Source organism: Lonchura striata, chromosome 1 (assembly GCF_046129695.1).
Source record: "Lonchura striata isolate bLonStr1 chromosome 1, bLonStr1.mat, whole genome shotgun sequence".
NCBI lineage: Eukaryota > Metazoa > Chordata > Aves > Passeriformes > Estrildidae > Lonchura > Lonchura striata.
The window spans coordinates 8957758-9189574 of record NC_134603.1 but is presented as its reverse complement, the minus strand read 5'-3'; the positions used below and the strand labels follow the sequence as shown (position 1 = coordinate 9189574).

General features: G+C 41.5%; 2 protein-coding genes across 3 annotated transcripts; both read right to left on the bottom strand.

Moving 5' to 3' along the window:
* Positions 1 to 3530: 3530 nt before the first annotated feature.
* On the bottom strand, positions 3531 to 20177 carry HHLA1 (HHLA1 neighbor of OC90). Its single transcript, XM_077781564.1, is given in 17 exon segments — positions 3531 to 3574; positions 3797 to 3879; positions 4552 to 4708; positions 7927 to 8001; positions 8238 to 8309; positions 8817 to 9014; positions 10097 to 10183; positions 10931 to 11017; positions 11126 to 11182; positions 11736 to 11819; positions 13117 to 13200; positions 13280 to 13363; positions 13815 to 13895; positions 14976 to 15035; positions 15918 to 16026; positions 18495 to 18578; positions 20166 to 20177. Coding segments are annotated over 17 exon segments (1458 nt in total).
* A 5349-nt stretch (positions 20178 to 25526) lies between these two features.
* KCNQ3 (potassium voltage-gated channel subfamily Q member 3) lies at positions 25527 to 222963 on the bottom strand. Of its 2 annotated transcripts, XM_031504106.1 has the most exons (16): positions 222632 to 222963; positions 68421 to 68511; positions 66557 to 66683; positions 64681 to 64853; positions 62552 to 62707; positions 61087 to 61197; positions 59376 to 59471; positions 52115 to 52209; positions 50804 to 50830; positions 47138 to 47194; positions 39775 to 39962; positions 38635 to 38737; positions 36180 to 36311; positions 34281 to 34379; positions 32517 to 32601; positions 25527 to 31650 (listed from the first exon to the last, which is right to left on the bottom strand). In XM_031504106.1, the coding sequence occupies exons 1-16, from the start codon at positions 222961 to 222963 to the stop codon at positions 30913 to 30915; spliced, it is 2610 nt and encodes an 869-aa protein (XP_031359966.1). In that variant the 3' UTR covers positions 25527 to 30912. The 2 variants fall into 2 exon arrangements, with proteins under 2 accessions (XP_031359966.1, XP_021398041.1); XM_021542366.2 differs by lacking the exon at positions 47138 to 47194.
* Positions 222964 to 231817: the final 8854 nt, after the last annotated feature.

Here is a 231817-nt window from a genome sequence, read left to right as displayed (position 1 = left end):
ATTTGGGTATTGCTTTGCGTCAACAGACTATGAAACTGCCATGTAGAAATAAAATGGTGCACTTACAGTTTCTTTTGTTTTGCAAACAGTTTTCACATCTTCCTTTGTCTCATACAATGTTCAAATAATTCATATATTTAAATGAAGATATTGTGAAACACTGTGCTGGTGAAGTCATTCTGATGTTACATCTATGGAATTCAGTTTATCCACAATCCATTATATTTCTTTCATATCACAAAAATTTGTTCTCAAACATTTATTCTAATCTGTGCTGAGACTCATCTAATACATCCTAATATTTTCCTAATGAGAAATATGATGTTATTTGGAGATCTTCAAGAAATAGTGGTAAAATATTCATCTAAATGTGTTGCACTAGTATTTATTAAATTGAAGATGATAGATTGGTTTTTAGCTACAGTCACAAATTACTTTAAATTTAGAACAAGCCAGGCATAGAGTTTTTTAAAGCCAAATAAATGAATATATATATATATATCAGTTTACAAATATGTACCTGATGTTTATTATCTGCTTTTCTGAATTCAAATATGGAATTCATTTCCATTAGAAAATTGTGTAATATTTCATCAAGAAGTGAGATTATAAATCTAACAGCTGTAAATATTTATATTCTATTTTCCCAAATCTCATAGCTTATTCTACATTGTTTTCTTCTTGCTTCCCTTATTATAGAGAACATCCAGACAGACTTACCTTAAGGGTATTATCCCAAAGCAGCTGGATGGAAGACAAATGAATATCAGCAAAGCCAGTACTAACTTATTTATACCCACTTGGATATGGACCTCACCCATGTGATCACTTCCTTTATCAAACCCACTTCAACATTTATTAATTAATTCTTCCATGAGATTCCTTGGAGTGATTATGCCCACAGTGTATCTGGTAATATGGCTCCAGCCATGTAAAGGATCTATACTGAGAAGTCTGTTCTGCAGGTGCCTTCACCATATAATAACTTTTCCTAATACTCCTGGCTCTAATTAAATAACAGTCATCCCATTGTTATTAATCACTCACAAAATCTCTTGGGCATGTGAATGTGGCTTTAATAGCTTATCAAGAGGTAGTGTTTGGTGATGAAAGATGAGTGAGAGTTTACACAGCTTTAAACACTGCATTCCTCAGGGTTGGGAAGTCTTCTTGAATCTATCCACAGTGGCTCTGATCCAAGGCTGAGTGAAATGCAGGAGAAGGTTGATTCAGTGAGCTTTGGGCAGGCAGTTTTTCATCAGGAGGGTGTGCTTTCTGCCAGGGCCAGGCACAGCTACCCTTCAGAGTCCATCAACAGAGACAAACTGTCCACTGAATTGTAGCATGGAGAAGTGAGAAGTCTGACAACTGGGAATTGTAAAAATACTTACATGAGCAAAAGGCCCTTTGACTCTGTGACCTACAAGGTTTTCAGGAAGGCCTTCATGGTCACCTGTAAGATATTAATGGAGATCTTACAAGCTGTTGATATCTGAGCTGGATGTGCCTGGGGAGGTGGTTGAAAATGAACTGGTGGGGCCCCAAGGGCTGTGGCCAGTGGCACAAAGTCTGTTTGGAAGTCAGTGCCTGGTGGTGCATTCCAGCAGTCAGTGTGGGATCCAGCCCTGCTTAGCATCTCCATGAATGACCTGGGTGATGGGGCAGAAGGCACCCTCAGCGGGCTGGCAGGTGACACTGGACTGGGGTGAGGGACTGGCATTTCAAAGGGTCACGCTGCCATGCAGAAGGACCTCAACAGGAGCTCCATGAAGTTCAACAAGAAGTGCCAAATCCTGCACGTGGAGATACGGCCTCATACACTAATATGTGCTGGTGATCACCTATCTGGGAAGCAGCCTGGTAGAAAAGGACCTGGTGTCCTGCTGGACACAGGGTTGAACAGGAGTGAGAGGTGTGCCCTTGCAGCAGAGAAGGCTCAGGATGTCCTGCACTGGGCAAAGTGCTGCCTGCAGGTTGAGGGAGGGGGTCCTGCCCCTCTACGCTGCACTGGTAAAGCCACACCTGCAGAGCTGTGTCCAGTTCTGGGCTTCCCAGTACAGGACAGACATGGGAAAACTTGTGACAGTTCAGAGGAGGGGCACAGAGATGATGAAGGGACTAGAACATCTCTCATGAGGAGGGGACAAGAGAGCTGGGACTCTTCACTAGAGGAGTCTTGGGGGGATCTCATCAATCCAGTCAACCCTCGAGGGGAGGGTGCAAAGGGACAGAGCCAGTCTCTGTCCAGTGGTGCTCAGTGGCATGACAAGAGGCAATGGGCACAAGCTGAGAGCTGCTCCAACAGGGTGAGACCTCCCACAGCAGGGCAGCACCACGGCCATGTTAGGGCACTTCTTGAACTTTGTGAAGTTCTTGTTGGCCCATTGCTCCAGCTTGTTAAAGTCCTTCTGGATAGCAGCAGGTCTTATACCCAGCATATGCTCACTGTATGGACACTCCTGTTTATTCCATTCTTTTATTACTTTCAATGTCTGCTGTAATTGGTACCACTCCAATCTATCCTGCTCTTTGACATAACACAAGTTCTTCTCTAATGCTGTTGAGCTCAACAGTGGAATGTATTTTGGAAGAGAACTACTGCATCTCACCTCTCCAGCATTGCTTATATTCTTTATATTGCCATTTTTCTCCTTGGCTTTGCCTTTGAACACATCTTTCTTCAATGAAACATCAATGTGCAGCAGCTATAGTGCAGATAAACTTCTTATTTAAAAACAGTATTAATGGCTTGATGGCGTACTTTGGGTAGACAGTAGCATAATGTTGCTGCAGCATAGAAAAATATGGGACATGAAATTGATGTGGTTATTCTTTCATTATTTTAGAACTGGTTTTAGTTCGGCATACTTGCATATAAAGGAAATGAAAGCTGGGTTGGAAGGGGCAATCTCACCTGAGCAACCTGATCTGGTGAGGTTGGAAGCAGGTAATCTTTAAGGTCCTTTCCAACTAATTCTATAATTCCAGGTTTCTCTAATCCTAGTGAGCTCACACAAATATATCTCAAAGTACAAGAGATGCTGTCACTTCCTGGGTTGACACTGAACAACAGGAATTGCTAAAGTAATAGAAGTTTTTGATTTAGAAGATAATCTGCATATATTTAATACCAGAGAGTCCTGCTTGTCTTCAGTATTTCAGGTTGCTTTTAAATTACTTTGCATTTGTTAATTTTGACTACTATGTCTCAAATGTCAGTAAAATAAATAGAAACTATTCACATTCACTAGCCAACCAGGTAAATATCCTTTATAAAATTAGACTTTTTAAAGCCTTTCAGTGCTTTTATTGCAGTTACATCACTTGTATAAAATATCTCTGTATTTTACACATTATTTTTACAATGCCTTGGAGGAGAAGACATTTCTAGGTTAACATGTGGTTAATAGCTTGTCTGATTTCAAATACTTGCAAGTAACATGCTGCTTTCTGACTTTTACACTGAGAAATCAAACAGAAAACTAAAACTGCCACCGGTCTTCCAACTTGCAGTAAATTTTCTCACTGCTCTAAACAGTTGTGCAGATGTTTTTAAGGCATTTTTGCTTTAATGCTGGAAGAACACAAGAAAATATTAGTTAGAAGAGGTTTTACAAGGAAATATTAAAACATGCATAAAGGTAAAATAATTTGTTTAATCCTTTAAAAATCATTATCAGTTAAGATATCTATCTGATGAAAGACAGCAAATACTCTGTGGATATAAAAAATCTTTGTTATATCTTCATAACAAAGTATGTAGAGATAAAGAGATATAAAGTGAAAATGTACTTACTGTGGGAGTAAGCAAGTCTTTTGACTCTTTCGCAGACATAACTGGCATTTTTCACAAACCAGGAATAGTATTCAACACAGTATCTGAAGATGTAGTTACAGATAGGAGATGCAGTTAAAGATAAGAGGTTTGTTATCTTTCATAAGGAGAGGGACTTTGGACAAGGGCAGGTACTGATAAGATGAGGAGGAATGGCTTTAGGCTGAAAGAGGGCAGGTTTAGTGACATATTAGGCAGAAATTCTTTACTTTGAGGGTGGTGAGACAGTGGCACAGGTTGCCCAGAGAAGCTGTGGATGCCCCATCCCTGGAAGTGCTCAAGGTCAGGTTGGATTTGGCTTGGAGCGACCTAGTCCAGCAGAATGTGTCCCTGCCTATGGCAGCAGAGTTGGATCTAAGTGGTCTTCAGATCCCTTCCAACTCAAACCAATCTGTGATTCTATGATAAGCTCAGTATATCATGCTGCTATAACTAAATATGGAAATAAAAATCTAGATTCCAACCTCAATGATGCCATTAGATGTTTGGAAAGATGCAGCTGGGCTTTTTTCACCGGGCTGGAATACTGAAGCCAGATTGGCTCCTGATCAGTGCACTGGGACACATTTGGGTCTCAGCCAGTGGCCACAGACCCTCCAAAATAATCATTGCTGATTGAAAATTGTCATTTGGGAAAAAAAAAAAAAAAAAAAAAAGCCTGAAGGAGACAGAGATTTTAAGCAGACAGAGAAAGAAAAAATAGTGCCAGGTTTTACCTCATGGCTTCCTTTCTGGAATATCTTCTCTGACCAACACAGAGGCACAGCTGAAAGAACCTACAGAGCTCCATCACACAGGGGCTGATCTTCTGCACCATGAGGGTGACAGGAGGTGAGGTCACACGGGGCTCTCTGAGCATCGCCTGTGGGCACCCTGGGCAGAAAACACAACTCTGAACTAGTCCAAATGCTTGTACCACTAAATTTCCTGCTCTACCTTATCTGGGCTGTGGTGTCCAAAGCAATGCCTTCCCTACTTCAACAAATAAGTGATATCCCTGAAAATGCCATTCTGGGAAGGCAGGAAGGGCAGAATGAGAAAGAAAAGAAAGGAAAAGAAGGGAAAGGAAGGGAAGGGAAGGGAAGGGAAGGGAAGGGAAGGGAAGGGAAGGGAAGGGAAGGGAAGGGAAGGGAAGGGAAGGGAAGGGAAGGGAAGGGAAGGGAAGGGAAGGGAAGGGAAGGGAAGGGAAGGGAAGGGAAGGGAAGGGAAGGGAAGGGAAGGGAAGGGAAGGGAAGGGAAGGGAAGGGAAGGGAAGGGAAGGGAAGGGAAGGGGAAAGGTGGAGAGAAGTGAAAGAAAAAGAGAGAGAAAGAAAGAAAAAGAAAGAAAGAAAGAGAGAGAGAAAGAGAGAGAGAAAGAGAGAAAGAGAGAAAGAGAGAAAGAGAGAGAAAGAAAGAGAGAGAGAAAGAAAGAGAGAGAGAGAGAAAGAGAGAGAGAGAAAGAGAGAGAGAGAGAAAGAGAGAAAGAGAGAAAGAGAGAAAGAGAGAGAGAGAGAGAGAGAAAGAAAGAAAGAAAGAAAGAAAGAAAGAAAGAAAGAAAGAAAGAAAGAAAGAAAGAAAGAAAGAAAGAAAGCCATGGTGTGATAGTCAACTATTTTTTCCATTTTTGTGTAAGTAGCAGCAGGCTTTGGCCATGTGTGGATAAACTGCCTTACCTGCTGAATATAATCCCCTTAGCCAGTGTAATTGCATTTCCAGGTTCACATGTCTCACACACTTCATGGCTCTGGGCAGTGCTATGTTATGTGATAGCAGAGGTTATGAAGGTTAAATTTGGACTAATGAAGTCCTGTTGAAATAAGCTTGAGTCATCTAGTGCTGACAAGAAATTTAATATAAAATGGCATTCTTGGGCAGGAGGAAAATCAAGACTCTACCAATCTGAAAGAGAAACTAGTTTCATTGCTATGAAACTATTTCTCTCCTGGCAGTGCTTGACCAAGATAGCAGGAGTATGTGAGGGGCAAGGCACAGAGCCTGGCAGCTCCCAAACTCACAGGCTGCTCTGAAAGCCAGCTGTGTGGAAGGCACTACACAAATATCAGGTGAAATTAGCCAAAGATGGGCAAGAGGAAGCCCCATTTATCTCCATCTCAGCAATTTCACATGAATGCCATTAGGCTTTGTCCACTTAATAGCATTTGACACACCTTGATATTCTCCTACATGGAGTAAATTAAAAATTAATGATTCCTTGCTTAAGTAAACACACTTCATGTTAATAACCAAATATCAGAGCATGGGACAACGAGGTTTTAATATAAGTTGTTCCAGAAAAGTAATGTTAAAATTGATGAGAAATAATAAAGTTGATGAATAATTAAAAGTTGCTGAAGGCCACCCTCCTACAGATTTCAGCCTCTGCAGAAGTGGGTCCTCCTATCCTGCCAACCAGGTATTAAATGCTTTACTCAAGCTATGTGTTTTGCTAGCAGAAATTCAGTTTTATCTACCTGCAAATTGAATGTTGGTAATTTCAATTTGGAATCATCTATGTGGGAAAGAGAAGTCAAACAAAAATGCTGAAAGTGCAGGAAATTGATTTGGAAATTCATTTCTGACAATCACTTTAAATGAACACTGTATTTGCACAATACTGTATTTGTTTAATGATGAAATTCTTTTTCAATTAATATTCTATTTATTTTTTTTTTATTGCATAGTATAATTGAAATATAATTGAAATTTAAATTTTCACCCATTCATAGTGATGCTTTATATCTCTTCTGTAATAAATTTCTACTGTGAAATGTATTTTTTTTGTGTTCAGTACATAAGTTCATAAAGATAAGTATAAGTAGGAATTTATTTCAGAACTTTTTTTTCTAAAAGTTCTCTTTCTTAAGCAATTGAATTAGTCAAGAGACCAGAAAAGGCAAGAACCACAGCTCCTGTGCAGAGACTTCCTCACGTGTGTTTCAAATTGCCACATTATTGTCAGGGGCAGTGAAGTGACCAGCTTTTGCAGTAAACAGACAGTTCTTTTATTAATTCAATATCACATCTCTGTGACACTGAGATTAAATTTTGCTGCCAGTGAAGACCAATGTCATGGTTACTGTGAATGATTCAGACTCAAAATATCCCTCCCTGCACACTCTGACATGCACATTTACATGTTTTATTGGTTGACACCCACTTCTGTGATTAAAGAAATGAATAATTGGAATCATTACTCATCCCTCTGAGCAATGTGGGTGCCCTTTCTTACTTAGGGATCCCAGTGCTGGATTTATTTCCCCAAATGTATGATTGTTAGAATCAGGCAGGCAGCCTGTGCCTCCATGGTTTCTCACAGAGAGGCATTTGGTGACTCCAATTCATCCATCTCACTGAAATCCATGTTTTCCCCCTTTTCAAAGCATCCTAGGTTCTCCAGGGTCTATAGTTTTGCACGAGAGGAGGACTCTGGTATTTAGAGTCCTTTAAACAGAAGTAAGATGACAGAGAATTAAATCTGATTTCAGAATTTAATAGCACTACAAGAGCTAAAAAGATGACCATGAAAATGGAAGTCCCAGCATTTCAGTTCCTTAGACTCTTCTGGTTTTATCTAAAATATCAAGCCTAAAGGATACTGAAGATACCTGCAGGTCAGGCTGATATGTTACCTTTGCACTATCCAGCATCCATTCTTCTCTTAAACAGCCACCACACAGAAACACAAGCAGATGAGAATGGAGCTTTCATGAAAATCTAGCTGATGATGATCCTTTTTCAGCTGAGGAAGTAGTTTGCGGTGTTGTAAATTCAGAACAGTTCTGGGAGTTTCATGTGGCATGAGCTGGTTCCATAATTTTATTTATGATGGGATTTAAAGCATGATATTTTCTTTTGGAATGACTTTTAAGAATGATAAAATTGCCACACAGAGTAGCTATTTAGCACCACAATATGACCCATGTTTTGAATTTGCAGTTTTGTACAATTCACAAGCAAATGGGAAGCAGTCCCTTGGATATTTGGGGTGGTTTACATACATAAACTATCACAAGCTAATTAACCATGTACGTTTTTTCTGCATGGGAATGTTACTATCTTGCATGGGTTTCAAACCTACTGCTCTTTTTTCTGCATGAGGTACATTTACTTACTAGTAGCTGAGTAAAGTTTCAGTGTGACACCAGGTTGGTAGGAAGGTGGCAGAGACAGTACTGTGGAAGGCAAATCTAAGGAGAGGGAAAAGAATAGAACTTGCTTTGGCACCTTAAAACAAAAAGGCAGCTTGGTTAAAGGAGCAACAGAAAAGAATAAAAAAACTAAGCCTGAACTCACAGTTCATTAATAAATATTTACATAGACAGTGATGTATAAACACATTTTCAGTCATTTATTTCTGTATATTACTTTCTATTTCATAAATGTGCCAACTGACACACTTTGTTGCTATCCAGACCAGTCTTACCTGGCTCTGTTTGCATCAGTTGGCTGGCTTCTTGTGGAGACACTGACTGCATCCAAAACATGGACGTGTCAGCTGTGGGAACAGACACACCTTTCCTTTATTATTTATCTGTCTGCTGAGAAGAACTGCTACGTGTGAGACAGCTCAACAGCCAGAGCCCCTCACCCAGTACTGCCAGTGACATATGAAAATGCCAGGATGAAATAGGAAGGACAAAAGCTGCACTTGACTAGAACTTGAATAGCCTATGCACTAGAGAAGGGCAGGATTTCAAAAAGGCATCAAGAAACCAAAAGAAGCATTTCTCTATTGCTTTTTCACAGGTCTGCTCACCAAATTTGGAGCTAAATGTGAAGGAAGATCCAAGTGGCAGAAGTATTTGTGGGAAGCAAGACCAGGTTATTCCCCTAAAGATAAGAACCTACAGGATTGAACCTATAGCTGATTTTGACATTTCTGCAACAATCAACTCACTGGTGACCCAGAGTGGGTGTCCCTGAAGGGCTCCCCAGCCTCCACCCAGAGACACTTGGCCAAACCCCAGGGCAGTGCAGGGGGCAGGTTCCTGGCCATACTCACTGGGGCTGGGCTGCAGGGCTGGTGATGGGGCCAAGCTGCCCCCAGGGCTCAGAGGAGGTCTGGCCATGCCTTGGGGCCTGGGAGCATCCCCATGGGGTGATGGAAACCACGATCCTTTGGCTCCAGCTGTCTTTGGCCACAGTGGGAACTTCGTGGTGGGGAGTCCCCCTCCTTTCTGGGCGAGAGGGGTCCTGGTAGCTGGAGAAGCAAGAGAGACACAGAAAGGGGACCAGCACACTGGGGGTGCTGGTGCCCCAAGGCAGCAGCAACTGCAACACACCGGGGGAGAATAATATCCAAAATACACCCAGAACATCCCATCTACCCCTTGAGTGCTTCTATGGCACTTAAGCAGGCACTTGTCCATTTTGTTTTAAATATGAAAACACAGGGAGCTTCAATAATGTTTGAAATTTTAACTGAGAACATTTTAATGTGTGAGTTTTCATAAACAAAGAGAGAAACTGCAATGTTTCTGCAGGGTTTTGTTTTTTTTCTTGACGTAATTTGTGCTTAATTTCCTGAACTGCTTCACTGCAGTAGAAAGAGAGAAAGGTCTTGTCTGATTGAAGGTGAGCAGGCAGGTACTGGAGGGCAGATGCTGCAGTTTGAGAACAGACACTCGTGGCTATGAGTGATAAGAAAGGTGGGCATGTGGTTTAGGAAATTAAAAAAAAAAAAGTTATAAAAGACAGCAGACTGCCTACAGGAAATGCAGGCATTTTGTAGGAGAGAGATGCAGCTGCAGTGACAAAGAGGCATGAAGTCAAGGTCAGAATTTCTATTGATTTCTACTACAAGTGAGCAGGAGCAAAGCCTTGCTTTTTGGTTCCAAAATGGGGCAGAGCAGCACTTTTCTATTTTGTAGCCCCATAGCAAAGTTAAATGTACTAAAGTTTATGAAATGCTCAGGTACAACTGAATGTCATAGAAAGAAATAGAGAATAATACAGCAAAAATTACCATAGAAAAGAAGAGGAAATAGTTTAAATATTTTTTTTTTCTTTTTTCCTTTTCTTTTTTTAATCAACAATCAATTTTTCTCTTCTTCTCTGCCTCTTTAGAAACTTATTTTTTTCTGGTAAAATGGCTTTTCACAAGAGTTTTTCTATCCTCCAGCTCTTTAATGCATTATTGACATCATTTGCTGATTCAGAGAAATTTTATGCTACCCTTTATTTGGAGTTAACATCACAGTTAACTGCAGCAAATATACAAGATCACTTGTCAAGACATTAATCAAGGGGAACACAGATTTAGGTCTGAGAATATTTGCTCACATTTAAAAGTCCACACATAGTCTGCTGATGAATCCAGTGTCTTGTTTGGGTCTTCCTGCAATTTCACGAAACTTGAGAAAATTGAATCTAGGTATTGGAATTATGAGAAGACAAAGTTAGAGCACTCTCTATCCACTGCAAATTGTGTGGGAAAAAGGAAAGGAATCAGGTTCTGCTACCATAGAAGCAGCTGTTGTTTCTAATTAAAGGGGGCTTTGGCCAAGTGTCATCTTTTTTTGTTTGTTTGTAAAAGGAGAGAAACATCCCACAGCTTTCAGTACAACTTGCCACTGATTTCAGTCTGCCTGAATTAATTTATGCTTGGAAATGGGAGATAGTGATGGGCAACAGTGAAAGATGAGCACCTGAAGTGCAGCTTAAACTGGCAAAGCAGTTTGGGGTGGAGGAGACACAGGACAATGACTGAATGGATTCACCTGCACTCTGAATGTAACCCATGTGAAAGTAGGAGGTCATTTGTGCTGAGAGCTATGGAAGGCACGCAGTCAGATTTAAGAGCACTAGAGACCCTCCCCAGCCCAATGCTGAATTCTCTAAAAGCTCTCATCCCAGCAGGTTTATAACAAATAATTTAAATGTTTGTAAAATCGGCTTACCTTTATGATATAATTATTGTATTAAATTTTCAACAATGTAAAATATTATTCTAACTATAATCAAATGCATAATATTATGCAAATATATAAGCAATAATAAAAAATGAAATAATATTTATAGTAGTAGTAACTAGGATGGAGTACTCATTGCAAGAGCTATCTGGACATGATTTTTACTCTGTTTCCTGTTCTCTTTTATTCCCCAGGATGTACTTACCCAGGTCAGATGATGTGTTACTGGAAAATGTGTAATTAATAACAGGAGTCTTATCTAGTAATGCCAAAAAATCAGACAGATTTTTCCCTGCAAATAGAAATGCTTACAAATATCAAGAAAGGCTTGTTTCCAGTATAAATCATCACTGAGGAAAACTAAGGCAATATTTTTGAGTGGAAAGGTTTTAACTTTTACCTGTCTGCCCTGCCATCACACAGATATAGATACAATCAGAGTCATTGCTCTGATGCACTGAAAGGCAAAAAAAACCATAAAAGATATCATTGTTACCAGTTTTCCTTGCATGGAAATATCTTAAACAGTTGAAAACACAAATAAAAAATGGCATGTGGTATGGCAGCTGACCAAACATTTTCTTTCTGATCTAATTTTTGACAAAAATCTCAAACCACGATCAAATCCAAATGTTAGTATCTTCAGGGAAAAAGTTTCTATCTAATTAAAATACTAAATTACAAGTATTTTTATATGGAAAAAAAATCTTCAGATAAAATAGCCCGTACTAATTCTCTGTGAATTAGAATTGCTCAAAATATTATGTTATAATAATTCTCAAACCCACCAAGTTTAGTAATTATAAAATATTCAAACAACATAAAATAGAAACATGCACATCTCTATATTGCACACATATACATTATATATGTATCTTGTTCCATGTGTTGCAAGAAAAGTGCTGTTGAGTAAGACTTGTAGGCTTTTACCCACATTTTTATGGTTGTTTTCATGCCAGGAGTAAATGAGACAGTTAAGACAATGATAAATGTTCAAAGGAAATGCAAACCTGATAGAATAGAAGTGGATTTGAAAATTTCTGTGAGATAACTGGTGGAGTTTCCAATGATATCAACAAGTAGAGCTGTAAAATCTAGACAACAAATAGAGGAAGTTTATTATTGAAAACACATATCCTATCATGTAGTCAAAAATTCACTCCTATATATGATGATATTTTAGATATATGCTCATACATGACAAAAGTTTAAAATATTTTAAAGGTTAAAATATTTTGCTGGAGAGGACTAAAGAAACCACAAAAATACTTTCAGAAGTATGTTTCAAAGATGATATCCAAAATGACATCTGTGTGTCTAAAAGCAAACTTAAATGGAATTTATCTGTTCAAGAGAACACTTTGAAGTAATGCCCTCCTTAGTCTGTTTAAATGTAGAAGGAGATCTAAAGCCTGCAGGTCTTGCCTGCTGTAATTGCCTGTCTGCTGTGTAGGAGCTTCCAAAAGGCATTGGATTTTTCCTCTGGGGTCTGCTTCAGGCATTCTGATGATTGAGATGTCAGCCCAAGAAAAGGCTGGTGGTGCTGTGGAGGAACTTCCTAGCAGAGACAGGTCACTGGTCTCACTTAGGGAGAGCTGAATTTGAGCACTGAATTTTTACTGCTCTGGAGAATGCTCCAAGCCCCAAGATATTCTGGAATTGCAGCACAAAGATTAAAGTTTCTTTGTTATTCTCCGAGGTAAACTGTGCAATTATCCATAAAGGTTTGTGAGATGCCATGAAAGCCACTGTGGCTTCTGCAGGGTCACCATGTGTGGCAGAGGGTTTGGAGTCTGGTCTGTAGCTGCTGATCTACTCTTGATGCCTTACATTAACCAGCTAAAGAATCCAAACACTCAAATGCCTCCTGAAATATTAAATTCTGTGAAACCAGGGGTGTGAATGAGGATTTCAGGTGAAGGGTTTGCCCAACATTTATACTCCATTCAACTGTTCTATGAAGTGTTAGTGCTCGTGTTTCACTTCTCTTGGGCTCACTGAGGTTCCTGGAAGTTTCTCTGTTGGTGCAGAGAAGCCCTTGTCCATCTCCTCTGGTTTATCTCAGGGGAGAAAAAGGGGCCAAGGTAAGGTACCATATAGTGCTGGTTGTCTCTCCTGTGCTGCAATTTGTATTTCCAAGGAGGCCTTTTGCCAGCCAAACCACACCAGTCACTTGACTGATGGCTCCATCCCAGACTGGCTGGCTGCAGCCACCTGAGATGAGGCTATGGAGTTAGAGCAGCCACTTGTCATGAATTATGGCTGTTGGCCTCAGTGTGGTGGTGGCAATCATAAGGATGAAGTCTGCAGAATTCAGACTACAGCCTTCAGCTCCAAAGGAAATAATTCAGCTTAAGCACATGCAATTGCCAACCTCTTTTGTGTACCCACCTGTCAAGTCATTTGTCACATTATTCAAACAGTAGCAGTAGTGCATAGGGAACTTGCCAGGGTCAATATTTTTTGCATTAGAGACTGGAGGGAGAGACAGAGAAAAAAAATCAGTGTATTGTGGGAGACAAACTGCTCCAGAGCCAAGCAAACCAACACTCACTGTTGTAAATGGTGACTGACACTTTGTGGAAGGCAAACGAGCTGTAAGAGGTGATGCTCAGCAAAGAGAAGTGTTTCTTGGTACCTGCAGAAACACAGGTCCATGCTATTAGTGCTGAGAACAAATAGTGAGAACAGCATGTTTTGACTCTGCTCATTTAGTGTCTAAAGGATTCCCAAGGTGCCAGTATCACACTCATTCCATTCTCATTTCCACTGAAGGAAGTATCATTTGTACTGCTTCTTCCTTTTTATTTTGTTTTTCTTTTAATTGAAATGTACACTAGATTAGAAAAGGCTTTTGAAAGGCGTCCCACAAGTAATTCTATTGTGTTTATATATAAACCCACACTAATTTCCAAGTTCTCTGGGGTAGGCAGCCATCTGCATGATAAATGCACAGAGGTAACATGCTCCTAGAAGTATTTCTGGAGGCTGACAGCACATGTTTACAGCTTCTCCTGCTAACACTTGTAGTGCCTGTTCTCCTGCATGGCTGGGCTGGCAGCTGTGACCTGCCCAGCCCTGTCCATTACCTCTGAGTGCAGTGCCCAGCATCCCATTCACCAGCTCTGTCAGGTTAATAGCAGCCAGGTCCAGGGACTTTGCAGGCAGCTCTGAAAGAAAAGGGGTGCATGAAGGCACAAGGAAACAGCTGTGCACCCCTGTGCACCCTTGTGCACCCACTGCTCACATGTGCCAGCAATCTGCCAGAACGGGAAAACCAAAATGAGCAGATTTTGTACATTTGGGGCACACCAAAAAAACCCTGATGGGAAAATAAAATTCCAGGACCACGGAGATGAGTCTAGGAAATAGCAAGATACAGCAACAGTAGAAGGGTGGGCCAGAATTCAGGTCTGCCAGCTGTGCCCTTGACCATGCCCTTGAGCAGCTGCAGGAGCCTGCCAGCCCTGGCATGCTGGTGCCCTGCACTGCTGGGCAATGGGTGTTTGCTGCCAACAGAGCAGCAGATCTCACCATGCAGGTCACAAAAGCCAGAGAAAGTGCCTTTTGTGAGGCACTTTCCCCAAACCTACATGAAAATACAGATTTTTGGTTTTCAGCTACATTGATGGCTTTACTGCTTGCTACAACAGAATAATTTTGCTGTAGCCAAATCACACTTTTTATCTTGACATGTTTTATTTATATTGATGTTGCTTATTTGTTTTTCTCAAGTTAAATTTTCAAAGATTTTTTTTTGCTTCCCTCCCACAAAGCCATGCAGAAGCAGAGCAGTACAGTGTCTGTGTGAGGGAGGAAGGTGTGTGTGAGAATGACAGAGAGAGGAAGAACAGAGCAGAATGGAAAAAGAAGCACAGAAAGCTGAAATGAGAACAAAATTGAATTTGGGGAGAAATGCAATTTTCCAATGACATCAGTACTATTTATAGCCAGTATGAAGGCAAGCTGCACCCCAGGGCTGAAAGCAGCACATGTCCACAGCATAGAATAGAGAAAAGGAAAAATAAAAGGGAACGAAGATCTGGGAAGGACAGAAAGGAAAAAGAGAAGAGTAGATTTTGGGAAGGACAGGTGTTAACCTGGGTGGGGTGGCCTTTCAGCAGGGGTGGGTTGGGGCTCACAGAGTCTGCAGGAGCAGAGCCCATCTGCTGCCACCTCCATGGCCAGCACAGCACATCCCCCTCCCATTAACACCCAGGTGCTGGGGCTCCTGATGTGCTGCCTCTTACCTGCAGTAGCCAGCACTGCCAATTGCTTCTCTTTCTTATTTTCTTTTCTTAGGCATGAAGCTGAAACGTGAAGAAAGAGATTGAGAAACCCTGTTGAATTTGACCCTTAATAATCAAAATAAAAATATAATAGTAAATATTTGCAGAGATCTTCACTAGGCTTGCACCCAGAATTTGCTGCAAAGTACTGAGTAAAATAAGGACAAATCCAAACAAATCTTCCCTTCTCTCTGCATGTTTGTTAATCAGAGCAGTCATGCAATTGAGGACTGTTCTCAAGATCTGTGTTGCAGGAGGAATGGGCTGAAACTGGGCTCAGGACGTTGGACTGGGTTTCTAGGACTCACTTGGTGACCAGCCAAAGTGTACAGCAGTAAAAGAGAGATTGCAGGCTGAAGATATGTGTTTAGAGATTTAGGTTTCCTATCCCACCAGAGGAGAGCTGAGTACCTCCTAAAAGAAATCCAAAAGGCTCTCCAAAGGAGGCAGTGCTAGAAAATGCAAATCTGCCATGTTTCTATGAAGCTTCAGCTTCTCAGCCCATCCAAGTTCCCCTTTATCTATGTTTATAAAGGATAAATACCCAGTAGGAATGTATAATCCAGGCCTTACAAACTGTGATAGTGTTAATCAGCTGTATTAGCAGCCCTCAATTAGTCAGAGCTAAATTTGGATTGACAATCTAGGTGCCAGGAGCTCTTCTAACCCTTCTCTCTCTTTCCTTATAAACCTTTCTGATTCCAGATTCTTGGCATGGGATCCAGGAATAGGCATCACCTGTTGTGCTCTGCTGAGTGCCAGCAGCCCTGGAGCTCCAGCCTGTCTGTGTTGCCTACACAGGGTGAAAGAACCAGGCCTGCCAGATGTGGGAATGGGGCTGTGGGAGCAGCTGGGAGGGAGGCACTGGTTATTCCCTGGGGAGCACCAGACCATTGTCCTTACCTGTGCTGAAAACCAGGAAGAGACACAGAAATCCCAGGCTCATCTTGGCTGCCACATGCCAGCAGAACCCCTGCATTATGGATGCTGACTTCCAGCAGGTTTGGCTGCCCTAGGAGAGATAAATGTTCTTTTGGTGGTGTTAAAATTTTTAGCATTGAGTGATTTTCTCCAGCCTTTGTCCCAGAATGATTTGACCACAGGAGAAACATCAAATTTCTGTGATGCTGAGAAAGACTGGTGTTGGAAATGACAAAGGAGCACAAGCAATATTTCCTCTGTGCCTGTGGGTGCCATGTGCCTCTTGATTTTTGAGTCCTACCTAAGTGGCTTTTCTGGGGACTTGGTAAGGTTGTCAACACAACCTCCTTTGGCAGGATGAGCTGTGCCTAAAAGGTACCTGAGACATCAAGTGCCTAAAGCTGCTCTGTTAAAAAATGATAAAATTTGTTTATGTTTATTTTAAAACCAGAAATGTCAACTGAGGTTCTTTTCCACAGAAATGTTGCTTTTCTGATCATTCCTGGTTGTGTACGTCTGTAGTTACTATCACCAGGTTATATCCTGTGCTGTTTTGACTACCTTCTTGGTAAGGATTAACAGTGTTCTGCCTTTCAGACATGACTGCTTTCCAGGTTTCAAAGATTTAATTAAGTCTTTGAAAAAAGAAAAAAAGGTTCTTTTCATGTTTCCCCTGTTTTTGTAATATCAGAACATGTCAAATAACTCTAGTTGTCAGAAAATGAGGGATGATATGAAAATCAGACAAAAAAAAAGTCCAAAATTTTTTAATATCCTCTAGGAGCAGCTAATCTTGCAAGTATGCAAAAAAACATTATCTTGAAGGTAATGCTATTTGATTAGAAAACTATCATTGTCATATTTAAAATATTTTTCATATTGAAGTCACCAGAGAATTAACACATTCAAAAAAATGGCTTATTTGTACTTAGTGGCTCTAAAGATACTCTTCCTTGGGATGGTGGAACAATACTAAATATTTCTGTGTTGGAAATGTCTATGTTTGCTGTTCTGATGAGTCAAAAGTGTGGAAGTGCCAGCTCTGCTAATTCAGGCAAAGCTCTGAGAGCTTTCAAGCAGTTCATTCTAAGTATTCAGCCCATCTGCCCAATCCTTTTCACTCAGACCCAGGCCTGGACTCATCCACAGTTTCTGCACAGCATGTGCAGAAGAAAAGAAGCGAGGCAGAAAGTGTTGGCCAAATCTTGTTCCCAGACTCCATCACCTTTCTATGGAGGAATTATGCATGGACAGAGTCCAGTATCCCATGGACAAGTTTAGCGGAGACCAGTGTGTTAGCTCAAGCCTCACAGGTGGCTGTGATGGAAGCAGTGGAGGTGTAGTCTGCATGGAGATAGGTATAAAACCAACCCTAATCTCTGTATTCTGATAATTTTTTTGTCATCTTTGGTTTGGTTCAATGAAATAGAGAGGAGTTAGTGAGAGATGCTCCTCTGGGGAGCTGAGTGTGAGGAAATGGTGATTTGCAAGGCAGCAGGGAGGTGGCTGTTGGGGAGAGCAGGCTTTGGGAGGTGGAGAGTTGGGTGATCATGCAAAGGGAGGTTTGTAACTACATGTAATATGGAGCAGGGTCTGTGGTGGCTGGTGCCTCTAGATTATCAAGTCTCCTATTAAAGGGGAATTATTAGGTTGTGTCTTTGATGTGGGAAGTGGGGTGAATTGCTGCTTTTAATAGAACTTTATGAATTTTGATTGTACTATGAGAAATGTCACCTTAGCTCTGCAAAATCTGCATGGGGATGAGCTGTGCTTTGTGATGATGGCTCGGTGTTTTCGGGCCACAGCCCCTCTGAGCAGGTTCCCCATGACCTGCTCCATGCACACAGGAGTGACCAGGCTGCACAGCCAGGGCTGTCCCTGTGCACACCAACCCAAGGGACATGGCAGGAAACACAGACAGCAGAAGTGCTGCCACCGAGCTGTCCCTGAGGTGCAAGGCTGGTCAGCTGCAGGGTCTCTGCAGCCCTGACTGGGGAAAGACCCACACCTCTGCCCTCCACAAGGAATTTGGCTGCATGGCAGGGAAAGTCCCAGAGCTAGGAGTGGGAGAAAAGGGCATGTCCTGCCCCATTTTCAATCTGTCCCTACAGAAAAGGCCAGTGTTCATCCACCATGAGGAAACTTGATTTCCAGGACCTGCTTTGAGGAATGTGGGCTCTCCTGGGTCGCCAGTGAATCACAGTAACACTGAAATCCTTGGTAAGAGCATATCCCAGACTGATGTGAAAGCACAACTGTTTTGCAAAGGTTCATATGTAAAAGGGTAGATAGCAGATAATTTCCTATAAGAGATTTAACTTAGTGCTGATTTATTTAAACTGGCCAGAGTTGTTTGACAGGGGAAAATAATTTTTCAGAGGACTTAATGTAGCAAGTAAGAGCAGGGTCTAGAGAGACCACATTCCTAAAAGACAGGGAAGAGGCAAGAGGATTGACATATGAAGGGATCATCTGTTTTTGGAGAGAGAAACAGAATACAGCAAGACAAATTGTGCTTGGAAGCATTCCCCACACACTGGGTGAACCTTTCTTCCTCACCTGAATTGTCAGTTCCCTGCTGTCCTCCTCACTGAGCTGCTCCTCTGTGCTAATCAAGACACACTATTTTCTCCACACACAGTGCTGATTTCCAGCAGGAATTCAGGGAAGGCATTAACCTGGCCACATCACACTATGGACTCAACCAAGCAAAACATCTAACCGTAGGGACAACAGGCAAACATAGCCTGGAATGATGGATCACAGTAAGACAAATCCTGCTCTACTTCTAGCAAAGAAATATTGAGTATTGTTGCTACAAAATTATGGAAAATCCTCCACTCATGAGAATGCTTGTTTTGCCTGAATGCCATTTTTAGCACTGGTGTATTCCCTGACCAGCACAAAATGCTTAAAAAGAAATTGCAGGTAAATCTCTATACCAGGGATATCACTCCAAAATGGACTACCCTTGCTCCTTATTTGGTAGACTTGATTTAAATTTGAAGCATTAGCTTTTAGTTGCTTCCCAAAATCTTTTTCCAGCATTAATTCTCTGAAATTTATGCTATCCAACTAAATTTCAAAACCATGTGTGACAACTATTCCTAGAACTGTTGCCTGAAATATCTCTCAGCAATGTGAATACCAGTAATATTAACTCTTGCAGTACATGACACATTTGATTACCCTCGTTATTCAATATCCAATTTTTATTTACCAGGGACAAGCCTTTATTACTTTGCAATTGTGTCTCTCTTGAAGTGACTCCACTGTGATGACTGAAATACGTGTCCAGGCTGCAAATACGAAACCCTCATTGTCCTCCAGACCAAAATCCCCATTTCATGTCAGACTATACTGAGCTTCACAGGCACTGAAGGCACAGGTGCCCCACAGCCCCGAGCAGGCAAATCCCATAAACTGACTCAGAGAGGGTTTTCCTTCCAAACAATTGTCTGATAAAGACTGAGGGTCAAGCCTTTGGTTACAAATTCTCCTTCACCTCTGCTGGATATAACAATCCTCCTCTGTTTATTTTAAGCTGAATGGTATTAGTAGAATCTATTTTATTTAGAACTGTTGATCCAGAGTTACTTGAACTGCTGAATTGGATATTTTAATCCAGTTCAAATTAATTTTATACATTCATGAAGACCTCTTATTAAATCCCTCTCTGTTACTCTGGGTTAACAGCAATCTTAAACCAATGTGTTTATTAGCTATGCTTCAGTAGAACTCCTTTAAATGTGGCAGATAACCATGAAGTTTGAATTGTTTTCATTTTTCCTGTACCAATGTACTGTACTCCAATATCAAGCAGTTTCCTCATGTCTTCATGCTTAACAGAGCAGAACAGAAATTAAGAGAACAAAGAAATAAAAGAGGAAAGTCTTTGAGTGCTAATTTCCTTACCTTATTTCAGTAGCAACATCTAAAGGTCATGTCTCATTCTAAGCACACCATCATCCACCAAGTCTAAAGAAATATTTCAAGTAAATGTGAAAATATGCCAGTGTTACAACTGCATGCTTCATTACATTGATACAATTACTTTTTAAATTCAGATTTATTTGTGTGAGAATGCGATATAATGCAATAAATATACATTTAATTTAAAAAACAATTTAATTTGCTACATTTCCACTGAGCATTAATAGCAGAGCTGAAATGGTTTATTCCAAATACAAGCAAAACCATCAAGATCTGGAATAGTTAATATCAACTTACCTGATTTCTCATGACAAAAATTATTATCTTCAGAGCCTATATAACACTGGAAGTTATTGCCAGTTCTTAATAAACACTTTGTGAAAAATGTTGAGTAGACAGGCTTGATAATCTTTCCTTAAAATCCAGTGAAAATTGTTATCCTAATCCCTGAAGGACCAACTAGAGGTAACACAATTGTAAGCACACAAAGTGCCTGTTGAATCCTGCATGGAAAGGCTCTGTGGCAGGTCAGGTGGGGACTGGAAGCTCCTTTTGGCAGTAGAATTGAATTGTGGAGGATTTTTTTTCCCTTTTAAAGGAACAGCTCTGCTTACTGCAATTAGACCCATGCCACCTTTGATGGTGAGAAGTAATCAAGGGTGAGCCCCCCTGGTAAAGCTTTAGCCATCCTTCATTTCAAGCAAGGGACATTGTCAAGAGGGCAGAGATGACACCTGAAGTGTATTTTATGTGTGGAACCTCAAAAGGAATAAAATGTCAGTTACAACAGGAAAAATAGCCTGGAATCATGGTTAAGTGGTGAGGAAGGAAGAGAGGTCTGGTCAGAGAAATGACATAAGGCAATTTCAGTGATGCTGAGTGATGTTTAATAGTATCCGAGGGAAGATCACTGTTGGAAACAGTCAGCAAAATTCTGCTACAATTTACTCCAGCGGGCTGGAAATAATTTCTCTGAAATCAGTGAGTTTAGAGGCAGCACATTTAAAAGCCAATGATCATCTGTTCAGTTATTTCATCACAATCCACCAAACTTTTCCATTTATGAAATCACTCAAAACATAGCAATTAACAAAGGAAATCTCAGTGGGTTCACAGTCGGTTTATGAAACAAAAACTGCTCTAGTGACAATTTTATGTGTGTGGTTGAGCTGTGTCTCTCTCTGTCTAACAATCCTGCCTTAACCAAAAACTTCAGATGCTGCAAGGCAACTGCAGCCACATTTAACAGAGCTGTAGCTGGTCAATAGATGTCCACACATGATGCACGTGCGTGCACAGTTTTTCCTTGCTTTCATTCACTCTGCTTTTCGCAAAAAAGCATTATGTGGTATTGTGTCACTGCATCTAGTATTATTTAATTCTATATGGAATTTATTGTTGTGAAAAAAGGAAAATTTTTGAGAATCATGACTGAATGCTGCAGCTGGAGGAATATGGAAGCACCTTTTCTTTGACAAGACTTACTTTACTGACTTAATTACCAGTTGCTCAATAGCACATCAAGAAGGCTGGGATGAAAGTCCTCTCTGTAACAGCTGACAAAACCAGGTATAGACAGGAAAATGTGTGTGCTGGGATCAGTTCCAGCCGTTTGATGTTTGCCTGTGAGGATAATTAGACTTTCAGCAGGTTTTGCCTCATGCTGTGTTTTACCCTGGGACTGTGTAATTTTAACTTTCCTCAGCTGCTGAGCAATGCTCAGGTGACCTGGGAGGGGGCTTTTGTTCAGCCTCAACTTTGACTTTTGGGGACAATGCTGTGTTCTCACTCAGAACATCCCTCTGAGCAAGTAGCTTTCTCAGGAGTATAGTCTTTACATGCCTCCTTTTTCCAGCATCCCTTTGTGTGGCAGCACTGTGTCCATAATCACAAAATCCAGAACAGGAAAAGACATTTTTAGTGTCTCTTAGTAACACAGTATAGACACACAATTCATATAAATTACCTAGTAAATGCATCCATTTCCTGAAGGTTGCACAGGGTAAGGCCCTGCAAATGCAATTTAAATAAACACAAATTCAAGGAAATGCCTGTGATTTATCTGTAAGAGACAGCGTGGTGTGATGTTCTGGTAAGGAGGGAGAAAATTAATTCTGGCTGTTGAAGCTCTGTCTCTCTGTGGGCTGAGAGCACAGAGTGAAAGCAAAGCACTATTTCTTCCTTCTGGCTTTTTCTTAGGCCTTTAGATGTGATTAAAAGCACACATTTCTCTACAGAAATTGCAAAATGTGTAAGTGACTGCAAGAGCTGTGGCCATACGTTCCTGTGACGACAGCCAGAGCCATGAACAAGGTCCCCTCCCACCTGCTCTGTCCTGGTGTGACAATGTCCTCAGGTGTGGCCGCCCTCCAGCCTGGCTGGGCTCTGAACCAGCTCTGCCCTAAAAGATGAGCTGTGGCACCTGGAGCACTGTAGTACCTAAAGCACCTCGCAGAACTGCCTGATTCACCTGGTCAGAAATCACAAATCCAGCTGTGCCTCTCTCGCCAGATGCTGACATGCAAGAGAGAAGGAAATGCCGTTTTTAAATCGAGTACAAAGAAGCAAACTTAACCCAAGTTTACTCTAGAGCACCGAAGTTTTATTTTCAGTTACACTTCATTTTACTGTGGCAAATGTTTCCATGAAAGCATCTTTAAGTGGTTGTTAAATAAATTTTGTTTAGAAAGGTATCAATTGAGTAAATTTCATTTGCTCTGAAAAAACTGATTGCACTTCAACATTTCTCTGTTAGTCCTCTACCACTACAATTTTACAAGATATTTAGCTTATTATATTAAGAAATGTACTAGCTCTATAAGGTTTAATTTCCAATTCTACCAATACCCTTCTATTATATATTTATTTTTGGCACAAATTTTATTAAGGACAATTCTAAATGTATTACTGTTTCTTTGTCAAACTTTTTTCAGAAGAATAACATTTTGTCTCCTAAAAGAAAAAATATATAAAGAAACACAGAATTATTACATTTGGAAAAGGCCTCTAACATCACTGAGTCCAACCATTAACACAGCACTGCCAAGTCCACCACTAAACCACATCCCTGAGTGCCACATCTACACATTTTTTACAGACCTCTAGGGATGGTGATTCCCTAGACATCTCCTGGACAGCCTGTTCCAGTGTTTGGCAGCCCTTTCACTGAAGATAATGTTCCTAATATCCAATCTAAACCTCCCCTGGTACAACTGGAAGCCATTTCCCACTGGGAGCTTTTCAGTCACTCAGCCCCCAGCCTGGAGCTCTGCAGGGGGTTGTGCTCAAGTGCAGAACCAAACACTTTGCTTTGTAGAACCCCAAATATAGAGTTCTATATATAAACATGTATTGTTCCCATTCATAGAACTTCCTTCCCATTTCAGAACATGTGTTTAGAACTGAAAATACTTTCTGTCCTTTATATAACTTTAATTTTTTGTTATCAAGGTTTTGCTAAGATTGATACTAACACCACAAAACTTCCTGAACAGAATGTGCATTAAACTCTACCAACTGTTTTCAGTAAGAGTGTTTTATATATTTACTAAAGTAGGAAACACTTTCTTTTGAGGTGTCTGATATTGAGAAGCTTTTTTTGAATTGAAGTATGCTCTTGAGGGAGTAAAAGAAGAGAAAGTAAAAATAAAGGGGCCATGGAGATCATGAAAATTTGTAGTGACAAGAGACATGGAGTCCTAGTGGTTTTCTTATCTGTGTGTGAGTTACAATACATGAGATTTTTACACAATACTCTGCACTGCTTCTTGAGGGTTTCTAAAGCTGTTAGCTTGTGATCAAGCACTTGGCACTTTTAAACATAGATCCTCATAAAACCTTGATTAGATACCAAGAAATGTCAACAGTCCAGAACTTAGAAAAATATTTAATGACTTATCCAATGATTTTATTTCTGACAGGATAGGTGTCAGAGATGTAATTTATCCCATAAAATCTGCCAGAATATTCATAGCACATATTACACCTTTTTTCATGATGTCTGGTCTGTATTCTGCTGTCCATCTGTACCTGACACAAAGAAGCAGGAGAAAACCCACTGGGCTGACAGCCATTATCTTAGAGGGCAATTTCTTTAAATAATGTCTAGCTCCTCTGCTGCTCTCTGCCATGGGATTTGGCTTTCCTGATTCCATCCCTTCTCTGTAGTCCAAGAGGATGTTCTGTGTTAGTCAAGCAACCATTTTACCCTGGCAAGTCTTAAAAATCAAAGCATCCTGCAAAGAAACAGAAGACTACACTGAGAAAATTCCACTCCTGACACTGTTTCTTAATTGACACTGTTTCAATTTTTACCCTTTTTAAAGTGCTGACCCTAAGTCTTATTCTGCTTAGATGGGGGACAATTTTATAGGATCTCCAATGTCCCATATAGAGGTTGCACCCCTGGATACAAGCAGGGCTTTGCCTGAGAATAGGTATCACATGATTCCCATTTTAGAGTCCTTTTCTTAAAGGATCAGACCCAATGTGTAAGTAAAATTTGTCAGGCTCTGGTATTTGCGTAACAGCCAAGGGGAAATTTTAATGCAACACCTTCCTATGCAGGTGGTGGCCGCCTTCAAAGCCTTCAAATTCGAGTGGTTCACCTGTTGTGTCTGTGAAATGCTCAGGTAAAGCCATTTTTGTGCCTGGCAGCTGCAGGGCTCAGCTCAAGCTGGGACACTCAGTGCTGAGGCAGTGATGATAATGCAGGGTAGAATTGTCTATAAAAGTGGAAACACTCAAAAAACCCCTGAACCCCAAAAGGTTCAGCATTCCACACTCTGGTGCATTAGTTTGGAAAAACACAAACTGTCAATCTTTGGAAAGAATAGAACTTGGCTGTAAGAGCCTAACATTCACCCTATTTCTTATTTAGTTATTACTTTTATTTAAATGTAAACATTTAAAACAAACAAATAGACTCAAAAGCACTACAACTTAATGTTGTGGTACTAAAGGATCTTTTAATTATTCCCACTTTACAGTGTTTTAGAAGTGGGATAAGACATGGCATAAATGTTGAATAGTTTTTTACTTACCATAAAAAATTAAAAGTCCTTATTTTAGGTTGCATTTCAAGTGCTCAGCAGAGCTCATTCCTTGGTGTCAGCCATGAAACTGAAGCCACAGAGAATGGCTTAAAATACTTCTCTGTGTCCAGCTAACTTTTTTGGGAAGGGTAGAGGTTTCATGTGTTTCTCTTCCTGCCCCATTCAGACACAGAAATGCAGCAACAGAACCAGGGGCAGAATTCAAGGAAATTCCCTGCAGGGGATATTCAGATCATGCTTGTACCAGTACTGTGTTCTCTCTGTATTTCATTTGCAAGTTCATAATATTTTAGCACATTATGTTTCCAATATGAATGCATTTCTGCCCCCCACCCCTTTTCATTTTCCCTCTCATGTATGCTCAAAGCCGTATAAATTACATGGCCACTAAATCAAAAGATGTCACAAATAATGGGATCTACTGTGTGTTGACAGGGCTGGCTGTGGAAGCCACATAAAACCTGCTTGTAGCCAAGTTTAGTCCTGCATAGATTAAGTCAAAAGGGTCTTTGCCAATGTCTCTGCTGGAGTACATTTGATAATATATTCTTTTAATATGTGTGAAGATATCAAGATTTAAATGAAAATAAATTCATCCACATCATAATTGAAATTTCTATTTATTAATAAGTGGTGCAGTTTTTAAAGACAGAACATAAAAAAATCAGTTAAGAAGTATTGTTTGCATAATATATTGAAATAAACATATTAAATTTGTTCAAATATTGGACAGTGCCAGAATAGAAATTACACATACAGTTTAAAAATTACAATAAATGATATTATAAAGAGCACTAAAGGCCACTTGTATAAAAGTTGTGTTCCCTTGTCAGCCAGAATCTGAAAAGCATCTTTGTAGCATGGAGAAGATTTCAGTGAGCAAGGCACAAATACTAGTAATAATAAGATGCCATAACTAGAAAACAAAATGCAGTTGGCTATGTAACCTTCAGTCTCAGCATGTTCTTCATGATGGAAATAGGATCCCATTTTTAATATTTTGCTTCAGTTCACTTCAGGGGGAAGCTACTCAAAGCTGCATTGGGAAGGATCAAATCTTACAGCCTAAAAAACCAGAAGGAAAAATGATGCCTGGAATCTTCATTCCCAGAGTGCCCAGCTATATACACTTGAAAATGCCCCTTTTTCCTCTGCACCTCTTAAAATAATCTTCAAATTGAGCACTCACGTCCAGCTGTGTTCCTGAAAAAGTGACATCCCATCAAATTCATGGGGTGCTTTAGGAAATTTAGGTTTGCAGCTCTTAGACACCTAGAGCTTGGTGGTGGGGGCTGTGGGGTGAGAGGAACCCCGATCCAGCTCTTCCCTCGCATGCTCTGCAGTAACCAGGATGGATTTACTTCTTTCCTAAGCAGATGTGACCCCTCTGCAGCAGCTGGGCTCCCAGCAGGGGTGAGGGGGCTCCTCACTCTGCATTTTCTGATTGATTTAGGCTGTGATCTTGCCCCACTACCCCCAGGTTCAGGTGGGCTTTAGTTTGCAGCACTCATGGGCCACCACTTGAAGCAGAAAAATTTTAAACTATTTCCACTCTGGACCATAATAATGCAGCAATATTTAAAAAAAAAAAAACAAAAAAAACAGAGCAAATATAGCCAAAAGTAAATTTAGGGACTTCTAAATCAATCTCTCCATGGGTTGAATTCCCTTTTATTTAGATGGGAGTCAGAGTGATAAATTCAGGTCAGGGAAAAGCCAAGGCAAGGACAACAGCCATTATCTGACTAGATTTTTTTTTTTTTTAAGTGTCAACTCTTTAAGTAGAGCATAAACCACATCTATCATACTTTCATACTTCAACTCAGCATTCACTTTTGCCTTATTCAAATAGTCCCAGTTTGCATCTAAAATTAGGAAGCTTAATTGATAATAATGCTGCAAAGAGAGGCATACAATGTAAACACAGATTCACCTTTCTGAAAACTTCCAGACATCTTTCATTTTTTTGGGACTGAAAATCACTCTCAAAATGTAGCCAAGAAGAATGTCTCCAGATCAGTGCTGTCCTTCACAAGGAAATGTACAAGTAATGGCAGATTAGAACCTTGCTCCCAGTGCATCACTGCGAGAAGGTTTCTAACTTACTTCAAGGAGAGCAGAGAAAAGCTACACAATTTCAAATTACAAAAAATATCTCAAGGCCTGAAATGAGATGAGAGTCATCAAAGTCATTAATACTTTTTAATGTTAAGTATATGCAAACAAAGTGCCACTGTCAGTTGAGATGCTAGAAAGATCTGACCCAAAGAGAATTGATAACTCTTAAACTAAAACATCATGAAGAAGAAGGTATAAATCTAATTAATTTGTATTACAAAGACTATTATTGACCCAGATGCCTTTCTCAAATGGAATTGTGAATAGAGATTCCTTGTGTGTGGAAACAGGTGTCATTCTTAATGTCTCACAGAGAGTTTATTTTGCTTTGTCCAGTATCTATGGCTGGCACATGAACCACAGTTCCAAGGTGGATGCACTCCCTGGACTCACATTGATTGAAGTCTGGTGATTTGTGGGCACATCCCAGGTCAGGGATGGTCTCCAGATCTCACCTTGCTGGTGACACCTTGACACAGATCTGTTGTCATCACAGACAGCAGAACTGATGGATGCCCTGTTTTTAACCCTGATGATGTAAATGGTAGAGAGCTGCTAACAACAGCACCGTTATGAACAGAGCAGGAACAGAATTCAATACTAAGAAAGAAAAATAAATATTAAAATAAGCCTGTCTCATTTCCTGGATCTTCTTCACGGGACTCACATATGTCTGCTGCAGAGGATCTTGCTGAGTTTATCACCAGTGCTTTTTAAGAAGAGGCAGATCTTATCTGGCATCATTAAATATTTCATGATGTGGCTACAAATGCCTGACCTGACACCTTAAAGATGCATATTGCAAATTGGTGATTGCAGGCCAGAGAAAATACTAACTTCAAGACAGTTCATCTGCTAAGTGTGCACAGTGCAGGGCAGCCCAAATCCTGCTTTCTCTGGGGCTGTACACTGTGTGCAGGTAAAAATTCATCCAAGTCTCTGTCCTCTCTTGGATTTTCTCTTGGAAAGAACATAAGTTTATAAGGAGGCTGTTTATGGATTTTCAGCTGGGTTTAATACTGAGAAAAGCTTCCTTTTCTACAATCTGTCATAGAAATGAACAGAAATCTGAAGAATTTCAGTAGGAATTGGACAGGGAACTTCATGGCATAGCCACTATCAAAGACAGTCAAAAACAAATTGATCAGACTGCACCTGCTTTTTGGCAGCCTTGATTTTTGATTGCTTAGCTCTAGAAAGCATTTAAAGGACTAAACTCAGATAAAACCAGTAGGAACAACAGGTCCTTGACATACAAGAAAACTGAAGCAGGCTTGTCTAGTAGATACTTACACTTCAGAAGTGTAGTAGTGTTAAAATAAGTATTTCAGTCTTTTCCATTCTCTTATGTGAGGGTTAAATATCACAAGTTGCCACAGACATTTATTACTGTTTCAGAAAGCCTGCAACAGGTAAAACACAGGTATTTCCAAGAACTGTAAGGGCCAAAGAATTCTCAATATGCCAAATTGTAACGAATTACACTTTGGTCATTTAGTTTTATTCTTTGCAGATTTCACCACAAAACTGTGCCAAATATGGATTATCTTTCAGGTCAATGCTATTTTCTCAATTTAGTAATTACCAAAATTGTGCCTCATACCATCATAGTTACTGGTTTCAGAATAGCTTCATGGACTCAGCTCAGTCTTCAAGGGCTGTAACTGGTCTGCAGTATTTAATCCAGTAACAACAGCAATTTGCTCTTCCTGAAGATCTGTCCCAGAAGGATGAAACATGATTTAGCTGAAGAATCAGATGAAGTAAGAAGATCCTAATCCTTTAGATGTCTCTTCCAATAGAGAAAAAACAATGAAGATGAAGGCAATGCCTGCATCTGGGAAAGAACAGAAGCTCCCTGGGTGGAATGAACACTTTGAGATGTCAACAATGCTGAGGAATTAAACTAAAAGTTTACTGTGGTCAGAAAAACCCAACAAAATATTGTTCATCGGAGCACTTTCAATCCAGGGCTGTGCAATTCCCAGTAAGCACTGGAAAGCCCAGAAACGTGTTCTTGGCTCAGACTGGATGTGCCAAAGAGGCTCAGTTGTGCAGCTGCAGTGTAACACAAGCAGTCTCTACAGAAAGTCCCTTTTGCAACATCTTTGGGTTAAACCCTTGCATCTTTGTTGGTCAGTGCCCTGGCCACAGTGGAGAAGTCGTGTGGAGTGACAGGGATTGTTCTGGACATGAGGTCGGGATGAGCCTTGGCCAAGAAGCTGCACCTTGGATCAGTGGGCAGAGGTGAAAGTCTTAACACTGACTGCATGGTCTCTGATCATCTGACATCTAAGCAAGTCACCTTCTGCCCTCTTTGAAGTTGCTAGAACATTTGGTCATTGTAGAAAACTGAGTTAAAGGTGAGATGAATCATCATGAATTTGATGTGTGCCTTTGTTGCTGTACCCTGTGCTCACTGACTCCTTTGTTTCCCACCAGCTGTAAAGCATGTACAGCCAACAAGCTGGACATGACATGGATGCTATTTCATGGACACATTGACTGACATTCACCTGTAGAGGATATTTGGATATGCTAGTTTCACCAGCTTTATAGGTCCTGCATTCCCACTGTAGTGGGGAGATCTTTGATTCATTTCCTTCCAGTGATTTTCCTGGTCTCTTCCTTCTCAGTAATTTCCTACTTCCATTAAAAATGTTTGGCTGAGGCCTAGGGAGCACACTTATCTCTCTGTTGCTCAAGGACACATGACAAAAGTGGTGACTATTTATTCATCCATTAATACTAAATATAGCACACATTCATGGATTTGGAGCACTCCATTTCCAAGAGAAAAAGTAAACAGAGAGAAACAGATCTCACACTGTAGAACTTTCAGGGAAGAGAATAGCAATTTTCTGCACATCTGAGGACTTCAAAGCACTTGGCAAATAATAGAGAATTGAGCCTTTCAACCTGTGAGCATGTGTGGAAGTGTAACTCCCAATTAAAAGATTGGGAAACAGAGGCTGAGTTACATTATGCTTCTTACTTAGCAGCACCTAAGTCAATAGAAGAGTGGAGTGTATAAACCTGGAGTTCTCTACACTGAACAACCTTACTTTTGTAACAAAGAAAATTTGGCCCCATAAGTAGCAAATAGACTTAGCAAAAGATTTTCTAAAAAAAAGCATTATAATCCTACTTTGAGCAATTTTATAAACATTATTGAAGATTTTCAAAGTATTTTGGGGGATTTCTATTTACATTTTACAATAAATAAATACATGTGATCAATCCCAGGAGGTGGCTTGGATGTTTTAAAATCCTACCCTTAATTTCATTTCAACATTGTATTTCAGGGATAATTATATAAGAGATCAAATGAGAAACACTTAGTTCACAAAACCATTTCAATAAGGTCATACTTTAACTCAGCTTTTCCCCTGCTTTTGATATTAGAAATTCTTGGCTTGCTTGATTAGAGATTGATTTGTTTATAATGGAAAATGATTCAGACGTTATGTTTCCACAAAGGGATATTGTTCCTGAAAATGTTTTTATTTTGCTGCTCTGTTTACAAAATGTAGCAAGGACCACTGTATCTTGTCTGTTATCAATTCACCATTGTTGTATTGAAGAGTACCAGATAGATATGCATCATGGAAGAAATCAGCTGTTCCATTTATATAGGGCAAAGTCATGCAAACCATGCTCAAAACTAAGCTCCTTAGTTTTGGTAGCATGAAAAAAACTGCATTAGTAAATTGTATGAAATGGTGCAGAATGACTACCACTAACATCACATGCATCTTATGCAGCCATTGGTGTTTTGAACTAGTAAGCTCTGGGTGTAGAGTAAGTGAGATATACAAAGTATGCTTACATTACAAGGAGAAGTCAGCCAGTGACTGCCCCCACACACACTTTTAAACTGGCTTGTTTGACGGGGTCCATACTGAATCTGAAATCCCATCTCCTGTAGAGGACAAAGGCATGGAGCCACTCGGTGTGAAGGGGTCTGTGTCTGTGTCTGTCTCCCCCTCTGCCAGGTAGCGTTTCTCTCTCATCCACGCCGACCCCCCGTTGGGGCCGAAGGGGAAGTCGTCTCTCTCCTGGGAGATGCTGAAGCCGCTCGGGGAGCGCTCGAGTTCCTCGTGGTTGACGGAGAGAAGGGACAGTGGGGTATCGCTGTCCCTCGTCAGGCTCCTTCTCTGCCTCGGAGACACCTTGTCTGAGTAAGGGCTCTGAAGGTCCCCGTGGCAGTGGTAGCTAACCTGGGAGTCCATTAATGTAAATATAGGCAAAACTGTTGGCCTTTCTGCATAAGCAGTTGAGGAAGATGTGGCTTGCAGTTTGCCAGAGTTTTGCCCACCTATTGACAAAGGTTGTGAGTGAGCCGTATGACCCCGTGCTGAGAAACCGTAGGGGCTGACTTTGTTGACTGGAACCTGCTGGAAGTTGTAAGGAGTTTCACGAGAACACTGCTCAGTGTATTTATATATTATTGTTTTTAATTCAGAATACTTGTTGTCTTCTCTCCTCTCCCTTGCAGGAGAAGCTGTTTCTTTCAATGGACTTATCTCAGCAACTTGTATCTGCAGCTGTTCCATATGATGCATATGCATATCAACAAGAAAATCCAGTTTCTTCCCCATGTCATTTACCTGAAAAATACCAATGTCATGATATTGCTTCAAGTCAGTTGTTCAAGAAAGGTCCATGATTCCATACATGCACTGCCCCTAACAATGGTGTGCTGCCACGTTTATTGGTCATGGAGGTTCTCACAATAACCGTGACCTTCCCTCAAAACTGGGCTGAAATTAATGACAGCTGATCCTCTAACTGCCTCAGGATAAGAAAACCCATCCCTATGAACTGTGACAAAAAAAAAATTAGTCTTGCTGGATATTTAGCAGTACAGTATCCAACAGGACTCTATAATGTTATGACAAAATCCTGATACCAGTGGTAAATAGCTATTACCAAAATACAATATATGGAATTACCTTTGCATACAGACCCATTCTCTAACTGTTAATCACAGAATCTTTGATGTTGGAAAAGACCTTTGAGATCATTGAGTCCAACCTATGACCTAACACTATCTAATAGCTCCACAACAGGACTAGTTAGTTTCCTTTCTCTTTTGGACAGGGCTCAAGAGTGCACAATCATTTTGAGTCCGGACCCTGCAGGAAAAGGGCTTGCTCACACCAAACACCAGATGTGATGAGTACTGAAGCTACAGGAATGAAAAAGTCCCACTTCCACATCATGGTTAGGATCTTCTGCCATACACAGTGACATTGATTCAACAAGGTTCAAAAGGCATACTTCCCAGGTAAGCAAATTCTGTCATGAAAAACTAGCAACATAGTTTTGTGATCATTAGAACAAGATCTCTGTGAGTCTTCACCACCACTAGCACAATTCTGCCTGGGTCAGCCAGAGTCATGCAGAGTTTATATCAGCTCTATCATTTCTGAACAAGAGGCTTAGCCTCTGTCATTGCCATGAAATTACTTACCTGCCGCTCAACTTTAACAAATTTTCCCATCATACTTTGGTCTTCAGTATCGGCTGCAGATGCTTTGGCTACATATGGTTCATTTCTGCAAAGAATTAATAACTCTATTAGTGTTCAATAATTCTTTGCATCACAATAAGCAATTTATGTCAGAAAACAGAATTACCATCTTGTGATTTATTCATATAGATCCTTGGAGCCCTTTTAGCTGTTTATAAAAACAGAAGTGAAAGTCTATTTTATGTGATGCTAATGCATTCCTAAAAAATATAATCTTGATTTTTTTTTTTTTTGTTTTGTTTTCAAATTTAAGATAAAGATTTAAAAGCCCCAGAAGTTCAAAATAAAATTTAATCTCCATACAGCTTGTTGGAATAATTTCAGGTTTGTGAAAATTACTGAGATAGTGCAGTCAGTGGGTCTACAGATGGCCATGTGTTTTTAAATCTAATTCTTTATGATTAGTGTCTTCGGAGACTGAATCTGAGTTTCAAGGATGAGTGTGGTTTTTTTTCTCAATTTCATTCTATCAAATAGTAAGTGTCAGAGATTGGAAATGCTGAAAAGAGACAGTCTGTTCTGGAGATTTAAAGCTGATTCAAGAATAGGTTTTCATCTTTGCAATGTCCTCCTGCCTGTCCACCAAATTCCTTAGGTAAGAAGATGATCTCCAACTAAAGAGTTTGATTTATAACTTCATGGGACCTTGGATTCTCAGGATCAAGTTAAACTTTTATCAAATGGTTTTCAAACTAATGTCAAAGGAATCAATATCTTCCCATAACCTATGCCAAAGTCTAGAAAAACAATTTCTGAGCACTTGCTCTTTAAGATAATTTGGAACAAATATACTCTAAGAATTTTAACATGGCCAATTCTTATCTTTCCTGACAAAATCAAAAATACAGCTGTGAATAAATTGTAGTAGAGCAAAATCTATACCTAAAACATATCAGATTTTCCACATTGGGCTACTGGTGATATGGGCTCATGCAGCTTTTGCAATCTGCTTTCCTCCCCAAATGATCACTGCCTCTTCCATATACTTAAGTCTCTTTCTTCACATTTACATGGTTTCAGATTTTTGCCTGTGTGGGATAATTTATTTTCTGAAAGATTGCTTTTGTTCTGAGCAACCACGACAGCTTTGGAGACAGATTGTGGATGGTCTTGTGTGGTTCTTGATGGATATTTATTGACAGATTGATAGTTGTAAACAACAGAAGAAATGTCATTTATTATTTAATTTTTTCTATGTGGAATGCAGCAATACAATAATATGGTGCAACTTTCACACCCAGAAATCTGTTATTACAATTTGTTTTGAGTATCTCTCACCAATCACTGATTTAAAAGCTACAGCATTAAAAATCTCTGCTTGCCATTTGGTGTGCACTTCAGGAAGATAACTAATTTACTTTCAAACTGTTAGTGATTTTTACTGAGCTTTTAAGTGGTTTTACAAGTTAAATGTTAGAAAATTAGCACATCAGCAATCAAATACATTCATTTAATTTAAAACCATATTTTCAAACTGTGGAGAAGCTGAGCTGGACAATTAAGAAGCCATTGTTTAGATTTCCATCATACATTGCTCTTAATGACTTTCTGGCTCAATATTTATTCACATATGTATCTCATAGCAACATATCCTCTCAGTATCATTACTGTAACAGTGGATGAACAAAGATTATGCTTATTTGAATTAATTAACTTTTTAATTCTGTGTTGGGCTGTGCTAATACTAGGTATAAAAGAATTCACCTGGGAGACTGTTGTGATGGGTAAGAAAAAGCTCCTCCCTTTTGGGATTTCTTATGCTTGGGAGTAGATGGAGGTCCAGGTGTAAAAATCATATCTACTCTGAAAAAAAGAAAAGTGCAACTGTGTAAGTCCATCTCCGAATGCTAACACATGACAGAATATGCTGTGCATCTCTGAAGCAAAGATTCAAAAAGGAAGCACGTGTTGATTTCGTAATATATTGAGGTTCATGATGTATCTGCTCTCTTTTGGGTCACAATCAATGGACTGAATTGCAATTACCTGGTAATTTAACAGTAATGCTCTAGCTCACTGTTTCCAAACTTCAGCATTTGAAACACAACTTCTTTTCCTTCAAAGGAACCAAACAGCATGATTGTCAGAAAATATCCAATAGCAGCTGCTCTTAAAAATGTCAGGAGACCCATCAGATTTAATGCAGGGTAATGAAAATCAGAACTTGGCAAAAGGTAGAATTTCTGACATTCCTAACAAACCAATAACATTCTGTCAGTTGTTGTTTCTAATTGTCAGCAATATTTCAGTCTTTACTAATTATTCTTTTGGCTTGAAAAGCATAACTTTAAATGAAGTTGAATAAGGAAGTCTACTCAATTTTTTTATTTGGCACAAAAGCAAAAGATTGTTTGGAATGCTCCAACCCATGTAATTATACTTTTTTACTATATCAAATATTCTTTTATTTGTCATATCCAACTGCTCAGGCGCAAGTAAGTCTCTGTTTATTCAGTTCACCTCCAAAAATGGCCACTTATCAATCAGCAATAGTCCACAGGCTAGTTATCTGCATTATGGGACAGTCCATGCAGATACCTTGCATGGTTTCACAGTGCCCCATGGAGTTTTGAAAATGGAACTTGAAGCAGCTCCAGGCAAGCCTCACAAAGCTGGCTAGATATTGGCTTGAATCCCCAGGCACTGCTGACAGACATGCTAAGTACTTGAAAAAGAGATAGCGCAGTGCATGGAAAGTCACTTTGAAATAAGAAATTACAGAGTTCAGCAGAAAGATCAGAGCAGCCTTTCAGAGCCAAGGTAAGTCCAGACAAGGTCCAAATGTGCAGCAAGAGTTGATTTCCCTCAGCCCATTTTTGAGAGAAATGAAGGTGATTGTGTGGCATTTTGCTGTTCAGAGTCACTGAGGGCCTCAGGGAATGTGCTGTGCAGAGACTGAGCACAGACAGCTGCACACATCTGCACGCACATCTGGACACACATCTGGACACACATCTGGACACATCTGGACAAACATCTGGACACATGTGCACTTAGGCCCACACAAATATACAGTCCCAAGCTCTGACCTGGGCTCGTGTATCAGGGGATGAAAAGCACAATTTTTTGTAGATGTGCCTCAAAATCACATTGCAATGAACCCCTTCTAGGATGAAACAGCTGTGCATGCAGATGGCACCTGAACAATCACAGAGGCCTAAAATTCCAACTTTTTTTTAGATAGGTCAATTACACCCAAGTGAAACCTTTTGTGCTGATGTATTTTTGCACTTTAATGGGATGTTTCACTAGGCACATGTCACCAGAAAATCCAGCCCAAAGAAAGTTCATGGAGAACAGCTATTGCTTTTATTTATTATCTGTAAAATGGGGAGAAGGACAGAAATTTGATCCTGATCAAATAAGGCAACAGTCGAGAAAATTCCTAGGATTTTTTAACTCTCATGTCCTTGTTCCAAATCTGAGCCAGTGGTCTCTCCCTGCAGTTATCCCTGCAAGCTCTCACTGGCCTTTTGTGCTTGGGGAAAGGTTTCCTCATGGGCCAGCTACATGGTGCAAAGGTGTAGCTTCTTCTTAATAAGCCAATGATTTCATTTTGCCAGCAAAGCAATACATTTCCCTCATTTACCAGAATATTCTTACCTTGCCTGAAGGTATTTTATTCTGGAAAGCATATCAAGATGCCCTGCTGAGTATTGCTCTATCACATCCTTTACGTCATAAGGCCTCAAAGTCTCCTTGAATTTTTTTTTATAGAGACGAAACTGTAGTATTCTGCAAATTAAACAGAAGAAAAAAATATTCATTTCTTATATAAATTCCATGATGAAAATTTCCAGTTTTTTCAAAATGTAGATGAATTCTCTGGGTGTTTGTAAATTAAGTGTGTTATTTCTAAACAAGGCAACAAAATATAAACAAAGAATCTATACCATCATACCATATTTGAAAATTGACAATAGTTGGCTTTGCATAATTAATAGTCTAAAAAATGGTTTAAAGTTTCAGAATCACAGCCGGAGCTTGAATTTGAACATCACAAGTCACAGGAGATTTTTAAGCTGTGAAGCTGAAGCTGCTTTTATGCTTCAGCCTATTATAAAGCAAATTTATAGTATATGCAAAGCTGAATGATTTTTATCTTGGTTTTAATTTTGCACCTGGGAAAGCTTTGGATAGGAAATGCTAATTAGATATAAATGTGGAAGTTAAGAAGTTAGCAGCAGTTTATGTTGTGAAGAGGTGAAAACTTTTTAGAACTGCCTGAAGTGTCCTTGAAGACAACAGCAGCATCACATTTTTGTTGTTGTAATGTTAATAATATGATTGCTCTTACTATTGCTATTGTTATAAAATGACCTAGTAATTAGTAACAGAATTCTTATAACAAGGCACTCTGTTGGCCAGAGCACTTGAAAAATGTTTGACACTCTTTTTTTCATCTTTTTCTGTTTATACATTACTTTTTAAATGTATATATCTTGGTAGATTAAACAAATAGAAGAAATATATTTAAACAATGAAATCTTTATTCTGGTTTAGATTTGGATTCTGGATGTTTGCTTTCTCAGTAGAGTCTCCAGATACTTATTGGTCTGGACTGGGAAATTGCTGTCATCTTTTAAGATTCTAACTTGTTTTTTTATTTAAGATTGGTGGGTTTTTTAATGTTTTTAAAGTCTGTAAACTTTCATTTAGCAAAGATAATTCTATTACAACTTTTTAAGGGCTGCTGATTCTTTAACTCTGTTGATCATAAATATTTCAAGATTTCAAAATTATACCTGTGCCTATTTTAGCCAAATTATATATGGTAACAGCAAAATTACCATTCAAAGACTTAAAGGAAAAATAGGGATCACAATGTTAGCAATTCTAATTTAATAATCTCCTTGATCATGACCCTGAAATCCATTAATTTTTTTTTCTGAAAGACTTACTCTCAATTAATGTTCAGGATCTGGGTACACTACTCAAGAAAAAAAAATCTTGGCTCCTGATTGAGTTTAAATGGAAATTGCATGAATCAATTAGATTTGGACAGGATGTGGGGAAGAAGTTTTTTTTAAAGTAACAATAACATGTCTGAAGACAAGCAGGTATCAGGGAAAGAAAGGGAAAGCTGTGGAGAACAGGGATGAAGAAGCTTCCAATGGGAGGGAAGAAGTCATGGGTAACATGAGCAAAGCCTGTGTCACTTGGCTTTCAGCAGCCTTAAGAAAGCATGGAAATTTTTAGAAACTGATTCTCCTGCATCCAATTTGAAAAGAACCAGGAGTACATATAAGGGTTATATACATATAAATATATGGTTATATTTTTATTACCATCTTCCCTGAAGTTTTTCTAAGATAAATGTGAGACACTCCATACTTGCAGTATTTCACCTGGAAGGTGGTAAGTCCCTGGCCCGAAAATTAACAACTTCTGGAATAAATAGCAATCACAATGAAAGCAGAGTATTTTTTCATTAGGACACTTTTCAAGGGAGAAGACTAAAAAGTACTGCATCAAGGAGTAACAGAGCATCAGCGAATGAGTTCTATTTGCTTGATGTGCTAAATGCATGACCAAGGCTTACTAGGAGTTTTCTAAGCCCCGGGAATATCTCTTGTGATGTGAGAATAGAGGTGACACGTGTCACAAGCCAAAAACTGCTGAAATTGAGACCTCAGCATCTATTAAAATATGACAGCTGAAAAGCAGGTTGCACACTCATATAATTGCGAATAAAGAGTTGAATCAGCTCAGAGTTTTTTTATTAAGCAAAAGTTCCAGTTTCATATAAATATTAGTCACTAAATGGAGAAAGATATATTTATATGACATTTTAACAAGGAACAGTACAAAATATTATTTTAGAAAAAAAACACTGTGGAGTATCTCGCAAAATGACATGGTCAATGTAACTGAAAAATTTTCTCCTTTCTGCATAGTTTCAACAGACCGAATAGGGTCTGTCTCATGTTTTTGAAAACACTGGAATTATCTAATCTATTGCATCTAAAAAAAGTAATAACAGAAACAGTGTTTCTGAAACAGGTAGCAACATGGTAATGTTATTTCCTGAAACATCATCCTTCAAAAAGACATTTACCTGACAGCTCGGATGGCTGTCTTGAATGTGGGGATCATATCTTCCATAGGGAAATCACTACTGTCGCCTCTGTCTTCTGCCATGGGCTCCCCTGTTCCTGCATCTGCAAAGCATGTCAAAAAACCAGATGTGTGAACATCTCACCACAAAATATTTAGAGGAATGTCTGACTGAATAAAGCACTACATAAAGTAAGTGCAATTTAATAAAGAAATATCTCTTACAGTTTCTTTCATTGCTCAATTATTAAAAAGGAATTTAATTATTTTGGGGCAGCTCTGAGACATTATTGAAGGATCTCCTCTCAGATTCCACCATTTCTGAAACACTGGGAACTTGTCTTCCTTTCCAATGGATCTTTGCCCAAATTATTTTACCTAAAGGCTAAAATAGGTTGTAGAAACCACAAGCCAAGTTCTCCTTTCACTGGCACTGCCTGGAGCTCGTGTACCTTTGTGAAGGAGAAAATCAAGTTCCTGGTGTGGACACCCAGGCTACATCCAAGGTAGCATGTCCAGCACTGGTGCCAGCTGGCACAAGAAAGGGGAACCTGTTATTTAAAGACCATTTTGATGTTATGGGCAAGAGGAGGAAAATGTGTGCTCAGGGAAGCTGAGAGGAACAATGCCCTATAATGTTGCATGGAGACCCAGTGGAAACCTCTGAGGGGAAGCAGGCTTGGGGAGGGAGGGGGAGGGAAGAAGACATCGACTCTATAAATGAGGTTTAATGAGATGGCAGTGAGGGTACATTTGAGATGCCTGGACACAGGCTGGATGCAGTCCAGGAAGGAGCAATCTTAGCATCCTTACTCATAAACCAAGCCAAGATGGTGTGTGCTTTTTGGGGATTGACTGCCCAGTGTGCCCACTTTTTCCAGGCCAAATAGGCTGAATCCAGCACTGGCTTTATCCCATATCAATTGCTGGTTTTGAGAAGGGCTGTTGTTTGATTTCAAGCATCGTGTTGCCTGGACTCCAGGAATCTTTTTCTTGGGCTTCCCCAAAAGTACTACATAAAACCAGGTACCAGATATGCTTGCCCCAGAAAGTTCCAAACCTTCAACAGAATATGCAGAAGAACAAAGTAAAATGAGGAGAACAGGGGATGCATAGAAAGAAATCAACACAGATGGGCTACCTTCTGAGCTTTGCCAAAAAGCGTATGCTTTCATTCGGAATGCAGTGCGAAAACGCTCCTTATTATTCAAGACAACATTCTTAGGTTCTTTTGAAGGACTTTCTTCAATGGCATCTACATTCAGAGGGGTAAATAGCTTTCCTTTAGTATTGGTACCACGAACCCGATCCAAGAGACCCAGCTTTTGGCTACAAAATAAGCAAAAGTAATCATTTTCCTCCTTTGTACACTATTAACTTGTTTTCATGATGCTTTAAGTATATAATGGGCTAAATAATTGTTTTGTATGTAAGGACACTGCTGGGGCTACCATAATTAATCAATGTTTTTGTAAGCAACAGTTAAGGTCCACAGATAATTAACTGCTTTTTATGAGCATTTTTTGGTACCAATGTTGAAAATGTTACCAGAGGGTCATGCTATCCTCTCCATGCAAGGTATCACAGTGCTTCAGCTCATGTAGCACACCTGAAGCAGTAAGTTTATTACTGAGACATGAAACAACACTACTGCCATGGGCAGGAATGTCATTCACTAGACTGAGTTGCTCAGAGCCCCATTCAGCTTGGCCTTAAAACAGTTCCAAGGATGGAGCACCCACATCTCCTCTGGGCAACCTGTTCCAGTGGTTCCAGTGGGGAATTTCTTCCTAATGTCTAATCTAAACCTGCACTCTTTCAGTTTGAGACCATTCCTTCTCATCCTTTGTTAAAAATACTTCTCTCATTTTCTTGCAGTCTCCGTTTAGGTACTAGAAGGTGCTCTAAAGTCTCTTCAGAGCCATCTCTTATCCAAACAACAACCTCAGCTCTCTCAGCAAGGAATAAAATAAAGTCAGATGTGCTGAGAACCAGATAAATCACCAGCAAAACTCTGGCAAGGCTTTGCCAAGCACTGATTAGGGACATGGTAGGGCAGGATACCCTGTTTTCTCTCCACCATGACCTACAGGAGTTGTAGTGAAGTGACAAATTTTATTCCTCTGATGTTTCCTTGCACTGTCTGTCCTCTTAGACATTTACTGTCTGGAATACATTTGTCCTTCAGTGACATCACAGATATAGAATTTCATCTACCTGCCATTTTTCTAGCACCACTAACCCACTAAGCCTGATGACTGTAACGATCTTAAAGGTAATCACTCACACCACTAAAATGGCAACAGAATCGGAATTTCCTAGTGAGTTTATCAGCTTATATATGTTCTGAACACTTTGTAGGTGATGGATAGTATATATATTTGATTTGCTTTTTTACTTTTCTGCTCAAATACTTTCTAATTGCACATTTGTTAAAAAAACAAAAAACAAAAAACCACTACACACCAAAAAAAACCCCAAAAAATATAAAAAAACCAAACCAGGTCTAAGCCATGGGAAGAAAGCTTTTTAACACATTCCTGGGACAGCTCTGGGGAGAGGTGAATTGTCCACACATTAACAAGAGGCAGTTCTGTGTGGGACACCAGATCAAGTAAGCTGAGTATGGGGAGGGAAGAGGCTTTTATAGCTGGCAAGGTTCTGAGAGCTACAGATGAGAGCAAAGCTGAAGGATGAACAGCCATGGTTGCCAGAAGAAAGAGTTAACAGAGTTATCATTGCAGGATGCTCAGCTGCAGCCACTAAACCTTCTGGCAGGGGAGGCAAGCGTGGGGAGGCTCCACTGTGCAAGGACACAGTGGACAAAGATGGAGATGTGTGTGCAGACCTTGCAAGCATGAAAAAAGGACCCATTTCTATCTCAGAGCTCTGTCTGTTGTAGTATCCCACCACAATGGATGTTATCTGAGCATCGAGCATCAGCTGTTACAAGTTTTTGTGCCATTTTTGGTTTTTTTGGGTTTTTTACATGAATTACTGGGGTTCTCATCTTTATTGTGTGTTTCTGATTAATATATCTTTAAAATATGGTCTTCTCTATCAGAAAAATTGCAAGCACTAAACCTTTGGGTGTAGGAAGTTTTCCTAACCCTTCTGATTTTTCTTTTTGATATGACAATACTTGTGAGTGTACTTTCTGCATCCTAGGAAGTGCAGACACTTGTCCTGTCATTGCATGGATGAAGTGCACGTGTGAGTGAGTACTGAAGTGGCAACTAAGGAGGAGTTGGGTATGGAGACACAGATTTAGTCCTGATAGATCAGAATTTCCAGGAGATAAAAGCATGGATTTGAGTGAAGAATTAGAACAGTCTAAATGAATGATATCTATTTTACTCAGACTTTGCCCTAATGTCATTTCCTGAAGAACTCATGGCATGGGGGAAAGATGCACAAAGTACAGACAAATGTATAGAGTAAAAATTAGGGATTACTTCCTTCTTTGTAGAAAAAGATGAGATGTTGCTTGTTGACATCTGTGACAAAATACGTTTTAGAAAAATCTCACATTTGAGCTTAAGAACTCTTTAAAAATAAAAATTATTAAAAATGTAAAATGGCTTTAAAATATTTTAATGTAATTTAAAATATAAAATAGCTTTAAAAATGATTTTCATAGTTCTTGCTTTTGGGGTGGAATCTTGATCTGCTCTGCCCACCAAAGTTCTGTCAACACTGAACTGATGGTGAGTGCAGAGTCCCAGCAAGTGATTTATGTTCTACTAAATTAGGGAGATCCTTCACCCTCTTTTCTCATCACTTTCACTTCTGTTTGACCACGATTGAGAGCAGTACTGCTTTACAAGACAGATATTTCAATTCTCTGTGAAATTTGGATTCTTCAAGCACTCATCTGCCATACATAGGGCAAACATATACAAGAGAAGAAAACTAATGAGCAAGTTTGAAAAGGGCACAAAATATAAAGGTGAAGAAGTAAAAGTCAATGGAATGATTTGCATGTGAGATTTTTGGATGGGTAAAGTAGGGAAAATAAATTCTCCTGTCTCATTAATACTAAATCAAAGTTTGAAGGAAGAATTAATTTTGAGAAGTATGGTCAAGAAGAGTAAAAAAATCATGGCACATCACTGAAAAGAATTTTAATCCAAAGAAGTGCACCAAAAACTAGTTAAGTGATAAGAGAGTCAGCCAGGCAATATAAATTGATGGGTCTGAAGGTGTTAGAGAGAGTGAGCTTGTGAGTGAGAATTTCTTTAATATAAAAAAAGAGCAATGAGTCATGGACATCACGGTGCTGATCTGTGCAGACTGAAGGAGACTGTGGAATAAGATAGAAGAAAGGAGAAACCAAAGCAGATTTAGGATGAGGAGATCTTTTTCATTATAATAAAATGACAAAGTTTGTTTCTGGGTCTGAAAAAATTGTGCAACTGGCTTGTTGGAGATCAGCTTTCTCCAGGTTGGGGGTCACTGACAATAAATGATTGATAGATGAATCTCAAATGCAAGGAAGAGTCAAGTGGGCACACACTACACACTGGCTTCAAGCAATGTAATAAATATCACAAGATCTGACTTAGTAACTACAGAGAAAACTCTCAAGAGAAAAATATCCTTAAGGAACAGAACCTGAAAGGCAAAGAACCAGAAACAGGTGAGGCAAAAGACTGCTGTTGTTTATAAAAAGCCATTTAGTACTACATTAAAATAATATAGCTGTCATTACATGTGGTCTCTAACTCCCTCTCCAGAAACTTGCTTAGTTCTTCAAAATACATATCCAGCTGTCCCAAAGTTTGCCCCTTAAAACTCCAGTGATAACTGCCTTGCATACCAGAAAAAATGGAGGCGTAAAGTGAGGTGAGGATCTGTAGGGATCAGAAGGAAAAGGGTTGGTAGATGATGCAAAGTATCCAAAATATTGATACAGTGACTTTCTTAAAGTATAGGACAGCAATATAAGCAAGATATGCAGAAATCTGTCATAAAGCTATGCAAGACTGGAACTGAACAAGATTTTATATCCTCCTCATAGATAAAATCAGAGAAAAAAATTCCTCTGCATTCAGCACAAAACCCTACTTACTTGCAGTGACATTTTCCACTGCATACGTTGGCACACTCATTTGTGGGGTGGGGTTTTTTTGTTGTTTTTTTCAGTGTGGTGGGACTTAAGGTAGATAATACAAACTGAACGCATTCCCAGATTTCCATTTCAGAGTTTTGCAGATAGCCCTGCTGATAAGCATCAGTTTAGGAAGAAGCTATTCTCCAAAGACTGTTGCTTGAACATCTTAGGCTTATGAGCTAGAAGTCATCTGATCTGTTTTAAGCTGTTAAAAAATGTAAACTTCCTGTCTAAAGACTACTCTTTAGATCCATTTCTATAACCTGTGAGAAGTCAGCAATCAGTAAATAGGGAGAGTATGGTTCAGTTTAGGATGACTTTATACTTGGGGTACTTGGCTCTTGTTATTGACTACAGAAAGATCAAGATGGGAAGTCATCCAAAAAGCAGATCTCTAGTCTAAGTTAAAGTTACCTGAGCTGAAGCTTTCCTCATTAATTGAATCCTGAAGGTTAACCCTTGAAGTAACATTCAGGTTCATAACAGTATGTTTATGCAACAAATATAGGCAATTGTGTTAATATCTGGCAGCCAGAGCAGTAAAATAATCAAACAATAATTCCTCAGCTTCACATCAAAATATATAACCATGTGTTGTATACAAAAGAACCCCAAACAAAACCCAAGCTTCTTTCCAGATAGCGACTGTCATCAGGAAAAAAAAAGACTTTATTCTCATTTTCAAGGAATGAAATCTGAGTCTGCTGGGGGTTTAGTTTTCATTGATCGTTTTGAAAGCACTGAGGAAACGTTTGTTCTCATGACAGCATCTCCTCCATCAAAGCAGCATGCGCATGGCTCGGTCCCGGGCGTGAAGCATGCGCCGATCACACCGTCCTGCACAGGGGCTAGCACAGTGGTTCCCACCCACAGGGCCATGCACTGCTGCTCGTCTTTCACACTCCCCCTTCTGATGGTAGCTGCTCTTCCTCTCCTGGGAACAGTGGTCCCACTTCATTTGGCTTCCTTACATTCAATAAAATACAATTCTCAACTTCCAGCACAGTTCCAGAAACTGGGGAGGTACAAATCCACCCCAAGCATGCTGACAAAAATGCAGAGCAGTTGCCCTGGCTAGCTTGGATAAATTGCCATTTCTTGTTTTGCACACTATTGCACCCTCTGTCTCACAGGTTCCAAACCCTGTGTCTTTGAAATGGGACCCAGGATGAAAATTCCTTATGTCTGTGGTAGATACAGATCACCAGAAAGGGAGGAAGGTGAGAGCAGTACAGTTTCTTTCTACCTAAAGAAAAATTCAGCTCTTAAATTTTTGTTTCCCAAGAGCAGTGGGAATTATTTTAGACCACCTGAGAGATTATTTTGGTGGCTTGATATACAAGAGATGGCTGGATTCTGCAGCACATATTTTACGCTTGCTCAGAATAAAGAGTGGGAACCACTGAACTAGAAACATTTTCCAGAAACAGTCATGCAAAGAAAGAATGCATTTACATCCCATCATGCAAGCCAGATACTCTCCTCTCTATCCTTTTCCTAGTACTGGAGTTTCATAAACAAATGGTATGTGTGTAAGGAGAAAAATAGTGAATTAATTCTAAGAGTGAACCGAACAGCCCTCTGCCATGGATTTACCACTTTCATCTAACAAGGACAAATGACAATCAGGAGATTTTTCTGTATTTTTTACAGTTAAAATCACTAGGTGCAATTAGTCTCAGGTAATTGGAAGCATGTTTACTCCAGCATTTTTGTACCTTATCAGATGAACTTATATGGGTGAACTTAGCTTTGGAAAATCAAACATTCTGAATGAGGCTTCCAGAAGTATTCCGTATTCTGCTTTGAACAGTTCCTAATAGAAATCAACACCAAACTAATGTTATGACAGACATGAATTCTGCAGTGAACCTGTTCAACTGATCTCAGGCTATGCGATTTCTTAAAATAAAACAAAGAACATTCCACACTTCCGAGGTAGTTCTAAACTTTAGCCAATCAAATTTCCTTTTTATTGAGTAGCATTCTTTCTTTCAGAGAGGATCTCAAAAAAATGTTCTAACCCAAGATAGTTGACTACAGCTTCCTGAAAACTAATGACTTCACATTGCACCGGAATCTTGAGGTCTAAATTTGCATGTTTCTAATGTGTGAGGAGGAAACATCCCATCCAAGTCAACAAACTTTCACAATCCTTGGAGGTATACATCCTCACCGATATTTAAGGGTGGGTATGACTCAAAATCCAGACTCGCCTATCATCCAGATTATCTGCCCATAAACATGAGTACAAACCAAAACTTCAGCACAACTTTGATGCCCTTCAGAAAAAGAAAGAGCTTTTACATGCACTAAAGGCCTTTGCATACCCCCTTCTCTCATCCACACTTTCTAAACGGATTTGAGATGGATGAAAATAAATAATGTCACATAAATCTATGGGAGGAATAATCCAAATCCAATTAATTGTGAAACCAGGATGGATATTTTTCACCAATGGATGCAGACATTGTAGGTAGAAATTATATGGAAGCTGACCCACTTTTTGTTTCAAAGTGAACATATGATGTATCATATGACTAGAAAGCAAATCAAACTGCTTAATCAAAGTCTCTTGACTATTTTGCATGGGCTAATCATCAAATGAAAAAATGGAGTGCTTTACTTGCTGCTCTCCAAAAGCTGAAGAGCTCCAGCTAGAAAAGCTGAGTTGTAGGTTGATGGTTTCGTGTTTGTGGAATGAAGTTGGAATGAGAACAACCAGATAAAGTTGAATGACAGCAAGGTGTGGGATAGAGTAAAATACTTTACAATTCAGTCAAAATATTATTTCTAATGATGTGTCTTTTATATTCCTGAAGTGCCACAAGCTGTATCTATGTCTCTTTGCAGGAAGGTAAAGTTCTTGCCCCATGTCTGAGGTCACAGTTCAGCAAGATATTTAAGCATGTCACTAACTTTATTCAGATGGTCAAAAGCATCCACTTGTTTTCCATTTGCTGAACCAGAACCTGCAAGTACACATGCAAAGATGTTGTTCCACTGAACTCAAATTCAAAGTAACTTGCATGAATTGTGTTGGCAGGGTTAGGACCACATAAGGAATAGTGTTTAGCTTTTATAATATATTTTTCTCACAGTAAATTTCAAAATTCTTTGCAGACTAGGCTGGTTTAATTTCCATACAGTGGAAACAAAGAAAAGCACCTGTTCCTAAGCAGATTATTGGGAGAGCTAGGATAATGAACAGTAGAACAATTTACTATTTGCAAGGTCATGCAACTTTCTTTTTATGCTTAATAACTTTTCAGTCTTATTGTCCATTATTTTTGATGGTGGTTTCTGTAGTAAAAACAGAAAGTGCAGGCAGAGAATGGCATGCAAGAAATATGAAAAGAATAAGGCTCAACTGTTACTTGAACATATATACCTAAGTTTTCTTGTGAGGCTTGATCCAAAGAATGACTCCCTACTAATCATGACATTACTGTAAAGTGAAGAAAAGTTATTAAGATGAGACATTAATGATTACCCATGAAAAGCTCTATGAAAAAGAATGGGAGCCTTTCATTTGTAGTTAATGTAGTGTGCAGATCAGAGTGGCCTTTTTTCCTTCCTGTTTTGGGCAGATGTATTAGGATGAATAGCTTACAGCAAAATTTTATACCTTGCAAAGTAGGGTTTTATTTCCATTTTGTTGTCAACATTGGCAATACAAAAATGCACCACATTTAATTAATTATTTCACACTCATGTAATAGGAAAGACAGGTACTCATGATACCACTTTAAAAAATCAAATCAACTTTCCAAAGGCACAGAAATATTATTTATCTTGTAGAGATAAGGAAACAGGGATAAATTACTTTTCTGCATGCTCTCCTGATGTCTAGTTCTAAAGCTGGACAATGAGGATCAGGAGCAAGACCCTAGAAGAAAGTTCAAAATTCTTCACTAAACTGCCTGTACATGCAAGTTTAAACTCTGGTCAAAGTCAGTGGAACAGTTGCTAATGGCAGCACTAAAAAATCAGGCCCAAATATAAATTCCTGAAACATAGACATAAAAAGTTGCTCAGAATAAAAATATGCCTGGCAAGCAAACACCCATCCTAAATGTAGGTCAGGCTCCCAAATGTTTGCTGAATTATTTGCTGCATGCCTGCAGAAATGAGCATTAGCATCTTTTCCTCATAAATCTCCCTTCTGGAGAGCTGAACAGATGAAAAAGCTTTGCAATACTGAAAGAAAAGCAGTTGCTATCTGAGATTTCATGGAGCTATGAGGTTTAAGCATTGATTAAGGAAAAAAAAAAGCTAGTGGCACCTCTGGCATGAGGTCAGTAAACTCCTCATAAGTGAGCCACAGAGAACACAGCCCAGATCTTCCTGGGCTGGGGAGCTACACATAGGGAAGATGCTGTTCACTTCCCTTCACTGTTTACAGGACAGAGTCGAGCTCCAGTTCAATGTCCACTTCATCATATCTCATACTTTCACAGTTATACTTTAAAGGGAGCTTCAATAAAGTCTTTGATTGCTGCCAAAATTTACTTGATTTTCCACTGTGAAAAGTCCTTCCCTGCAGCCTTGCCTTAGGATCCAATTTCTGAAATTTACTTTTTCACTCATTTGTGACCCCTGTGTTCTTCCCAAATGGTCTAAGAACAAGGTCCTGTATTTATCTGTGACTTTGTCATCATGCCAGCTCCTGCTTCTCTCCTGATCCAGGAGAGATCCGAGAAGGATCTGTCACAGAGTTCAGCCCTAGAACTGTGGGGTTCCTAAAGAGTTTTCACACCACTCACTAGAATCTATGCCACTTAAAGCACCTCCCATTCTCAAATTTTGACACAGCCAGGCCTCATTTTTAGTTTGTTAAAAGCTTCTGTGAAAATTTTGGACCAATTATTCTCTCTCCTTTGTCAACCATGGATCAGATAATGCAGTTGAATATGACATCAGCACTACTACTTACTCTCTCATCAGTTACTTAACTGATGGAAGAACCTAGAGACTGAGGACACTATGGGCTTCTCCCCATTAGGACCACATTCCCTTATTGCTCATTTATTTCAATGCAGTCAAAGCACAAACTGCAGTGGAGTACAACTAATAATTTCTATACTAAATCACTGCAGAATGAAGTTTTTTTTTTTATTATCTGGTTTGTAAATAAGATAAGAGATGGGATGTGGTACTGTCAAAACAACCAGATTTTATGGCTGAATCACATTTCTACTGAAGTCAGTAGATGTACCCACAAGTACCATCATATGTGTGTTTACCTGGAGGGTTTCCAATCCCTTTAATTGAATGCCTCATTCCATAAACACATTTCTGCTAGCAGGAAGGCTCCCATGCAGGTGTACTGATTATTTTGCTGAGGGTTATTATATACATATAATAAAATAAAATCAAGTTATATCCAGCTAGAATGAAGGGCTTTGGGATTATAGTTTTAAAGATTTTGAGCTGTGAGTCATACTTTTCCATTTTTAATTCAGTATGTTGACATCAAATTATTTCTACTGCCTGAAAGCTACAGTAACTCAGAACTGCTGCAGGTGCAGGAGCTTTTCCAGTGGGGCTGTGACCAGCAGTGAATGCAGCAGGCGTTCTCTTACCTAATTTTAATCTGGTGCTGCATCTCAGCCAGAACATTTTGACTCAAGTTATAGAATTACATATCCAAAAGGATTTCAGCTCTTAAAATCTCCCCTACATATTAAAGACCAAAATTCAGCTGTTACCAACACTGGAAATGGCTAAAATCTCCAAAAATATGCATTAATGCAACTGAGCTTGCTCATGACTGCTTAGCCTGGGGAGTGCCATGGCTGTAAAGTATTTAAGGTTCATGGGGGCTCACAAACTGGGCACCTCCTACCCAGTCGTCTTTGAGGTGAGCTCATGATTTTGGTGGTAAGAGAAGGAAGACATCCTTCCCAATAATTTGTCACTAGAGCACTTGCCTGAATTGTAAGAAAACTTGAGGTAGGTTTTTCTTCTCTGCTAAATGAGGCTTGAACCCCAAAAATTCCTAGGAGAACAGCAAGTGTTAATCTTTATTTTTTTTGGTCAACTTCCTTTATTGAAGTTGTCATGTGTTGCATTAAATATTTAAAAAACAGGAGTAAAAATATAACTTCTCATCAGGCCAGGGACTGGAATTCCAGACCTGACCTCTGGCTCACAGTTTTTAAATGTAGCTGCAATTCTTGTTCCTTTTCTCTGTGCTGTTAATGGTGATGCAAACTGAAGTAGTTTCAGCACTGTGGAACTATTTATCCTTTAATTGCTATTGAATTTCATTGTGAGTGACCCATTGATAGTAGTTTGCACGTTAAGTTTTGTTTTACAATTATTGTGTGTGCATTTGACTCTTCTGCATATCTGAAGAGGGCTATAAATATATCATTTCCATTTGAGACTGCAGGTTGACTGACAGTGGCTGCTCTGCTCTAGTCTTCAGTGATTGATGAATGCTGGGGTTGATGATTCCTTCATTCTCTTTGCTTCTGAATACCCCAGTGTGATGGGGAGCTTTCCTCTTTTTTTTCAGCACAGGTGCCATCAGGCCCTTAAACCTAAGGTAGCTTTTACAGTACTGCAAGAGAGATTTACTATCCTGCTGTTCCATCTTAGACACCCATCTCTGTATTTATAGTCAACAAATCTTTGCACATGGTGAACTGTCACTGGCTCACACCACAACATTGCTCTGTGCGAGACCATGGAGCAACAACAGCAACCAGAGTCTTAAATTCCCCCCAGAACAGCCTGGATGCTAAACCCTGGCTCTGCAGCATGGATCAGGAGAAATCTAGACCATGATTAGTGATAACAGACAATAAAGCTGTTTGCAGACAATCAGCAAGCAACACTGCCTTTGTACAATTAGCATTTTAGTTGTATTGTTAAACTAGGGAAAAAAGCAAGCAGTTAGGAAATGGACTTGTTAATAAGTTTTAATGATTACCTGTGGTGTTAGTAGCATGATTTAGTTAACAGCTCATGAATCCACAAAGAACTATTTAGCTTGCATCCTCCAACAGCTGTATTAAAACTTACACATACAATAATGACAGCTACATACCTGGCAGTACCATCCAATTGCTCTTTCCTTTTATAGAAGAGACATGCAGTGCAAGAAGGCAAGGAGAGAAGAATCACATCATAAATTAATAATATTTTTAAAATATAAATTGCTAATCTACTGCTAATACCTTATACTTCTTTTGTTCTGTGACCATAACTGACAGAAAAAGCAGAATAAAAGCTACATTTTCAGCTAGCTATAAAGAAAAAAAAAAAAAAAAAAAAAAAAAAAAAAAAAGTGATATAGATTCCTGAAACCACTCTGTGCTGCTTAGATTGGCAATCCAGTTTTTGGTAAGAAATAATCTCCTCTGCCCTCTCTCCCAGGGTCTTATTTGCAAAACACCTATTAAATTTCAGGTTGCATTTGAATCACAGAAAAAACCTACACAAAATGAGCAAGTTTGAGTCACAGTAATGAGTTCAGATTCCTTATGAATCTGAGAGTTATTCTCTAAAAAACCCTGCAGTCAAGAAATCCTGAAGAAATTACTCTGTAATGGAAAATGTGGGAATAGACAGAGACTGAAAAGAGATCAAGAAAAGGAAAAAAATGTACTGAGCCTTAATTAAACAAATCTGGTGTTAAGAGTTTTGTTTTTTTTTTTTGTAGACGTTTCCTTTTTGAAGCCCATGAAATTGATTCTAAAAATGTATTGTGACTAAAAGAAAGAAAGGGTGAGTATTTGTAATTTGCCCTTTGTGAATGCAGGAGTCTGAAACATTTCAAGTCAGTCTTGAGTGACAGCTGGAGCTTCAGTATCAGTGCAGTGAGCACAAGTACCCATGGAGACCTCTGAGTTGAATGGTAAATTAAGGGCACTTTTTCTCAAAATGAGGCACAACAGCAAGACCAGGAGGAACATTTAAAGCACTAACTTGGACGTAATGCCCATTATTATCAGCTGATAATCTGTAGCTAAAAGTCTTGGCTTTTCATAGGGCTATATAGGTGTTTTTAAAACAACATTTTAAAATATTAAGATCTAAATATGAGAAAGATGCCTGTTTGACAGGCAAGGAGAGTGAGGATCAATCTATTAGCCATACAGACATAAGCATACATTTTTTCTGAATATCTTTATGTATGGAATACTTTCACTGAAGTCAAAAGTGGTGACCTCAGAAAAGATTCCTCTTCTTTGGAAGAGTTTTCTGGAAACTGTCTGTTACCTAAAAAAGCCTCATTTATATATATATATATATATATATATATATATATATATATATATGTATATAAAGACTGTGTTCCCTGTCCTGACTGATACTTCACTTAAAATGATAATGGAGAGGTGGACAATGCACTTACCTGAAAAATGGGAATGATACAATTGATTCATAAAACCTCCAGGTAGCAACTAAATCAATCCTGTTGGGGTTAGTAGCATAGTATCTCCAGGCAGCCTAAATTATAAGGGAGAGGAAATAATTAGTGTTAGATGAAGTTATTTCCCAGCTGACTCTTTCAAAGAACGTAACAATGCACCTGAGTCACTATCTGGAAATTAATTACTAATCAGCCATACCAAATGAGTGCCACTATATGGAAAAGCTTTTGACACTGAATTTTAATCTTGAAGGGATGTTAAAGGAGACAGGACATGAAGAGACCCATTAACAGAACATGACATTACATTCGACTAAAATGGTTTTATTGTCCTGTTTGGTATGTCTAAAAGAACTTCAAGCACTGCTGGACTTGTTCAGTAATTCTGGACGTACTTAAGATAGTGTCCTGGGTTGTAAGATAAGCTTGTATACTTTTCCCATTTGCAGACCCTTATCTAAAAATGGGTCCTATGACTAAGGCTACGGTGTCTGTTATCAAGTTTGGCTTCTGGGTTAATTGGGTGAGGAATTCATGGATCTTTAATTTCCTCTGGAAGGCAGGTACATGGATTCATAGCTATCACACGTTAACTGTATGTTTTTGGGGTTACTTTAATAACGGTACCTACTGCGAGGAAATAGCACCTGGGCAAACTTTCTCTCAACCTTTTAACCATCTTTTTGGGTCTGTTCCACCAGTTCTCAAAAGGTTAAGATCCTTTATAAGTGCTAATGATACCATACAATGGGTGGTGTTGCTGATAGTCCTGTTATATTTAGCATTCAGAGATAAGGGAAGATTAACCTGGATAACTACCCTCACACCTACACCACAGACTCGAGATGCTGCTGCTCCAGAGCCTGACCCTGCCCCACAGCCCACCTCAGAAATGAACCGCCCAGATTGGGTGAGGGTTCTGGTTAAGGAGATACGAGAGATGCTGAAGGAGTGCATTTCCCCAGCTGGTGAGAAACCGGCCCTTTGCCTTGAGGAGGGACAGTCTAATAGTACAGCTGTGGAACCCACTAATGTTACAACTGTCCAGGTTCCAGCTGAACCACAAGGGCAGTCACGGTCAGCAGCAGTGGCCCCGGTAGAAACAAGGAAGTCTAAGGTGAAAGCAGAGCACCCTGCAGATAGGGACAGGAATGGAGGAACCTCACAACCCACAGGGGAGCCAGAGATTGCTATCATCACCGAGTCCCTGACGTACGAAAGTCTTCGCAATCTGCATAAAGACATTGTGCGACGAGGGCGTGAGGCTTATGCTACCTGGCTACTCCGGGTTTGGGATCTTATGGGTACAGGCGTGCAGCTGGACGGTGGTGAGGCAAGGAACTTGGGACTCTTGACCCAGGACTCGGGTATAAATCAGGTTTTTGTAAGGGAACCAGGGTCCCTTTCTCTCTGGGAGCGGCTCTTAATGAGTGTCAGGGAGAGGTTTATCCACAGAGAGAGAATGCAAGAGCACCATCATAGAATGCGCTGGAAGACCCTCGAGGAAGGGATCCAACAGCTGAGAGAAGTGGCAGTATTGGAGGTACTCTTTGGGAGGGATGGACGACACAATAATGACCCTGACAAGGTCAGGTGTACGGGACAAATGCTGTGGAGTCTGGCAAATCTTGGGCCATCTCAATACGCCACCTTCATTGCAACGATCAATGCTGACACCCACCGGGAGACAATAGGTTCTGTTGCCAACAAACTTAGGAATTATGAGAGTATGATTAATGGCCCAATGCAGGCTCATATCTCAGCTGTGATTAAGGAGTTTAAAGAGGAGATGAGGGAGGAGATAAAGAAGGTTAATACAGCACCCGTGAGAGTCACAGGCCCCAGAATCAGCACCCAACAATCCCCAGCTAGAGAGAGAGGGTACACCCCAAGGGCTAATCTGTGGTTCTTCCTGCGTGACCATGGGGAAGACATGGGGAGGTGGGATGGGAAACCCACCTCTGTCCTGGCAGCACGGGTCCGTCAACTCAAGGAGGGAAACTCTAACCGGGGGAGTTCCACCAAAATGAAGGTAGCCTCAACCTCCCGTAACCAAGCTTGTGGGTACGATCTGTCAGACCCCCTTGAAGGGACCTCTAGTATGTATGCCCAGGGAAGGAATGATAACCAGTGTTAGAGGGGCCCTGTCTCTAGCCAGGGAGAGGCACGGGAAAACCGGATCTTCTGGACAGTGTGGATCCGATGGCCTGGCACATCAGAGCCACAAAAATATGATGCTTTAGTTGATACTGGTGCACAGTGTACTCTGATACCATCGGGACAGGTGGGGGCAGAGCCTGTTTCCATTGCTGGTGTGACAGGGGGATCACAACAATTGACTCTGGTGGAAGCTGAGGTGAGCCTGACTGGGAAGGAGTGGAAGAAACACCCTATAGTGACTGGCCCAGATGCTCCGTGTATCCTAGGTATAGACTTCCTCCGGAACGGATATTACAAAGACCCAAAGGGACTCAGGTGGGCTTTTGGAATAGCCGCTGTAGAGGCAGAAGACATTAAGCAATTGAACACCTTGCCTGGACTGTCAGAAAACCCCTCTGCAGTAGGACTCCTAAGGGTGGAAGAACAACGCGTGCCAATTGCGACCTCGACAGTGCACCGCCGGCAGTATCGGACGGATCGAGATGCCGTGATCCCCATCCACAAAATGATTCGGGAGCTGGAGAGCCAAGGGGTGGTCAGCAAAACCCACTCACCCTTCAACAGCCCCATCTGGCCTGTGCGCAAATCTGACAAAGAATGGAGATTGACTGTGGACTATCGTGGCTTAAATGAAGTGACTCCACCGCTGAGCGCTGCTGTGCCGGACATGCTGGAACTCCAGTACGAGCTGGAGTCCAAGGCAGCAAAGTAGTATGCCACCATTGATATTGCTAATGCGTTTTTCTCCATTCCTCTGGCAGCAGAATGCAGGCCTCAGTTTGCTTTCACCTGGAGGGGCGTGCAGTACACCTGGAACCGACTGCCCCAAGGGTGGAAACACAGCCCCACCATCTGCCATGGACTGATCCAGGCTGCACTAGAAAAGGGTGAGGCTCCAGAACACCTGCAATACATTGATGACATCATTGTGTGGGGGAGCACAGCGGCAGAAGTGTTTGAGAAAGGTGAGAGGATCATCCAGATACTACTAGAAGCTGGCTTTGCCGTCAAGAAGAGCAAAGTCAAGGGACCTGCCCGAGAGATCCAGTTCCTGGGAGTGAAATGGCAAGATGGACGGCGCCAGATTCCCACTGAGGTCATCAACAAGATCACAGCTATGTCCCCACCAACCAGCAAAAAGGAAACACAAGCTTTCCTGGGTGCCATAGGTTTCTGAAGAATGCACATTCCTGAGTATAGCCAGATTGTGAGCCCTCTTTATCTGGTTACCCGAAAGAAGAATGATTTCCACTGGGGCCCTGAGCAGCAACAAGCCTTCACCCAGATCAAGCAGGAGATCGCTCATGCTGTAGCCCTTGGCCCAGTCAGAACGGGACCAGAGGTCAAGAATGTGCTCTACTCTGCAGCCGGGAACCATGGGTTGTCTTGGAGCCTTTGGCAGAAAGTGCCTGGGGAGACTCGAGGCCGACCACTGGGATTCTGGAGCCGAAGTTACAGAGGGTCTGAAGCCAACTACACTCCCACAGAGAAGGAAATCTTGGCTGCCTTTGAAGGAGTTCAAGCAGCCTCGGAAGTAATTGGCACAGAAACACAACTCCTCCTGGCACCCCGACTACCGGTGCTGGGGTGGATGTTTAAAGGAAAGGTTCCTACTACCCACCATGCCACTGACGCCACATAGAGCAAATGGATTGCCCTCATCACTCAACGCGCCCGTATTGGAAACCTGAATCGCCCTGGGATTTTGGAGATAATTACGAACTGGCCAGAAGGTGAAAACTTTGGTCTCACTGATGATGAAGAGCAGGTACAAGTGGCAAGGGCTGAAGAAACTCCACCATACAACCAACTACCAGCAGAGGAGACCTGCTACGCTCTTTTCACTGACGGTTCCTGTCGCATCGTAGGGATGAACCGGAAGTGGAAAGCAGCCGTATGGAGCCCCACACGCCAAGTTGCACAAGCTACCGAAGGAGAAGGTGGATCGAGCCAACTCGCTGAACTCAAGGCCGTTCAGCTGGCTCTGGACATTGCTGAAAGGGAAAAGTGGCCAAAGCTCTACCTTTATACTGATTCATGGATGGTAGCCAATGCTCTGTGGGGCTGGCTGGGAAGGTGGAGAAAGGCCAACTGGCAACGTAGAGGAAAGCCAATCTGGGCTGCTGATATATGGAAAGACATTGCCTCTCGGGTGGAAAAGCTGACGGTGAAAGTCCGTCATGTAGATGCCCATGTCCCCAAAAGTCAGGCTAATGAGGAGCACCGGAACAACGAGCAGGTAGATCAGGCAGCAAAAATAGAGGTGTCAAAGATAGACTTAGATTGGCACCATAAGGGGGAGTTGTTCCTGGCTCGATGGGCTCATGATGCCTCAGGTCATCAGGGCAGAGATGCCACCTACAAGTGGGCACGAGACCGAGGGGTGGATCTAACCATGGACAGTGTTTCCCAGGTTATCCATGACTGTGAGACGTGTGCTGCCATCAAACAGGCCAAGAGGGTGAAGCCCCTATGGTATGGTGGGCGGTGGTCCAAGTACAAGTATGGGGAGGCCTGGCAGATTGACTACATCACACTGCCCCAGACACGCCAAGGCAAGCGCTACGTGCTGACCATGGTAGAAGCCACCACTAGATGGCTGGAGACTTTCCCTGTACCTCATGCCACTGCCCGGAACACCATCTTAGGCTTGGAAAAACAAGTCCTGTGGAGACACGGCACCCCTGAAAGAATTGAGTCTGACAACGGCACCCATTTCAAGAACAGCCTTATCAACACCTGGGCCAGAGAACATGGTATCGAATGGATATATCATATTCCCTATCATGCTCCAGCTGCCGGCAAAGTTGAACGGTGCAACGGACTCCTTAAGACTACCCTGAAGGCACTCGGTGGGAGAACATTTAGAAACTGGGAAATTAACCTGGCAAAAGCAACCTGGATGGTCAACACCCGAGGGTCTGTCAATCGAGCTGGCCCTGCTCAGTCAGAACCCTTACACGCAGTAAATGGAGATAAGGTCCCTGTAGTACATATGAAAGGTATTTTAGGGAAAACTGTTTAGATTAATCCCACCTCAGGCAAAGACCAACCCATTCGTGGGATTGTCTTTGCTCAAGGACCTGGTTACACTTGGTGGGTAATGCAGGAAGATGGGGAGACCCGCTGTGTACCACAGGGAAACTTAGTCTTAAGAGAGAACTGGGTGTAAGATTTCATGGTGTGCAGATGGAAATAGAATAAGGGGTGGATAATGTCCTGGGTTGTAAGATAAGCTTGTATTCCATTTGCCATCTGTCGAAGGCGAACCGGTTGGACAGGTTTTTTGTTATCTCTCTCAGAGACAATGGTTTGTGTATACACCTTTGACTGATTCAATGAAAGGCTGAAAAAATGTAACGCTGTGAGGGGTCCCACCCAGAGGGGAGAAGCAGCGCTCTCGCTCTTCTTCGCGGGACTCCGAGAGAAGCAGCGCTCTCGCTCTTCTTCGCGGGACTCCGAGAGAAGCAGCTCTCTCGCTCTCTCTTCGCGGGATTCCGAAAGAAGCAGCTCTCCCTCTTCTTTGCGGGACTCCGAGAGAAGCAGCTCTCTCTCTCTCTTCGCGGGATTCCCGGGGAAAGCAGCTCTCTCTCTCGCTCTCTCTTCGGCGGCACCCGCAGCGAAGCAGCCGGCGCGCGCAGAGGCGACGGCAGCGGAGCTCAGAGGCAACCCCGGCGCAGAGGAAGACCGGCCCCCGCTGCCACCAGATCTTCAGAGGAAAATTATACCCTTCTAAAGATCACCACTTTAGCTGCAACTCATCAACTATTGCAAGGGAAAGCAATTGTCCCAGCAAAACCTGATACTGGCATTCCTCAGGTTCTAGACTTTTTCTTTCACTAGTTTTGTTTGTACCGATTGCATTTTCCTTTTTAAATTGTTGTCTAGTTTTCTCCTAGTAAAGAATTGTTACTCCCACTCCCATATCTTTGCCTGAGAGCCTTTTAATTTAAAGATCCTCGTAATTCAGAGGGAGGGGGGTTTGCCGTTCTCCATTGCACAGGAGGCTTTGCCCTCTTTCACAGACTCCTGTCTTGTCTAACCAAGACAGATAGTTTGTCTCCTAATGTATCATCAGAAGAAATTTTGCTGAGCAATTTTCTATTTCAGCATTTAGTTCAATTTAAAATTCTCCAAAAAAATTCCCCAACCTAAAACCCACTAGCTAAATAAGCTACTTGATCAATGGAGATACTTTAGTTTAAAACTAAATTCCATCAAATCCCACTCACAACTCATGCCTGCAGCCCCCTCTGTTTGCTGAAGTGCGTTTTTAATGAGAACAGCCATGAATTTTAATGCCATTCAGCCTGTTTCTCCCGAGGACTGATTTGATCCTCAGCACCAATGCTTCCATTTGTTATACTTTCTCTGTCCCTCTGTGAAAATGCTGTCATTTACTTAACTGCTATCGGGATGTGCTCCATACCTAGTAAGAATAAATAATTTCAAATTTGTCAGAACACAGACTAATGATTTTAAGCTTAATATCCTGAATTCATAGCAAAGGCCATAACTGATGTTCAAGTGTGGTAAGCACTCTCTTCCCACTGAATTTTTGGATCACCCAGTGACAACAGAGGATACAGGGTGTGTTTTCATTTTTAAAACCTGCATATACCATTTATGTTATTTGCCTCGATTGAAATTTTCACTGTGTATTGTGTTACTTCTATGGCTGTTTTCACATCAGTAACAACATAACTGTTTGCACAGAAAAGCATTTTCTGAAGGGAACTGAAGAAAAAAATCTGTATTTTGTAAAGAATGTGTTTTCAACAGCTTGTTTCCTGTGATTTTGTGGCAGTGATGCAGAAGCCAGTTGGTTTACAGAAGCTAGCAGATGAGATCCTTTCTTGGAAAGACACTGTTCTTCTGAAAGATATTCTGGGAGTTGAAAAATTCCTCAAAACTGCAGAGGCCTCTGGATTATCCAGCTCAGTGTGAAAAACTGACAAACAAAAGTTCTTACCTCCTGCAATGGGGAGTGGGAATTTGGGCAGGGGAGGAGTGGTGGCCCTTGCTCACATGATGCAGCAGCATGCACAACACTTTTTCAAGGAAGAGGAAAGTGGCTGCAAACCTGAATGAGCTCAGCTGCTGGCTTTCTTCTTTTCTCAAAATGTTTTTGGCGATGCTGCTCCTGGACCTTCAGAGCCAGCCCTGACCCCAAAATGCCCTGAAAGCAGAGAGTGATGCAAGATTTTAGACATTGCTTACTCAGAACAAAAGGGATTAATGATGAGAGGATGCAGGTCTGTGGGTGGAGATGGAGATGGCTACATGGAGTCTTTGTGCAGTTCCCATGCCTTTCCTGCTGCTCCACTCATGGGACAGGAGGTTGCCATGATCCTCTCAAGGACTGCAGGCCACACCAAATAATTTAAAGGTCCTCAATTGTTGGAACTCAAAATGTCTCTCAGACATTTTTAGAGGTTCCAGGCCTTGGTCAGAAGCATTTTAGACCCTGACAGGCAGCTGGAAACAGCTGTGATTTTGAGTTTGAGCCATGGAATGAGTTACCAACTTTGGAGGTGAAACAATCAGTCACAAAGGGTTAGATAGTATAGTAAAAGTAGTTACAAAACAGAGGGGAATTTTTTTTAGTATTATACAGGGGGGTTTTAACTTTGTACATGGGGGTCAGACGTTCTAAAATGGAGGAAAATGGGCTGATCCTGTTCTTCCTCCTTCTTCTTCCTTGCCTCCATGTTCTTGGTGATGCTGGCACTCACAGATTGGTTTAGAGTAGAAAAGCACTTTGTAATATAGGTAGAAGGTATTGGGGGAAAATTATAAACATGTAATCTGTAATATATCATATAGAAGATAGCAGCAGCCCTGGGCTGGGGGAGAGAAGAAGAAGACAGCAGACAGAGAGGATGTCAGGGTGTGTGTGTGCCTCTGCCCGGGCCACTGACCAAGCAGCTGCAGCCCGAGAAGACAATCTGTTAGATAACTCACAATAAACTGCCTTGAGACTGAACAGCAAAAGCCTGCGCAATTTTTCTTTGGAAGCACGGCTTGGAGGAGAAACTTCACCACCACATGAGACCCCAGAGCAAGCCTGGGGTTCCCACACTCAATAGGCTTCTTGAATGTCTACTGCCTTTCCAAGCTGGTAGTGTCCAGGTGCTGTGTTACTTTCCATTTTCACTGAAACTTGGCTTGCATGATACAAGGGCTCTGCTAGACCATGCTTTGGATCTGACAGTGCAGGACTTGTCATCCTCTGTGAAATTCTTGCCAAGTCTGGATCTAGAGGAAAAATACCCTAAAACCTGGGACTGAGGCAGTTTCTGTTGATATTCAGCCTGGCTCAGTCAGATTTAGTCTCACTCTTATCTGAGGACATTGCAGACAAAGGAAATAAAGGGCTGGATAAGATGGGTCAATTCTAATTATTACAACAGTGGACCCCAAGTTCTTTGAAAATATGTTTTGTGGGGGTTATGCTAATGCCAGTAATACCATGTGCCAGTGTACAGTCTCATTAACTGCCTTGTGGTTTCCCAGATGTTCACTTGCTGGTTTAATTTTGTCCTGTGCCAACTAGCACTGTCAGACAATGGCCACATAGTGATTCCAGGAGTATTGGGGTAACATATCATTCCCAATAGGCTCTGTGCAAAGTTGGGAAGAAACAAGTTCCATTTACTGATACAGACCCACTCAAATCTCTGGAGTACTTCTTTCAAAGGGATTTGGTTCCACTGTTGATTTTATTAACTTTACCTTCTTTTTGCAAGTGCACAGCCCTGGGCTGTGTCTAACAGAGGAGGGAAGGTACTTACTGCAGGAAGAGCAAAGAAGGACACTCCAATGAGAGAGAACGTGGCTGCAATCAGCCGCCCCTCCCATGTTTTAGGGGTTTTGTCACCGTATCCAATCGTAGCTAGGGTAATCTGTGGGCACAAAAACCAGGTCTGATGTAAGAAAAACAAAGGCTACAGCTCTGTGTAAATGTCACCATAAAAGCTGTGAAACTCACTTAGCCCTGAGGGTGCTCATGCACAGCTTGGTGAAATAGGATCTTCAGGATGGGTCAACCAATTTTTTGGTGACATCATAATCCCAAGGCACTACATGGAGAATGGCTTTAGTTTCAAATCAGCTCCCTCTTTCAGATGCATTTTCTGCAAGTGAACTCCACATAAATCTCCTGCCCACCATCAGTACACAGTCAAGAATGGGATTTTCCAGTTAACAGCTTGCAGACCTTTAACAACCTAGTCAGAACTAGCTCTACCTGAAGTCCTGGTCTTTTAAAGCAAAGATGTCTGTGTGGAAACCTTCTCCTTTCTGGCACAATTGTTAATTTCCAACTGTGTACATTTTCTCACCACTGAGACTCTACCTAAATGTCCTGGATATAAAAGGACATGGAAACATCCAGGTGTTCTAGGCAACACTTAGTACCTTTTGACTAATAATGGGGGAAGGGGAGTATCTTATATTTATGCGTGAACTACATTGAATAAAAATATTCTGCTGAATTTAAGTCACAGCATGACTTAGACTTCCTTAACTATCAGTAACAAAGCAATTCTGGAATGGCAGGAATATCTGTGATTGAATGAGTAGTGGTGCAAACCAACACTCCTCTTTTAATCAGAAGAGACAAGAACAGATGCATCAAAAATCCCTCTTGTTCAGCATCCTTCTACCAATGGCATTCCCTGATCTTTGGGGAATGCATGTAAGACATGAGAATTGATATGTAAACCTTTCCAGAAATATTTTTTTACTTCCTCCATCTGAACCCAGAGACATCTTCAGTCACTGGCTCCATAAGAACCAAACCTGCCACGTGTGTCTTCCTCAACTGCCCAAATGTTTGGTGCTCTTTGACAGCCCAACCCACCCATCCACTGGGCAGCTCTGGCTCTGCCATTTCCTGAGGAAAGCAGCTCTCACTACAGGACACTGCTGGCATGAGAGCTCAGTCTCCTATGGTGCAGTGACACCTGAAGAGATGCTCCTCTAAAAGAGCTTTCCCAGCCACCAGGAACACAGATTGATTTCTGAAGGAGGTTTAAACACCTAAGGGCCTTTTTCTGAAAATCAACCTGAAAATCAACAGAGTTGTAGGTTCTGTTAGTTGGTTGTAGGGGCACCAACCAATTGGTTGGTAATGTTTTAATGTAATGTGACTTTCACGCAAATATAGTAGCACTTGCACTGTAATCCCTAAAACTTTATCTCTTCTTGGATATGAAGTTTTCAAGAAGGGTATGAGGTATTTTTGGAATCACTTACCAGCCCCCACCACAGTGCATCTGCATAGGTTTCAAACTCCTCTTTCATCTCCACCCCATTAGCATCTTTTTCAGGAACATCTTTTTCAACCAAATAAACAAGAAATGAGGATAAGATGAGTGTCAGGAACCCAATGTACCAAGCAGTGATGAGTTCCTGCAAAATAAAAAAATGAACATGAAGGGGCTGAAAAGAGCCTCAATAGCCACAGTGGCAGAGTAAACACCAGGAGAGAGAAGCACAGAGAGTAACAGCAGAGCTGCCACTGCTGGCTTTGGTCACACCCGTGACCAGTCCAGCTTAGCACTTATTGGGAAATAATGCAGAGATTTACAAGAATTGGCTCTTACACAGAATCTTCCTTAGGATCAGCCTGGAGGAATCTGCAGCTGTGGCTCTGCATTAAGCTGGGCTTAGCTGCTCCATGGCACAGGGAGCTGCAGGGCTCTGACCCTGACCTTGACTCTTTCCTTTCCTTCTGCCACTGGGCTTGGTCAGTCTTGGCAAGGAAATCAACAGCCCTGCCCTCTCCCTGCCTCCAGAGAGTCAAGGCTGCAGGATGCACTTCCATCTCTTCAGCCATATCAAAGCTGATCCCATCATGAATGAGGTTTTCAAAATTAATTCATGAAATAAGAACAGAACTTGAAAGTATTCTGTGTGCAAACAAACCCCAAATTTGCTGTTTTAAAGAGAATGACTAAAGTGGAGTGCCCCACTGAGGTGGGGCATTTAGCAACCCAAATAAAAATCCCAAAATCCCAGCAATATCTGAAATAAGGCAGAAACTTTTTTTAAGGTCTTCAGAGGTCAAAAAAATCAATATTCCAATACATTTTTATCATTCATATTAGTCATTCATCCAATTCAATTAACAGTATTGAGACAAAAAAAAAAAAGGAAAAAAGTTGTAGCTGATAACTGTGTAATTGAATCTTGAGACAAGTGAAAAACTTCCTTAGCTAATTTCTGGTGTGCAGTCAGAGAAGAAAATTGTTAGCAAAATTGTCTCCAGTAAAGCAAAGTTCTCACAGCCCCCTCTAACCTCCCTCAGCCAGCTGAGGTCTAAAAAGTGCATGCTGGGGAACCAAACAAGTAGTATTTTAAAGCAATCCCACACGATGAATCTTTTAACAATTTCTAAACAATGTTTTTGTTACATAGACTTTTTCCATTATCTGCTTCCTGAGAAACATTTTTGACATAAGTGTTTATCTGCCACCTGTCTTGTAGCAAGTTTATATGAGGAAGAAGCAGAAATTCATAACAAATGAAGCATGGTGGGCATCCCCATTAGTCCCTACACAGAAGCAAAATCTAAACATGCTATGCCAGCTGGCATTTTAACTTTCCAAACCCCCCTGAAATGTCAGGAATGTCATTCATGGGTAAAAAAATCCAGTATGTTGTGGAGTATATGCAATTTTTCTACATCCTGTGCAGATGAGAAATATCATCTAGAGGACTTTTGGAGAGAAAGTTTTTAACTTGTAATAATGTTTTGTGAAAATGCAAGAACACAAATACCTGTCTGGTGCAAGACAGGGTGTGTATGATTACAGCATCAAGTTAGACCAAGCAAAGATGACTTTAAAAAGTTTTGCCTGTCTGGGCTCCCTCTGTGTCCATCTCTGTATTGTCTGACCTAAGATAAAAAGAAAAACTTTACCAGTAGGTCCCTTGAAAACTATATTTCTGTGCATATTTCTCAGGGTAATCAGCCTCTTTCCATCCCTTCAGAGGCCTGCTCCATCTGTTGATCAGACAAGTCTGAGAAGCCACTACAAATATTGCAGCTTCCCAAATTTTTCTTTTTTGTCAAGGATTTCAGCACCTTTCACTATAAAAGGGATGTCCCTGCTTCCATGCACAGTAAAGGCAAAATTCACATTGTAGCATGTTGGAATGAAATGGTCTCACATCCTAGCACCACTACTGAGCACAGAAAGATAAAACAAAGGGGCAGAAATGGTTCAGAGAATAGAAAAGGGAATAAAGCTGAAAGAACAAAACTGTATTTTGAACTGCTAAACATAACCCCAAGGCACTGTTGTACCTGTGCATCCCCTCTCTTTCCTTTAAATCTTTCTCCCCAAGGCCCCTCTGAGCCCTGCAAGCTCCTCGCTTACTTTGCTGTGTGCACAAATAGCTGATCCTAAAAGTTTCCAGGTGCCGCCCCGCCTGTCCATGCGCAGCATCCGCAGGATCTGGAGGAAGCGGAGGCTTCTCAGAGACGTTGCCAGAACATTGCCCTGGTTCCCAACAGCCACCACTGGCACCGAAGCAATCAGCACAAAGATATCTGCAAGGCAAAAAGAACAAACCCTGCCAACAAAAGTGGCCCCATCACCTGCTTCTTAATCCCATCTGGTTGTGCTGCAGATTTCCCTAGGCGAGTTTTGAAGCTGCCTGAAAATGCCTTCTCTTGCCAATTAATCAGATATCTGCAGCTGCCACACATCAGCATCAGGCACAGAACCTCCTGGAAAGCCTTGGGATCTATTTACAGATCAATGCAGTGGACCTGAGACACTGAGCTCGCTTAGGGATGCATGGAAACAGTGTCCAAATGCTGTCAGAAAATCAGCCTTAACCTCATCTGTACCACTGGAATACCACAGTGAACAGGTCAGCAGATGGGAAATTCAGGTTTGATGGTACACTTATTATTTTATTCGTTTGGCTGAGTTTTCTTACTAAAATCTTGAAGTCAGTACTACTATTTTTTTGTAAGTGCTCACAGGAGCAATTTGCTGTTAACTGAAGAGGTTTGAAATGTGAATAAATTCATTTTTTTCCTTTCTTTTCCTTGTTTCCCCCTTCTTTTTGATCCTTTATTCACATACAAGAAGAAAGTGGTACCAAACAGCTTCAAACATTCTCTGGGCATTTAGTCTTTGAATTGTCTTTATATTCTCTTTCCACCCAAAAAGACTGGATTTCAGATTTATTCACTTCCAATCACTCTCAAACTTGTACCAGTGACAAATGAGAGATGATTTTAATAAATCCAGGATATCTTCAGTTTTTTACTCAGATATCAATGAAGATTCATACTCAGAAGTGAGATGGCACTGCTACTGAGAAGGAATGAGACAGTATAAATCCCACTTGCTCACGTCTGCTGCCTTCACAAACCTACTAGAAGCATCTGTATAGCAGTAGCACTCAAATGAACATTATTAAATTGAGGATAGCACAGATGCACAATGCAAATTTGTCACAATTGTATTTATCACTTAGCTCCATGAGATAAAGAAAAGGAGAGAGAGGAAAGAGAGGTTTGTATTCATGCAGCACCATGGTTCCCAGAGTGTTATGTGCTATAAAAATAAAGAAAAAACCACAATGTTTGGCCTGAAGAGAATTGAAACAAGTGAGGGTATCCTAAAATCAGTGAGTGAATGGGCATGACTGGTGTTCAGGTCAGAGTGAGCTCCTAAATGTTGGCTGGCTGGTTTGTGGATATAATGAGTAGATGCAGGAGGGTATTCAAACACGAATAATGAGTAATTTTATGGATAATTATAGGTAGTGCCTTCCAAGCCTGAAAGACAACATGGGTGAATTCACAAAGATATTTGTTTGTAAATACAGACCAATAATACAATTGTAAAAAACCCCCACAAATATGAAAGAGAGCTGGGGAAGATGGTACAGACTTGGGTTCTCAAGTGGTTTGAAACTGAAGGCAGAGAGAACCTTCCTGAGGATGAGCTTAAGAAAAGTGCAATGGGGCTTAGGACAAGGAAAATGTATTTGAAGAGCAGAAGGATTAATTTTTTTTTTCTCACTGACTAGGTAGCCAAGTGTGTCTTAATTAGAAGTTATTGCTGGCTACTTCAGATAATTGCACCAAGCGGGACACAGGTCCTGACATAAAGAGCAGATCTGATTTCAGTGCTCTTTGCATTGCCAATCACCAGTTCTTTGACATCCCCCAAACTGGCTTAAAAGGAAAAAGGACATTAATGAGGCAGACAGTAGTAGAGAGCATGTGCCTACCCAGCATGCACAAAGGCTTCCTGGCAAATTTGAGTCTCCCCCTCCATCCTTTGTAGCGACAGCAGCAGCCAGCAGCCCAGATTCTTAAGGCAAACTCTGCTCCAAAGATGAAAATGGCAAAAGTTTCCTGTATCAAGACACAAATGAAATTGTTAGTCTCACAATGAGTTTTGCAGTAATTCTGGACAAAAGGATACAGCTGAAGGAAACAGATGAGGTACAAGTGTTAGGATATGTGTAAGAGAGAGGAAAAGAGTGGAGGAGAATCGAGATTGATGACAGAGGCAAGGCAAAGTGGGGGCATAGTTTTCCAGTCTGCTAAGTACCATGCAGGAAGGATTTGCCCCTGCTGTTGGGTAAAAATGAAGTGCTTACCCTGCCTTAATGGAAGGACAATTACTTCACAGAAAGACCTCCTGCTCCACACAAAATGAGCAGATGTATGTGAGGGGTGACTGCAAAGTCCCCAAGGCACTCTGTACCCACCCCCAGGGTCACCCACCAGCAGCTGATGCAGCCATAATGTCCAGACAGGGCAGGATACAGGATACTCATATGGCCATGAGTTTAAAGCAGTGATAAAGACATATATAAGACAAATTTAAGGCATATATTGTTCCCTTAAATTTCTGGTGGATGAAAGAAGGGATTTTCCACCTTGCTCCAGTACCTTTCTAAGCATGGGGAGGGCATGGGGAGCAAAGAGCTTCTCTGAGGTGCTCAGGAAGGTGGGGTGCCAAAGGCAGCCTGGGGTACACAGTTGCTTTTCCTCTCTGTGAATTGCTGGCAAGAGGAAAAATGGGACTTTTCCTCATGCTCATTACCCACAGCTTCTAAAAGCTGCTGAGAGCCACATAAAAACAAGCACAGGAGGAGGAAAGATAACCTCAGGCTTTTTCAAATGTGAAAGATGGGCCTAAGTAGGGTTACAGAAACCAAAACCAAGTTTCTCATTCCCTGAGGAATGGAGGTGTTTTCATACAGGCACTTTTTGAGAAAGAACATGCAAGGGGAATTCACCTTTCATTCCTTTTGGCATTTAGATCTTGCTTGAATCTGTATGTCTCTGGAGGTACAAGGGGAAATGGAAATTGAAATCCTGGAACTAATTTTGGTGTGCAGTTTCTCTAGGGTTACTTTAAACAAGGCCAGATTAAGCGAGACATTATGCCCTGTATTTTGTGATAGCTGTGGGAGCAAAGGAAGTTCATTTTTAGGGTCATTTTCACAAAATGCTGAATTTGCAATTTTATATTTAATGAGGGTTTTTTCCTATTTTTTAATTCTTCTGCTAAATGGGAAGCCTTGCTGAAATAAAATCTTGAGCATGAACTTCAGCATTTATAGAACAAGCAATCTGGAATTTGTTTGCTGTGAATACATTTTCTCTCAAAGGCACTGCCTACAGCAATTTCAGTTACACTGCTATTGGACACAAGCATGAGTCCAACTTTGATGACCTACTAGGATTAGTAGAATGATTCAAAACTGTTGAAAGATTCCTCCAAAAAACATTTTTCAAGTGTGCTTAGGTCTGGCATGATCAATAGGAAATTTCCTGATAATCTGATGGAAGGACTGTTAGACAAATGCTGAAAAACCAATATTTAAAAGCCTCAGGCTAGAGTCTTTCCTCTCATTTTCTTTTTGCTCAGGAACCTCACTTATTTTTTGCTCAGTTGGTGTTGACAATGTACTGGGAACTCTCCAATATGTAAGTGTACAGTCACTGCTCCAGGAGCAGGAGCAGAATCCTCTCTGCAGGCACAGCTGGGAGCAAGTTTCCATTTCCATCCCTGCTGATGGGGCTGATTTAAATTAAATGGACCTTACCAGGATGATGCAGCAGCCACAGTTTACTTACCAGCAAGAGGAGCCAGTCTCCAGAAACTGTTTCATACTCCTTGAAAGTTGTCAGGACTGCTAAGATCAAACACCCCAAGACAATCAGAAACCTGAAATGAAATAAAAAGCACAGAATTTTTAATCTTCTCTATATTTGCACTGGAGATATTGCCTATAAAACCACGAGTAGAGACCTCCATGGGATGGCTGCTGCCTGTTGGTGAGAATGAGGTGGGTTCTTATGGAGAAGTTTTCAGCCAGGTTGGAGCAGGGGGAGCTGGCAGTCATGGCAAGACCCAGAGTCAGAATGTTCCTGGGACAGACATGCTTTAATCAACTCACATTCTTCAAGGGTGAGATGGGTGATAGTTCATTTTGGGAAGGGGTTGTGTGATATGCAGAGGGCTGTGTTGCTCAGGGGGTCTGTTCCAAGCTGTGTGCTGCCCAGAATGGCACTGCAGTTACAGGGCAATGGATCTCCCTGGCACATCCTGAGGCCTGGGAAACAGTAAACATTCACTGCAAGGCAGCACTGGGACAAACCCTCCCTTAAGAATTGCATTGCATATCTTTTTTTTTTTCTTTTTTTCTCTTTTTGCACTCATTTCTATGCAGATGAAAAGACCAAGAGGTTTGAAAGAGTAAGAAGAGAGGATTAATTTCTGTTCTCCAGTAAACAAAGTGTGTGATAAATCATTGCCCCTTTTATTTTCTGTCTGTGAGGCTCCAGAACACAGAGATTTTACTAAAAATTTAACTCCCACTGCTGGCAAATCCAATTCAGTCTAATTGATCTGCTTTGCAAAACTATTCCCAACATCAAGCTATTCAAAATCTTTTTTAGAAGTGATTACTGTAAAGCAAAGGGGAAAATTCATATTCTGGTACTCCATGTACCCAGATCACAGGCATTTTAATGTGTTTCCAAAACTTGACCCACAGGAACAGAGGGGCAGGTGGCCATGGAAATATTTTGAGTTTAATGAAAAAATTAGAAAGATGTCTTTGTAAAAGCTCTGGATTCCCTGCTTTCATAGCTAGGGTACATCAAAGATATCATAGGCATTAGGTACTGAAATTATCCAGGGAAAAAAGCCTGTGAAGAATCAAGCTGTGTTTATGTGTACTACCTGCTTTGAATTTCAATATGGATCCTGTAGTGTGATTTCATCTCTTGCTGAGAAAAACTCCACTTTGTTTCACTGGGTGAAATGAGCAGAGCCAGAGCCTGCAGAGGAGGCAGTGACAAGGGAGCTCAGCTCAGCAGCATGAAAACCTTGGGTTTTCCTTTCCTTCATGTCTGAGAAAACCTAGGGCTAAAGAATGGTGTTCTGAGAATGTGCAAATTATTTGCAGCTGGAGTGAAAGGACAGAGGTGAGCTCTAGACAGCTCCTGCTGGTTTTTGGGGGGAGTTTCCTCCAAGCAGAGCTCACTAGCACTTTACAAGCAAGGAAAAGACAACAGTGAAACACTTCATAGCAAATCCTGAAGGATTACTTTGCTGTAGCTTCTCTGAAATTCACTGTTCTTATGCCAGGAAAATCTCAGATCAGCCATTTTGAGCAAAGTTAGAACAGAAGTAAATGTGTTTGCTCATGCTAAATAATTTTGGATTTCTTTGGCAAGTTTCACCTTTCCCCACTCCCACCACTCCCCAGTCCTGCTCTAGAGCATGGGCTATGTAGGTGGTAGGAAAGAGACCAAAAAGTGTCTTTTGCCATCTACCTATATCTGTACTGCTGCTACTCAAGACATTTGGTGGTTCACTTAGCAATTTTGTGGTGCTCCTGCCATGCCCTGGAGCTTTGTCACACCATATCTTCTTGTCCCCTCCATGCAGTTATAAAGCCAGTGGCTCCCTGGTTTCCCAAGGCCCATGATCCAGCTATCCTGAACCTCCAAGAGCAAACTGGTGAAAACTAAGCAAAACCAACATGATCCCTTTGATTAACTATAAGCCACCTATGCTCTGCCACACTACACTCTGCCTTTAGAGTGGTACCAACACCAACATCCCATTTAGAGCCTTGAGCAGCTGCTGCTTGGTACTTTCCATTACAGCCACTTCTTTGTACCATGTGAAAATTCAGTCACCCATCAGCTCATAAGTGTCATTTTAATGATTTAATGAGAGGTGAAACACACTGAGAGCAGTCCAAGGAAATTACATCATCGCATTACATCACGGGCTACTTAAACTAAAGGCATGAAATCACGATGTCATTTTAAAAAACACCGCTGTCAATTAAAGATGATGTACAGAATTTTGTCCAAAAGGAAGACAGAAGATAAGTTAGTAGTGAAATCATCCTTTTTTTGCCTGGAAATGCCTGCGGTTTTACCACTAGAGGGTACCGGTGCTCCGCAGAGCGAGGGGTTACCGATCCCTCTTTTCGAAAGACTCAAAGCAGGGGATGCTCAGGTGATCGCAACCACGCATTTGATACAAGGAAAAGGGTGATGAATTTGGTCAATAAAAATCCCAGATGTTGACACCAAGGGACAACTGCTCAGTGCTGCTGGGGGTGCTGCTTGTTCAATCCCTCCGTGTGGCACACGCTGCAAGTCCCAGCTCCAAGTGAGAGCCCATCCATGAGAACAACAGGTCATGCAGGACAAAACAGCCACGAAAAGTTGTTATGATTAATCTTGAGGGCAAATCTGAGAGGAGATCGTGGCCTGGAGCCTCCAAGGCAAGAAGGGCATGAAAGCACCCCAGAGGTGCCATTGCTGAGTGGGACCTGCAGTGCCCAAACCCCGGAGCCACAGAGCCTGGCTCTGGGCTCCTTCCTGCAGGACTCTGGGGTATGGAGGGATGGAAAACCCGTGTTAATACCCATAACCACAACCCACCTCGGAAGGGCCTGCTTTCCTCCTGCTGAACCTTATCTGAAGGGTAAACACCGACTGCAAACACCCACAAGTTAATCAGCTCACATCTCAGCAATCCTCCTCAGCCTCTGCAATAATTATCACTGCAGCTCAGAGCACGCCATCAATTTTAATCTGCACTGATGCTATGCAGCCCAGCCTCTTCTGGCCCGGATCTTGATGGGTTTGAAGCCTGCAAGCCTCCCTGTGTCCTCTTTCTATGGAAGATGTCACTCAGATTCCACCCTTCTCACATCAATCCCCCTCGTTCTGCAAAGATGATAAGAAAGTTCATTTTCCCCTTGCTGTATTGTGGGCACACCAGTGACCATATGGTGGCCATGCAAACATAAAGAGAGTTGGCAACAGGACAAGTAGCCTGAGTGTACACTGCCTAATTTCATTTTATAGAGGCAGCAGTGTGGGCTGAGTGGTTGAGTCTGGCTCTAAAATTGTAACAGGAAAATCACAGGGTAAGAAACTGCTGAAATCACAGAGGATGAGCAGGAGGAAGACTGCCACTGACCTGGGAATCAAGGAACAGAAGGGGAGAAAATCTGAAATTTACTCACAGTTATAATGATTCATGGGACATAGAGCACTAAGGGTTGGAAGAAAGAAATAGGGTGAAAATCAAGGTTTTAAATGAAAACTCTGTCCTATTAAGTCAAGGCTTCCTATTAAACTGTGTTTCAGCAGGTGGCAGTCCAGACTTCAAGAAGGTATATCACATATACCAAATGAGGATCTGAATGTGTTCTTCAGCTTTTTAGAATCATCCTTGCCATTATTTTACATATTTTTTCACAGCACATTACATGGTTCCTATTTGCAGCATTATGCCTTAAAAATCTGATTAGTTTGTTGTATGCATAATTTCCAGACCACCAAATGGCAGTGCTTGTTTGTTACTGTCACAAATAACATATTATTCAGGTCAATATATTTTCTTAGTTTTAGAAATTACATATTTAATACTCATAGTTTCTAACTGCACTATTTTGTTGTGCTAAAAAGAGTTTGTTTTTTTTTTTTTTAAATCTTTCCCCAGAAAAGAAGAAGTAATTTACAACTATGCATGATCATTAATCTAATGTTTTTTTTCTGAACATCACAGACTGTTTTGTTTGGTAAGTTTTTACTTATTTTGCTATTCTTTGGGTTCTTTTTTTCTATATCTGTTTTCATTTGAAGCCAATAGAACACAGATCTAGATGAGAACCTTTATGAGTTTTATATATATATACCTGCTCATCACATTTCTTTCACAATCCCTTCCTTACAAAATTGTAGGAACAGATCCTGTAGAAATTTGCCTGTAATCTATTCCAAAATAGCTTTCCTATGAAGTTGTTTTGAGGACCAGATCTGCCATAGGCAGGCCAAACTACATTTGCATTTGATATCATTTTGACAAATTTTTGTGCTGTGGGACAAAATGCTAAGCCTCAGTGAGGTTTAGTCAATAGAATGTGCTTCTGTGAACAGCTCAGGCTGATTTAAAGCAAGTAGCTCAAGCTGGGCAGGAGCACCTAGAGAGGATATTTCTTCTCTTTAAAGGTAAGGACAGACTGATGCTGAGCTCCTATGGAGAGGTTTACTGCGCAGATCAGCTGAATGCCACCCCTTATGTTTACCCCTGGTTTGGATATAATTATAAACACCACCTCTTCATAATGTTTATGTATTTTTGCTACTGAAATTAGCCAGCCAGCCACAGCAGTTCTGCTTTGTCTGAAATTCCTTGCTGTAAATTTAGGTATCACATCTACATGTGGTCAAGGATCCTGGTTACAAAATTATAATCCAGTTTTTGGCTAAGAAAGCCTCTAGCCTCTAACTAAAAAGTTACTAGTAAGAAATCACCCCAGTCCAAGAGTGCACAGATTTCTTTTTCTCTCTCATCTTCAATACCACTTCTTGTAAGACATTGGGACTTTTCTGTACACAAATATTCTTATGAATCTTAGATTTTTTTCGGCTGTGCTTCGTTTGGTATTTTATTTTCTTCCCTTAAAGCTTGTGCACTGGTTTCATTATGCTCTGCCACCTGGTAAATGCTAATGGAATTCTCTAAGATTGTGATATGTAAGGAAAATCTGACAGTGTTCTGCTAAATTTTTGGTTTAGGGTATCCAAAGCAATATGGTTCTAAACCATGATTCCCACACAGTTTCCCAAATTTCATATTGGAAAAACCTTATTTTCTTCAGCTATTGGCTTTTACCCATAAGGATTAAAAATGCATCTTTTCTCACATTTTTTTCAGTTGCTCTATATTCCTACCCACCATCTTTTTCTCTTCTTCCAAACTTCATTTTTCACAGAACATCTGCAGTATCTTGCACTGATCGCTTTATGGTTGCTAATGAGAAACTTGAGTCAGGGTTTTTAACACTAAAAAAAATGACATTACCAAATATTTGAGAACAGCTCCTCAGAGAGAAGGGAATGCATGCCTGATTTCCACAGACACTGGAATATTCACTGTTTAATATTTAGATTCCTGAATCTCTGCACTTCCCAGCAATAGGCCAGGGACCAGTATTGAGATAAGGGTGAAGAAAAAATCCAAACATTTTGTGAGGCTACAAAAGGGATGGGGATGCATGAAAAAGCACTGAGAAACTTAGTGGAGGTCTTGGAAGAGAAGAGAAAAAGCAACAAGTCCTGCAGAAAGGATTTCCCTGAGTGCACACCCACAGATCCACGTAAAAATCCCTGTCCCAGTGCCATGGTACAGCAAGGACAGGGTAGAAATGCCACGCTCAGTTAGCTGCATTGCATTCTTGCTCTGCTGCCATGGCAGAGACAGAAAAAGTCCTTCACATGATGCTGAGGGAAACCCTAGGAAGTAAAGAAAGATCCCCAAAAGAGCCCTGGTCTAACTGGCATACAGGCTGACCTGGCAGGTGATGAGGTGTAGCTAGAATGACACTCGTCCATTGGTGACAGAAGTGACAGACATTGTCCCTGGCACAGCAGGAAGCTGAGGCAGAAAAGCCCAGACCCTTACTCATGCCAGGTTTTTGATGACCTTGGGCTCTCATTTGCAGGAATGCCTCTGAATGGGCTTCACTGCTGTTTCCACGAGTCTGGAAAGCTTTTAAAATCAAGACCTGGGAGGGGAAATGTGTGTTTCACAGTAGGGTATTTAGGGTGCAAAAGAACAGTTTTTATATCAGATGGTTCCTCTTTCCTCTCCTCCATGTACTAGCCAAACCTTGCCAAAGCTCCCTTGTCTTGCTTTTTCAGGCCCAGTCCTAAAACCCTTTTTTCCTGAGCCCTGTTGACCACCATTGCCCTCCCTCTTTCTCAGGGGGTCTGGCGTGCTGGCACATTTTGCATCAGCAGTGTCAGACAGCACAGTTACCATCAATCTGCATTTTCTGTCAGAAGAATGGCCTGACACATTTCCCAGGTTTGCTGATATGAGACTGCAACACAGCCCAGAGCACATTTCCCTGCCTGTTTTTCCTCAGCTTAGAAGACAAGAGTCATATACCAAGATCCTACTTCCCTCCTGGGACAAGTGTTAAAAGTGCTCCAAAATTCCTGGCACATGTAAGTTACTGGGAGAGACCAGGGCATCTTCTCACATGGGTGCCTGTGTGGGGGACAGATGGCAGAAGCAAAGGAGAGGCAATGACAGCATTTGCTACCAAGGAGTTGGATGTCTCCTATCCCTTGCAGCTTGAATAAGGATGGAAAATCTTCTGACTTGCAACTAAATATCCTCAATTGCTTCATTAGTGGTTTTAAATTCTATTTTTATATCAAGTGAAGGACATCAGACTGAACTATTGTTTGGGGCTTTTATCTGCCATGACCAGAATGCCTATCCATGGGCTTATCTCTGGCTGGCAGCAAGCTGCTAATTGAGTTGAGACACACAGACTGCAAAGCACGGTGAGCCACCAGTGCAGCAGAGCAGGGAGAGCACAGAGACAAACCACATCACCCAGCAGCCCCAGCTGCAACAACCACAAATCAAATGGGCATTCTGCAAAAGACATTAAAAAACTGTTGTGGAGCCATTTGAAGGTAAACCTTAAGATTCTTACATTGGTTTCTGCTAAATTTTGCAAAATAAAAGTGCTGGAGCTTTGAAAGCCAACCTGTAATTGAGTAGTCAAGTGCCCAGACTACAAAAAACTCTGTAAAGCAGTGAATTTAGATGATAGAAAGAGCCTAAGGTAAGACTAGCAATCATCCATATCTATGCTTAAACATCTGGAGAAAAATTTCTACGAAGATATCTTTTTAAATGTCACCCAAGACTGCTGTGTCCAGAGGGACAAAAGACCTAAGAGTCTACTTCCAAACATGACAAAATCTCAGGGGTACACAAGATTTAGGATGTCCCACAGAGACATGCACTGATCTCCCACACACACCCTTCCTTGTTTCTTTAGAAAGAAGAATTAATTATACTCTCTGAATAAAGTTTTAGAAATCTCAGAAAAAAAAGCAAATGACAGTAACTTCTGAACCCAGTTGTGACTTCTGCCTTGATTGAACACAATGTTGTAATATTTTCTACCTTCCCATTTGAAATCAAAAAAGATCAAAAGACTGTAGCAGGCAGAGAAAATAAACAGGAAAACCCAGACAAAGAGCCCACCCACCCTTTCTTCCACCTGACCAAACTGCCTTTTCTTCACACATCAAATATATTAAGTCCTCTAAAGCTGGCATAGCTGAAAGTAAATTTCTAATATGAAAGCAGCAGTGTCCAGAAAAAGCCTCTTTAGTCTTTAATACAAAGTTACTAGGTAGGAAATTGATAATAATAATTTGGTGGTCAGATAGATTCTTACAATGATCTGACAAGAGAACCTTTGCTCTTTATGCAAGACTTCAACCCATTTGGGAGTATTAATAATTGGGGTTTTTCCTATTTTTGACCATACATTGCAAACCCCATACTCTCAAAAATGCCAATAATTCCAACCCGATGTAGCACTTCAGCCATGTGGGACTGCCAATTGAAAAAACAATTTGCAGCTGGGACTGTATCTTCTTTGCCTGTGCCTTCTCAAACTTATCACACAGTCACCCCTACATGAGAACATGAGCACTTTCTACAAGGATCTCAGCTCTCCCTTGCAGTGGGACATTCAGAAGAAAAGCTGCATGGTGCCACTCCCAACAGACTTTTTAGCCTGGTCAAAGATTTGCAGCTGTGTAAGGAAGAGGTGCATGGCTGCACCCCACAACACCTCTGCCAGCACACTCCAGGTCCAGGTAACAGCTCAGTGGGTTTTCCATTATAGGCAAGAAAGTGTCCTGATAATGCAGCTCCCGTGGAGCCAGACATATGGCTCACTTCTCTCAGGTTAGCTAGGATCTCTGGATTTTCTGACATTTACTCCACAGTGAGCTCTAGCATTTTGCACCTCAGGTGGTCACAGTTGTGCTTGTGACACAGGGCACTTGACTCAGGGCTTTTCCAGCTAAAAGCATGAAGTACTGCAGCTAGCATGGAATATATATCTTTTCCACATAGTGTTCAATCAGTGCCTGACCTGGGGAAAATCAGACAAAGGTCTCAGATCTTTTCTTTGAACCATCCAGTTGTTGGGTTTTTTAAATCCAGGAAGACTTTCTGAAATTTTTCTACAAGTGAAGAGTTCAGAGTTATTAGTGCAACTTAGATTATTTGACAACACTGCATATCAGATTTTCCTAACAATCTGGTCTGTAGACTATGACCCATTCACAGATCCAGTGGTGCTGCAAAACAAACTCACATCAATCAGTCAGGGAAGGATTTATTCCTGTGCAGAATGCAAAGAGGATGAGCTGACCTCACTATAGCCACAGGGAGAGAAGAAGAGAAGAAAGGATCTGTGCTAAGAGATGCAAAGGCTAAACTTCATGTCACAGGAGCCGTGGATAAAAAGAGCAGTGGGTGTGTAGAGGAATGCTTTTTCTTGGAAATTGACACAGGCAAAATACTGTGTTAATAGAACAACTTTCACTGGAAATTAAACCAGATTTTTAATCTAGTTTGATTGTATGCTGTTCCAATAAACCTTTTCTTGCACCAGACTCTTCACCTTTGCTTTGTGCTCCATAGCAGGTTGTAGTTTGGCATTTGTGATCAGTCAGATGACAAGGATTCACAGCTCTGGCTCATTTACAGAATAATATCCCAGAAAAGGGCATTAGCTGGAAGCCAGGGGAAGGCAACTGAATGCAGAATATTCTTAAGTATCTCCTTAGAACAGAAGTGGGAATGTCTCAGAGAGTCTAGATTATTTCAGATAAAATAGCCATTTTTAAGCATATTAAGCACTTTTAAGCAAGTGTAGGAGCATTATCTCAGTCTGATCCCAGGGGATGGGCTTTTCCCCAGTAATGATGGACACCACGATGCAACTCCACTCTCAAGGTGCTTCTCCATGGGGAAACAGAATTCCTCTCCTAGGTTCTGTTGCATACTTCCAGCCCTGTATGGAGTCTCACAGTGCACTTGGTGCACATGACCTAAGCCCCAGAATTTTTACGTTTTTGAAAGAGATGTCTCCATTATATCAACCAAGAGTAATAGCAGAGTCCTGGCCTTGAGCACAGTGCCACATGGATGAAAATCGCTTTGGGATGGGAACCTGGGAATGATCTCCCAATCACACCTTCCCCTGATGGCAACATGCTTGATGCCAGGCCCTTTCTCTCAGTGCAGAAATGAAACCACTCCCTGTAACTCAGCCTCACATCAAACAAACCACTGCCACAGGTTTTCTGTCTTTCAAAATATATTTAAGGGCTTCTCTTCCCTGATACTTCTATAAGAACTGGGAAAATTTTTTAATATCTATTTGTTGGAAAGACAAAAGAAGGACAAAAGGTGGATTTTGACCCTAAAATGTCAGCTGCTGCCTTGATGGTTTAATGCATAACAAGATATGTGGTCTGGGTGGAAATGTGAGGGGATGATCAGTTGTTTAAAGGCAAATCCATTTATAATAGTATTTTTTTCAACATCTTGCCTTTAAACTGATGAGAATATGTCAATAACTTTTAAGTGTTTCAGCAAAGGTGCTTACAGAGGCTGTGTCATGTGGAATTTCTGAAAGATCTGCATCCCCTTAGGAAGGAGCACTGAAGGGTCTTGCAGCTGCACACCCATGGTGCTGATGGAGCATTGAGGCCAGCACAGCAACAGCTGAAGTGTGGGGTGCAGATGAGTTAATTGTGCTCCTTTTCCATCTCCAATTCACATTCATTAGCAAATAATGAGTTGTGTTAGCATGGCAAATGAATCACAGCCTCACTGGAGGTGAACTTTGGATCAGCTCTTTGGAGGTCGTTGTGTTGTCAGGACTGTGATTTACACAACTGAACAGTATCATTAGCACACAGTATTTGTACCTATGTAAATCTGATGATGTTTCAAAGAATTTCTGCTGGTTTGCATTACCATAAATGATTAATCAGCATTCAAAATTCAGAACGATCATCTGTAAGCATGTAACATTTCATTTGATGCCTGAAGTTGAAGTCTTTGGAGGAGGTTATCAGTCTTTTCCAGACATGTCCAATTTTATTCCTGAAATGTTTCACCAGCATCTGCAACAATGCTTCTCAACACAATGTATGATGGCCCTTTTGCTCAACTGACTTGTTAATGTCTCAGATTGCATTGTCCCTGTTTAACCTGACAGATTCAAACAATGACAATTCTATCAAACCCTCAGAGAAAAATGGCAATATGGAAGAAGATATTTTTGCTTTTATTTGAAGAAAGAAATCTATTGAGTTGAATAAGAAAATTGATATGGCAGAGATTTCAGCATATGTAAAGTACATTTAGAAAAATAGGAAAAAATGCAGTAATGAGAAGTCCTGCATGCAGAGTACAATCTAGCAAAAGAGTTAAGCCTGTGCTAAGAAACTCTGTTAGGACTACCATGTTTGTGTCCTCAAAACCTGTGAATCTTTCTGTGTCTCCTAGATGGAACAGCTGGTTTTACAGAAGGAAAGTAGTCTGTAATAGAGGAATACTGGGCTCAGTGAGACACAGTCTTGACATAACTTTCCTATTCCTACTTGACATCCATGGAAACAGGAATTCCTATTCTTAATTCAAGCTTTGCCACCTTCTTCTGTTGTGGGGTCAGTGCAGAGGGTGACTGGAATTTCAGCACAATAATGGATCAATAAGGGTGGAGAATTAAACCCATTTTCAGGTACAGCAGGAGTGATCTGACCAGCCAGTAAAGCTCACTCAGTGAGCTGAACAGCCCTCTGAGCCCCACAGGCAGTACCAGCTACATTAGAGGGACAGCAGACACTTAAATCATCTGCACACACAGATAGTAGGGTGCCTGAACTGGATATTCAAATTACGCCTTGAATCTCATCTCTTGCAGGTGAACAGAAGCAGAAATTCTGGAGCAGCAAGGAACAATACTGGTGCTCTGCTCCCAGCTTGCAGTGCCTCTGCCAGTTCTGAACACTGGGGTGATGGGGAAGGTTTGCATCAGACACATAGAGTTTTTCCCTTTATCTTTAACATTAAGACTGTTGCAGAGGGATGAATTTCAGGCCTAGGTTTTTATTGATCTCCCAGACAATCATTATGGTTGACACAGGTATCTAAAAGGTGTGAAAAGTCAGGTTTTTCTCCCTTTATGTCCCACCAGGACATGTCCAGGGATAGGGAGATACACTTGCCTTGTGGCTTCACATGAGCACTAGGCTGTAACTCATTCCTGAGTGAAAGACCTATTGACTCAGACAATCCCTCCATTACCCCAAGTCTATGATTAAATAGGGATCTTAGCACTGGCTATCTACAGCACTGGCTACACCTTTCTATTTGGTATAATGTGGCTTGAAGTTGTTCTCAACGCTAATTAATTATTTATCTCATAGGCTGCAACTGTTTCAGAGGTGTTTACTGAAGTAGTCTTGATCAAGATGCTTATGACTGATTATACACTGATTGTTCTATTGCTTACCAGCAGCAGTAGTCCCAAAAAGTTTCAGAATTCTGGTCTATATTCAAAGTAGTCCATATTCTTTTTAAGCAGAAAATTAAGGACCCAGTCCCAGGCAGTTTATCTGGGGAGCCAGAATTAATAAATGTTCTTATAAATACCTCCCCGTACCATTTTTACACTCAAGTATAGATGACTTCTATTGTTTTTCCACAGACAACTATAAAAGTAAGAATTTCCAAAGAAAAAAAAGCTTAGCTTCTCCTTTGAAGGAGAGTTATAGCTAGGAAAAAAAAAAATAACCCCAAGTATTGAAACACCAGTGGAATTATAAGACCTGATAACTACTAGTTTTCAAGTCATTTGAATTCTGGAGATGCTGTGGTAAGTCTAATGATAAACCTAATTACTCACAAGAACAAAATTTGAAAGAGTTTCATGGTGAATGCTTCACATTAAATTACTGACACTATTTTGGTCACTGTGACATTTAAAAAAAAAAAAAGCACATGGTTGTACTCAGCTTACTTGTAAAGTTATTAGATACATCTCAAGGTGCCTGCTTTAGGTGTACACTAAACAGATGTAATGTGGCTGTGGATGCTGTTTATCTGACTCAAGTGATTCAACATGCCCACAACAGAAAGCACATAATTAAGTTCTGCACACACCATTACTGGAGTTATGGGGCAGGCTAAGAAATATTTCACCCTTCAGACTCTTGAGGGAACTTGTGCTCCTTCTTCCAGCATGGATCGTTATGTTCTTTCCTTCACAGGACAGAAAAATACAAAAGTGTAGGAAACATTTCAAACATAAATATTGTTTTGCCAGGAATTTTGAGTCACTGTCTTTATGCAAGAAATGTCACACTATGCACAAACACAGGAACAGCTTTTCCCTTGAGCCTGCACAGTAAAAATTAATAATGCAGTCACTATTTTGTGCCTAGTGTTGCATCTTTCAACCTTGCTCCACTGCTTAAACTCACATCAGTTTTATTCTTTCTGAAATTATTTAACATGTGGAAGTTCTTTATGTTGGAAGATACAGTCATAGAGAATTATTTTCTCACCTCCTGGAAGTAGTTCAAGTCCTTCTGTTTTATTTATTTATTTCTTTATTCATTTATTTTAATCTGTTTATTTATTTCCAGAACAGGTTTTTTATTAGTGCCCTAATTTACAGAGCAGGGAATAAATGGCACATGTCTGTCTCTTCATCCTTTATTACAGCATTAACCTTTCCATTATCTGCTCAAAAGCAGGGTTTAAATTGCAACCATTAGATCCAGCAACGACTTCATCGGCTAATTTAGCAGCAATCCCAATCAGTCAGTTGATGGCCCACAGATCCCAAATTCATGAGTTAGATGATAAAAGGAGAACCAAGAAATAACAGCTAACACCAGATTGAATTCAGGGGTTATTGGCTGCTCTCCACTTGCTTTTATGGTACAGCAAGTTAGCTCGACTGGAGTCACACAATGCTCCTAATTGATAAGGTAGCAGTGCATCAGATCAGACAGTTTTGCATGCATGAATTTTCTCCATTCAGCTTGGAACAAATAAAGTATAGATTAATTTTCTAGGATTCACACATAAAAATCCATGTTTATGTCATAGGTATATATGAAACATATCACTGTGCTGTTGGGAGCTCCCAGTTCCTGTTTTAGGGTCAGCATGCATTGGTGTGGCTTGCATGCTTCTGCCTGCCCTCAGGCTCTCCTCTCCCCTTCATCCACTCCACCTGCACGATGACAAGTTCTTCTCTGTTACTGTTTGGTGCCCAATAGGAACTGAGAAAACTTGAAATATTAAACTGGGGAGATTCAGATAACTCCACCCTACCCACAGCCTGTGGGCTGGATCTCATCACTTTGGCAATACTGGGTTTAGGGGGAGTTCAGGCCAAGTCAATCTATTGCTCAGTCTTCACTAAGAATTTACATTGACATCCCTCTGCTTACTGGTGATGGGATTTCAATACCAGTGAGTAAAAAATAAATTTACTGTGGTCCCTGAGAAGTTTGTACACACACCCTTAAAACCTTACCTTAAAGCTGGAGAAACAGATCTGGTAAACCAGCAAGCCGTACTATTACAGTTACTTGTTAGTACCTCTAACTTAATTATACAATGTTTTAGTATGAGAGTGTCAGAATTAATGAGTCTATCAAGGGCATTAAGACAAATGTAGCTGAAGTGCAATGGGTTAATTTTTCATTCTAAGAAGCAATTAATGAATATGAGGGCACAAAATCCTGTGTTTTCACAGTTGATCTGCTCCCATTATCACTGTAGCCTGGTCAAAGAAGGCTCAGGTATTTCTACATCCCACTGAAACCTGTTGCATATTTGCATTTATTGTTTCCTAGAAGCAGTACATATACAAAGGCCACCATTTAAGAAAGTAATGACAGCTTGAGCAGAAGTGCAGTACAATCCAGGAAGTCTTTGATGCACATGATGACACATTTCTTGTATCTTAGTTCCACAGTCTGATTTAAGCCAACCACCAGATTTGGCATCAGGGAGGGATATCTCTTCATTTCACTCTGGCATCGAGCACTGGCTTGGGCCCGGATATTTTTTTTTCTTTGGCCTAGAGCATAAAGCATAGTCTATTTCTTAGGCTAATCTGGGAGATACTTTATTATAGCAGGAAATAATTAGTGTCTTACACTTTAAATGCTTGGTCTCCAGTAGAGGCCTTTTTCTTTTTTCAGTGTTTCATGCTCATTGTAGAGGTAACTGCCATTGTTCTGGTGAATGCAGTGCATAAGTAGATTGTCTCTGATATCATGTGCAGAAAATACTTATTTTTATGCAAATGCATGTGACTGAAGCTGTTGGTCCTTGTAGTCTTTGCAATGAAACAGAGGACCCCGTCTTCATATCCTGGAGCCTGACTATGAAGGGTCAGAGGTGCAGAAGGGGCTGTAACTCTTGCACATGCAGTGGAAGACCAGTGAAGTAAATCCAAAAGATCAGAGAATCATAGAATATGCTGAGTTGGAAGGGACCCATCAACATCATCAAATCCAGATCTTGGTCTTGCACAGGGCACCATGAGAAACATGCCTGAAGGAATTGTCCAAGTGCTTCTTGAACTCTGTCAGGCTTGGTGCTGTTATTGCTTCCCTGGGGAGCCTGCTCCAGTGCCCAACAACCCTCTGGGTGAAGAATCCTTTCCTATCATCCAGCCTAAAGCTCCCCCAACACAGCTTGAGGGCACTCCCTCGGGTCCTGTCACTGGTCACCAGAGAGAAGAGTCAGTGTCTGCCTCTCCTTTTCCCTTCACGAGGAAGCTGCACCTGCAATGGGGTCTCCCCTTGGTCTCCTCTTCTCCAGTCTGACCACTGCAAGTAACCTCAGCTACTCTTTTTTGGCTTCATCTGAAGACCCTTCACCACCTCATGACCTCATCTGGATGTTCTCTAAGAGCTTAATGTGTTGGTTTTTTAAATTGTGGTGACCAAAAACAGAACACAGGGCTTGAGGTGAGGCTGCCTCAGTGCAGAGCAGAGCAGGACAATCCCCAGCCTTGCCTGGCTGGTGATGCTGTGCCTGATGTCCCCCAGAACAGGGATGTCTCTCCTGGCTGCCAGGACATTGCTGGCTCATGTTCAACTTTCTGTCAACCAGGACCCCCAGGTCCCTTCCCAGAGCTCTGCTCCCCAGCCTCATTCCCCACACAACCAGGGGTGCCTTGTCCCAGGTGCAGAATCAAGAACCTGCCCTTGCCCTTAGTTTGGTTGATGATGGCCCATGTCTCTGATTTGAGGTCTCTCTGCCCTTAAGGAAGTCAACAGCTCCTTCCAATTTTGTATCATCACCAAACTTACTCAGTATAACTTCAGGTCCAAGATGCACATCTGTCTCCTTATTCTATCTTCCTACAATTTTACTGACCAGCTCCTCTCCCTGGTTCCCAGAACCGATGTCAGAAAATGATGAGAGAGCACAGGATGTAAGTGGAAAATACTGAATAAAGAAAGCAGACATCAGTAACTTCATTTTCCTCCTGTCAGGTTTAAAATAATTTTTGATGAATAGGGAGAACATCTTTTCATGTGAGCTAAAAATATTACAGGAAATTAAATAGGGTTGTGAAGATGTTAAATCTGGAAAGTGTATTCAATCATTATAACATCAGTTTTAGCTCTGATTTGAGCTCAAAACCTCAAACCAAACTTTACTTTGGAGCCCTCACATCTCTGGAGTGTATTCTGGTTGCTATATTTATAGACAGTGTTACATGAATATTCTCTCTTTATGTGCAGCCATTCAGGAGATATGGAGGCAGTGGGTAGTACTCCGGAACACATCTGCTTGATGTATCAGCATTATGGAGTCAGGAGGGTTTAATTTAGCAGCTTTAGCTGCATATATTGTTCACAGGGCTTAGATGTGAGCAACCAAAAATTATTTAATTATTTTTAAACATGAATACCCAATTACTTTTGGGAAAGTTTGTATGTGGGAGTGAGCATGTGCATGTGTATTCTTACTTTATTTTCTGACAACTAAACATCCTACAGACATGGGTTTGCTATTTCAAGGAGAGATGAAATCTAAACTACCTTGATATCCTTACCCCTATTCTAAAGAGAACTTCCCAAAACACTTGAGACAATCTGGCAAATCAAGCTATTAATTTATTTTTTTGAACTGTTTTTACTCTTTAGCCAAAAAAAAAAAAAAAAAAAAAAAAGGCAAAAGAAGACCAGAATTGACACATACACTCTGGGGAACAAAGCCTAGAAAGAAACATTTGGGAAACTTAAGAAAGGGTATGAAAGAAAATTAGAACTTGATCTTATGCTTTTAGAAATTACTGGCAAAACTCTTAGTGACTTTAACAGTGAAAAGACCAGAACTCAAAGCATAAGCCCAAGAAAGGAAGAAAAGAACAGGGCAATAATGAAAGAGAGTAGGCACAGAGAAATGGTGACATTCAGAGAGCAAAGCCCAAAGCCATTTTCACATTTTCATGTGAAAATCTCCACACTTCAATGACCTAAGCATTTGTGATGTGTGGTAATTTGGGGAAGATGACCCCAAACCTACTGTCACTGTGCACTGAACTCAAGACATTCAAAGTTGCTGTTTATTCTTCTTTAAAGTTTTCTATTTTTATTTTTTCAGCCTATCTCTGTCAGCTCAGGAATTTTTACCCCAATTCTGAATACCTATGTCTCTGGTGACTGGGGGAAGTCTTAAAGAGGGATCTTACAACTGTAAAAAAAAACCTTTTCATTGTAATGGCTTGGAATAGGCAATAAATTCAGATGCCTTTAGCTAATGCTGTATGTTTGTGTTTTCCAACAGAACAGGAGAAACCTACTAGAGCAATTAAAGACTCAGGGAAGGGAATAAGACAGGATTTAACTAAGGTTTTTTTATAAGAATTACTTTTGAATTTTACAGTGTCAGTTCTGAAGGCCTGGGGCTTTAATCCTGCAGAGATGTTACTGTGCAATGTGTGCTGGATGTTGCACCATGATACATCATTCCCTGTTTGCAGCACAAAGTCTTTTCTGATTGAGATTTCTGAAAACTTTGAAATAATAAAGCATATGATTCAGCTCCCATTGATCAGCTGAACTACACCAAGCTGCAGAGCTTGTGAGGATGTAATCTTTTGGGGGAGTTAAATTTTAACAGACTGCTGGAGATATTTTTGGTTTGTCATGTGCAATCTGGCTGTAAGCTCATTGGTACCCACTGAGAAGTCAGAAAGGATGATGTCTGTGCTAGAGCTGCTGGTGAAAGGTTATTCTTAATTTTGATCTGGCAAGTGAGTTATCAGCCATCATGAATGACAAGATTCCTTCTCCCACTCAGCCAGCGATGAGCAGACTTTAAAACCTACTGTTTTAAGAAGGCATAATTACAAAACCATTTCAAAGTCAAGGTTTAAAACCTGAGATGCTTTATTGCCCTTTTACAGAAGAATATGAAATAGCATTGTACGCTTTCTTCCCTGCCTCCATTAACTAATTCTCTAAAAAAATCAGCAGTTGTTGTTCTAGGAGGCAACTGACAATTAGAGACTAGAAAGAATATTTTACCTTAAACTGGAGAGAGAGAAGTGTTAGATAAATAAGAGGTTTCAGATTATTTTTTGCAAAATCAAGCTCTGGATCAAATTGTCTGGCAATGCAGAGTAGGTTTTACCATGAAGTAACAATTGAGGGCATCACCTGCTGAAAAGAGCTACTTATAAGTGGGTGAAGCTTTATGTTAATTTAAAATGCAGTGATTCAGTAAACAATGGGAATCATTTAATTGGTTTGTGGGACAGCACCCCACCCAAACTAATGGAGTAAAGTTTTCCATCAGTATCAGTGCTGATTTGAAATTGTGTCTGTTTTTAAAGTTTGAGCAAACTAAGGGAAAAATAAATAACATAATTATTTCTTAAATAAAATCTTCCATTCACCCTCAAGGAAATGTTAAAGAGAGGATCATTTGATCTAATCATGTGATGTGAGCAAATCTCTGAATAACAGCTGCAGCATGAAGAGGGCATCAGTGTTAACTCTCCAGCATGGGCACCAATGTCTGATGGTTAGCACTCATGAAAAGCACTTTATTGCAAAACCCAGTTGCTAAGGGACCTGAAAACTATTTAAAGCCAGAAAGTGGCAGGCATCCTTATGCAAGCTCAGTGTTATGCTGTCTCTGCAATCTTCTTTAATGCAAATATTTGTGGTGAGAAGTTTCAGCTGAATAAGATCTCTACTGTCTTGCAGGTAATGATGGAAGGAAGGAGGAACAGGACAGAGTAGGGGGTTCAGCCAGCAGGTAGTTCTACATTCAGAGTCAGCCCCTGGCTTCTACAGAGCCTGGTGCCAAAACAAAACAGCTGCATTCATTCAACGTGTCCACGTTCAAAACATCTAAACTCTGCTGCTGCTGAAGAGATACTTAAACTCTGTGTGCTGCATGCCCTGCTGCTTTCCACAGACTGACAGAAGGTTACTTCACCTGCCTGATGTTTGCTTGCTGATGACAAGGAAGAGACCTCAAGCAGAAACTGAAATTGTCATTCCACACAAATCCAAGCCAGAAGCTTTACAGTTGTACTTTTCTATCTTATGAGATATTGTCCACACAATTGAATATAAAATAATTCAAAGAAGCTGCTTGACTCTAATCACATTTCTTAAAATTATGATTTTTTTTTTCTGATTTCTGGTATCAGTCTGAAGTCTGACTGCCAGCATACTTAAAGCACTGTGCCTCAGTAATTTATTCTAGCAGACAGAGAGCCGAGGGTTTATTTCATGTACAGCCTCTCAGTGCAGTCTGGCAGTGGTCTTGTGATTCCATAATTCTGAAACACTCCACAGAGGCAGGATCCAAAACAGGGGAGGTAACATTTCTATTACAAAGTTTCTATTGGAGCTGTGTTAACAGTAACCCAGCAAATTAACCCTGGTACCTTCACAATTCTCCTGGGTGATGTCAGACCACACCTAGAGCTGCTTTCCCCTGAGTTACACGGGTAATCACAGCATGCAGCACAAATCCAGAGTTTGGCTGGAGGAGACTTCAGGAAATACAAATTTACAAAGGTTACAGGTCCAGTATTTTCTGGAAATTTCAAGAACTCCCTGTACTAATGAAACGTTGATTAAGGGAACTTGTTGAGACAGTGCTGAACTGTGAGGCTAGTACTAAAAATTCATTAAGAAAATAAATCCCTGTTCAGTGTTACTAAGAAACAATGACTTGGTAATTTCCTTTGCAGGGCATATTATTGAATCTGGAGCAGGTTTACAATCTTGGAATATTAATTACCTTGCACTAATGTTATCAATTCCAAACACACACTGGTGGGCTTTCACAGATCAACTGGTCTCTTTATGCAACTTAAACTGAAGCCATCCATTGCTGTCCCAGATTTCCACCTTAATGTCTGATTTCAGCCAAAGTCTGACAGCCAAAAGGAGGAGTGGGAGATGAATGTTATTTGGTGACAACCATGGTGGGTTTTCTATCGATGCTGATAATAGCTCATTAATCACAAATGAAACCCTGCCATAAAGCAGCCACTTTTAGGCTCACAGCACAAGGAGAATGTGTATACACAGTAAGGGAAATGACCCCTGTCCCCTGCTGCTCCCTCCCCAAATGTCACATGGCCCAAATGGTGTTCACCAACACAGCCCATTTTGATGACCACAGCTCCTGACCCACTTCCAGGAGCTCTTATTCTTCCAAGAAATGGGGTCAAAATCATCTCTGGGACGTGTGACATGGCACATCAGACAAAGCAGAAGGCTCTCCTTGGGCAGGAGTTAGTTTCTCCAGCACTGCAGGCTCCCAGGCTGTGAGTATGTAAAGGGTGACACTGGCAACAACGTCACAGGTAATTTCATCACAACAAAAGTTGAGTTACTTTTGGTTTTGTAGGACCTCATCAAAGACAGCCACCCTTGGGTGCCATTGTGTTCTGAGCGTGACCTTTTCTCTGCCCCACCAGAGTGATTCTGGCACTATGAATAAGAGGCAAAACAACTTCATCACAGTGGCTGCTGTGACCTTGCTGAAGGAATGAGATCAGTTCTGCCTCTCTGAGAGCTGTGATTTGCTCCCCCTCCTCTTCCCCATGACAGTCTGGGACCCACTCGTGTCAGTCCCCAAGTCCCCATGAGCTCCAGCCCAGTTAAAGGCAGGGCTTTAACACAGCAAGGCAGGATGAACTTTGCAAGGTGAGAGCCCACACTGTTAATCTTGTTCCTCTGGACGTTTTCTCTTCCTTAGCAGTTCCTCATTACTTGCTGAGTCTCTGTAGCAGTCTCCTAGCCTGAATCTGTCGGTTGGTTTCTCTAAATCCTGTAAGTCTTGGCTTTGTCCAGAAGCTGCAGAGCATAAAACATTACCTCCCATCACAGCCACAACCCAGAAGTGATGACAACTCTAAAGAGCATCTCAGCCTGTAAACCTATATCTGGCATTTAGGATTCATTTTATGTTATCTTTACACTGCAGACCAAGCAGCAATTTTAATACATGAGTAAACACACAGATTCACCACACCAAAGGACAAAACATTCTCCTGGGATGTACAGGATGTACACAAAATACAGTTTAATTTTTTTTGCCTCTAAGGCTTTTTAGTGCCAAAAGGCCTTGAAATTTATCTTTTAACTGCCCACTGCTTTTCTGTGTTTTAATCTCTTGCTTGAGCCATCTCCTCCGTGAGGACACACTGTACACTACAAAGAGATACATAGTTTGTCCTAGGCAAAAAACACCAAACCAAACCAAACCAAAACATTTTTCTGGGGAAAAAAAAAAAGTCAAAACAACAAGATATCTGTCTAGAAACTCCTTTCTCATCTCAGCAAAACATCGCTACTACTTTCAAAGCATCTAAATGAATCCTTCCTGGTCTTCTTTAAATTTTTATCCATTTACCTTTCATTTTAATATACAACCTTCTGGCTTTTAGAGATAAAGCACTTATAAGGATGAAGTCTGCCCTCACCTACCAGTTCTCTTGGGATAATCACCACTCCAGTCCTACTGGGAAAGATACATCACTGTGGTTTCAGGTGGACTGATTCAGACCCTTGAATGTGCAACTTCTCTCCCTCCTCAGGTTGCAGCATTTTATTGACTTTCTGTGGTTAGCTGAACAGGCTGAATATCTATGTATCTCACTGAAAGCTAAATCCAAGAATATATAGTGAGTGAAGGTCTAATACATTAATAAATAATAGCTGTGCAGAGGAAGGTAGGAATTCAACACCTCCTGCAAGTACTCACAAGGGTAAAAGCAGTGCCACCAGGCAGCCCAGGGTGAGCCACTGAGTCTGGAAGGCTGGAGAGGCAAGGACATGAAGAAATGACCATTGTTAGCCAATGACAGAAACTCATCCTTAGTTAATGAAATTTGATGGCTGAAACAGGTGTTTTAAAGGCATTTCTGTTGTCCTGTGTATCTCTCAATGAGGCTCCAGAATTGTGTTAATGGTGAGATAACACGAGCCAAGTAAATGTCAAAGTGAAACTCTTGGAAGTTGTCGCTTGCAGTGGTGGATTGGCTCCAAGAGCTGATACAGCTGGACCCGCCTTGGCTCCTGCAGACACTGCCTGGTGCTATGTGAGTTTGGCAAAACCAAGAGTCCCCAAAGCAGACAACCAAAAATAGAATTGCAACTATCCTCCAAACCCATTCCTAGCACTGTAAAGGCCAAAGGCTTTGAAATGATGAAATTCTTTTCCATTCTCAGCACTGTTTTCTGTCTCAGCCATCTGTTGCTCTCCTGCTTATCCCAGGGAGCTGTGCCACTGTCTGAGATGCACAGCTCCCCACTGAAGGGCTGCAGCCCAGGGAATGGCCTGTGCTGGAGCAGGGAGAAGGGAGAGGCAGAAGGAGCAGCCCAGAGGGGCTGTAGGACCAACCACAGCCCCATCCTCAAGGTGGGAGGCAATGCTTTCAGTTCATATTTCCCTTTAGAAAGTTTGGGGCAGTCATCACTGGTAAACCAATCTATATATTCTGGATGTTTTACTATTTGCTTTGTTACTTAATCCAAAGTTTAAAAAGATAAAAAAGGGGGAAATATCTTATTTGGACACCCATTCTAGAGGATTTGTTTTGTTGTTTTTAGTATTTTACTGGAGTAAACTGTAATGACCTTGACTGTAATGACCAGTGGCTATCTGAGTGTCTGGAAGGCCAGTCAGAGCCACAGCCAGAGTCAGGGGCAGCCCTGGTTGTGTGGCCAGACTGGGGAATGAGAGACTGGAGAAAAGAGCAGTGGGAAGGGACCTGGGTCCTGGTCTGTGGGCAGCTGAACATGAGCCAGCAATGTCCCAGCAGTCAGAAGGGACATTCCTGTCCTGGGGGACATCAGGGACAGCATGGCCAACTGGACAAGACAGGGGGATTGTTCCGCTCTGCTCTGCACTGGGGCAGCCTCACCTGGAGTATTGGGCACCACAACGTGGTGGTAGTGACCTATTAGAGAGTAGCCAAAGGGGAGCTGTGCAGATGGGGAAGATGTGAGGGGAAGCACATGAAAGATGTGAGGGGAAGCTGTGTGGAGAGCAGCTGAGGTCACTTGGATTGTTCAACCTGGAGGAGAGGACACTGAGGACACCTTGTTGCAGTTACAGCTTCCTCATGAAGGGAAGAAGAGGGGCAGACACTGATCTCTTCTCTCTTGGCCAGGACCCAAGGGAATGGCCTGAAGTTGAGTCAGTGCAGGTTTAGGTTGCATATCGGGAAAAGATTCTTCACCCAGAGGGTGGTTAAGCACAGGAACAGGCTCCCCAGGGAGGCTGTCACAGTCCCAACCTGACAATTCTCTCAGGCTCATGGTGTGCCACTCTTGGGGTGTCCTCTGCAGGGCCAGGAGCTGGATTTTGTGATGCTAATGGGTCCCTTCCACCTCAGCATATTCAATGATTCCGTGATTCTGTCTGATCCTTGATGAACAATTAGTGTTGTTCACATGCTACTGACCACTGTCAGAATTGTCACTCTGTTTTTCACCTAAGAGAAAAAAATTATTTCAGTGTTTTCACTGTAACCCAATTACACCCCATGTCAGAGCAGAACAAAAGCAAATGTGATTTTGGCTTCAAGCCTGCCAGCATCGTTCAGCGCTTCGGTGATTTTATTTCCCCTAAGTCAGCAGTATTTAAATTTGTCTGTACATAATTCCTTGTCGTTTATTCATATCTCAACAGCTGGATAGTGGCACGGTGCCCTCCATTGTATCAGTGTAGGCTGAGCAACACAGAGCCACTGTGCCTCAGAGACCATCTACTGATTTATAGCTCACTCGGCCAGAATTTATTTTGGGAAGACACAGAGTGGAAGATCCATTGCCAGTGGCCATCTGACAGGAGCAGGAAAGCAGCCACTGCCTGTGCTTAGGTGGTACAGGAAAAACTCCACTTACACTGAGAAAAAACCTGGTAGATGAAAGTTATTTTAATGTAGCCAAAATTCAGACTGGAGGTCTAAACAATTGCTTAAGCCAAGGCAATCAGTGCATCATTGTTTAACAGGTATCAGCTGGGCCTGCTAAGTGGCCATGCACCCATAGCACTCTGCAGCTGTGAAATAAAACATTCTAGCTTAGAGCAGGAACTTCTGAACCAGTGATTTCAGCCACAGCTTTGGCTGTGGTAATAGCTTTGCCTAGGCTGGAAATTATGGTAATGATCTTTATTGTTCTCTGGGTTAGTGTTTTTAATGTCAGTGTACAGGGTAATATCTCAGCAGATTAATCTAAATTTTTAACATGTATGTATATAAAACTTCCCTGTAGCCACCAAAGGAAAGCTGTCCAGTGTCAGTAAAGGATTTCTGGTTCTTAATTCTATCACAGATGCATTTCCTTAGCCTCCATTTACTCATCTGTGAAATGGAAATTCTATTATTTAACTGCATTTCAGACCAGTGAAATGATTGCAATTTCAGCAACTTGGAATCAGGAAACATTGTTGTTAGCAATGGGAGACAAAAAAATAAAACAACCAAAACCCACAACAAAACAAACAAAAATATTCCTACACCTTTTCCTAACTGGAGGTCTGTGGCAATAGAAATTAAGAAGTTGCTGGAAAAAGGAGTCCTGCCTATTCCCCTTCCATGCTGAGCTCATACACTGTTTAAAATCATTTTCTGCATTCATCAGCCCAGAGAAATCCTCTTCACAGCACCTGTAGGAGCTCTCTGGGGCATTCCCAGAGAGCAAAGCATATGGGCTGGGAGTGTGTTTGTGCTTCAGCTCCTGAGGGCACCATGCACAGAGACCAGGGGAGGTGAGACTCAGCACCAGCTGTTGCAAACACTGTTCAGGCAACTCCCCAGCTTCCTCTTCTTGTGTCTGTTCAGCAGCAGCAGCAGAACAGCAACCCCTGGGTACCACTTTGCAACTCCCATTCTGACTCTGCCTGACCCCAGACATGTCAGTTAACCTCACTTTGCCATTTTATGCTTGAGTGTTAAAAGAATGCAGCAGTCACCCTCCTCTTCTGGCTGTTGCAAAGCTTTGGTAATTCATACTTGTCAACTGCTTTGGGATCCTTGGACAAAATGAGCTAAAGGATCAATATTAACATTTATGAGAAAACCAAACCTATAAGATAATGCATGCAAGTTGAATGCAGCTGTCCTTTGCTGGACAGCATTGGGCCACTGGGTTTATTTCTCTTCTCTTTGTACAGGAGCATGATTGCAACAGCATCCTTGAGTGGTTATGTCATTTAATGGGGACTATACTTGGCACTGTTGCATTTTTCACAACAAGAAACAATTACCTTGATATTCATGGTACCCCAAATATTGCCCAAATTGTTGCATGCAACAGTTTGCAGAGGTACCTGGACAGCTTGACATAATTCCTTAGCTTCTGTCCCATCCTTCACAGTAAGTCTTTATTTCTTTGATCTGAAACACCATTAGTCAAATTTTTATTGTGTTAAGAGAAGTCCTATTTTCACAAGACTTTGTGCAAAGTTTAGTCCTGCTTAATGACTGACTGCAAGGTATGGACAATTACCTATAGGGCTAATTACATACATTATGATTCCAGCTACACAGAGCAAATTTCTGCATGACTGCAAGAGAACCATGTCTTCTTGAGTGCCTCTTTTGATAACAGAAGCCAACAGGAATGTATGTGAGATTTCTTTCAATAAATTAGTCAGTAAAGAGAGATTTGTAAGAGTTGCTTGCCTAAGTCAGAGGGCAGACAGAGAGAAATGCTCCTGTTGGCTTCAGGGAGCAGAGTGTGCATCAGAGAATTGTCTCTCTGCCCTCCACCGTGGGTGCAGTACTACAGCTGCTGGTACAAAGACCAGGCTATTTGCCTTTATGCCCAGCCAACCTTCCTTAAACTGACTAGGAGCAAAGAAGGTGGCAAACATCAAAAATAGGCTTTTGTAAGTAGGAAAAGAACCTGTGAACTCGTCAGACTGAGAGAGGTCTCCATGTGCTTTTTACAGTCTGGTCACGTTCTCCAATGCTCTGGTGATTTGTACTTAATCACAGCCATTCTCCTTTGCTTCCCATCCACTCCCCTCTCTGGCCCCGGGATGAAGTCACAGGCTGAGCCTGTGATGATGACAGTCAATGACACAGTTATAGGCAGTATTTTGGTCTGACTGTAATGATGGCAGATCTGCATTTTCACTGCAGGATCAAACAGGAGAAACTGAGCAGGGTACAGGAGGGAAAACCTTTATAAATTTTAAGGTAACCAGCTCCTTTATATCATGTTAGATGATAAATGTTGCAAATACCAAAAAATTATAGGGGAACAATAGGGAGAAAGACATTTCTGAGTGTGGGGTATAATGTGCTTTAGGGATTTATGGAAGCTAGCACATTCCCCCATTCCTCCAGGCACTCTTTTTCAATCTAATGAAGCATAAAGGAAAGTACATGCAACTTCAGGATGATGTAATGCATCTGCGTAACTGAGCACTGCATTGTGAAAGAGCATTCAGTGTAATGTTATGGATATTTGATGAACCATTTCCACTATTAATATTCACTAAGGATTCCTAGAATTAACTGTAATTACTGAGGGAAAGGGCCTAGATATGGCTGAGCACAGCTCAAAGAAAACATCTGTTCAGTGCTCTGTGCTGGGCAGCCACAAGGATGGTTTTAGGCTGCATTAGGAGAGGACAAGGCAACAAAATATGAAAAGAGGCAATTGAAAGAGAGCTGAAATAATGAATGGCTTCAAATTAAAACCCAGTTATAAATTCTACTGCTGACACCTAGAGAGAGGAAATCTGCAGATTATTCACCCAGATTTACATGACTGTATGATTCTAGAGGATCTTGTAAAGCAAGACCAATCTCTATTTTTATCCCAGAAAAATTCCCAGAATTTATGGTAATAAGGAGGGAATGTATCTTGTGAACAAACTGATATATCACCATATAGCTGTTTTGCAAATCAGACCCCTAAAAGCAAACACCCCACACAAAGGAGGAGTGTGAGGGATTGCAGAATATTCTTTCATTTATTACAAGGAGCCAAAAAGCAACACTTCTTGATTCATTAACAGATTAGGTCACAACATGGCAAATAAAAGCTTGTTGTTTTTCTCCTGAAAGCTTCTAAAATGCTTTCTGATTTTCCCTAATGTTTCAAAATTTGACAGCTCTAATGAATTATTTTTTCAAGTGAGGAGATGCTGAAGAGATCTTAAAAGCACATATTCAACTAAGTTATATGTTCTGTCACTGTTGTCTTTCTAGCATTAAGTTGTCCTACTGTATTAATGAACACTTGCTTTAATATTATGATTCTGCTACACCCATGACAAGGGATCTTTGATGTTGTCAGAATATTAAAATATGCAGGGAAGGAGACTGGTGAATTGCCCATTATCTAGTCTGCTGTTTATTCTGGCCCCCCTTTTCTAGGATGGAAGGCAAGTCTGGTGGTTCTGGCTGAACAATTACATCTTTTTAGGATTTCTGGTGGCTTGAATATATAACAGGTCTAACAGTCTTGGGTGGGGGGAGGAGGGGGCCTCACATACACAGCCTGTGACATCTACCAATGTCCAAGGCATTCTACAGTGACACAGTTTAGCCCTGTATTCCTGCTTCTAAACTGATAAGGAAATTTCTTAACTTTGATGGTACAGGGATTTTTCAATCTGACAGGTTATGGGGTTAAGAGACCAGTGATATGTGAGGCAAATTACAGAAAAACAAAACAACTGATGGGAATAAATCCTTTGGGTCATTACATCCCTCCTACCACAGGATGTCACATAATACTGTGCAAAAGCAGGTCAGACTGCATCTCCATTGCTGTGCTCATCTCTTCTCTGGTGCTTCTGATGCAAGAGCATCACATAATCTTACTCCTCAACTAGTCTAACCCTCTTGTTTTCAGCCTAAAATAATCATGAGCAATATATTACATTTGGTTGTACCAGGACTGTCCTGTCTGCTAACAATTGTGTCTGGCTCCCCAGTGATCACACACTGGTGTATTGACAGATAACATATATTTCTGCAGCCTCCACTTTGCTGAAGTTAAACAAGCTGACCCAGTGTGTCTCTCCTCATAAGAAAATAATCTCTCAGCTTTGTCATTATCCCGTGGTCCACCTCTGCACCTGATCTAGTTTGAACTCCTCTGCTCCCGATATTGCCAGATTCTTACATAGATATGGACTGTAGCTTTCTCATTCTCTATTTTTCTGGAAATTTTTTATTTAACTTGGACATCCTTTCCAAGTTCCTGCAGGCCTCTGGAAAGCAAAGCTGATTTTCTGACTTGCCTTTTGCTCAATTTCTACAAGTTCTCCATGGACCTCAAATAAAAAACCACATGTTTGCAGTGTTTTAGATCTTAGTATCTTAGCAATAATTATCTCCAGGACAAAAACTTCTGATGTATATCACAAGTGCATTTACTCTTTTTTACATCACATTTTCTGTTTACCTCTGTCTTTTGAAAGAAAGAGACACCTACAGCTCTGTCTGCTCCCAGGGCCAGGGTGCCAGCTGGATTCTGCACAGACCATTTGGCCATTTCTCACCATTTGACTCCAGGAAACCTGCTGGCTATTCCTCTCCCACTTTGATAGATTTACTGAAAACACTCAAATGACAATCAATATGCCAGCTTTTCGGGGTTCTGGGACAAAGAGTGTGATGCTCTCTGAAATGTCTCAGCGTTCTTTGAATTTTGTTTCCATATAGGATCTGATGGCTTCCTCTATCATGTATTTATTTTGTATTTTGTTTTGGCTTTTTGTGGTTCTGTGCTCACTAATTAAGTAAGAAATTGGAATTTGGTACAAAGAGATACTTGCAGAGAAATGGGATTAGAATCTGGTGTTCTTTGCCAATAATAATATGTGAAAAGAGAATTTTCTTGTTTCAACCTCAAAGCTGAAGGGTTATTTCAAGATTTGTTAGGAAGCATAATTGTCATCTTGTCTCTGTTCCAAATTGGAATAGATCATCAGTAATAATCCAGAGATGAAGAGAGCCACAGAACTATGGCCTTTGGAGTGCATTAGAAATTAATGTTCATTTAGTTTTTCCTCAGGGACAGTTCTGATTCCCTTGGATCTAAAATGGGGTTGAGAATCAGGACTTGTGGTCCCTGTTTCTGATAGTGAATCAAGCATTCTCTGAAAACATAGTGATCCCAAAGTATCAATTTAGAAGCAAAATAAATTATCTAAGGTATTCAAATTATTAAAAGCATTTTGATTATAAAGGACAAGACAGATTTATTTCCTACTTTCTTCTTTTATACTGGGAGTACTATGCTGGATACTCATTCACAGAATTTAGTGAAAAATTAAATATGGTTATTTCTTTAAAAAGATGCTCTGAAAAAAACCCAAAATTCACAGAATTCTTCCATGGATGCAGAATGACATTGTGAGCTTTCTTGTCATTATAGGAGTTGATTATACTAGTGATCTGAAGAATCTTTTCTTCACTTAAAAGTGATGGAATTCAAGTATGAGAACATGTGAATTTGCACTTGAAGGGTGAACCAGAAATGTAATATACTATTCCATTTTGACACATTCAATACTGTTCTGTGAAACCTTTAGTAATGCTCAAAAAGAGCAAAAACCTAAAAGCTGATTTTCACATCTTCCCCAGTACATAAAGGAAAGCAGCTCTGTTCTAGTTTAAGAATGAAATGTCTCTGTTTAACCAAAATGTTTTATACTTGTTGACTTTATCTGAAATGCAGTGTACACACCTTCCACAGGTCAGAGCATTTCACTGGGACCTTCTCCCTTTTTGCCTTCTGTGCTGGTTTCATCTGGAGTGGAGTTAGTTTTCCTCACAGTGGCTGGTGTGGGACTGTGTTTTGGATTTGTGCTGAACAGGGGGTTGATAACACAGAGATGGTTTTGTTATTGCTGAGCAGGACCTACACAGATCCAAGACTTTCCTGCTTTTCCTCCTGCCATTCTGGTGAGGGGGTGCAGGGCAGGTTGGCAGGAGACACAACCAGGACAGGTGGCCCCAAATGACAGAGGGATATTCCAGACCATGTGGCATCATGCTCAGTATACAAAGTGGGGGGAAGGAGGAGGAAGGGGAGACATTTGGAGTGATGACATTTCTCTTCCCAAATCACCATTACATGTGATGGGGCACTGCTCTCCTGGAGATGACAGAACACCTGCCTGCCCGTGGGAAGTAGAAAATTAATTCCTTGGGTTTTTTGCTTGTGTGCATGGCTTTTGCTTTGCCTTTTCAACTGCCTTTATCAAACCCACGCTTTTACCATTCTGACTCTCTCCCCAGTCCTGGTGGGGCTGGGTTGTTGGCTGGGGTTAAACCACAACAACTTCTCAGTCTTTCTCCCACCTCTTTCCTTAATGGGAACAGACTTCTGTGCAGACTTGAGGATCAAACCACACTTCTGAACCTGCCCACAGTAGTCTCAGTCACTGCTGTGATTTATCCAATTGATAATATCCGCTTTAATTTTGGCAAGGAAAGCTGCAAGGTGTTAGATTGCTCAGGATAGCCTGAACCTTTTTTCTAGCGTGGGTCATTTTGACAGAAACAGGGCAGGAGTTTATCACGCATCTTTTCTACCAGCCCTGCAAGCATGGATTTCCAGGTCAAGGAGGGAGGTAGGAATTCAGTTGAGATGAGGAAAAAGCCATTAACATCCTTATCCTTATCTCCTTATAATGCATGTTGTCTGCAATTTGAGAAGCCAAAAACCTTTTACCCTACCATTTTTCAGGTAAGCTGCATGACCCACCTGAGTACACAACAGTCTGGAAAAGAGATCTCATAGTAGTGTCCTGCTAGCTCAAACTAGTGTCCCATCCAGGTGTTCTTTTTCCAGAAGTAGAGCAGGAGCTGTGTAGGAGCAATACTAGGAGTGTAACATGTTTTCCAATCTGCTCTCTGCACTCTTCCAACACACACAACTGCTGTGTTAGCAGTGCTGGATCTCTCCACTCTGAGGAGTAAAACACAATCTGAGCATGAAAACTGGCAGGTTGATCAAAATGAGATTGGGAAGAAAAAAAAGTGGCACATCCAAATGTTTTCTGAGAAAAGGTCAATAGATAGTAGGGATGATGTTGTGATGTGAATGGAGATAGGTGACCTACAGCAGAGACTCATGTTTTGAGCCATGGTCCTGATGAAGATTGATGAAAAAACAAGTGTTTACAATCCCAGCTGCTACAGGCACAACAGGGATGAGTGGTTTGGGCTGCATGAACTGTGGCATAGAGATTGCATAGTAGACTACATGTTTTTCCTGGCCTTCAAGTTTCTCCTGAAACAGGAACAAGATGCAAACAGCCTGTGGTGGTGGAGGTGGCTCTCTACTTTGCCTCTGGAGGGAGGCCAAGCTTTGCACATGTTTCAATTCAGACTAAATGCCATCAGATAAAGCTGTCAAGTGTCTGGGGGTTGGCATCCACTGTTGGAGAGGTTGTCTAGGATGTCGAACAGAAGCTAAAATAGGAAAACTGAACAGTTGCACAGTGCTCAAGAGTGGTCACAGCACACATCCCCTGTGTCATGACAGCACTAAAACAGGAGAACTGGCAGTGAGGAGGAGCCCATGAAAGTCACTCAGCATTTTTTACCTGCTCACAGTAGTAACCCAGCTGCTATGAGACTTGTGAGTATGAAAATGATCAATCTTCCTTTGAAATAACAATCCCAACCAGAATACAATCAGAATCAAGGCAGGGTTAACTCTGAGACTTAGCACAGGTTGTGCTCATGTGTGTAACCTCTGTGTAGGCAAGGTGCCTACATTTCCACTTATCTCTACTGGAGATCTAGGGCTTGGTTTATCTGCACAGACAGGGTGCTGTAATGGGAGATTTTCTCCGTGTCCTACTTAGCATCCCATACTGATACTTTGGGTCATCTCAAATGTCACCAGTTGTTTACATATAGACAATAAATCAAGATAAAATTACCCCCCCACACTAAGTCCTGTGTCCCTGTGCCCCACTCCAGTCCTCCCCAAATGAAAGAAAAACAAAACCAAAAAGCTCTTGAGCAATGCATTCCCTCATTCATAAAATCAGGACACTATTTTGACATCTTGCACCCATTTTTTATGTCAAGTTCAGGCAAACTCAGTCTCCTGAAGTTTGGGAAATTGTGTGTTTAGTAGTTGCCCACACACCCTTAAGTGATGGATGAGTTGAAAGTACGCATGGTCTCATTCTGCCTAAGAGCTGCACAAACACAAGATATAATTGTAGTTGTGTGTGATATTTATGTGCTGTTAATCAAGTTCTGGAGATGAAATTCCTTTATTTCTGCTTTGTCATCCAGTGTTTGACCTCTAATTTCTGTTTTTAAAGAATGCTCCAGAGTCAAGTTTCTTTTCAAGAAAGCTTAAAAATATCGTCTGCCCAGAAGTGCCAGTTTTCTTTCTGTAAACAATAATTTAATTACATTATTTCTTCAGCAGGCCATAGCATGCCATTCCAAACCCCCCTGATGTTATTGTCCTGATATAAATACATCTGCAGCTCATTTGCTCAAATCTGACTGTTTACAGTCCCAGCAGGAGCTGGAAAATAATGAGTTTGATCACACACAGTAAGGTAAGGAGGCTAGCCTAGCTTACAGATTTTCTAAGCACAATGCTTCCATTAACCCCCTAATGGAATCCTCAATTGAATGTTTTTAGACCAGAGCATAAATATAACAGCAGCAGGCCTGTGCTTGCTGGAAATAGGCTTTGCTCCCAATATTCAGTTAACTTCTCATGTGATGCAAGTTAGGATTTTCTGTTTCCTGTCCGTGGGGTCCTAAGACCTGCAAAGAGAAGAGTTAACACAGAGAGAGCTCATCAGAGTCAGTGAAATGCCTAAGCTTGTTAGCTGAGCTGGCTTGGAGAGAACCAGGTGCCTCCACAGGAAGAGTCAGCGGATCTGAGATGTTCCTCACAGGGTGAAATGAATTGCTGTATTGCAGCAATTTTAATTTGGAAGCCTCAAATTAATTCAAACTCACAACAGCCCCCTGGTGTGCAGCTGAGAAGTGGTTTCTTTGAAAACAGAAACAGAGGAAAAAGTTAAGCTGCTTGTCTTGGACATCTCATGAGTCACCAGCAGCCGGCAGCGGATTTGACAAGTCTTGGCTCCCCACTGCAGAGATATGAGCACTCTTTGGGTATAAATCCTCCCCTTTGGAAACACAAAAGTCCTGGCAGGCAATTAAATGAGTGTCTGCAGATCGGTGAGGCTCCCCATGATGTCAGCAGGGATTCACTGGGCACTCTGTGTCTGGTCAGTGGGGATCTGGGTGGGGAGGGTGGACCAAGACTTCAGCTGTGCAGCTGGACACCATGCTGGGATTGCAGAGAAAGAGGCTGATTTTCCATTACATGAAGGGTTTTTCCACTGCTCTGACAGGATAAAAAGTGGTTGACAAAGAGTGGAAGTGTCCCTGTGGAATGTTCCCTGGCACTGCAGTGTCAGAGGTTTGGCTTCAATACCCCCCTCTGCAACTGCGCCCCAGTTCCAAATTTAGGCTCTGTCTAAGATGGATATTGAAGGTATAGAAAAGAGCCAAAGGTGATCACTCAACAACTACTGAGACTGTGCTTCAGAAAACAAGTATTGATCTCCTTGCACACATTTCAGCTGCTGCAGGCAACTGTGCACCCACAGCCCCTGTGAAACCCAGCTCGTGGCTGGGGGGAATCTCTGTATAGAAATTAACTGATTGCTGGATAGAGCTGAGTGAGGCTGCATGCAGGGGCAAGGGCAGAGGAAGGAAAATCCTACTTCAAAGTTGTCCTGAAACATTAATCATGGAGCTATTCTTTTGGATTGTCAGTCAAGAGACAATTTATTCTGGATAATATAAATTGAACCTTGTAGATCTCAATAGCTTGGAGAAGCTATTTTTCTGACAAATTGCAACAGTATAACATAATATTCAGGATTTTTCTAAAGCTCCCGCTCCTTGAGTTATATGATTACACAAGAATCTCTGCTTTGGGCAAAATAAAGGAAAAAAAATGATCTGTTGATGTGACAGCTCTACTGAAAAGTCTGAGAGAATCAGACATGAAGGCTCCAACTTCAGAAAGCTGGTAACTTTGCTTGGGTTTAGATTTTAAATCCAAAAGGATTTAGAATCTGTAGCCCTAAAGCTAGCCAGCATTAAACCCACTCTCTAGAGATAAGGGTAGGAAGGATGTAGACAATGATTCTGCCATCCCCTGGTGTGGGGAACATCTGCAGTGAAATGATCTAGGGTTTTGTTCCAGGGTAATTTTTTTTATTTTTGGGGAGATGGTGTTCCTTTAAACCTGTCTATGCAAAGAGCCTGAGACCTTTTCTCAAGAACAAATACTATTAAATTGCAGTGCCTTACACAAACAGTTGAGACACTGATTTGAGAAGTGCTGGACAGTTTTGCATACAAAGATTCCCCTGACTAAAACCTGCGTGCTTTAATTATATCATGCTTCTGTGTTTGAATTGCAAATAATTTTTATTCTGCATCCTTGTGCATTTACCTGATGAAGAATTTGTCACTTCCAGACCTGGCATATTCGTGCAGTTTTTCTGTTTTGTAAACAAATCACTTGTTTTTAAAGCTCTTAAAAAGTTCTACCTCAATATTTTGCTAACTTATTTATGGCTGCACCAAATACAGCTGTGTGAAATGTGGCTTCTGATGCCACCTGTGCCCTATGAAATGCATGTCCACAAATCATTTTAAGCTCCACTGGAATCCAAGTTACTACATAAGCAAAAGCATGATGTTTCAGAGCTTTAATATTTGAGTTCAGATTCATTTATGAACTTCTATAAATTTACTGTGGGGAAGGAACTAGGATTTCTCTTTTTTCACTGGCTATATAAAATGACAGGAAAGTCTTAAAAAGGTTCAAAAGTTTAATTCCACTAACTGTCTACAGCTCAGGTACTGTTATTCCTTTGATCTAAAATTGTATTAACACTGAACAGATTTCCTCTGAATTTTACCTACACTATATATTTGACCATAATGACCTTCCAGACCTCCTGATGTTTTTTCTTGTAATAATTCCTTTTTTTCCTGGTAGCTTCCAACTATTTTACTTTTTGAAGGTGCAATTTTATTTTCAGGGGCATGGCTATCTTACAGGGATTTAGTACCTCAATTTGCTTTTCCTAGTTTCTTGTCATCCTTTCCCCTTCTTACAAGTAACCCTGAGGGTCTGCAAACTCCAGGCTGGAAACTGCAGTTCTCCATTCAAAATAAAACAATTTTTCTTTCTGCACAGGCTGCTGAGGGAGGGAAAGACATGGGGAATGAGAAATGGGGAGGAAAGGGAGGAAGAGGGCAAGGGGAGGGAAGGAAGGAAGGAAGGAAGGAAGGAAGGAAGGAAGGAAGGAAGGAAGGAAGGAAGGAAGGAAGGAAGGAAGGAAGGAAGGAAGGAAGGAAGGAAGGAAGGAAGGAAGGAAGTCCCAGACTAATATATTTCATGAGGTACAGGGACATTATACTGCCAAATAATGTTCTTTTAATTAGACCTTTAATGATTAAGCCTGGAGAAATTTTACAGTAATTTAATTCTATAGTGTTTCTGAGGTTCATTTACTTCATTTCACGTAGATCCTCAAATTAATTTTCTCTGGGTAAATTCTTACTGTGCCTTTCTAACCCCTACCCCACCCTTGTGAGTTTGGTTCTGCTTTGAATCAATTCTGAATTGCCTTTACTAAAAATCCCCCAAACAAATTAAAAAGGAGAAAATCAAAAAGGCAGAAGAATAGGCCTGCAGCACAGGTTTCTGCAAGACAAACATTCTTTCTTATGTAAAAATCACTTTCCCAGCTGGGAGGAGGGGCAGGAAAGACAGGAGTATATTGAAATCTTTCCTTACCATGAGCCTCACTACAGTTCAAGGAGAGAAACCAACAGAGATTATCACTGGAGTGTTCCATTGTGTTAGATCTGCACAAAGGTGCCAACACATGGAGCCTCACCCTGTCACCCATGAAAACCAGAGTTATAAACATGTTCTGGTCATGCCTACTGATTAGGACTTATTTCAAAAGCCAACTCACTCATGCCACATGGCTCTCAGAAGCAGTGGAGTGGTGCCTTTTGTCTTCTGAGCAGATTGTCTCATTTCATTAAATAAAATTATTTTGGAAACATCCCAGGCTTAAAATCCTGTCATTAAAACAACCCACCTTGGATGGCTTGGCTGGGCAACTAAAGCTGTGACAATCATGTCTAGTGTTTTGCTAGAAATACTCCAAGAATTAGGCTGCAGTCATTTCCTGTCCCAGCCAAAGGGCTGTACTTTGCAAGGAATTCCCTTGCATCACACATAATGAAGGGAAGGCAATACTACCAGTGCCAGAACGACAGCCCCAGCCAGAAATGAAGGCTGAGGGTGCACTGGCAGTGTTTAAGCAAGGATGCTCAAAAGAACTTCTGAAAGCAACTCTGATTCTTTGCCTATAGGTGGGTATGCAGGTGCACTGGGAACACAGGATGGATGAGATCAGCTAGGCCTGTACTCTGGCTTTGCAGGTAATTCTGGAAACTTTTCATCTGGAAGCACCCACCAAACCTCAGCTCAAGTCATCTTTGCAGACCACAGCTATGTAAATGTACAAAGGATCAAAAATTACCAGAACTACACAATGGAGGGGAAGAGAAAAGGAGAGGTCGAGGAGATCATTCCTTCAATTGTAAATGCACTCAAGTGAAAATACCCTCTCCTCTCAGGATGTGGATTACACTGTAAGCTACAAAAACAACAGATGAGAAAAAACAAACAACAGACCAGGTTTTAATAATCCAAAATGGAAAAAAAAATCTTCTAAACCATATATCTGATAGCCATTTTTAACCCATGTTGAATGAATAAAACTCTGAAACAAGACATCTAGCACCTGTAGGAGCAGCAGTGTGGTTCTGGCCATCATCTATTCTCTTGCCACAGCCAATCTCTGCAGTTTCACATAAAGGTGACAATTAATTTTTTCTATGAAGGCAAATGACATGCCAGGCTTGGGAGACCAAGGGTGGAGGATATCCATGGCACCTGTCACAGGCAGCCAGCCAGAGAATGGGTATGGAACAAAAGAAATGTCATAAATAAAGTAAAAGCTGGTTGTGACTCAGGTGTCTGAGGACTATTGACAGCACTGGGCTGCATCCAGACCATGATTTGTCTAAATGGAAACTGGTGATGGCAGAACCTTTGCCAGTACAAGATGCAGACTGTGCCCACCCTGGCATGGGAAGGGCAAAACAAAAAGGAACAAACGTCCCAGTTTCCTGCAAATTCTCAAAGTATACCAAAACAAGCGAGATGCAGGATAACCCCAGTCCTTGCTCTCTTATCAAATAATACAGCCTTGTTTTCACTAACAAATCTGGTTAGAGGCAATTAGTTTGATTTGGCCTTGGTAAGAAAGCTGTTCATTACCACAGAACTCATGCATTCAAGCAGACAAAATAGATTTTTAAAACCTCTTCAGCTGAAGTGTTTTGCTGTACCAAGGCACGCAGAGCAAGGATACTGCCATCCATCAGAACACCAGACAATATTGAGCAATTTTCACTATTAAAACTTTGTGTTCTCTCCTGCAGAAATTCAGGAACTCTGAGGTGGAAAAAAGCCAGTGACCTCCCAACACTGGAAAAGTGAACTCCAGAAGCCTGGGAAAAAGAGTCAGTCATTCTCAGAGTGCAACACAAGGCTGTCAAGTTCAATAAAGTGCAGTGAAAAGAAACAGATTCTCAAAGATATTTCAAACTTCTGTATTTCAAAACACCCGGGTATATGCAGACAGTGCTCCAGTATCAGGAAGATGGAGAAAAGTCATGTCCATACAGTAGAAGAATGAAAGGGGGTGACGTTTTAGGAAGTATTTAGGAATGATAATTTTGTGATTATAGAATAAAGAAGAAATTTGGCTGCTATAGGTTCAGCTGTTGTTTTTACCAAAGATACTATATATCTTTGGTAAAATATATATAGTATATATAATAGTATATATATAATAGTATATTTGGCCATTTACATGGCCTGCTACTGAAACAGTGGCTGCTTTCCTGAAACTTACCTGCTTTCCCCCAGGCATAATCAGCATTTTGGGTATGTGCCTGAGCTAACTTCAAGGATATGCTTAGGATTGTACAAGAATTTAAGATCTCTGCTAATTAGGGATAGGCTGAGACATGCAATTAAGTGCTTTGCTGAGTCATCCTTAACATGTTCAAATTACCTTGCCAGAAAAGAGCTTTAAAAACATTTTTCACTCTCATGAGAAAAAGGCACATCTGGTGGGTAAGGATTTGAGGTACGGAGTGCTGGGTCATGCAAGTAAACTGGCCCTAATCTAGTAGGTTGCTTCAAAATGACTAATTTTCCTAGTTCTTCTAACAGTGAATAAAGAGACAAGAAGTGCTTTGTGGGGAGTATTCTGCCCATTTACTGAGGAACCTGCCCAATTTTTGCTCAATCCTGCAGATTCTAGAGGTATCTTTATCTCAACTCTGACTAAGGAGCTCAAAGCAAAATAGTTCTTGCCATACCCACTTTCAATGCTTTCATTTAGAGAGAATAAATTCTGGCTGAACAGGCAAGGAGATAAACAAATTTATTCACTATCTCACATTTTGTCAGATATGATCTGCTTGTGATTAGCAGACTTTCTATTGCTTCTTTTGTTGAGCTACTCTGGTATAATCAACAGTCAGTTTAAATTCCTTATTTCTCAGTGGTGCTTGATTACTCCCTAATTTCCCCCCTCTCCCGCCCACCAAATCACTCCCTTTCTTCAGGCTTTCCATACGTGTGTATTTTCACAGCTTTCTCCTCATTTACCCATCATTTCACAAGTGAGTGTAGCAGGAACTCTTTTTCCAACCAACTTCCATAATGTGCAAAAGCAATTCCAATGCAAGTAGTTTACTCCAAAGACAAAGCCTCACTAAAATAACCTAGGAAAGAATACATCTGCAGGATGAACATGGAATCTGGTACAGGAACAATCTGTACCTTTTGAGAGAGATGTGATTTGGGGAGAAAACCAAAAAGAGAAATCTTCTTCTTGAGAAAAAGCTTTGTAAGGTCTGTGGAGAGCATTTGAGAAGAAAGGGAGCTGGCAGAATGAATAATTGTCACCTGTAAGCCATGAGCAAAGAAACTTCTTTCATATCTGGTGATACAGGGTCCAACAACAGGAACAGTCCTACATTAGGCTTACCTGGTGTGTATGCAGCAATACAAGTCCCAAAGATCTATCTCTTTGGTGTTTCACAGAAGCACAGAATGGGTCAGGATGGAAGGGACCACAGTGGGTCATCTGGCCCAATCTCCCTGCTCAGAGCACATGGCACAGGATTGTGCCCAGACAGCTCTGGAATATCTCCAGTGAGGGGAACTCCACTCCCTCGCGGGACAACCTGTTGCAGTGCATGGTCATCCACACAGTAAACATATTCTTACTCATTTTCAAGTGGAATTTTCTGTGCATCAGATTCATCCCATTCCCTCTAGTCCAATTGCTTGGCACCAACAAGGGCAGCAAATGCTAAAGAGCTGTTACTGGCTAATAATCCTGTAAATTAAGGCTACTGCTGTCCTCTTTGAAACTAGTTATTCTTAGTGGTCAGAGCACAAAGGCCAAAAGAGTAATTCCCAAAAGAGTTATTTCTTACCTGCATAACCCTAAAAATTAATTTGGTAGAGATACATGGATGGTGTTAAGACATAGAGAATGGCAGCAAACAACATCTGCCCATCAGCAGAGATGTCCAATACCAGGAATATACTGGTACCAGTCTGCTTCACAGCCAGTGGCCATCTCCATCACTTGAAGCCTGCTAAGGACAAGTCAAAAATAGTTTCTGTGATGCTAAGCTTTCCTTCAGGCATAACACTGTCAAAGCAACATCTCCACATCCCTTCTGGGCTGATTTTATACCTGTTTTTGGGACAGGAGGATGCAGTCTGGAGCTCTGACAGCCAGCTCTTTTCACAAGCCTATAAAAAGCTCAGTAAAGCAACTGCAATGGGTTCTGTAAAAGAAACATTTTGAAACTGAAGTAGACAATGCCCAGATGCAGAGAGCCTACATAAATCTGTCAAAAGCCCCTAAAGTACTAATTTTGCAAACATTCATTTCACTTCCTATCACATAGGTGCTTGATCTTCTTCTAATTTAATCAACCTCTGTAGCAATCACAGAGAAAGGAAAAAAATGCAAACTCATGGATCGAGGAAAAGAGGAAGCATCTCTGCTTTGTTGCATCTTCTCAGCTGTCACCAGTGATCATGATAATTCACTATGGAAGTGAAAACTGTTTGAAAACTTGGAGTGGGGAGAAGTGATGAAGCACCAAGCAGGACGTCAACTACATTAAGTGATGGAACAGAGAAAGCTCTGTAAAATAAGCCTTCCTAGAAAGGGACTATAAAGAACTGATTTGATAAAGAATTATTTGGCCATGTGAAATATTTCTTCCAGAATTAAATTTGATAACTGAACACTCCCTTAGAAAATATCACTGTACTAAATAAGAAAAAAATGCTGATACTCTCCTCTCTGTCTCACAGCTCTCCAAATATCTGAGCAGTTTATATTCAGTAATGCTTTTTGACTCCTCTGCTAAGGTAGTTATAAGGTGCTGGCCTTATTTCACTGAGGAGGAACCAAACCATAAAGTGGATTACGTGAGCAACCTGAGAGCGTACAGAACTTTGCCTGATAGGCTCATTTGATAGATATCCAGCAAAACCTGAACTGAGAATTAATCCCAGATGTCTTGAATCCAATTTGTCAGATTAAATTTTATCAAAACTTCTACTGGGATTTCAGGGACTGAGGGATAGTCACATTCCATTTATCTATATGTAAGGCAGATGGAAGTCCAGGGCAATGCCTTGGCAATAGAAAAATGAGTACTGTCATCTGTGGTTGAACATAGATCTGACCAACCTGGCCCTGCTCTAAATTCTTTTCAGAAAATGTTGTTAATCACTAAAGGAATATAAGCTACTCTTTATGGCATAAAAGACTTCTGCTCATTTAATTGAAAAATACTTTGGGTATGACTAGAACAACTGGATAAAACATTAAAGCAACAAAATCAGCATAACTCCCAGGAAAACTCAGGCAGAACCAATGGGTCTTTTTTACATGACACCAGTATTTGCACTCAGGTGCTGACCTATGACAGCTACTCTCAGAGGAAGAAATCCCAGTGTTCATCCTGAGAAACTAAATCCACAAGGAAAATCCCTCCTTGTGGCTCTGGGAGTCTCCTGCTGCAGCCTGGCTCTTACTCCAGGTGAGAGGTGCTAGAGCTCTGCAGACCTTTGCCAGGTCACAGCAACCAGGTATCCTGTTTATCCACAAGGAGTAGCCAGGGCTCACTACCCAGGCTGGGATAATACTCCATCCCTAAATCCCACACTTTAGTGCAGTAAACAGGTAGATCATCTAGCCTGGAGCAAAAACAGCCTTAGCAACTGCCTAGCAACACTACTGCAGAGCAAGGCAGGAGCTGCAGGTTATCTGGATGCAGTAACCCACAAGGAAGGGCCAGCCCCAGCCAGAACTCAGCAGCTCTGGAGCACAAACTGAGTCTCAGCCTTGTGTCTCTCTGCCCTAGAAAGGTATGAACCTTCTGTTAATAAAGCAATGAACACTCAAAATATGTTAAAACCTTTCCTTAAAGATCTGCTTGTCCCAGTCTTCAGCCTCAGCAGGTTGAAAAACTTGCCAGGTAGACAAATTAGCAGTAACTCAAAGGTTACTGCTCACTCCCAAGACTTAGAGGTTTTTTTAATCTTCAGAACATATCAGCATGATTTTGTTTTTTTGGGTTTTTTTCCCTGTTTACAGAAATGACTGATGGATTGTGGAACTGTTATGGCCATCTCAAATTCCTCACTGAAACATTGCACAGTTCTAACTTTCCCCCTCTTGCAGTTTATAGCTTCCATAGCTGCTTTATTAACACTGCTGCAAAAGAGAAATATGACTTGGGCAGTATATTGGTGCCCATTAGTGTTGCAGACTCAGTGTCATGCATCACATTGCAATGCCTCTGGTACCACAGCCAAAATGGTTACAGGGTGAATGAGGCCATTACCTCCAGGGACTACGAGCAATTTAAATTCAAACACTGTTCCACCTTAAAAAAACAGTCTTTCTTGCAGGTTTGGAGCTTGCAAACCTTAAGTTAGCACTTTCCAGGTGGAAAGTCATTCATATGAAAAGCAGCTGAAACAAGAGGCAAAGTTAGAAATTTAAGAAAAGTATTCACTTTGGCTGTCTAGTTGCAAGGTCTTTTTGTGTAATTCAAATTCTTTTTTGACGGAATGGAATGGAATGGAATGGAATGGTTCAGTTGAAAGTGGACTTACAAAAACCATCTAGTCCAACTTCCTGGCCACTGCAGGGCTGACCAAAAGTTAAAGCATGTTATTAACTCTATTGTCCAAATGTCTCTTAAACAGTGACAGGTTTGGGGTATTGACCACCACTCTAGGAAGTTTCTTCCACTGTTTAACCACCCTCTCAGTAAATAAATGCTTTCCAATATCAACACTGAGCCTCTGTTGATGCAGCTTTGGATGATTTCCATGTGTTCTATCACTGAACACCAGGGAGGAGCCTCAGCACCTCCATTCCTGTAGAGAACCACAAGGTCACCCCTCAGTGTCCACTTCTCCAAACCAGACAAGCCCAGAGCCCTCAGCTGCTCCTCACAGGTGCCTTCCAGCCCTCTCACTGGCTCTTTTACCCTCCTTGGGACACATTCAGGACCTTCACATCCTTCTTAACTGGTGGGGTACAGCTCTGCACACAGGGCTCCAAGGCTGATCACAGAGAGAGGATCACCTCTGCTGCCTGTCTGCTCATGCTGGGTTTGATGCAGCCCAGGATGGGGTTTGCCCTTTGCCTGCCATATTTTTGGAAAACTGACTGCAGTTATAAATAAATCCATGAGGTAATGACTAATAGTTCATCTTCTTCTACTCAACATTGACTTTGAAATTTTAGTTTTAGAATTAAATTGGCAGGATGCCAGTTTGACAATAAGGTCAATTGAATTATAGATACAAGACTGTAATATTTCACCTTTAGGTTATTACCTACTGAAATACATGGATGCAATTTCATACCACCACTGCCTTCCCTTCTTTGCCTATTATTTTATTTTCCATACTAAATATATTTTGAAAGAACATGCTTTTAGTTCTAAGTTAGCTCATGCTCATAGGTTTTAAAAGCACAAGTCTGTTGTAATTCAAATGGTGAACTCCAGAAACACTTGTCAAGAATCAGAATCATAACATCTGTCTTAGAAACCTCTTTGCAAGAACAGCTGGGATTTTACATCACGTCACGGTAAAGGACTCCATTGGCTTCTCTAAGAGCCTTGATTTCCACTTGGATGATTTTTGGAGCATTTTTTTGGAGTATGGGTAGATTTTTGCAACTATCACTGTGGGGGGGCTTTGTGTGTTTGTTTGTATGCTCATTTCCAGAATAAATCCCCCTCAAACCCCATAAAACAGCAAATTTAAATTGATACTTTGGTTTAATTGCTCAGTGCACTTAAGCAGTGAAAAACAACTTGGAGCAGGTCCTATATCCCTGGTAAAATCCACTGTAATCCACTTCCAGTCTTTTTCTCAACAGATGCAGGATCTGAGCACCCACTGGTCTGCATAGAAGGCAGGATGTACATCAGGATATTCAGTCCAGATCCCACAGAGACATACAACTGTGTAACAGTAATGAAACACAAAAAACCTGCCTCTTTGTCATATTGAAATATAACTCCCACAGCCTGTACAGGACTTGTTTTTGCATGACAGTATTCAGACCTTTTTTATTTTACCAGCTTAATGCAGATACTTTACAGTTTCAATTGCTTTCTGTATAAATTCTTTTTTCCAAACCCCTCCATATGCAAAGGCACAAGAGACTTTTCACTGTACATCCGAGTACTGGAATGAATCTGTCAAACATTTCTGTTTTAATCTAAACTACATTACATTGGAACATAAGCTGTCAAAAGCTGAAAGTGGTGAAACTTATTTAATAGAGTTGAATGCAAAATGTTTTTCCTGCTTTATAGAAAATGAAGAATATAACATTGATAATTGCAATTTTTAGATCATCCCTCACTCTCTTTACATTTGGACCTGACATGCTTTTCACTTTCTTAAAACTGCACAGATGCTAATACTCATGATTTCTGACCCCCACCAGGATCTCTCTGTTTTGCTTTGTCTTGGTAACCCCATTCTGATAGAAGGGATGAGGCAATGTCCATCTACTCATAATAGAATAATTCCTTGTCTGAGTCTGCCTTGAATAGAGCAAAGCAATGGAAGATTTAATAATTTCTGGCAGCAGAGTTTTACATTTCTACAATCACCAAGCTTTCCTTCCAAAATCCCTGATTTAAACTACATTTCTTGCAGACTTTTGTATATGTTTAATTCTTGGATTGCTTTTCCTAAATACCAAAATACCAGTAGTTTTCACTGGAGTCTTATTTGGAAGCATTGGTAAGGATTAACAAAGGTTAGCCATATTATGGGCGTGAAAAGGGCTGTGGATCTGGCAATGTGTGAGGGGGAAGATAAAGTGTTTATCTAAAAATCACAGCTGTAAATGCTGCAATCTCAGTCTTTTCAAAACTGCTATATCAAATTATTCCTTCAGAAGCACAGGTAGTTCACTGATGGTATTTCCCTTTAACACCTGAATCAGAAATTATAATTTATGCTATTTAAGGACTCTGCACTGCTTCTTTCACTCCTTTTTAAAGGGGTGACAAGAGAAAGGAAGAGACAAGTTATTGCACAACCTAAGACCTCCAGATCTGTCTCATCTGTTAGGCCCAGCATGAGCTAAGTCTTAAACCAAGGAAGTTGCTAAATCAGCTGAAAAAACTAAAAGGAGCACCTTCAGCACTCATTGCAGAGAAGCAGGCAGGACTGTGGCAGTCCCATGAGTTTGTAGGGATTAAAGAGGCTGCCCCCATCCTCTCACTTGGGAAATCACAGTCTGTAGCTGTTGGATAAGCACAAACTAAGAGAAGAGGGGGATCTGAACTCACTGTTAACACACACTTGTTTACTGTCTTGCTCCAGTGGGGCAGGGACTCAGTGGGGAAAAGTATGAAATAAATCCTTGAGTAGGTCAGACACTCAGTCCTGCTCCTGGCTTGTGCTGACAAAACCCAGTGTAAATCTAGACAGGATTTAACTACAAAGCCGCACCTTATAAAAGTGCATCTATCATGTTATCAGACAAAACAAGCAGCATGGTGAGTGAAGGAAAACCAAAGAAAACAATATATATTAAATGAAAAATATGGAATGAAAATCAGGAAAACAAGGATCTGCTGGGATGTGAATCATACTCATATTTAACCAGTGCACTCAGAACAGGTAATTAGTCTGGACCAGATAAAATATGGTGGGGAATAAATCTATGAAGAGCATAGAAATGGCTAAAGGACAGACAATTCTGAGGTCAGCAAGCTGTTGATTTATGTCCCTATGAACTGGCATAGCTACCAGACATACTGACTCCAGATCTTGCTGCTTCCAGAACTGCAGAGGCAACAAATGTCCTCACAGGCTTCTCTCCATAATGGAGAGGAAATATCTTCTTTTAAGTCATACATGATTATTGATACTTTTATCTTAGAAAGGTTCCATTTTAAGTTATTCTTTTTAAAATTAAAACCAATACCTTCTAAAACAGCCCAGAAATTTTTTCCAATTTATTTTTTAATATGAGTGCATTTTTTATGGCACAGTAGCTTAACATACTGATGCATTAGTTTTGCACTTGAAACTGGAATATTTCTGTTCTTCATTCTAGCTCTAGAGTACAGAGCAAAACTGGCATATGATTATAATTTTAATTTTCCATAAAGATATATGTTTGTGTCTTTTACTAATACATCCTTCAAGGTTGATAAATTAATATTTTTAATATTGCCCTCTTTTAAAATGTATATTGCAACATTAAGTGAGAACATTGGACTCATAATGACACAAATTCCAGGAAAATATAATTCTTAACAATAAAAATGCAAGTTTCTTTAGTAAATAAATACCTGAATATGGACTCAAAAGACCAGATGTTCTACCAGCAACTTCACAGTATATAAGAAAGTACATTCAACAAACAGTGCAGTCCTCTGGGTCCTTTTTATCAATGAACTTTCATTTATAAACTTTCTCTGAATGGAGGTTTCCAAAGGCTCTGGGATAAATTAATTACATCCCTTTGTCTTAATCTAAAACTCACTTAAATATATGGTAAGAGTTCCATTTATTCTAGGGTGGTTGGAGCCTGACCCTATGTCACTTAAAAACTGGCTTCTCTGCAGAGTGCTTCAAACATGCTGATGTTCTGAGCCAAGCACAGCCCTAGGTGGTGGCAAGGCATGTTGCCAGTGCACAGAGGTTGTCCTGATTTTCTCACTGGGCTGAGAAAATGCAGGCAAATATTTTTCCTGCTGTGATGGTCAGAAAGGATTTCCCTGTGATCTGCTTTTCAGGCTATGAAGTGCTGGAGTCATGGCTTTATGTTTTTGTTCTTTTACCTTTGATTGTGTCATTCTCATGTGGTTTGTCCCCACTGCAAGACTGAGACAGGAACAAAGTCATGTCCTGCTCTATTTCAGGCTCAGGCCATGTACTGCCATGAATAATGTTCACCTGTTTAGAAATTCAAAGTGATTTGTAGATTTTGGCATTAAATCAAAAACTATTTTTTATTCCCAGAACCTCTGTGCTCACTAGGAAATAGCCCATAAAACCTGGGCATCCTACAGCATTAAAGCACAGTGTCACCAAGGGAAATAAAACAGCAAACCAAAGGGGGGAAGACTTTTAACTTCACCCCTAGTTACAACAATCCCGCTGATAATTTTTCTGGCCTGTTCTGTTGCTTCTGCCTTGACACCTCAAAATGAGACTCTCCTCTTTATCAGTGGTCAGCCTGCTGCTCCTGCTGTCTTTAGGAAATAGGACATATATTTTCTTTTGAACAATGTGTCTTCCAGCTGTGCAGTGCAGTGTACAGTACACTTGGCTCTGCCTGAGCAGCTCCTCAGATCCTTCCTTGTTGAAAGACACCTACACCATTTCCCACCCCCTCACTACACAGCTGAGCAAGTCTTTCACACAGCCACATATTTCATTTCCAACGCTCTGACCTCACACACTTTTTCTTTCCTTTTGTGCAGTATTAAGTTTGATCAATACTTCCATGCTTCCCTGTCTGTTGTGGGGGTTCCCTAAAAGCATCGAGTTAGTTTGGCTTTTTTTGATGTTTGTTTTGCCTGACCTACTTATGGTACTTGCATTAGCTGCCTTTAATCACTCCATTTTACCCAAATTAGTAACAACACTAAAGGTCAGTAGTAGTCACTAATTTCTTGTGCTTCCATTCCCTGGCATTTAAAATAAAACCTCCTAGACTTTCTATACTGCAGGGGAATTCCTCCAGACCCAAATTAGCACAGACATGTCTACAAACCATCATGAACCACTAAGATTAGAAAAGCCCTCCAAGATTGTTCAGTCCAACCTTCGAGCAACACCACCCTGCCCCCTGAAGCACACTGCAAAGTGCCATGTCTACTCATCCCTGGAGCACTTAGAGCAGGGATGGTGACTCTGCCACTGCCCTGGGCAGCCTGTTCCAATGCTTAACCACTCTTACAGTGAAGGAATTCTTCCTAATATCCAGCCTGAACCTCTCCTAGTGCAATTTCAGGCCATTTCCCTTTATCCTATTCCCAGCTGCCTGAGAGAAGAGCCTGACCTCCACCATACCACAAACTCCTTAGGAAGAGAAGACTCAAAGGCAAAGCTTACACAGCTCAGCCCGAGTGCTTGTACACCATACAGGGCCACTGGCAGCAGAACAGAAATGATTTTTAAAGCAGAAAGAATCATAGGTATTTGCCCTTTCCCACAGGGACTTGAAATCAGCATGTAAAATGGGGATGTAATGCAATGTTCCCCAGCAGAGGAAAGGAAATAAAGAAGAATATTGATATTCTAAAGTTTATTTCAACCATCAAGGTGAACAGTTATTGCAGAGATAGCATTGGGGAAGGAAAGATTCCCTCTACTGTAGCTTGCCTTTCTGTCTGGCCTTGCAACAGCATTTCTTGTACTCTTCACATAAAAGATGATCTAGGCCTATTAAAGAATTAATGTTCAATTCTCCTTAATAGGATAATTCTGGTCATTTCAATGTCAAGACTTAATTTTTTTTTGGCAGCGATTTGATCTGGAACATCCAGATAATGTTTATCTACTGCAAATGGATTTTTTTTTAAAGAATAGGAAAGTTTTCAACAGGCATATAAGGGAGAGGCCAGTAAGCTTAAGTAGGTATTTCTGTGTGTGTATTCAAAAGATCCTGTCCTTTTTTCATCTGTTCTTTCTGTCAGGTGTGGGGACAGAAATCTTTCTGCCTGAAGAAATATATGTGAAAAAAGAGATCTGTGACATTTGGAAAATCCTTTGGCAGTAAATGTGAGTAGGACTAAAAAAGGCCAGGTTTGGATGTATTTATAAAGATAAAGTTGGCTGAAATCAGCTCCATTGGCTTCACTTCAAGCTCTCCAGGCAAATTGCTCTTAGCATGAAGCCCCTTATAGAGCCCTGGAATTTTTCTTAGTGACTTTTTTGACGTCTCTATTTTCAGGCTCTAAATGTTGTGATCTGTTTGAGTAGGGCTGGTCCATCAGGAAATCACTGCAGGGCACTGTAGTGATTTTTGTTGTGCTGAAAACTTGCTGCTTCAGTTGGAAAAGATCATGTCTTCCACCAGTCTGCCAAGAAGCAGGGTGCTAATACCGAGGTAATTCAAGGGCAGCCCAGGTACTTCCAGTGCTCTGCTGTGGTCTTTTCCATCACTTAGTGTGGACTTCCCCTTGCTGCTCCTGTATTTAATAAAGCCCATGCTGGGCACTGTGGAAAAATAAGCAACCTTATGTCTCTAGAGGTACTGTCATTATGAAAACTTATTTCTGATGCTAGAATTCCTAGAGAGATTTCAAAATCTTGAAGAATATTTCATTTTTAGGATTAAGATTCTAAATCATGTCTGCTGCTGTAAAAGTGATACATGTTTAAGCTCTATAGTGTTCATGCATTTTTAAATATTTCTATTTAATTATTTGCTTGCTTGCCTGGACCAATTTCTTTTCTCTTAATAAGAATAAAATGAAGTTAAAGTGTATGTATTATTAAATTTAATAGGAAGTTACAATTGAATTACAAAATAGTAGATATTTCTCTTATTTGTTATAATGTACTGGTCTCTCTTTCACTCACAATGGATCTTCTTTTTCTGCTTGTAAGATATGGGGGAAATGGCCTAATAAGCTGTCTTTTACAGCTGAGATTTGCAGAGCAAACTTCAGATGTCTGAATGCCCTCATCCCGTTCAATTTAATGATGACTGAGAATCAAATCCCTTAAGTGACTACAAAAACTTGAGAAGAGAGGGAGGATATTCCAGCAGCCAGGGCCGTGTATGCTGAGGCTGCCTGGTCTATGGGGAGCTCCCCTGTGACTCCAGACTTCCTTTGCCTTTTCCTTTCCCCCTGCAGAGTGGACAATGCACTCGGTCACCTCTTGTGGGGACAGAAGGGCTGTGTGGGGATGAAGACATTACAGACAGTGAATTTTTGGACTGCACAGAGGCAGGGGTGTGCACCTAACACATGAAACCACCATATCTCATAACTATTTCCCTGCATAGACACTGCAGTCCTGGCATTTCAGAAATGCCAGCATGATGGAACCTGTATTGTTCGATACAAGAAACCATCAACTTCCCTGAACAATGGAGATGAAACAATGATTCAGGTAGAAACAATGATAAGCAAAAGAAGCTGTTTGGGGTAAGAGATCACCCTCTCCAAATGACTGAAATTAAAAAAAAAAAAGTAAATTTTGGCCATGAAAATTTTTGGCTACAGAATAGCTAACGATATGGCAGCAGCCCTCACACAGTCTTACAAAAGGGGTGATGGAGACAAAAACACAGGGCATGCCTAAGATTTGGAGTGCAAAAAGTGCAGCATAAAAATATTTAATATAAAAAAACAAGGTCTTTTTCAGTCCCATTATACTGAAAATCCTTTCAGAGTAAAGGACATTTTATAACCATAGTTACACCTCTTATGTAACTGCAATGTGATTGAGAGATTTAAAGGGGAGGAAATGTGCACTGGTTTCCAAGGCATAGTGGAACTAACTGAGGGCCACAATAAAGAAAGAAAGGGAGAAAAAAGAAACAGAAAATGCTAATAATCAGAAAAATGCAAAAGGAGTTCTAAAGCTGGGCAGAAAGTTTTGACTTGAAATAATACAAAAACATCTTAACATGAAGGAGTGGCATAGATCACTAACATAGGTGGACTGGGTTTCCCTCTGCAGAAAGATCATATCTTTCTTCCTCTGTCATAGGTTTCAGAGGATCCTTTCAAGTCTTGAAATTCACAATTGTGAATATGAGTAAAAATATAGTAATGATAGAGAGACTCTTACTTATCTTCTCCAAGGAATACAGAGATTCTAAGTGATGCTAGATTAATGGAGGTAGGATTAATTTATCAGTGTCTCATAAATTAGAAAATAAAAAAATAGAGGAGATTAAAAATGTAACTGTTATGAATCTGGAATGAAATTGTCTTTCCACTAAACTTGAGAAAAAGAGGAGAAGCTAAAAAGGAGGAGGGGAGAGGACTAAGATATAAATGGCAAAGATCAAACTTTGATACAGCAGTGCATAGTTCTGACTTTATGTGCCTGAAAACCCTGAGATTTGGATCACAGAGTGTTCTGTAGCATCCTGGATTTACCTGACGCAGATATGCTACACTTCCTGAAAGCCCTGACTGTGATCCCTGCTTCTTCTCAGGGAAACCTCACAACCTTCAACAAGTATTAGCCTGGTCATAAAACTCTGCTTCTCTGAATTTATTTCATGGATTTTATGGATTAAGGACTCTAAATCCATTGCAGAAGGGAATGTTTGGCTCATGCTTAGAAATAGATAGAGATATTTTCCCACATAGGTCATTGAGCTGGATCTGCTCCAGGTCAGTAGTGAACGTTGTTTCATTACAAAAATCTCATGTGGATCCCAATATACCTTTGAACAAGCAATTGCTATTTCAGCTGATTTCTTAGGTTAAGTCTAAAATGTCTTGAAAACGCCATGACACTGAGGTTATTATCTCAAAGACCAGCCCTCATTTACCCAGGGTAATGGTGGGTTCAGATAATGGCACTCACAGCAGGAATGGGATATGGCTACAAGCTGCAAAGGATCCGTGTGGCCCTGTACAGCCACTCTGGGTCCTGCAGGACTCGTCAGCTCTCAGCTGCAGCTCTGCAAGGTCTGGATTATTCCTTGTAAAGCCACTGGTCACTCCAGCCCCCTGCAGTCCCAAAGAATGGTGAAGGGGGCTATGCACCACTCTACAAATGTACAGAGCCTGCTCCTCTGTAATGCCATGCTGCTTTCCCAGAGTAAGAAACATTGGGAAGGCAGTGCAGAAGGAGCACTGCTGCTCAGCAATTGGGCTGCCCGTGCAAACCCAGCCTGGAGTGAGCACTGGAGATTGTCTTGTCCTCCTCACACGGGCAGGTGCCTGCAGCAGACCCTGCAAGGGGCATGGCTGTCCTTGGGTAGGCTGAGGGACCTGCAAGGGACTGTCATTGACAGCATCACTGCAGAGCAGCCAGGGATGTGACCAGGGAAGGGGCACTTGGCCGTATGGCAGAATGATTCGGTGATCACAAACTCATTTGCAATGGACCACCACCATCACTCTTAGCAACAGTTTTCTCCCTAGCTGTCCCACAGAACTTCTTTTTATGACAAAAAGGCATCCAGTTTTCACCAACAGTTGTTGATTATCATATTTCCAAAAGTGGACAAGCTTCCTCTCTTAAGAGGTGAACAGCATGGCACAAGGAAGGGAGTCTGTGTGCTTTAGTGCTCTCCTACTTTAATCCACAGCCCCTGGCTGCTGACAAGGCAGGCTATTACAGCTCCTTTAGAGCTCTGCAGTGTGCTTGTGCCAGTTCCTTAACCATGGATCATTGATATGATGGAGCACAATGGCAGCCTCAGAACCCCTTATATTTTCAGTTGTCAGATTGAATAGAGGGAGATGCTCAGCAGCAGAAATTCACTCACTATAGTGCTCCTTTTATGTGTGTTCATGGAGCCTTTACAATCTTTCATAACAGAAAGGTACAAAATACACTACTCCAGATTTTTCTAATTGCAAAGGCCAAATTACCAAGTATAATGGGAAAAAACTATTTCATTTTTGTCTCGTTTCTGAGCTAAAATGATACAATTACGAGACCATCAGAGATTCAGAATACTATTTTTGTTCCTTAGTATCTCATTATAAAATACAGTTTTAAAGGCTGCTTACCATTGCTATGCACCATTAGAACTTTCCTGACAGATCTCACTTCTAAGCACATTATTGTTTAGAGATGAAGAGTTACAAAATAGAATCCAGAAGGGCATTTGAACAGCATCCTGTCCAATATGCAGCTTAAAATGGCAGTAGCCAGAGCAATAATTAAATCATGCTTGTTTCCACATTAAAAATGTCAGTAGTAAATATCAGATCTCTATGCTGCTCTTCACATGTGCAATAGAGGAAAGGGTAAAAGTTGTCAGCTCTGTGCTGAAATGAGTGGCAAGATGAAATTTTATTTACTTGGCATGTAACAACAAAAAATTTGGGGTTTTATTGTCAAAGCATTGATGGGCTTGTCTTGTTTCTGGGTAAAAGAAAAAACAGTCTTCCCTACCTTTCCTCCTCTTGAAAAAGTTCAGAAGGGGAAGGATATAGCTTTTTCCTCAGCAGACAGAAATTGAAATTGAGAACTTTTATAGAGGTCAAGATGACTGCACAAACTCCATGAAGTGAACTCAGCCACCACCATTGTCTGATTCACTTCAGCTTACTTCTCTTGTGTCTGAGCTTGTCCCTTAAGATGACAGCCTTGATGACAACATCTTGAGAGCCACTCCAAAGCAATTTAAAGCAAGATATAATTACTGTGGGGCTGAAAGCTCCCAGTTTACAAAGCAATAGCAGCTGTATGAGTTCTGGCTCATCTAATAGGATGAGCAAGCTTCTCCAGCCTCTTTTGCAAGCTTACCCACTGGATCACAACACAATTCATTTGGGCTCTACAGGATCTGGAGCTCAGCTGTGCCTCAGGAACTGCAGCACTTCTCCAAGGACAAGGAGCTGGCAGTCAGTGCTACCAAAACCAACAGTGAAAGGCACAGGATGGGCACTGGCAGGGGCTGCAGGGAGCAGTGAGAACACAGCACAGGCTCCTCACACTAAGGAAACCTGGTGTTAGAACAATCAGCTCTAAGGGGGAGCTTGCCCAGTCTCTCACTTTGCTGAGGGGATTGTCAGGTTCCAGAGAGCTTTGTGAGACATTCACAATGGTTCAGGCCAACATCCAGATCCAAAAATCCTTTTTTATGTGCATCTGGATTTATGGGTCACCAACTACACCGTGTGCTTAATACCAGCACTTTGGATCCAGCTCAGTATGTGCCACACAGTCCATTAGAAAACAACAACCTTTAGCCACCACATCCTTAATTAGGCTTCAGTTCCCTGCTGGAGTTTGGAGTTCTTCTCTGGATTCTTTTTTGTGGTAATGGGAGAAGCATGAGTTACTGGAGATGTGCTTTGAAGTGATGCTGATAAATAGTGATTACTTTTGTGGCCCCTACCTAATTAACTTTGAAAATTATTTTGTTATTACTTGACTTTATCTATTCTCTCCCTCAGAGCTCTTATCCAATATATACTTAACAAACCTTCCTCCATACTCAAGTAAGTTTTCCTCAAATAAAAACTCAAATAAGTTTTAACAAGTACTCAATATTGTTAAGAGGTGACTATTGATTAATAAGCAAACAGATGGCTTTTCTCCAGAAGTTAGATCCAGAATTACATAACTTTGGAAGAGAAGCAGTTTTAATGATCAAGTAAATTATTAGAACAGGAAAACTAATCACCACAAAAGCCAACTCACTTGTAAAACATTTCAAAAAACTCAACATGAAGTCTTGTTCCCATATCCTGTTTCTGTACTCTGATTAAGCTGATTTTCATATTTTGCTAATGCTCATCTGTGGTATCTCTGATCTGTGAAGCAGAACACCTCCAAGCTCTGGAAGTCATTGATGCTGCACTTGTTAAATCTCATTCCCTGTACAGTCACTGGCCAAAACAATGGGGATCCAACCACTGCCTTCAGCAGGAACAAAGCCATCCTGGCTGGATTTGTCTTGAAAAGCAAACCCAAATTCCAGTCAGCCTCACCACGTAAGAAATCCCAGTCTGTAAATACAGTTACATGTCTCTGGTCTTAAAATATCATAAGATAAAAACAGTAAGATTGTTTTTTCCCACCTATTTGGTTATTTTGATACACAGAATTGCTGTCCAAGGCAGGTGCCGCACAACCACAGAGCTCTGTGTGGTCTGGGCTGTGCCTGCATGGATGGAAGGGATTGTGCAAAATTATCTCATCCAAGAAATGCCTGTGCCTATGACACTTTCCCATCACTGACAAAACAACACAGTTCCTATCTGTGCCCTGTGATTCAATGGAGAAATTCCCTATTATGCTGGTGAGACCTCATACTGATGGGGAAAATGTCAGGGTAACATAACAGCAAAGATCTGTGATGCTCTTCAATGAGCTATAATTACCACATTGTCTAGAAAAGTAGATCAATTAGCAGAGATACATGCATGGGGGATTACTGTGGTAAAGAACACTCTCCTTCTAATGACTTTCTTACTGAAATTTTTACTCAGAGGGGATTTTAAACATATTAAATGCTGGGCAAAGGGAGCACTGCAGGAAAGGTTCAGCTGCATTACTGAATTTTGAAAGAAAAATTTAAATTACTGAAACATTTAGAAACAATTCAAGCACAGATAATAAATGCTTAATGATTATCAATAAATGGTTGGTCAGTGGGTATGACAATCATCTAAGAGGTCCACAGGTTTGCTAATGTGATGGGATTGTACCATGTATAAAATATGGCCACTTCTGTTACCAGTATGCTTTTAATACCTCTTTATTTTTATTTAACCTTTTCCAATTATTTATAGAGATGGACAAAATATTAATTAAAAAAAAAAGAAATATTGGATCCTGTTGGATTAACTGTAAAGGTACAATGTTATTAAACTCCTGCCATCCACTTCTAGCTACAAAGTCTAGAGGCCAGAGTCACACCAGTGATGTACTGGTCCGGTGTGTCAGGAAGAAGGGCAGCTGAAGCAGATGCTGGTTATTAATTCTCTGATTAGCTTTTCAGTTTGCCTTTGCCTGTTTACATCTGTGGTCCCTCAAGGGTAGTCCAAGACATATTTCTACCTGCTTCTGAAGCATTATGGTCCTCTCTACAACCCACTCTCTCCTACCTGCATATTCCACCTTCCTTCCTTGCAAGCAAACTCACAGCCACCCTCCGCTACTGCAAGGATGGATTCACAATCAATCCCCACCAAAGCCATACATCTAGGGCCACCACACTCCTTCATGGCTGGGAAGCACCATTCCATGGTCATTGTCAGCCTTTATTTAGCTATAAAAGTGATTCACTCTCTCTGCTATGCTGCTGACCTTTTCAGAATTACACCCACAGCTCACCCTGAAGCCAATAAACTCTTGGTGCAAAGGGAAATAAACCTGCCTTAGCCCATTGCAAGCCTTTCTAATTATTTCTGAAATGTCTTTGCTCTTACAGCAGATTTGGAGGGGGGGGTCATTGTACAATGCAGCTGACACACAAAAGCTCCTCCCCATCTGTGAGAGCTACAGAGGGTTCTGGAGCAGGCTGACAGTGTCAGGTTTATTCCTGAGGTCAGGTAAATGCAGGTGCCATCTCTCCACATAATATGTTCACAATTCCTACTGCCCCGCTGCTGGGAAATACAAACACAGCAAACACAGCCACAAGAGCTCCCAGCTTTGTAACACCTGAGCTTTGCTCACATCTCCAGCACTGGATCAGAACCAAGCCAATGGAGTCAACTGGGACCAAGTGCAGGAGGCCAAGGACAAGGCAAATTGCATCCTAAACTCTGCTGATGTCACTGAGCAGCTCTTTCCCTGGACACAGTGGGGAGCAGGGACGTTTGCTCAGGTGTGGGTGTTGTAGATAACCACCTTACTCAAGTGAATTTCACGCCTGTTTATTATCAATGGAAGAGAAATGAGACTTCCCTCTGTAATTTCAGCCTGCTTAGAAAGGTTGTGTTGACTACTGAGGTTTAATCACACACTGCTCTATAAAATGTTGCCATTTCATGAGCTCCACACTGGACAATAATTTTTTTTTGGTTTTTTTTTTTTTTTTTATTATTTTTTAGCAGGACCACTTGTAACAAAAGCTAATTCAGAAAAGCAAAGATTATTAGGAAGATTCAATTTTTAACAGAGCATACTGTTTAACAAAAGTCAGTCAAAAAAATCATGCAGATGCTAAACCTTTTTTTAGTTCTTACCAATACAGGTGTTTATTCCCTACCCTCTAGCCACTGATGTAGCTGCATGAGCTGCCTGGGGTGATTCCACATTTACCCAGTAAATACAGGGACAAACCTGCAAGACTGCAAAAACAGGGACAGAAGTAAATTTTGTTAGCCTCTGTCTGAATGACCAACTATACCAATTTTAAAACACATCATCTGTTTTTTGACTCTTTCAGGTCACAGGCAGGACTCAATAGTTTCCAAAGTTTTCTGACAAATTGAAGCATGTTACCTATGTTCCTTTGTTAAAGACTCTATTATTTTGTTGGAATGAAAAATAGCACAAATGGCTGACCTTAAGCCAGGAAATGTAATAATTTCATGTTCTAGGGCATGATTCCCCTTATGTGGTGCTCAAATGCATTGTCTGGTGTTATCTGCTGAGTACGGGAAAGCCAAAAATGAAAGCTGAGACTGAGTCAAAAAAAAATCTATGTACAGTCATGCCTCCACTGCCTGTCATGCTCATGGGCAGGAGACAGGGATGAGGCAGCAACCCAGGCTTCAATGACCTCTGCATGGATGTCAGAGGCACTTTTCTACCCATAGAACAAAAGTTTCCCATTGAGGTGAGGAGTTTCCCTTCTCCTGGGTTATTGTTGGGAATATCTGGGCAGACATTCACTGCTTCTGGCTCCATCTCCCTGTTGAGGAAATCTCCATTCCCAGGGCAGTCTGATGTCCTCAGTTCCTCCTCAGGGCCTTGATTTCCCTTAGGATCCCACTTGGGATTCCACTCCATCTGTCTTGAGATCCAAAAAGCCCGAGTGGCATTCCCAGTGGTGTTAGTCACGCTGGGTGTAGGTGGCCACTGCAGGACTCTGTCACCCTGGAGAGGGAAGGGCTCATGGCAGCACAGGAGGGAGGGAACAGATCTGGGCCAGGACTCAACCTGGGAAGCTTTAAGCACCCATCTACACAATGTGAAATAATCATCTTATCACTTCAGTCTCTCTTATCAGCCAGTACCATCCATTTGGCTTGGTTTTGGCTCCAAGGGCACCCTTCACACTCTGGCAAAGACCACAGAGAAAACATAGATGGACTCGCAGACAGCTCTAGAGTGCTTCAGCTGGGGTGATTTAGGCTTAAGACACACACAGGAGCTCATAAACACCTGTCCAAGTTCCTGACCCATAAGAACCTTACCCACCCCGTGTTTTTTAAACAACAGCTGAATGTGGCCCAGCAAGGACCCCTGAAAGGTAATGCAAGCAGCTGGGAATCAATTCACCAAAGCTTCATTACTGAAAAGCCTTATACTGGCCTGAGCTCAAGATTATGGGTGAATTATTCTTGCCAGTCAGAGATTGTCTGTTCATCACAGTCAAAACTGAAGATAAAGCAGATATGGGAAAATTATTAAGGCCTTTTTTGATACTTATTTGGTTTTTCAGCCTTTCTGTCTCTTCCCATTAAGAAGTAAGAGCCAGATCCATGTACACAGCTTCTAATGAAACTGCAGGAGTGACAAGAGGCAGCAAGATAATTAAATTCAGCTTGAACTAGAACCTGTTCCTTTGGTCATTAATTTGGCCAATACTCAAAGTTGTGTTAGTTTAGGTACATTAAATTAAATGTTGGTAAAAGCCTGGCTGGGAGTGGGTGCCTGACTCATGCTCTCAGCCATCCCATGGCAATGCCCAGCAGAACCAACTCTGGGTGAGACACAAAAACTTTAGCACAGACTGGTTCCCTACACAGCCTCATTCACCCTGTGCTGCCCCAACTGACAACAAGGTTTTCCTCAGCCAAGGCAGAGTGCAGGCAACACCTGCAGTTGGATGCCCTCAACTCTCTTGGAAAGGACTAACTTGACAGCCACAACAAGGGTTGAATAACCAAGGGGTGAATAACCACAGGGAAACCAGCCTTTGGGACACAACAAAACTGCACTTCTTGGAGCATCCTGCTTACAAATAAACCAACATAAAATATAAAATGAAGTTTAAAGGAAAAAAAAATCACATTCCTTAAAGATTCGAGCTCTTTTCAGAATTACCAATTGAATTTCCCATATACAGGCAAGCCCTTGGGCTGCCTGTGATATTGTGCCACATTAGTGGGTTGTTAAGCTCTACTGATGAGCATACATCAAGTTGTTGTGCCATCCCCATGTTACAGCACTGTGGAATCAGAGTGAAATGAGGCTGGAGGGGGCACACAGTTGGTAATCCCAGGCTGGAATCTATTCTGGATAGGCAGCTATCAAATGAAACACCTCCTGTAAGAGACATTTCCTTGTCTCCCACGCTCTTTTTGCTTATTTAGCTAGATTGACTGCTAAAAAACATTCTTCTAATTTCTGAATTAAGTCTTCTCTTTGAGATAGTTCCTCATTGCTTCATGTCCCATTCCATATTCCTCATTCCATCATGTCCCACATGTAATGAACAGGAAGAACAGACAATTTTTGCACCAATCTGTTGTATATTGACCCCTGTTTCTTGACACCTGCCAGTCTTCCCCGGACTGAGTAACCCCAGTCCTGTCCACCTTCCAATGCATGTCACCAGCACAGTGTCTCTAGCTGACACACAGCTCTTCCCTGGGTTTTCTCCAGCTCTTCCCTGGGCTTTCTCCAGCTAGCTCAAATTCTCTTTCCATGTGGCGTTCACAAAACCTCAGACTGAGGTCTGACTCAGTGATGATATTGTCCTCCTGTGTCCACTTCTGCTGTTGGCTCATGAGTTTGATTACTTAGTCAAGGCCAGCTTCTCAGCCACTGCAATTTCCAGAGCTACTCTTGCAGATCTGTTTTCTCCCACTTTTATTTGTATAGTTGAGACACTCTGCCTAAGGGCATTTTCTGCACCGTAATTTCTCAGTTTTCTTAAAAAGTTCTCAGATAACTTCTTTTGAATGACTCCCACCAATGAGCATGTTCAATCAGACCCCACTTGGTGGTACCTGCTAACTGCCTAAGTAGGTTTCTTATTCCATCCTCTAGGGTTTCAGTGGAAATAATAATAGGCCAGACAGGCCAGTGCAGACTTCCATTCATAATAAATCATTTTTGTAGGTTTCTCCAGGCTATTATGCAGAGATGTTCAAGCAGTTTTCCTCAAATCACTTATCTCTAGATCTTGCATTATTTTGTTATACCAGTACCTTGAGAGAGGTGCCATGCCATGTTTTGAAAATCAAAACTTTTCTTTCCCTCCAGGTTCATTTAAGGCTCTCTTGTAAACCTTACCCTGCCTGGATCCTACTTGAAGCACTGCCTTTAGTTTCCCATTTTGCCAGACTGACTTCCCAACACCATCTTTCCTTTCCTTCTGTTGTTTGTTTTTGATGTGGGCTGTTAAGTCTTTTTAGTGCATCTTTGGGTTGGTGTTGCTGTCTCACCTAGTCAACAAGAAAGTCCATATTCCTTGATTTAACACTTCCAAAATGGGAATTATACTCCCAATTAAGGTGATTGCACTAAAATCAAATGAGAATCCAACACAAAAATGTGTTGATTGAGGGAACTTTTGTTCTTTTTTTATATATGGGATAAAACAGTATAAACACCTGTCCTATAGAGAAAACTAAGTTCTTGGCATGCTTTTTTTTCACTTTGAGCTCATAGCTGAAATTTTGCCCATAATTTGAATTCAACCATTCACCCTGGAAAAAGGACAATGCTGCCTTGGGTAGAAGACAATTCAAGAGTAAAGAAACACATTTGTCCTATAGGTACCTGTCCAAATGTTGGCTATTTTAAACTGTTTTTGAAGCAAAGACCTTTAGTCAATACAGCTGATGGAGCCTGAGGAGTGACCCACTCATACAGACACCAGCTGCCCACTCCAGGGTGAGTTGAGTTACTCTCTGGGCTGCATCAGCTTCACTGACTGCACATCCAGGGACAGCACTGGGATCCTGAGGCACAATGGGCTCATTTCAGTAGTCCATGTGGGCCTTTATCCAGTGTCATTTGGGATGATCCAGGGTATCTTTGCTTTGCTCCTCCTTGGGGTGTCTCACAGAGCAGTAAGCTACTGCATAATTTCTTTACATGCTGCCCTATATAGGTAAAAGCTCTTCAGTCTTGCTTAAGTCTGAAGGATCTAAGGTGGATCAGCTGAACCACAAAGAGAAAATCCTATGTCTGGCAGCCCTTCTCTAGAATATATGTCACATTTCTACACTGACTTGGGGATAGAGAGGCAGGCAGAGCTGAGCAGAAATGGACATGGGATCTCTTCCCTGTTAGCTCCTGTCCCTGTTAAAATGACTCCACCAATGTTAGAAAAAAGCCCTGGGCTACAGCCAGGTCCCAAACTCCTTGCTCAGAAGTTTACCCAGTTACTTCTTTCTTTGATGCATCCCTTATGATATCACCCTGCTGTGTACTGGTCTTGCTGCACTACACAGCGAGGACAACTGCACAAAGAAGTGTTCTGTATGTGCCATGCATCAGCAAAAATTATTAAATTCAATAGGAAGAAGTGTCTGAGAAATATGCCAATCATAGAGTTCCTTCTCCCCATTATAAGGCAAGCTCCACTCATTGAAGGCCACCAGCCTTGGGACCATAAGGGTAACTGATGATGCTGTGTAGGAATTTGAGAAGTCCTGGGTTTCAGCCCCATTCTGCTGATTAGTTCACCTAAATCATTTACCAGAAGCTCAAAAAGAAAGGGAAACCCATAAAAAGACAGCTTCCAGAAGTACATGTGGTGTTGGAGTTTATGACCAGGTCTCCTGCCAGGATGGCTCTTCACCTGTCACCTTGCCTTGCTCTGACCTTCTACTTCTGAGATTTGACCTATATTTTATGCCAAAAGCCAAGTTCTGTGCTTTTAACAGGAGAGTCAGCAAAGACCCCTGATACCAGGAAGAAGGTACAGGCCCATTAATTCCATTAATTTGTGCTGTGTGAAAGAATTATTTTCTTTGACAAACAAATACCATGACCCACAGTCTCTGAGGACAATGTGTGCTAAATAAGCTTCTTCAAATTTTCAAATTTCTTGGAATGAAGACCCAAATTCATGAAGTAATTTCACTGCCTGAATCCCATTGAAATTCATGGGAGACCAGAGCAATGGTGCTTTGTGAATCTTGGCCAATGTGCCATTGCCTCCAGTCCAGCAGCCAAGGACCGGAGGCAATGGCAAACTTCCCACAAAGATCAGTGGAATAGGCTTCAAGAGACTGTCATTGTTAATATCTAATGTTAAGGTAACTCCTCAGCTGAATTAAATTGTTCCAGGCTTGCTGAAGTCATCTTTTATATCTGCAACTCGCAGGGTCTCATCCCATTTATCTCTTTGTTTTGTGAGCTGCCTCTCATGTTCTTTTAACACGAGTCTGCTGGCAGAAACCACAGCAGTGGCCTGTTGGACTATTCCTGGGAAGAGTGAGATAGGTGGAGTAATCTTGGTGCATTTTCCTCATCACAACACATTCTCATGAAAATGGCAATGGAATTGCCATGAGGTGACCTCTAAAATCCCTTCCAACAGAAGCAGGAGGACAGAGAGCTAGAGAGGTCTGAGATACTCTCACATTTGCTGAAGTCTCCAAGACCTAAGACATTATTCCCACATATATTTTGTAAAAGTGGATCAGTAAGTAAGAAGCTAAAAATTCAGCTAAACATGGTGCCAAGTTGTAGCATGCCTCTCCATCAGTCTCCCTGGAGAAGATTAGGTAATCAGCTTTTAAATATTTTATTTGCAGTGAATTTCAAGCATTTCCTTAGCATGCTAAAATGTGCCAAGGATTGTGGCTTTTGATATTTAAGCCAAAACCCAATAATCTGTTGACCTGTCAAATATAATATTCCTAGTGCTTAATAATAATTTTTTAAATCCTGTAAAAGTCAGTTCAGAAAATATTCCTGTTAAACAGACACTGGTGACTGCTTTAAATCCTTCACCTAATGCCTGTGTGGAAGAGAGTGAGAGATAAGACCAAAGCCAACATATCCTTTGAGCACTGTGATCAAAGTACATAAAAGATACTTCAATAGAAAAAATTTGCTGTCAAAATGCAGCTTCTACCCTAAAGCTCTCACAGTGCACACTGGAGAAACTACTGAAGGATTTGTTTCTTTCAAACAGCAGCCTCTTGTGAAGAAACACACCCCAAAACCCCACAAACACTAGCAGAAGTCTGACCAGCTGGTATCAGGGGGCTGTGGATCAGATTGCTTATGGCCTGATTTGACCCTTCATTTAAAATTTTTATGAGGAGGGAATGTGTCACTAGTCCCACCAATAAGAACAGATCCATCCTGGCACAGTGATGTGCTTGCTCTCACTTTGTGTCACAGTCAATGGTATTGAGCTGTACCAGCACTCCCAGGGATTGACTGCATGTTCAGACCTGAGTTGCAGGACAAATGAATTTCAAAAACTTCTAAATTGCTGTTCCCATCACTGAGTGTACCTGTGGATATGTGCCCAATGTGATGGTGACAAATCTTCTCATCTCCCCAAATAAACTGGGGTTTTTTTGGGGGTGGAGGCTTTTTTTTTCTAAGATCTAAATACATTGCAGCTGAACTTGGAACTAAAGAAATTGTGGTCTTTTAAAATCTTACACTGACAGGCAGCAGAATAATAACTTCAGTTTTCTGGGTCTTCTAGAAAGGATGATAGGCCTTAGGTAACAGTCCCCATCATTGCTGAAGTCATGAACACAACCATATGATCCTATTGAAGAGGTAATCAGGAAGGCAAAATGATAATATACAATATGAGCTTGATTAATAGAGGGATGTTGGCCAAATGTTGTATTTCAAACTCAGTTAACAAACAAATTTAAATGACCTATCTGGAAGCAGATGGCATCTTAAATTATTTCCACTTTGATGAATCAAGGTATCAATTAGTAAAACTGGTGTCTTGTTGCATTAGAAGGGATTTAGAACGAGTTACATTTGTGCTGGGAAAGTGCTTGTGATTTGTGTTTTAAATAAATAGGAAAATAAGTTCCTGAGGGATCCAATGAGGGCTCAAATTTAATGCCTATGTACTGGAAAAGCAAAGCAAGTCCTAAACCAAGAACATGGACCAGTGTGCTACTGTCTTCACCAAATGCAATAAATCTTGGACAGAAAAACATCCTAAAACTGTCCACATTTAGAAATGTGGTTACTTCTGGGAGCTGTAATGCCTGCATACGTGCCCAGAATGGCCTGAATTGAGGAAGGAAGGCAAGTCAAGAAAGATGCTTGAAGTGTGTTCTTTGTTTTGTTGGGTTTCCTTTTCTTCATGGTGTGCTGTTCAGCTCTGGCTGGACATGGTTTCTCTCCAGACTGGTTCAGCCTCTCTGTGCAGGTGGTGTGTAACATCTCAGCTCCCCAGAGAGGAGCCTGGTCCTTGGCTCAGGCAGATAACCATGTTGTTGTCCAAGGAGAAAGCTGGCTCAGAGCACACGGCCGATGGACACAGAACCTTCCCCTAAAACATGGGCTCTAAAGCAGGAGCTTTGCTTTCCTTGAGCATAACAGAGCTGTTTATATCAAGATGGAAAACAAAGTGACAATATAAGGAAACGGTAAGACTAATGCTCCTTATAAGGTCTAGCTGAGGGGAGAATAATGTTTATCTCTGAGAGCAGCACATCATAAAGAAAACACCCCTGTGATCAGTGTACCAAAGCCTGTTTCAGAGCAGCACCCCACAAAGAGCAACCCCTAGCTGGGCTCCACAGAGGAGCTTCATTACACTGGCAGTAGGCAGAAACCCAAAGTTTTAAGCTTCTTTCCTTCTCTCATGCATTTTGGAGTCCCTGAGAGGGAAGAACAGGGCAAAAATAATTGAGAAATACTGATCATTCTTCTTTTTGTCTAGGGATGTTCCTTCACACCCCGTTTTGTTTTTCTGGTGCTTTCAGGTCCCAGACTCCATTCAGAACCTCTTCAAGGAATTCAAGCATAGTCCAATCCTCAATCACTGCAAAATTTCTAACACGTCTTACATCCACCCTGCCCACTGGTAGAGCAAGACTTTTGAAGCACTCTGACAAGTTTCCAGTGCAGAGTTCCATGACCTCTAGCTCCCATCCTCATCCAGCCCTTTCTGTGGCACTGGCTGAGCCTCCTGGCTCCTCAGTTTGGGCACTGAGCTCAGCCTCCTCATCTTCTTTTAACTCTAGCAGGAGGTTGTAAAGCTGCTCTGAAATAAGACATGGCCCATAAAAATGGATTAAAAAAATCATAATTCCTTGCTGTTCAAGGGGATAAAATCGACAATTTTGTGGGGTTTGGAAGTCTTCTTCTGTCTGCCGGTCACAGAGCAAAGTCCTTCGGTGACCAAGAAGGCATTAAACGATGTCTTCAGCTCAGCAGGAGCAACTTCGCAGCTCCTCTCTGTGCTCCGTGCTTTGGTTGCTCCTCCAGTTTGTCCTTGTGATACTCTCTCAGGGTTTTCATTAGTAGAATTTCAGAGATGATGCTGCCATTAGACATCTGTTTTCTCCAGACAGTTTCTGAGGACCAGCTATCTACATCTATATGAGTCTACAAAAGGACCAGGACTCGTTAGCTGTCCCTCATGTAAGGACTTAAAGAGCACAGCTGACTGTCTCAAACACCATCAGAGACACAGAAGGAACCTGCCATAAGATCAGCAACCACAGTAGAAACTTGAGATAAGCACAGAAAGGAGGAATTTCTGACACTGAGGCTCAAATTTCAGGGGAAGCCAAGATCTGGTGAGTGCATCCAGATGGAAATTCCCACTGTGGCAAAGTGTGGGAAAGGAAGCAACTGCTTCTACACATATCACCCCAAGTTATGGGAACAGCCTCTACAACCACTCCAGCAATACCCATAACTTGAACCCTATATATAAAGGTGGTAGCCTCAGAAGAATGACTCTGGGACCCCCACCACTAGGAAGGCCAGGGTGAAGAAGGACTAGTGGGATACTGCTGGATGCATGGATGGGTGACAATATTCTGCTTGATCTCTCTCTTCTCTTCTCTTCTCTTCTCTTCTCTTCTCTTCTCTTCTCTTCTCTTCTCTTCTCTTCTCTTCTCTTCTCTTCATCTTTTTCTATCTTTTTACTTTACGTTTATAGTTAAATAAAATCTATATTATTGTCTTTAGCATGTGGTCTTGTTTGCCCCTTAATTGGGACAGAGGCATCTCTCTCTAATGGGACCTTGGCAAATGTAACATTTGCATGGTTCACTGGAGATATTCCACAACTGTCTGGACACAAAGCTGTGCTGTCTGCTCTGGGTTGGATCAGGTGACCCACTGCAGTTCCTTCCAACCACACCCATTCTGGGATTCTGGCATTCTGTGCCCCATAGGGTCACTTCTCTCCCCTCCTGCCACAGGTTAGCCTCATCCCTGCTCCTTACTGGGACTCATGTTTGCCTGTAATGCTCCTGAAGGTGTGGTCTTTGAGAAACCTGCCCTGCTCACAACAGTGCCACGGTGATGCTGCACAGTCTGGATAGTTCTTGCACCCATGTCATACTCCTGTTTAGTTTATTAGTTCAGATATTATTACTTATTCCAGCTTAAGCTATTGAGGGCAAGTTTTTCCAGACTTAATGTCTAGGATAAGATTTAGACACACTTCTACTTACCACAGCCTTTCAATATGTCTACATATTTTTGTATTTCCTGCATCATAGATAAGTCTGCATATGGATATGATCACAAAAATAATCACGGGATATGAAAGTAAATACAGCAGAATACTGTGAAATTCTCTCTTCTATTTCCATTTCAAAACAATCCTGCAGTATTGTTTTTTAAATTTAAGTTTTTCTAATGCTGACACATCAGTATTTAAAAACTTCATTCTGTGTGTCAGTAAAGTAGTGAAAGTTATTTCTCCATTGCTCTGTGATAAAACTTGCCAGAACAGTAGAATATTTTTCTGCATATTCAAAATACTCTGGCCTTCTGCACACTTGCAATACTGTTAGTGAAAATATGAGCATCATCACTAAGTGCCTGAGGTGAGATAAGAAATTTGTGTGCAAGAGAGAGAGAAAGAGAGAGAGAGAGATCTCCCATTCTCTGAAGCGATGTTTCTCAGATCTACAGCTTCTTACTGAAAATTCCCCTTGCTGTAAATGCTGCTGATGTGCTGAGTGGATCCAAAATAACAGCAATTTCATTGGAGGTCAACTGTCAGGCACACAAATACAGACAAGCTTCAGTCAGGCTGATGTTGCCAAGAAGGTTCTCCACGTAACAGGTAATAAGAGACACCAGCCATACTCAGAGCATGTGTGCAAATATTGAACAAGAGTTTTATATTGTACCTGAATTTCATAAAGGCAAAGGAACATCACATGGTCATAGGCAGCTAATGACATGAGGGACTATATTCAAGACTTCAAAACAGCAGTGAGAAGGGCAGAGTCGATATGATAGGTTTAAGTCAATTCACTAAAGGCTTATTCATGTCAGAGGATCAGGTTCCCAGAATACACTTGCAAAAAATGCTGAAGACAGCCACTATGTAAAACATGTAAAAAAAAGATGAGCGTAAGCAATAGAAAAGAGATTCTTTCTAGCTTAACCTGGGGAAATGCTCCATCTTTAGTTCTGATATCAGATCAGGTTTTTATTCCCACGTTGCATCACAGGAGAGCAGTCAGACAGGTACATCTGTCCCACACTCCTCCTCAAGAACCACCATAATTCACTGCTCAGGAACAGCCCAGCACGCTGTGCCTTGGATTTATGTACTAGGCAAAGACACAAGGTAAAAACAATACCATGAAATCACTTCACATTTAGACATATTTGTGCCCCTTCCTGGGTTTGTGTTTTATGGCTGTTGATTTGGACCTTTCCAAAGGACATCAGCCAGAGGGGCTGTGGATGTTTGTGGTGTCACACACATTGACATCTGACCCACTCAGACCCTGACGAAAAGTGCAGTGAAGTCAGTGACAGACTTTTCTTTCCTGTGGCACTGGATCAGGTTTTTGAAATTCAGACTTGCCACGGGAGACAAGAGCCTGTACAGGTGGCTCTAGAATGGCTCTAGAATTGCTTTTACCTTTCTGATTTTAAAGGTAGTTGAAAAATTTCTTCCCATCTAAAATTATGCTTTCACCTCAGAAACTGAGAGACAGACACCCTTGTATACAGTCTGGCTAGGACACGGCAGCCTTGGGCAATGATGCATTAATCACAAGCATTAACATCTCCACTGGTGCAAAAGCAGGGGGATGGAAGTCTGAAATCTTGTTACTTCAAAGTCAGCAGAAGATTTCACATTGTGAATCATTCTTTTTGTTTATGTGGTTGGATTCTGCCTGCAGCTTGTTTCCTTGTGGAATCTGATTGAAGAAGGACAATCTCGAGTTCGGGAAGATTGAATATGGAAGTGCCAAAGCACATCAGCATTACTTTTTAATTCCAGTAGTACATTCATAACAGACTATAATCACCAGATTACTAAAATTTACAAAACAGATAATTTGGTTCAGAGCAATGCTGGGCTTCAAGAGAATGAGGAAGGAGAAAATGAAGGGGAGAGGGAAAGCAGTGCAAATATTTCACAGTAAAATATTGCCAGATTTTGAAATTTCTTCTTTGGAAAAACAGCATCCCTCATTTTTTCCCTTGCAGGTAATAGCTAGAAAGAACCTTTGACCTCAAATGCAACTGCCTTTAGGGAAGAAAAAACAAGACAAGATAAGAATTATCTCTGTTGCTCTTATTTGAGTTGTAAGCAGTTTCCTTGGACAGAGTAACAACAGGATACACATAGGAGAGAGAAAAGAACAGCAAGGATAAAACCTGCCATTTCTGATTTTGGTGCTAACTCTTGTAAACATGCTCACTGTAGGAGACAGACAGACACAACATACTTTCAGGCCACCTGGAGACCTGGCAAACTTATGTCGTTGTGGTGCTCTTTAGAACATTGCTATTTAGCTGCCTTTTTGGTGATGAGTTCACAGCCAAATGTTCTCTGAACATGATCCATTTTTAAGCACATGGCAAGAAAAAATGGAAAAAAGTAAGTGTAGAAAGGGAAAGAAACGATAAGATAATGATTATATAACCTTGAGCCGTTCAAGCTTTAGCAAAAGCCAATTGAGAAAGAAGGAAAAAAAACCTAAACACATTTCTTCACATCCAATTTGCCCAGTCATCTCTCAAAGTGAATATATGAAAGTTCAGCAACATCAACAATTTTTGGAGTTCAGCAAACAGAAGGAATGACTGCGATCCTTTCCACCTCTTCTTCAGTTATCACTCATATAATTTAAAAAAAATTAGCCCAAAAAAACTTGTTAGGTGAGGCCCTGGAATTCTGTGAATGTCCCATCCCAAGGATTCAAGGCCAGGTTGGACACTGGGCAACCTGATCTCATGGGTGGCATCCCTGCCCATGGTGGGGGGGGGGGTTGGAACTCTATGATCTTAAAGGCTCCTTCCAACCCAAAGTATTCTATGATTACATGATTCTGTGAAAATATGTTGTAGGTCCCATTGACTCACTTTCTTCTTTGTTAGTTAGGCCTATTTCCCAATACACCAATCTATTCTGCTGATTTCCAGCTCTGCACTTGTTTACAAAACTAGGTCTCATCTCTGTCTTTGATTGGCATGCACAGACCCTCTATTTGGATATAGATGATCTGTCTTTAGCTCTTGCTGACATTTGAACAATCTCTGGTATCAGTCTGAGTCAATCTTATTTACTTTGGGTCTAGACCTCTACAGAAACACTCAGTTCTATCTTCCTCCATGGTCCAGGAAACCATCTGAACAGTGAGGTATCATTTTCTATCTGAAAATTTGGAATCCTACCTGATCTAGGAATGATATTAGGGAGCAGAAAAGAGATAGCAAGAGCACACTGAAATCTCTTCAGAATATCTGTTTCCATCAGGAAGCGGACGATTTACAATCTAGCTGTAGTCCTGAGGATCAACTTGAGTTAGACTTGTTTGGTATCTAATTTAGGACACCACAGCGTTATCCCTGAAAAAACCCACTGGCAAAACCTGTTTGACCCAGTGAGCTTTGGAATCCTCCTTGTTTCTTGGTGTTCTGAGATGATCATCACAGGGTACAGTTTGCATACCTTAATAATGAACGAAGACTCTTAGATCCAGATAATAACTCAAACCCAAGCTGAGGCCAGGGATTGACTTTTATATATCTTTTTGTTTAATTAATCTCACATGAACTTGCCCTTCCTAAGAATCCTCAGACCCAAGGTTAATGAGTTGATCTGGATCTTCTGAGACAAGAAAAAAGCATGGTTTTGGTTTGGAAGCTGCTCCTAAGCTGCCACCAAGTGACCCCAGCCACAAGGCACTAAGATCTCCATCTCCAGCAAGGCTGGTCTCTCCTGCCAGTTGATCAATAAATCCATGACCAGAATTAAAAGAATGGAAAGACCCACAGACAGGCCCAGGATGGCTGAAACTCCTCCCTGTCTTAAGGCATGGAGCTGGTGAGTCAGTGTGCACTGAGTTCAAGCGTGGGTTTCTGATATCATGGGGTCATACTCTCACCATCAATATTGCTTCATTTTTGATGCATTTCACCAATATTAAGGAGAAATACTATATTTCTTATAAAAAAAAAACAAAACTTCTCACAATAGTCATGGGGCTTTTTTATTCATTTTAGTAATTTAATAATTTAGTAATGTTTTAAGAAAATAATTAAACATCAGGTAGGAGGTTCACATTCTTATTTTGGGATATAATTTTTAGCATATAATTTTATTTTATGTTCTGTCACTGCACATTTTTCTGAAATATTTCTATTTTAAATAGCCAAATTGTTTCAATGATGATTGTTGATAACAGATAATTAGAACGTCTCTGTTAACAAATCAATTTTCTTTACTTTTCATGTATGCAGTGAGGAATGAGTCTATCATGATAGCAAAGGTTATTGAAGATGGAGATGCCAAGGCACATCAGTATTACTGTTTAATTCTATTAATGCACTGGTAACACATTATACACCTCAGATTGCTAAAATTTTCCTGAATCTCAAAAAAAAAAAGTGTCTCTAACTGTTTATTTTCTTCCCTTATAAGGATGGAGTCTTGCTCTAGAAGCTGTTTCAATATGTTGTATTAGGTATTAGTTCTCTGTTTTTGTTGTGGTTGCAAACTGATGTGTAACTGTTATAATTGCCTCTGAAACATTATGTCTAGGTGGGGTCACTGGTGCTCAAGAAAAAGCAATACAGTCAAAAGGCATGGAGAAGAGAATGGAGGCTCATCTAAGAAAAGAGTACCAGGTAAAGATCTGGTCTGTTTTGCTAAATTGGTTTTTTTTTAATTAATCAGGAAAGTAAATAGTAGGGAGCAAGATGAAGCATTCAAGCCACAAACTAACACTGATAAAAGCTAGGGGGAATAAAAGCATATAGAAAAAGGTTATTAAATATCAGGTACTTCCATAACTAGCATTCATTTTGGACTTCTGAGAGTGAAATATTTAAAATATTTTCAGACTGATCATGATATCTTCAAGTGGTTGTATGAAATGACAGCACTGGAATTGGTCTTTGGTAACTCTCTTTTACTCTCCATCCATAAATGTAATCCTTATTCTGAGAATGTCTGAATGAGATGGACAAGAAGATGCATGAAAGAGACAGACATAAGGAGAATCCATCAACAAATATGCTTGATTTGCAAGTGAAATGATCCCCACACACATGCACCAAATGCCAGGCTTTCAGATGTAATTGGAGATCTGAAAGTCAAATTGTGACCTTTCTGTCTCGTTCCCCTTCACCAGGAATAAAGATATTTGTGATCAGAATTTAGCTGTTTTGAAGGGTATTTTTGGTAGTAATGTATGAGGCTGAATATCATTGCTTCCTTTACTGAGAGACAAGTTCACTCTGTGAAACTCAGACTCGAAATGTGGCAGACAAGAAACGTGCCTGAATCACACAGAAAAGCCAGATCTAATGACTCACAAAATACTATATTCACCCAGATCCATGGGTTCTTCTTTTATTTCTACAGCCACTTATTGTGTGATTTGTGTTCAAATCCACTATAAGGTAGCTCAGAAAAGCAGTATGGGTCAAATCAGAAGCTCAAATGAATTTTCACTCTGTGTCTGATTCAAGGCAGAGGCACCTAGCAAAGAGCAGGGGATAGAAAACAGTCTGGTTAACTCTGTCCTGTGATGTGAATTCACAGCTGAATACTCTGACACATCCTTGCTAGAGAAATGCCTGTGATGGTGCCCCCATGTGTTACCTACACAGCAGCTTTAGTAATAACAAAAGTTGTCCTAGATGACCTAATACATATTTTTTCAAATGCAGACTCCATGAAACTCAGTTGAAACTACTAATTAGAGACAGAGAAAAAAAATTACTGAAATAGAAGGAAGGCAGAATGGGTCACAAGAACTAAATTAAAAGAATGATCTCAGTGCTACCTATAATGTGTTCTAGCAATAAATTAATCAACTGCATGATAAAAATCTATAGGGAATTCTGTTAGCATAAACTAGGCAAAATCTGACTTTGAATGTCTTTTGTAGAGCAATTTCTCAGGTTAGTATGTAGGTCAAATGACACACTGAAGCTCAGCATTCACAAGAATGGCAAAATGACTCATACAGCAACTCCAGGCTCTTTTAGTCAAAAATCCATTAATGTGGAGAAGCTATGTTTGATTCATAGCTACAGACATCTGGGGGCATGATTCTGCTGCCATTGGAAGCATGGCACATAACTCACAAAAAGCTAAAGGAAAATACAGCAACTGATGCCTCTGTGAGATAATGTCTGCAAGGAAGGTGGAAAGCTGTAGGTCTTCCTGAAATTGTCAATCACAGATGAAAAAAAAAAAAACAAACAAAGTTTCTGACACTTCCTAAAGAAAGAATTCTGAGAGCCATCAAATATCTGGCCTCTCAGTATGGTTTGACAATAACTTCATTTCCAGAACAAAACATGGACCATTTCTCAGAATCAATAAACCTCACGGTTTGGATAAAAAGTAGGTAAAGAGGGACAGGTTGATTATCATTAACAGGAGGATAAAATAAATTGTACCACCTCATTTCACCTATTTCAACTAAAGAAAAAAAAAATCACCACAGAAAACAGTCAAATAAACCTAGCAAAACCTAACAACAAAAATTACTTAAACCAAAGGTTTATTCTCATACTGAATATAATGAAATAATGGCACCCATTATTGCTTTTTACTTCTCACAGAATTGTAGGAAAGTTCTACTTTCAAGTTTTAGAAGAATAGTGTAGGGTAGATACTTGATGATTTTTATAGTTGTGGAAAACAGGCATTGGAATTTAGGTAGCTAAACTGTTCTATATCCATTCTATCTCAATCCCAGATGCAGAGGAATCTGTTTTTCAGTGTGGTCCAAATTTATATGTCTAGGGATCCAGTCATGAAAAAAACCTTCAGAAAGTTTGGCAGTTTATAAAAGTCTTCAGTCAAATTCTTTACATACTTTCCAATTCATTCTACAGAGAGAATCACAGAACATAGGACAGAAAAGGTCTTTAAAGGGTCATCTTGTGTACACTCATGAAGCAAAGTCCACTCTTATCAAAACTTCTTCCAGTTACAGCATTCAAGAGTAAAATGTATAATTTAGATGTGTCAGCTGCTCATGCTAGGCCACTTTACCTTTCCGAAGCAATCCTCCCAAGGTCCTCACCTTCAGTTGAACTTCAAAATATAAAATCAACACATTTACTGAATTTAAAATGCCATACCAAAACCTTTTTAGATGTTGAATTCTTCCCATTTCAAAGCAGAGGACATAAACCTCATGTACGTTTAGACAGACTGTAAAAACTCTAAACAGCAAACTTGGAAAAGACCTGTGAGAAACCAAGGCAGCATTATTGACACTACTCAGAACTTAAGCATAATAGGGAATTGTGCATTAAGATTTTGTATCTTAATCATTTTACCACTATTTTTACTTTCTCACTGAAGAGAGACAGATATTCATGGAAGAATTCTCATTTAGACCTTGCAGATGAGACAAAAAGCTATCCGGGCAACAAAGAAATGAGTTTGCCTTCACAGGATTTGCAACTAAATGATATTTTCAACATGAAATAGGCACCAATCCACACAAAACAGAAAGCTTAAAGATTTCTTCAGAGCAATAAAGGAAAATAAAATAAAAAAAAAAAAATCCAAACTAAATCTCCATCTTTCCTTTCAGAGCAGATTTCCATAGCCTCCCTTGCCTGCACTGCTGTTTGGACTGACATCAGTGACTGTATTTCCTTTCAAACAAGGTGGCTGTTGTGGGCCACACAGCCCCCCACAGCAAGAGAGCCCTATTTTCTGCTACAACATCTGCTGCTATTCACCTGTCCTAGGGCAGCCAAAAATCTACTGTTCAGTAGTCCTGGTCCCTGCTGTGTCTGCCCTACTTTGTCATATCAGGGTATGCAGTTACCAGTCTAATCTACCAGGATTCAGAGGAATAATGTCAGCATCTTTCATTTCTAAACACAATGCCAGCAGCATCTCTGGAATCTGACTAAGATTCCCCTACAGCTCTTGGATCACATTTTGAATCCTTACCATATCAAAGGTTTTCTTTCAGTACCAGCTCCTGATCCTTTGTTATTCAAAGGGATTCTTTTTTCTCTCTGCATTTCCAGATCCCTGAATGAAATTAAACTTCCTAGGCAAAATTAGATAACCAGTAGCCTTAAAAACAAGGGGTAATATTATATTTGTGATCTAAAAATGAAAAAATCATGCGTTTGTGTTCTCAGGTCTTGATGTTTGCATGCACTATGACAACCATTCTATCTCTCAATGGGAAAATGGCAATCCAAACTTTTTCACTGCTGAGTGATCAACATTTTTCTCTATAAGAAACTTCAGACTAATTGTGAAATAGCATTTTTCTTATTTACCAAGAAGATCTATAACTGGGAATATCTGTATCTGAGCAAGTCACCAAAAGCTTCCTTGTAGTCAACAGACACCTTACCAGAGTGTTCAATGGAATTTAGGATGAGATTCAGTAAATTATTCTTATTATTCATACAATCTCTGTTATAGGAATAATCTTCATACAGGCTGAGATGATCTCAAGAAGACCTCAGATGATTGTCACACTCTACTTGCCTTGACTATAAGAAAAGACTCAATTAAATCTTCAAAGCAGATCATAAATATCTAAAGATTTTATCAGGCAAGTTTACCCTGGATATCTAAGAGTGTCCTTGTATGCCATTAATTGCAGCATATGAAGAAAGGCATCTCCAGAAGAGAATATGTTAAACTGTGTTAGACACCTGTCCTGAGATGACAGCCCTCTAGAAGCACTGGCATTTCTCCATTTTTATCCCATGGGCCTAAAGGAGTTGTGCACACTGGGGACCTACCCATCAACGGGGCTAAAGACAGGGGAGATGAGATCTGAACTGATGTTCTGTGACTTTAACAGACAGAGACATCAAATGGGGTAAAAATAATGCTTTTAGCAAACAGTTATGCACAGTGAATCAGCCATAGTGTGGCTTCAACTCATAGAGATGCTGGTTCATCAATAAATAAGCTGAGCCAAGATTTTTTCATTATCATTTCTCTTTTCTTTGTCATTCTGGTGGTCACCCCATTTTCAAATAATCAATGAACTGAGCAGATTTTGGTGTCAACACTGTGATTCTATGTCTGCCTTCTTAACAGAATGAGAGGGGTATGGACAGCTAGAAAATCTGGAAATAGCCTTGCTTGGCTCATCTCTTTGCAGAAAAAGACTTCACACCCCTCTCTCCTTGCCCAGTATATATGCAAACCTCTCTTCAGGCTTCTTAACATTGCTGCTGCTCTGGCAGTTCTGTCTGTCTGCCATTCTTCTCTGAATTTAAAACAGGAGACAACCATGGCAAATCTTAACAACCTCAGTCTTCCAAAAGGCAAAAGAATTAGTACGCAGACGAGACTGCATTTCTAAGAGCTGTATTTTCACAGGTCAAGAACTAAAAAGATTATGCAATGGTATCCTGTTATTTTGTATGAAGAACTAAAACAGGAATGTCAGGCTTTGTTTTAGCTTTTATCATATTTAGTTCCAAAATCCATAGTCTGTTATTGATACTTTTCTAACCTGAATGACAGTGTCTGTAATTCTCACATCTAGTAGGTGCACAATACTTCTATCTAATTATTCTATAAAGTTTGCACAAGAAACTTCATAGAAACACAGCAGGTTTTGGGTTGGAAGGGATTTTAAAAATCACCCAGTTCCAAACCCCTGCCATGGGCAGGGACACCTTCCACTAGACCAGCTTGATGAAAGCCCCATCCAGCCTGGCCTTGAACGCTGCCAGGGATGTGGCAAAAGATTCTGTTATGGAAACTGAGGATGTCAAACAAAATGGAAAAAATAAGGGCCCTGCTTGGCATGGTGTTGAAAGGTGCTGGATGTGGTTTCTTGATTCTCTGTTCCAAGCTGGGATCAGAGCAGGCAGCTCTGCACACCCGTGGAGACAGCCAGAGAGCAAAACAGCACTGTGGCAGCTTCTCCCTGCCACGGCCTGACAGCACAGCAACAAGAGCACCAGCTAGCCTGGCACAGCAGCTTTTGGGGAGCTTGGCATGCTGCTCTGGAGAGCAGACTGTGCGGGAGCATCTGTCCCTGCAAGCAGGAGAGAAGAAACGAGAACGAGGATAATGCAGACACGCTCTTGGACAGAACAGAGAATCCTACTGATGCAAGCACAGGCATGAACAAAGGGTCATTCTGCTCCATCCCCTGTAATCCAATCAGCTAATATCCCTTTTTAATTAGCTACAATCAAGTTAGCATAATGAGTGCCTTGTCTATTTACAAGCTTCATCTGTCCTCTTCCATTCTTGCATCCAAATCTGCAGTGCAGTTGCGACTGAGTTTTGATGATATTTGCTAAACAGCTTGACCGAGGGCTGTCCCAAACTTCCCATTAACCTCAGGGCCACTGGAATGCATCAGTCTTAACTATTAGCAATTAATAGAGAATATCCTGCTACGCTCATTCCTAGTCAATGTTTTGCTCTCCAAAGAAAATCCCCCCCTTTTCTGGAGGAATATTTTTGTATTGTCAATAATCTGATCAAATGCATCAGGGTTAAGAGAGCCTTGCACAGCTCTTGTACCTGTGCACAAGTAGAAGTATGAAGGACATTCAAGGAGCACTGAGGGGACAGGCAAGAAGACAAGATGTCCTTGAAATCTAATGTGTCACCTTTGTATATTTGTACATAAAAGACTTAAAAGAAATTTGTAGCAATAGTCTGGGATAAAGTCTGCTTTGTAAGAATTTGCTATGGTTTCTTACATTAAAGCAACAAAATAATTCTCTCATTTCACAGCTCATGATTCTCTGTCAGATTATTGCATAGACTGCTTTTTTTAACTGCTCAGTGGCTTTTAATTGGTGTACATTGTAGGAAAGGAAATATCAATTCAAGAATGACTTAGAAATGCAAAATAACTAGGTTATTATCCTATTTTACAGTAAGCCTTCTTTTAATAGCCACTCATTTCTGCTGTTCAAGCAGACTCTGTGAAAAGGGATTTTGTCCTTCAGCCAGAATAAAAGACATCTTGATGCTAAAAATAAAAGAAATGGGAATCACTTTCCGGAGCTGGAATCCTCCCCTGCAAGAAGCCTCTGACAGCACTGAGGCTGGCAGAGGAGCATTGTGATGGAACAAAGGCAACAGCAGCCCTAAGACATCTCCCCTGCACAGCAAGAGAAAAAAATTGATAAGGGTCTGTATTTCTTCGAAAACATCCACTGAGGCTGTGTCTACTCTCAGACTCACTAAAATAAGGCAAACCTTTCCATCAGCTCCACCAAGATTAGCCAAAGATTTTCCAATGACTGCCTGCAAGCTATCATACTCTATCCACAGCAGTGCAATTGGGGCCAAAATAATGTTCTGGGGGTTGAAAAGTGTAGTTAATTAAAACAACAAACTGCCAGAATTTGTCCTTTACTTTTCACTTTCCCTATTCTCTCTCTTGTTTTATTTTTTCCCCCTTGTTTTCCCGAGCAGATCATATCTTCTGCTGAAATAAATCAGAACAACTCCTGGCTTCAACAGCACGGTATTGGTGTGCAGTATCTCAAGATTTGGCACATACAAATTTTAACATTCCTGTTGTAAGAAATACTTACCTAAAGAGAGTCTGCACCTGCTCAATGAAAATTAATAAAAGGAGAAAACCCTCCCTGTAAAGTATTTTTTCAAAGCTTTTTAAAATCCAAGTTAAAAAGCTGCTTTATGTCACTGCTCAGCCACCAAGTGTACAGTAGCTAATTAAAATGCACAGCTCCAGCTAGGGAGCTTATTCTGACTCCTGGCTCTAACTGGCAGGCTTCAGCCTGCCTAGATAAAGGTTGATGGGAACATGCAATGTCAGACAGCTCCATCTCCTCCACTGTGTTCCTTTCCCTGCACTCATCAGGAGCCAACCTGCAAAGGGGTCTGAACCCTTTTCACATAGGGCACAGCCCTCCTGATCCTTGGCACTCGTCCTAACAAGCCAACCTCAACCTAGTTCAGATCAGGGAAAACCAAATTAATCAGAAAAGAAAGCCAGAGAGGGATTCTTTACAAGGGCATGTAGTGACAGGACAAGGGGCAATGGCTTCAAATCCAAAGAGAGTAGGTTTAGATCAGATGTTAGGAAGAAATTCTTTCCTGTGAGCATGGTGAGGCACTAGAACAGGTTGCCCAGGGAAGCTGTGGATGCCCCATCCCTGGAAGTGCTCAGGGCCAGGCTGGATGAGGCTTTGCTCAATCTGGTTCAGTGGATAGTGTTCCTGACATGGCAGGGAGGTTGGAATTGGGTGATCTTTAAAGTCCCTTCCAACCCAAACTGTTCTGTGAATCTGTGATAGATGTTTGCAAGGGAAAGAACCAGGAAAGAACCTGACTGAGGAGCAGGTACTTGTCTGTGTTGGCTGACATTTCAGTATGAATGGAGGAGAAAGCTCCCTCTATCAAAACAATGACATGAAACTTTAAAAGGTGAACCTACTCTAGCCAGGCATCTCAGGAAGCCAGTATGACCACACATGCAACACACCCAGGGTGTGGGTCTAAACTCAGCAGCTGAAAAAGACTGCTGCCCAGCAAGGGCTCACTCCCATTATGTGATGATGGGCAAAGAACATCACCTGTCTCAGAAGTGTCTTCTAGAGGGACACATCACTTATAACATGTCTGATCTTTAATTTCTCTGTAATCTTCTCTGGGGTGAACAAGGTTGGAAACAGCCAGAAGCACAGAAGTGTTTCTCTCTGAGATGTTCACTTCTGCTGTGGCTGTGTTGCATGTGCAGGAATGCACAATCCTGCTGGTTCCCTGAAGTGCAGTTGAAAAGCAGGGTCACTGCTGTGTTTCACAAGCACTCATTGCATGACAAGAAGGGCTCAGCTGCCATTGTAGGGTTTAATGAAAGAACCTCTGTAACATAATTGCACAGCAAGGACAATACATCCCTTCCTGTCTTTCAGGATTAATTGTAAAACTCAGGCAAGCTGTAACTCATGACTAATAATGCATTACTTACAAATATCTCATTGGCAATCGTGAACTCTGCAATTACAAGATGCTCATTAATATGTGGGAAGTTTCTACTTTTTCTCAGAGTAACAGTAACTTACAGGCTGTGAACTGCTTTATGCCTGCTCAAGATGGGTATGTCCACTTGATTCTTAAATCAAACTTGATATTGGCACCACTTGGTATTTTTGGTTTTTCTAAGGCATTTTTGATGGTTTGTTGTTTGTTTGTTTTTTTTTAACATAGCTGTTGCAGAGATATCAGCTCAGATAAAATGTTGCCAAAGTAAATCTAAAATCATGAGGTAGCTCAGACAGAAATACATCAAGACACTGCAAGTGATACTGAATGAAGGAAGATAGAAATGAGCTGAGAGAAAAGAATTTTCTTCATCCACAAGAAAAACCCATCTACATTTTAGTGAGGTCTGTCTGCCCTGGTTCCTCTCTGAGGAACTCTGAAATTCCCTAATCCCTTTCTTGGCAACTCTTCCATAGCTGGTATGCTGTTAGCACAGAGCAGGGACACAGATTTCCATGATGCAATTTGCTTGTTTTTCCTTAGTCCTTCACTTTGTTTAACTTTGCCTATATGCTTCCCATGGAAATCTCAGCTTCGATGACAGAATTATTAAGAGTGGTGAGGGCTGATGGGGAATCTCAAGCAGAGTAAACACAAACACATCCTGGTATAGCACAGTGTTTGTTATTGCATGTGTCATGGTAAAACTTTATGAAAAGAAAAAGAAATGTTCCACTTCTTATAAAGCCAGTCTCATGGGACACAAACTATTCCATCAAGACGTTCTAAGGGAATAAGGTAAATTAGCTTTTTGGCCCTAATGAACTGACTTTTATTACCACTAATGTCCAGAAATGTATGGGACACAATAGCAAGATTTATGGTCAAAGCATTAAGCAGTCAAGAAAATACCAAAAATGGAACAACCATGTAACTCTCCATTCCTTTTTATTAATTCTTCATGGATACTGCAAAAGTCTTGACTTAATCACAGATGAGTTTTTCCACTGGGCCACTACCCCATAGAGCACACAAGACACGATTGGCACTGACCAGGTTTTCAAAATTCCAACTCACTGCCCCTGCTCAATGGCAGCTCTACACCATTTTTGTCATGACTAATTCAAACTCTGCACAGTTTGAATTCACTGTTGACTTTTTTCTGAGTTCATTATTATTGTCCTGATGCGCTTCAAGAGGGACTTGATTTCATTAGACTTCAAGAATATTAATATCCCCACTTTAAATACAAGGGACTGGGTTTGAGGGAGATATTGTTAAATACACTATCAGATTTGAGAGCCCAGTGTGTTATGTCCATGGCTTGATCCTTCTGGATACCTAACATTTTTGTAGCACCTCTGTCCACATACACTCATGGACAGCATTTCTTGAAGAAGAGAACAGTTTACTGGGATCTTGGCACAGGAGAGCAGATGTGAGGACTCAAATCTCTCAAACAGATGGGGTTTCTTGTTGCCATTGGTGGTGGGAATCTTGTGAATATCCTTTCAATGACATCTTCATCTGGATTGGGTAAAGCTCTACTGCTCATTTCCTATATTCCAGCTGGCCTGTGATTCTATGAGAACATCCCAGCAAACATAATTTATCACTACTTATATATCATAACCCTATATAAGACATTTCTAAAATAAATACACTAGAAGGACTGGCCCATATAATCAATTCTGCACTTGCAAGAATAATTTCTGTTTACTATTTACAAGTGCCTTATCTAAGCACAATTTGATCACTTCCAGGAATCTCTTGCCTTGTCATTCCACACAGGATCATTGAAACATAGCCAATTAGAACTAAAAAACTTGATTTTCATGCATTTAACTTGTCAGTAAATTCAGGCCCATAAATTTTGTCACCAGTTCCCACAGATTTCAGCTGAAGATCACAGTGCCTGACCTTTCTTCTTGTGAACCCAAGCCCCAAGGGTTACATACTTCATGAAAGAAGACTACTTTGGTCAAATTACAATCTGCCACTCTTAAATAAAAATATGATCCAAGGCTTAGTGAGAATCAGGTTTGTGCAGATGACCCTCTGGTTAACCAGGTAATCTTGTTTAAAACAATTTAATTGTTTTACAACTTTCCCTAACACCCAGCCCTCCCAGGAGTGAGAAAGAGCTTCTTCCCCTCTTCCTCTGCTCTGTGCTGGAAACACAGTGAGAGGGTCTGGGAACACTAGCAATTGTCATTCTGCTTTTGAGTATTTGCAAACAAACAGCAGTGTCAAAGATCAGGAACCCAGGGGCCTCTGCTTTGGCACTTGTTCAGTAGCACGGGGAACAGGCTGGATGCAAATCACTACAACACAGCAGAAAAAGCAGAGGAAGGATGGAGTTTAACATAATTAGAACCTGTGGGAGAATTCATCTCCTCAGTCTCCAGGAGGGCCACAGAAATTAAGATCTCAGATCTTTGACAGATTCAGGCAATTTTTCAGAGATGAAACACCCCAACAGGAGCTAAGAACCACAGCTGGCACCTGCCCTTCAAGGCAGGAAAGCCTTTCTGTGATCTGCTGCTCAGAAAACTTCTCAGGGTGACATGTAACAAAGTACCCTCATTCTGTGGGCTTAATCCTCTTCACATTTGCAGCTGACAAGGGCAAAGCTCCTCACAAACTCACTCAGGAGAAAAGAATATTTAGCACTTGAACAGCTACTTACCTCTCCCTGTGCATAATCGAGTCTGGATCACTACAAAGTGTTTGTTTAAGCACAAAGAACCTTGGGCTCAGTTCCCAGCTTTTGCACAGCCTTCCTTGAACGACACTGAGAAGTCTCACAGGCCCAAAACTTTCAAGTTAGTTAAGAGTCTCATAATTTGAATGACTGCTTTCCTCTGGATCTCATTTCACACATACACCTTTGAAGATCAAGGCTTTACCCACTCTGCTTCAGCTTCCCCTCTCAAAGATAAAGGCAGTGTTCCCTGATCTTAAGGCAGGTTAAGGAAAATAAATGTAACATGACTGGTGGTAGCATGCTTGGTAACCTAACAGGCAGCCAGGAGGCTGAGGGAGTTCTGCATATTATTTTTAACAAGCATTTTATTTTACATGTATGCATTACTGCCAAGGATGGCTGGGTAAATTTAAAAAAAAATAACAATGATCAATTCCTTGAAAAACAAGGGGGTGGTGTAGTTCATGGACTGTACTTGCTGTCCTCCACAGTCTGTTCTTCCCAACCATACAGCAGGAATCTAGGGAATGAATAGGGAATAGCTGCCCTATGGTGAAAAGACTTTAGTGTTGGTGGATGCTCTGCAGGCATACGGACCCCATGGGACATGTAAAAGAGGGAAGAATATGTCACTACAAACTCTCATGCATTGAGATGGAGTTTCCTAGAGGACTGGGATTTATGAGAATTCATTAGGACATTTATGGTTGGCATTAGCCAAATATACACACAGCTGTGTGCTCCTTTCCTTATTCAGTTTGCCATGGGTGAAAAGGAAATTTGTTTTCAAGAGGCTGTCACAGGATAAAATGGACTTTTAGTCACCAAGTGAAGACAGACCATGGCTGAAAAGTGGAGTCCTTCAGAGACAGGGTCTGAGATGGAGGGATGCTGGGATGGAGCCCAAACCTCATGAACCCAGATCTGATGTCCTCAGGCTGCAAGAGAGGGAGTGCAAGATGAGCTGCCCTCTTAGACATGTTTGCACTGCATCAAATGAAAATAAAAATTGATGTTAATGTGGCATTTAGCATTTTCCCATGCTAATCCTTTCTCCTACAGGTCTAGGTTGCTCTCAGTTTTTCATGTAGAAGCTGCCCTGAGTTGTAGGAATGTACTGTTCTCATGGCATGGGGTCCTGCCCTCTAGCATGGAGTCAGGTACTACTTTAATTAACAGCAATGGTCTGTGACTGCCAAAAGAAGAGAAGGCCAGCTCAGAGCACCATTTAACATAAAAATGCATTAGACCTCAGGAAATGGGACCACAAGTACATAATACTTTATGGACAGATGTTGCTCAGCAGACAGCTCCCCTGACCAGTGGAGATTATTCAATGCATGCATATGACACTCCCCTTTTAAAGCATCACTCATATGAGCACAGTGCTCTTCTTGATTCTTTTGACTTTGTGCCAGAGGGAGAGGACAGCCAAGTTGCCCAGCTTTAAGAAAAATAGACCTTCAAACACACTATCACCAGATTTCTGCACTAACATATTTTGTAGCAGGGCTGCTAAACCCTAAACCCAAGGGCCAATTTGTGTTTTAATTCATACAGCAAATTGCCTCATGACAAACTCAGTATTAACTCATTTATCATCCCTTTTTTCTGCTCAGCTCACCAGCTACAGCTCTATGTGCTGCCTAAATGCTGAACTATAGATAGCTTGAGAGGCAGAATTTGAAATGAAAAATGAATGCACCTTACAAACTTAGCGCCTTGAGCAGTGATCTTGTCAAGCTTTACAAACTAAGCAGAATTGGGTTAGACCTGCACTGAAAGGAGAGCTATGAAGAGGAGAGGCATGAGAAAGCAGAAGGTGACATTCAGCTTTATTTTCCCCAGGACAGCAGGGAGAAGGTTCCCTTGTGTAGCCCTGGTGGGTGTTGAAGAAAAGCCATCAGTTGGAGCATGTTAATGTTAATAATGTTGGTTTGAAGGCATTAGAGGAGAGTTGTACATTGATGCTTGTTATGATTGCAGGGTGGTTTGTTGTTTTTGGGTTGGTTTTTGTTTTTTTTCACCAGATCATGCACTCATATTGCATCCTCCTTTTGCAGCATTTGCAGTCAGACTTGTACCTTCTGACAAGGGAGGCAGAAATGCTCATGTTTATGGCAGAGCCTAGTGCTGTCCATCTGAAGATTCTTGGAATCACAGAATTATTTGGGTTGGAAGGGACATTTAAATCCCCAGTTTAAAAAGTCCAAACCCCCCTGCAAAGTGCAGGACACTTTCCACTAGACAGATTGCTCAGAGACCCATCCAACCTTGAATGTTTTCAGGAATGGGGCATCCATCACCTCTCTGGGCAACCCCTTCAGTGTTTCATCATCCTCACTGTAAAAACGTCTTCCTTTTATCTTAGTCCACCCTCCTTCAGTTTAAACCCATTACCCCTTGGCCTATGGCAGCAGGCCCTGCTAAAATGCTTGTTCCCATCTCTGCAAATGGTTGCCTGTTTTCTAATAAAATAAAGGAATAATGCAATTTCTGCAAAGCTGAGACACCAGGAAACTCCTAGGTTTAAAAAGTAAATGGGCTAGAGGCAAGGAAGAAAGCAAAAAGAAAGAAAAATAAGTATAAAAATGCTGTGATGTCTGCAAGAATATAGAAGACTGATAAGAAAAACATACTATATTTTTTTAATCTATCTTTCTAATATTTATATTTTTTCTCTTGAAATCAGCCTTTTTGCTGTCATTATCACATTCCCACATCTTAGTCTGATTCCCTCTGCCCTTTTCTCCTACTGGATTTCAACCTTATTCTAACATTTTAGAGATGGGAGAGAAAACCTTAAAGACAGAAATTCCCACAAGATTCCTGATTGCTGCTGTCCAGAAAGAGGAAGGAGAACTGAATGAGCTTTTCTGGTGAGGAAAACCTGTGATGTGAATTCCCCTGCTGAAATTGTATTGCACAATTCCAAAATTCCCAAACCTGTCGATGCCCAGCCATCAGCCAGGTTGCAGGTGCCCAAAGGCTCATATCACGAGCTCTGCAATCAGACTCCTGCTCTCCTGTGAGACTGACCCCAGCATCATTTATCTGTAGCCACTTTGTCCTGACTCTTTGGGTCCTCTCCACTGACCAGCTCAGCCTCACAGGGTGCTCTTAAATTTCTTTTGAGTTTTGTTACTGTTAGAAATTAAACTTCACCCTCTAGGGATTTTTCTCTCCTTGTGTGATGAACCTTCATGCCTATTAATGCTATGCCATGAAAGCAGGATTTCCCATAATTTCCTGCTCTTCTTTATGATTAATTTCCTCTGCTAATCAGCAGAAAAACAACAAAACATCTTCACAAGGAAAGATCTCTTAAAGGCTAAAACCTCAAAAGTCCCCAGCTTTCACTTGAAGCTCTATGCCATCCCTGAAGTCTGGTTTCTATTTCCAAAAAACAGGTCTTTAAATCCCCTGCTGTAGTCTATACCAAGCTGACCTCCTTGGTATGCAAACTCTTATATAACAAGAAAATGCCACTGTGCACAAAATTAAAAGGGATGGATGGTCTCAGTAATAGCCATCACTCCAATTCTTACCAGCTTCCTCAGAAAATCAAGTTATGTCACTGAGGAAACTTTTCAGCATTTGCCACTAACAGAACAGCAAAGTCCTCAGAGAGTTGATCTGGCATAACAGCTGACACAAAACACATGGGACAATTCATCACGTAGAAACTGCACACAGGTAAATTGCTTTCTCAAATGTCTTGGGACACTCCTCAGAATAACACAGAACTCAAGAGAGAAAAAAAATGCTGAAATATAGATTCTGAATTATTGCCTCTCCCAATTTAGCAATTTACAATGGAGCAAACAAGGGAATCCCTCAGGGCACCTCACCCCAGTGAGGGCATCTATGAAAGTTTGCAAATGCTGAGCTTTTTGGCTGAAGAGTGAACCTCAGGAAAAAGAATTACGTAAATTTTTGCATGTGCAGTGAGTTGAATGGGACATAGAGGTGGGAGGGGTGCTATGGGAAGCAGCAAGAGCAAATTTCTGGGTGGCAAAGGCAGGAGGGAGCCTGAAGTAGGGGAATGGGACCTCAGTGAAGAGGCAATCCCAGCTGCCTGCTTGTTTTCCCCAGGGCAGCAAATTCATCCATTGTACTCCACAGTTGCTGCTGAAGCAATGCACAGTGGGGAGAACCAGACAGTGCTGGGAACTTCTTTAGAACACAATAGTGCTGTTAAAATACCACTTATTTTATCTTGACAAAGCTGCTCCCCTGTGTAAGAGATGCTGACACCATCAAGGGAGGCATAGAAAAGTATCTGATGGCACAATGAGCCCAGAGAGAGAAAGAGAATGGATGAAGTAATCACTTTGTAAGCTTTAAATGCAGCCTTTGCAGAATATAGGGTTTTCCTGGGTGAATACATGTCATTTTTCAGTTTTTACCTTCCAGACATTGGAAAAAACATAAATATATAACAAATTTTAATCATTTTGACTTGACAAAACATGGTTTTCAACTAATTCAAATTCTCTTCAGGTATGCTTTGTCCCTATTATTTGACTTGGCAGATAATTACAAACCAACCCCTTTTGCCCATAGATTTGCATCTTAAAGGTGAATTTCTCAAGAGCTTTTTGCCTTTTTTATTATTTTCTTTCAAAGCAATCCAAAATATCAGATACTTGTTCATTGAATGTTGTATATCTCTAAAATCTCATTCCACTTCGGAGATCTCAGCCTTTTTTTATTATCATTATTTTTGTCAGGAATGTGGTATTTCACAGTTTTAAGTCTGTAATTTTCTTCTGGACAAAAATCAGGTTGTCTTATAACTGTGGCTATCTCCTTAGTACAAGATATACTGAGATATTAGATGCTTATATTTTTTAAAATAAGAACAATTGTGTTTGGACAAGGAGCAATTTGGTTTGGGTTTTCCTATAGAATACCTACAAGAATTATGTGGAGTGACAGATTTGGATTATGGGTTATGGCGTGAGGTATAAGGCAAAGGGTGGGGAAATTTGTGCCACGCTGAGTCCAGCTAATATCCCAATTCACAGAATTGTAGAATTGTTAAGGGTGGAAAAGACCTCTGAGGTCACTGAGTCCAACCACCTCCCCCACACTCCCACCTGCCCAACCCACCCCATCTCCAGGCACCACATCCACACGTTCCTGAACACTTCCAGGGGCTGGAACCACACCACTTCCCTGGGCAGCCTGCTCCAATGGGTGACCACTCTTCCAGTGAAGAAATTTTCCTACTATCAAATATAAATATCCAGTGGGACAATCTGAGACCTTTTCCTCAGGTTCTGTCACTTGTTACCTGGGAGAAGAGACTGACCCCCAGCTGGCTACACCCTCCTGTCAGGGAGTTGTAGAGACTGACAATGCCTCCTGAGCGTCCTTTATTCACATGCATTAAAAACAGCTACACTGAAAGCTCTGCTTGGGGCCACCCCTTTCTTTGGGTCTTGTTTGCATGTCCAGGTGCACCTTGGCAGAGCTGCTGTGCCAGCAATGTCTCCTGGCTGTGTGTTGAGGAACAGGCAAACTTGACATGTTTGCTGTGAGCAGCTTTGTTCAAAACTCCCATCCACCACTGCTGGTGAAACAAAATAGAACAAAACAAAATCCCCAACAGATTCAGGGAGGCACCAGGTGACTTATTCAAAACAATTACTGAACCTGATATGGAAAAAACCCATGAGAAAGCCTGGTCTGAGCCAAGCATGGATTGGAACCAGGTCACTTCTGCTGTCAGTGAGCACAGGCCTTGAACGAAAGCTGTTGGTAGCACAAGGTCAGATCCTTACTAAGCAACAGAGTGTCCTGCAAATATCAGGCATTTTGTACATCTCAGAGAAGACCTGAAAAGCACTTTGCAAAGCACAGATGAAGCCTTGTCATATTCAGAAAGGCAATCAGTGGAATTCATAGAGGGAAAAGCTGTTGGGATTTGGAGTTTCTTGGCAGCAGACACACATTATCATCAGTCAGTAATTCTCTGCTTTATCATGACTGGTTTTCTGAACCCTTTGGAAGCAGAAACTGTGAAGATTCATGCTCTTTCCCTGCCATGTCTCCCCTCATATGAAGCTTTTCCATACAAACTTTGGGAGGCACACATGGCAGGCTCTTGCATTCACTGCACATCCATCACAACTCCAAGTCTGCCTTTGCAGACCAATGGGAGTCCCCAGCATCTCCAGAAGAGCTCACAAAGCCTTCATTGCTGCACTGCTCCCAGAATCACAGAATATTCTGAGTTGGAAGGGACCCACAAGGACCATCAAGTCCAGCTCTTACAGAGATCAATCCCACAACCATAGCATTATTTACACCATGCTCTAACCAGCTGCTAATCTAACATAAGCTATTTAATTTAATCTCTTAATCAATACATCAGATACACAAAACACCAGTTAACTAACCAACAGGAAGGATTTCAGCAACACTAAGTTCTAAATATGAATATTAAACAACCAGACTCTTCCTTGAATCAGAATTTTGACCCCAGTCCCTCAAAAGATGAAATATGGAGTTTGTCCCCTCGCTTACTGGAATTGTCCTGTCAAATAATTAATAAATCAGGATGAATTTAACTAAATTTTTGTCAGTTTTGTTTTAAAACCAATAATAATTTTGACCATATATGATACATTTTACTGTCAGATTATTACTCACAGCTGTTGTTTACCATGGCATTGCAGATGACCCTTCAGTGGTGACCATACACAAAACACAGACTCTGCTTCTCCCAGCCCCCTCCTGGGGCAGGAGCTGGGGGCAGCCAAAAGCACAAACGTGACCAGCCAACACAGCGTGCACTGAGCTGCACTGATTCACTCCCCATGCCTCCCAGGGCTGTGCCTCAAGCCTGCTTGTGTGGTGAGCCCAAGATCACCTGGAAATTTTGTGACACAAAAAAGAACAGGCAGCAGGGCTCCCCTGTCTGACAGCAGTCTGGTCCTGGGATCATCCTTCATCATTTCAAAGGAAACCTGGATAAAGACAGCCCTGGCAGCTTCAGTGAATATAAAACATTACAGGTCACCAAGAGGTCACCAAGAGCCCCATTATTCATACTTCTCCCCAGCTGCTACCTCTTCCTGTAAATCTTCAGCATCCTTGACAGTCTGAATTCAAACTGGGACCAATGCAACAGATAACAGAATACAGATCTCTAACTATCTTTGTTCAAAGTAATTCATTCCCTTTCATGTCCTTGACATTGGGATAGGGTGGAAGAAAATGTGCCATTTGATGACACATTACTTTTCCCCATCTCCATCCATCTTCTCCAATGCTTATTCAATAGTTACATGACTTGAATTCATCGCATCAAGTGTACACTAAAATTGAATTAAAACAATTTGAGTCAGAAAGCATACAGATGCTCATATGTTTTCCATAGCTAAGGACATCCTGTTAGAAGTACACAGCTGCACATTTTGAAACATTTAAAAAGAAAATTGCTTTACATGGGGGAATGAAAGAAAGGAAAGATGCCTGGTTTTAAACAATTCATCTTCTACATTATGCTGTTTGGTATATTTTTTAAGTTTTAGGATGGGGAATGCTGGGTAGAAAGGAGGAAAATTCCATTAGTGTCTCCAGAAAGGGTTTTTAAAAAGCTCTATACAGCATTTTAGCACTGAAAAGCATTCTTCTAGACACGTTATGCAGGGACAAATTAGACCCACTGAGAATTTAAAAGAGAATTAAAGAACACACGTTTACAGAGGCTTTAGGAAAGAGATTTCTAATCAAATGTAGATAACAAAACACCCCAAAAAACAGCACTAGGATGAGATTATCAGTGGGTGCAAACTGGTGGTGAGACCCCAACCATGAATTTCTGATCAATTTTAGTTGTCATTTTTACAGGTATTTGAGTGAGAGAGGGACACATAACTTTGATCAGCTGTTTATTTAATGGCATGAGAAGCTGACCAAAGGCAGAACTCAGAATACACTAAGCAGAAGACTACCAGGGAAATGGATCTGACAGTAAACAATATTTGCAATCAAGTCCTCCTCCCCATAATTCCATGTCTATATAACAGAGAGACACAGCAGGAGCAATCATGGTGCAGGATTTGCCTCAGTGGGCTTTGAGCCTTCTCTCCTTCAGGGAAAATGGGGATCCCACTTTTTTTTGCATGTTCAAGCTTTTTCCTCAGTATTGTGTCTGTGAGCAAGGGTGTCATTTACTTCCATCATTTCCAAGATGCTGACACATTATAATCATCTAAGATATCTTCTAATTAATTTAGTATTGCATTCATAAAAATAGCAGAGTATCAAAGCATTCTTCTTGCAATTTCTGATTTGTGCCACCCAGAATCACTGTCAGGGAATGCAAGTGAAAGTTTTAGCTTTGCCAGAAGCAATGGCTCTTTTGCCCTTGTTTTCAGAGGTAGCACAAGAGAAAAGATGGAAAACTTAATTTCAGCTCTCTGCAGGAAAACTGCTGTGCAGTTATGCTGTCTCTCATGATATTTGTCAGTGTGTTTCCTTTTCACAGGCTGCAAATGAAGGAAAAGTTTGAGAAACTGAACAGACTGGAACCTGTGGGAGTCCCCAAGCCTTTGACCCTTTTTACTCTTCCAGCCATCCAAGCAGCTGGTTGAATACTGGTTCACTTCCAGGAGTAAGTGGGTATTTCAACCAGCTGAGTCTTTTGTCCACATCTTTGTTCTTTCCAAGCAAAGAGCAACAGGGAGAAATCTGTTCTTTTCACTCATCCATGGCAACAGAAAGATAAAAGTGTCCAAAACACACTGTAAGCAGCTTTTCCTTCCTATAACCACAAATTAGGGCACAGTGATGTTCTCTACGAAAATTACATCATCATATGTGTGCTTTTAAAAATAACTTTTCTCATGGATCAAATGGATTTATGTGATTACTCATCTGTAGGCAGCGGAATAAGGCCCCTGTGATCTGTGGAACCCAGCTGGACCAGAAGGTTGTGTGTCCATTTCAGCTGGCAGAGTTCCCTTGGCCCCAGAGGATCTGCCTTTGGCAGTGACAAAACAGAGTGTGTCCCACTGACTCAGGTGTGGCAGCAACTCTGGATGCCTCAAGGCCTTTGGAAATGGACTGGACCATCCACACCAAAACCTCCTCCCCTGGAAAATGCACCACAGGTGTTTAGTGAGTGTGTAAGTCCAAGACAAGGGTGTCTGGCACCACAAGACAGGAACAAATGCAAGACTCAGCAGTCTTGTACAGCTGATAGATATTAAATCATCAGCCTGACCTGCAAATACACCCAGGATTAATCCCTAATGGCATTTTTATCCGAGTTCTAACTTGGCTTGGTATCAATTAATTCAGGACATATAACAAGATCACAGCAGGAGATGAAATGGCTGTATCTTTACATGCCCCAATTCTTAACTATTGAATTTTCTAATTAAAAGATGAATAAATAAAGAAGACATCCAAGAGCTTCTAAGTTCTTTAATTAGAACATACAAAGCAAGCCACACAAGAGCATCCAGAGAAACAACAGCAATGCTAACCAAATGTGGATTCATTAAACAGTTGCCTACAGCAACTCTCCCTCTAGTCATATAGATTAGGATAAAAATTGAGAATTAAGTGAGAATTATGGCAATAAGTATCTTAAACTGAATTATCTGAAAGTGACCACCTAATTCCTTATGTGTGTGCCTTCATAAAAAAGGGTTTGCTTTCCATAGTGTAGAGAAGAATCACTTGGATAAAAGGAGGTAGAATATGCCACCTGAAATGTCCTGGGTTATCTCACTGGCCTTGAGAAGGCCCAGAGCAGATTGCAGCATCTTGGTTTCCCTTTAGACCCCATCTCATTTTTTCCTGCTTTATCTTGGGTATCTCAGGACTCCCCATACTACACACCTGTGTTTAGGCAACTGAATAATTTCCATCAAACAGCACTGCATGCTTAGGCAGTGCTGATAACTCCAGAATTTTATAGAGTCAATATTGTATCCTGACCAAAGATATTGATTACTGCTTCCTTTCCAAAGTAAACATATACATATACATTCCAATTAGCGACAAAGGAAATCTATAACATCCTCAACAAACACGGTTCATTCCAAGTGTTATACCTCTTAAAGTATACTTACAGTCTCCATTTGAGGAACTACTTCATTTACTTGCTTGGAAATTAAATAACTGATATAAAAAAGCTCTATGATGTCATAAATTGTCTCACATAAGAGACAGTGAATGGCTGAACAACTTCCAGCTGCCTTTTCCAACAAAATAGAAGGAATAACATAAAACCAGCAGGTTAAAAAAGATAAAGAAAAAATTAGATCATTCATTACATGACATGTTTATAAGTGACTGTAGATAGAATCAATTATATAATGGGAGAGAAAACAGATGGGCCTTACAAAAAAAATAATCTGGAAATTACTGAGGCAAAAGTCTTAGAAAACAGGGGAAAGATCCTGGGGAAAGATCAGGATATAGTTATCCTTAATCTCTTTCTTTGCATCCCTTTCAGGTGGGATTGGGAAGAAGATCCTGAGCTTGTAAATATTTTCTGATAATGAAGACTCTTAGATTAGCAAAGTGCAAGTGTAGTAAGTGCAGCAAGTGTTCTTTGGAAACAAAGAAATACTGGTGACAGTAATGGCCTAAATGTGTCCTGATTTCCTTTCTCAATTATTACTCTACACAGTCTACATCCCAGGCTGTGAATCAGCAGGACTGCAAAACACCTAAGACTTCCTAGTGTAAAACACCTAAGATTTTCTAGTGTAAGGAAACCATCCAAACAAAAATTTTTCCCCTTGACACATCTCAGCTGTAGGCAAACTTCCTGATATTTTTGTGACCTCACAGGTGAGATTCTACACTTTCTCTCGTTTCACACGTGACAGTAGAAGGATTATGAGCCAGGGCTGCAGCTGTGAATGAGCCTTGACCAGTGGGACTCCTCTGAAATGTTCTCTGCTGTCAGCCTACTGCAGAGCTGTCCACAGAGCAGGGAGAGCATGGCACTGTGCTCCCAGAGCAGAGGACAGGGATGGGGAAAAGAATTTGAGTCTCCTGACCATCACCTGGGATTAGGCTGGTCCATGGCTCATTTTTATTCAAAGGAGGACAAACAAATCCTGTCCCAACAAAAGAGAAAAGATTAGAAACCGGTTACATCATGGAGACATGTTGCTAGGTATTTCATAGTCTCTGGGACACATAGGAAGCCACAGGAATTTAGAATTTCTAAGTTTTCCTGAAATAAGCAGTTCTTGCAATAATCCAACCTCCTCATCCACGGATTATGAATAGTTTAATTTATATGTCTGTGCTACCACCCAATTTATGCAATGCACTTTCCATTTCTACCCTTTCATGTACACCTTCAGATCTACATGATCCCTTTGCTAGTGCTCAGCTGGTCAAATCTTTGACACACCTAATGGAAAATTAATTCCCACAAGTCAAAGTGAAAAAGCTAACTGCTCTACCTATCCTCAGAGCTGGATTCCAATCCCCACATGAAATGGCTACAGAGAGCAGTGTTAAAGCTGCAGGAGTCAATCACCGAATTTATGCTTATGCAGCACAACACCACGGGCAGCCCCATTTTCATTCATTCCTATGTGCAGCACTATAACAGAAATAAATAATAATAATAATATTGCAGCACTGAGCTTGCTGTTCCCTGCCACTGCTTAATAAATTCTCATTATTATATTAAGGAAATCCAAGTGTGTGTATGTTCTGTAATTAGTCATCTCTCTGCTATGTGGTATAGCTAGTCCTTATACTCTCCCTAGTGATACAGATGTTAGCAGGGGAGCTTACAAATGCATTCCCCTTTATAGGCAGACTCTATACATTTCATTTCTTTTAATTATCCTCATTTTTAAATATATTAAATAACAGTACTTTTTACATCTGATCCTCCTATAATTTTATCTAATAGCTCCCCACAACCTCAAAAGGGAAATCTTTCACTTTAATTGCATATTAGAGCTTATTTTCAGAGAGGCATACAGCTATTTATTAATTGAGCTATTTCCTCTCAGAGACAAAGCAGTCCAGAATTCACTGAGTTAAGAGTAGGGTAACTGCTGCCCCAAAAATGTATCTGTGACACATTTCTCAGAAATCTGTATTCTCCAAATCCCCCCGAGTAAGGCTAGAGTCTCTCTACCAGCATTAGCCCAATGACGGAGAATAGAATTTCTGATACAAAAATGTCATGTTTGGTCTCTGATTTTTCTACTCTTGTAGCTCCTGCAACTAAGCTTATCATCACTGCCAGTGAGATATATGCCTATTTATCAGTAAAGAAATAAAGAGAGTCTGACAACGTTGGGAAATCTGGTATGCTATAGACTACCTGGCAATGCAAAGTGTGATTATGTATGCAAGCAACTCCTAAAAATACCACAGCTCTTAACAGAGGGTTCATTACCTAGACAGATGAAGTAGTTTTTTCCCAAGACAAGCAACATCTATATTAAAGGAAAAAAATTAATTCTGCTTATTTTGACTAAAGAGAGGGGAGGGAAGAGGGAAGTGGAGCCAGGAAAAGAGACACTAGATAAAAGGAATGAAACAGCCCCTGGTGAGAAAATTGCCTCATTAGGTGTCATAGGCTTATTGGTGCCTGTATGATGTCTGCATCTGAAACTCCTGCCTCTAAGTCTGCAGTATTCAGAGTTTTGTCCATTATTGACTGATCTCCTGGCAGATGGCATCACCCATCTGTGTCCCCACGAGGCCACTCTGCCCAGGTGTGTTTCTCACAGCCTCTCCCAGAGAACTGACTGACTTGGGTGTCAGTCAGAAGTTTCTGTCTTGGAGGAGAAATGGCAAAAGCCCAGAGAAGCACCACAGGCTGATGTGATGGGGCCCAGCATGGCCAAAAATGCTCTTAACAAGAGGAAGAATTGCCCTGAATGCTGCCACAAGGTCATGAGTCATTTCCTAGGCAAAACCAGACACTGCTGCAGCCAAAAATCATCTCTGTCTTTAAATCTGTGCAATCCTTCCCCGTGGCTTCCCTGGGCTTTTGCACTTGCTTTTGGGCAGGCTTGGCCATGACAATGTATTGCCCTTGAGGAATTAATATCTGCTCTGCTACCAGAAACGAGCAGCTGGTCTTCCACAAGGAGGAATTGCCAGCAAACAAAAGGATTTTCCAGCATGTCCCACTAAAATGACTTTTGGCAGGAAAGTGAGAATCTTTCACAATGGAGCCATTTTTAAGGGACGCCTGTACCAATTTCAACAGAAACAAAACATTTGATTAAAATACAAAAGGCAGAGAGAGACAGCACAAAGAGATTGGATTATAAACCCCCTCCAGCAACCAGGCTCTCCCTGGTCTCTTCAGCTTCTCATGGGAACTGCTCCACTTTGCACATCTAATCACTGCTAGCCTGGAGAGGTCAGGGACAGACATGCTGTGCATTTGCTACCATGGCCTCTTTCACTCCCCATCAACCCCAGGTGCTGTCACACCACCTGTGACATGATTCCACAGTTCCCACATGGAGATTAGGGTAACTTTCACTCTCCTTTTATGGTTCTTTTTCAAGTAAGTGAAACGTAAACTTTAAGGAATTTAGAGATTTTAGAGGAGCTAAGATTTTAGTTAGAAATAAGCCTTACAAGAGTTAATTAAAATAAGTAGGCCTTGATGAAGTTTGGAGTTAGTAGTTAACTAATAATTGATTGCTTGTCAGCACAATGTTTAGTTAGCTGGGTTTATAATGAAGAATATAGAAACTGACAAAGAGCTTTTAGGAACATAAGACAATTGTGGGCCTCCTCTGTTCTGAAACCAATTGAAGACAAGGAATGGGAGTTCTACCAAGAGTTCATTTGTCATACTTGCATTGAAAAGGTAGAAAGGTAAGAATGAGGAAAACTTCATTTACTTCCTCATTTTGGGACCCCTCCCCATGAAAGGGACACCGACCCATTTCAAGGAACAAACTACGCATGCTTAATAGCTTTTGGAGTGATTAGCATAAAAAGCAGGGAATGGGATGTACCAAAATTATGGATATGTATTTGTATTTTGTGTATTCAATACTTGGATGGATAAAAAGACTCTGTAATCACCTGGAAGGCACGGTGTATATTCAGGAGTGATCCCACACGCTGCTCGAATAAACACACATTTTCTAACTTTAAACTGTTAGAGAGTTTTTATCTGTCACAGTTGGATATCGGTACTAGATCAATATCCATATTTTTTCAATAAAACATAAGAAAGTAAAGCTTCAAGGTCAGGTCCATGATTTGAACCAGACAGAGCAGGAAGAATTTCAGGTCCTGTCTCTCATCATTGTCCCATCATCTGAGAAAACTCCCTCTCTAAAAAGATCTTTAATTATGATAAGAGGCAGGGAAATCTGGTCTCCCACAGACTCTTCCAAGTGGGAAATCACTTCTGTAATAAATCTAGTTTCTTCTAGAATTATGTTAGCAATTAGATTTAAGTCCAGTCTGACTTCAGAATCACAATGTCCTTTCCAACCTTTTATAACTTTGCATGAACATAACTATCTATTTTACTCTCGTAAGACCACACTTTCTCTTAATTCAACAAATTACATTAAATTTAAAGAGTTTCTTCATTTCTTTTCTCCTCATGACAGCAAAACATCTCAAATAACAAGAACGTTCTTTTAAAAACTTCTAATAGTGACAAATTATGTGAACAGTTTTTTATCTGGGAAGGACTGCTCATCAAGATACATTGGTATGAGAGGGCTGTGAGCTCCTCTTCTGAGTGGGTTAGATCTCTGGTGTATAAACAACACAGGGGATCTCTTCAGTAAATTTAAGGTATCCTAGAAAAGCTGAATTTACTGGACATTCAATGTACATTGTTTGCATAATACATGTAATAGTAGTTGTGGTTTGACCTCAGAAGCAAAAAATGATTGGCTAACTTGTCCTTCAGAGTATTCTGGAGTGAGGCAGAGAGCAGAGAAATTAACAGTTTCAGTGGTGGCAACCAGCTCCTCACTTCCCTTTTCTCATGTTGCCAGATATAAAATTGTCACATGGCAGGGACAGGACCAAAAAAGCTGGCTGGATATTAAGAACCACTCTTTAAATACAGTACTTTGCTGCTGCACAACTTTTTCTCATGGGACACTTCCTTGGCCCTTAGCCAAGTTGCCTGTTGTCCATTGCAGCAATGCTGGTCCAAGCAAACCAGAGAACAGCCCCATCATACCAGTGGTTACAGATATTTCCCTAAAACCTGCCTAAATCTTCTCTACAGTAATTCCAGCCCATTACAGATAATTATACCACCTTACACCATCCTCTGTAATTCCCCTTCCTTCTTGCTGTTTACACTTCTCAGGGATGCATGAGTTGCCCACAGCAAGAACTTCACTCTGGCTCATTAACATTTAAAACCTCCAGCAAAATGTTTACAAGGTTACCTTTCTTTTAAGCCAGCCTAAAGTATGAGTTTTTCTGTGTGGTTGGATATTGAGGTAATTAAAAAATACAGACACTGACAGGAAAATGGAAGACTACAATAAAAGGCATAGAAAGAGATTCCAGCATTGCTAAAATGAAGCCAAGGTTTTCTGTATTTTTTATCTCTGAATTAGCTGGAGTGATTCCTATCTTAAAACTTACTTTACCCAGAATCAAATAAAAGGGCATCCATGCCTTCTGGTCTGTTTTAAAGGTTTGCTGTGGTCAAGTTATACTCAGTACAAAGAATCAAGTCTAAATTGTGATATACACTGATCATTTTATAAAAAGAGACAAGATATTCTGTCTACTCTGTTCCTTCTACCTCTCTGTGTGTTTCCTAATCTGGTGCAGTCATAAATTCCTGTTGTTTTAGTTATGCAGTTTGCCAGCAAGCATATTCTGGAACAAAAGAAAAGCCCATTGAGCACTCCACAGGAGACACCCAAATTCTCTGTTTCAAGCTCTCCCATCAAAAATTAAAAAGAATTCTGAAACCAGAAGCTTTTTTCCATGCAGATACTGTCCTGCTTTCCATAAATCCTTGAATGTCTTACGCCACACAGGTGTTCAGCTGTAACATGAGAGTGCAATAAGAAACCTGCCCAGAGCAGACCTGTGCCAGCAGCTACAGCTGGCAGATGCCCACAGCTCATCAGATGCTGCTTGCTGGGGCAGTAGTGAAAAGCAGGAGAAACTTTCCATATTTGCCAAGGAAATCAGACTGAGTGAAGCAAATAAACTGGGTCAGCCAAGAAAAGAAACAAGCACATGAAGGTCATGGTCCACAGGATGCTGAAGATATCTGTTATCTGCTCAGTCAGCCACAGCCAAAACCTTCCAGCCTGGACACCACTGGTCTGCAACTGGATTGCACAAGCTGCTGATCTGATTGCCTGTCAGTGGTAAAAAGGAGTCTTATTTTTGGAGACCACAATTCAGCAGTTCAACTTTGATTCTGATTTGCTGCATTTGGAGCAGGCTTTTGTAAAAATAGGGTCTTAAAATGTGGAAAAGAGGGATTATTTTTCTAATTCAAATAGACACTGTGCAAGGTGTGTGGAGGAGTAAAAATAAATGATACCAAGGACTCAATTAATTTACCCACACATGGGTGTCAGGTGCCACTGGAGATATCCAAGGGAGATCATAGAATCTAGAGAGCTGCAGGACTGGCTGATTGAAGGACAGGATCAGGGTCTTCCAAAGGGGGAAATTGGGGGTACCCATGATGCTCTAAAGCATCTCACATGGTCCATATAGCTGAAACTGATGCTGAGGGAGGAGATCACCTCATCCATCTATAAATGTCTGTATCTGAGCAAAGTGCCTTGGCTTTTTTTTTAAAGACTGTGAAGAGAAGCAGGTGCATCCAGATCACAGCTTTCACAGCTTCTCTGCCCTATTTTAGGGTGAGAGAAATATTCTCCAAAAGACCTGTCTCCCTTTATTGATTAGATGGGAAGCTCAGATGTGGGGTAGCCTAGCTAAAATTGGAATTTCTCAACTGCAAGAACTTAATGTCATCCGAGCAGTATTTGCCAGGGATGGCTATAAAGGTGAAGGCTCCTTTCTACATTCTCCTTCTAGCTGAAGAAAGACTTGTGGAGACACAAGTTCAAGGTGTCACATATGTCAGAGTAGATGCCTGCCTTTGCAGAGATGAATTCTGCCTTTGCACTCACTCAGATGAATATTGCCTAAGGCTTTGGCTAAGCCTGGGGCAAGAAAAAAGTACCAAGAGGAATAAAGGTTTGCGAGGGAACATGAGAAATGCTGCTGGACTGTCTGGGTCCAGCATTATAAATTAAAGGAGAGTGTTCACACTCTGTGGTTCTAAATGGGATGTGAGCTCACCCACACTTTAGGGTGGGAAATCCACAGGAAGCTTATGGGAAGGAAAAAAGGACAGAAAAAAAAGAAAAGAAACTCACATACAAAGTGAAGTTTGGCTGCTCCTGAATGTCTGTGTTCTGACCCTTCCAAAAGTTTGGGTCAAAGTTCAGATTAAATCAGCTTTTTAAATTAATTATTTGGTACTTACAAAATAGTAAAACATCCCACAGCATTAACTTAGCAATGATTAATGTTCTATAAAAGATTTTTTCATGTGTGAATATATCATGCAATATTTATCACAGCCCCACAAGTTGCTGGGTCATCACTTTTATGATGAACCTCCAGAGTCTCTCATCTCAGATGGGTATAAATCAGGAATACGGTGGAAAGGAGGGTCATAATCTATTCCTCCCCTGTGTGGGAGGGTTACAACGTTATTAAAATATTAAGTGTGTAATATTTTACAGTTGGGAACTTGGAAAATTAGTCTTGAGTCTTCTTCATCAAGAATTTAGTGAAGAGATGAGGAAGTTTCCACTTCATTTCACTCTCTAAGAAAAGGAATTAATTTCCTTTCATTAGGACTCCCAGTCTGGACTGTTCCTGCACTCTCACTATGGAGATTTAGTTGGAGAAGTTTAAATTGAAACTCAGCAATCAACTGCACTCACTCTCCTGGTGCATTTTAGGGTTTACTAGAGAGGAGACTCGTAACACTCCTACTTCAACATGACTCCTGGGCAGAAGAGATCAATGTGAAGAGGCACATGTGAGGCTCACTTCAGCCTTTCCGGTTGAGAAATTGCATGGAAAACTTGCAATTGTACCATGCCTCAGTTTCCCTACCTGTTGTATGAGAAAACACAAAAAAAAAAAAAATTAGGGTTTAGGGTTCATTGCATAACTCCTGAAGGTTTTCTGTCACCTGGATATACAGGTACATTTTTTTTTCCTGCAAATATAACTTTCTGAGATACTTAAAATACAAACTTTCTCTATTTTTCAACATTCCTATATCTCAGAAGAGTGACCCTGAAACTATTAGCCTTGATACAGTTCACAGAGTCAGGCAAGAATCTCTACAATTAGATCATTTCCCAGAGCAGTGTTAATTCAGTCCAGTTTGCAGAATGATGCAGATTTACCCACTCACCATTCCAAAAAAGTAGCCTGGGAGCATGTGTCAAAAATTTGCCCTGGCCTCCTAGTTATAAACAAGATGGACTGTGTTGTAAAAGGATTTTCTGTGACCTCTTCCTTTATACATCAATTTTATGATCAGTTTGCCTGCCAAACTCAGATCAGCAGCAGGAGAAGGTATTCAGAGCTAGAGGGAGTCACTTGGTCATGGCTGTTATCAGCTCTCAGGTTAAAGGGAATAGTGATGCTCCTTCCTTCCACCCTGGCTGAGGTATCCTGGCTCTCTGCCTTAATTTCTCAAGAACAAACGAGGGGACAGGGCTGTCAGTTCATGGAGCTGCTACCTGGGCAGTCAGGGCTAGCTCTGCAGCACCTTCCCCATCTGGCCCTGGCTGAGCCTGCAGGCTGGGAGAGCTCAGGAGCCACTCAGGGCTGCCAGATGCAGCCTGAGATTCCCAATGGGAACACCTCCAGCAGAGGCGTCTGGCTGGGAGCAGCGTGCAGGGACCCAGTGCAGCTGAGCTCAGCCACTCTGGGATCTGCCAGCCCCACAGAAATGCCCCACTGAGCTGCTCCCAGGCACTTCATGTACCTTTAGGGGTTGAATTTGTGTAGACACATGCAGGGTCTCTGTTCAGTGTGAGTGTAGACACCAAGAGAACACTATAGACATCCAAATGTCTGCTTTTGGAGCTGAATCATAGCCCTGGGGCTCAATTCATATAGGCTGCTAGTGCCATCTAGATGCTCTGAAGTGTCTGAGGACCTCTGAGCACGCCACATCCTTCTGGACAGGCAGCTGGAGACTGGGCTGGATATCCCAAGGTAGCTCTGATGGCTCAGAGAGATGAAGGATGCCCCCAGCATGTTTGGTCAGTGGAGTCAACACTAAATGCAGTTGCAGAGCTATTCCTAAGTTTTCTGTTTGAGAGATTTGAGCCTTTTCATGTTTCAGGCACTGTGAATTTAGTTACATATATTCACATGTAAAGAAGGTAGATGAGCCTCACTTCATTTATTTTCCACAGAAGTTGAAAGCACTAGTCTGTGCACGACAGGTTGGTAAAAATGAACAATTTCCTTTGGGTATAAAAAAAAATCTTTCATTATAAAAAAAGGTTCCCCAAAAATGTTAAACTAATAACATCCCTTTACCTTCATCATGTCTCTTTTCTTTGTCTCACCCTTTCTTTTTCAGTGATGAAAAGGAACCAGAAAGAACAGGAAGCAGATGCTGGGATCACAGGAGAAAGCACAGAGCTGCTGATAAAATGAAGGGGGAAACTGTGGAAAGAAAATGCTTCTCTAAACCCTTCAGATCAATCACAACAATAAAAGTTTCCTTCCAGAGCCCACTAAATTCACAGCAGTGATTTCAACTGTCTGCTTGATTTGTGAAAATAATTTTTTCAATAAACTTTCAGCTAATTTAGACTCAGCTAAAACAACATTCAGACAAACTGATTTCTACCAACCACCTAAATGTGATTTTCAGGGTGAAAGGCAGCTCCACCTTTTGCTACAAAAGTCCTTTTGGTTGCAACTATTATTCACAGACATTGCAGCAAACCAGACGGGGCTGTCCATTAAATAGGCAGTTCCCAAATAATGAGTTTCACAGTCATGGCAGCACAGATGCCATTTATAAGTTGTCAGCCACTGGTCCACAAAGCACTCATGACTTTATAGGCAGTGATCTGTACCAGGCTACTTTGTCCAGCTTAGTACCAAGACTTCTCTACCTCCCTTTGGTGTCTCCAACGAAAAAACACATCCTTGGATATATCACAAATACATCAGCAGGTGAAGCTTGCTTAAAGTACCTAATAATAATAGCAAGGAAAATTATTTAAAACCGTTGTTGAAGCTTTCCACCAACTGGCAAGTACCAAAACAGTATCAAGCCATTGTGCATGTGTCCAAAGGCAGGATGTTCACGTTTTTGTTGCAAACTTCATTTTCTTATAGTTTGTCACAGGTAAGTTTCCATACACCAATGTTTTTGTGCTGCAAATTCCCATTGCACTGCAGATTGCATGTGTGCTCTCTGATCCGAGGGAACATGGATGTGAGGGAGGTCAAGGACCTGCCACCACATCCTGTGGGTTCCCAGTGATCTCTGACAACAGAACCTGAAATCTCAGAACTTGTTCTCTGTTTCCAGTCTCTCTACAAAGGCATCTGATCAGAGGTCACCGTGCACTTAATTAGTCACTAAAAGGGAAGATATCAATATACACTGAAACATACAAGGGGCAATATGTGTGAGTAACAGAGACCTCATGCAAAATGAACGTGGGGGTGCCAGCAAGAGGCAAAACAACCTGATGCTACATCCCACTAGCAATAAGCACAAGCCAAGAAAGGAATATATAAATGACGTTGTTGGCTATTTGTTAGTTCAGAAAACGCCACATCCCCTCACGAATGTTTCTCCTCAGAGTCATTAGTTTTCCCTTTGCAACAAAATGAATGATGAGGCAGACTGAAAAACATTGTGTTCCATTCAAGAACAAGTGGCTAGAATTCATGATTAGGCCAGGTGAAGGGGAGAAATGAACATCTCTGTCTGACAGGAGGGACACTGCTAAGTTAAGGAGCAGAGAACACAGCCCATAGCTTCTTCTTGGGGTCTAGCAAGGCCTTGGTCCAGAGAGAAAAACAAAACTGGCACCATAATAATCAAAAGTATTTAATTCAGATTTAGACAGGAAACAAAACAATGCATTTGCAGAAGCATTTTCACCCAATTCATGCTGAAGTTTCCAGAATCTGTGTCCACATCTTTCCCCGAGCTCCATAGTCTTGATCCCACAAATAAGAATTGCCTTGTTGATCTGACTGCACTTAGTATTGATTCCTAAAGTTTAGTTCTTCTGATGTGTCTTAAAATACTTGGTTTTAGTCAGGCTAAATTGCATTTTGCAACCACTTCTTTCAGGAATTAATTAATTCACAGGTTGTTAGTATTTACTGCTCATAATTTTGGAACTATTTACTTAATGGACAGTCCTTGGTTATTATGTAAAGGGTTTCTGTAGCAAACAATGGAACTGTCTTTGACATTGGAAATCCATGATTTCTGATTTGTCTCGAACATGCAAACAGTTTGGGACTCGGATCTCATGTTCCTCCTTCTGATTTCTCAGTATTGCAAAACATAGCCATAAAATCTCTTTGAAACATTTTGGTTTAAAAAAGAAAAGGAAAAAAAAAGGAAAAAGATATCCAAATCAAAAAAGCCAATATAAAATTCACTACACAGAGAAGTTACTTTCATATTATGAGAAAAATCCACAGTTTCTCAAATAAAGACACTATTACACAAAGGCAATGAATCTAAAGGAAAACAATGCGTCTGGATCTCTGCATAATGCATAATGGATTTGTTCTTCATTCAAAAATCCTCTGTCCTGCAATGACTTTAATTCTCAGTAAGAGATCTGAGTTTATATTACACTGAATTTAAAAGCTACAAAATCATATATTCTTTGATGTACTTCTATATGTTATCTCAAATCAGGTTATAGTTGACCATGAATATAGCTAAGTGACAAAATCTGTGCTGTTTTATGCCAAATTAATCCCTCTGTGAGAAAACATTGTGTTACTGTTAGGTGGATCTTATTCATAGAAACAAAAACAGCCAATAAAACATTCATGCATACATCTCAAGAACTCCTTGAATTTACTAAAGAAAAATAATAGAATATCATAATACAAATCCTGCTTCAATTTCATCAGGTCTTTTTTTAAACTACAGAGAATAAACTCAACAGAACCTCTGAAAGTCTGCCACCTCAGAAGTAGTATTTGTCTCTGGTCTCAGTGTACATGCCTCAGGATATTTGTGCTAGCCAGGAGGAGAAGAGCACAGGGTTGGCAGGAATTCCTTGAGACAGCACAGCACAAGAAGTCCACAGATGATTGTGTCCTACTTACTGTTTTTGCCACCTACATTTGCTTATGAGAACGACCTGATTCCTCCAGTGAGACTGAGGTGCAGCTGCTGGGAAGTTTTCTGCCAAAATCTCATTTTGATATCAAACTGGATTTCAATCTACCAAGGAGCCATTTCTTCCCATTTGTTCATAATTTCTGTCACTTTGGGACTGAAAAATTTTCAGGTTTGGAGGAAAAAAAGTTTCTTTTGCTTGGTAGAAGCCACTATCCTGCTTGCTTCCATCAATAGATTCTGAGCCACTCAGGAGATTCTGGTGGCATTGCCATCTTGTCTGCACCACAGTTACTCTCCTGAGTTTCCACATCCTGACTGGGACACAAAGAGGTAAACAATAAGTTATACCAAACAAATCAATGAAAGACTCAATGACAGAACCAGGATTTTTGCTTCCAGTTCTTTTCCAGATCGCTTTTGTCCTAATAATCTTCCAGATGATTCCCTAATAAGCACAGCAGTGCTTATGTGTGAGCATTTGAAGATTCTGCTGTCTAAACTGACATTATAATATAATCCCATGGTTGGAACACTAATACTCTTAATTAGTTTCTAAAAAGTGACTCTTATCTGTACCAAGTCCATTTGCAGGATTTAAGGTCAGGCTCTCTCTAGCAAGACCACCATCCACAGTTGCAGACTGAAAACTTGCTTTTAATATTGTATTTTCTCAAAGTACATAATTCTAATCATTCCAATAAATATGATTTGTGCCCAGATCATCAATTTATTTTTCTACAGGATGCTTCTTCTGCTTTTATGCTGTTCTGGTTTTATTTGTTGAAGTTACTTTGGAGAAAAAGTCCAACATAAATAAATAACATGAATTGCAGTGCTCCTCTCTTATTAGATTTTTGGGCCTCTGGAACTCAAAAAATAAAATTATGTTATTATTAAATTTCTTATCTTTCTAATGGTTTATTAAGCCAAGGAAAGGAATACATTGGAACAAACTTCTCTTGATGTTTAGACATGCCCTGCAACAAAGGAAAACCAAGCATCCAGCAATAAAACATACAGACTCTTAAAATAACCTCAATGGAACTGCCTGCCTCTGTAATCCAGGACAGCTGCCAGGGAAAGGTCCTGCTTAACTTTAATTCTCATTTTCTCTTCACCTCCCTGCTTTGACTATTGGTCATGCTTGTGAGATTGCCTGGGACAGAGACTGTGTTGTGTATTTTACACTGTTTCCACATGGACCAGTGGAGTTCTTTATCCTTGAGCAAGGTCACTGGGCACTACTGCAATTAATCCAAGCAGCACTGCCAAGCATCCTAAAGTCATTTTCCTCCCTGTCATAGGCTGCTCTTTCTGTCTCCAATTTGAATATAACAACAGAGGGTAATGTAATAAAACTGCCTGTATGAAACATCTTATGTGCCTTACAAGGAGTGATGGAAGCTGATTCCATATTTCCCTATTTCATCACGTTGGCCCTGTTCCCATATTGGGGATGGCAAGCTATCTTTGTGGTCCACCAGAATTTATCCACATGACTACCCTTTCCCGGAAGGGTTTTCTCAGGTTTCTTTCTCAGCTGATTTGGAAAGGAACTCGTCAGGTGAGTGTCAGGGATCAAAATCCCTTTGGGAAGTTACCTACAATGGATTTCACAGAATCACAGAATGCACTGGGAAAGGACTTTAAAGACATCTAGTTCCAAGCCCCTGCCTTCCACTAAACCAAGTTGCTGAAATGTCCATCCAGCCTGGCCTTAAACACTTCCAGGGATGGGGCACTTGAGTTGCTGCAGAAGCAAATGAATGTTTTTGTGTGGTTGCAGCATTTGCACCCAATTCACCTGCACTAAAATGGAGATTTCAGCACAGTGATTTCCTCTTTGACCTCAAGAAAGGTCACTGCAGACAAACACAAAACTGTTTTATGCTGCCACAACCTTTCCCAGGGCTCTTACATGGCACAGAAAAACAGTAGTGTTTCATACTCTATTGGAAGCAGAGTCTGACTTCTCCAATGTCCACTGCAAGTCCAGGAGTGCAATAATTGATTTTACGGTGTGCTCTGTACAGATGGGGATAATACAGAGTTAGAGGGAATCAAGTGTGCAGTTCCCTCCACTGCAAATGTGCTTTCTTAGTTTAGCCTTTCAGGCATATCTCAGCTTTGTAGAGGTTTCTGTGCAAGAAAAATGGGAGGCAGGTATTGCTTTTGCATAAGAGCATCAGCTTCAGAAGCCACATATAATACACACAGGTGAGACTAAGATATATCTGTATTATCCTTTCCAAGAGAATGAAATGCAACAAACAAAGGCCTAATGTTTACAGATAAATGCTCTTCCCTATACTTGAGGCAAAATTCCAATTTCATGGAAAGCTGTGGAGAAATTAATTTTATGTATAGTCAGGATTTCACTCCTATTTCTTTTCTCCAATGTCTTCACACAATAATAGAAATTTAATCCAAATGGTCCTTATTTGAGATAAGGGTATCTCAGCTTTGAGATTCTGGAAAGGCTTCACTATCCAAATTTGTACACACAGCCTGAGAAAAAATTTGTTAGAAAAATCCATATTTTTTTTTCCATTTAACTGTGTCCATTAAATGAAAACATAACAGTAAATTAAAGTGCAGCACTCTTTAAAGCACATGAGTTTAGATATATGCCTAGACATAAAACCACACTGCAATCTGGAGTTCAAAATATTATTTCTTATGTTTCATAGGGAAGGACCAAAGAGCCACCAAGAATGGTGGCCCTGCTGCCGTGTAATGTACAACAGCAAGTGGTCCCTGCCCTGCAAAAACCCCATAGAATTATTTTCATGTTCCCTTTCCTGAATCCAGAAAATAAAAATTGAAGTAAATACAGAGTATAGAAGATAAAATCATGTTCCAGGGGCTAACTCCTGCACAGAACTGTATTACAGACCTTTTCCATGACTCCCTAAATTAACCTGAACCTCTGCTGCTTTAGCAAGATGCTGCAATTTAGAAAGTTATTCAATAATTGCACATGAACAAACCTTCATTTGCCTCCCCTGTGCTCATGCATTATGATGAAGCTTTTAATTATAAGTGAACATATATTATTATTATTTTTAGAAGTTCCACATTTCAATGCACAGAGAGAATGAGGCACTCTGGGCAAACCTCTGAATGTATTTCCTCCTAGCTGCACCCTGTATCTGCACTGACTATAACTTTGCTGAATACTTCAAAACCCCGCTGGGAAATAAGACCATCGGTTTCCTCACTTCCAACTCGACAAACCCCTGCACACTTCACAGACACACACAAATTCTCAAATTCTTTTTCATAAATCTGCTGCAACATCAGAGCAATCCTGGATTTATTTTATTGAGGGAGGAACTGAGGCTGGGAGGAATGGATCAAAAGAACAATTTAATTTTTGACATCTCAGAATAAGGACACCATATTTCATTTTTCTATTCTAAAGGTTTTTATCAGTCCAAAGCACAGCTCTCTCTGGCTTTGGCTGCAGCTGGAAGTGATGAGCACTTCTGACTTGCACAAGTGCTGTCCCATAAGCACCCACTCCTCCTCCTCCTCCTCCTCCTCCTCCTCCCTGGGGTATCAAGGAGGGAATTAAGGCAACTCTCCTCTTCCAGCCTCCTGACATTCCTTGGGAAGACCGGCCAAGACCTTTCACCCTAAGCAGAATTAGAGATGGCAGAATCTGGGAAGAAGTCAGCTTCCAAATTTCAATGAGATTCTTGTAACAAACTAGAATTTTTCAAAGTTCATAATTTCTTCACATATGGAAACTTCTACAGGAACACCAAATTAATTATCCCAGACATAAAGGCAATACTTCTTACCAGTGCTAAACCCACAGTCATAAAAATGTGACAAGTTTCACTGTAGCATCCCTTTTTAGCATGAACAAAAAATATGTCCTGATTTCATTTTCTGAAATAGCTTCTTGTTTTTTGTTGAAAATTTTAAAAGGCTAGTATCAGATTTTCAGATGGGGACAATGGTCAAAATTTTGCTGTCTCATTATTGTTAATGACAGACATCACTACCAGTCCTACCTATATCTGATGCAGAAGGATCTGCCTACTTGCTGTCACCAAGGGATACAAAAGTGCAGCAACTTTTAAAATTTTTTCTTAAAAAAACAGATTCCTCTATTCATTGAGTCTCTTGTTTCTCCTACTACCTGCCAAGATGAAGGAGAACAGCTGAGATCTGAAATTTCAAGGCACCAGAAACTTAAGGAGGATTTTGCACCAAGGCTGTGTGAGGTCTGTTTCCAACTGCAGGCTCTGCCTCACAACATCCTGGCTCCTGCTGCACTTGCTAATGCAATCACCCCAAAATACAGTGTGTGACTTCCTCTTCAGGCAGTCAGGACTCAGCTCATTAATTAAAAGTTGTAGCACCACTTCCAGCTGCCACTTCAGTCAAAGGTGAGTCTCTCCTAAATCTTGCAGGGAAAGGGGAGTGGGATTAGGTAGGACAGGTTCTCAACCACCTTAAAACCATTAGGAAAGGGAACTAACTGCAAAAGAGTTAACAGTAACATGCATGAAAAAATTTTATCTGCTTGTGGGTATAGAAGAATCAGGTAACCCATTGAAGTTACTTGCTCTGAGAATCATGGAACCACTAGGGTTAGAAAAGACCTGTAAGATCAAGTCCCACCATTAGCCAGCATTGCTATTAAACCATGTTGCTACAGTGCCACATCTGCATGTCTTCAGAACTCTTCCAGGCACGGTGATTTCACTCTTTCCCTGGGTGGTGTGCTCCCATCTTTGGCCACCTTTTCAGTGAAAAGTTTATCTAAACTTGTGTGTGGTTGTTGGCAAGTTGCTGTATGTTCATTACGTGCTAAGCAAAGGCAACATTCAGAGGACTATGGCACGAAGCCGTGTGGGTTTGTCAGTACTTTCCCAGCTTGCTGTGACACTGTTCTGCTCACCCTGAGGCAAACAGGAGCTGAGTAACAGCAGCACTGCACAAACGTTGAGCTGAGCAGCTGCTGAGATGGGAGCGTGAGCAAGGGCTGCTGCACAGCCAGCTCAGGCTGAGCAACAACTCCCACCTTCCTGCAGTGGGCCAGGGCTTCCTCTGTGGCTCTCACAGAGCTCCTTCCACCAGCTCATCCCAAGCAGTCATGAAACAAAAGCTCAACCTCCCACCCAAGACACACTCAGGGCAAGCTGGCAGGGCACTGGCAGAGCTGAGCACTGAAAGCTGCTCTTCCAGCTGAAGACAAGAGCACTGGACTGTGATTTACAGCTGCAGTGCTTGGTTGGTAATAGTTTTACTATGTTTTTTGGGTTTTTTTTTTTGTTACTAATGAGCCTAAGGACCTCTGGGTTTGCATTAAGGACTACTCTGAATGAGTACTTAAACATCAACACTCGATTGAACAGAATATCTTAGTAAGAATGAACCTACATTTGTGCAGTGCCCAGTCTTCAAAGAATGTCCTTCATCTCTTATGATTTAAAAGTCATGTGCATCCCTTTGCACCACAACTCTGTGAATGTTAATGTTTTAATGCCTCTCCACTTGTGCATCCATTTTTCACATGAGGAGGCAGATGGCATGCTCTAGCAAAGGATGGGAGAATATTCAGGGAAAGAACATTCCCTAGATATTAAGGGATAAATAATGCAGTGGAAGGAGACTTGTTTAAAATAGAGTTGTTGGAGTTTATTTTATGTCAATGTGCATCCAATGTACTCTAGCTGATATCAGCAAGAACCTTCTGTTTATATCATCTATATTTTTATTTAGATTAGGATGGTTTCACAGGAACTAAAGAGTGTAGGGTACCCAGACAGAAAGGGGGAAAAGGTGCCTGTTCAACATTCCAGATTTAGTCCTGTGTTTTGTAAACTGAGGTTTTTATCTCCACCATCTCAGTTAGATCTAAGAGTCAGTTATTGGGAAGAGGTGGGAAGAAAAGTCTAATCTGCTGATTTATTAAAATATGTTAATGCTTTATAGTGTAAATCTTGAACAGGATGTGTGTGGGGGCAGTTGTTTGCATCGGCTCAATGCCCTATTCGTGACTGAATGGAGCAGGAAGGTAGGCACTGGAGGGGGAGGGTGGATATTGCTTTCATCCAGCTGACATACAGAATGCTTGCACTGACAAAAAATTCCATGTTCTTGTTCAGTTGGTCACTTTCAGTACATTTATATTGTCAGACAGGTTAGTATCACACTTTATGCCCTGGTGACCACTACCTGGAACAGCTGTGTGGATGTAACCCTCATGTCTGGCTCAACTTTTATTTCTGAAGGGCTGTTAGGGATTTGCTTCTCCAGGGCAGATATCCCTCCTCCTGTCTGTTGGCTACTTCTTCTCTCAAAAAACAATATTTAATACAATTGTCTCAGCTGCAGTAAGCTGGGGATGCCAAAATAAGATATTAGATGCTGTATATTAGAGATTGACACAGGTAATCAATATGACAATGTATGTGGGCAAAAACTCAGACATAAATGAAATCATTCCATCCTACACATTTATGTCAGGCTCTCTCAAACCACATGGACTTAATATAACATCAGTGAACTGGCTCACACTGGGAAAGTTTCCCTCCTGCCAGAAAAAAAAAACCCCGTGTTTCAGTTATTTTCTGTGAATTGCTTTTTTCAGCCAAAGATCAGAGTTTAGAGTCCTGGCCACAGCTTGGAAGCCAGCAGCAGTGGTGATGTATCAGCTGGCAACTGATCTGCAGCTGTGCTTTGCTTATCTTCGAGACATCTCAGCTGGGGAATGGTGGGATTCTGCATGATCTGCTTTTAAGGTCTTAAGAGGAAATTTGAGACACAACCCCTTTGCTTTAGGAACGCTGACACAAGCAAAATAAAACTGATATGGCAGCATTTAATGTTTCCTTCAAATGTGCTTCCTCAAGTTATCCAAAGAAATTTAAATTCAAGAACATTAGTTTCAGCTAAAAGTCATTTGCAAATCAGGAGATGAAATGCTTAGTGGTGAATCAATAATATTTTTGGTTTGGTCCAAGAACTTGATACTTCTTGTTTTGTTGCTTCCCATTCAAAATGTTCTTGAGGACTTTGAAAAATTACAACAACAACACAACGAAACAAAACGCCGAACTACAACTAAAAAAAACCCCAAAAATATAATTTTAACTCTAAGTTCCAGTTATACATAAATACAAAAAACATTGAAACTTGTCATAGTGGCCAAGTTTTAGGATGTTTTTTTGGCTGAGCTCAGCTACTGATATCACTTGGTATAAGACAAATGAGCATAATACAGGGATTTTAGTTCAGGTAAATGAACTTCATTAATTGACCAAGGAACAGTTAATGGGCCCAGAAAAAGAATTAGCAATTGGCAGAGAAGTAGGTAATAGAGAATTTAACAATCTCAGAACATACAATTTGTTATTTTTGAATTATTGTCTTTTTCTCATAAGAGTACTGCTGACACTCAGCTGTGTTTCAGGATGCATTTGCCCCCTTCCCAACAAGTGTCACCTAGAAAAGACTCAGCTCTCAGTCTCTGATTAGAAGCTTTGAAGCAGTGAGTGGGAAGTGGGGCAGATGTTGCAGTAAATCTATTTTATTCCTGCACAAACCAATTCTCTGCAACCAACTTGCAGAAAGCTGCTGTTTTCACCTACAGCTGAGAAAGGTTCAAACCAGATTTTATTTCTAGAATTACCTTCAATATGAAATTCTCCATGAGACATTCCTGCTGCATGAAAATTGCTCATTTCAGAAATATCTCCACTAGGTCTATCAGTTTTACAAAATTCAACAGAGAATATTCAGGGTCCTGCTGTAAGTGTCCAAATGTATGTTCAAATGGAAAAAATGTCTCTGTGATTTGAAATTGCAATTAAAGAGTCTGATCCTGCAGCACAGGCAGTTTCTTACCCATGTCAAAGAGATTACTTTAGCACCTTCCATTACATGTTATAATTTCTGATGGCAATGAAAACAGAAGGGGATGAACCTTGTTCTGAGATTAATCTTCACCGTGCTGCTTTTGTCACAGATTCTTGAAAAGCCAGAGGAGCCTGATGGCTCAAACACTGGTGAAGAACAGACACACATTTCGTTATCTCCTGACTTTTGGAAGTCTTGGCATGTTTTTCCACTTGGAACATGACTCCTCAAAGCCTGAGAGGTTCCTTTTGAGCTCTTATGATGGTCCTGACACAATTTAATGTGCTGGGATCCCATTTCAAGTGGCAGGAATTCTCTTGGAGCCCTTTGGATCTAGATCCTGGAAAGCATCCTCAGAAGAGTCAGTGGGCCTGACAGTCTTGTTTATGATAATTGAATCTGTTTGAATATTTGCATAATATTTGAGAAAGGCTGAAAAGTAGACAACCTATGTTCTCCTGTCATGGACCCTGAAAAATGTGGGGGCTGGAGAGGAAAAGTCAAGACTATTGAAATGCCCTTTTGAACTCCAGGCTTTTTGATGACTACTCATAGCGTTAAGTGGATGAAGTGGACACACTTTAGTCCAAAACTCTTGTGATTAATTCAGAAAAACATAAAAAGGGAAGTCTCTGTTTCCACAGATATTCTCTTGAGGGCACCACAACAAAAAAGAAAATCTATATTGGTCTGTTTATACACACTCTGTGAGAAATAATATTTTATCTCGGACACATGCAGCTTTTAAGTCTTAATGCAAGGTTATGCAGGTTCCTCCCCACAGACCTTGCTTAAAACACCACCTTCTGTCGGGCATTGTGAATGTTATTGTGGAAAAAACATGTTCCAAACCAACTCTAAACCAGTGGAAAATCTACCAGTATCACATCCACTAAGTTTTTTCAGTACAAGATATCGTCTCTGTGTCTTTCTTTCCATTACATTTGCCTCAGTTTCTTACCACTTTATCTTACTTTTGCTTTTTCTGCCACAGCAATCAACTCCCAGCAATGTCCGTCCCATGTAGTTTTCCACAAACTACTCTTAAATAAATTTAGGAGCATAACAAAAATCCTTCCCTGGATAAATTAAAAATTTCCATCTGAGTTGTGTTTCTCAAGAAGACATTCTGAAAATAGCAAATAGGTCTTGTACCAAAATCTTTCTTATTTGTTCAGCAAGTTCTTTTAAGGTTAGATACAGTACAGTGTCCACCAAATTAAGCTATCTCCTGAACATTCTCCTACTCCTACAGCCAGGATCCTGTACTCCCTGTTATCTATAGATTGGCTAAGAATTCCCACCACATGATTCTGAAAGAAATTCACTGGAGGAAGTATTTCACTGCATTCTGTACATGTAATTACCACTATTATATGACTGGGAGGGAAAGAGTTGTTTAATGAATTCAACAGTATTTATCATATTATATTCACCAAATTAATATTAAATAAGACAGTACTGCATCTAAAATTTATTATTCTCCTTTTGCTCTAAGCTTTAAGCCTTCTAACACAAAATGGAAATGGGTCTGGAAAGTAAACTAACAAATATTCAAGCCTGTGTTAATTGGGCTCCCTGCCTCCCTGTCACAGCCAGACAAAATGCTATTTACAGCCAGATGCTAAAAATTAATTGTGTCTGTGGCTGAATGGAAACCAGGAAGGAGCTTCAAATGCCAACAGGAGAACTGAGATACAGAGGTTATCCCATTTGTACGTCATATGGCAACAGCCTGGGAAATCTTGTGCATTTCTCACAAATAATCTAATTAAAATTAGAAGAGGGAAAGATATTTGTCAAAATACGTGTTGGAATTATGCAAGTAAATGAGAGAAAACAAACCTCTGTGCTTGCACTAGGGGAAGAAAAACAAAAATCTGCCTATTTATAGCAAACTTCCCTGGCCTCAGATGGTCTGTGCAAGGACCAGTGCTGGCACAGCTCCCTTCACACTTTGCACCCAGTTTACCCAAGCTTAATATCCCTAATTGTGATGGTGTCCTTCAACTGGAGAGGCAAATCCCATCCCTGGAAGTCTTCAAGGCCAGGATGAACAGGATGCTGAGCAACCTGGTCTGAATTTGGGTAGGGAAGGAAGTGGTAAGTAAAGGCACCTCAAACAGCAAAGGAGTGAAATCCTCTTGTAGGACAAGGAATAGGACAAATCTGGATAGAAAGTCTTGTCCTTTGTAGAGTAACTGTAAGATGCTCTGTTGTAAATACAATTTAATTGTGGGTGACATTAGCAATGTACCTAAACAAGGATACCTTATAAAACCAAAGGTCTTTATTTTGGAAGAAAGATCCTATTACCAAAATGCTTCACTATGAAAAAGGAGACAGCATCTAGTAATCTTAGTTACCAAATGCATGGCATTTAAAGCTCATGAAAAAATGAAGCAGCCCTGCTTGAATGTTTCTCTGCGTATTTTCTCCCAAACCAGACCTACAATATCTTTTTACCACTGTAGCAATTTACAATTCAAAACCTCTGTTTAGATGCTCACACAGTTCTTCTGAAGCATGAGCTGCACTGAAAAGATGGATAAGCACTGAACAAGGTCCATTTGCAAGTGATCAGAGCCCCAAGCCTGCCAGCGTTCAAAAACCCCTTGGACAACACCCTTAGATAGTTGGTTTAACTTTTGTGTTCAGCTTTGTGGAGTCAGGAGTTACTTTTGATGACCTGAGTCTGTTCCTACCCACAGCATTCCCTAGTGGAAGGTGTCCCTGTCTATGGCAGGAGGGTTGGAACCAGGTGATCTTTAAGGTCACTTCAGCACAAACTGTTCTGTGATTCTATTAAACCTTCCAAGACTGTTAAAATACCTGGTCAGGTGTCTGATCTGCAGGTAGGAAATGCTCATTATGAAGCAAAGAGCTTTCACTGGAGCAGTACAGAATGGAGAAGTTTTAACCAACCCCTTCACCATGCTGCCCTTCATACAGCAGGACAAATTAGCAGTGATTTAGCAACAGGGTAACCCCCCCACCCCAGTTCTCCCCTCCTCTTCCTGCCCCAGGCTGCAGCCTGCAGGAAAGCAGCCACTTGCTCAGCTGAGCAGTCTGTTATAAAATTGTTGACCGGGAAAACAGAAGAAAGTCAGCTGTCTAAGTGACTGCACAAAAGAATGATTAATGACAATATTTGAGCTATTTTCGTGCAAATGAGGTTATTGGGAAGGACATATTGAAATTAACTTTCTTCACTTACTTACTCCATCTTCAGGAATTGATTATAGCTGTGGAAAGGAGATAAAAGCTTTGAAAACTTACAGATGACCTTAAAAGAGTGGCCACAAGCCCAAGCCACATACTGTGGTTGGAGTACTATGATAGGGTACAAAATCAAGGTATTCAAAAGGCAAAGCTAGCAAGACTGTTGGGCTGCGGGGCAGTACTGTAGGGGATATGCTCAGGAGTGTGTTTCTCTGGGCTCTGGGGCAATACTGTAGGGGATATGCTCAGGAACGTGTTTCTCTGGGCTCTGGGGCAATACTGTAGGGGATATGCTCAGGAACGTGTTTCTCTGGGCTCTGGGGCAATACTGTAGGGGATATGCTCAGGAACGTGTTTCTCTGGGCTCTGGGGCAATACTGTAGGGGATATGCTCAGAAGTGTGTTTCTCTGGGCTCTGGGGCAATACTGTAGGGGATATGCTCAGGAGTGTGTTTCTCTGGGCTGACAGGGCACCCTGGGAGCTGTCACTGGCAGTTTGAGCTTAACTGAGAGCAGCAGAGGCAGCAACAGCAAGGGGTGCACAAGTGTGGAACTGAAGCAAGAGCTGCAGCACTCAAACTGAGCCCAGAAGGGACTGTGAGGGGTATGTGCACCAGCAGGGCATTGCCACGCTGGGACAGACCTCATTTGTGCTCAGGTCTGAGGGGCCAAGCAGAAAATGAAGCCCTTCTGTCCCACAGCATCCCCAGACCTTTACAGCTCAAACACAGAGCACAAGGCTCACACAACTGCTCCCTCCTCTGCAAACAATGCCTCGCAGTGCATGGCTGTGACCTCTCTTCTGTCCCCAGACCCCACAGAACAAACAGAAGTGCTTTACCAATCTGCCACCTGTGCCCAGCATGAGAGGACAAGGGCCTCAGGAGAAATGTGCTGGGGGCAGGAGAGAAGCCATGGCACATGACAGAAGGTCCAGGAGGTGCCTCCAAGTTGCACCATTTCCCCCACTTCAGCATCACCACCCAGTGACATCTGAATGCAACCCCCATCATCTGTCTAGGTATGGGTCTCACCCAGGCACCACTGCAGCACCATTCCCTGAAAAAGAAAATTCATCACAGGTCAGATCCATAAAGTGCACAGAGGAGTGGAAAATTCAGATTTATTGTGCAGGGCCTGAAAGGGAAGTGGGACAATACCAATAGGACAGAAATCCAGGGGCCCCAGCAATGGTCATCAATGAGCATCAATATTATCAATGCACAGCAGGACAGAGTCTATTTGTGAAAGCAGGAATGACTCAGCCACAGCAGAGACTGTGCAGCTGATATATTCTTTGCATAGGAGATAAAAGCTTAGGAAATAAGTCTGCAGACCTAACAACAAAGGCAGAATTCAATGCAGACTCTGACTGCAAGAGCAGAAAGCATCTAGGGGAAATTTTGTCATTTGAGGATAAAAAAAAAAAAAAAAGCAAAAAAAAAAAAAACCCAGCCTTTTTTAAATCATGTTCAGAGAGATTTAAAGGATTTGAAAGAGGAGAGTCGATAGAACACATATCTAGGATTGACCAACTGAAAAATCAGTAAGCCTGACCTACACTTCAGGTGCCTGGACAAGAGACTACAAGGGATTATTTTATTCTGCAAAGGGAATTATCTCTATCAATAGTGATTTCTAAGTCCCATTGAATCAAATTTCAAAAGCATGAAACTGCATCTTCTGTGGACAATGGAGTAACAGGAAGTGTTAGATCAGGATAAAAACATTACTGAGATGGAAAATTGTCCATATAGGCGGATGAGACAAGAAAATAGGAGGTCCTAGAAGAAGCACTCACACTGTCACCATCAAAAATAGCATCAGAACCTGAAATCTTCCATGAACTTCCCTGCCCAAAGGTCTAACCCAATCCAGCCCCATCTGAAGTATGTGTTTAATCCCAGGCTGGATGATAAAGTTCAAATGTCCAAAAGCCTGTCTTTAACAAATTAATGTCTGATTGTTTATGCTATTTGGATTCCATGGTTCTTTTAAGAAGCCACGCAAGGTCAACAAGACTTAAAGACATCCTAATTTTCTTTATGGATTGGATCTAGGCATGGTATATGCATTTAAGAGTTTTCTAATCTAAATCTTTAATCTCTTTGTAATTTGCTACCCACCTCAGGACTGGAGACAATAATGTTTTCCTTTCCCCATTTGTCTGCCCTGTTAATTGTAGTTTCTTTAGCTGTAAAGTCTTAGCTACAAGGACAGAAAATACCCTGGAGCAAGAATTGTGCCTTCTTATGTTTTAATAATGCATAACAAAAGACTGGTAATAACCTAATAAAAAATAGCAAGATCAAACAAACAAAAGTATTCTCTAACAAAATTAAACTGCTCTCAAATGTACACTCCCTGTTCCTCAAAACATCAAAACAAAATGGCTTTGAAAATAACATATCCAATCTTCCCAGCAATTATTTCATCTTTTGTTCTCAACAGCAAGAGAAGCACATGTATTTTGTGACTGAATAGGAAAGAAGATCTAAGATACTAGCCATAAACAGTTTATCTTCCCAATAAATTAGAATCCTCAAACCTACTCCTCTTTTTCTCTGTGAACAGGCAGGCAAAATGTATCTCACCAGAACGTGCTGCTCCTGTAAGAAGCACCAGCTCTTAAAAAACCATGAGAACTCCACATGAACTCTGCAGCACCTGTTGGTAATGCTGACTCATGGAGCATCGAAGCCTGCACATGGCATTTCATACACAACATTCAAGGTACCAAAGTGAGAGCTGAATAAAATTGATAAACCAAAAATCTGACTGAAACTTGAATTCAGAGGTTTTTCTTAAATTGTACACAGAATTATATCCCCAAGAAGAATTTCTATATCTTAGTCCCAGCACAGGGAATTCAAGCATCTTTCCTTTCAGCATTACATTTCTACAGATTAACTTCTGAATTAACTTTGATTCATGTCCAGAATGTCCTGATTCTACCTCAGGGAGCCATGAGCTCAGGTAACCCTCTTTGGGACAGACACTGAGCCATTTTAACAGTCCCAGTGAGGTGTGGGAACAATGTGGGTCCCAGCACTCCTCCTGTGCTTGTCCATATGTGCCCCCTTTTCCCTTGCCTCATGCCTCTTTTTCAGCCTTAAGTCATTTTCACTCAGGATTTTTGCTTTCAAGGTACTTGTCTGTGGGATAAAGCTTTTAACCCTGGAATGAGGAGTAGGCCCGATTCTTCCTCTGATATTTTGCTAGTCTGCAAAAGTTCCTGAAATCTATTGCCCTTTTCAATCCAGGAGCATTGGAATAGCTAAACCCTTGCACTGGTGGAAACATGGTACTAAAGTTTCCTACCTAAGACTAACTTTGACTTAGATTTCTTTGTTTCCCAATGAAAATACACAGTTTCCTGACACTCAATGTCAAACTGAGTCAGGCATCAGAGTCATCACTGCTCTGCTTAATGCCTCCCACCCAGGATGTTAATTACTCAAGCTATGGAAGAACCCAGGCAAAAGAGAAGAAAACTGGGGCAGAGAGACTGAGATGTGCAGAGGCTTTTGTTCTTTTCCCAAAACCTGCAGGTGAGGCATCGATAATTCTTTTCCCCAGTTTCCAACTGCAGCCTGCACAAACAGCCCAAACCCACTGTACCAGCAATTCAGACACCTCATTTCAATTTCTAGAAGTAACCTACAACAGCTGGTGTCCCCAGAGGTGGTGCCTGCCTGGATACAAAGCCTAAAAAATCCACTTCCACTCCTACCTGCATCACATGAGCTTCAAAGGATCCAAAGAAAATAATTTTCTTTTTCTGTTAACACATTATTCTCCTTGTAACAGCACTTCCAGAAATCTTGCAAAGGAGGGTTATGCAAGAGCTAGGAATCATTGTTATCATTATTATTACTAGTACTACTACAATTCCTCCAGAAGGCTTCACAGCAGTGCAAAATACAGCCCTGAGCAGTCAAAAAGAGGTTTTGCACCAAGAAATATCTTTAAAACAAGCTTAGTGATGAATCACTTAATCGTCATATTTTGCTTTTCCACTGCATGATCGCACATAGCATAAAAATATTAATTAATTCCCAGACCAGCAGGAGGGGAGGAACTGCCAGTTCAGCTCAGCCTTAGGTCTCCTCAGTTACAGCGTCTCATATCTCACAGGAGAGTTCAGAGAAAGGTATCAGAAATCTCACAGCTACCCAGAACAGAGGAATTAAACCCAAAGGAAATTCTTGTTCTAACCTCATGTTGTTTTGAATCTAAAGCTACAATGATAAGGTATTGTTCATCACCCAAGGCAGACAGGCAGCACCTTGTCATTCTGACAGCTAAAGGAGAACAGGATGCTTAATTATCTGCCTAAGGCATTAGGGCTGTGTTTGCATTGAGGAAACTCCCTACAATGTGACCACATCAGTGAAAAATCTATAATGCAGTCATCTGCATTGGCTCGAGGCAGGGCTTAAACTGCTGCAAACCCCACTAGAGTCTATTTTCAGATTAAAAGCCATCACCTGTACGTGCAAACTGCCTTAGGGGTGGCACAGGCGACAGCTCCCAGTACCAACCAGTCCTGCTCTCGACCAGAAACTCAGCAAAACCCAGATCTGAGTGTGTGGCACTTTGATTCAGCTGATGCTCCTGTTGTGATACAGCCTACAGGAAAATCAAACCCCTGTTATGGGGAGAGCATTCCCTTTCCTACTGCTCCTGCTCCTCCTGCTGAGCAGCGCTGCAGCAACGAGCAACAGGCTGGGCTGTGGCACAGGGAAACCCCTCTGCTCTCATCACAGGTTCATGACCGCCCATGACAAGCAGATGTATCTTTAGCTTTGGCTCAAAGATGTTTGTGAAGCTGTCTAAATAATTCATCTTTAAGAGCTCATGCCAGCCTTTCCAAGGGCATGCTCCACTGAGAGCTGACAGCCAGAAGTCCCCACAGTGCATCAAGCTCATATGGAAAACGTGCGTGGAGACTAAGGCAGCTCACCATGCTGCACTGCAAACACCAGGCAGAAGGAACAAATTCAAATGCCTGACACAGACCGTTGTCTCATTTTGCTCCTGGTGTCTGCAGTGCTGCTGCTGGGCTGTTATTTGCACAACAAACCCAGCCCTGATCTGTTCAAAGAGCAGGAATCGATACTGCTCTTTGGCAGGCTCTGCAGTTATGCACAGTAATGAAAGCTAAAAGGGGCTTCCCTGGAAGAGATAAAGCTATTCTATCACCATTAGGAACCCACTGATTATATGATAATAATTTCTTCACCAAGTCTGTAAATGCATGACAACACAAGAAGGCACTAAGCCGTGTGTAATGATTTCAAATGACAGAGAATCTTCCACACTCTTACTGAGCTCCAGAAGATTCCTCAGCCCATTCCACAGCATGCTGGAAAGCCATTACCAGCATATCCCAGAAAGAAAAACAATTCATTGGACAACAATTTTTTTTTTTCAAAGTGAGAAAAATCAGTGAAGATGTTGAATTAATTGATGAAGACATTGCCTCCAGGCTGACCAAAACCTGGACAAGGTTCACAGGAGAATAAAGTCCCACCAGTAAACTCAAGAGGTTGATTTTGAAACATTTAGCTGCAGCTCCATTTTGTTTTGTGGAGGTTTTGCCTGCCTCATCCCAGGCAGTCCATTTTCATGCACACACTGCCTGCATGGCTATGTGGCAGGGAAACCCCCATCTGCTCCCCTTGGATTTACACTCAGCCGTGACAAATGACTTTAGCTTCAACTTTCTGCTAGGAGATGCATATAGAAAATGAGGTCAAAAAGGCTCATTTTAAATAATTCATTGTGAAAAATTCTCCCTGTCTTTTCTAAGGCTGTGCAGCCAAGAGGAACCACCAGCTCTCTGGAGCCAGCAGAGCTGATCCGTGTGTTTGCTCTGCTGCCTGTGGCTCTGCTCTATCCCAGGGACGGCAGCACAGCAGGGGTGTGGGAGTGAGCAGATCTGGATTTCTCTGTTCCAGGCACCAACTGTCTCCATGTGTCAGCCTGGGAGAGTGAGAAGCATCCATTTGCAGATCAGAAGGGACAGGGTTGGTGCTGGAAAATCTCCACAGTGAAATCCCCAATCCACATTACATGAGAGGCCAGGGTGATTGATCATAAGTGCAAGCAAATCTGTGGGGGACTACTAGGATTGTCTGCCCTGATTTTGTGGTGTAACAGAGAAATTGGCACACAAATTTTCTGCAATCCAGTCAGTTATTTTTGCTTAAGTGAAAGAGATATTTGCAGTGAAAAAGCAAAAAACCTCCACTTTTAGTGCAACATGGTAAGAAACAGAGGAAATCCTCATAAAAGGATGTGCTGGGCTGGGAAATACTGGGGCCATAAAATCAAGTGTCTGTAATCTACAGCTAAGATGCAGTTCATGCAGTCATGTATTTATCTGGTTTCTTGGCTATTTCTGTAAGCTCACTCTGCTTCCAGCTGTGCCTCTCTTTCCAGAGGGACTGATTGACTCACATTTTTCCTCAGGCTCCACACACTCTTTACAAGCATCTTACGTGACACAACAACCTAATTTCAGTTTATTTGTCCAAGCAAATGGTATGTCTGCAGTTTGGTACTTGACAGCTCTAAACTGGGCAATTGTTTTGGTATCAGCTAGTAAGTTATTGGTGTCCATTGGGAATATACAAAGGCTTGTTCCGAAGTGCCAGCAGCTGCCAGGGTCTCTTTACCTTCAGAAACACTCCACATCTTTGTGTGTCTCTTATAATTAAGCTGTTGACTGCCATTACTAATCTGCTTTTAATTAATTTTAGTACATTTATGTGCTTTCATTTCTGCCTGTATCAGCTTATTTTAAGTACCAAGACAGGTTAAGTCCTAAATAATAAAACATGGTGGATTTCTATTAAACAGATAGATTTCATTATTTTGGAAACCACCTCTTGATCACTTTTTGCTTAGGACAACATTTTGGAGATCCTGACCTTGAACACATTGATTACAACGTTGTGCTTAGTTTTAAACCTACAGAGAAGTTTGAAGAGGTCCACTCATGCATCTTGAGAGAAATCCTCTGGCAAGCAACATTATGTGGAGAGGAACCATTTAAAAGGACAGGTAGTGGTAGGACAAGGGGCAATGGCCTCAAACTGAAAGAAATATATTTATATTACAGATATTAGGAAGGAATTCTTTATTGTGAGGGTGGTGAGGCATGGGTTGCCCAGAGCAGCTGTGGCTGCCCCATCCCTGGAAGTGTACCAAGTTGGGTGAGGCTTGGAACAACCTGGTCTAGTGGAAGGTGTACCTGCCCATGGAACCAAGTGATTTTTAAGGTCCTTTCCAACCTAAACCATTCTGTGATTCCATGATTTGATGCTCCTTAACTGTTAAAGCTAAAAGAAGGCAATGCACACACAGAGTGTTTTACAGAGCTGGCATTCAGACACTAATAGCAGCAAGCACACAGACTTCTCCTGGGGGAGACGGGGCTGTAGCCTTCTTTTTAATTAATTCAAAATAAACTTTTCCTGTAGAAGGTTGTTTTGCAAATGACTTACAATATAAGTAGATGCAGAAAAGTTATTCCTACTATAAATATTAGAAGAAAAAAATGTGGAATCCCAACTTTGCCCAGCATTCCAAAGCACTCCCCTTACATGGTGTTGAGTGGGATCAGTACAATCCAGAACAGGAACTCAACAGGCAAAGGTATTACCAATCCTGCACTGAACATCATCACTTTTGGTGGGAATGGACATTAGGAACAGTCTCATAACTGCTTGTACTTTGGGAATTGGAGCCTGGTCCTGGAGGGCAGAGAATGTTCCCAGTGCCATTCATTTCTGTAACAGCTGAAGAAATTTAACACCCTCTTGGAGAATGAGACTGTGCATGAGATTGGGCATTTGCATGAAATTGAGAGTGAAGGAAGGAGGGAGGTAAAATAATGTTATGATGATGGCCACCCAGTAGGCTTTATTTGCTCTCCTGAAAGTAGGTAAATACCAGTCTGTAGTCAGCTAAATGCATTGCCTGCTCAAGCAGTTTTATAAGCATGAAATTTACTCAGCTGTACCCATAACCTAATAGGCCAATTATCTATAAGAACACACTGTCTATGCCAGGATTAACAGCTAAACATAGGTTTTCTTAAAAATGCATCAAGGAATTAGAAAGCCACATGGTCATTATTGTTAATAGCATGAAGGCAATGCCTAGAGATATCAGGTAGGAACAGAAATATATATGCCAGGAGCTGTATAAAGAGGACAGGACAGTGGACACCAGAAAAAGCTGAGAATATCAGAAGAAGCATAAAAATATGGGGAAGGAACAGCAGGTAGCAGGAGAGGTGCAAGGAGAGATGCAAGTGTCATCCAAGGGTCATGAATTGTGTGTGTCTGGGTTTCTATATGGGATAGGTTAAACAGAGGGTGTGGAAGCTACTGGGAAGGCAAAGGAGAGGCTCAGTGTTAGAGAGGCAATGTTGAGTTAGAGAAGACTGGGAGAAAATAAATAAGATTACTGGGAAATAGAAAATTGAAGCAAACTGTTAGTGGAACAGTCAGGAGCTGAGATAAGGACAGTCCCTGTTCCAGCACAGAAAGCCTTGTGGAACACACACAGCCATGCAGAGATCAGAAGACCACGTTGGAAATTTCTCACCAGCCCACAGACCAGGTGTCCTGGGAGCCTGAGGAGGGTCTGCACGGATTCACTTCTGTTCAGATCCCCCAGGCTCTCACACACTCCCAGGTGCTTCATTCCTGATGCCTTTTTTGAGCTCTCCAAGTGTCTGAGCCTGGTAACACTTCTGCTTACTTAGCAGTTGCTTCTCCTCCCTCAGCTGTCACATTCCTTTTGTGCCTTCCCAAGGGTGCTTTCCTCAGCTTTCCTTATGTCCTTTCTGTTTTCTTCAGGGAGTCTTAAATCTCCTTGGCGCAGCTTCTCTCCTCATCAGGGAGAGGTGGGAAGTTCATCACAAGTTACGTGTTGCCTTCTGCTCCTGGCAGAACTGCAGGATAAGCTGTGTGTCTGCTTGTGCCTGCGATGAAAATCACCTCTCATCACCAGCATCTCAAACCCCAAATGGACATTGGGGAAGAAAAATTATCAACCTGTCTTACATGACTTGTTAAAGTGCTCAGTGCTGGGCCCTGAGGAGGTCACTTTGTTTCTTCAGCTTTGCCGGTGCTGCTCTGCAGCAGCAACCTCAATCTAGATTTGCTGCCTGTCCTCACATGGCACAAACTGCTGGGTGATCACCTGGTGCTCCTGGAGAATGAAATGCAAGTTCACCCTCCTCAAATGATCCACAGGAACAGTTTCCTGGCTGAGGCACAAGCCTGGGGCTCAGCTCCTGTTCCAGCAGAGTCATCTGTCCCATCCATCTTTACAGCATCGTGCCTTGACTGATTTTCGGCAGAGACAAAGACTCCCTAAATTGCTCAGAGATTTGTCTGCCATAGGGTTGGTAGGATTTGTGCACAGGCTAAAATGAGGGTTGGCTTTGGTTGCCTATAGGAACAGCACCACAAGGTGCAGGCAATGAGAGCTTGGGTACAGCACACTGCTGGAGGCACTGCATCTCTGCTCTGCCACCAGCTAAATGAGCCTGGATTTCCTACTGATCTTTCCCCCTTTGTCTTAACTGGGACTGAGCTGGGGGCATTTTGGCACAAGAATTGTGTAGCTAGGTGCAACACCAGCTTCAATCTAAGGGTTTTTTTCCCACCATGTTACAGAATTCACTCCAGAACCTTTTACATCAGGGACCAGCTTCCCAGACAACTCCTCATCTTTCAGCTCCCATTTGGGGACAAATATCAATCTTAAATGACCTTCAGGAAACACAAACAAGGATGACTAATTGTCATTTTAAGGGAGTTCTAAGATACAAAAGACTGGGCAAATCACTGGCCATTAATCATGGCAATCATCATGTGTTGTATGAATGCAGTTGTTTAAGTTATTCATTTGCATATGCAGTAATACACATTATGTATGGAGAAGTGGTACTTGCAGAGACAAATTGAGCATGCAATACAGTGGCTAAATTGTTTAAATAACATGAATGTTTGTCATTTAGTTCCCTGCATGAAAGACTGGGCTGTTAATAATTAGTTTCCTACCTCCAAAAGAGCACATGTTAATTAATTAATAGTTGCAAAGTACTTTGAAGTTGCAAAGCACCACAAGAAAGCTATCCATTATTATGTTTAGTAAAAGTAATTTTAAATTAAATAATTTGCTTATCTGAAATTATTTTCGTCCCCAAATCCTCTAGAATCCCTTATCCATAACATTCATGTATCTACAAATAAATATGTGTGTTTCTGCATTCATTTGGAGTTTCAGGAGCAGAACTGCTTTTCCACCCCTGGTGTGACAAGAGTAAGACACAGTGGCATGAACAAGTACACACACAAATACAGTTGTGTGAGCTGTGTACCACAGACAGAGCAAGGCAAGTGTCGTACAAGAGCAGAGACTCCGGGGTCAAATTGTGCCAGTGTGGAAGAAGAGAACTGGGTGTGACTGGAAGCCCTGGGGTAAATTTCTGTGTGACTCTGGACATGTCTCCTGACCTGAAGGTTGGGACTCATCAGACAACTCCCTAAGCCACAGCCCCACAGAGGGGGTGCACAGCACAGCAGCTGGGGTGCCTGGGCTGTCAGCAGAGCCGATGCTTCGACAGCATCACCCAGCCCAGCACCCCTGATGAGTCTCTCTCCTGACATCTGCTCCTGAAGCTGTCAACAAGAAACCAAAGCTGGAGCTCCATCTCTCTGGTTTTCCCCAAAGTCTCAAGATGCTTCAGAAAACAGGTCTGAAGCTTAATCTTATGTCATGTGCCAGTTTTTATCTTTGGACTTCAGGTCCCAAAAGCTCGTGGTGTTTAATCCTTCAGTGCTTTACTTCCTCACAAGGAAGTGTGTCATCCTCAAATGAATGAATATTCACCTAACATGTGAGAAATTACATCTAATGGCTACCAAGAGTGAAATAGCCCAGCAGGCCCTCCAGTGCCTGCAGTAACTCCAATTTCCTGCTGAAGGAACACCCAGCAAAGAAACCAAGAACCACCACAATGCTGTTGTGATTCCTGGAAGAGGTGTTTGATGCTCAGGAGGCTGAAAAAATGGCTTTCAGATTAAAAGTTTATGGGCTTCATTTTCTCAGGATTTCCCAGACACTGAAAAGAGCTAGAGTCATGTGCTGCCTCGAGAAATAGGCACCTCAAACCTTCTGAAACCTGGGGTAAGCCTTTCAGCCTGCTGAGCCCCACCTGGGGGCATGGGTGAAGGTTGTTGACCCACTGAATGCAGAAGTAGCTGCAGCCCCTCGCTTCAGTGCTCTGATATTTCCCAGGTGGAGCACAGTAACAGGGTAGGAGTAAACTCTCCTAAATATGCCATCAACTTCATGAGGAAAACAAACAAAACACTTTGGATCATAATTTCACTGATGCAGGAGAACTGGATACTACCTGTTTTCAGTTTCTCTAATTCACTGGAGAATTAAGAAAAATGATCTGTGGGCTTCATATTCATTATAGGTGACCTCACTCAAGATCCCTTCTTTGAACAAGCACAAGAAACAATTAAACGTTCCTAAACATTCTAAAAATAACAGGTAATTTCTTGGAAGAGCAAATTTTCTACCTAGCATAGTGTAACTTAATACTAGACCTCATTTTGATGGACAAAGAAAAGTCAATTATGACATAAAAATGAGTGGTTGCTTAGGTACTGAAGATTATGATGACAATCTCTTTACATTTACTGAGTGCAAAGAGAAAACAACAGTGAGCAGCAGTATAAGAATTTTTGAAAGGGCTGATTTTGGACAAACTAGTGAGATTGTCAGCATCACTGATAGAAACAGAAATTTAAAGGATGAAATCCTAAAAGAAGACTGTAGTGGTAACTGTTCTCAAATTTCCAGTTGAAGGCTCCAAAAACCAGAAATCCCCAGCCATGTCAGTGCTCTACAGGGAAAAAAATCTTCTGAAATACTGAAAGACGATATGGAAATAGCAGTAAGGCAATAATTTTTTATATATTTATAGAGCAAGAAAGAAAATAGGGAGGAAATGGTAATTATAATTTACAAAACATTTGACTGATAATAAGGAAATTAAGAGAACAGTTAAATGACCAATACAGATAGAAATAATTGCAGCATTTTTTTTTTCAACATAAGCTATTGCTACAGGTACACAGAAAAACTGTTCTTAGGAAAGTAGAAAAAAGTAAAAATTTTCAGAGGATAGATATTTTTGTCTGTATATCAAACTGAGCAGGAATTTTATACTGAGGGTGGAACAGAAAGGTTGCCATCTGTGATGAAAAGGGGATGTGAGGTAACATTTGCTAAAATTAAATATTTTTTAAAAACAACAGACATATCTTTTACCAAGAGGCTTTAAGGGATGAGGAACTCCTGGTAAAGTTAATTGCAACAAAACTTGGGGAAAAAAATTTCAAATTTCAAATGACTGCAGGATTATCAACAGCATTTGAATACTCTAAAGTATAGAAAGGATGAACTAGAGAATTACAAACTAATCAAGCTAATGCTGATCCTGGGTAAATAATATAAAACTGAATTCTGGACTATATTACCAAAAAATTTGAGGGGAAAATGTAATTAAAACCTCCACCATGATCTCACTTGAAAAGGTGGGTTTTTAAATCCATCCCTTTTTTGGATTAAAGAACAACTGACCAATTATTATTGTGTTTATGTTTAAAAACCTGTGAATTAGTACCCTGCAGCATTTTGATATTAAAATATTTCATTAACATACAGTGGATGGGTTACCATGGGCTTACTGACAGGACTCAGCAGACAGATGTCAATGAGAAATATCTTTTAGAAGGTGTTCCCAAGAACTGCTCCTTGGTTTAGCTCTTTGGTCACTGACAGATTGCTTTACCAGGGAAGCCTGAAGTGATGCACAGGGCAGGAGGTAGAAAGCAAGGAGAATAAGTCACTACTACAAAATACTTCATCTACCACAGCTAAAAAGTCAACCATTAACCCAAAAAAGGTGATTCAGATGAAAATTTTTCATTAATTTGGTCTGATATGAATTCTAGCTGTAGTAATAAAAAGGGGATGGTCAAACAAGAGTGAGTAGAGAGACAAATGTGGGAAGAAATGGGTTCCAAATAGACACGGAGGAAAATTATCCAGCAGAAAAGGTAATGAAATAGAGGTAGATGGTCCAAAGCATTATTCACTCAACATGATTTCTGACTTTTAGGAAGAGATTGGACAAATACCTTTCACAAATGACTGAGATATGTTGCTGTGCTTGGTTTCTATTTTAGCAGTGGACAAGATGACCAGCTAAAATCCCACCCAATCTTATATTTTGAGGTTATACTGAATTTGGTGGTATCTATCTATCTATCTACTCCTGGTGTTCAGAAGAACATGAAAAGAATGGGAGGAGTTCAAGAAAGTGCTTTAAAAATGTAAAATCTCAGAAGTTTCAAAAAGCCTTCCCCACAAAGCCTTGCCTCCTCCCTTAGAAAGAAGAAAAATTGCTCTCCAAGCTGGTTTAATAAAACTGGACTCTAGAGGAGAGAAAAGATTACTTTTTATATGTTTTTTCCCATCCCTATATCACTACAGTGGCTTTTTAATGTTCCCAAACTCCACATGACATCTAGTGAAGCTCATTTAACACAGGATAATCATCCACTGGATTCTAATGAAATTTTAGAAGCTATTAAAAAAATTAAAATATCCTGGATGCTTATTAGTTACTTGGGGTCTTTTTCGTCCTCCTTCTCCATTAAATCATTGGCTCCAAACTTAACACAAAGAGGCCAGTCAATCACAACCATTTTTATCTGCTGTCTTTGTCACCATTTATCTGCACAGCTTTAAAAACAAAAGCTGTACAAGACAGCATCAGATGCCTCCCCTTTGTGCACTGCTCCCATCACCTGTCGCACTGCTCTTGTTCAGTCTTTGATGGGAGACTTCAGCATTCCTGCAAAATAATTTATGCATTTCCCCACCTCTGCAACTACCTTGTGACAAGAGCCAGAAATCACAGAGTAGATTTCTGCAATTAATGCATTTCCTCCATCTGAAACCAATGCTGTGAAACCAGTGCCCAGCCTTGTCACAAACATCCAGTGACATTGTCTCTACTGACACAGCAGCTCAGCTGCAACCTGCATTGCTCTGACCATGAATCAAGAGTGAAGTTCAGTCAACCTGAGCCCGTGTCTGCAGTTAATTTAGGAGTTTATGGTAAAGGAAGACTATAAATGTGACATCTGTGCAAAGATAATCTGTTTGACTGATCCCTTCCTAATGCTGGGGCTTAGCTTCACTGAACAATCCCATGCATTGAATCATTCATATGTGAAGTTCAATCAAAATTACAAAGTTAATTTGTCCCATTAAGGTTATCATTTAGATTTAATACTAATCTATTATGAAGAATATAGAAAAGTGGAAATCAAGGATAGACCTACCTAAGGAGGAGATGTTAAACAAAATTGATTAAGCAAAGAGCAAAACGTCACCAGAATTATAGCTGGAGCATCTCCAAACAGTCTGGAGAAATTCATAAGGGAAATTATGGGAATTCATAAGGAGCTCAAATGGAACTGCTAATCAGAGAGGCAAAGTCACTGACACCGCCTCAGGGGATCAGGGTTGCAGCCTGCTTTTGTAAAGCAGCTGAGCAAGGCTGTGGGCTCTGCTGCTGATGCAGGGGAGGTGTCAGTGAGGCACTGGCCACCAAGGGACTCTCTAGTGCCACTGGCTCTGCTTCCCAGCAGTCAGGGAACAGAGCTAGACAGATCTCAGGAGCTTCCAGCAGCTGAGCTCCAACACATGCCAGAGCCTCCTCCATAACACAGATTAGCCTTGACATTTCCAATATTCTAAAATATAAAGTAAGAAAAAAAGAAATATGTATATTTTTAGGCACTTTTCTCGTCTGTATTTTTTTTCCTGTAATAAATCATAAGGGTACAAAAAGAACCCAAGTTTAAATTTAAATATTTTCTAGAAACCTTTAAGAGAAGTACATCCAGTATCAAGGTCTCTCATGTTTATAAATATTACAAAATACTATAAAATAAGGTAGCAAGAAAAGGTTAAGAAATTCCAAAAAAGGATCCCAAGGTTGCTTTTAGGGTATTTTTCCTCTTAGATACAAAAATGTTATTTTTTCTGTAAGCCGTTAAGATAGAAGATGACTATTCCCTTTAATTATGCTAGGAAAGTGAGGAATGGGGGAAGCAGAAGAGCTGTTTGAACTGAAAACCAGCATTGGCAAAAGACAGAAATGAATATACACAGGCTGTGCATAAATATAGATACGGATTTGAAAGGTTTTGAGCCACTAAAATAGCAAAAGCCTTGAACAGGCTTCAAATAGCAGCCGTGGGAGCAAAGCAGCGGGATCCGTGTACCCAGCAGTGATGTGCAGATGTGCCCAGGCTCTCTGAGCACTGCTCACTCTTGGGAACTGCCTGGCTACAGAAACATGGGCCACAGTTTGGGTTAATTTGCTGAGTATTGCAGCCTTTTTGCTTTCTTCTCAGCCTCCTTCGTGGTCTCTGTGGAGCTCCATTCTCAGCTGCTACTGACGCCTGAGCTCATCACCAAAAGTAGAGCCAGTCCAGTATGCACTGCAGTCCTGCTCTGAGCCCAGTATGGACAGACCCTGATTAGCCTTCACAAAGACTTTATCTACTTAAGGAAAATACCACATTATGCTCCTGACTCAGACAGAAGAGAACAGAACTCAATCCCTGCAAAGATTTCCTTCCTGTCCCGGATTCTTCTATAGGTGCTTGCTTCTTTTCAGAGAAACAAATTAAAATCTCCTTCCTCCAAATCTTTCTGTCACTAGCTTGCCAAGGGAGTCTGAGAGCTATAAAGTGTCTCCTGATGTGCAGGCAGGGGTGCCTGAGCATATGAGGGAAGGACCAATTTTACCTCATGGCTGTGCAATGAGCAGCCCACTGCAGTCCCCACTGACCAGGTGCACTTATACCACACGAGTAAATGGGATATTGTCTCACACAATACCTGCTGAACAGACTTGTCACTTTTCCCACTTTACTGTATCAGCTGTTTCTTCTTTTGCCCACTTCATCTCACCCACACCATTATATTTTTTTAGACTATGAATCTGTTATGTTGTAAAAAACTGCATTTCTGCTCTTCTGGAAAGATACAATAGCAGCAGACTTTAATGGGCAAAACCAGAACTGAGCCCCCAGGAGAAATGAGACATTTATGATTTCTATATTATCAAAGTTTTCTTTTAAAAAAAGCAAATTTGAGAGAGCTGGAAGTATTCTGTTCCCAGTATTTTGGAAAGCTTGTACATACACTTACATCTCTCTGACTGCCTGGTAACTTAAACCTTCCAAAGGCAAAAGGAATAAATAAAGAAGATTAACATATATGTAAAAAGCTTCTATAATTGTCACAAAAGGCCCCTTGTGGTTAAGACTGCAAGAAACTCTGCAAATATCTTGGGATTGGTACTGAAACTGAAAGTCACCACCACTAGGAGACCTTTCTTATGAGCTAGCCAGCTCACCTGTAATTCAAAATTCAATAAACAAATATATCTAAGTTGTTTTTATAGTGTTTTTGCCTAATGGTGATAAAATAGAGACAATATAGGTCTATTGGGTTTTATGTTGGTTGGTTTGGGTTTTTTCCTAAGTAGGAGCAGATGCAAAAGAAAGATTTCTTTGTAAATGGCTTTGCAATTCTTAACTCCTAAAAAGGTGCTAGCAACAACATCTATGAAAGTTATTTTTGAAGAAGGATCCCTGTGCTTTCTCCAAACACTAAGATATAGGCAATACCAGAAAAAAAAAAAAAATCTTAAAGATTATGCTTTTCTACTTTAACAAAGGCTGTTTTATAACCTGAAGGAAAATGACTATTTGACTGATTTTTACATAATCTACTTATATTCAATACCTACCTTTTCAGCTTTCCTGGCTATAAATAGCCCTTACTGACATGACACAGCAAACCTCACATCTCCACACACTGTAGATACCCCAGGAGGTCTGCAGGAGGGGTCTGTAAACCTTCCCTGGGCTGGCCAAACCTCGCGAAGAACACGGACACAAACAAGGAGAACCCAGAGTGGAACCAGGCACTCCAAAGGACGTGAGCTCACAAGCACGGGCTGACTCCACCAGGCCTCCTCTGTGCTGCTTATCCCCTGCTGTGAAGAGATGTTTCACAAAATCATAATTAACATTTAAACCAGCAGTTAAAGTGAAGACCTCCTTAGAAAAGATGCCCAAACCTGTTTTTCATGAAAACATTTTTTATTGCCTTAAAGGTTTTATTAAAATGCCAACAGAGCAATTACATTTAATTGTTTCCAGCATCTACCTGCCTTGGTTACCACTCAGCTCACAACAGTGAAAGATGTTTGCTCCATTACAGGTTCTCCCCTCCTTCTCTGGAGCTACATTTTTTATTCACTACTGTTCCCCAGGTAGTCCAGAAAATTTGGAAGATCAATCTCTTTTGCTAACAATATAGTACCTTACAATGAATTTAGGAGCTCATATATCAAAGGATTTGTGCTGCCTAAAACAACAAGGAAAGCTCCCTCCCAAACAAAACCCCTCATGTCCAAAAACTGATTGTATCCAGAAAAAAAATCAATTTATAGAAAGTGCTCTGTTTGAAAAGCACTGACAACTTAAAGGAGAAAATAAAAATTCTGGGTAGAATATTCTTTGCACTGGAGACTAGGATTACTTAAAGTGGAAAGAGGCAGCAAACCCTAAGCACTGCTGTAACCACCCATTCAGCTGTTCCTGCCATGGCAACAATGCCATTAAATTCCCTGTCCTGTCACACAGCAGAGGCTCATGAGGAAGCTCTTCCCTGGTCTATGGGGGCCCAGGGCTGCAGGCACAGAGCCTCAGGGACAAACTCCAAGGATGTGGCAGCTCTGAGAGGGACCAGTCCCTGTTTTGGCTCAGCCATCGCATCTCCTGCCCTGCACAGCCAGAGAGGTGCCTGGGAGGTGATGCAGGAATAGGAACAGCTACAGCTTGGAAACATTTCTCCATTGGAGCTGTCAGGGGCTGAGCCTGTGCCTTGCAGGTCTGTGAGTTTACAGGAGTGCCCCTATTGCTACCAGTGCCTGTTACAAGTGCATTACACACCAAGAGATAAATTTGATAGTTACTGTCCTTTGAAAGGTATCAACATTGTACTATAATCCTGGAAAATCCTACCAATGGCATGTTTAGAGCAATGGAAGATAATGTCTGCTTTAATTACATTGACTAAAAACACCAAAATGGAGAAAAAAATCAGAGACTTTTCTTGTTTATAATACATGTATTACCTGGCCACACTGTTCAGCATCAATAGAGTCACTTGTGAAATCAATGGTGACATTTAAAATAGTTACACTTCCAAGTTAAAGTCATATGCAGACACTGAGCAGCTTCTGGTTCCTCTACAGTTCTCCAACTCAGAATTGTAGCATAAAAGCTGTTTGTACCTTGGAAATCTTTTGGGGTTTTTTGAAGGAAGCTGCTTGGGTTTTTAGTAGCTGACTGCTATGAGAAATGACGGAAATCCGAAAGACATTTTGTCCGTCTCATTTTTAATGTTTTCCAATTGTTGTCTCTAGAATAAGCTCATTCCTCCACAACCAGCAATTTCCTAGCCAGAGATTTAAATAAATCAGTGAACAGTGATGTGCCATAGCAGCATTACTAAAATTAGTTGCACACATATAATTCTGATTTCCCACCTCTGCTCTTCCCTGGAGTAGCGAGGCTGCAGAGCCAAAGGACACAAAACTGAATTATAAAGATAGGCATAATGTCTTCAGACTTCGCCAGAAACTTATTTTTGGCATTTATGTACTACAGGCCTCTCTTCAGCCAGTTTATCATTTAGCTCACTTCATCTTCACCAGAATATTCAGCCAAGTTCCAGCTCAGTTTATGCCACATTGAAGTCACACTGTTTCTCTGAGAGCCTCCAGCATGCTGTTAGAGCTGCTCACTCATTTTTCTTTCCCATTGTCAGGGATAACCTCCAATATATTTACAGATGAGAAAAGGATCCTTCTGGAAAATCCTTCTGCAGCTGAACTGAGAGAGCTAATGGGGCTCCTAGGTTTTTCCTGAGACACCACAAACACCTTCCAGCAGACTGTGCCCATTTGTTTGCTATTGAGGGAAGCCCTTTGGACCCTCAGCTTTCATCCAGGATCTATCTCCTGGTATTTCCAGCTAAGGCTGAAGAGCTGATGTGGAGCAGAGGAGCTCCACTAGGAGCACCCACAATGTTTTTTAAATCACATTGTCCTTAGGAAAGCTTTGCTACTGAGGGCTGGGCTTCAGCTTCAGCCCCGGTGCTAGAGCACAGCCCAAGCACTGCAAGACCACCTTGACAGACAACTGAGCCCTGAGTCATGGTTCCTTCTGGGCTTTCCTTTGCCTCCTGCTGGCAATAGCAGATCCTCACAGATCTGTGGCAGCCCTTATTGATCGTGTGTCAGATCTTTATTGCACTCACCCCAAAGCTATTAGTTGCTCTGGCATAAACTGGAAGAGGCAAAGATGCATGAAGCTGCCTTGCTGACTTTTCTAATAGCTCTTCTTCAAATAAGCTGTTCCTGTAGTACATACAACATTATTAACAGTTTATACTGAGGGCAAACTAGTGTGAGTACTACTAATGCTTCTTGTTTCACCCCGCTTCTTCTGGATCTACCTGTAAATACCCCTATTACACTAAAATTGTAAGGTCTTTGAGCAAAAACCAGTTTTTTATCTGCATTTTCTGTGAGATCACAGACAATAACTAGGTTCGTGCTTCTGCTACCACACAAATATTTTAAGTCCTACTTCCCATGAACAGGCATTCCATTTTCCTTGCTTGTTCCACCTTCCCTAATAACAGAAAAAATAGCAAAGTTCAGCCATTGACCCTCCAAGCTGCAGTTACCAGTGTCATCTCACTGTAACAAGTTTTGAGCATTGAATGACAAAAACTCATTTCCCTTTCCAGCCCTTCCAGCCCTTCTCTCCTCACAGTCCCTTTCCTCCCCAGTTAAACCAGACACTGTGCAGCAAAACCCACTTGTTGAGACAATGCAGACTGGGAGAGCCTGGGAGAGCTGGATGGGCCAGAGGCATCCAGCACTTGTGCCAATTCTGCCTCCATTCCCTGCTTGCAGCAGCACCACATACAAGATTCAGAGGCAGGAAAACAAGCTTTGCTTTCCAGAGGTGCCAGAAACAAAGCCAACCTCAGCCTGTCTGCATAAACCAACAATAAAAACAAAATGCATGAGCACTTGCCAGCTGAAGGAACACAACCCACTTCAAGGTTTGTGCATCAGATTTAGCCCATGTATCTCCAAAATGCAGCAGCAACAGCCACGAAAGGCTATAGCTCAACAGCTCAGGGTGGCCCAGAAAAGGAAGAAAACCTCAGCGTTATATGATTCTCTGTTTTTTATTGCCTCCCTAAATCCTCTGTATTTCCATCAGAGATGGGTCACTGCAGGAAGGGCAGAGATGAGGCAGACCACAGGTGGGAACAGAAGATGCACACAGGCTTCATTTTTACACCCTCCAGTCTCCCAGTGTCAATAGACCAAGGAAAATGAGATAGAACCACAGATTTCAGGTTAAGTGACTCAAATAAATCTACCTAATCTACCAGGAGCTTGCATATTAATCTGAGTTAGCTGTGGCTGAAAAATATGGTTTGAGAATAAAATGGATGGGACCTCCAGAAACACAAACCCAACCACACCAGCAAAGAGGAGTATTCATCAAAAATATCCCACCCCATCACTAGCTGGGTATGAGCAGCTAGATGCATATGATTGCAGCTGGAGACTGCCCATGTGTGACACACCAGCCATAGAACAATACATGTTCTTGAATTAATGTCATCAAATTTTTATTCTTGTCTCTTCAGCACTATGAGCAAAACAGACCCCAGCTCCCAAAATCAGTAGCTCCATCCATGGATTCATGGATCCATGAATTGATAAAAAAGAAGCTGAATTAGCCCTCAAACATGACAGCCTTTAGTTGGTTTATCTTCTCCCCCTGTGAGTGAAAACAGCAGGATTAACAACAGTTTGTGTGTCCACAACTTGCACTGTCATTGAGCCCCACCTCAGGAACAGTGACACCCTCTCAGGAGCAGTGACAAAGCAGAGATGCCTTAAGAAAGTCATTTAATCTGTGGCATAAGTGAAGACAATGCCAGTGAGGATGCCAGCCTTGCAGATGTGTGTTGAACATCATTTAAAGGCCAGTTAGAGGGGAGAGTCTCTCAAGTGATCCCTGACATTTAACTCCCAATGTCTTCCCAAAACAACCATGAAGGGCTTGATCCACAGTTATCAAAGAGCATTTATTAATATTGAACCACTGCTGGTTCTGGAGTGACACCACTCTCTTTTCCAGCACAGATACCATCTTCTCCTACTCACTGGCCCACTTTATTCACACTGTCTTTTTCCCTCTCTGTCCCTTGAGCAAGGAAGGAGCAGTCTGTGGGAACCAGAAAATCCAGCACTATGCTCCTTCCAGTCTTCCCTTGCAGGACGTTTGTCTCTGTGCCATACATGCAAAACACTAATAATGATACTGAAGCACTGAGACTAGTAATTAGTACAGTAAGAACACCTGCTTTCTTGTTAAATTATACTTCACCCAACTGGTAATCACAGTCTTTTTCTGTGTCTTCTTATGTGTTGTATTGCACTAGAATGTACAAATTTGTCCTCAGCTTGGGACAAGGATCCTCTTTTCTCTGTCTGGGCAGTGCAGAGCACAAGGGATGGCTGGGCAGGGTGAACAGCATCACTCTGAGGAGGGCAGGTGTGTCCACACCTCATCAGGAGAAGGCTGGAGACTTTATGGAAGCACTGTGGGGGGACCTAGAAGTACTGGAGGAAGTCTGGGATACTCTGGGAGTACAAAGATGCACAGCCCAAAGGGCTTTCATCTCTGCTTGTCCCTGAAAGTGCTTCTATAACACATATAAATAATTTCTGAGTTAGTAAAGAAAGCACTTGCTACATCCAAACAGGACTAGGGGCTGCAGTGACTGTGTGGTACTACTCTATTTCAAACACACATTCACATTATGTCAGACATAACCTTTGCCATCACATTCACCTCCTATTCATCTGGATTTAACACGACTGCACACTGCTAATAGTGTCCTTATTGTCACTAAAAATTATTTGGGAGCTTAAAAAGGGTGCCATGACATGAAGATTAATCTCAGACTAAAACCCTAATTTTATGGTACATTTGCTGACTCATAGAGAGACCAGTGACTTTCCTCTGCCTCATATTAAAATAAAAAAATATTTTAAAAATTAAAAATAAATTTAAAAAGACCAAACAGACAAACAACAACCAATCTGCAGGGAACATCATGCAAATTATATAAAAGCAATAACAGAGAATTACAAAAGATCTTGCACCTTGATACCATGTTGCAGTGTATGAAATACACTGAAATATTATGAAATACAGAAGTAAAGAAACTGAAACTTACTGAAGAGAAGCGTTGTAGGCCATGAGAACAGAGAACAGCTGAAATCATCACCTCACTATGTGCTTCTCCCAGTCCTGTGAAATCTCAAGTTTGAGAATAAAATTTAGTTTTGAGAATGAAATAGTGGAGCCACCATCCTAAAAATGTTCAAAAATACATCGATGCAGCACCTCATGACATGGTTTAGTGGGCATGGTGGTATTCAGTCAATGAATGATGACCTTGAAGGTCTTTTCCAACCTCAGCGACTGATTCTAAGCTATTCCTCTTTTATCTTACATTTAACATGCCTAGAAGATGCAGCTTCTTGGGTGTCTCTCTTTATTCTTCACACCTTCTTCAGGCTTGGAGCTGACCTACAAGCATGCAGGGGAGAGAGGGAGGTTCACTGTTCCAGGACAGCCCAAATTGCCACAAAGCACACTATCCTAGGATTTCAGCTCTGGGGGCTCAGCTCTGCACTGGAATAACAAACTAAGCTTCCATCTCCCACTCTTTGGGTGTCAGTATAGAACTCACAGCTCTGTGCTGCCAAGAGCAGATGACAATTTTATCATCAAAGCAGTTCTATCCATGCCATGTGCAAAGACAGTGGATCCACCTCAGAAATCACAGCCCCCTGGCTCTCTGCAGAGCAGGAGTAGTGCAAGCAACAAGCAGCTGCTTTCCTGCACTACCTGGGCAAGACTCCTCACTGCTGAGCAGGTCTTGGGCTTGTTCTCAGCACATCCAGAGCACACAGAGGTTCCCTGCCACAGCAACATCAGGTTTCACACTGCAGACACTTTGCAATTAGACAAAAATAGGGAACTTGTCTGAAACAGCTCCTAAAGCACCAGGTGGGCAATGAAGTCATTTTCTCTATAGAAGCAGCACCTTCATTAGGTACTTCTAACGTGTTGACCTACACGAGTAGACTTACTCCCCCTTCTCCTTCTCTTCTACATGTCATAATGAGGTTATTCCTCTTTCCTCTAATTTTTTCAAGTTGGTTTCCAACATCTCCCTTACCTCCTTCTGCAGCTCAGCTGCTGTTTTGTCACCATCACTGGAACTGCTTTGAAAGCTGCTGGCTTCTTCCCTGAGCTATTGCTGTCTTCTATCTTACCTCGCTCTGAAAAACATGGGCTTTATTGCTTATTTTTTCCTCTGCCTTTTTGGTTTTTTTAACCAAGTGGGCTGAAAATCATTATTTTTTTCCCTCTGGACAAGCAGACATCAGACAGGTCCATCTGTTCTCCTTACAGGATCAGTGGCAAAGAGACTGAATGGACACCTAAAACATCCCACTCTTCAAGAGACCTGACAGCTGAAGAAATCATCATACTGCAATTGCTTTTTAAAATAACTGAAGAGATACAGCTAGGTGTTTGTTTTCTGGATACAATAACTTTGACATAGAACCCTTTCCAATAAGAAAAAAAAAATAAAACCAAAACACCACATTCTGGCAATCATTATTTGGCCATCAGTGTAGGAACTACATCTACCAGAAAGATCAGCAACAATTACCGAGCCCAGTCCTTCAAACCTGTTAAATGAAATTTACCTTCTGAATGCACATGGAACCAGGGGGACATCAGCAGAGGTCACCATAAAGTGAGCCTAAAGGGCATCACAAAAAATATTTAGGTACAAGACTGAATCAGAATTCAGCACTGCAGAAAGTTGGTGATCTTGGTTCTTGCATTTGCATGCTTTGAGAAGGGTGTTTCAGACTTTAGACTGCATGGGGTTTTAGCATTTGTCAAAGTCATCTCAAGGCCAAAAAGTTTGGCTTGTTTTATCCTTGTGTCCAGAATACTTCACAAATTATTATCCCCACAAGGCCTTCAACAACATGATTAGGATGAGATTCACCTCAGTGTTTGTAATGTAGATTTCTACATCTAAGCCATGTGTTGAAGCTCCTCTTACAGTCAAGGGACACCTATTTATTTGGCACAGTCTCTGGTAATCGGGGTGTGGTAAATCACTGTCTCATTTACTTCAGGATGAGCTCAAGACCAGCAATGCTCCTGTGGCCACGGTTTACACCAGCATCTGAGGAGACTGAAATGACACATTTAGACATTTACAGGGAAGACATCTACATTTCATCTTAAGCGTCCCAGCACAATTACTGTAACTACTACTACTTCTGTTATGTTACATTATGTTGTTAACAATACAGTTAAGATACAAGTAAATGTCCTTTTCCTGAGTTAATTCATTGCTCATTTGCTTATCTGTTACTAAATTAAAAAAAAAAACAAAAACAAAAACAAAAAAATCAAAAAAAAAGCCCAAGAAAACAACAATCCCCAAATCCAACATATTCCTTGCTATATCCTGCAGTTCTGCTTAATCACCAGCCAAGAATATACAAAACCATTGATTTAGCCCATATTTTGCAGCTAAGATATAGTCTACAGCTGTCTTCTAGAAAATTCTTCAAGTTAGGTTTAAAAATGACAAGTGGAAAATTGATAATTTCTTGTGCTAATTCTTTCAGCTGATATCTGATCTGCTATTAGACCTTATGTATAGACTGAATTTATCTTGCATCACCTTCCAATCATGCTATATCATCATTTATGCCATTAAAAAGCCCTCTAGTAAAACAGAATCTCCATCTCCATAGCCTGGAACAAACACTGATGGAAATCTCAGATTAATGCTAATAAATACATTATCTACTTCAAGTTGCTGGGAAATTAACTCATGGTAGAGTAAGTGAAAACAAGCATTGCCAGTGAAGACAGATTTCCATCTGCTCAAAATCTCTTTTCTTCACTCATCCTAATGATGTTTTCTTTAGAGTTACTGTTTCCAGAAAACTATAAGGTATTATTCCATAACAGCAGATTTTCCCTATGGTGTCCAAAAAAACATTGCTTTGGAGGTGATTATGTCCTCCATTGGTGTCTGGGAGCAATGTTCTTTCTCATCCCATTTGCTGGGGAATGTGGTGACTCAGGCACTCACAGCCCTGGCTATGTGCTCAATTGCTACAGAAAGTTGCTGTCCATTTATTGGCACACCAAAAGCTCCTGTCTTTAATTTCTTGGTTAGCAACACCAGCAGCAAATGGAGCTGCAAACTAGAACATGGTATTATCATCTTGACTCTGGGAGCAACAGCTGCAGCTGTGACACCAGCTGTGCATGAAGTAACATATAGGTCATGAATGATGCTGAGCTCCTGAACCACTTCCTCCTACCACTGAGACCAGGGACAGACATTAGTTCCATTTGTATCCTTTCTGGGAAGATAAATGGGTGTCCACCTCCACTTCTTATTCCCTCTTTCTTGAGAGAACAGCTGAGTCACCACAAGGAAACTGTTACCTCCACAGGTCATCAATAAATCACTCTTTCCCAATACCATCGCCACCCCTGGGCAAAGAGTGATCAGGAACTGTGACTCAGAGGTGTGTGGGCCTGAGTCTCAGCAGCTCTACAAGCTTCTCCTGCAAGGATTTGTTTGTGTAGGGACTCAAAAAGCCTTGCCCTAAGTCACAGGTAGCCTGCTGGAAGGACCTAACCCCTGGATGCCATATTCCCGTCACAAGGAGATTCAGAGATAATTCTTGCATCTAAACTACCTTGCTCCATATGGATAAAGGAATTCTTGATGAGACCTGACTCTGGGGGAATAGAGGCACAGTTTTAATCCTGACATAGATGAACCCAATGTCAAAATCCAAAAAGTTAAAAAAAGAGGGGTAGAAAAGATCAAAAAAGTAAATACAGCTATGTATGAGTAAGAGACAACTTGCATGTCAGCTCCATCAACCTGCTATCAGCACTTAGGCCAAGGGATTTTAAGTCAAATTCAACTCTGCTGTCCCAGTCACTTAATGTAGGAAAGGCAGAGCTGGAGGATCCAGTGATTGGTGCCGTTCTTCAGTAGTGAGGTGACAAATGCCACCAAGAGAAAGGGAAGATGGGATTGCGTGAGGGACAGGGAGAAAGAGATGAGACAGTGAGAAAGAGTTGTAGAGATGAGACTGAATGATTCTTCTGGATGATTAAAAAAATGGTGGAAATAGCAAATTGCAACCTCTGTTAAGAAAAAAAAAAAAAGTCACTGGGGAAGACTTTCATCTTCAATGAACTCTACTGATCAATGAAAACTACACACAGCATTTCCTGGAGTCAGTACTCCGAAGACAGACAACACTGGTTTGGGTTAGCCTAGAGACACACAACTCCCTTTGTAGCTAAATATGAACACTGATTGCTCTGCAGTGGGCTGACCTGGCCAGCATCTCTGTCTAGATGTTACACCTCACTTCTGTCTGTGCACACTGAGGAGTAAATGGAGTGGGGAGAGAGAAAACTCTCCGAAAACTCTGGGCCCAGAAGTCTGCACGTTTTGTGAAATACATTAAACAACATATTCTGCAAAGAGCAACCAAATTTATTGTTCCCCAAATATAATGGAGTTCAAACCTTGGAGATGCACAAAACTCAACTGGATAGAGCCCCAAACAACCTGATTTGAGTTTAAAGTTAACCTTGCTCTGTGAACAGGACTGGAGACCTCTAAAACATTCCATTTTAAAAGGTTTTATGATTTCAGTTGTCAACTCCCCCTACAGCCCCAATATCAAATATGACCTACACCAAGAAATATAAAGAAAGACAGCCCTTCGCTTGCACAACTTCCCCAGTTTATCTGCACTGGATTTGTCACCCAGTTAACTGGATTTATGAGGAAGGGAAAAATTCTCTCTCATTTTTGAGGAGCAAGGAGGGAAGGAAAGCCTCCATGTTTGAATAAACCAGCCCCCAACATGAAGGAAACAAGCTGTGACCACCACAGAGTGAACACTGGCAGCTCTGGGATAGGTTGGTGCTCACTTGGTATTCTGCCAAGGGATCATCTCTCCTATTTACCTCACTCCTCAAGCTGTCTTACACTACTGTGAGGACAAGTGTGTTGTGTGCAAGTCTTTGATCCTGGCCTCTGGTACAAGCAGAATATCCATAAAGATAAAAATATTTTATATTGGATCCAGAACAAGCTTGTGGTGCAGCAGCCAAATCCAATTGTTCCTCTGACTGTAATAGATCTACTCTACATTTGCACTGACTTGACTAAAAGCAGTTGCTGGCTCAGTATTTCTGCAAAAACAAGCAAAACACAAACTAGCAGCTGTTAAAGGAATACATCACCACCCAAATACACTTCTTTATATCCGGGCATTTGCATGCATTCAGATTTCATACAGTTTTTCAATGATTTTCAACATTAGGTCCAATTATGCTGGTGTCCTGCTTCAGCTGGTGTATGAAAGTGAACATGCCCTTGAAAATACTGAGTGGTGCTTACATATCTGCAAAATCTCCAATTTAATACAGAACACTGTAGCACTTAAAAAATTGTCTGGGCCCATGAATGACCCTCATGATCACCCTCATCCACATCAGGTTATTTGAACTGACCTTGTTACAGGCTTTAAAAAGACAATGTTCAAGCCACCCTCAAAATGTCTTCTGATCCCCAAAAAAACCCTAGAAAACAGCAATGCCTGTTCATTGATTTTTGGAGGTAATTTTGAGTGATGTAGTCAAGAAGACCAATGCAAATGGACAGAAATTCAGGAATAGGAAGGAGGAGGACTGATGCTGGCAAACTGCCAGCACAGAAGCTTCTGTGCCCAGGTAAACACAAGAGACAAAGGGAAAAAACAGTCAATCACAGCCTTGGATTTGAAGCCCACTGCAACAGGTAGATATGTCTGGGTTTGAATGTGACCTCAAGATCAACTGCAATTACCATCAGAAATCAAAAGCAAATTTATGTCAGAGCTCAGGGAGATAAAGCCCAAGGCAAAACAGAAAACAAAAGGAAGGTGGAAAGTTCAATTCAAAAATCCCAACTAGAGAAAACTATTGAAATGTTATTTTCTTTGGCAGAATGTCAAGGATGAATGTAGGCTTGTCATAGGATAGGATACTAAGTAGCAACATATATAAAGCTCTTGAGGAAAGAGAATTATAAGTGAGCCTAATCCTAATAAAAGTCTATGTAATAATAAGAATAATATTCCTCTTGTCTTTAGAGGTATAACTCATTTGTCTAAACATGTCTTTTACTGCAGACATTTACCAAAGATCAACTCCTGCTAGACAAGGGAGAGTTACTCAGTGGAGCTGAAGCTGTGATTTATCTCCATGTAAAGCAGACTTCCACATCTGGCTGGATGAATTCCACCCTAAATTCTATTGATTGTATTGACTAAATCTCCACTGACTATAAAGAGAAGCTAAATACCTACTGCACACACAGAACCCTACATGAACATATTTACATTTAGCTGTCCTAATGTGGCTTTGATCCTTGCCCCTCAGGTCAGGCAGAAAGTTTCACATTCCTCCGGTGTTTTCACTGCAAATACCTAAATTTAAATTAGATCCATGAGGTCTCCTTTGTAGTCAGGGAAGAGTTTTAGGCGCTGCAAGATGTGATTAATCTCACCCATTTTAAAATTGTCTTTAGAATGAGATTAATTGAACTCCAGAAATTTCCATTTCCTGTTTTTTTCCAGCAGCAATAAAAGAATTCCAGACAGGTACCTCAGATAATGTGCTAGATGGATGGATCCCATTGTGGAAAGACTGACACTCAAGCCCTGAGGAAGAGCAAGGAAATGCAACTTGTGGAAGTAATTTAACACTGAAGAGAGAAGTGTATTTGACACTGTACTATGTGATAGCACCATATTCTGAGAGGAGGAACTGTGATGAGCCTCTGCCAGATCCCATCTCTGCACCCAGGACCTGACAAGGAAATGGAGGAACATCTACAATAATGAGTGAAACACTATCAGGAGAAATAGCAAAATATCAGCATCCACACAACTAGGAATATCTTCACATTTTACACAAGAAGCTTGTTAATGAATGATCAGTGGGCTCTTCCTCCTGGATTTCTATCACAAAAATGTATTTTTTTTGTTAATATGCCAAGATGTGGGGGTGAAGTGTTGAAACCTCCATGGGAGGGAGTTTGATCAGCACAAGCAGTGTTGAAACAGAATAAGGCAAAAGCCATGGCAAAGTCCCATGAACAGGAAGGAGAAAAGATGTAGAATGTAAAATATGGTATTGAACACACACCTAGGGTGAAACCTTTATTATTTCAGTGGGGTAGGATTTCTTGGGCCTTTGTCTAAATGAAAGATCTTATCACAGGGGTAATGGTTTGAAACTAAGAGCATCAACTTAGACTAAATGTAAGGAAGATTCTTTTTACAATGAAGATGATAAAACACCGGTACAGGTTGCCCAGAGAGGTGGTGGATGCCCCATCCCCAGAAACATTCAAGGCCAGGTTGGATGGGGCTTTGAGCAACCTGCTGAAACTGAAGGTGTTCTTGCCCACAGCAGTGAGGTTGAACTAGACCTTTAAAGATCACCTCCAACTTAAATTATTTTGAGATTCTATCCCAAAAAGTGGCTTTTTGCACGGACCCAAAAGGATAACCTAGAAGTGGTAAGATCTCACATATAAGAATGACACTTGTTCTAGCCCAAAGATGCTCGTCCCAGCTCTCTGTTCCCAAGGCCAGCTGGCATGAGTGGTGTCCCCACCACTGACCTCACCTGCCTCCAAGGCAGGGAGCCCCACCCAGACTCCTGCTGGGGTGGTGCCAGGTCTGTGGCAGCACCTGATCTGTGCCCAGTCACCTCAGAACAGAACCACCACCCAGCAGTGTCCTGCTGCCAGTCAGAGCCTGTCGCTGCTTGGGAACACGCCTGGCACACTTTGACATTAGCCAAGACAAGGCTAATGACTGCTCTGAGCATGGGCAAAGCTGCTGGCACAGCTGCAGAGCAAGGCTGGTCCTGGGCTGCATCTGCTGCCAGGGCACAGAAGTGTCTGAGGTGTGATCAGGGAGCCTCAGCTGTGTGCACTGAAATCCTCCCAGCACCTCTCACAGGAGCAGCAGTGTTAGCAAAGGTAGAAGAGCAAATTCCAGTTTGTGTAATTACCTTCCTAAACTAATTCCCCTGCAATTTCAATCAGCTGCTCTTGACATTCCCTCCTCAGGGTGTAATCCCTCCTCATAAACACTCTGAGCCTGCAGGGAGAGGCATGCACAGAGTGAAGATAAGCAGAGCTGACTCTGCACTGCTGAGAACTGGTGGGCAGCTCCCCACCAGGAGCGTTGGGGATTTCAATATCAGTCCCTCAACAGCTGCACTTGCTTCTCTTCCATCCCCACTGAAAGCAAAAAATTTTACACTCTGAATTTACAGTCAGTGGGGAATGTCTTGTAAAGAGTCTTCTGGTTAAAGATTAACATCTCTTGTCACTGACCTAAAGTTAGGTACAGCCCAACTCTAATGGCTCCTATAAAACATAGAAGAGCTAAGACCTGGATTGTTTGGGATATTTAAGCTTTCAGCATTGCTTTATCTCTACTCCAGTGGTGGATGGTGCCAGGAACAATTAATTATTTTGTTGTTTGAGATACACACCATGTCAAAAGCATGAAAAAGAGGAGATGGAGAGATAACAATTAAAAGCATATCACAGAACTAAATAGATAAAAATAGCCTGAAACTCAGGTTTGAACAAAAAGAAATGAGGAAATATTTGCAGTTTTGACACAGGTGTAATATCTCATAAAATCTTTGGTTTGGTATTAATTCAGATGGCTGGGAGAAACTATGTGACATTAAAAACTGCATCCAGAGCTATAAACAAAACCCTAAAAAATTACATTGTATTAACCAGGAAGCGGGAAAGTTATTATTTAATGAAATGATGAATGGTGTTTGTTAGTTCTGGCCTTACTAACTGTTTCCTTAATGATCTAGAAAAAGAACTAAACTGAATATTAGCAAAACTTTGAGGTACTAATCTAGCAGGTGATCAAAACACTAGTGAGGACAGAATAAATTAAATATAAAAGCACTTGAGATTAAAAAAAAAAAAACACCACTGGAGAGTCAACATGGCAATCACAAACTAACACAGGTTGCCAAAGGAGTGCAAAACACACTCATGCTGCTCTCAGCCACAGCTCTGAAAATACGGAGACAAGTGAGATCCAAGTATCCATGAAATGAAATAAAGTGTGGAAAGTCAAAGGAAGTAAAAGACAGCAGCAAACCAGAGAGGATGAGGATTCCTCCTCTGTCACTGCCATACACTGGATCTCTGCAGCTCCACCACCATGTGCCAGCAACTGAGAAAAATTAAAGCAGGAAAGACTTTGGCAAGATTAATCACAAGGCAGAGGGGAGTCAGAGCAAAAGCCATCTCAAGAGACACCCAGATGTGTCTCATCTCAGGGTCTCAGCATCTCTCCAACTGAGATATAGCAGAGAGATTGGTGTAATATTTAGAGATATTACACCTTCACTTCTGCAGGGTTTGCACCACTAACAAGGACAAGGTGGTGTCCTGGTGACTACAACCAGAGGTGGTCATTAAGCTGTGGGGAGGCTGAAAATGGGTGATGGATCCTGTGAAGAACTTGACCTTAGGAGGATCCCACCAGGCCTGAGTGGAACAATGAGCTGGTTGTACAGAGGAAGATGATGGTACCTCATGCTGCTTTCCACCAAATCCCAGTCACACTCTTCTGCTCTGGATTACCTCAGTGCCACCTTGGATAGGTTCCTCCTGACTTCAGTGGGATCTTTCATTTGCTCCAAGTTAAAAACACATTTATGCAATTTGCTCACTTAAGACTGGGAAAGGCAGTTTACAGATTTCCAGACTGGAAGTTCTCCAAAAGTGCCTTTTTCCAAGTAGGTTACCAAAACCTAAATATCTCAGGGCATGTCCCTCTCCACAGAAAATGCTAAGTTTCCCAGCTACCATCCTAAGACAGAAGACAGAATACGCTTAACAGCTCTTGTGGAGCTTATTCCCTGCAAAGCTATTAATATTTAAGTTATCCCTTTTAGTACAGTATCTGCCAGAAGCAATAGCAGATGCATGGGTCCATTCTTTCTGTAAAGTTTCATGCACAAGAGAGTATGGGATTCTTAAATACAAAAAGGGAATATAATGTTATTAAACACAAGAATAAACATTATCATTTATTTATACCATGCAAGGCTGATCATGGTAGTACCCAGCCACCTGGCTGTGTCTAAGGTCACCAGTTTTTAAGTTTATAAACAACATATAAATTATCTTAATGCTTACTTGATCAATTTTGATCAGAAAGTTTCTTCCAGGTATTAAATCAAATTCCTCAAGTTCAGACCTTGTCCTTGAATATGCATGCCATTGTATGACCTTCCACATGCATCTCAATGCCACAAAGGACTTCTTGACAGTCAAGGTACACAGAATTATGTTCTACATACGTGCACAGGTTTGCATGTTGGGTGAGCTATAAATAAAAATGAATATGAGGGCTATCCAAAAAAAAAAAAGAAATGTGCTGATTGAGTGGATTCTGAGGTGACCTTTGGGAGAAGTAGGAACAGCTGGGGCACCTTCATGTTCACCTGCACACAAAAACACACAGTGATATATGACTGGCATTATATGTATGTATTGTTTTTGTTTAATCCAGCTATTAATACACATAGACTTCAGTTACTATTTATTTCCATTAAATTTGTTTTGAGTGCTCCTACATTTTACAGCAAAATGAGCAAAACAGGCATAGAAAGACTCTCCATGCTCATTTTTGTACCCTTTCCCCAATCTCTCTTTCAGATTACAACAAGAAGTAAAGCTCAGGTGTCCTCTGCAGCCAGCAGCTGTCCCAAGCAGTGCACAGACCCTGCTGTGCCCCACCATGATCCATTGTTTGCAACAATGAACAAACAGAGGCATGTGAAGAGGCTGGGATGGCTTTTATGAAGAGTGATACCTCTGACCAGAGTCCAGGCTGAAGATGCTGAGATAAATCTAGTCCTGGGCTTTCCCACTGACAGCATCTCCAGAGCTGCTGGGGTGGCACAGAGATGCTGCTGCTCCTCACACCAAGTGTCCCAAAAGAGAAGAAAAATGTGATTTTCTGGCTGCTGCAGAGGCTTTGCTATATCATTGCTTGATTAACTGATTGAATTTGGGACTGTTCAGTTTTATAGACCTAACACCAGGGACTATGACTCCTGTTTGAGGAGCTATTCCTCAGCTGGGCTGGCAGCATTGAAAGACCAACTGCTGAGTGTTTGCTGGCACTGGCAGCACTCCTTTCCCCCAAAATGCTGGACACCATGGATTCCTCTGCCCATCCAGACGTGGCTGGTCTGAGCTGGGGAGTGAACTTGCAGCAGGGTGCTCAGGGACCTGCAGGGGGACACTGAGGCACACCCTGTGCACCATGCAGCCCTGTACCTGCAGCTCCCACGAGCCACGGCAGTACAGAAACTTGGCAAGTGGCAGGGCAGCCATGGCAACATCGAATACAGGGCACACCAATCCAGCCTGGGGGTACCCACTGTGGGGTGGGTCTTGCTCTGAGCACTGATGCCCAAGCACAAAGATTTGAGGCTGAAGGTGAACATTTATTCCCACCAAAGGGCTTGGTCCATGATTTCAAAGGAAGTTTGGATGTTTAAGCAAGCACTGGGCACCTGTGAGCTGCTGAAGGGATTCCAGAGCTGCAGCTGGGGATCACCACTCATTACCCAGGCAGTGGCTTCCCCAGGCTGTGCTACCCCTTGTCATTCCCCCCAGCAGATCCCAGCTTTCCTCTGTCATGCCAGCTGATGCCAGCAGCTGAGCTACAGTCACATCCCCCCAACCACACACAATGCCAGGGCGGCTCCACAAGCCTCGGTGGAGCTGCAGGAGCAGAGGTGTGTGGTTAGGTCTCCAATGACTAAAACTTCATTAGTTTTTACAAAGCATACTGCAGAATATTTATCCATGCATTATGATGAATTAGCATAAATAATTAAAGCAGAGCTCATATTGGCACACACATAAGCAAAGGGCACTCGCTAATGGACCAGGCTGACTCTGCTGCTCTAGGGACTCACTTAGATACAAGTTCATGCCAAAAAAGCCAAGAAAGGATTCATAGTTGTCCCTCTTTTTACCCCAAACCTGCTCCCATCTCCCTCCAGATGGCTCACAGAGTCTGGAGGGTGACCACATCTTGTGGAGCATCTCCTGAAGGGTGAAGAGGAAAATAATAGAAAGCCTCCAGACCTTCAACCTGTTCCCCAAATCCCATGACACACTTTCCTGCAAACAGCCCACCTACAGCCAGTCATGCAAGAGGTGCTTGCCGGTGCTTCCCAGAAACGCTGCTGCTTTGATGGATCGTGTGACTCTGCCTCCTCTTTTATTCCAGGTACTGAAAGAAGATTGCATGGCAAACAGAGAAGGTTTCTCTCATGCTCCCCATGGCTTCCCCCTGACATCAGCAGGTACATCGCAGTGATCTACACCAGCAGAGTGCAGGTGATATTGCAGACTTCCCCAAAAAGAAATATATCATCCCAAATCTTTACCTAGTCTTTTTTTCCATTAAAGTAAAGGCTGTAGTTGTCTCAGAAGATGATATGAAAATGAGAATATCTCCTAGTTACCTCTCCTTCATCCTCTCTTAAAGTCAGGTTAAAAATTTTCCACAAATTGCAATTCCAAACAATCTGTATTATATTACCTTTCTGTACTCTGTTCTTTACCCACCAAATATTATGTGCTTATGACTAAAAACAACACTGGAAAAATAAAAATTAAACTTGTTTCAATTTTTCATTCTACTCATTAAAGCTTCTGTGCATAAATAAAGCATTTGGATGGTTTGTGGAGGCGGGCAGGTCTTTAGTCTGTCTCCCTGGCCACAGCACATATCCCACGAGGCACAACTGCAGGGGTTTCCTACAATATATTGCACTGCCTAACACAAAGGGAAATACAGAACATCCTGGGAACAACAGCTGTACCTACAGTGACATGAGCTCAGAAAAGAACAGGGATAGGCTGTAGCCTGACCTGCAACCCCCAAGAGACATTTACAAATGAAATATCTCAAAAATATCTCAAAATCTCAGGTTATTTTATTTTATTTTTTACTGAAAATATTCAGCTAGAGTTTAGCTTTACAGACATGAAATTTTTCATGGGAAAATATTTTTTTCTTACCAAGTAGGACCACTAAGACATTGCCATATTGCCAAGAACACCATGAACTCTGGTGACCCAACAAAGGGGAACATCATGAGGGACAACTAAATCTTTTGTCTAGTAGAGCTACTAGAGAACCAATGTTTTCAGATGGTAAAGGAAACAGAGCTGGCTTCTTTAGGGACCAAATCCCCTAGGACAAGCTTAGATAAATTCACTTGTACAGAAGAAAGAAGAAGGAAGGATCACAAGGAAAGTATCTGACAACACTTTCTCTTAATTACTGCCAGTGAAAGCTGAATGCTGAAATTGCCATCAGGAATTACTCCCTTTCTCAACTGCACCTCTGTCCCTAGGGCTTGGCAGGGCCTGATCCCATTTATGAGCTCTCCCTGAATTACTTCCTTCGACTGAATCATTTCAGAGCACCCAATGCCAGCTAAAGCCAGCCTTTATGAGAGGCAGAGCTGGAGCCTCATTTATGTGCACATTACAGCAGTGAGATCCACTCAGGATGCTGAGCCCTCTGCAGCCACTTGTGCATCTCTGTATGCTTTAACGAGATCCCATTTGTACCACTCTTTCAAAAGTTGTGGCATCCAAAGCTTTCACACAGACCTTGTCAAAGCCCCTTCCTGCCCTCACACACCACCCCCAGCATGTATTGAAAAGTTGCAACCCTCTTGCATCAGCAGCTACCTGCCTCCCAAACCCTGGGATATACGCAATACTGGAGTGCTTTGCATCATCTCTTTGTCAAACACCTCTGAATGCTTGGATCTGTAAAGAATTCATCACATCCAGACATCCTGAAATCCCTTTTGGCCCTCAGCTGTTTATTCTCTAGTTATTTGTATATGACCACAACAATTCTTATTGGTTAATTTTGGGTGCATGGCACTTACTGCAAAGATACTCAGAAGATGAGACAAATTGTGATATGCCGTTAAGATAAACATAAATGGGACTTTCCTTAAAAATTAAAACAGGATCAAATTTGCAGATTTTATGGGAAGACTGGCAATCTCTCACCTTCCCAAGGAAAAGTGTAAACTGTTCTAGTGTGAAAAGAAGCACTGGGAGACTGCTGGGATGGTACTACACCGTGTCACAGCAGCACCTTCAAATGAGAGAGACTCCTTTAAAGAAGGAAAAAAGGTTAAAAGACAATTCATTTGAAGGCAAGAATAAAGACTTTGGGTATCCACTTCGATGCCTCTTCCCCACAGCTCCTGCTCTCAGGCAGGTATTCCTTCTCCAGTGGCAGGAACAAGCTCTGAAGCCTGTCAGCCAGATCTCAGCACACTCTTCCATCACTCTCAGCAGATTCCTTTTGTAGGGTTGGATCCTACAGTGAGGTAAGACCCCACAGCTTCAACCGAGTTCAGAGGGAGCTGAGACTGAACAGAAACTCCGTGGGGCCAACTTGGACAGCAAGATCCTCTGGATATCCTGGGCAGGGATGGAGTGTCTGTGCTGGGCTGACAGACTTGTGCATTTTACTTCCTTTACGGACAAGGACTTCTAGAAGTGTTTTGTTTTGTTTAATTTTCATTAATATTGAATTTGTCACTGATGGTTTTCACGAGGCTGTTACTGACTTTTGTGAGTCAGGCTGACATTTCAGTTTTGCAGGACTGAGTATTCATCAAAGAAAAGTTGACCACACAGTGTCAGGTCCACTCCTAAGAAGGATCAAACCTTACAAACATCATGATTTTTTTCCCATTCTGTGATCCATATTGCATAAGTATCTTAAGGTCAACCACACATCTAGAGAGTTATCTAAAATGAATGCTGTAATTTGGAAATTTTTATACTACTGCAAATAATTGTCAATTATTTTATTCAATTAAATGAATTCAATATTCAATTATATTACTGTCAATTGTCTGAATCTCTTAGCTCACCTGAGCCTCTCCAGACACATCCACTGTCCTATTGCCTATATCCAGACATGAGCCTGTACACAGCTTTGACCCAGCTGCCACAGAGGGGTGCAAACTGCTTGGAATGCTGTGCTGTGTGCTAAAACCTCACTGATGTGTGTGGGCTGACCAAGGCAGGATGAAAGGGCTGACCAAGGCAGGATGAAAGGGCTGCCCCTCTGCCCAGTTGTCACTTTCCTCAGGACATTATGCAATACTGAACACAACAGCAAGCTCCAGACCAAAGAGCCTTCCCAGCAAAACGCACTTCAAGTGCTGTCCCTCCCTGCTTGCTAGCACGAGTTTTCCTATGGCAAAAAGAGGTGAAAGAACCAAAAAAGTGTGACACCATCCAGTTTCCACAGTTTCAGATTTTAAGCACCTGAGTCCCAAGATGTACTTGATGAATAAACAACATCAACTGAAAAGAGGGGAGCAAGCAGTGAATGAGTGGTACACAAGCAGCATTCTAGTAGTTGCCTTTTAATCCTTGCTCAGGGCTAAAACACTGTGAACATCAATAAAAATGTGCCTGAAGGTAAAATCACAGCCCTACATTGAAGTTGTTTATTTGCAGGTGCAAGGACTATGCCAATGATCAGTACTTCCTGAGATCCAGGCTCACAACCCATGCAGCCTAGAGAGCTTTGTCTTTGGCAAATAAACCAATTTCAAAAATCACTGCTTAAATCCTCTGTCACATAAAACTCTGAACACCTTACAGTGCCAAAGAAAAACAGTACCACCGTGATCACTGAAAAACCCCTGGGTTTTCAAGCACGTTCACAACACTAAAGCACACATTTATTTTAATACGACTCTGCCAACTCCATTCTGTGACGTTCACAGAATGATCTTTTTGATATTCTTTATGACAACTTAAGTCAACAGAATTTTTAGGGATGCAAACCAGTTGTCATTCTCTTGACTTGTCACCTATGGGCCATAAAACGAGTTTATTTCCTCTCGGTTCACTTGTGGTCAGTGTAACTTTCTGGCTGACAGCGCTGCAGTGCTCGGGTTTCATGCACTGCGGGGTGATGCTTATCGGACCGAAACCCGATGGTTCTCACTTGACGCTTTCAGCTACGGAAGGAATCGGTTCACTCGCGGTCTGCAACAGCGAGTTGAACCTCACGCTCCGGGTTGAGCTGAACTGGCCGCGTTCCCCTGAAGCACTTCGAGCCTTAAAACCGCTCAGAGCTTGGTTTTCCTGGCATCCCTCCTCCAGTGCCTCAGACACACAGACTCGGGAATGCCACTCCAAGGCAACGTGGAGGTACGGGCAAGACAGAAACAGAGTTAAAAAGCAGCTGCTCCTTTTGGAAAACCCGACGACATGAGAGCAATAAAGCCGCTCAGCAGCACGCCCCGTACCAGACCCTTGCTCCACACACAGCCGGCGCCCGAGCGAGCCCCCGGAGCGCCTGACACCGGGAATGATAAAGCAAAACGGCGGCCCCGGGCGCAGCCCCCCGGGGCAGCCCCGGACGCGCCCCGGGAGCCGCGCTCCGCGCTCCGCGTACTCACACGAAGGCGTGATAGAGCAGCGCCCAGCCGCGGGGTCGTTCCAGGGCGTCGTAGATCAAAGTTTGGATGCGGCGGTACCTGGCGTGGTTCCGCTTCACCGGGCGGCTCAGGGGGGTCTTCGCCAGCAGCCCCAGTCCCGGCGGGCTCCGCTTGCCGCCCTCCTCCTTCCCGCCGCCCTCCAGCAGCAGCGTCCCGTCGCGGTCGCCGCCGGTGCCCAGGGCCAGCGAGCCCTGCTCGGGGTCGCCGCCCGCCGCCGCTCGCCGCCCCGCGGCCGCCGCCGCCCCGCCGGCCGCGCTACCGCCCGCCGCGCCGCGCCGCGCCTTCAGCCCCATGGTCGCCGGCGGGCCCCGGAGGCGAGCTGCAGATCGGCGGCGACAGCCCCGGGAGCCCCAGGGCCATGATCCGAGCTCGCCGTCCCTCCCCCCAAAATGACTTCTCTATATATTTATATATATATTCATCTGTGAATGTATGTGTGTATATATATATATGTATACATATATATATATGTCTGGAGGGAGGGGGTAAGAAGCGGTGGGCAGGGGGAGGCGGTCACATCCCCGTCAGGTCACCCCCGCCGGCGGGCAGGCGAGCGGCGCGCACCTGGGCCGGCGCGAGGGAGGGGAATCATCGCGGAGTTTATTTACCAGCCCGATGCCCGAGCCCCTGCTTCCCCCCCCACACCCCCCACCCCGCCTCCTCTTCCTCCTCCTCCTCCCAGCTCCTGCCTCCCCCCAGCCCTCACGTTAGGGAGTGGCCCATTGTATGCAGCCAGCAAATAGCCGGGCGCCCGCCCCCCGCTCCCCCAGCCCCGGCTGTCGAGTCATCCACGGTGTGGGGGACCCCGGCACCGGCCCCCCGCCACGGCACTGGCCTCCCCTTGTCCCCCCACCCCCCGGGTGCCACCCCCCGGCAGCCGCCGCTGGGGCCGCCGGCGCCGAGCGGGGAGATCCCGGCAGCCGGCGGAAGGGGAGACCCCGCTCGGCTCCCGGGGATCCCCCTGCAGCATCACAGCCCCCCTCCCCCGCTGCGGCTGGAGGGAGGGAGAGGAGGGGAGGGCATTCCCGGCCCCCGGCGGGGGGCTGCTCCCACCGCCGAAGCAGGAAGGAGCGGAGGAGGGGGATGAAGGATGCCGGGAGAGGCGGCGAGTGGGCGGCTGGAGGCGCTGGCTGCGCTGCGGATCGCTGCGAGCCGAGCCGGAGCGTCCGCCCGCCGGCCGGGGCCGGGGGCAGCGCCTTGTGCGCGGCTCTCCCGGGAGATGCGGCTCCGCGCCCGCCCGGGCGGCTCCTGCCGGGAGCGGCGCCGGTCGAGCCCCGCTGCGGAGCCGGGGCCGCCCGAGAACTGCCCTCGCTCCGCTCTGCCGTGTGAACCGCGCCCTGGGCCGCTCCTCGGACCCAAAACCTGATCACGGGATGTGATCAGCAGCCGCGGACCCTTTTCCTTTCCGTTTCTTGCCTGTAAGGAAGAGGGGAAGAGACAAGCTTTTGTGTGCCTTGCACCTTTGGTGCCCTCGGATTTCTTCCACAATGCGCTAAGAAGCATCCCCTCTGAGCGCTGCTGTCGTGTAAAAACCTGCCTTCAGGGCTGGGCGTTCGCATAGCTACACCTTGGGAGGACAGAAGCGGTCTAAAGATAAAATTAAATGCAATAAAATGAAATAAATTATAAAATGGACTAGAAAAGTATACGTAAGATAAAAAATAAAATAAATTTTTGAAATAAAATTTAAAAATAAAATAAAATAAAATAAAATAAAATAAAATAAAATAAAATAAAATAAAATAATAAAAATTAAAATAAATAAAATAAAATAAAATAAAATCATGCAAAGCCTTATAGGTTGTTAGTGGTTTTCACGGGAGGTTCTCCTCCAGATGAGGGAGTTTTCCTGGTATCTCCTGAAGAGATGCCAAAACACCCAAGAGCCCCTCCAGACTCAGATTTGCCACCTACTCTATCTGCTCCTGTTCCATTCCTGAGGGATTTATGATCTGAGCAGTCCTTCCCCCGTTTCACACACCGGGAAGGACAACAGATGCAAGTGGAGCTGCTGGAGGTGGTTTCTGGACCCAGCACAAGCCATACTACTTTGGACCAGACAATCCCAGGTCACTCAAAAACCACACTTCTGTCATTGCAGAGCTGGCTGGAAGAAAGGTTGCTTTCCCTCCCATATTTCACCCTCTGAGGGTCTAAATTGAGCAAATTCTGTGACAAAGAAGAAAAAAACACTTCTTCCTTCAGCTCTGCAAGCTCCAGCATTAATGGGTCTCAATCACCATCTGATTTTGGACCTTTGGATCTGCCCAGAAGCCGATGGAGCAGGCAGGGTGGCACCTCATGCCGTGCCCCCCGTGTCAGCAGCCAGGGCCGGCGCTGAGCTCTCCTGGCATTATCAGCGAGGAGGAGCTGGGCTGGGCACAGCGCTGACACCACACACGCTCTGCTGCCTGCTCAGCTAACATCTATCAGCATCATTTGAATGTCATTTATAGCTGAATTCCCAAGGAGGGCTGTGGGAGGCTAGGAAGTTTTGATAACTAGGCCATTTATCTCTCTCCAGCTCCTGTTCTACCTCAGTACAATAGCGATTACACTTCCTAATGCCACAGGGGAGCTATAAGCATTAGCGAGGATGTATGGGGCACTGAGAATCAGTACTTGCTTCAGATAACACCCTATGCTTTAACCTTCATCCCAGTGTAACATTAGGAAGAGGTGGGAGGAGAAGGGGAAAGACAATTTATAGCTAAGCAATTCATCACAGCTTTGAACCACAACAGTAATGTTCAAACCGAAATGGGGATGGTAAATAATTTTCATGGGGGGGAGGCAGTAAATTATTTTCACTTGCAAAGGGTTGCAGCAATGTCAGATAGCAATAGGTGATTGATAGGAAGGCACACCAGCTTGTTTGGCTTTTATAACACTTACACCAGAGACAAAACACTTTTCAATATCAATTACATGTAGGGGTTTTTCAGTTGCAGGCTTCTGGGACATTTTCAAGCCTCAAATCACTCCCATACAAACCACCACTTGAGACCCAACAGGAAAGAGTTTCCATCGCCTCTCTAAAATTAAAATCCCACAGCTCAGTGTCAGGAATTCTCCTCCTCCGTATTCCATCTGGGATAACTCCTGCGCAGATGTAGCCGTACTGGCTGAACGGTGAAAAGCAAGAGAGGTTGACTAAAGACTTCTAAATCAATCCAAAGACACACAACAGTTTCAAGGGGGTCTGAATCAGCCCCCAGCAGTGGTTTTACAGCACCCCACTGATGGCACCACTGCTTGGGACACATCTATTGCACACCTGCTGGCAGAGCTCCCGCTGGTGTTGGAGGGAGTTTGGCCAGATGGAGGGCTCAGGGCTATGATTTGGCTTAATGAGCAATTACACTCCATTACTATTATTTATGAAGTGTTGCTGGCAGCACCCAACATGCTCAGGTTTGATATCCACCTCCTTGGCTGACACTGGAGATCTCTGTAATCAAAAGCAAGTGCTTCTGCCGAGCTGGAGCTGGCAGCCAGGAGGCTGTAACAGGCTGTGACAGGAACGTGTGGAGGGACCGCTGATAAGCATCTCCCAGTAGGTTATGCTGGCCCTCATCAAACAGAAAACTGGTTCAGTCAAACAGGTTATAGCCTAAAATCAGAGGAAAACAGGATTGTATCTGTTGGTCAAGATAATATGGCTTTATCTTGGCTTTTTCATGGGTCATCTGGATTCTTGTGAATGACAAACACAGGAGTGCTTGGTAAACATCACATTAACACACAGAGTGTATTCTGGTAGAGCCACATAAACACTCAGCTGGACCATCTAGAAGGAAAATGCAAGTGGAAAATCAGTTACTGTGCAAAAGACTTTAGGAGAAAAATGGACAAACACCTGCTCATGAGCTCCAGTGACAAAGGAACAGAGATTTCTTACTTGAAAAAATGGTCAGGCTATCTAGGAAATAAAGAAACACTGTCTATACTGTGAGTCAAACTGTCATTAAAATGTGATGTCCTGCTCTAGTAGGCCATGCTTTGAGAAAGGTGAAGAGCAGAACCACGGGGATCATTTCCTGGGATGAGAGATTTGAAGCTTGAGGACCTCTTGACTCAGGAGTCTTGTATATGGAGTAAGACCCAGTGCATGGAGGGTGAAGGTGTATAACCATAGAAGTGGAATCTCAGTTTCAGTGTAAGCACTGATGTTGAATTTTATTGCCATTTTCTATCCTTCTTCTGGCTCCCCTATCTTATCAAGCAAAATTTTTGCAGTACTTCAAGGCTTCTAGTTTCTCATTTAGGGTGACAAGACCTAGTTTCTCATTTAGGGTGACTAATCCCATTTTTAGCTGTCTCTAACACCAGCTTCCACTCAACCTTTGGCGTAAGTTCCATCAAGCATCCTCATGCTCTTTCCTTGGAAGCTCCAAAAGCCTTAATAAGGACTCCATTCACACACAAAACTACCTTGCTTTTAATCTTTTTGTTAAAACTCACTACTTGGATGCCCACAAAATCTACCAGTGCCACTGAGTATGGTCTGGAAGCCCCTACTGAAGAATGTCAAATGAGCCACTGGAAGTACAGCACTGACAGCCCAGATGATTCAGGCAGCAGGAGCAGCCTGGCTTTAAAAGAAACCCAAAGCTCTATGGGGGCTGATTTAGGGGGTTTCTAGCTCAGACACAAACTGTGCTCTCTCATCTGCATTGTTCAAACACCCAGCCTGAATCTTGTCCTGTGACTTCTGTGTTCAGAAACATTTCCTCTCCCTTCTTTGTGCATCCATGTCCTCCTTCTTCCTTACAGCTACATGTCAAAATTTTTAAGGGTTTGTTTCTTAAGGATTAGCATTGAAGGAATCTAAGATGTGGCTTAAAACAACACAAAGTGTAGCCCAAGAAGAACAACTGGTTGGAACAAGACAGAATAAACTAGCCAAGCATGAAACACTCTTGGACTTGGTCTTAAGTCAGAGTTGCAAGTTTGATCTTTATTTTTAAAAGCTATAGCTTAGTTTAACTTGAAGCTATGTTCTGTGATCAGCAGGTGGTCAAACTGATAAAAATGTCACACTGGCATCCAGATCATTGCATAAGCATCATGAAACCAGGTCAGGCAAACAACAGTCATGTTGGGGAGACTGAGATCAGTGTCTGATCCTAAAAATGGTGGTGGAAGAGTGGTTGAGATGTCCATGAAATCTCAAAGCTGTGCAGAAAAATAAAATATAGTTATGACAGGCAGCTCTTCCTTCCCCAGACTGCAGATGAACCTAATGAAAAGTAGCTGCTGCTCCAAGCTGTTTTCTGTGCAGTGGAAGCCAGAGCCTATATTAGCTGTATGTTCAGAATAAAAATAACTGTAGGGCTGGTGCTGCTGGTCCCAAAGTGGATAAAATTTATTAAAAGAAAAAAGAACAACCAACAAAATAAAACAGCAACTGTAAAATACCTCCGCAGTGCTCACTTGAGGGAAAGACTTGCCAGAACATGTCCCCTGGTCCACGAGCTAGCATGGAAAGTGTTCCCTGGTTTGCAGCTGCAGCAGCTTTGGCCTAGCAGAAAACATCCCTGTGTGCCAGTGTGGAAATGAGGCCGCAGAAACCCCCCCATGCCAACTTTGCTCTCCCTAAGCATCGAGTTCCCTGGCTCCCACATCCTCAGAGCAAAGAGCATCCATAGGAATGGGACACCAGCTGCCAGCTGCCATTGGCCTTGCTGCCTGCCAGCTTCATGGAAAACATAAAGTGGAAAATAATTCTTCACCACTGCAAATTACTGCATGGGCAAAAGAAAACCAATACATTGTAACTTCACACTGACTTAATGCCATTAAAAGATCGTTGAAAACCAATCAAAAGAGCATCCATAATTCACTCATACTCCCCTTACTGAATCCCTGTCACAGTCACAATGTGTGTGTGCATCCAGAATCTTGTCCCATCATTTTGCACAGTCCTTGTTTTTGAGACAGAAAGAGGGATTTCAGCCAGCAAGGTTCTTACATTGCATCAGTACCCTCAAACCTTGGGTTTCCATTTGTGTTGAGCTCTGACCATCCCAGTCCTCGACTTTTTTGAAAAAACTACTCATCCAAAACTTTTTTCATTTCTCAACCCAGTGAGCTTAACCCTTTCTCATGGTTGAATCTACCTTATCATGATTCATTTTCAGGCATGGCCCTTTAGCACACAAGGCAGGGCAGCACTAAATCATTAAAAGTAAAAGGTATCTGAAAAAAATAGTTCAAGGAAGGAAAGCAAGCAAATAAAGATGGGTCCTCATGAGTCTTTCACTTTCTCTCAGTCAGTTTTCATGCTGTATGACTTTTTCTGAGACTCTTGGAATTTCTCACTTCCCTTCCTGATTAGGAGTGAATGAAAGTAAGGTGAGAGTCTCCCTTCCAGGTGCTGGGACATCACACAATCAACCCCAAATCCAGACATTTGAACTCCTATCATTACAGATGGCAACTCTGAGGAATATGTATTGAAATCATTACTGACTCAAATGATTTCTCCATTTCATTTCAGATAATTTTTAAAGTTCCATATTTTGCCTAAGATATTATTGTATCTCCCTGTCAAAGTGTGTCTCACAATTGGATATTTTCCCTTAGCATCAAAATAATCAGTTGGAATGTCATTAGTGGAAATCTGATCATGCAATGGATTCAATATCTGTCAGTGTAGAGTTACTAGGAGGTGCAGACTGATTTTACAGAGGGCTCTCATCAAATTCCTTCTTTGCCTTCAGACTGCAGAAGTCATGCTTGCAAAAATGTCTTGCAAGAAATTTGCCCAGTGGTTTCCTTTATGCTGCCTGTTTTCATAAAAAGAAGCAGCCAGGCTCAGCAAACCAGTACCTCTTAGGTATTTTCTAGAAATATTTATCCAGTGCTTCCAGTTTTCTGCAGAATAGGAATGACCATGTAGCACAATTTGAAGTAGAAAAAAGGAAGAAGTGATGGCTACCAATAGCAGGAACCTCTGAATATCAGTTTTAAATTTCTATAAATGGATCCACTGCAAATTCTTCAGTCAAGGCCCTTTTAGTGGAGCAAGACAGAAAAGGCCTTTGCTTTGAGTGTCTTGTGTGCCAGAATTGTGTTTCTCCATTACTTGGGCTCCATCACTGATGGCAAAATATGAGGATGATTGAATAACTGGTACAACTTCACCCCCAGGTATGGATGGGGCTGTAAGTGGTTGTGTAAAGCATCACACAAACACTGAAATAGTGATGATGTCTGGAAAGCCTTCATGGTACAATCTGCTTTACAGCACTCAACACTCAACTATGCCAGGAGAATCCTAATAACCTCAGTGGAAGAAGTCTTCAGATAATCATGAAATCACAGAATCAAAGACTGATTGAGGTTGGAAATTAAACTGGAGGTCACCCAGTCACCCCTCCCCCTCCTGCAGGGCCACCAAAACCTCAGGATCATGTCCAGATGGTTTTTGAGTATCTCCAAGGCTGGAGACTCCTCAGTTAAATACTACCTCATTTCTTGCTTCTGAACACGCAGTTTCACAAAAGATTGATTGAAGTACCCGACACATATTTTAATATAAAGGAATTTAGCCTAGAACTACACTATGATTTACAGTTGTCAGTCCTCCACACGTGGCTCCCAGCTCTGGTTTGTACAGATATCCCATCCCCATTTCAAATTCAGCCCTTGGGAGAACATCCCATAGGCTGGCAATGATCCTAAGGGTAAGTTTCTTTACACTGCCTTTGGTGACTGCAAGATTTCACTCGAATCATTCCAAGGATGCCACTTATCACTTGTCCAAAGAGAGGAAGAAATTTCCCTGTCTTAGGACAACTTCTTTCTTCAAAAGTATAAAACTGAAAATCTATTTCCAGCCTCCTTTTTCCTTTCCCACTCATTTCCAAAATGACACTTCCCTCTCCCATGGGAAGCAGTCTCTGACAAGCAGCTCCTCCAGGGCTTTCTGAACATTAAAGCTCTGAAGGAGCAGCAAATCCCCAAGTCCACACCACACATATCCTAGTTTTTAGGTGGCTTGTCTCCACATGGACATTTTCCTGCACAGGCAGGCAAAGCTCTCCAGCCCATGCAGTCTCTCCATGCTGAAAGCAGCAGTACCAGAAAGCACAGCCTGGAGCTCACAACATCTTTTCCTCTTGGTTTGCAGCTGAACAGGCCCACCCTAATGCACAGGTTCCCTTTGAATGATGTTGCCAAATCTGTTCTAGCTTCTGTAGAACCAGGACATATTCAAATGATGTCTCTCTGTTTCATAATTTGCACTTTCTGTGTGCTAACGTTCAGAAGGAGAAGGGTTCATAATTGATTGTAGAAAACTGTATTTTATTGCACAAAGATGAATGTTGATCAGCCTGCACAGCATCAAAGTTGACTTCAAGCAAAAAAAAAAAAAAATTGGTGTGGCTGTAACCTTGTTGCATCTCCCAGGTATAACATAATTCCTGCAGCTCTGTGAACAGGGGATGCACTGTGAATCTGCCAAATTAAATATTTTTTCCACTTTTCTGGAGAGCAAATGTCCACACCTCCCACCTTGGATGATGTGGATCTGCACTATCAGAGCAGCATTTTTCTACTGCCATTATCTTTCCTGTTGCTCCAAAGGTCTGGTTAGGAATTAGCCATGAGAACAGTGTCACAAGACTCTGCTTTGCAATAACCCTCTGCCTGCCTATCAAGTCAGCCTTGCTGGACCATTGCAAACGTGGGTCTGGCTGAGTCCAGGGTACCTGAGCACTGAAAACATGGATGTGCTCCTTAAATCTTATTATTGCTTAGCTTGATTTCATAATGAAAAACCCAAAGAAACAGTGAACAGAGACTGTGTCTAGAAGACAGAGTGGGAAGGATTAGGATTTGCTCTCATCTGTTCAGGAGGAGACCTGAATTGGAAATTAATATGTATGTGCAGCACTTTAAATATCTTGCTTTTTTTTCCTGCAATTGCCTCTTCCCTGTGTGGCTGTGATCAATATTACTCCATGTACTGTTCAGGGAGCAGTTGTTTGTCTCAGTTCCTGAAGATTTGGTCCTGTGCTTCATTTTCTGCCAAGGCCAGTGCACACAGCTCACTGGAGCATTAGGGCTTTCCTGCTCTGGGACTACAACTTCTGGTGCTGTGCAGGGCTTGGCATGATGAATGGGATCCCTCAGCAC

Excerpts from the sequence above, each read along its gene's own strand:
- KCNQ3 (XM_031504106.1), bottom strand. The coding sequence starts at position 222,963 with ATGGGGCTGAAGGCGCGGCGCGGCGCGGCGGGCGGTAGCGCGGCCGGC. Across the intron at positions 59,472-61,086 it reads CCTTCTTTGCTCTTCCTGCA|GGCATTTTGGGGTCAGGGCT; the intron begins GTAAGTACCTTC and ends CTCTGCTTTCAG. Across the intron at positions 38,738-39,774 it reads TTTTTGGCAAAGCTCAGAAG|ATGCAGGAACAGGGGAGCCC; the intron begins GTAGCCCATCTG and ends CATGCTTTGCAG.